At 36.1% G+C, this 246,701-nt stretch overlaps 23 protein-coding genes and 1 long non-coding RNA gene across 31 annotated transcripts; 12 read left to right on the forward strand and 12 right to left on the reverse strand.

The window, feature by feature from the left end:
- Nucleotides 1–18,133: 18,133 nt before the first annotated feature.
- FeCH (ferrochelatase, mitochondrial) lies at nucleotides 18,134–19,755 on the forward strand. The gene is made up of 6 exons (XM_088047438.1): nucleotides 18,134–18,280; nucleotides 18,325–18,499; nucleotides 18,543–18,764; nucleotides 18,810–18,911; nucleotides 18,959–19,124; nucleotides 19,171–19,755. The coding sequence occupies exons 1-6, from the start codon at nucleotides 18,250–18,252 to the stop codon at nucleotides 19,639–19,641; spliced, it is 1,167 nt and encodes a 388-aa protein (XP_087903564.1). The 5' UTR covers nucleotides 18,134–18,249; the 3' UTR covers nucleotides 19,642–19,755.
- Nucleotides 19,756–20,477: 722 nt separating this feature from the next.
- Nucleotides 20,478–30,143, forward strand: Invadolysin (leishmanolysin-like peptidase, invadolysin). 2 transcript variants are annotated; one of them, XM_088047199.1, is made up of 13 exons: nucleotides 20,478–20,697; nucleotides 26,348–26,445; nucleotides 26,543–26,573; nucleotides 27,220–27,302; nucleotides 27,800–28,093; nucleotides 28,146–28,349; nucleotides 28,396–28,621; nucleotides 28,669–28,856; nucleotides 28,913–29,045; nucleotides 29,089–29,248; nucleotides 29,309–29,475; nucleotides 29,527–29,646; nucleotides 29,697–30,143. In XM_088047199.1, the coding sequence occupies exons 1-13, from the start codon at nucleotides 20,572–20,574 to the stop codon at nucleotides 29,862–29,864; spliced, it is 1,998 nt and encodes a 665-aa protein (XP_087903325.1). In that variant the 5' UTR covers nucleotides 20,478–20,571; the 3' UTR covers nucleotides 29,865–30,143. The 2 variants fall into 2 exon arrangements, with proteins under 2 accessions (XP_087903325.1, XP_087903326.1); XM_088047200.1 differs by lacking the exon at nucleotides 20,478–20,697 and adding an exon at nucleotides 25,805–25,903.
- A 1,377-nt stretch (nucleotides 30,144–31,520) lies between these two features.
- On the reverse strand, nucleotides 31,521–45,242 carry LOC148167148 (ras-specific guanine nucleotide-releasing factor 1-like). 3 transcript variants are annotated; one of them, XM_088047198.1, is made up of 22 exons: nucleotides 45,164–45,242; nucleotides 44,468–44,646; nucleotides 43,185–43,316; nucleotides 38,245–38,351; nucleotides 36,858–37,005; nucleotides 35,512–36,189; nucleotides 35,330–35,455; nucleotides 35,046–35,272; nucleotides 34,898–34,998; nucleotides 34,723–34,856; nucleotides 34,385–34,652; nucleotides 33,848–34,180; nucleotides 33,606–33,800; nucleotides 33,318–33,560; nucleotides 33,175–33,269; nucleotides 32,993–33,129; nucleotides 32,744–32,944; nucleotides 32,495–32,699; nucleotides 32,352–32,449; nucleotides 32,020–32,302; nucleotides 31,778–31,975; nucleotides 31,521–31,727 (listed from the first exon to the last, which is right to left on the reverse strand). In XM_088047198.1, exons 2-22 carry the CDS (start codon nucleotides 44,624–44,626, stop codon nucleotides 31,521–31,523), a joined length of 4,275 nt encoding a protein of 1,424 aa, XP_087903324.1. In that variant the 5' UTR covers nucleotides 44,627–44,646; nucleotides 45,164–45,242. The 3 variants fall into 3 exon arrangements, with proteins under 3 accessions (XP_087903324.1, XP_087903323.1, XP_087903322.1); XM_088047197.1 differs by having other exon boundaries at nucleotides 33,175–33,272; XM_088047196.1 differs by having other exon boundaries at nucleotides 33,175–33,560; nucleotides 34,723–34,850.
- A 1,040-nt stretch (nucleotides 45,243–46,282) lies between these two features.
- Nucleotides 46,283–46,811, reverse strand: LOC148167149 (uncharacterized). The gene is made up of 3 exons (XM_088046889.1): nucleotides 46,726–46,811; nucleotides 46,427–46,672; nucleotides 46,283–46,382 (listed from the first exon to the last, which is right to left on the reverse strand). Exons 1-3 carry the CDS (start codon nucleotides 46,809–46,811, stop codon nucleotides 46,283–46,285), a joined length of 432 nt encoding a protein of 143 aa, XP_087903015.1.
- Nucleotides 46,812–48,364: 1,553 nt separating this feature from the next.
- On the forward strand, nucleotides 48,365–49,305 carry LOC148167150 (NEDD8-conjugating enzyme UBE2F-like). Its single transcript, XM_088047661.1, has 3 exons — nucleotides 48,365–48,780; nucleotides 48,831–48,992; nucleotides 49,039–49,305. The coding sequence occupies exons 1-3, from the start codon at nucleotides 48,523–48,525 to the stop codon at nucleotides 49,153–49,155; spliced, it is 537 nt and encodes a 178-aa protein (XP_087903787.1). The 5' UTR covers nucleotides 48,365–48,522; the 3' UTR covers nucleotides 49,156–49,305.
- Nucleotides 49,306–49,328: 23 nt separating this feature from the next.
- On the reverse strand, nucleotides 49,329–53,342 carry rb (adaptor related protein complex 3 subunit ruby). Its single transcript, XM_088047660.1, has 12 exons — nucleotides 53,085–53,342; nucleotides 52,965–53,040; nucleotides 52,749–52,919; nucleotides 52,543–52,703; nucleotides 51,685–52,493; nucleotides 51,181–51,401; nucleotides 50,883–51,129; nucleotides 50,678–50,838; nucleotides 50,474–50,631; nucleotides 50,009–50,426; nucleotides 49,620–49,963; nucleotides 49,329–49,572 (listed from the first exon to the last, which is right to left on the reverse strand). The coding sequence occupies exons 1-12, from the start codon at nucleotides 53,204–53,206 to the stop codon at nucleotides 49,431–49,433; spliced, it is 3,030 nt and encodes a 1,009-aa protein (XP_087903786.1). The 5' UTR covers nucleotides 53,207–53,342; the 3' UTR covers nucleotides 49,329–49,430.
- Nucleotides 53,343–54,458: 1,116 nt separating this feature from the next.
- Nucleotides 54,459–57,374, forward strand: tos (Exonuclease tos). The gene is made up of 5 exons (XM_088048067.1): nucleotides 54,459–54,829; nucleotides 54,880–55,261; nucleotides 55,472–55,687; nucleotides 55,737–56,018; nucleotides 56,440–57,374. Exons 1-5 carry the CDS (start codon nucleotides 54,669–54,671, stop codon nucleotides 57,247–57,249), a joined length of 1,851 nt encoding a protein of 616 aa, XP_087904193.1. The 5' UTR covers nucleotides 54,459–54,668; the 3' UTR covers nucleotides 57,250–57,374.
- Nucleotides 57,375–57,586: 212 nt separating this feature from the next.
- On the forward strand, nucleotides 57,587–58,139 carry LOC148167153 (uncharacterized). The gene is made up of 2 exons (XM_088046890.1): nucleotides 57,587–58,076; nucleotides 58,116–58,139. Exons 1-2 carry the CDS (start codon nucleotides 57,681–57,683, stop codon nucleotides 58,137–58,139), a joined length of 420 nt encoding a protein of 139 aa, XP_087903016.1. The 5' UTR covers nucleotides 57,587–57,680.
- A 5,532-nt stretch (nucleotides 58,140–63,671) lies between these two features.
- Nucleotides 63,672–67,208, reverse strand: LOC148167154 (uncharacterized). Its single transcript, XM_088047782.1, has 3 exons — nucleotides 67,048–67,208; nucleotides 65,765–66,157; nucleotides 63,672–65,711 (listed from the first exon to the last, which is right to left on the reverse strand). Exons 2-3 carry the CDS (start codon nucleotides 66,151–66,153, stop codon nucleotides 63,875–63,877), a joined length of 2,226 nt encoding a protein of 741 aa, XP_087903908.1. The 5' UTR covers nucleotides 66,154–66,157; nucleotides 67,048–67,208; the 3' UTR covers nucleotides 63,672–63,874.
- A 2,584-nt stretch (nucleotides 67,209–69,792) lies between these two features.
- Nucleotides 69,793–121,873, reverse strand: LOC148167155 (uncharacterized). The gene is made up of 3 exons (XM_088048164.1): nucleotides 121,309–121,873; nucleotides 90,718–90,833; nucleotides 69,793–71,526 (listed from the first exon to the last, which is right to left on the reverse strand). Exon 3 carries the CDS (start codon nucleotides 71,497–71,499, stop codon nucleotides 69,793–69,795), a length of 1,707 nt encoding a protein of 568 aa, XP_087904290.1. The 5' UTR covers nucleotides 71,500–71,526; nucleotides 90,718–90,833; nucleotides 121,309–121,873.
- A 4,633-nt stretch (nucleotides 121,874–126,506) lies between these two features.
- On the reverse strand, nucleotides 126,507–130,868 carry LOC148167156 (fibroblast growth factor receptor homolog 1-like). Its single transcript, XM_088046891.1, has 14 exons — nucleotides 130,802–130,868; nucleotides 130,714–130,756; nucleotides 130,308–130,675; nucleotides 130,065–130,255; nucleotides 129,583–129,718; nucleotides 129,102–129,533; nucleotides 128,860–129,050; nucleotides 128,358–128,493; nucleotides 128,188–128,308; nucleotides 128,017–128,137; nucleotides 127,743–127,974; nucleotides 127,388–127,692; nucleotides 127,104–127,341; nucleotides 126,507–127,050 (listed from the first exon to the last, which is right to left on the reverse strand). The coding sequence occupies exons 1-14, from the start codon at nucleotides 130,866–130,868 to the stop codon at nucleotides 126,719–126,721; spliced, it is 2,913 nt and encodes a 970-aa protein (XP_087903017.1). The 3' UTR covers nucleotides 126,507–126,718.
- LOC148167157 (uncharacterized) lies at nucleotides 130,766–137,323 on the reverse strand. Its single transcript, XR_015770848.1, has 3 exons — nucleotides 137,317–137,323; nucleotides 137,070–137,261; nucleotides 130,766–130,890 (listed from the first exon to the last, which is right to left on the reverse strand). It is a non-coding gene; the product is annotated as an uncharacterized LOC148167157 (long non-coding RNA).
- A 2,611-nt stretch (nucleotides 137,324–139,934) lies between these two features.
- On the reverse strand, nucleotides 139,935–144,591 carry Synj (synaptojanin). Its single transcript, XM_088048163.1, has 14 exons — nucleotides 144,325–144,591; nucleotides 144,051–144,277; nucleotides 143,865–143,998; nucleotides 143,652–143,816; nucleotides 143,461–143,605; nucleotides 143,071–143,411; nucleotides 142,938–143,019; nucleotides 142,737–142,889; nucleotides 142,529–142,685; nucleotides 141,858–142,483; nucleotides 141,672–141,809; nucleotides 141,076–141,621; nucleotides 140,896–141,025; nucleotides 139,935–140,847 (listed from the first exon to the last, which is right to left on the reverse strand). Exons 1-14 carry the CDS (start codon nucleotides 144,449–144,451, stop codon nucleotides 140,504–140,506), a joined length of 3,315 nt encoding a protein of 1,104 aa, XP_087904289.1. The 5' UTR covers nucleotides 144,452–144,591; the 3' UTR covers nucleotides 139,935–140,503.
- Nucleotides 144,592–146,788: 2,197 nt separating this feature from the next.
- Nucleotides 146,789–149,203, forward strand: Klp64D (kinesin-like protein 64D). The gene is made up of 6 exons (XM_088048125.1): nucleotides 146,789–147,090; nucleotides 147,140–147,670; nucleotides 147,718–147,915; nucleotides 148,083–148,366; nucleotides 148,417–148,834; nucleotides 148,882–149,203. Exons 1-6 carry the CDS (start codon nucleotides 146,881–146,883, stop codon nucleotides 149,110–149,112), a joined length of 1,872 nt encoding a protein of 623 aa, XP_087904251.1. The 5' UTR covers nucleotides 146,789–146,880; the 3' UTR covers nucleotides 149,113–149,203.
- A 55-nt stretch (nucleotides 149,204–149,258) lies between these two features.
- On the forward strand, nucleotides 149,259–152,293 carry Atg4b (Autophagy-related 4b). Its single transcript, XM_088048130.1, has 8 exons — nucleotides 149,259–149,611; nucleotides 150,476–150,612; nucleotides 150,800–150,992; nucleotides 151,039–151,243; nucleotides 151,289–151,365; nucleotides 151,415–151,618; nucleotides 151,664–151,860; nucleotides 151,909–152,293. The coding sequence occupies exons 1-8, from the start codon at nucleotides 149,449–149,451 to the stop codon at nucleotides 152,092–152,094; spliced, it is 1,362 nt and encodes a 453-aa protein (XP_087904256.1). The 5' UTR covers nucleotides 149,259–149,448; the 3' UTR covers nucleotides 152,095–152,293.
- A 602-nt stretch (nucleotides 152,294–152,895) lies between these two features.
- Nucleotides 152,896–154,597, forward strand: Dbct (Dihydrolipoamide branched chain transacylase E2). The gene is made up of 6 exons (XM_088047350.1): nucleotides 152,896–153,044; nucleotides 153,100–153,528; nucleotides 153,579–153,752; nucleotides 153,798–154,193; nucleotides 154,246–154,317; nucleotides 154,361–154,597. Exons 1-6 carry the CDS (start codon nucleotides 152,988–152,990, stop codon nucleotides 154,526–154,528), a joined length of 1,296 nt encoding a protein of 431 aa, XP_087903476.1. The 5' UTR covers nucleotides 152,896–152,987; the 3' UTR covers nucleotides 154,529–154,597.
- Nucleotides 154,598–154,901: 304 nt separating this feature from the next.
- On the reverse strand, nucleotides 154,902–156,344 carry LOC148167162 (uncharacterized). Of its 2 annotated transcripts, none has more exons than XM_088048151.1 (3): nucleotides 156,182–156,344; nucleotides 155,553–156,038; nucleotides 154,902–155,499 (listed from the first exon to the last, which is right to left on the reverse strand). In XM_088048151.1, exons 2-3 carry the CDS (start codon nucleotides 156,025–156,027, stop codon nucleotides 155,393–155,395), a joined length of 582 nt encoding a protein of 193 aa, XP_087904277.1. In that variant the 5' UTR covers nucleotides 156,028–156,038; nucleotides 156,182–156,344; the 3' UTR covers nucleotides 154,902–155,392. The 2 variants fall into 2 exon arrangements, with proteins under 2 accessions (XP_087904277.1, XP_087904276.1); XM_088048150.1 differs by having other exon boundaries at nucleotides 156,100–156,344.
- Nucleotides 156,345–156,433: 89 nt separating this feature from the next.
- On the forward strand, nucleotides 156,434–156,810 carry Polr3K (RNA polymerase III subunit K). Its single transcript, XM_088048152.1, has 2 exons — nucleotides 156,434–156,577; nucleotides 156,625–156,810. The coding sequence occupies exons 1-2, from the start codon at nucleotides 156,434–156,436 to the stop codon at nucleotides 156,808–156,810; spliced, it is 330 nt and encodes a 109-aa protein (XP_087904278.1).
- A 9-nt stretch (nucleotides 156,811–156,819) lies between these two features.
- Nucleotides 156,820–157,518, forward strand: Tcs1 (Threonyl-carbamoyl synthesis 1). Its single transcript, XM_088048148.1, has one exon. The coding sequence runs from the start codon at nucleotides 156,820–156,822 to the stop codon at nucleotides 157,516–157,518; it is 699 nt and encodes a 232-aa protein (XP_087904274.1).
- Nucleotides 157,511–160,048, forward strand: Plekhm1 (Pleckstrin homology and RUN domain containing M1). Its single transcript, XM_088048146.1, has 7 exons — nucleotides 157,511–157,831; nucleotides 157,881–158,720; nucleotides 158,767–158,933; nucleotides 158,978–159,146; nucleotides 159,438–159,620; nucleotides 159,669–159,839; nucleotides 159,891–160,048. The coding sequence occupies exons 1-7, from the start codon at nucleotides 157,511–157,513 to the stop codon at nucleotides 160,008–160,010; spliced, it is 1,971 nt and encodes a 656-aa protein (XP_087904272.1). The 3' UTR covers nucleotides 160,011–160,048.
- A 217-nt stretch (nucleotides 160,049–160,265) lies between these two features.
- On the reverse strand, nucleotides 160,266–171,053 carry LOC148167166 (uncharacterized). The gene is made up of 10 exons (XM_088048145.1): nucleotides 170,804–171,053; nucleotides 169,352–169,416; nucleotides 167,365–167,576; nucleotides 167,152–167,314; nucleotides 165,013–165,233; nucleotides 162,451–163,682; nucleotides 161,450–161,665; nucleotides 160,801–161,257; nucleotides 160,556–160,756; nucleotides 160,266–160,504 (listed from the first exon to the last, which is right to left on the reverse strand). The coding sequence occupies exons 2-10, from the start codon at nucleotides 169,386–169,388 to the stop codon at nucleotides 160,304–160,306; spliced, it is 2,940 nt and encodes a 979-aa protein (XP_087904271.1). The 5' UTR covers nucleotides 169,389–169,416; nucleotides 170,804–171,053; the 3' UTR covers nucleotides 160,266–160,303.
- Nucleotides 171,054–171,338: 285 nt separating this feature from the next.
- Nucleotides 171,339–172,294, reverse strand: LOC148167167 (ER membrane protein complex subunit 3-like). Its single transcript, XM_088048147.1, has 4 exons — nucleotides 172,137–172,294; nucleotides 171,842–172,092; nucleotides 171,632–171,793; nucleotides 171,339–171,585 (listed from the first exon to the last, which is right to left on the reverse strand). Exons 1-4 carry the CDS (start codon nucleotides 172,286–172,288, stop codon nucleotides 171,422–171,424), a joined length of 729 nt encoding a protein of 242 aa, XP_087904273.1. The 5' UTR covers nucleotides 172,289–172,294; the 3' UTR covers nucleotides 171,339–171,421.
- Nucleotides 172,295–190,470: 18,176 nt separating this feature from the next.
- Nucleotides 190,471–238,706, forward strand: grh (grainy head). 4 transcript variants are annotated; one of them, XM_088047583.1, is made up of 14 exons: nucleotides 190,471–190,974; nucleotides 192,270–193,048; nucleotides 227,587–227,883; nucleotides 231,152–231,446; nucleotides 232,282–232,962; nucleotides 233,386–233,573; nucleotides 233,868–234,030; nucleotides 236,001–236,112; nucleotides 236,821–236,915; nucleotides 236,965–237,120; nucleotides 237,173–237,352; nucleotides 237,402–237,779; nucleotides 238,078–238,142; nucleotides 238,364–238,706. In XM_088047583.1, the coding sequence occupies exons 2-14, from the start codon at nucleotides 192,399–192,401 to the stop codon at nucleotides 238,488–238,490; spliced, it is 3,387 nt and encodes a 1,128-aa protein (XP_087903709.1). In that variant the 5' UTR covers nucleotides 190,471–190,974; nucleotides 192,270–192,398; the 3' UTR covers nucleotides 238,491–238,706. The 4 variants fall into 4 exon arrangements, with proteins under 4 accessions (XP_087903709.1, XP_087903710.1, XP_087903712.1 ...); XM_088047584.1 differs by having other exon boundaries at nucleotides 233,401–233,573; XM_088047586.1 differs by lacking the exon at nucleotides 227,587–227,883.
- A 762-nt stretch (nucleotides 238,707–239,468) lies between these two features.
- On the reverse strand, nucleotides 239,469–240,676 carry LOC148167169 (uncharacterized). The gene is made up of 4 exons (XM_088047592.1): nucleotides 240,437–240,676; nucleotides 240,075–240,385; nucleotides 239,905–240,022; nucleotides 239,469–239,787 (listed from the first exon to the last, which is right to left on the reverse strand). The coding sequence occupies exons 1-4, from the start codon at nucleotides 240,464–240,466 to the stop codon at nucleotides 239,539–239,541; spliced, it is 708 nt and encodes a 235-aa protein (XP_087903718.1). The 5' UTR covers nucleotides 240,467–240,676; the 3' UTR covers nucleotides 239,469–239,538.
- Nucleotides 240,677–246,701: the final 6,025 nt, after the last annotated feature.

A 246,701-nucleotide genomic window follows, 5' to 3' on the forward strand; every position in this document is an offset into this window, starting at 1 on the left:
ATTTCCAAAGCACTAATTTAAATAACCCGCACTCAGCACTAACACATTCGACACTTTTTAAGACATTTTCTAACACTGCATAAACGCACTTTCCTTCTGGTCGATTTTCTTCATCTCCCTCGAAGTCCACAGTTGCCATCTGTTTCGAAGATACGGACAAACTGCCGCAACAAAACAAATTTGTTATATGGTAAAATTTTGAATGAAAATGATCTACCTTTTAAATCCCGACCCTCCGCTGTAACATCACGAGATAGAAACCATTTTCTACCTGAAAAAATTAATTAGCGACTCCACAATAGACTTTTTCTCAGCAGTACTTACTTGGTCAAGTATTTTATATTTGTAAACTTACCTATTTAAGACTTACCAATTTGTTCTTCCATTCAAATTCATTATTTTCCACAGATTCACTAAACACAGAGTGCGCAAGCGAAACCGATTTTCGAATATTTCGAAATGCGCAGAAAAAAATCTCAAACCTTTTTGATGATGTTCTTCATATCCTTAGAAGTCCAGCGTTGCCATCTTTTTCGAAGATACGAACAAACTGCAATAAGGAAAACCCAAATTAGTATATGTCAACATTCAAAACGAAGATTACTTACCCTTTAAATCCCGGCCCTTCGCTGTATCGTCATGGAACAGGAACCATTTCCAAACAGACACTCACAAACAAACTATTCACAACTTTGAATTATTTACGACTGTATTAATTATTATTTGCAAATCACTTTGAAATTACTTTGTAGAAAACTTAAAAAAACTGCCCGCACTAAAAGATACACAAAACTTTCCGAAACTTTTCGTTTTTAAAAACACCCCACGAACGCGAGTTATGAAGAGTATTCTGAAAAGAAAAAAATACCAGTTTTCTTGTTGTCGTCTCCAGCATATCCACGAATTTTTAATTCTCAAAGGAACTGTTGAAAGCCCACAGAAAAGCTATGTTGGATGAAACATTTCTGTTCAAATTTCTTTACTTTTTGAGTTGAACATCGTGAAGAAGCTGAAGAGATTTCCAATCTTCTGTTGGATGCTATCCGTAGAGATAAATTCTTAGGCAACCAACAATCCATTTTGCGCCAAACTAGAATCAAACTTTGCTTCTGGTCGATTTTCTTCATCTCCCTCGAAGTCCACAGTTGCCATCTGCCAATTTGTTATATGGTAAAATTCAAAATGAGGATGATCTACCTTTTAAATTCCGACCCTCCGCTGTAACATCATGAGACAGAAACCATCTCCTACCAGAAAAAAATAATTAGCGACTCCACTATACACTTTTTCTCAGCAGTACTTACTTAGTCAAGTATTTTTCTTTTTGAAAACTTACCTATTTGAGACTTACCAATTTGTTCTTCCATTAAAATTCATTATTTTCCACAAATTCACTAAACACAGAGTGCGCAAGCGAAACCGACTTTGAGAATATTTCGAAATGCACAGAAAAAAATCTCAAACCTTTCTGATGATGTTCTTCATTTCCTTAGAGGTCCAGCGTTGCCATCTTTTTCCAAGATACGAACAAACTGCAATAAGAAAAACCCAAATTAGTAAATGTCAACATTCAAAACGAAGATTACCTACCCTTTAAATCCCGGCCCTTCGCTGTATCGTGATGGAACAGGAACCATTTCCAAACAGATACTCACAAACAAACCACTCACAACTTTGAATTATTTACGACTGTATTAATTATTATTTGCAAATCACTTTGAAATTACTTTGTAGAAAACTTAAAAAAACTGCCCGCACTAAAAGATACACAAAACTTTCCGAAACTTTTCGTTTTTAAAAACACCCCACGAACGCGAGTTATGAAGAGTATTCTGAAAAGAAAAAATTACCAGTTTTCTTCTTGTCGTATCCAGCATATCCACGAATTTTTAATTCTCAGAGGAACTGTTGAAAGCCGACAGAAAAGCTAAGTTGGATGAAACATTTCTGATCAAATTTCTTCACTTTTTGAGTTGAACATCGTGAAGAAGCTGAAGAGATTTCGAATCTTCTGTTGGATGCTATCCGTAGAGATAAATTCTTAGGAAACCAACAATCCATTTTGCGCCAAACTAGAATCAAACTTTGCTTCTGGTCGATTTTCTTCATTTCCCTCGAAGTCCAAAGTTGCCATCTTTCCGACCCTCCGCTGTAACGTCACAAGACACAAACCATCTCCTACTAGAAAAAAAATAATTAGGGTCTCCACAATACACTTTTTCTCAGCAGTACTTACTTGGTCAAGTATTTTATATTTGTAAACTTACCTATTTAAGACTTACCAATTTGTTCTTCCATTCAAATTCATTATTTTCCATAGATTCACTAAACACAGAGTGCGCAAGCGAAACCGATTTTCGAATATTTCGAAATGCGCAGAAAAAAATCTCAAACCTTTTTGATGATATTCTTCATATCCTTAGAAGTCCAGCGTTGCCATCTTTTTCAAAGATACGAACAAACTGCAATAAGGAAAGCCCAAATTAGTAAAAGTCAACATTCAAAACGAAGATTACCTACCCTTTAAATCCCGGCCCATCGCTGTATCGTCATGGAACAGGAACCATTTCCAAAGAGGCACTCACAAACAAATCACTTACAACTTTGAATTATTTACGACTGTATTAATTATTATTTGTAAAGCACTTTTAAATTACTGTGTAGAAAACTTAAAAAAACTGCCCGCACTAAAAGACACATAAAACTTTCCGAAACTTTTCGTTTTTAAAAACACCCCACGAACGCGAGTTATGAAGAGTATTCTGAAAAGAAAAAATTACCAGTTTTCTTCTTGTCGTCTCCAGCGTATCCATGAATTCTTGATTCTCAGACGAACTGCTGAAAGCCGACAGAAAAGCTAAGTTGGATGAATCATTTCCGATCGAATTTCTTCACTTTTCGAGTTGAACATTATGAAGAAGCTGAAGAGATTTTCAATCTTCTTTGGGTTGGTGTGCGTGGCGATACCATCTGATGCAACCAACAATACACCGCCGCACTGGAATCAGACTAACTTAGAATGATGGAAAACTGTATAAGTTAAGTTACTTACCCATCGACAATATTCTCATGAAATGTACTTCAGGATTCAACTCCAAGTGTGCACAAAACTTTGATTTAACGACACCAGTTATTATTTTTACCACAAGCACAGATTTCCACCACACTAATTTAAAAAACCCGCACTTAGCACTTACAAATTTGACCTTTTTTGACAGATTTTCGAGCACTGCACCAACACTATGCTTCTGGTCGATTTTCTTCATTTCCCTCAAAGTCCACCGTTGCCATCTTTTTCGTAGATACGAAGAAACTACAATAAGGAAAAATCAAATTATTAAATGGCAAAATTTAAAACGAGAATAACTTACCCTGTAAATCCCAGAAAACACATTACACGCGCCAACGGTTTCACTATTCAAACGAAGCAGACACCAAACTTATTTCTTGGAGAAACCGTTGAAAGTTGATAGGCTTCGCTTTTAAAGTTGAACATCATAAAGAATGCCGAAGATATTTCCAAATTTTCCATTAATGTCCGGGATGTACATTCTTCAGGCAACCAACATTGCATGTTAGCGGGTTGAAATCAGAATAAATTAAAATGATTGAAAAACTGCAAAAACTAAACTACTTAACCCATCTTGGATTCCGCACCCTCCGCAACATGGTCATGGTAAGTAATCCAGGATTCAACTCCAAGGGTACACAAACACCAACACAAAACTTTGATTTAACGGCACAAATCATTATTTTTACCACAAGCGCAGATTTCCACCGCACTAATTTAAATAACCCGCACTCAGCACTAACACATTCGACACTTTTTAAAACATTTTCTAGCACTGCATAAACGCACTTTGCTTCTGGTCGATTTTCTTCATCTCCCTCGAAGTCCACAGTTGCCATCTGCCAATTTGTTATGTGGTAAAATTCAGAATGAGGATGATCTACCTTTTAAATCCCGACCCTCCGCTGTAACATCATGAGACAGAAACCATCTCCTACCAGAAAAAATTAATTAGCGACTCCACAATACACTTTTTCTCAGCAGTACTTACTTGGTCAAGTATTTTATATTTGTAAACTTACCTATTTAAGACTTACCAATTTGTTCTTCCATTCAAATTCAATATATTCCACAGATTCACTAAACACAGAGTGCGCAAGCGAAACCGATTTTCGAATATTTCGAAATGCGCAGAAAAAAATCTCAAACCTTTTTGATAATGTTCTTCATATCCTTAGAAGTCCAGCGTTGCCATCTTTTTCGAAGATACGAACAAACTGCAATAAGGAAAACCCAAATTAGTATATGTCAACATTCAAAACGAAGATTACTTACCCTTTAAATCCCGGCCCTTCGCTGTATCGTCATGGAACAGGAACCATTTCCAAACAGACACTCACAAACAAACCACTCACAACTTTGAATTATTTACGACTGCATTAATTATTATTTGTAAATCACTTTGAAATTACTTTGTAGAAAACTTAAAAAAACTACCCGCACTAAAAGATACATACAACTTTCCGAAACGTTTTTAAAAACACCCCACGAACGCGAGTTATGAAGAGTATTCTGAAAAGAAAAAATTACCAGTTTTCTTGTTGTCGTCTCCAGCATATCCACGAATTTTTGATTCTCATAGGAAGTGTTGAAAGCCGACAGAAAAGCTAAGTTTCATGGAACATTTCTGATCAAATTTCTTCACTTTTTGAGTTGAACATCGTGAAGAAGCTGAAGAGATTTTCAATCGTCTGTTGGATGCTATCCGTAGAGATAAATTCTTAGGCAACCAACAATCCATTTTGCGCCAAACTAGAATCAAACTTTGCTTCTGGTCGATTTTCTTCATTTCCCTCGAAGTCCAAAGTTGCCATCTTTCCGACCCTCCGCTGTAACGTCACAAGACACAAACCATCTCCTACTAGAAAAAAATAATTAGGGTCTCCACAATACACTTTTTCTCAGCAGTACTTACTTGGTCAAGTATTTTATATTTGTAAACTTACCTATTTAAGACTTACCAATTTGTTCTTCCATTCAAATTCATTATTTTCCACAGATTCACTAAACACAGTGCGCAAGCGAAACCGATTTTCGAATATTTCGAAATGCGCAGAAAAAAATCTCAAACCTTTTTGATGATATTCTTCATATCCTTAGAAGTCCAGCGTTGTCATCTTTTTCAAAGATACGAACAAACTGCAATAAGGAAAGCTCAAATTAGTAAAAGTCAACATTCAAAACGAAAATTACTTACCCTTTAAATCCCGGCCCTTCGCTGTATCGTCATGGAACAGAAACCATTTCCAAACAGACACTCACAAACAAACCACTCACAACTTTGAATTATTTACGACTGTATTAATTATTATTTGCAAATCACTTTGAAATTACTGTGTAGAAAACTTAAAAAAATTCTGAAAAGAAAAAATTACCAGTTTTCTTCTTGTCGTCTCCAGCGTATCCATGAATTCTTGATTCTCAGACGAACTGCTGAAAGCCGACAGAAAAGCTAAGTTGGATGAATCATTTCTGATCGAATTTCTTCACTTTTCGAGTTGAACATTATGAAGAAGCTGAAGAGATTATCAATCTTCTTTGGGTTGGTGTGCGTGGCGATACCATCTGATGCAACCAACAATACACCGCCGCACTGGAATCAGACTAACTTAGAATGATGGAAAACTGTATAAGTTAAGTTACTTACCCATCGACAATATTCTCATGGAATGTACTTCAGGATTCAACTCCAAGTGTGCACAAAACTTTGATTTAACGACACTAGTTATTATTTTTACCACAAGCACAGATTTCCACCACACTAATTTAAAAAAACCCGCACTTAGCACTTACACATTTGACCTTTTTTGACAGATTTTCGAGCACTGCACCAACACTATGCTTCTGGTGGATTTTTTTTATCTCAATGCACTGCACAAACACACTTTGCATCTGGTCGATTTGCTTCATTTCCCTCGAAGTCCACCGTTGCCATCTTTTTTGTAGATACGAAGAAACTACAATAAGGAAAAATCAAATTATTAAATGGCAAAATTTAAAACGAGAATAACTTACCCTGTAAATCCCAGAAAACACATTACAAGCGCCAACGGTTTCACTTTTCAAACGAAGCAGACACCAAACTTATTTCTTGGAGAAACCGTTGAAAGTTGATAGGCTTCGCTTTTAGAGTTGAACATCATAAAGAATGCAGAAGATATTTCCAAATTTTCTATTAATGTCCGGGATGTACATTCTTCAGGCAACCAACATTGCATGTTAGCGGGTTGAAATCAGAATAAATTAAAATGATTTAAAAACTGCAAAGATAAAACTACTTAACCCATCTTGGATTCCGCACCCTCCGCAACATGGTCATGGTAAGTAATCCAGGATTCAACTCCAAGGGTACACAAACACCAACACAAAACTTTGATTTAACGGCACAAATAATTATTTTTACCACAAGCACAGATTTCCACCGCACTAATTTAAATAACCCGCACTCAGCACTAACACATTCGACACTTTTTAAAACATTTTCTAGCACTGCATAAACGCACTTTGCTTCTGGTCGATTTTCTTCATCTCCCTCGAAGTCCACAGTTGCCATCTGCCAATTTGTTATATGGTAAAATTCAGAATGAGGATGATCTACCTTTTAAATCCCGACCCTTTGCTGTAACATCATGAGACAGAAACCATCTCCTACCAGAAAAAATTAATTAGCGACTCCACAATACACTTTTTCTCAGCAGTACTTACTTGGTCAAGTATTTTATATTTGTAAACTTACCTATTTAAGACTTACCAATTTGTTCTTCCATTCAAATTCGTTATTTTCCACAGATTCACTAAACACAGAGTGCGCAAGCGAAACCGATTTTCGAATATTTCGAAATGCGCAGAAAAAAATCTCAAACCTTTTTGATGATGTTCTTCATATCCTTAGAAGTCCAGCGTTGTCATCTTTTTCGAAGATACGAACAAACTGCAATAAGGAAATCCCAAATTAGTATATGTCAACATTCAAAACGAAGATTACTTACCCTTCAAATCCCGGCCCTTCGCTGTATCGTCATGGAACAGGAACCATTTCCAAACAGACACTCACAAACAAACCACTCACAACTTTGAATTATTTACGACTGTATTAATTATTATTTGCAAATCACTTTGAAATTACTTTGTAAAAAACTTAAAAAAAACTGCCCGCACTAAAAGATACACAAAACTTTCCGAAACTTTTCGTTTTTAAAAACACCCCACGAACGCGAGTTATGAAGAGTATTCTGAAAAGAAAAAATTACCAGTTTTCTTGTTGTCGTCTCCAGCATATCCACGAATTTTTAATTCTCAAAGGAACTGTTGAAAGCCCACAGAAAAGCTATGTTGGATGAAACATTTCTGATCAAATTTCTTCACTTTTTGAGTTGAACATCGTGAAGAAGCTGAAGAGATTTCCAATCGTCTGTTGGATGCTATCCGTAGAGATAAATTCTTAGGCAACCAACAATCCATTTTGCGCCAAACTAGAATCAAACTTTGCTTCTGGTCGATTTTCTTCATCTCCCTCGAAGTCCACAGTTGCCATCTGCCAATTTGTTATATGGTAAAATTCAAAATGAGGATGATCTACCTTTTAAATTCCGACCCTCCGCTGTATCATGAGACAGAAACCATCTCCTACCAGAAAAAAATAATTAGCGACTCCACTATACACTTTTTCTCAGCAGTACTTACTTAGTCAAGTATTTTTCTTTTTGAAAACTTACCTATTTAAGACTTACCAATTTGTTCTTCCATTCAAATTAATTATTTTCCACAGATTCACTAAACACAGAGTGCGCAAGCGAAACCGATTTTCGAATATTTCGAAATGCGCAGAAAAAAATCTCAAACCTTTTTGATGATGTTCTTCATATCCTTAGAAGTCCAGCGTTGCCATCTTTTTCGAAGATACGAACAAACTGCAATAAAGAAAACCCAAATTAGTAAATGTCAACATTCAAAACAAAGATTACTTACCGTTTAAATCCCGGCCCTTCGCTGTATCGTCATGGAACAGGAACCATTTCCAAACAGATACTCACAAACAAACCACTCACAACTTTGAATTATTTACGACTGTATTAATTATTATTTGCAAATCACTTTGAAATTACTTTGTAGAAAACTTAAAAAAACTGCCCGCACTAAAAGATACACAAAACTTTCCGAAACTTTTCGTTTTTAAAAACACCCCACGAACGCGAGTTATGAAGAGTATTCTGAAAAGAAAAAATTACCAGTTTTCTTCTTGTCGTCTCCAGCATATCCACGAATTTTTAATTCTCAGAGGAACTGTTGAAAGCCGACAGAAAAGCTAAGTTGGATGAAACATTTCTGATCAAATTTCTTCACTTTTTGAGTTGAACATCGTGAAGAAGCTGAAGAGATTTCGAATCTTCTGTTGGATGCTATCCGTAGAGATAAATTCTTAGGAAACCAACAATCCATTTTGCGCCAAACTAGAATCAAACTTTGCTTCTGGTCGATTTTCTTCATTTCCCTCGAAGTCCAAAGTTGCCATCTTTCCGACCCTCCGCTGTAACGTCACAAGACACAAACCATCTCCTACTAGAAAACAATAATTAGGGTCTCCACAATACACTTTTTCTCAGCAGTACTTACTTGGTCAAGTATTTTATATTTGTAAACTTACCTATTTAAGACTTACCAATTTGTTCTTCCATTCAAATTCATTATTTTCCATAGATTCACTAAACACAGAGTGCGCAAGCGAAACCGATTTTCGAATATTTCGAAATGCGCAGAAAAAAATCTCAAACCTTTTTGATGATATTCTTCATATCCTTAGAAGTCCAGCGTTGCCATCTTTTTCAAAGATACGAACAAACTGCAATAAGGAAAGCCCAAATTAGTAAAAGTCAACATTCAAAACGAAGATTACCTACCCTTTAAATCCCGGCCCATCGCTGTATCGTCATGGAACAGGAACCATTTCCAAAGAGGCACTCACAAACAAATCACTCACAACTTTGAATTATTTACGACTGTATTAATTATTATTTGTAAAGCACTTTTAAATTACTGTGTAGAAAACTTAAAAAAACTGCCCGCACTAAAAGACACATAAAACTTTCCGAAACTTTTCGTTTTTAAAAACACCCCACGAACGCGAGTTATGAAGAGTATTCTGAAAAGAAAAAATTACCAGTTTTCTTCTTGTCGTCTCCAGCGTATCCATGAATTCTTGATTCTCAGACGAACTGCTGAAAGCCGACAGAAAAGCTAAGTTGGATGAATCATTTCCGATCGAATTTCTTCACTTTTCGAGTTGAACATTATGAAGAAGCTGAAGAGATTTTCAATCTTCTTTGGGTTGGTGTGCGTGGCGATACCATCTGATGCAACCAACAATACACCGCCGCACTGGAATCAGACTAACTTAGAATGATGGAAAACTGTATAAGTTAAGTTACTTACCCATCGACAATATTCTCATGGAATGTACTTCAGGATTCAACTCCAAGTGTGCACAAAACTTTGATTTAACGACACCAGTTATTATTTTTACCACAAGCACAGATTTCCACCACACTAATTTAAAAAACCCGCACTTAGCACTTACAAATTTGACCTTTTTTGACAGATTTTCGAGCACTGCACCAACACTATGCTTCTGGTCGATTTTCTTCATTTCCCTCGAAGTCCACCGTTGCCATCTTTTTCGTAGATACGAAGAAACTACAATAAGGAAAAATCAAATTATTAAATGGCAAAATTTAAAACGAGAATAACTTACCCTGTAAATCCCAGAAAACACATTACACGCGCCAACGGTTTCACTATTCAAACGAAGCAGACACCAAACTTATTTCTTGGAGAAACCGTTGAAAGTTGATAGGCTTCGCTTTTAAAGTTGAACATCATAAAGAATGCCGAAGATATTTCCAAATTTTCCATTAATGTCCGGGATGTACATTCTTCAGGCAACCAACATTGCATGTTAGCGGGTTGAAATCAGAATAAATTAAAATGATTGAAAAACTGCAAAAATAAAACTACTTAACCCATCTTGGATTCCGCACCCTCCGCAACATGGTCATGGTAAGTAATCCAGGATTCAACTCCAAGGGTACACAAACACCAACACAAAACTTTGATTTAACGGCACAAATCATTATTTTTACCACAAGCGCAGATTTCCACCGCACTAATTTAAATAACCCGCACTCAGCACTAACACATTCGACACTTTTTAAAACGTTTTCTAGCACTGCATAAACGCACCTTGCTTCTGGTCGATTTTCTTCATCTCCCTCGAAGTCCACAGTTGCCATCTGCCAATTTGTTATGTGGTAAAATTCAGAATGAGGATGATCTACCTTTTAAATCCCGACCCTCCGCTGTAACATCATGAGACAGAAACCATCTCCTACCAGAAAAAATTAATTAGCGACTCCACAATACACTTTTTCTCAGCAGTACTTACTTGGTCAAGTATTTTATATTTGTAAACTTACCTATTTAAGACTTACCAATTTGTTCTTCCATTCAAATTCAATATATTCCACAGATTCACTAAACACAGAGTGCGCAAGCGAAACCGATTTTCGAATATTTGGAAATGCGCAGAAAAAAATCTCAAACCTTTTTGATAATGTTCTTCATATCCTTAGAAGTCCAGCGTTGCCATCTTTTTCGAAGATACGAACAAACTGCAATAAGGAAAACCCAAATTAGTAAAAGTCAACATTCAAAACGAAGATTACTTACCCTTTAAATCCCGGCCCTTCGCTGTATCGTCATGGAACAGGAACCATTTCCAAACAGACACTCACAAACAAACCACTCACAACTTTGAATTATTTACGACTGCATTAATTATTATTTGTAAATCACTTTGAAATTACTTTGTAGAAAACTTAAAAAAACTACCCGCACTAAAAGATACATACAACTTTCCGAAACGTTTTTAAAAACACCCCACGAACGCGAGTTATGAAGAGTATTCTGAAAAGAAAAAATTACCAGTTTTCTTGTTGTCGTCTCCAGCATATCCACGAATTTTTGATTCTCATAGGAACTGTTGAAAGCCGACAGAAAAGCTAAGTTTCATGGAACATTTCTGATCAAATTTCTTCACTTTTTGAGTTGAACATCGTGAAGAAGCTGAAGAGATTTCCAATCGTCTGTTGGATGCTATCCGTAGAGATAAATTCTTAGGCAACCAACAATCCATTTTGCGCCAAACTAGAATCAAACTTTGCTTCTGGTCGATTTTCTTCATTTCCCTCGAAGTCCAAAGTTGCCATCTTTCCGACCCTCCGCTGTAACGTCACAAGACACAAACCATCTCCTACTAGAAAAAAATAATTAGGGTCTCCACAATACACTTTTTCTCAGCAGTACTTACTTGGTCAAGTATTTTATATTTGTAAACTTACCTATTTAAGACTTACCAATTTGTTCTTCCATTCAAATTCATTATTTTCCACAGATTCACTAAACACAGTGCGCAAGCGAAACCGATTTTCGAATATTTCGAAATGCGCAGAAAAAAATCTCAAACTTTTTTGATGATATTCTTCATATCCTTAGAAGTCCAGCGTTGCCATCTTTTTCAAAGATACGAACAAACTGCAATAAGGAAAGCTCAAATTAGTAAAAGTCAACATTCAAAACGAAAATTACTTACCCTTTAAATCCCGGCCCTTCGCTGTATCGTCATGGAACAGAAACCATTTCCAAACAGACACTCACAAACAAACCACTCACAACTTTGAATTATTTACGACTGTATTAATTATTATTTGCAAATCACTTTGAAATTACTGTGTAGAAAACTTAAAAAAATTCTGAAAAGAAAAAATTACCAGTTTTCTTCTTGTCGTCTCCAGCGTATCCATGAATTCTTGATTCTCAGACGAACTGCTGAAAGCCGACAGAAAAGCTAAGTTGGATGAATCATTTCTGATCGAATTTCTTCACTTTTCGAGTTGAACATTATGAAGAAGCTGAAGAGATTTTCAATCTTCTTTGGGTTGGTGTGCGTGGCGATACCATCTGATGCAACCAACAATACACCGCCGCACTGGAATCAGACTAACTTAGAATGATGGAAAACTGTATAAGTTAAGTTACTTACCCATCGACAATATTCTCATGGAATGTACTTCAGGATTCAACTCCAAGTGTGCACAAAACTTTGATTTAACGACACTAGTTATTATTTTTACCACAAGCACAGATTTCCACCACACTAATTTAAAAAAACCCGCACTTAGCACTTACACATTTGACCTTTTTTGACAGATTTTCGAGCACTGCACCAACACTATGCTTCTGGTGGATTTTTTTTATCTCAATGGACTGCACAAACACACTTTGCATCTGGTCGATTTTCTTCATTTCCCTCGAAGTCCACCGTTGCCATCTTTTTTGTAGATACGAAGAAACTACAATAAGGAAAAATCAAATTATTAAATGGCAAAATTTAAAACGAGAATAACTTACCCTGTAAATCCCAGAAAACACATTACAAGCGCCAACGGTTTCACTTTTCAAACGAAGCAGACGCCAAACTTATTTCTTGGAGAAACCGTTGAAAGTTGATAGGCTTCGCTTTTAGAGTTGAACATCATAAAGAATGCCGAAGATATTTCCAAATTTTCTATTAATGTCCGGGATGTACATTCTTCAGGCAACCAACATTGCATGTTAGCGGGTTGAAATCAGAATAAATTAAAATGATTTCAAAACTGCAAAGATAAAACTACTTAACCCATCTTGGATTCCGCACCCTCCGCAACATGGTCATGGTAAGTAATCCAGGATTCAACTCCAAGGGTACACAAACACCAACACAAAACTTTGATTTAACGGCACAAATAATTATTTTTACCACAAGCACAGATTTCCACCGCACTAATTTAAATAACCCGCACTCAGCACTAACACATTCGACACTTTTTAAAACATTTTCTAGCACTGCATAAACGCACTTTGCTTCTGGTCGATTTTCTTTATCTCCCTCGAAGTCCACAGTTGCCATCTGCCAATTTGTTATATGGTAAAATTCAGAATGAGGATGATCTACCTTTTAAATCCCGACCCTTTGCTGTAACATCATGAGACAGAAACCATCTCCTACCAGAAAAAATTAATTAGCGACTCCACAATACACTTTTTCTCAGCAGTACTTACTTGGTCAAGTATTTTATATTTGTAAACTTACCTATTTAAGACTTACCAATTTGTTCTTCCATTCAAATTCGTTATTTTCCACAGATTCACTAAACACAGAGTGCGCAAGCGAAACCGATTTTCGAATATTTCGAAATGCGCAGAAAAAAATCTCAAACCTTTTTGATGATGTTCTTCATATCCTTAGAAGTCCAGCGTTGTCATCTTTTTCGAAGATACGAACAAACTGCAATAAGGAAAACCCAAATTAGTATATGTCAACATTCAAAACGAAGATTACTTACCCTTCAAATCCCGGCCCTTCGCTGTATCGTCATGGAACAGGAACCATTTCCAAACAGACACTCACAAACAAACCACTCACAAACAAACCACTCACAACTTTGAATTATTTACGACTGTATTAATTATTATTTGCAAATCACTTTGAAATTACTTTGTAAAAAACTTAAAAAAAACTGCCCGCACTAAAAGATACACAAAACTTTCCGAAACTTTTCGTTTTTAAAAACACCCCACGAACGCGAGTTATGAAGAGAATTCTGAAAAGAAAAAGTTACCAGTTTTCTTGTTGTCGTCTCCAGCATATCCACGAATTTTTAATTCTCAAAGGAACTGTTGAAAGCCCACAGAAAAGCTATGTTGGATGAAACATTTCTGATCAAATTTTTTCACTTTTTGAGTTGAACATCGTGAAGAAGCTGAAGAGATTTCCAATCGTCTGTTGGATGCTATCCGTAGAGATAAATTCTTAGGCAACCAACAATCCATTTTGCGCCAAACTAGAATCAAACTTTGCTTCTGGTCGATTTTCTTCATCTCCCTCGAAGTCCACAGTTGCCATCTGCCAATTTGTTATATGGTAAAATTCAAAATGAGGATGATCCACCTTTTAAATTCCGACCCTCCGCTGTAACATCATGAAACAGAAAACATCTCCTATCAGAAAAAAATAATTAGCGACTCCACTATACACTTTTCCTCAGCAGTACTTACTTGGTCAAGTATTTTATATTTGTAAACTTACCTATTTAAGACTTACCAATTTGTTCTTCCATTCAAATTCATTATTTTCCACAGATTCACTAAACACAGAGTGCGCAAGCGAAACCGATTTTCGAATATTTCGAAATGCGCAGAAAAAAATCTCAAACCTTTGGATGATGTTCTTCATTTCCTTAGAGGTCCAGCGTTGCCATCTTTTTCCAAGATACGAACAAACTGCAATAAGAAAAACCCAAATTAGTAAATGTCAACATTCAAAACGAAGATTACCTACCCTTTAAATCCCGGCCCTTCGCTGTATCGTCATGGAACAGGAACCATTTCCAAACAGATACTCACAAACAAACCACTCACAACTTTGAATTATTTACGACTGTATTAATTATTATTTGCAAATCACTTTGAAATTACTTTGTAGAAAACTTAAAAAAACTGCCCGCACTAAAAGATACACAAAACTTTCCGAAACTTTTCGTTTTTAAAAACACCCCACGAACGCGAGTTATGAAGAGTATTCTGAAAAGAAAAAATTACCAGTTTTCTTGTTGTCGTCTCCAGCATATCCATGAATTTTTGATTCTCAGAGGAACTGTTGAAAGCCGACAGAAAAGCTAAGTTGGATGATACATTTCTGATAGAATTTCTTCACTTTTTGAGTTGAACATTATCAAGAAGATGAAGATATTTTCAATCTTCTTTGGATTGGTGTGCATGGCGATACCATCTTATGCAACCAACAATACACCGCCGCACTGAAATCAGACTAACTTAGAATAATGGGAAAGTGTATAAGTTAAAATGCTTACCATCGGCAATATTCTCATGGAATGTACTTCAGGATTCAACTCCAAGTGTGCACAGAACTTTGATTTAACGGCACTAATCATTATTTTTACACAACCAGCGCAGAGAACTGACACATTCGACACTTTTGGAGACATTTTCGAGCACTCCACAAACACTTTGCGTCTTGTCGGTTTTCTTGATATCCCTCGAAGTCCACTGTTGACATCTTCTTCAAAGGTACAAATCTACTGTAATACAAAAGATATAATTTAATAATTATGAGAAAATTCAGAACCTACCCTTTAAATCCCGACCCTCCGCTCCGTCGTCTTAGGACAGGAACCGAAGGACCATCTCCAAACTTACACTGAGGAACCACTAACAACTTTTAACACACTTGGAGCACACTTTGTAAAATTTAAACAAAACTACCCCCATGAAAGAATGCTTAGAATTTTCCTACAAAGACTTTTCTGGAAGGAAAACTCGTCGTTTTTACTGCTAAAGCTTCAAGTCCCACCTTGAGAGTTTGTTGTTCCCTTCGATGTTTTTTCATCCACATTTTGGAAATCAAAGAAATTTCTGTCCATTTCATTCCTTCAGACAAAACTGCCAACAAGGAAAAGCACAATTAATCCAAGCACGGAAAATTTTGAGACGTTTTTTGGTTAATTTGAAATAATCTAGCTTTGAGCAATTTTCATCGCAAATCGACTTGTCGTCTCGCACCTAGAAACCAGTTTTTTACCTCCAGAATGTCTGGATACGCCGGAAGTGCTCGCTCAATTCGTGGAATCAATCATTGCTTTTAGAGAAATTGTATTAATATTCGGCACAGATCAATTAAATGCGACTTTATTTCGGATGTGGTCGAAAAGGCAAACATGAAGAGACATGCAGAGTTTTTCGTTTTTCCGGGAGCGCGTAGGAAGTAGTAAAACCGGCAATTAGCAACATTTGAATTGAAGAAAAGCGTTTTCTGGGATGAAATTAGCGTTTAAGCAATAAGAAAACGACTCTTACCTTAAAGAAAACCTGTTTTTTCTGAAAGTAGCGTCTCTTTCGAAAAGATCTTTGCAAAATTTTGACTCCTCGGCCTTTGCGGATCGTCAATAAGAGTAAACAGCTTTCTTAATGAATGGCACTGCACAATTTCGTTAATTGTTTAATTAATTGGTAAATCACGACACATCACTACCAGATCACCTTAAAAAATGCTACTTTGGCGCTTAAAAGCGCGTACCTAGTGGAAGGGGTGTCTGGCTCCTGGACCGATCCTATTGGGTAATCATGACGTCAAGTAGCGTCAGGTAGTGAATTAACGCCCTCATAATAATAATATTAATAAGTATGATACTGAATTTTATTTGACAACTGGCGGCAATTATAAAAATCCTTCTACTGAGCCTCAAAGAAGTTAGAAATTATCTGGACATGCTTAAGCAAGCGTTTTCAAAAAATTTCAAGTCAAGGCAACAAGTGAAATATAATACGCGCAAATTACTTTCTGGTTGCCTATACTTGAAGAAAAAAATTGACAATTTATTGGTGAAAATTTAAGTTCATCACAGTTTATTAATACGCTATTTTATTAGAATTTGTAATAATTGTAAATAACGGTACCTTCGTTGGCATAAAATGCAAGTTCTTTTCATTGAAAATGTGTACTATTTGTATTCGTATCTGTTCAATTTATTCGATAGAGACAATAATTAAAAAAACTTTATGATTTCTTTAAGATGACCAAAAATTTCTAAGCAACAAAATTTTAACGAATTACGCTGTAATAAATAAAATAAAGTCTCGAAAATCATAAGGCAGCTACCTTAGGATTTTTGGATTTTTTTCAAATTTGAGTTGACCTTATTCTTATGTAAAAAAGCGCGAGAAAAACGATAGTAAAAATTAGGTTTTTATATCTTTTATAATTTCGGAGATTTCGAATCAAAAAAAATCTTAGGTCGATAGGGCAAGTAGTTTACAAGAGGCGATCAAAAAACAAAAATAACGCAAACACTGATCAATTTAATGCAAATGTTGTTTAGAACTGTAGTTCTCAGGTCGTGACATACTTTTAAAAAATTAATTTTAATTTCGTTTGGGTAGCAAAAATCATAAGATAAAGAAAAATGTTTATTTTATGCTGATTTTGCCTCTCATATGCTGCCTAACTTCAAATAATTTTTTGTTGCAGTCGTTAAATAGTCTTTATTTTTATAGTTATTTTTAAAATGGTGGATGCGCCGGAATAATTGTAAATATTTTTATTTTACTTTATTATTTGAATAATTTAATTATAATTTTGTAATGCAAAACGTTTGTTTAGGTTTATATTTACACAAAATCAACTTTATGAAAACAAATTTTTTTTTATTTTTTTTTGTTACATACTACATATATAGTCATTGTACTTACCTTTTTTAAACTTTTTATCTGCTTATTCAATAAACGCTAATGTTACTTTTTTTTATAATAAAAAAGCAGCATAATTTTTCATTTTTATTTCATACACGGTATGTCAACAAATTTCCATTTAATTTTAACACAAGTATTTGTAAAGGCCTTACATGAAGAAACCAATTTGGTCGACGTTCTTCTAACACACCAAATGAAGTCAATTGAAAGTGTAACGATTCGAACTAATTCATTAGGAGTCCTGTCCAGCTGTCCTGTGGCATAGAGTAAACACATGTGTTTACTTTATGCCTGTGGCTCACAATACCTAAACAAAAAAAAATCTTAAATTGCACAGTGAGGACGAGTCAAAAAAATGCCTGTTTCTTTTATACCTTTAACTATATAGCTATTTTTGTTACGCTACCTCAATGTTACTTATTAAATTTCATTTTATTGTAAATTTTGTACAATTTAATTTTTTTTATCAAAGAAGTAGACAGTAAAAAATTAGTTTTCTATTTACCTGGTAATTAAGTCAAATGTATGTAATGTTTTAATAAAAATTGTAAACAAAAATTATTTTTTATTCAATTTAAAAAGAAACAGTAAAAAAATGTTTTCACTGATTTAGGTCTAAAATATTATGTAAAGCTTGTGAGACATTTTTATAGATGTCACACTTCATGTGGTGGGAGACCGATTACCAAAATTCACTGTACAGTGGGTTATCTATAGTCACATCTAAGGTTCTGAGTCTTGGCGCTAAGTTCACACAAGTTAAATTCCCTAGTGTCAGTCTTTTTCTCATAACCCGTAATTTTCAAAAAATTCGTTGAATCATGCTGTGCTCTCGTCCTCTACCTTTTCGAAGTAAGTCGTTATTTTCTTATCCTTCTCATTTATTTGGTTTATAGGTTTTAACTGTCTCCAAGAAGTTAGGTTATGTTTATCTCGCAACATATCCAACAGCCCCAAAACCGGGGTTGTCCTATTGAACATGGGGGGGCCCCAAAAAATCGAACAAGTTCATGATTATTTACACCAAATAATGACGGATCGTGACATGATTCAACTGCCTTTTGCCCAAGAGTAGGTCAGTTAATTTTAAATTTGGTGTAAAGTCAGTTTTTAGTCATTTGGGTCCTTGGATAGCAAAACGCAGGACCCCAGAAGTACAGAAAAAGTACCAAGACATTGGAGGTGGCTCCCCGATTTTGAAGTGGACAAATAAACAGGGAGAACTGTTGTGTAAAAGATTAGATAAGATTTCTCCTAGTACAGCCCCCCATAAGCATTATGTAGCCTTTAGATATGTGCCGCCTTTTACTAAAGACGCGTTCACAGAGTTGGAAAGGTGAGGGTTGGTTAATAGGGTTTAGAAGTGATTTTTTGTTTTCAGGGATGGAGTGGAGCAAGCTATTATTTTTTCACAGTATCCTCAGTATAGTTGTGCCACAAGTGGGTCAAGTTTTAATGCTATTTATAAACATTTTAAAGACAAGTAGGGGGTTGGTTTTCAAAGGATTGAAATTAAAAACAGATTTGTAGAAACTTCCCTGAAAAACTGAAGCTGAGTGTGATTGATAGGTGGCCAACACATCCATTGTTGGTAAAATGTTTTGCTGATTTAATAAGAAAAGAGTTGTCGAAAATCAACAGTAATAACAGAAGAGATGCTTTGATCTTGTTTTCCGCACATTCCTTACCTTTGAAGGTATAAAATTTCGCTTTTTTTTGTGGTTTGCATTTTTTTTTTTCAGACTGTGAACCGTGGAGACTCTTATCCTAGTGAAGTTGGCGCTACTGTAAACTTAGTTATGCAGGAACTTGACTTTTGCAATCCTTACCAATTAGTCTGGCAATCAAAAGTAGGTCCTTTACCATGGCTGGGACCATTTACCGACGAAGCAATCAAAAACTACGTCAAGTTAGGCAAAAAGACTTTCGTTATTGTTCCCATTGCGTTTGTTAATGAACACATTGAGACTTTACACGAATTGGACATTGAATATTGTAAGGAATTGGCGGAAGAAGTTGGAGTCGAGGAAATTAGAAGAGTGCCAGCGCCTAACGACCATCCTTTGTTCATTGAAGCTATTTCCAGTATTGTACATAATCATTTACAGAACAAAATTGCAGTGGGCAAAAAGTTCTTGAACAGGTGCCCACATTGCGTTAGCGCGAATTGTTATCACAGCAAAAAATGGTATTCCGAAGTTTGTAGAATTTAAAGTTGGTTTGGTTTGGAAAAATTTGGTAAAATGGTAAATGTGAATTGGTGCCTTTTTTATATGATGTGTTTGTTAATAATTGGTTTCAATAAAGTTCATTTGTGTTAATCTAAATCTGGACTTTTTATTTCATGACTTCATTTCTAGTCTTATCACTTATTCGAGCCGCGAAATCTGATTTTTTTATTTCGATCTGAATTCATTTTTACGAATATAAATATGAACGAATTATTAGCCTCTTTGTAGTGCAGTTTTATTTCCATTATAACTATGTTAATAAATATTAAAAACTGTTTTGTGCAATGATAGGAAATAAATATTTATTAAACAGTTTTATATTAGTTATGTTTTGTAAAGAAATATTGCTAACTTCCGTACTTTTTGGAAGCACACAAAAACTAAATCTGGTTGCTCCATTATGGAGATAATCGCCTTTAAACCACTTAATTGCAACTTTTATTGCTCCTAATGACACAATATTAACGCATGGCTCTTATTTGTTCACACACATTGTTTGCATTTTTATTAATAATGAGCGATTTAATTGTCCTGAGGAAAGTCGTGGGTTTTTTTCTAAAGAAAGTTTCACCATCCGACAACAATAGTAACAATTTATATGTATTTAACTTGACAAACATTTTTTGTAATTTCTAAACCATTGTATGTATTTATATTATTTATATTGATCAATGGGAAAAAAGTGCTTGGGAAACTTGAAATTCCCGCTTACTTGTGCCGTTTTTCCTCAAATTTGAAGAAAATCATATTGGCGGTGGTAGATCTACGCATGCGCATAGTAGGAGGTTTATAAACGATATTGCCGCAGCAGCAGTTCGTTGACAGCTTTGGTTTAGTGTAGTAATGTTTGTGTATTGTTTCTAACCTCAAACGCGAATGTTTTATGTGTGTAAATAATAATATTTATAAAAGATGGTGGTTGGTTTTAAATGGAAATACACACCTAGTGTAATTTTTTTAAGTTTTTTATTAACATTCGATGAAATCGGAGTGCTGGGCCATAAAATTTGCAATCATGTGCACCCCAAGTATGATGAGGTTAGTCCAATGTTTTCTATTTTTTTATGCTTGAAAATTATTTTACTACCCTAATTTTAAGTTTTGTGTTTAGTTCAGTTCTGTATTTTATGTCCGGAAATTTTTCCAAACAAATTTTGAATTTGACAGGTGAACACGTGAGCGGTTCCGGGTTTCCCCGGTGATTTTATTTTCGCAAATTCGCACCTCAACGAGCTGAACGAAGATGATAAATTGATTTCAATTTATGAATTCGTTTCTGTGTAATGCAAAAATGTTGATAAAACATTATATAACAACAATATTAATGCAAATTATTCACCAAGTGTAAGCAAAACAAGTTTTCTGTATCATTGGATCAATAGATATTGGCAACAAATATTGTATAACGAATGCTAAATGCTGCTTGGCAACGTGATTCACTTTTTTATGCTTCGCTTTATTAAATTTGAAATTGTAATGGTAAGGTCAGGCGAGGTGAGAGAAATCTCAATAATGCAAAACCGCGACACAATTGTTCCATGGTTATTGTTTTTGCCAAATTGGGGCTAACAAAAGTTAGAATGTCACGTGAATTGGAGTAATTAGTTGAAAAGTTGCGGCAAATTACACCAACACCACAATAATAATATTAGAAAACTGTTCCATCAACATTATTAATATTTGTGTATGTATACTTCTCCCTTTTCAAAAGAACGCCGATTGCCACTTAGTGATCATGGCGGAAATTTAATTCGTACTTACTTACTTCATGGTACGCTAACACCAGGCAGGGGTTATGGTGTAGCGTGCGATAGGTCATAGAAGTCGGTCGTATTTAGTAGTGTTCAATCCAGGGACTTGAAACGCACGACGGCTTATTGATTGGGCACTATTTTCCTAGAAGATAATGCTAATGTACCTCTTCTTATGGAATTAAATAACTTTCAAGAAAACTATGGAGATATCTTGTCTGGCGTGGTTGATCTGTTGAGTTGTTGCCCCCAGAAATGTGTAGGTGATAGGTCACCAGAGAAGACAAGATCAGATTTCATTACCTAGTTTAGCAGTCTGATTTTCTAATTCTTGATAGTAGAAATCAGCGAAAAATGCCGCCAAAAAGTTCCTCCTTAGTTTATCACTTATCAGGAACTCTCTTAGAATAAATCTGAACAGCCTTAAATAAATGATTTATTTCAATGTAGTCCCACCCTGTCTGTATTCAGAGCCTTCGAAGCGACCAATTAACTAGCTCACTTGAACACAAGATTATATCAATTAATGTTTATTGACGCGAATAAAAATAATTTAAAACACTTCCATCTGGTTTTAATTTCATAACTAAATTGTAAAATGAGAGCTATGATTCCAATCGTCAAGCAATGCGTGTTTGTGATTAAAGTCGAGGTTAAAAGATTTCGAAACTTTACCCAATATAATTTCAAAAAGTTTTTAATTACTACACAAACATTGACAGGTTGTCAATATTTTATTTTCGGAATTAAGAAACAAGTTGGCTGGAAACAGGTCAACAATGTTTGTCCGGGAATTTGTACGGTTGGATTTAAAAATTCAAGATTAGATTTCACAAAGCTTAAAAGAGTTTTAAGGACTCTTTCAATTTCAGCAAACCGTAATAATAAATTTAAAGTGTTAAACAGAAGCACACGAAGCAGAATAATTGTAATAGCATATTCGAGCTATAATAATTAGAGTGTAAGGCAGAACTTAAATGAAATTTAGAACGTAAGCATTAAAGTGTAAAATTCTGATCTAGCCAACGCGTAACTCATCTAATCGTGACCAAAACTTCCCAGTTTTTTCACTGAACACGAGATGAAACCTCAAAAATTCGTGAAAGTATGTGATATGAACAAATCAATAAAATTGTTTGAACAGATTTCAGAGTATTGTGAGCAGTGTCATTTTAACTTAAATTCAAGTGAAAGCTATGAGAGTACACATTTGTGATTCGAAACAGTAAGTATTCAAATTCATGAAGTAAACGAATCGTGGTGCAGACAATAGCAATTTGGTGCGTTTACAAACCAAACTTGAATAGAATTAAACTTAAAAAAGAAATTTGATGTTACAAGTTGAAATTCTCTCGGTATTGACAATACATATTTTGCTGAAAACTTCCTAGAATTGCGTAGCGGAAAACATGTTTCCTTCGTAAACAGATAAAAACGATGTTTCAATTGATTACACAAAACATTGATCAAAATAAAGTGAAAAAAATCACAGAAAATCATTCTATGATAACTAAATATTACATATTCAAGATGGACGATATCGCCATTTTGAAGCTTGTGTTTATCGATTCTATCCCCCACATGATTTTCCCAGAAATGCTAACAATGTAGAAATAATAACAATGCATGAAGTAGCTCAAAGATAAATCTTAGCACGAAATTCCTCAAGGTATCATAATATTTTTGTTATTTTTTAGATCAGGTTGTTTTCTCTTCCTCCGCAACATTATGATTCCACATTTTAATTACCTAATTTCACGTGAAAGATATGGAAATTGCGATTTGATTCATTGTTTTTTAGGTTAGCAGAGTATGTGATTAATATTTTCTTCTGCGTTTATTAAAATTAAACCTTAATGAAGCTGAAATTAGATTGATGGTAGTTAATAAAATTCCTAAACGCTAGAAAGAAAATTTTTCTCGGGTGAAAATACTGAATAATGTGATTAGCTCATTTAAGAAATTCATTCTCATGGTCCAAGTTATGATAGACAAAATTAACTTCAGATGAGTTTCTTCCAAACTAAACAAGAAACCAAAACATTTAAACGGAGTCGAATCCAATTTGTCCCCGTTGATAAAAACTTAATCATTTGCCGCCTCCATTTAATCTTATATGACTTCAGATGTTTAATGGAGAGCCAGGATGTCATTTAAATGTCTGCAAATATCTTTAATTGACCACTTCGGTCCGAAAATTAATACAAATTAAATGATGAAAACTGCAGTAATTATGTTATTAATTTCATAACAGCCGAAAAACTCTCGCTTCGCGTATTTTATCTGTGCCAACGAGCGCAAAATGTTATTGGCATCCCTGTCAATAGAAATGATTGAGAAGCCTTAGTTTGAAATTCACGATCGTACAAATAAAATTTTTACAAGATTTCTGAGCGAAGCCGAACATGTTATAATGTATACATTTTGTAAGAGCTAATTAATAACATGTCCATCGTTAAATTGTAGCTATAGTGAAATTATGTAACCTGAAGTAAGCTTGTTATTGTGCTAGAAATCTGCTAATTGCTTATAACCGGTCTAAGACTCTTTGTGTTAAAAATTTGTGTTTTATGTTATGTAACGCACGGGCTTTGCTTCCTTGTCGTTTTGAGAAAGTTATTTGGTGTTTTGGGAACTATAGCATCTGTTTTATCTAGTTTATTCATTGATGTGTGCTAATTGATGAATTATGGAAATGTATTTTAATTCATTATAAACAATGCGATTAATAATCGCTTTATGGCCACTGATTTAGTTGTAATTTTAAATATGAATGAGAAGTAACACCGACCTCGCAATTTATGAAAGTTAATTAACGAATTCCTTGAACATCTTAAATCAATTTTTAGAAAAAAATCGCTAATCTTTAATATTTTGCTCATCTTGGCATTTACAGAATTTTTTGAAATTTTATGACGGAGAAAGCAAACTTTTCCCCAGATGTTAGTATGTATGTAGTTCTGTATTTGTATTGCAAAACAAACACTTTCCCAAATTTTATAATTACAGATGCCAAGTTTTCGCATGAAAAATAATAAATTCCTAAAATCGCCAGTTTTATAGCGTGAAAGCTTGTCAGACGTTTCGGTGGTACATTTTATTTCGTCTTGGTTCATTGCTCTTCCGAACAATATGAACCCTTGACAAATTGCCTTCGTTATTCACCGGTTTCTACACTTTCAGTTTCATAAACAATTAGCCACTCACGCAGAAAACCGACTCGAAGATGGCGCTGTGGCTAGATTTTTACCAGTTTAGCTAGAAACATGAATATATTTCCATTTTAATAATGCGAGGGTTGATTTTTCTGTTTATTTAATCATTGGAAGGGGACGCGCGACTGACCTTGGTTTTAGTAGGCAAGCTGATCCTCCCTTGACGGCGCGGTGTGTCGCACACTACTTTTTCGGCGTCGTTTTAATTGTGTCGAGATTACTGCAGATATGTTAAAGTTCAGGTGGATTATCTTCCTCGTGTATTATTTTGTTGGTTTTGGAATATTCCTCGCTTCCAGAGTTCAAATTTCAAATTTCCTTTAATTACATAATTCCTTAAAACAAACCAGAACATTGAAATTCACGCGTATTAGCGAAACACTGAGAGCTTTCATAATTGTTTTTATTGTAGCCGGAATTACACAAAAGCTCGAGTTCTCATTACAACTTGCGGTCATAGAATATAATCTGAACCGTATTCATGAAATCCGTGATTCTGCATGCATTGTGCGTATGCGATGATACATTTCAGCTGTTGAATTATTGATTACGTGAGTTTACTGAAAATTAATTTTAATTAATCCAATTATTGCTATTTCCGTCACAGACTATTGTTTTTGGATCGTGGATGCATGGACCCGCTGCCACGAGTTTTTGCCACTAGAGAATACTGCGGTTGGGAAACACGGTCCGTTTGTAGAAATAATTTTTTTTTATAAATGCCCGAATAGTTACGTAATTTATGCATGTCACGATGTCACGTGTCGATAGTTTATCACTGGCCAACAAGTAAAACTTTCTTTACACATATTCAAAGTGTGTTAGTGTGGTACTACTTTCAGTGAATACACTGTTTCGCTTTTTTTGGTTATTGATGCAACGTTATTTAGTTATGTAATTTGTAAAATGAGGATGGACCAAGTTTAGAAAACAATTTGATCAATTGGGAGCTGCATGATAACTTCACTTAAATTTAATGAACAACAATCGTTTGTTGCGGTCCCTAAACTAGAACTGTGCCTTCAACTGCGCATCTTTATAATTAACGCGTGTTCGAGTAATCATGTGAAAGACTAATTCAGAAAAATCTTCGGAAGTGAAAGGATCAAGGAAGATCTCGAAGTTTACTATTGTTACTCAGATGTAATTTTGTTGAAGGTCTCCATAAATACATCTATTTAGCTACTTAAAGAAATGTTCGACGCTCGTTGTCCTCTAGCTTGTGTACAGGATAGTGGGACGACTTTTTTCAGGATGGAATTCACGTCATCAGAGAATGTAATTCCAAGTCATATTTATTCATAATCACGGAAGATATTTTTTACCAAAAAAACTGCGTGTTTTTTATCAGGCGGCATGGAATAATTACAGTCTTTGTCAATGGTTTTGCGCCGAAAAACCGCTTCAATCTCGAATTTCCACAAATTGATGAATACAAGCATGCGATTTTACAAAAAACATGACATTCTCATTAGAGTAGTGTGAGAAAACCGCACGGGATGTTCACTAAAACACTTTTTTCCGGACTTTCATTCGCAAATTGTAACAATCGCGAAGAAAGTGAACCGGAGTGAGCAATTACGAATCAATTCAAGCCGGAGGGACAGGAAATTCAACGTTCGTAATTAAAATTGATCGAGTACATATCCCGAACATTTTTAATTCTGGTGATTTTCCTGCGACACGCAATTTTTTTTTCTTCATCGTGCATTTTAATTTCAGGTATCTCACACGCACATTGAACCTGCTCACGTAATGAAGAAAAGGAGTCTAGACCAGCCTTTAAGAATTCTGCTTCATTACGACTGGAGTGTGTACAGGTATGTAATGTAATCATAACCTGTTCTAGACATCTGCATGAAGCCGGCTTTTGTTTTGCTTGGACAGTTTCTTCTGTATTGACCAATTTTTTTTCAGGCTTGATCCTGAGAGATTCGATCTTATCAATGTAAGTTTTTATTTCGTAATTGGAGCTATTGTTGTGTTGGGTAACCTGTAATCTACATTCTTTGAACGAAGTGAATTGCGATTATTTGGAACGAAACGATGGCTAATTGGACTTTGGTCGCTGCATTTTTATCGGGCTGATATCATACCGTTTGTGTTGAGCAATAGAAAAAAATTCGCTCATTCGCATGGAAACTACATTTTAATTTAATTGAAGTTGAGATTCATATTATTTCTACAAAGAGACAGGAATTTTTCAGACTCAATCTTCCACATTCTGAAATCTAGAAATGCTTATTATATTTGGAATTTCTTAAATAGTCATCTATTTAGGAAATTTCAGTTTGGAGCTTTTCTGGAGGAATTTAGCTGAGCGCTTTGCTATTATGTGTATAAAGCGGCGACCAATTTATCGCGAACAGGATGCTATAAAATCAGCGATATTCACTTATGTGATGCAGATGCCAATATTTCTCAAACGTGACTTTCGCTTTTTTTCTGGTTTCACGCTTTACGATCCCTTTTTTCAAATTAAATTTTCACTAAATGTTCAAAGACTCGGAAATCCAATAAGGCGCATCCTGTATTAACATCGTTTCATGTTAAATGAATCACCCATTAATTAAAATCTTGGAATTTTCTTGCAGGAAACAATATTACCTGAAGCTGTTAGTTTCTGGGAGAAGGCATTGTTTGTAAGAAAAGTGGAAAATGTAATACGCTTAACCAGGTAAACGCTTCCTAAAACTGCTAACCGTATGCGCCTGTAGAACTAATTTCTCTTGATAATAATAATCGTAATGAAGTAATTTCTTCCTGAAAAGCGACACTCAAACGCGTTTAGATTTTGGAGATAAAATGCAATTATCAAGCGAATTTCTCTCATTCAAAAGTTCTGCTCGCGCACAAGTGCTTTCCATGGGAATATTCAGGTCTCATCATCACAATTACGTGACGCTATTGCAAACGCTCGCCGAGATAAAGACTAAAACAAAAACAGTAATGAATAGTGAAAATGGGTAACAAACTTCATGTTCGCTTCTCATTATAATTCACGTTAGTTTAGCAAGATAAGCCAAAAGGGCTAATTGAGCGCAAAAAAGTAAAACTGCCTAACAATGTCAAACAAGTCAAAAGTATTGTTTGCACGGCTTATAATACTGACAACTTTGTCAATTTAAAATTGAGGTCATCCTCAATCTAATAAAACCCTCACGAAAATTGTAGAAAATGCAACGACACCCAAGTGTTCGTAAAAAACGGTTTGACTCACTGCATCGACACTTGCAAAGAAAAGACGATGTGTGGAGAAGTGGAGGTTCCGGAGGAGCACTTAGACGTTTGCAGAACTTGTAATGCCACTGGTCAAGATTGCGGTGTGGCTAGAGGATCGACACCGGGAAAAGGAATCGAGGATTTCGATTTTGTCTTCTACGTATCCGCTATGCAGACGGAGCGATGCAACAAGTCATTAACCGTTGCATACGCTGCACATTGCCAGCAAGAAGCCGCGTTAGACAGGTAAGTGTTATTACATGTAATAAAACGGATGAGTCAAGTTTTTTTTATTCAGACCGATTGCGGGGCATGCTAATTTGTGTCCGAACAGCATCAGCACCAAGCGCCAAGAAGTGGAGATTTTGTTGTCTACAGTCAAGCATGAGATTTTGCACGCTTTGGGGTTTTCGGTGAGTTTGTACGCGTTTTATCGCGATTCCAATGGACAGCCGTTAACGGAACGGCGGGTGGATACAGGGAAACCGCCTCTGAATGAAAAGTAAGTTTGGGTATGATAACAGAAGTGGTTTTGATGGTTTTATTAGGCTTCAAACATACCAGTGGAGTGATAGAGTTATTAAAAGTTTCGTGCGCCAAAATTGGTTGGTGAGGTCTGGTGTGATGAAACGAGAAGTGAACATGATCGTGACCAAGAATGTAGTGAGGGAAGTTCGTCGTTATTTCAAGTGCGAAGAGTTGGAAGGGGCAGAATTGGAAGATCAAGGTGAAGAAGGTACTGCCTTGACTCATTGGGAAAAGCGTGTCTTCGAGGTGCTTTATTATCATCAGTTTGAAGCAAAGTAACAATTTTCTTGTAGAATGAAGCAATGACAGGTACACACACCCAAAACCCAATTATTTCCAGGATTACTTTAGCACTCATGGAGGATACTGGATGGTATCTTGCTAATTTCTCCATGGCCGAACCCATGTCTTGGGGTAAGGGGCTTGGCTGCGATTTTGTGATGAAAAGTTGTAAAGAATGGATCACACTAAAAAGTACAAGGTAGTCGTACGTCATGTTACTTTCTGTTTTATATTACCCGTAATTGGTGTCCTCAGGGGAGCGTCGATTCATCCATTCTGCAATAAAGTCAAACGTGATCCTCTTCAAACTGAATGCACGGATGATCGTACATCCGTCGCCCTTTGCAATCTCGTCCTTCATGACACAAAACTTCCAAAACTCTACCAGGTACGTTGAAAAATCTAGCTCAGACAGCTAAATATCTTTCTAGAACTTTGACAGTATCACTTACGTGGAGCCCGGTACTGAGGAATACTACGGGGGTTCGGTAGCCCTTGCAGATTTCTGCCCTTACATTCAAGAATTCACTTGGCGTTCCAAGAACGTTATTGTTCGCGGCTCGCATTGTCAGTACGCGGAAAACAACCCGAGTGAGTTGAATCCTTGCAGGCCTCAGCTTCAAAGATCAAATTTCTACTCTTTTGTTCCAGAGCCTGATAAAAACTTTGCTTTGGAAAAATACGGGGAAAATTCTCGTTGCTTTGAACATACTAATCAAATGTGGGAAGAGCGATCTTGTCGACAAATGAGGCAATGGCAGCATTGGGGTTCTGGTTGCTATGGGTACCGATGCCAGGACGGACGCCTACATATTTTGGTGTGTATTAACGTCAAATATCTCGGATTCAATTATTAGTTTTTTGTCTAGGTGGATAATTATTCCTATGAGTGTTTCCATCCCAACCAACAGATTTCGATAAGAATTATTAGTAACGGGTGGCTCCATAAAGGTGCTATAGTCTGTCCATCGTGTAGGGAAATTTGTGCTGTAAGTACCCAAATTTTTCCGAAACTTTTCAAATAAAACTAAACTTGCAGCAAGAATTTGCGTCCAGAAATGAAAGCTGTAAAGGTAGTGACGAAGCACCACCTGCCACTAAGTATCCAAGAGATGAACTTAAATGTTCCTCCGTTACTTCAAGACTAAATAATTCGTTATTTCTTATTGTATCTTTGTTAGTATGTGCCAGAGGACATCTAGTCTAATCTGTGTTCGTTGGAACAAGATTCTTTCTTATTTTTCTATGTCCAAATTAGGTAAGACATTCCAGAAATATATAAATATGGCTGTGTAACTATTTTTACTTTATAACGATTTTGTTAAGAGTAGTATAAAATTGAGACGGAGGAGATGCGATTAGCACCTCACCCAAAGTTCATTGTATAGTTTTTCTTGTCAACGAGTTTTACTTTAAGTATTATATTTATTTTTAGTCCTAGGTATTTTGTAAGATAATAATACAAATAAAACTGTGTTTTATTTCATTTTTTTTGTTTAAGTTTCGTAATGAAAAAACGGGACAATTCTATGAAAAATTTTATTCATAATAACCTGACAGTACATATTATATGGAACAATGAGATTGTAAAGAAATATATCTATATTTATTTACATCTTAAAGTCATAACATTATAATAAAAACAGTTTAATAGAGAATTTGTCGTTATTAAAACAAGATCTTTCAACAGATTGTTTTTTTAAAATTCTGCGCTTGAATTTGATTCGCGTTCGTGTAAATTTCAGTTTTAAACAGTTAATGATAAAAACTAGAACTTGTGTAAAAAATTACAGTAAGCGTATCTATTCTCTGAATTCCTGTGAAAACATGCGTGAACAACAGTTAAACAATAAGTGCTCAAAGAATAAAGATTGAGATTGTCTGTTTTGAAATGCGTGTGTTACTTGGAAACAAGGATTTAAAATTGTGAGAGTGAAATTGAACGAAACGATATAATTGACTACTGACAATGCAATTGACATAAAATGAGCACTAACACGTGAAATAATCAACTGTACGTTCTACTGACATTAAGCTAAGGTAACTTATGCTGTGTTCTATTGACACAGAAAAAAAAGTCAGTAATCTACTTTAAAGAGGATGGCACATTATTTAATTTTTATTACACTAATTACGTCTATATTTTGGCAAAATGCCACTTAACAACGTGAAAAACGTAGGTATTTATATAACCAGTAGTCGAACAATAATAGAAGACATTTTTAATAACACTATAGTTGCTTGTAATACGTAAATATTTGTAAAATGAGATATGTTATTGAGATATGAATAGTCTGAGGGCATCGTAACAACAAAAAGCCAACAATACTGTACATACTACACGTGGATATAATTTCGCACACTATTATCACATTTGATACTATTGGACAATACAGACACGATCCCAAAAATTGTTTTCTGCATGGAACCATTTTTGAGATTTTGATCGTCTGCTCAACATAAATTTTGGGGAATTCATTGTATGTACTACACTACAACAATCATTTGTTTCCTCATCAGTTGCTTAAAAACGCCTCTTCCCCAGGAAGTTGGAATGTATTAAAATCATGATATGTAGGCCTATAGTATCTATGAAGACACTTGGAGATAATTTGACAGTTTCTTGCGGCTTCCTCTATCTACTCGTTACTGCTAGCAGTCTTAAGTCAAAGTTTAACTTCCTAGGGAAATCTTTGGGTAAAGTACATGATTGTTTTGCAATGCTCAGTTACTTACACAACAGTAACTGACTAATTATAGTATACTTTATTCAAGCGACTATCGATATAAAATAACTTGATGATTGTAGAATCTTAGAGAAAAAATCGATTGTCGTGTCCATAAGATTGCAGATTGTTAAAAGTTAAGATTTTGAGGATAACGATAACTGTCCAAGAGCTGAAGCACTTAGACGAGATGTTCGCGGTTCAATTTCCAAAGACGTGTTATAAAGCTCTTCATCATCCATCAACAATGATGAATCTAAGAGGTAATTAGAAACTTTACGTATCAACTCTATTTTATAAGGGGTTTGCTGAAAGTGACGAATTTCTCGAATTACGTGAGCAATCTGCAAACACATCATTGCATTTCTACTTTTTTAACCACCACTAAACTTACCATTCTCATCTTAGAAAAATTTAAAAGACCATCTTGAGTAAAATTTGGTGTTCCTTCTTCGATAAAAGACAAATCGGTGAGATAAAGCCCTAGATATGGTATACAGGGCGGATCGCACCTATGAAGGGCATCACGTAGCGACCGAAAGCGGCCATCAGAAGACACGATGTTTTGCAACTTTTCAATCGTCTGGCGAGTCTGTAATTATATGTTAGATAAGTCAACACCCTGTAAAAACTCACTGTTTTGGACACTTTATCCCAAGTTTTTTTCAACCGAAAAACCGAGCTATTAGTGAACGCAGAACAGATTTGGAGGACACCGTTGAAGTTGTGAAGACACCTAGAAATGTCAGCTACCGCTGCCCACTTTTCTATAGCCGCTACTCTGGCTGTTAGCGATGGTCGGCGAAGAATTTCAGAAGCTACCAAGCATGAGACGTCGTTGAAACGTTTCGTCATAAGGAGAATATGAGGGGCTCTACTGTTTTTGTCGTTTTTCATCCACGCTTGACCTAGGAATTCCCTACGACATTTCAAAAATTATTTTATGCTGTATTATTTGTTCTACATACTCGCTGGAGATCGAAATGAAGATTTGGTGGTCAATGTACGTCAGTTGCTCTGCTATTTCCAACGCTGACAGAGTTTCGATGCTTTCTTTACTGGGGGTCTAGAAACACGTTTAGTTTTTGAAATGTTTACGATGAGGACTCACCGAGGGTGCCGTGATCAGTTGGAAGATATCAACTTTGGAGCTTTCTGATTCTTCTTTCGTTAACAACCTCAGTAGCTGAGCGGCCGCTTTGTGCTCAGCAGGAAGCAAGTTGGGGCTATAGATAATGTCGTCTAAAAACTCGATTGTCAGGTTTTTTAATCGGAGGTCGCTTTCAAAGTCTTGGGCATGCTTAGAAATCCAATGTCTAGAAAACACCATTTGAACCAACACTATCTAGGTGGTTACTACCTTAAAACGTTGAGCACCCTCATGGTGCAAGCAGTCGAAATGACATTCTCCTTGTATCTGTTCCGTTCCATTGCAAACTCGTCTTGGTCCATCATGCTCCCTCGACCATCACCACCACGAGCACTTGGTGATAGATCTCTAGGATTACTGGAACCAGAAGTTGCAATAGCGAACGCAGCAGCTGCACTAGAGGTGCTACTTCTAAAAAATCTGAAATAGTTTTGCAGACGTTGTTACCACCTGTTTTACCTCCTCTTTGATTGTCGAAATGACGTAATAACAACCCCCGCTTTGCTTGGCTTCTGGGGCGAGTCGTGTTGAAAACTAGACCGAGCAGTGGACGTTACTTCACCTTCTTGCATCGACCGTCTCGACCCGTAGTAGCTCTATGAGTTACTGTTTAGTTAGTTCACAGAAACTCTTTGTTTTACCTGCAAAACAGCACTCGTTGTGGAAGTTGAGATGCTGGCAGACCGTGAAGAACTACACGACGCGCGATGCATCGTGTTGAAGAAAAGTGTCATATCTTCTATTTGACAAGAGTTAGAGTTATTGGGGGAGCATGGAAACTCACCTTCAGCATCTTCAGATACTCCTCGTTCAACTTTCTTTTCTACTGGTTCGTGTTTGATGGAGGGCCTGTGATGCGTTGTTAGAGACGGTTCTTTGGTGGTTTCTTTTTTTGGGGATGGTGGCTTTTTCGGAGAGTGAGGTGAAGTGGTAGCTTCGCCTTCGTTGGTGTCCGATGGCGAAGACCCCACAAGAGTTACCGAGCTGAGGTTGCTTGGAGAACAAGGCGCGCTCAACACTGTTACGTCTAAAATACCATGAATTTATTAATTATTATAAGTGGGAAAGTTACCTGTGAGGGTTTCGCTACTGCTGGAGGCAGCCACTTTGGGTATCGCCAGGTGACAAGTGTCTTCTTGCGGAGTTTCGCTTTGTTCGACTCTGATGGAGATAGATTTCTGGATAGGAGGTGAAACCGAGTCCTTTTGTATCGTTGGACTTTGTTTAATTATCTTTGGATGAGTTTGTTCTTGACTTTCTTCTTCGTCTGAAAGTGGCTATGATATTAAATTGAGGGTGTCTGGAAAATCTTACATTTCTGAAGAGTTGCTTTCCAGTGTCTATGCCCTTGGGAGTCGTAGCTGTGCGATCTGTCTCGTTCGCTCATTTCAGAGCCATAGCCCGAAACAGAACTAGCACCACTGGTTCTACGTGGAGAAAAACTACTACGTCTGCGATCGTCGAATAATTGCAAAGTATTTTCGTCTTTGTTCGAGAAGACTTCAAGAGAAATAACAGAGCCTTGCGGTTCAGGATCACTGCTATAGAACACTTTCTTTAAAGCTTCCAGGACAGTTACGCCGTCGGTAAAAACGCGATATGTAAGGAGGAATGTATTTAAGAAGTCTATGGAGAGGAACCTTAAATCTGAAAAGAACTCTTGTTTTTATCCATCACTTGTCGTGATGAATTGTAATGTACCTTCAATGATTGTGCAGAAAGTTGATCAGGGAATGGGTAATCATGCATTACAAGATAGGAACAAATGATAAAAAAATTCCCAGATTATATGGATTTTATAGTAGTCATTGAACGAATTAAGAACACAAGAAATTTTCCTTTTTCATTTACCAGTTAATCTTTGAAGAAGGCGTTCTGGTGTTGCATATCTTATTTGAGGAACTTTACATGAATTCATCGTTCTACTGAACCGGATATCTGCCTCATCTTTAAATAGTTTTGGATCATTCTTCAACGATTGAGGAAGAGTAATGGAACAGTTATCTGACATCGTCGGTCGTATCATATCGTTAAATTGAACATTATCCAAACATTGGCTGATATCCGAAATCCATGCAGCTTTTTCCTGCATCGTCGAAGCGAGCAGATGCACAGTCACCTAAGAAGTATCATAAAAATAAAAAGTTACAAAAACCATCAAATTCCAAGTTTCTCTATTTATTACAAACCTGTCCTGGTTGTGAACCGCTCTTTAAATCCACGATAATTTTAAAATCTCTATTATGCAAACCGCAACTAGCCGCTGAAGTTTCCGAGATTCCGGAGGATTGACTAGAAACCGAGCAAACTGAGGATTCTGCAACTTAAGAATAATTTTTTTGACATCTGAAGGTTTCGTTCTACCATCATCTTCCGGATTGTCGCTTGGATCTTCGATCAAGAGAGCGTCCGCGAGGGGGATTTTTCCGATGTCTGGAACTAAGTGGAGTTTTCCGCTTGAAGTTCTAAAATTTTGTTAGTATTAACGGAAAAGACACTCAAACGTGTTAACCTTGTGGCAATGATGAGATGATTGGAAAACAAGAAACACTGTCGAAGGCATTCTTTTTCACTTTTGAAGTTCAGTTTACTTCTCGAACTTCTGTGTTTTTCAGTTGGTAGCTGGATTAAGCTTCCCTGTCTCACGAAAACTTGGTTGACGTCAAGGAGGATATCGCAGCCCTCGACAACCATGCGTTCCACGGCTAGGTTTTTTCGTAGGTTTTCCGTCTCCGAAACCTAAAATTGGGTGTTACTGTTGGAAAACTCCAGAAAACTCTGACTGTAGTAAATTACTTCGTCGTGCATTTGTCGTGATAGGTCCTCGAGTTGTTGTCTGGCATTCTGTAGGCTTTTCCTTTCAACGTGGTCATGTGGAGTATGAGCCAACAATTCGTGGAGGGTGATAATGTACCTCGGCACCTAAAATATGAATGCCACGATTGTGTAAAGCTATCCTAATTCCTTAATTAAGTTACCTGATGCATAGGATATGTAAGGAAGGTCTCTAAGGATCTTCCGTGGCACGCAGGTTTACTCTCGAGGCGTTTAAGCAAAGCCGAGAATTGCGGGGACTGTTTACATTCAGTGAGCACTTGAAGAGAGTAATGGTGGTTTCTTACATACTCTTGATAGATACTCAACATCGGAAGCAACATGGAAAAGAGATCTCCTAAAACTAAGGTAGGCCAGCTTTCGAGTCTTGATGTTAACCCTTTGAGAAAAATTTGGTGTAAAAACAGCACCGTTTCGCTGTTCAAAAAGATTGAATTTACATCTTCGTGAGAACACGGTGGTTTCTTCGACGACGCGGCCATCTTAAAAGGTCTCAAAAAACAAGACACCAGAACTTCCATCTGTTCCATGTATTCCTCTTCAGCTTCGACCATCCGAAAGACCAAGCTATTCCTCTTCCTCATACTTTCAGCATGCGGCGATTTTATATACTGTTCCACGATTTGTTTCCACCTTCTGCGACAGAGCCATCCGCGGAAAAAACTTTGAACTTTCTTGATTTTTCGCAACTCTATGGAATCTTGTTCGACGTGAGCAAACGGACCAGAAACAGTCGATGTGGATGTTCCCTGATTCGACGTTAAACTACTTGTCGATTGGTGAGCTGGGACCGGTTTCCATTCTTTTTTCAAAGCAAACAACTACATGGATAAAATAGGATTTATTCAAATATTGTACTTCTCAAAGTACCAAACTTAACAACCTAATATTCGATGGGAGCGCGCTTTTATTTCCCAAATGACTCACTGTACGAGCTGATGTAACGTACAATTTTCCGGAGAATTTCCACGGGAAAAATGCACACAATCGAGAATTTTGATTAAGTCTAAAGCAGCGACAAAGCTGTAAATCCCTCAAGTAGTTCTGTTCACCGACACGAAAATCGAGCGTTAATTATTAACGACGTTCGATCGACTGGAAGCTCGAATTTCAATCTGAGGTGTCTATTCTAGTTTGTTATGCTTCTATTTCAAAATGAAGATTTGCCGCTTGGAGGCACTTTTGCCTAGTCTGACGAGTTGTGCAAACTAGCTAGAATATAATTAAAATTTTCATTTTCTTTGACTTTACTATTAACTTAGCAATATAAGTTGTAGCTTCGTAAATATCACCAACACCAACAAGTCGTGAAGTTATTATTTGTGTTTAGAACAAACCGAACATAAAGTTACAGAGTGATGCTTAAAACTAACGAAGTAAAAAACACCCTGTATTTATGGTTTTACGGCGCTCGTACATTATTTAGCTGTAACTATTTTAAAAGTAATGCCGTCATTTTAAATTTTGTGCAGATATAGCAATATATTACCTCGGCACGGAGCTTTTTTATTTCCGACGCAAGCTCCTCGCACTGCTGTGTATATTGCCATTTCGCTGTCTTTTCAGATTCGACGATTTGCAGTAAGTGAAGATGTTTCTGTTCGAGCTCTTCTTTTTGTAACAACAACTTATTGAAGCTGCAAAAAGAAATTTTGTTGAGACATAGAGTGGTAAGCGTGTCAGGAAATTGTTTTTAAAAAATTTCCACCAAAAGAAAATCCCACTTTAAATTTGTTTAATGTCGTTACCATCAGCGACGCTTGTGGTGAACTTAATTTACCAACTTGGCAAAATGATGAAACAAGGCATAAGATTAGCTCTCGGTTCTTATCGAATCCCGGATATTGTGACCCGGAACGAAATAAAAGAAGTCGGTGATGCATCGCTAAAGTTAAATTTAGTGCAGTCTCAAAGAACAAATCACGTCAATGCGAATGTTATTTGTCGGAAAGTGAACTTATTTCACGTGGTAAAAACAGTCCCCTAATTTTACCAGGATAAAATTTTATTACCCCGGGGAAATGAATGGAAAGCTCAATAAAATGCAAAATGATGCCAATTAATAATCGTTTTGAATTTCAGTCTCAGTTTGGAAATGAAAGGTCATTTCGCCCTGAGTTACTTCCTGCCTTGCGAAATGCACAACAAATAAATTTACAATAAAAATTAAATCCGATTTGGGTCAAGTAGTCCTCCAACCAAAATAAATTTGTTTTATAAATCTCGAGACGTCAGAAACAGGTATCAAAGAATCGGCTTTATCCTGACTCCTTTGAAGATCCACAGCCTAAAATACCCGGAAAACTCAGCACATGCAGGTGATCTTTAAATACCTGTCAGGAACCCAATAAAACTGGTGGAAACTTTAATTCCAGTATCGATCACAAAAACAAATTTATTGAAAACGGCACTTTACAAGTTTTCAACACAGCGTGTTCAACCATTGTACAAAAATCAAATATGTTTGAAACTTTCAGCTGCTCGCAGTTCTGTGAACAGAGCTCATTCAATAATTACAGCAGTGAATGCCGAAAGATACAATACTGGCAAACCATAACAAATGTTTTTCATGAATTGTGACAAAGTTTGGTGAAAAATAAATAACTCTCGATCATACTTGAATCTGAACGGTATTTTGCGACAAGTCTGACTCTGAATTTCCCGCTGCGAAACAATTCTTTTATCACCCTTGTTTCACATGGGATCTAATAAAAGTTGAATGCAAGCAGATCGGTAATAAATTATGAGCTTAGTTAGATTTTACTTTTTAAACACGGTGAAACTACATGTTTTGTAGAGCTTTCTAATTTGAACATGAAGCTTTTTATAATAATTGTATAAAGCTAAAATGAGTTTTATTTATGAGCAAAACTTACCTTGCGTCTCGAATGGCTTCGATCCAGTTTTTACAGTCCATTTCGTTCAAAGCTCTGAGTTCATATTGACGAATATTCTCTCGTCTGTACGATATAGCAAAGCAGTACTGAAACAATTTCAAATTATGACTGTGATTGTCCAAAATTGGTCAAAAGTGACGGCAGGTGATATCGTTGTGAGCGTCCGGTTTCCGGTTGTCTTTCTCAAGTGATTATAGAAGCTTTAGTCTTTTAAGCGTTAGTTGTTGACATGAGTTTTAGTACGTAATTTAATACTTTACATCACCGCGTAAACACTCAGGTTCTCAAGATTTATTTTTAGTGATAATTTAACATCGCCATTTAATACTTCTCGGATTACGTTGATAGTTGATGCATACTTTAATGCGAATCGATAAATATTGATATTAATATCGGGCAGAGTCCGATGAATTCATTTCACGTATTATAATATTTCCCTTCATCAGACTCAATTTTGAATTTTCCGACGCTAATATTTAAATTTCGTCAAACTGAAAAACATGAAATTAACACAAAATACCTTTCTATGTTCGGAAATTTCCCGTAATGTAATTTTTTAAAACCCTTTTAAAATAAACCCTTTTGGGTCCTTTCTTGGGCGGCTGCATTGTGCATGGTAGAGAAAAAGAAAAAGCGAAGGGATAAGAAGAGTAGAATACCAGTACCAGGTTATATTATTTTTAGCTCAGTATCGATCCCACTCAGCATCCGCATCACGGCCATGTAAGCTAAGCTAGGCCGCTGATTACTATTTAATTATGCATGCTATAATAGTTTACTATCAAATAATCAATCGGTAATTACCCATAATTATCGATCGGTGAAAGGTAATAGTTCAAAGTTTTCCTCCAGCGAACACGGTTTATTTGAAAAAAATCTCCAATATTTTCAAGTTTTAGCATCAAAAGCTTGATGTTCAACTCAACACTATTTTTTGTTCGTTTTTAAGCTTTTTACGCGTCGGAGCACAAAATAGTTTTTACAGAGTGAGCTTTTATCATCTGCGGTATTACATGCAAATAATATTCCTCCGCTTATATAACGTTAATAAGCTTTGATCGGAGTTTCCGATCTTTGATCTTCAGTTGCATGAGGAATCAAATGTCATTTCCAAATTGTTGTTTTGCAATTTATTTGACGTTAATTCGCGTTAATTTAACGAAAATGTGTGAGAGCTTTACACTCCACCACAACTGCGGTTTCAAAATTCAACTAATTTGGCAAATTTCAATTAAAATAAGTGTTCAACAATAATTAATTGTTAAACACTTTCTCTTCCGAGCTGCGATTGACACTTCAACACGAAATGTGGCGTTATAGTGGAAAAAGCAAAGAGATTTTCCAATCAGTAGTCCGGAATAATTCGAGTTAAACTACGTAATTTTAGTATAGACATCCACGAATTGGATTTTGGTTGGCGCAACGTGTCATAACCCAGTGACTCGTTAAATAACAATACAGGGTGATTAAAAAACGTATTAAAATTTCAAGGTTTTATTTTATTGCGACTCGGAAACAATTGGGGATATTCTGGACCAAATTAATAGATTAGATTCGTTCCGAATAACACAGCAATTAAATCGATTCAACCTCCCACATACTCCACAATTTGCTAATTATTTTGACAAAACAAGTGATATTGAGACAATAGAATCGTATTTGTATTGTGCACCTTCAGCGATCAGAACTTGTAAATACAGAAAAGCAACGAGCTCTCGCTAATTAGTAGAATAAAATGTTATTTTAAGACAGTTTTAACAACAACAAATTATACATTTAAATTTAAGTGTCCTCTAATACGATCTCTGGTTTATTTATTTATCGACTTCGATATTCAGGATAAGGAGGAAATTCATCAGAGGCTACGATTTCTGCTTTCGGAAACTACTTTAAAGCTCGATATTTTTAAAACGACGTGTTAAACGTCCATGAATCTTTCAGCAGGAATTTCGAAGCGAATTAGGAATTTTTACCAATTTATATTGCAGTAAAAATGTTGCGGCTCAAGACCTAAAAATATAGCTGAAAGTGTTTGTTAGTCTCATTTTTTGTCAGACGTGAAAAGAAATTGATATTTGGAATTTTAATTTCAGTGATTTTATCTTGGAAGATACGCAACGTATCTTTTCCAGGCTCAGACTGAAATAAGCTTTTAATGGCCCGGAAAAAAATATTTCTCGCGGAATATTCTCGACACTGCAATTGAGATGGAATTTATAAAAAATTGAGTTTTGTATTTAATGTAGGTTTTATCGTTTTCAAATTGGAAAACAGACCATTCAAATTGCAGCAGGATAAATTAATTAATAATATTTAATAAACTCACAAAAGCTGCATGTACATAATATTAAATTTAATGAAATTTGCATTCAAAATCTCAACATGGAATGCGTAACATTTGATAAAATTATTCCAGAACACATTTGTGCGTTAGTCATTATTTCATGGCATTTCATGGGCATGATAAAGCACTGTCATTCCTTACTGATGATTTATTTCCGACGAAAAATGGTTGGCGCAGTTTTAATTTCGCTTGAGAAAGTCCAATATCTTAAGTAAAGTAAATCAGCCTGTCAGTATCTGTCAGTTGTTTACCAAACGAAGAATAAAAGAAACCGAAGTCAATTAACACAAGCTTAGTTCTGAAATGTAGCATTTCATTAAACATGCCAGAAAAAATCAATTGTACACAGCTCAACAAAATGTTTTAATAACGTTGAAACGTTTTATTTATTAAAATAAATTTTGGAGTTTTAATTTGATGCGAAGAAGCTGAAAGTGTGCTAAACTTTGAAGGACAATAAGAAAATCGCAATTATTTTCGTGTTATCTTTCTTGCGAAGTAATTGTATAACGATATTTCTTCACCGGCAACAATATCAAATGTTTATAAGAAAGAATTCGTTTAATTAACTCGGTGTGGCTTACCGTGGTACAAAATGTATTTCATTGCATGCATTAACATGAAATTACAGCACTCACACTGTTTCCCATATTTTGTATGCACAATAAAAGAGCCAAACGAGAGAACATCATTTTGTTATAGTTGTCTTTTATCGACTTGTAAGCAGCCAAAAAACAAGTCTTAATCTTTACGTTGACAGAAGAAGGATTTGATACAGCAGCGGAAAAACCAACCCATCACTTCAACAGACTTACCCCAAAAACACGGAAAGAGCATATTACATTTACTCTTGAAGACGTGTCAGCACAAAACTGATGAAAATCAACTTCTTGATCATATCTCCAGTGATTTTCAAAGAAAATTCTGAATTTATTTTTGTGGGGCTTTGCATCCATGTAAATGAAATCATAAAGTTGCGTGTCAATAATTTCTAGCATGGTTAATTAGCATACACTGTAAAATACCCCAGCGTAAAAAGTGAGTAACCTTGAAATGACATTTTTGAATTTGAGAAGCCCAACAGACCTGGAAAAATCAAAAATTCCTTGGAAGTTTCAAAGATTAGTTTTCCTATCAGTAATGACGATATTCGCCTGCATTGTTGAAAATATTTAATGTTTTACTAACCGGATATTTCTTATCAACGCTGAATATTTAATCATGAAGGAGGGGCATGTTACACGTTTTTTGTGGACAACAGTAGTAACAAGGTGTGACCAAAGATTTGTTAGAAAGAAGAACAAAAAAATTAAAATGTCTCATCACGCTTGCTGCTCGAATCAAAGAAGAAACGCGAGACGACTTTCGGATTTTTTTCTCGCGACGCATTGCCTTGTATTTGATGGAAAACCCAAAACGCTAAAACTTCGTCAAAAAAATACAATCATCCTTTGATGATAAAACCGGTCTGAAAATATCGAAGATCAATAATATTATTTTAGGCGGGCGCATCCACCATTTTTAGCCACCGAAAAATTTGCAGGCAGGGATTTCCAAACGCGTGACTTTGAAGTTTATTTACAACATGCATAGGGTTACATTAAATAGTAAAACGATCTAAATATCTGTTTGTGGACAAACTGGGAATTTTAACAGATTTCGTTTGTTTTGAAACTAAACTTTTATTTTCGGTTCTATTTATGTCTCAGAAAAGCAGCAAAATATTTGCAGATCGAGTTTAGTCCAACGTGCATATATTTATTTTCCTACTAATTGGTTGCTGCGTCTTTTTGATGATTTGAAATTAGATCACGGATCCGTGGTGATTATTTTTAGATTCGTATCTACGAACTACCGAAAATATGCTGAATATTTAATAAGAATTGATCTATCGTCAAGGTTGCCGACTCGTTGTCAAATTAGTGTCTGTTTCTTTGCAGATCTAACAAAGACCGTGTCTTGGTTTACCGTCTCATAAACGGAATTTTAATTTGAATTTCAATAACACCAACTTTTAATAAAGTTCAATATCTTAAACTTAATGAAAAGTCCTTTAAATTCTCATATTTCCAAATGAATTTTTCGCGTGCTTTTATTGCGCCTCGACATGTCTTGAATCGAGTGTACAGGCGGCAAACCTTTTCTCACTATGATCAACTTGTATCGACGAATAAAAAGGATCTCAAAGCAATCCGATCAAAATGCAAAAGAGTGCTTTCACAGCTGGGAGTGTAATTATATGGAGTTTCTGAAAGTCCCATTGACTTTCACGACGAAAAAAAAGTTTCCGCGTTAATATTTTATTACCGATAAGTATATTGTGTATCAAAGTTTTCTGCAATTCAGCTCAGATACACTCTAACAATAAAAGCTCCCAGAAATTTCAAAGACGCGAACTTTGACGCACGCTCCTGGGAGAATAAAAGAAGACCTAGATCTAATAATCTGTATTTTTTTCCTCTCTACTCGATACGGTGGCAAAGTGAAAAATGGAAATTAATGATTTGTTGCGTGCCCGAAATTAGTGTCAAGAGAACGGCGGTTATTGATAAAATATTAAAATTTTTCGACTGACCTGTTTTTCGGAGCCATCTTTGCTCTTCGATGCGCTTCCAGTCGTGATGAGACGTTCGCAGTAACATCCTTCCAAAAGCAGAACTCCGCTAGGTCGATGACAATTCTCGGAATCGTAGTAAAACAGGAGATTCTTGGAAAAAAACAATCGTACAAATACTATTTTTCTCCACAAATATCCGGCAAATACGCTCAAGGGCTGGGAACTTTGATGCTGAGACGAAATTTGCCACTAATGTATTGTTAATAAAGGTTTATGGGCTGTCAATCAAGCCCTTTGTCCTAATTATTCGCTCGCTAATTGAAAAGTTAGTTAGAGTATTTACTACATGAATGATGCATCATCGATTCCAGATACTGCAGATGTTTAGGTTTCATTTTCGTTTTTCAAAAATAGAGGGATTAAAATGACCGGCGCATCCACCATTTTTGCCGATGGTAAAATTTCGAGTTATAAAAGTGTGTCAAAGTTTATTCTGACCCAGAAATGTGAAATTAGGAGTATTGACGTGTTTTGACCTTCCACAATTTCATCCTTAATACATTATAAATAGTTTAGATCCCCAGGCAAATAAATAAATTCTGAACGTTTTATTTCAGATTTGTAATTGTTTGGTTTGAAAAATTCAACATTAGTTGAGATGAAAATTTGTTTTAAACGTGGGTTTTATCATGCAGAAAGACTCGTCTCGCAATAGAGCTTATTTATACAATCCTACAAAAGTAATTATCTCCAATAATGAGGTTCCAGCAAAGCCGGTATAAATCGCAGTTTCACTACTTAAGCTGGTTAAATTCATTCGTGTGCTCTGGTTTAAATGGACTTTCTATCATTGTTTCCAGATCTGGTAAAATACGTTTCAAGCAACTCATTGGGGATTATTAACGTTTAAAAGTTTCACAATTTGTTGATACTTTTGTTTAGACGACGAGAAATAATCTAAAGCTGCTGAAACGTACATTTAACTTTTAAAGAATAATCCGTTTCTTTCATGACAGATAAATCCACAGACGACATATTTTTGATTACTGTAGTGTGGTTTAACCCAAATTTTAACAGTACGTAATAAATTGAAGTAGTAGCTAAATTTGTATAATCTATCCGTTAATACCGCTTTTCTAGTAATAATCAATCAATAGTTCAAGGACTAATTAGTTTTGTAGAATAACGTTGACGTGGACGTAAGCAAAATTGGTAGATTATTTACGTTAGATTGGTATCGATGGGAATTTTTTTCTAAAAATGCGTAAAAATGGTCGAGACTCCCAATGACAATTTCTTACCTGGTACAGGACGAACCACCGTAGTTGCCATTTACTGCTGTCTGCTGATCTTTTATGTAAATACCCAGCTTGTGAGTGGTCATAGTGAGCTCTTTCTGATAACATTATCAACTGATTTTCATTCACGCGAATGGTTCTTTGCATCTTCGGACTCAACATCTTTTCAAGATTTTGTACTCCTGTAGAAAAAATACATCCCAAGTTACAAAAGCAGAGGCGATAAAGCCACATTCTTTAGCGGAAAATATCAATTTTCCTAATTATGAACTATGAAAGCTGTATTCACTAAATTAATTATGAAGTTCTCCGACTTTCACCCAAAAAGTTTCAACACAATTAAATTATGATGATTAATAATAGAGTTTTCAAGAGCCATAAACACAAGTCCTTCATTTCGCTAATTCTCCGCAACGCCGAATTTGAAATTCGGCAGTAAAACGGCAATTGAACATATATTTCAAATCGATAAATTAAGTGAAATTGCTGGAAAATTGAGTTATTTTTACGCAAAGCTCGATTAAAAATTCAGTTGAATGTGTTCACCGCTGATCTACATTTAATTGAACAAAAACATTTTTAAGCGGCCAAATTTCGGACTAAATCAACAATCCATGAATGAAAACTTCTTCCAAATTCAAAATAAAGTAGAAATTCAGTATTCGTTTGCGTCATGCTTAAATAATTCAATCTTCTTACATGTTTATGTGACGAAAATTTTCTCTCAAAGATGGGTAACATCAACACGCTACACAGACGAGACTGTGGAAAACTGGACAATTTTCAAGATTCAGTTGGGAAAACAACTTCCTCATTGCGCAAGCGTACTTGTTGCACGTACAACTCATGAAAATAAGATCGATATACTGAGGTCCACCTTAAAACATTCCAAATTACAGCAACAAGTAGTGCAACTATATTTTCCAACAAGCTCTTTGTTCCCCTAAAGCTTGATTCAACTCCGAGCTTGTCTTATAATAAATTGATGAGTTTTAATGGTCAGAAGCCAGAGCTTCCACCATAAACTGCAACTTTTCTCGGAAAATAAAGATATATAGACTGCAGTGAAAGCTAGAAGAAAAACTTTCGCAACTAATGCACCGAAATCATATTGTCGCAAAGCTTTTAGTCTTATCTCTCCAGTCTCCAGCAGGCCGGTCTGAAATCATAGACCGCAGCGTCAGTTTCTATAATGTAATTCCGGCGAAATTGTGTCAAATTCGTTTTAGCGCCCACAAAGAATTTCCTCATTTTTAAAAAAATCGATTTTTACATTTTCCGCTCACTTGCTACTGTAATAAATTATTCATATATTGGATGAATGACTTACCTTCATTAATTAAATTACGGTTTTGTTTGCCTGCGAAGCAGTGTTCGTCAATATTTTTGTTGCCTTTTGTTAACTAGCTGTTAATAATGTATTAAGAAATGTTTTTCGTCTTCTACGAAACCTTTACTCGACCTTCTCCGTATTTATCTTTATTTTCTTAGAAGGCTCAATTGTAGAGGAAATTTAATTTGAGAAATGTTTTCAATTTTCCTTATTCGTCGTTTGAATAAAAAGAGCCCAAATACAACCGTATTTTTGTTCTAAACTTAAATTAATTTGATGAAGGAAAGCGATCCACGCGCGAATCGCTAAGAAAGATCTTTTTTTTCGAGTAAAATTTTAGTATGAATTTTTTAACCTCTGCTTTTCATTTCTTTTTTCTGTCGTACGGAAGAGAGAAGAAAAACCAAATTCTGCATATTTGAACAATATATTAATACCCAAAATACATAGAAAATATGTTGACCCTGGTTATATAAAAAATATCATCATGGAATATAAAATATAATCTCTACGGAAAATATTATAAAATATTTCATGGGCTTATCTGTTTTCACTGGTACTTGTGGTGCCCATTTTTGATCGCATCTCCAATACGATCCTGTTTTGGGCACAAAAACCACGGGAAGCACGGGATCAGAGACTTTCTCGTAAACTCCTGCATGTCGTATTCGTCCTGAATCTTCACCAGTTGGTCCAACATTACCATATAATCCGCAGTGCGATTGTGGACCTCTGCGTAAAAGAACTTTTCGGTATGATATTTTCTCACAGCTGCCACAATGCACATTTGCCTCAGATGCGCGTTGGATTTGCAGATATCGTAGACTTCCTTGTCTTCGACGGCGAAGATGAGCAGTTCTTCAGGAGTCAGCTGACTAAATTCAAAAAAATTAGAAAACATTCTTAAAGTTGTTAGAGGAATGCTTACTGGAGTAATTGAGCAAGACATGCTTTGATTTGGTTGAGCTCGGCGTCGAAGGGGGTGTCGAAGAAACTTGAGATTTGAGAGCCCATTTTCGATGTGTTGTTTCAAACTGATGACGACTGATGAAGTGCGACTTGTTATATAGGCCTGCTTGGTGTACGACGATAAAGAGGCGTTGAATAACTGATTCCTTGTAATCAGCAGGTGGCATACCAAGCTAGTGTGGCCATTTTTCTGCGGAAGATTTATCGGAATATGGAAAAAACAGCAAGAAAAATTTGCGTTTCTAAAAACGTTCGGTCTAGTTTGAGCCACACCCAAAGGACGAAAGATCCATTCTCGAAAAACAACAAGACCTGCAAAGATTCGGAGATTTTAATGACAGTGCAAGATTATCTGCTCTTATCGGTGGGCAAAAAAACGGTAGAAAAAAAACGTTTCTAAAAACTTGTAGTGGCTCATCGGCATAAACATATAATTGTAAAAATAAAACAAAACTGTGGAGATCCAAATAAAAATTGTCGTGCGTGAAAAAAATTACGTTCCTGAAAACATTCGGTCTAGTTTGAGCCACACCCAAAGGATAAAAGTACCATTCTTGAATAAACAAAACGCTCAAGACAAGCAACAATTCGGAGATCTTAATGACAATGTAAAATTACCCGTTTTATGAGCATAGGACCAAGGGAAAATATAATAGGAAAAGATAAATAAAAATAGAATAGAACCCAAATGAAAATACTAAATTATCTTGTATAATCGACGTGTGGAAAAAACAGCAGGAAAAAATCACGTTCCTAAAAACATTCAGCTTAGTTTGGGCCACACCCAAAGGACAAAAGTATTGTCCTGAAATAAACAATAAGATGCTCAGGACATGCAGAAATTCGGAGATTTATGAATGACAAATTATCTGCGAAAAAACGGGGAACAAATGGGCTTTTAAAAATTTGTAGTAGTTTGCCAGCAACGGGAAAATATTATCAGAAAAAATTCTCGGCGTGTGGAAAAAACAGCCAAAAAAAATGTATCTTAATAAATAATTAAAATTAATTTTTGCAAGCAGTATTTTTATACTATACAAAAATTTGGAGACGTTATGTAGTCTACTCAAAAAATTAAAAAAAGAACGAATTTCTGCGCCTGTGGAAAAAACAGCCAAAAAGAAAAATGTATTTTAATAAATAATAAAAGTAATTCAAGAAGAATTTTTACGAGCCGTATTTTTAGATACAAAAATTTGGAGACGTTATGTAGTCTGTTGAAAAAATTAAACAAAGAACGAGTTTCACCTAAGACTCATGTTATCGAAATTGCGATATAAAGCATTGTTTTTCAACACGATTGTTGAATGGGCGAATGAGTCAGTGCTCGAGTTACGAATGTTTGCTTTTTTGTGCTTTTTTAAGTATACAAAACAGTGGACTTTTTGAAAAGGCACTTATCAGCTTACAAAACGTGTTGAAACGCGATTTTTGTTTTGATAAGACTAGATCAACGCAACATAAAACGATAAAATGATTAATACATTTAACTCCACTTTTTATTTTGTTTTACTAGGAACTGGATGAAGACAATTCTGCGTTATCAACTTTTTGAATGGATATAAATGCGCCCTCGAGATAAAATTTTTTGCATATAAATCATCGTATCATTCTTGTCATGTACGTCAAACCATGCAGCCAATCAGAATCAGCACAACAGACATCTACCTAACCTCAAAATCCATATCTCATAAAACTTAAAATATAAACAATGCGATGACTGCTGTTATAATCTAGAAATTAGTGTTGTAGAACGATGATTACCCTCTCCCAACGTCTGAAAAAGCAACAAGATGACCGTTCGTCCACCGTTAATAGAATTTCAATCAGGGATAAATTGTTGATAAAAGAGTCCCAAGAAATGGCTCAGCTATTGCCAAGTAATTGCTCAGTATTTTATGAAAATGAGAATGATCTGAGCAAGTTTATATTAACCGTGGAACCAACAGAAGGGTTTTGGGAAGGTGGAACGTTTAGGTTTGCTATAAATGTCACAGAAGAATATAACATGGTTGTATGTATTTTCTCTAAATGTGTTTTGAGGGATTAATTTTGTGGTTTTAGCCTCCTGTTGTAAAATGCCTTACACGCTTGTGGCACCCAAACATCACAGAAGTAGGAGAAGTTTGTTTATCACTACTTAGACAACACAGTATGGATGGACTTGGATGGTCTCCTATAAGAAGATTAAATGATGTTGTGTGGGGTCTCCACGCGTTATTTACGGTGAGATGGTCAGAATTTCACTTTCCAATCTCATTGTTTCTTTTAGGATCTTCTAAATTTTGACGATCCCTTAAATATAGAAGCCTCAGACATGTATAGGAATTCAAAAGAAGAATTTAGAATGAAAGTCAATGAGTATGTTATGCTCTATGCAAAAGATTAAATTAATGTAGAATTCAATTCGTTTCCAAGCTTTTCCAGTGGTCACTTACTCAATTTATAACAAATACTGTGGAGTTCCAACTCCCTGCAATTATATTTATATAATTAAGTGTACACTTTATACCATTAAAATATATTATTTAGATATTTATTTGAAAGGATAAAAAACAGTGGAATTTGACAACGTATTTAAATACCAGTACGCACTATTTAGTGTACATTATGTTCAAAGTATTTCCATTACACATTACATATAACATTACAAACAAGCAGAGATTATGAGTTCAGGTGGTGCAACAGTTCATTGAGCAGAACAGATCCAAAAACCATGTTTTCGCAGTTCACAGAAACCGTTTGCTTGTTGCCACTCACAGTCACCAGAATCATATTTGAAGATTTCAGAGTTTGACCAGCGAATCTACAAAAAAACTTCAGTTGACGATTCCTGTAATACCGACACCATACCTTAAGGAATCTTCAGGAGCTTCACAGATACCGACATTGCTGCATTCAGTAATTTTCTCGCTAATTCTAGACGCTGTTTTAATACTCCCTACATGTTCATTCATCCCACCCAATTTCGACTGCTTTTCCTGGAAGTTCGTCTTGTCCATTTTCAAAGGACGCAGCAACTCGCCGATGGTCGGTTTGATGCTCACGTTGAAATTTCCTAAGGAGCAAACTATTTCGAAATTTGCGGCCTGAATGGTGTCGTTAAAGTCGATTCCTAAAGTGGCTGGGAGACATCCACTTGGAGACAACTTCGCGATGTTCGCAAAATCGTAGATCGCCATGTCAGGTCCTAGATTCTGCAACCGGAAATTAGCTGATGGTTTTTCGGTTTTTGGACGAACCTTTTTTCCGACTCTAATATCCGTAATGTCTTCATTAGTATGATTGGTGAACATGATATTAATGTTGGCCATAGATGGGGAGAGAATATGAGGAGACCTTGTGAATCTATACGTTGCGGATAGTCCTCTTCCATTAATTTTGCTAAGAAATTCTATCGGCTTCGTGTTGGTGAATACCGGTGGTGTAACTTCAATAGTAGGATTGGCTATGGAGGTACTTGGTGTCAAGAAACCACCAAGAGATGGTGTCATTACAGGGTCTGAACTACCAACGTCGGTTAAATCCAATAGAAGATCATAGTTTGATTTTGGGGGCTCTGGTTTTGGTTGTTTCTGAGGCTTCTTCTCTTTAGGTGGCTCGTCATCTTCGCTCTCTTCACTTGATTCTTCACTAGAACTAGAACTACTGTCGGACTTCCTACAATAAAGTTTAAGACCACCAATTATAATGGAAATTACTCGTACTCGTCACTTGAAGACTCCTCTTCGTACTGACTATCGTCACTTTCTTCACTTGTACTACCGGAGCTACTGGACGAGTCGTCGCTACTTGAACTATTATTACTACTACCCGCTCGGGAACTGCCCGATTCCCATAGAAACATGTCTTTTCCTTTCTTTTCCTGAAACTGAAAGTTAGTACGGTGGCTATAATATGTTACCACAGACCAAGTTTTTGTAGAACTTAGACTCTTCAGCTGTTGCGATCGGTTCCACGTTTCTAACATCACCAGGCGGAGGATGTTCTGGGAATGGAGGTAAAGCCTCATATCCTGATGCCCTCTGTTTGATATAATGCGATAAAGAACCCAGTTGGAGATCCTCATGATCTGAAAAACCACTTAAAGAACAGAAGAAACTCGAAAATAACTACCTTTGAATTGAGATTGCAACAGTGGCGCTGGTTTGCTCGCTAGAAATATCCTTGTCGATTGAGAAGTTATCTTCCCTTCTTGTCGCGGAATAAACTGTTTAAGCAGTCTAGTCTTGTCACGAATGTCGTAGTTTTGATCATACCGAGCTAAATTAAAAATGTATTGACATAAAAGAGAAGTTTGCTCAGGATTTGTTATGTATAGCTTCACAGCGAGGTTCATTACTTGTAGTTTTACAATGTCATGCTGAAAAAAATTGTTAATACTAGGAATTTAATAAGGGGAGTTTCTTGTCACCTCGTCGGGGAATGTTTTGGCAAGCTTCCTCAGGATATCCGGCGTGATATGAGGAACTTTCTGCGAATGTTCGCCGAGTAGCCACAGAATGGCAGCTCGCGCCTGTGCTACAGTTATACTATCCAGAAGTCTAGCCATATGCGTGATTATTTCTTTAGGATCTGCGGCTTGGGTTTGAAGAAGTCGTTTAATAACAACCACACTTTCGGCAACCACGGCTTCTACAAATCAAAGATTGTATTAAATAATTAAAATATACGTACTGTAGCCGGCATTATGTCTTAATTGGAATCCTAACTGCCCAAAGGGACGAAACCACCACAATACTTGATTCTTAAATTTTATTATTCATCTTCAACCCACACTCTTCCTTACAACTAAAACCGATCAATTTTACCGATGCCTGTCATAAATTACAAGATTTACTGTAGTGGTTTGTCCCTTTGTGCAGTTAGAACCCCAATAAAGTCGTAAACACGGTATTTACAGTATATAAAACCTTACCATCTCTGTTGGACAACAACGAAACCAACCCATTGAGGCAAGAATCAGTAACTTCGTTAATAGAACAAGCACATCTTCCAATAGCTTGTATAGTAGCCGCAACGAACTTCTTATCGCTATTAGAAATATACGTTTGTAACTCCCTCAAAATAACCGAGACGTTGGAATCAGTGGTGAGGTTCGTTAAAATCTCCAGTTTTAACAACTTGATGTTGGTAGGATCCGACGTGCGCACGAAGAAGCTCTTAAGATAAGCATCAAACATCCCTTTATTCTGTGCGCTGATTGAAGCAATGGCGTTAAGAACAACACTTTGAACTTCCACGTGCGATCTTAGCAACCGCACCATTGCTTTGGCAGCTAATAAGCTTTCGCTTTTTGGGGCTGCATGGTGGTACAATTGCGCTACTGCCATCACAACGGCGGCATTCCGTGATTGTAATAACGGTCGTGTTGATCGTAATAATAAACGATGATCCGGGTCTAACGTCGGCGGTGGTTTTTCTGACGTATCAGAACCAGAATCGTAGAATGGACGGTCGGAGTCTCCTCCATGTTCGTTTAAATTAGGATCAGAGAATTGCATGCGAGCGTAGCGTGTCAACATGTTGACTATTGTCACTTGGCCCCATTCGTCGACGTCGACGAGTAATGCGCAGAGTTTCCGGTAGACTTGGTGGATAAGGTCCACGCGTTCTGGGCACACCTCGGTGAAGGCCATCACGGCCGAGCCGATCACCAGGACTGTCTTGTCGGCGAGAAGCTTCTGGATTATGGTTACCAGTTCGGATTTTAGTTCGTTGTCCAAACTGAATCACAATTAGTAAGATAAAAAAAAAAATTGGTAGTAAAATTTACCCATATAATTTTGGAATTGCATGTGCAGCAGTCTTTCTCACGTAAGGCGACATGTCAGATGACGCATCCCTAATTGCTAACATCACAATTGGTGAAATCATCTTCACTCTTATACTGGACAACACCCTTAAAGCTCCAGCCCTTATCAACTGATTAGGTTCCTAAAATTTAAACTAAGAATGGTCCTAAATTGTCGTGATCCATACTTTTAAAGCCCTTTGAAAGGTAGAAATGGAAAGTAGTGCCAAATCTTGTTGCTCCTCTGCATATCTTTCTAAGTAAACATAAACTAACTTCTTGACTTCTATGTTTTTTGACACCACATTTTTGACTACAGCAGGAAACAGCATAGATGCATCTCGTCCTTTTGCCACCATCTACAAGTCTAAATGAGTATTTCTAAGCAATTTTTGACCTCTCACCCCAATGATGCGTTTCATTGCCTCCAATTTGAGGCTGTCTTTATTTGAATCAAGCATTTCTTTGAGGTCGTCATGCCTACAATTAAATCAGTATAAAGAACTCAGAATTGGGAGTCTTACTTTTTACTATCTGAGTGGAAGAACCCCCCAGAGGCTGGGTCCACAGCATATTCAGTGTCAAAAGTTGGCCCCCTGTCGTTGGAGTAGGAGCCATTGTTGGAAACATGGGCCGAGGTCAACATTTCCGCTTGTTAAATTTTTTTATTTAAAAATTTCATTAATTAGGTATATGCCAAAGAGTTGACACGTTCATCATCACAAATCGGGCAGTTTTTAGGTTAGAGTTATCAGGTGTACCAACTACAACTTTTCCACAACTTGTGTGAATTTAGCTCTGGCGGCACTTAGCACCCTAAATCCCTACCACCAAGTCCGTTGCACACAGCCGAATATAATATTGTAAAACGCTGTATAGCTAATCGCCTCGTTTACAGAATAAGGAATTTATAACGGTGAAGATAAAAAATTATCCTGGCGTAGCCACCATTTCTCAAAAGTTATAAAATTCTTCTCGAACAAGAGTTTGTTTTTAGATATAATGTTTCAATAGTTGTGGACAAGAATGTTTTTTTATTTTGTGATTTAAAATGAGCTTGTTTATTTCCATTAATATTACCTAATTTAGTTGAGAAGTTTTTAATTATTTTTGAGACTTTTGAGTTTTTAGTTAAATCAAGGTTCAATTGTAAAAAATAATTGAAATAAAATGCGTAAATTTTTTTACAAGTTTTTATTAAATCAGGCAAAATACATTAATACTAAATATAACTCAAAAATAACTAAGTTAATTATTATTTATTGCAAATAAAGTCTGAATGAGTGTGCCGAACATATAGTTAATTACATCAATAAATTTTAACAATTTTTAGTTTTAAATGGTAAACAATTTGAAGAAACTTTGGAATCCAAGAATAATCTGAGAGAACCTCTGTGTCCCAAGAATCATATAGTATGTCCGAAATCTGGACTTTAATAATATTATTTTTTGCATACACTCTATTTATGTGGCGGTGAGTGACTGTCTTCGTGGTGGGGGTAGGTGAGTTTATAGAGCTAGGTTCACACAAGTTCACAAACGTCAAAGAAGAAGTGAAAATTCATAACTTAAAAGTTTCTAAGCGCAAATTTCAACATTTGTGTGGAACTGTAGAAGTCCCATGCTTCGGAAAATTTGTAAGTATTACTAAAAATCGAAGGTCTACTAAATCTAGATCTAGAATCCAAGCATTTGTTTCAAAATTGAATTTCTAACCGATCATGATAAACTTGGAGATGGGGGAATCTAGTTCGAAGTGTAACAATTTTAGCATTCCAAAGAGTCTTTCAATATTCAGTTAATCTAGAAAATTGCTATTTCTGGAATTTACGTTTATCTGTCTGCGCAGACGATTTGAATCATTCCCGCTCATGATTGTGGGGAATTTTTGCGCTGTATGTTGGTTCACTGCGAATTTACCGGCATGAAAGCGCCAAACTCCACATAGTGGGCCATGGTTTTGTGTTTTCTTGTTTGTACATCTTGTGCTTCATATAAATGTTGACAATGAACAAAAAAGTGCTTCAATTGAAGTATGAGAATTGGTAACAACTTCCACATATTTGCAGCCCCGATTTGTAAGCTGGTAGTGAGAAGAATCACACAAAATGGGGATCAACCAACTTCTACCATTTCTGGAGAAAAGCACTCGAAAATGCCACATTTCCGAATTCAAAGGGAAAACAGTAGCAATAGACAGCTACTGTTGGCTTCACAAGGCTGCAAGAGGCTGTGCCGTCCAACTCGAAAAAGGAGAGAAAACCACAACGTAAAATTTTGTTTATTGAGGTTATATTTTGGCTAATTTTTCAATTCCAGATATGTTGATTATTGCATGAAGTACATTCAGTTGCTTCTGGCTTTTCACATTAAGCCCATTATGGTATTTGATGGTCGACATTTACCTGCGAAGGCAAAAACTGAAGAAAAGCGACGAGACGCCAAGAAAACTGCAAGAAAACAAGCAATGGAGCTTCTAAGGCTAGGAAACACAGCTGAAGCTTATAAATATTTTTGTCAATGCGTTGATGTAACCCCAGAAATGGCATCGCAGCTAATCAAAGAATGCCGAAAACTACAGGTTGACTGTATTGTTGCACCTTATGAGGCCGACGCCCAATTGGCGTTTTTCAGCCTTAAAGGTGTGGCCGATCTCATTATTTCGGAAGACTCCGATCTGCTGTTGTTTGGGTGCAAAAAAGTACGTTTTTAAAGTACTACTGTTGTACAAAACGCTAATTCTTATACTTACATAACTTCACTTTAGTTTTTGATTCCATTAATTTAATAGTTTTTTTATATCGCTAAAAACGTTATAACGATTTGATTATGTTAATATTTGAACTAGAATTGAAACATTTTATTCCCTTTTTGTAAGTTTTGTGTTTAATTTGCTTTGTTTTTTTCCTAGGTCTTTTACAAAATGGACTTCACTGGATGCGGGCAACTTGTTGACGCCGAGAAAATAAATTTGTCTATGAAACTGCGACCAGATCAGTTTAATTTTGACAAGTTTCTTGAGATGTGCGTCCTCTCAGGCTGTGATTACTTAGATTCCTTACCGGGAATCGGGTTACGAAAAGCGCTAAGATTCCTATCTTTAACTCTCGAGACTGATCCCCAGATCGTAAGTGAAATAGTAAAACAAAGAGGTTTTATTGTAACCAAAAGTTTAGTATTTAGATAGAATTCCGCGCTACCTCAACATGAAAAACTTGGTTGTGCCACAAGAATACAAGACACAATTTCAAATTGCTCTTGCTACGTTTAAACATCAGATTGTGTTCAACCCATTTGATAAATGCTTGGAACCTCTAAATCCAAATGAAGGCCAAGAACAGTATTGTGTTAACGCAGGAGAAGTTTTTGACGAGAAACTTGGGTATCAGTTGGCTCTGGGAAATTTGAATCCTTTCACCATGGCTGCAATTGACAATTGGCAACCAGAAGAAAGTGTGGTAAGTACCAGTTACTATTTTTATTTCGTTGTACTTCTATCGATAGTTCTAATTTACTGGTATTTTACAGTAGGGTAACTCTGAGATGCGCAGCGAAACCGTTCAAACGCAATGAGTTGTTAGGTGGTATAACAATCGTTTTTTAATTATCGTTGGCTCTTGGTAAAATTTGCGCGAATTTAGGGCAGTTGGGTCAGCTCATCTCACAGTAATTCAGTTACAGTTCTGTTTGCGTCCAATACATGTAGTTTCCCAAGCGTTCTAGCGTCTCTTACCTGTCGCTTATTAACTCTTTAATTTATCTTACTTTTACCTCGCCTGTCCGGTGCGTACTTAGACTACTGTTTTTCCTATTCCCTTTAGAATCTGTGGGCTTGCTTATGTGAATGTGTGCCTCAAGTAAAGTGTTGCGTTTTTCCAGGTCAATGATTTCAGTATTTGGTCGCCCAGATTTATAAAATACCATGGACCCACCACAAAATCTAAACCGACAAGCACAATCAGCAAAGCTACATTTGCGGATCTGGATAAAATATACATGGAACACGATCAACAAATCCTGAAAGAATTACAGTTTTATAAGACGTCAGGGTTAAAGACAGCCGAAACTGATTCTTTGGGTCCACAATCCTCAACCTCATCTCAACAACCTACCACCTCATCATCTCCACAGTCGTCCAGCTCATCTCAGCTATCTACCTTCTCCCCACAACCATCCACCTCATCTGCACGACCCTCTACCTCATCTCCTTTAGATTTGACGACTAAACGGCGCGAAGCAACTGAAGGAAGAATGTCGCCAGTCTTGGGAAGCAACCCATTTATGAAGAATAAACTGAGCAAATTTCCGACCTCCGCACCGGCATCTAGTCAACCAGTAATGAGCCGTTTTTTTCAAACTAAGGAAGCTCCGAAAAGTCCGCAGCCTGGACCGTCCAAACTCGCTGAGGAGTTTAGTGAAAGCTACTTTGACAGTGATGAAGAGCCGCCTAGAGTGGAATGCGAATGCAATCTTGCCGTAGAGGAGGATACCGTATTAGTTTTTGAAAATGCAGATCCTCCATTTTTGCACAGCGTGGAAAATTTGCTCATGACGCATACCGGCGTTAAAAGAAAATATGGAAGTTCTGCAAAGAATAAGCGCAGCAAACCTGAAAAAACTAAGCGCGCAAAAAGTACCAAGGGCCAAATGAACATCCATGATATGATTAAGAATATGAAAAAGGATTAAATTTTCGTATTGTGTTCATTTTCGTTTAAGTTTATATTTCGTTTTCGTTCAAGTTTTAATATAATACGCCAATGTTCCTTATATATATATTTTTGTATGTTTCTAATAAAAGTTCAGCGTTTTAAGTGTTCTTATTTTTTCGAGCGTTATCAACTCTCCTTTCATTAATTAATTAATTATTAAATATTATTAAATATAAATAGTACTGTTACTTTGGCCACGAAAATTTCCACCCCTTATTTACGGCGACCTCGAACTTGCCTTCTTAAGATAACAATGGTATTTGAAAAATTTTACAACATCCGCAATTACTACCTGCGTTTTAGGGTAAGTTGCCGTTTTCTTCAGTTTGTCCCCAAATCTGCTGTAGTGAACACCCCCAAGGTAAGCCAGCATTTCTCTTGTCTTGTTATTAACAAAGTTCAACTTAGATGATTCCAATCCGATGGATTCTTCCGCTGGCATTCTTAATTCTTTCCGTGACCGCCGCAACAAGTCAATTGCCGCCCCCAATAACGGACGTCCAAGAACTCGCAAATCCCCCTAAATGGTCATTTTACGACATTGCAACATTTAGCACCGCGGTGTTAGTTGTAAGCGCCGGCTTTGCTGCCCTTATGTCACTCTTCCTTCCGTTATTTATCTTCAAATTGTGTTATTTCTTCGGGATTTGCCAAGATACTTTGGATATTTTCAACCAGTTTGTCGTTCCAAGAAAAGTGCATAAAAGGTCCGTGGAGTACCTGGAACCCATGATGACCACCCTCGTGAACGCCTATGAGAAATACGCGGATATTGATCTAAAAAAAAAGTCCAAGAAACACAGGGTTTAAAAACTGTAGTGTTTGTACTACAGAGCATCCCAGTGGTCATGGGTATCATCAGACTAAGTTTCCTTGTAGTTAATTTGGTGGTGCAGCTTTGGACTTTACTTAAAAATTTTGTTGGGCTGATCCAGACATGGTATGGCTAAAAATATATTTTGTATAAATAAACAATTTTTTGTGAGATACTAAGCGCTTTATTTGTGAATAAACCTTCATTCGAAGTACGACTTTTTAGTACAATTTTTTGTCCACGCTCGTCTGTCTATATTTAGAACGGACCAACTTCCTAACCAGACAAGGAATATTTGAATTGTTTTATGGTCCGAATGACCTTGTTTTATTACAATGATTTCATCTTTAATGAGCAAAAAAACCTTTATTACCTAATTTTTATGCACTTTTGCTGGCGTTCATTTGAACACCTAATTTTTGTAACGTGTTGGATTTTAAATGCGCGTCAAATGTTTGTTGCCATAACTCAGTGTTTCTTAACCTTTCAAGCCGCACCCCTTTGTACCTGAAAATAGGTCTCCGCACCCCGTTGAAAATTGTGCTTCAATTTCTTAGTTTTGAAAAATACATTTTGTAAAAAAAATTTATTTAGTAAAATTAAAATTTTGATCAAATTCGTAAATCGAAAAAGAAGCTCGAGATCTATCTACTGGTCAAATCTGAGATCGATTGGACAAATTAGGAAAAATGAAAAATAAAAATCAACTTTCCGAGACTTTGATCAGCCATAACTCGGTTATCTGTTGTCGGATCTGAATTTAAATTCCAGATTTGGAATCTGCGGAAAATTCTGCATACACTGATGTATAATAACTCAAGTTTACTCGAAAAAATAAGCGAGATGTCGATATTAGAAATTTGGCATAGTTTTAGTCATGAATTTTTGCGAAAATTTGCAAATTTCGACTTTCGAAAAATCTAAGAACTATTTCTTATATAAAAAATCGCGAGAAAAACGATGCCGCAAACCGCATCTTAATATCTGTGACAGTTTCCGAGATATCGAGCACGAATTATTTGGAACCTTCAAAAATTTGGCCCTCTGGCGACAACCCAAAAATTCAAACGGCCATAACTCAGTTATTTGTTGACGAAAATTGAAAATTCTCATGTTTTTAGATTCAGCGTAAAATTCTGCGTAAAATGAGACCCAAATTTGTTAAGTTTGCTTTATAAATAAACGAGGAATTGGCCAAAACTGTTTTGAAAACATCATTTTAGGGTGATTTTTAATCAATGTTTTCAGAATGAAAACGGACTTTTAATAGCATTGAATTATACATCGGTCGAAAGAGGAGCTCAAAATCTATCTACTGGCCAAATTTGAGATCTATCGGACAAATAGTTTACGGGTTATGGCCAAAAATAAAAAAAAATGAAAAATTTTCATCGTTTGAGTCGTGATTTTTTTTCGCGAAAAATCGACTATTGAATTTTGGGCTTTTAAGCACTTTTTCTAACGTAAAATGAGCCGAGAAAAACGATGGCGCAAACCGCATCTCAATATCTCTAATAGTTTCTGAGATATTTAACTTCAAAAATTGAGAAAAATGAGAAAAAATGAAAATCAACTTTTCAAAACTTTGATCGGCCATAACTCGGTTATCTGTTGTCGGATCTGAATTTAAATTCCAGATTTGGAATCTGCGGAAAATTCTGCATACACTGATGTATAATAACTCAAGTTTACTCGAAAAAATAAGCGAGATGTCGATATTAGAAATTTGGCATAGTTTTAGTCATGAATTTTTGCAAAAATTTGCAAATTTCGACTTTTGAAAAATCTAAGAACTATTTCTTATGTAAAAAATCGCGAGAAAAACGATGGCGTAAACCGCATCTCAATATCTGAAATAGTTTCCGAGATATCGAGCACAAATTGTTTTGAACCTTCAAAAATTTGGCCCTCTGGCGACAACCCAAAAATTCAAACGGCCATAACTCAGTTATTTGTTGACGAAAATTGAAATTTCTCATGTTTTTAGATTCAGCGTAAAATTCTGCGTAAAATGAGACCCAAATTTGTTAAGTTTGCTTTATAAATAAACGAGGAATTGGCCAAAACTGTTTTGAAAACATAATTTTAGGGTGATTTTCAATCAATGTTTTCAGAATGAAAACGGTCTCTTAATAGCATTGAATTATACATCGGTCGAAAGAGGAGCTCAAAATCTATCTACTGGCCAAATTTGAGATCTATAGGACAAATAGTTTACGAGTTATGGCCAAAAATAAAAAAAAATGAAAAATTTTCATCGTTTGAGTCGTAATTTTTTTTCGCGAAAAATCGACTATCGAATTTTGGGCTTTTAAGCACTTTTTCTAACGTAAAATGAGCCGAGAAAAACGATGGCGCAAACCGCACCTCAATATCTCTAATAGTTTCTGAGATATTTAACTTCAAAAATTGAGAAAAATGAGAAAAAATGAAAATCAACTTTTCAAAACTTTGATCGGCCATAACTCGGTTATCTGTTGTCGGATCTGAATTTAAATTCCAGATTTGGAATCTGCGGAAAATTCTGCATACACTGATGTATAATAACTTAAGTTTACTCGAAAAAATAAGCGAGATGTCGATATTAGAAATTTGGCATAGTTTTAGTCATGAATTTTTGCAAAAATTTGCAAATTTCGACTTTTGAAAAATCTAAGAACTATTTCTTATGTAAAAAATCGCGAGAAAAACGATGGCGTAAACCGCATCTCAATATCTGAAATAGTTTCCGAGATATCGAGCACAAATTGTTTTGAACCTTCAAAAATTTGGCCCTCTGGCGACAACCCAAAAATTCAAACGGCCATAACTCAGTTATTTGTTGACGAAAATTGAAAATTCTCATGTTTTTAGATTCAGCGTAAAATTCTGCGTAAAATGAGACCCAAATTTGTTAAGTTTGCTTTATAAATAAACGAGGAATTGGCCAAAACTGTTTTGAAAACATCATTTTAGGGTGATTTTTAATCAATGTTTTCAGAATGAAAACGGACTTTTAATAGCATTGAATTATACATCGGTCGAAAGAGGAGCTCAAAATCTATCTACTGGCCAAATTTGAGATCTATCGGACAAATAGTTTACGGGTTATGGCCAAAAATAAAAAAAAATGAAAAATTTTCATCGTTTGAGTCGTAATTTTTTTTCGCGAAAAATCGACTATCGAATTTTGGGCTTTTAAGCACATTTTCTAACGTAAAATGAGCCGAGAAAAACGATGGCGCAAACCGCATCTCAATATCTCTAATAGTTTCTGAAATATTTAACTTCAAAAATTGAGAAAAATGAGAAAAAATGAAAATCAACTTTTCAAAACTTTGATCGGCCATAACTCGGTTATCTGTTGTCGGATCTGAATTTAAATTCCAGATTTGGAATCTGCGGAAAATTCTGCATACACTGATGTATAATAACTCAAGTTTACTCGAAAAAATAAGCGAGATGTCGATATTAGAAATTTGGCATAGTTTTAGTCATGAATTTTTGCAAAAATTTGCAAATTTCGACTTTTGAAAAATCTAAGAACTATTTCTTATGTAAAAAATCGCGAGAAAAACGATGGCGTAAACCGCATCTCAATATCTGAAATAGTTTCCGAGATATCGAGCACAAATTGTTTTGAACCTTCAAAAATTTGGCCCTCTGGCGACAACCCAAAAATTCAAACGGCCATAACTCAGTTATTTGTTGACGAAAATTGAAAATTCTCATGTTTTTAGATTCAGCGTAAAATTCTGCGTAAAATGAGACCCAAATTTGTTAAGTTTGCTTTATAAATAAACGAGGAATTGGCCAAAACTGTTTTGAAAACATCATTTTAGGGTGATTTTTAATCAATGTTTTCAGAATGAAAACGGACTTTTAATAGCATTGAATTATACATCGGTCGAAAGAGGAGCTCAAAATCTATCTACTGGCCAAATTTGAGATCTATAGGACAAATAGTTTACGAGTTATGGCCAAAAATAAAAAAAAATGAAAAATTTTCATCGTTTGAGTCGTATTTTTTTTTCGCGAAAAATCGACTATCGAATTTTGGGCTTTTAAGCACTTTTTCTAACGTAAAATGAGCCGAGAAAAACGATGGCGCAAACCGCATCTCAATATCTCTAATAGTTTCTGAGATATTTAACTTCAAAAATTGAGAAAAATGAGAAAAAATGAAAATCAACTTTTCAAAACTTTGATCGGCCATAACTCGGTTATCTGTTGTCGGATCTGAATTTAAATTCCAGATTTGGAATCTGCGGAAAATTCTGCATACACTGATGTATAATAACTCAAGTTTACGCTTAAAAATAAGCGTGATATCGATATCAGAAGTTTGGCATAGTTTTAGTCATGAATTTTTGCGAAAATTGCGTTTTGTATGTAGGTGATGTACCATAACCACGGAAACCGTTCATAAACGCAACAACACTCTGGCGAATCTCAGAGTGTTAATCACATCACTTTGACGTCACACGGTCCAACAGACGTCTCACTTTATGAACACACCCCTGTGCTTACCTCACCTTCTGGTTTAAACGTTTAGATAACTTTGAGGTCTAAAATCTGAGCATTGTGAATAAAACTCGTGCATGTATGAATCAATTGGAAAAAGTACAAACAAGTACTTAAAGTCAATGGGCCACAATGAAGTCAACAACTTATAAAACGGCGTAATTGCTTACAATTTCCTTGTTATCTTAACAGTGGATAATTCGAAAATTGTTGCGAGGAGCGACAACAAACGGCGGTTTGTTTCATTATAAAAATAATTAACATGTGGACTGACACTTACATCTACAGAAAAAGGTGCTTAATTTCCTGTCAAGCTGTCTAGTGCCAACCGGCGTCAGTACTCGCGTTCAAGTTTTAAAAAACGCGAAATATAAACTCGAGTTTAGATCTGCTTTTCTGAATATTTTTCCATTTTTACAAAGCAAATGACGAACTCTTGTCTTTGTTGATACGTTCCCTAGCTCCAAGTCCCTGTACTCTAGTGTCGAAGAGGTGGGCCGCTACAAGGGAGCCGTGTTCTAATTAGGACAGACTGAAGGGCCGAACAAGGGCTGTTCACGTCCTACTTGCAATTACAGGAAATGGTGGCAATCCACCCTCATGACAGGGTACGAGGAGGCCGGAGCCGTTCTGGAGTTATTGTCGGTATAGAATAGACTTTGCTCGATTACATATTCCCTTTTGTGAATGAGTTCAATTTAAAAATGGCCACCGGCAAGCTATGTAATTTCTAGGAATAGCGGTCAGGACCAGCCCTTGTTCTAACGCGGCTTTTCCTAAAGGGTGGTTCACGCAGCAATTTACATTACAAATTATCATACGGTTCAGGAAATTTCATTAAATGGGTTCATTAGCAACGAGTTATTGTTCGTTTTTAAATGAGAGTGAGTAATGAACTGAAGTGGCTGAAGATATCAGGGGTGATGAAAATAAATATCTTTCTTGTAACGATCGCTGCATTATATATTTTTTTATATGTTCGTGGAAAATTTTTGACCGATTTATGATTCATTACTCTCTCATAAACGATGTTATGTAGTAATTGCATGTGGGTGTGTGCCGATACGGATGCAAACAACAAATCTAACATAAACTTTTATTAACATTCTCTGTGCTCAAATAACGGCCGCACCTAAATACACAAACGTCAATAGCGCGACAGTCTTAAAAATTGCAATAAGTGACAGCCTCGAGTATTAATTACGTCACTGAACCTTTCACACATTGTATGAGTGAAAAAACCTAATTAAAGAAATACTGTGTTCATAGCTAAGCAGAATACTGTCTAATTGCTTTTTTCGCTGGCAGTTTTCCGCCCCCGTCGTTTTTTCGTCACAATAAACGCAATTCCAACAATAGTCATTAAAGAGATGTAGACAACGGCGGCGTTGATAGCGGCCCCTGCCCAAGTGTTAGGTTCTAATTGTTGGACGTTTGTTCCAACAGCTCTTGCAGATCTGTGGAGGATTGGGAGTTGAGCGCAACCAGACTCTCTTACATATTTGGCCCAGGTGCGATTAGTGGATGTTAATGTTCGTTGGGGTTTGATGAAGGGGCGGCGTCCAGGCACTGTTTTGTTGGTTAAAGCGGGAAGCGGTTGTTTAGTGTCGTAGTTGCACATGAGGAGTTTCTTGCGCTTGGTTTTGCCAACGGTGACGTGTTCGGCACCGATGGTGGAGCCTTCCAGGGTCCCTAAGCTACCTTTTTGTAGATTTGCCCAGTCCCATAATTCTGCGACGGAGCAGTCGCATTTCCAGGGATTTCCCACAAGTTTCAACTTTTCAACGTCTGGGTTTTCGGAGAGATACTTCGGTGCGAATGTCGATAAATTATTATACCTCAAATCGAGGACTTTCAGTTTCGGCAAGAGTTCAAGGAATTGTAAATTATCAGGCGTGGAGAAATGGTTTCCGCTAAGGATCAACGTGGTTATATTTCTTGTCCAGTAGAACGCGCTCGGCGGGAGGAATGTCAAATCACAGTTGCTCAAGTCGAGGCTTTCCAGTCTTGATAATTGTCTTGGGAGGAGAGGTCCTGATTTGGAGACTTGCAGCGGATTTCCGGCTAGGTGAAGTTCTCGCAAGTCTGTGTAGGTTAGGTTGTTGAAGAATAAAGTCGCGTTAATTGGACGTCTAAGTCCGCAGAAGTTTAGTTCTATACTCTCAAGTTTTGTCAAGTTGCCGAAAAGTCCAGCTTCAAGGTTGTTTAAGTCGTTTCCTGAAAGAACCAAACGCTTCATACTGGTCATCTTCGAGAACGACGTCGGTGCTAGATTCGATAAGTTACTGTAACCCATATTCAAGTACTCCAACTTATCTAAGGGCTTTAGTAATTTGACGAAAGCATCGTTTAGCGGGTTGTGCGAAATATCCAGTTCTTGAAGACTTTTGAGGTTGTGGAAAGTGTCAGGAAGGCGAGGCAACCCGCAGTTACTCAAAGAAAGTTTTTCTAAACTTGACAGAGGAGCTAAGGCAACCAGGAGGTCGGATGCAAAAAGCGAGTTTCCTGAAAGGTACAAGCTGCGGATTTTGGTCGCGTTGACGAAAGAGTCTTCCGATAGAGGAAGTGATAAGTTGCAGAACGACAGATCTAAAGAATCTAATTGTTGGAGTTTTCCCAAAGTTTGGGCAACATCAAGGTCTCGCAGCTCATTTCCAGCCAAAATCAACGTTCGTAGATACGTATTATTGCTGAACACAGTCTCTGGAAGGTGCTTGATTCCCGCGTTGCGAAGATCAAGATATTCCAACCGTGGAAGATAATCAAGAACTGATGACCAATCAGTGGTAACGAGCACGTTACCGCTTAGCTCTAAATTTTTTAGATTTTCCAACGAGATGAAGGCGTAATTTGCAATGTAAGTCAAATTGCACTCGTTCATTTTCAATGTTTCCAAACTAGACAAAGGCTCGAATGCTTTATTATCTATCACGCCTAAGGGATTTCCTGATAAGTCGAGCGTACTCAGTGTTGTTAGATTGGCGAAGAAAAGTGGATTTAAATATTTTAGCCCGCAGTTGCTAATATCCAAATAATGCAATGATTTGATGGATAAAAATGGCCCATCGACCGGCTCTAAGGGATTTCCTTGAAGTTCTAAAGTGATAAACCCGGGCGAATCACTGAAAAGAACGCCACTGTGAAGCTTGTTTGGTTAATAAGATTCGTTACTTACTCGAAGCTGTCTGGATTAACTTTCGTTATCATATTCCCGGAGAAATCTGCGTCGATGAGGTAGTTTAGCCCTGCGAAGGATTCTTTCTTCAGCTCGCTCATGCGATTGTCGGCCATTTGCAAGCGCCGCATTTTAATGTCTGCAGGAAACGGACCTACATCTACTATATTATTGTTGTTCATGTCCAACACGTAAACGTTTAAACTTAATTCATCGTAAGGAATTTCCGTCAAGTTACTGTCGGAGCAATCTGTCACCCAATTAATTCGAAAATAATGACAATCACAGTCATCCGGGCACTCCAATTCTGCAAGTTCGCCATTAAAACACAAACTTAGAGTTATGCAAGCGGCCAACGCGGCATGGAATATCACCCAGGAGGATTTCATGGTTCTGTAAAAAAAAAATACCATTAAAATACAATTCTATTAAAGCGAATGATTAGAATCATGACTCAAGATTTTAAACGCATTAATTAAACAATAAACAGGACGAAGCAAGTGTCAAGTGGACAACAAAAATGCATTGTCATTAAATAAAGGCTCAAGCACGTGGTTGGGAAATTTGGCAAACTTCCAAGTAGGATTCGGGTCATTCCAGTTCGTAATAACTTCGAGAAATTGCAGCACTTGAAAAATTATTGGACAAAACGCTTGTTACCACTTTCTATGTGTAATATACACTTTTCAATTAACGGTGAATGTGAGTAATTCTTGGTACCGTCACGGATTGTTTACATTTACGGAATATTTCGAACATAAACGCGTAATAATTCAGTGAAGTCAACATATGTATATCGATTTGGGGCCTGAAACTTTTTTTTATAATCAATATCGGGAAAATTTTACGTTTCATGTTCGGTAATAAAACTAGGATTGGAGTTTAACTTGATCTACCTCGGCATTTTGCCGCTAGCCTCAATCTTGAAAAATCGTTTTCCGTACCCTGAAGAATCGAACAAAGCTGTCGAAACGCATCCACCCGAAATAATCCTTCTTTTGTCGTTAATCCCGCAAACCCGAATGACTACATTTCTTACAATTATTCGCACGGTTGTCGTCCTCAGTTTGGACTTCGGTAATTTGCTGTAGATAAGATAACGAATGAAATGAGGAGCTACCGGATTAAAGTTCGCGCGTTGTGCGTGCGCAAGAGTATTCAAAACCGGCGCATTGTTAAAATAACTCCACGGGGAGAAAACGAGGAAAATATCCTTTAATACCTTCGGTATCCTACCCTTAATGATATTAAAATTCATTTATCTACAAGGAACCAAGACTTACCTTATATTGCACGAATATGCACTTTATCACTCTCACCGAACGCATGTCAACACACTGGAAATGTTAACTGAGCTGAATAATGCAGGAACGTCGATCCATTTTGCAGGAGTGGAAACTTCGACGTTCACGAAGTAACACGAAGTGGTTCAAGCAATCGCATCATTTTATGACAAAGCAAATGAACAAAATTTAATTTACCTTGTTGGAGTTTGTAATTAGATGTTGGGGATATGTACATTGTTGTTAACGCTCATGAGACAAGTTGCGTGGAAGTTTTCAGCGCTTGTTCTGGATTTCTTGGCGCAGGGGTGGAACAGAAGGTTTATTATCCTTTTTTACAAAAATTTATTTTGGGAACTTTCTGTAGTTTTTGTTGTATAAAAATTTGACGCGCAATTATGGAGCAACTGGATTCTGATTCAGACGATGATTTATTGCAGTTTCGGAAAGTTTGTTGGCTTTTTTCTTTTTTACAAACCTTGCTAAAATTCCTGCATTTCCGTCCATGTTAATTCTCAACAATTAAATTATTTTCGTGTATTATAGTAAAAAGAAGTTTACCTTGCTATATCACCTGGTCTCTTCAAAGGTCGTTCACGCGCTAGTGTGAAGTTCTTCCTTCTTTCTGACTAAACGCAATTATGCTCACCTTGTTAGCATTTCTTATTACCATTTTTTACGTCTTGTAACTACCCTACCAATTAAAATTAATTTGAAAACATCTTTTCGTTTGTTTTTAGAGATCCCTCGAGCAATTTCTGCTGCACATTAACCGTAATTAAAAAGTCAATCTACGCGAATTTACGACGGTTTATTGTAAAGTAAATAATTCTTTAAAAATTCAAAACGTTCGTGAATCATGGCGGATGTGAAATAATATCGTGTAATTTGTTTACTTATGGAAGGTCATTCGCATTTAGCAATGACAATAAGAGTTGAGATTCTGGAGGTGGCACAACAATGCTACTTTTTCGTTTTGGTACAAGAACTGATATTTAAATGTGGTTTTGTTCTGTGATGGGCGGAAACAGGAACCGCGGTTAAAGAAGAATAAACACACATCGCATAATACATATGCAAGAGTTCTTTACCATTTTCATCATGTTAAACAAACGTTCGATATAATTTGCATTTACGACGACAAAATTGTAGAAATAATGCGGACAGAATTTCAGATGCCTCTAAGTTTTAATCTAATAATAATTCCCTGAAGCGACGATCAGGGCCTCTCAAACCGCGGGATGACGAAAATCTAGGTGCACTCAAATCGGTCAATGTTCTAAATGTAAGGAAAGTTTAAGAATCTCTGGAGCTCCGTATTTTATTCAAGCATAAATAAAATATTACAGCTATTCAAAGCGGGTAGAACATATCCCTGAGCTTATTTATTATGTAACGGCATTCACACTAAAATAAATATGTTTACGATATTTGCATTGACGTCGGTATTAATAATTATAAAATACTTGTTTATACATGAAACGCGAGATTGGAGTTTACGTAAAATCATGAATTTTCTTGTGTTTTCAAACAACGCAATTTAATAATTTTTTGAGACTAAAACGCTTAATTAACCAGGGAGTTTGCTGGAACTAAATCCTATTGAATATGCATGGACCTCGGATAACATTGTTTTCACCTGCCTAGAAGCGTGACACACATAATTAAATACAGGAATTGATCTGTAGTTTAAGCAGTATTTTAATTTCGTGTGGAAAATGGTGGGGCGATTGGAGAAAGAATAACAAAGAATCGTTTTCGTAATTGTTTATTTTCTTATCATTTAATAAACATTATGTAATGTATGGAGAAGGAAGTAAATAGTCGTAGTCATAATTAAGAACAGGTATCATTAACTGCGAACAAATGTACACATGACAATATTTTGATTTTGTTAAATCTATAGTAAAATATTTTCACTGAGAGTGTAGATTCCTAACTTAAATTGTGTCGGAACAACTATACATGGTCCAGTACTGCGTAATGTTTGACAGCATGAAAGATGAGAAAATGAGTCTTTGGCGAACGAAAAATGCAATGAAGATATTGCAGTCGGTTCGGATATTCTTTATTGCTTTAGTTTGTCACAACTTTACACATTGTTATTTTAAAGCTATTTGACACATTTTGGAGTAGCAAAAACGGACACTTTAAAAACGAATCAGTCTTTTCATCTGTACTGAGTTGAATGGGAACCGAGCCGTGGCAGCCACCCTCACTTTTAGGGGTTTGCAACCTCACCGTCTCGAGCTCTTAGCATATAACGTATGATACACATGTTTTATAAAATATAAATGCATCGGACGCGACGCGCAACGGCGGAAATCGGATTCTAGCTGGACAAACATATAACAATGAATGAGTACAGTCGTGCAATTTAACTCTGCACGCAATAACATAATTATACAAAGGAGACTATTTTCTGAATTCACCTGAAACCGCGAGGGGACTGTGAATTTCACCACAGTACATAAAATAGAATCGCTGTTTTCACGACACAATCGTAAACAAATTTTGGAGAAACTAGATTGTTCCATCGCGCCCTTTCCTTGCATCTCACTCGTACTTAAAGACATAGTCACCCTTGCTTTGCTTGTTGGTTACGAGTTAATTTGCACTATTTTCTAAAGGGCCTAAAAGCTTTGTCCAGCGAGCATCGCGTCTCGTTCGTGTGCGTCGGCCGACTTCTATACCCGAATTTGTAGGAAGAACCTTGCGGATCCGCACAAACAGATCACAATACAGTTACACGTAGACGATATGAGGCCTCGTCTTGTTGTTTAAATCTAAATGTTCGTAAATGTTCATGGTGCCGCCACAGTTCGTGCTGTAGGGGTCCCATGAGGGCAACGTGCGGTAATCATGGTGTATAAGAGGTGGCGCTATCATGCACTTGTCTGTCCTTACGTTGTCGAAAGGCTCACTTCTTCCATTCGAACAACTTCCGCTGTTTCGACACCTGCTCTCAACAGAAAGTTCTTTCTCTTTAGCACGAGCCCTCTTTATCGGGCCCCAATATAGCAAACCGCCAATGATAACGACGATAAATAAGGCCGTTAACGTCGCTGAAACTGCTGCTATCCAACTGACGGAACAGTCCACTTGAGATTCAGTGGCGTCGGCTAGTAAAGTATCGGTTAAACCTTCTGGACCGGCACATCTTATATCGTCAAGGTCCACGACCAAATCATTCGAAAGAATGTCTTCTTCAGAGGTGCCATTGGTTAGATCTGTCAAACGTTTCAGTTTTTGTTCTTGGATTAGGTGCCAGAGCCAAGACAGTGAACAGTTACATTCCAAAGGGTTACCGGCTAATTTTAAAACACGTAACTGGTCTAAGGGAAAGTGGCTAACTTCTATATTTGTTAATCTGTTGTTGCGTACGGAAAGGTACACCACGCGAGGATTGCCATGGAACAATCTTGTTGGTAGTCTGTCTACTGCTATATTATCGTCTAACCACACCCTCTCTAGGTTTATATTGTCGACGAAAGCTCTGGTGTCTATCCTTTGTAGGAGTTCCTGACGATCTAACCTAAGGAAACGCAAGTGAAAGAGTCCTTTGAAAGCTACTGGCGGAACGGCACTAATAAAGTTGCCGCTCAGTTTTAACTTGGTTACATTTGACAATTTCGTCAGAGATGGCGTTGGAATGACTGTTAAATTATTATCACTCAGATCTAGGTGATCTAAAGCTAGCAGTCCCGAAAGTGCTGCTTGGTGTATATCGTCAATGACATTCTTATCTAGAAGAAGTGTTCTGAGTTCCGGTAGTGCCGGCATTTGGCCTTCCTCCACGGCCTTGACTAAATTATTTGACAACGACAAAAAGCGTAAATTTGTGGTATCAACTAACGCTGCAGTTGGTATTTCTAAAAACAAATTATGATCCAAAATCAACTCTTGTAAATGCTTCGCCGATTTGAACAACCCCTCTTCCAAATAAACCAACCGGTTTTCCGACAACATTAACACTTGCAATGAATGCAACTCGCGAAAAGTCTCAGACGTGAGTTCCTCCAACCAGTTCCTACTCAAATCCAACGTGGTCACTGCTCTTAATCCTTTAAACGAATCCTTCGAGATCTTCTGAATTTCATTCTGGCTAAGATTAAGGTGCTTGAGGTTATGCTGTAACTCAAAGTTGGAAGATCCAAGAGTTTTGATTTTATTCGAGGAGAGATCCAGTGTTATAAGATTCGTGTAGAGAGAGAAACTAAATCGAACTTGTGTGATTTTATTGTTGGAAAGATCGATGTGGCGAACTTCAGGGTTGAGCTGGATGGGTACAACTTCAAGAGCTGCGGAGCCGCAAGAAGCGCTGAGAGTCTCGTCGTTGCAGCTGCAACGAGGCGGACAGAGGGCTCCGTCGCTGGCAGATCCGATCGTCGCCAGCACCAACATGGTTGGTAGCGTCTGCCACCACATGGGCCGGGTCTTTTCACCCCCCATGCCAAGCTCGGCGCACCGTCATGGGATCTGCAACAAAAAATGGGATTACAGAACAATGTTGATTTCAAGGTGGTCGTTTCCCATCGAAGGATACAGTGGTTAGTTTGTTGAAGAAAGTAAAGTAACAAGAATATAACGCTGGCGGTTCTATTAGATTGGGCGTCTCCGAGAAAGATTTCAAATTATGTTCTCAATGGATTCAATTACGTCCACTCCACTCTCATTCTCTTTTAGTTTGTTGTTTAGTTTTCGTAATATCCACATTGCATGGCACTTACGTGGAAAGAGGCGAAATCGATTAGGTCGGTGAAGTTAAGTGTGCATTAAGTGCGGATATCCTCTATGGTGGATGTGCAAATCCGGCAAAAAGTAGCGTCCCAAGAATGCGAATAAATAGCGACGATAAGGACAGAAAGGGTGCGTGCAATTAATCGCCGCCGCGACTAATCCCAGATAACGACGGGTAATGAATAGACAGAACAGATACCAACTTGGGGAAGAAAACTATCGGTTTTGGAATTGAAGCGGAGGCCATGTCCCAGAATTAACAGCGTTTTTTCTTTCTGATAACAATTATCCGGATTTATGGTGCACATCCTTCAAATGGAATTAACGCGAGCTCCGCTATAAAACAACGATTTGTCTGGAGCTTTAAAGGCTTGCCGGCCTTCCGACTTAGCAGTTTCAGGACTGGCATGGCATCCATCAGCCGCTGAAGCAGCGATACTTTCATCCGAAAAGACAACCCACCACAGAATTACGCACCCAATTACAGATACCCATGCTGGGATTAACAATGTCTTAACATTGTCTACAACAAAAAATCAAACATTTCTTCTTCCAGACCAACGAAGTAAAGATTAATAAAGACGTTCACTATGTTGAACTTACGCAAACGTGAACAACTTCAATATGCTTGATTCTTCTTGAGGTCGTTCTGCGATCAATAAGACGGTTACATCACTTTTCATTTTCGCAATTACTATAAAAATTACTGTTTGTGTACCACAAATCTTTATCTGTGGATTTCAGAACTGGTTAATTTTTCCATGAAATTGTTGATAAAAAACCCCCGTTACTCAACTTTATCAACTTTATCAACTTTATTTTTGTATTTACTTTGGCTCTCTGTCTATATTTCGTAAGTTGACATTCCCTGAAAAACAACATCAGAAATTCCCTGAAACGTGAAATTTAAAACAAGTGAAATCCGCGTTTGAGATTTCCGATTTTTTGCGTTTAAGCGACCTAGAAATTAGGCGAGATATCGCGTTCTGACGGTGAAGAATGCGACCTTATCTCTTTTTTGCATGTCTCGATTCAACTTCCGAAACTATGCAGTAAGATCATTATAAGAATAACAAAAAGTACATATTCATGTTGTAATTTATTTAACATCCTGTTCCGTAACTCCTTCGCGATTTCCCGCAAAATTTCCACTTGGAAAATCTATTACCTCATTAACGCGAAAGAGGATTTACGGGCAAAAATTAACGATAATACTAGGCGAAAAGTGTAGGTTAAATTTCATCGAAAACACGTTTTAATACGTTTCATGATATAATGAAATATTTCCAATGAAACATTTAAATGGGATAATCCTGTTTTTGCAACCTACATAACTAGCCCTTGGCCCTCTGTGATAATTAAATCGATATCAAACGCGAGCCTTCGTATTTATTATTGAGGATCTCTTAAAAATTCAGACCTGTTGCCCTTAAAGCACATTTATTTTTTAAGGTGATGAGATTGGAAACATCAGAAAACATTTTGTCGTTGTTTATTTAGGAAGTCTGACAGAAATGTTACAATTATATGGATTTAAATAAAACACTCAATCTTCTTATGTCTTAAAAATCATTAAAATTAGAGAAAATTAAATTATACCGGCTCATTTATTAAAGCATAACTAAATTAAAACTGTTTTTGACGGTTCGGAGCTACCCTTTTTCCACAGGACTCGCCAAACCGAATTTTTCATTCCCGGTTTCCTTCGGAGGTTGCGATTATATTTTAATTAAAACCAAAACGTGGATCTACCATGACTAAATTTTCATAATTAAAGAATTAGTCTCTAGCAAACGGAGATTATTGTGATGGAAATAAATTGTTTTGTCCGGTTACTGCAGCAGAATTTCATATTCATTCCATATATTGTATTTACATAGTGTTTAAATAACATTCTTCGTCTCTCTTTTGGCGCATCCACCATTTTTGTTGTCACACAATAATTGTTTTAATTTGTAGCGTTTAAATCGCTTATTTTGAGCTTCATGCGTGGTTGAAAATGAAATCAGCGATAATGAGTTTAAATATGATTATTTCGTGTTGACGTGATAAATTTTGTGTGAGTTTTAGTGTGTGAGTTTGTAATTTGCAATAGTACATTATAGAGAGCTGGGATAATGCGTGGAGTTTTCTTTGGTGAGAAAAATGGCGAGTTCGTAGACAGAAAACGTGATGACCCAGCTGTAACGAATAGCTCTCTAGTGGCTAATGTTGCCTACGATCAAAAACTCGTCCCAAGCTCAATTTTCTCGTCACTTTCAAACAACTTTCTTTCAATCTCCAACTCTGAAAAGATTCTGTGTGCCCCTCGACGATTTTAACATAAGGTATTCGATATTTCATATATTCCATATTGGCCGTGTATTTACAATACGTTTCCAATAGTGGTGGTTAATAAAGACGCACTTGAGCGCGTAACGAGGGTGTATCGGTTGTTGAATTGTTTGACAAAAGGGGAAAATAAAAACGACGTGGGACTACTATTAATGGACACTTGTAGGCACTCATCCATTGTTTAAGTCTTGAAAACAAAGCCCCAAAGAATTGTATTTTATTAGTGCGGAAAAACAAAGGAGTTCTCCCTAACAGTGGACGTAGGAGATTTTACTCTAACAGTGGAAGTGTAGTGAGACTGTAATTAATCAAGACAGACTGTTGTTGTGTTTATGGAAATGGTTTTTAATAAGAAGCGATTTATTATGAAATCAGGGGGCGTAGAACAGTTCTTGAATCGTACATCAATCCGTTTTATGTGGCTAATGATAGATAGTAGAAGGGAAAATAAATTGGAAAAGAATATATAAGAAAACCGAAATGAAAAATCGTAAGGATTTTTCGTCGGTCTGGAGTAGAATCATAACTCATATTTTCGGCGAGTGCTAGTTTATCTGGGCGAGATGAAGCTTGACGAATGGATGAAGGAGATGAACGCGATGAACCCGCTCGATTAAGCCATATATTTTACTTACACGGGAAACTTGAAATCGACGTTCCGATCTCATGAAATGTTTATACGCCATTATATTTCTCGACTCGGTTCTGCTGATCGGTAGCAAACATCATTATGACTACTTGTAGGTTATTACGTGACAATTCAGGAAACTGACGGGTAAGATGAATGGCGCCACTTCTTCATACAAAAGTCATCAGTGCAGACTTTTCGTAGGAGCGACGTTTTTCTTCCGCCTATGTTCAACCCGAGTCAAGTGGAAGTAATTTCCTGAAATTGCTATATTACAGTTTGAGTCACTTATTTTAATTGGTGTCTTAAATCCGGCCCGAAACGCAGTTCCACGTCCTCAACGGCGCGACGCCCAGATCCCAGCTGCCTAGTCTGATGATAATCAATTTCTTCGTCCGCTAGATGCGCCGCCATCAAATCCTTATCAAGTATGCAGTATCTCCTGGTTTTTGTACAGTCATTTGTCTTAATTCCCGTGACCGGAACGGATAAGGGCGGGGAGGACATTACGCGTATCCTGGCAACGGCATCAGAACGAGCGTCGACGTTGATGACATGCACTAACCAGACTTGTTGTTTCAGCTGATGACACCCCTTAAAAATTTTCAAAGTCCTTTTGACCACTATCAACCTCAACTCACGTGCGCTCTAACATCATTATACCCCCCTTCCCTATTTTTTCATCTTCCATTGGGAAAACTTTATGATCATAAATAACTTAATGCTTTGCCGACATTACAATATTGTCTCTGAATGCAATTAGCAGTTATCGGAAAAGTCTGGGACATTTATTATTTTTAGCATGACCTAAAGTCGGCGCATCCACCAAATTCTCCCGCTCTTAAAAACTCGTACAAGTCGAAATCTTAGGATTAGTATAAATTTGCATACGGCAACGTAAAGGCCGCATTATTTATCAATAGAAGCAGTTTACCGGTGGTTTGTTTAAGGCGATTAATGCAGAATAAAAAACAAGAGTGAGGTGAACCGTTCAGCCCAAGGCTGAACCTAACGACAGGCGCTTTAAGGAAGCCATTTGGTGGGAGATTTTCAGATTTTCAGCATTTCGTCTGGCACCTTATCTCTTTTCTCGTTCATGAAAGAGTCGCCACTTAGGGTGCAGAATTGCTTTAGACGCAATTTACTATTATCCTGCGACCAATGCAATGGCCGGCGCCCCTAAGCACTCTCCATTCGCCGCCTTCAACCCCTAACCCGGTCACGTACCCTTAATTTGCCTGACTCGATTACTTTGTAAGCAGAGCTACTTTGCAATTGCGTAAGTTTTAATTTGTCGGTTTGGAGTCCATAAATACGCTGTACTGATCGACCGCTCCCAACTTTACGCTTACTCCAACTCAAATTCGATTATTCCCCCGACATTAACATTAAAAACGCACAAACAACGCAAAATAACGACAACCAAACTTATTAAAAGCACTCATTATTTATAAGTGCAATTCAAACAATCCATTTCAATCAGCTGCAACACCATTGCCTTTTATGTCATTATTTCAATTATGCTGAGTGCATAATTTAATTACTTTTAAAAGTTTACAAAATTATTAAACGGGATTCGTGAATACTCGGCCACAATTGCGATTTTTTAATTAATTAAGTATAAACAAACCCCAAGTGAGGTCGAATATCCGAGCCTACAAAATTTGCAGATTACACGTGCGTCGAAACATCTAAGTAAATGGAATATAATTGGATGACTCAAGGGCTTCTTCGCACATCCCTGAACTAACATAAAAAAGTGAAAGGGCCCGAGGGACAAGCAACTATCCAAAAATGGGTGAGGCTGCACAACTTTCGTTCCCTTAACTCACACTTTATACGTGATCATTTTTCTTCAGATAGTCTTAAATATTGTTTAGTTCGCGATAAAGACAATAACTACTACGACAAAAAAATATGTAAATAAATAACTAAGCGACTCTCTAGGGGCTGGCAAACCTGCACACACGACTTGTATATTGGGCTGCCTATACTCGCGCATGAGCAACGAATAAGCAATTCGTTTCAACATTTTTTGTATTTTTTTACTGATGGAACTCAATTAAGGTGCTACAAATATTTGGACAAAAAGAAAGTTGACGAAGAATGTTTTTTATTTCTTTTTAAGATGTTTTTGTTTGAAGAACGTGTATAATTATAGCTTTTATTCGTTTTTTTCTCAAAAATCCAAAGTTTAAAGGAATGATTCTGTTACGTAAAAATAAAAAAAATACAGTTTATAATCATAAGTTTTGACCGGGAAGAAACGGCTTTCTATTTTTATTCTAAAGAATTCTGCCTCAGGTCCGCGTGGAATTATTACCAGATTAACCACACTTTCAGCCACAAATCATGACGGACACTAAACTATCCATTTATCGTGAATTAATTTGACTATATTTAATACATATTTTGACAGTAACTGTCAAACCCTTGGGAGTGATTTATGAAAATCTAGTTCAAAGCTGTCAGTTTAAGTTCAGGGATATTTACACTCGACAATCTTTCCGATTCTCCTTTTCCTCCTCATTTTATGTGACTCTTATCGATCCACTTTAAGAACAATTCTATTCGAAATAAAAATAAAAGTATGTGATGAGGCAATTTTAAGAAGTCACAAAGGACGTGAATTTGTTAAATTAATAAAATATTTAAGAGCTTTCCTGAATTAAACGCTTACTTACAAAAAACAAATTACTTGTAGTTCCTTGTTCAGACAGTATTATTCTACGAAATTGCGCAAATGCGCTGTAGTAGAATTACGTTATTAAATGACGTCTGGTTCAGGAGTCTTGTCTTGTACGTGCATATTTAACAATACACAGGAAAACAATGACTCTAATTGAAGCTTTATGCAGCAGCGGAAGCATATTTGCAGATTAACCTCATTCTTATATCTGCGGCACGTGCATAAACCAGAGCCACAATAATTTAGTTTAGACCTCTCTATTTTGAGCTGTTGACCACTTTTTCAGTCCCCTGTATATTTAACGTAATTTCTAAGTCGTAACATTTTGTCAGAGCTGATTCACTTTGTCGTCGTGTATTTATCGTGTAAATGGATCGGTGAAGCAAATTTGGCGAGCCGGGTGACATCCTGCTTCTGAAACTAATTGAAATGGTTCCTTTGGAGGCGTCGACCATGCATATGACACTAGAGCTTCGCAGGTCGGCAACAGCAAACAGTAATGTCGGTTGCAGTGAATTTGCGGGTCACGTTCCCTCCGTAACGGCGGTAACCCCTGCGGCTTACTCTCAATTACGGACATATCAAGTTCTTCAGTCCCGCGTGAGCCGTGACTCCTTTTATCCCAGAGTCAATCAGAGGCGCCAGGACATGGTAGACGGCGGTTACATGAGAATTAACAGCTAGTTATCTGTCTTATGAAATGACCTTTTGCCAAAAAAAATTAAAACGGCAGACTCGAGCTACGCGCGGAAATTTTCCTCTTAATTTGTAATAAGTTTCCATGGTGGCTGCGTTCCCTGCTTAAAATTTGTGTACACTAAAACCGTATGAGTAAAGTAGTGGCTTTCAGAACTGTTAACTGAAGGAAAACAAGATTTTGCTCAGGCTTAGCAGAAATAATTGTTTGGTAAACTTTGCGGGATATTTTAAGCAAAAAAGTGTGGTTTAGAGCATGATTATTCTAAAGATGTTGCAAATTTGATTTGGGTTTTAAACTTCCGAATAAAAATAGTGCAATAAAATTGACAAAAACTCGACAATTTAAACACCAGTGTTTGTTATTTTCGCTCGTAAATTCCAACCAACGGCAACGCTCTTATCTTGCCATTTTTTGTGCGCCACTTTTTGCCCGCACTGATTCATCGTTATTCCGCAATCAAGTGCGTGCGCCTTGTTGTAATTTTAATTATCTTTTTTTTTCTGTAGTTGTGTGTTTATTTTCGTATTTCTGATGAGAGCATTGTTTTGCAGTGTGGTGGAGTTTTCGACACGTGCCGATGGTTTTTTGGGCAGCTCATCGCCAAAGGTAGGAAACTGGGTTTTTATTGGTGACGGTTTTTGCGGTAATTTCCGAAGTTGTGGGGAAAATTTGTCGCAAAATCAGATTAGTGGATTAGTTTCCTCCACACTTTGTCAAGCCAGAACGCACTTTTCATTTAGCACGTCTCGTCTATTCGGTCTGAATCACTTGTACCCATTGTCATTTTCCGCATCTCCTTATTGTTTATGGAATTTAGTATTCAGCTCCTGCTGCCATTGGTCACGTGACACTCGTCGCCATGATACGTTCCCCCATTCTTTGTTTCAGTACAATTTCTCGCTTCTTCAGCGATTCGGCGATAACCCTGACGACCTTCACATTTCAAATATCCGATCTATTGTAACGACGGAGATATATAGCACTTGGGATAAATTGATTTTTGCACCTCCTTTACGAGAATTACCGGCTTTATGTTTATAATAAAAATTTATCGTCTCTTATCAAAGGCAACAAATTTAAAGCTAGAACGAATGCTTTTATAGAGGGGTTGCAATTAAAAGCGAACAAAGTATTGACAGAGCATGTCAAATAATTTCGCGCGGTTGCTACAGAGGGTGAACTATGATGACAGATATCTGCCAAGAGAGATTTAGTTAGATTGCGTATACATCTCGTTTTCATCTTTCAGACGGAGATAGTTTACCCTTATGGATGCGAAGAGATTTCTCTGGAAATTTATGAAATAAGAGTTTGAGGTGTAGATTACTTTTTATTGTCACCGAAGGAAATTTATATGCATGCGGGATCCATCAAAAATTCCATATAGCTCGTGTTTTTATTATTTTTGTTACAATGCATTTAGCAATTACCAGGTCCCATGGGGGCCGGGCCCACCAACTTCCTATATCTATTTATGTATTTCTATTTTGCAAATTGGGTTGCCATAAAACGAAAGCGTTTGTGAATTTTTTAAATTGAACCTTAGCCTCTACATTGATTTTTAGCGGCGTAAAACGTCAACGCGTAAAATATGTAGATGAAACGTTCGTTTTATCGGTCTTTGCTTACAAATATGTACTTGTAAATTCAGAGCTTTCCGACTTCGGTTTGATATTTATTATACATTTAGTTTGGGAAATTAAAACAGTGGTCATCATAACATCCTCGTGAAATTTCATGTCTAGGCGCAAAAATCCATTTCAATTATCCCGGATATTTTTGCTTTCAATAACCCTCAGGTGAATTGCGAATCTAAACAGAACTCAAAAATCCATCCAATTAGTTTAAATATCTCCGCTTCTTTATTGTTTATAGTAAACAAAGGGCTTTTTTGTTCGCCTTTATCCAAGAATCATTCTTATTTTTGCGGAGGATTTTATTTGGAAATTTTATTAGGTTTCAGATCCCCTTGTTTGAGGGAAACTAAAAAGTAGCTAAAAGCTCTAGTTTTGAATTACCCGTATAATATTGTGCGATCTGATCCTTTGTGGTTTAGGACGAAGTTTCCTATATCATTTCCACAGATGCGCTTTTTATCGCAATTTGAATAAACCGAACCGATATAAATATGCACGGCTTTAAAAGCTCTATTGAAGCAGATTCGATTAAGAGGAGAAAAAGTGCACCCGGAGGGAAACCGATTCACATAATCTCAAAAAAATTAATTATACGTCATTTGTCATGCGGTATTTTTATAAAATATTTTTATTTTCACCGAAACGAAATAAACCAGCGCGGAGGGGAAAAAAGTTTCGGAAGACAACAAAAAATTAGTGGACTATAATCGTAAACATAAACACATGTTTACGAACGTTTTTCTATGTTTGTTCATTGTTCTCACCCTCTTCGGCGTTTACTGTGATGCACTTAACACTGAACACGTGTCGTATTAAAATTTTACATGGTAGCCATGTCAGAGTGGAGTAATTGTTTTTTTTTTTTTGTATAATTACGTAATTTGGATGGTCAAGTTTGTTTGGGGTTGTGGGTTATGAGTATGAGCATGTCAAACGATGCTTTGGCGGGGTGTAATTTGAAACTGGAATGATTAGGGAAAGTGCAAGCAAGGGTGAACTTTGGAAATAAGAAATGGGGGAAGACGTTCCAAATTGTCGTCGGGATGAAGGATGTCGTTAGCCAGGACTGGTTCGAGCGAGTGTGAATGCGAGAGCCCTCCGCTAGATTTTCGATAGAGATGGAGATGATTAATTGTGGAAATGAAAACATCGCCTCGTGGTAGGGAGCCGGCTTGAAAGCGCTTCATTATGCCAGCGCAGTCATTTAGATTTATAAGTCTATTCTCCAGATCGCAATTTTCACAGTTAGTGTTGTTGACGCTTCACCGCGGACTTCGCGACACGATTTCTGCTGCTGTGATATGGATGAAGCGTACCAAAGGATTACTCCACTTGCGCCCCATCTATCATCTTGTCGTAGCGACAACACCGTCACAATGCACCACTAGCACGTTAATACCGCCCAAAAAACAACACTTTTTACTAATAAAACACTCAAGCTCTCAACAACATTTATTCAACAGCCGCGGGTCTCATTTTAGACGCGATATTCAACATCGTTTCTCGAGTTCACTAAAGAAAACAATTTGTCTAGTAACAAGGGCAAAGCCACGTTTTCCTGGTGCATGTAGGTTGGTTCTAAATGCTAACAAGCCTCGTGTGACTACTTCGCGTTCTATAAATATAAAACGCGATTAATTAACTTGGGAATTCGTGAATTTTTAAAATAACACTTCTGGTGAAGAATGTTAAAGCAAATCGATTAAACGCCTAATAGACTCCGTGTTCAGCAACGAAGCCGAGATAGAGCTGTATATTTTTCATGATGTATAGCAGCGGTGTATACTACCGCAACACGAAAGATTCCAGAAAGTATATCACGTGTTTTTATTTATAGCACTCAATTAGCTACCACTGAAACAAACAACGCTATATCTTGATAAATAATTTACCTGAAGATTGCAATTAATAACCTACCAAACTCAACAACTCTAGTCTCACCCTGTATATAAAAATAAAATATTTCGCTTTATGTTAAGTCATGTGGACGCCCTGCTACGCCGCTGACGTTGATAAATTACATCAAAATTTAGAGTTTATGTATTTTGCTCTAAATATTGCTGCCAAGAATCGACGTTTTATTAATGATCGCAAATACCACAATCGCGACATTACTTATAATTGATGTTTTTTAACAGCAAAACACAAGTTAAGATTTGCTACCGACATGATGTGTCAGGGTTTAGCTGACAGTCACATATATTTTATTGATTCATTGTTTAATGGCGCCACAGATATACGCGATACTCTAAATACATAGCGAAATGCCAAAATATTAAATTTACTATCAGGACAGTAAACGTTATGGGGATTTTAATGTTGCTTAAATTTATGTCCTTTGGGCGTACGTACGAAGAGTGAATAAAATCTACTGAAAATAGCACCAAACAACAAAAATGCAGTCGCGGCGCACCCACCATTTTTGACTGGTACTATAAAAAACATCATGTCATGTATTTTTCAGAAACTTTAAATTTTATTGCTTAGTGTGGTTGCTAGTAATTTTATTTTTCACTTTTTTATGACTATTTTATATGAGGTTGCTGGAAATTCTACCACATATGTGTAAAACCTTGAGTGCATAGTTTCAGAGATGATTTGAATCAACTTTTTTTCTATGTGAAACGAATGGCTAGTTTAATCTTGTTCGTTTTAATCGGTTGATTTATGTGGCTAGAACAAGCTACATTTTATTGTCTAGCATGGTTTAGATTAAAAGCGAATGATAAGAGTGTGTGCCAAATTTCGTAAACATGCCATAAAACGAAATGTAGTTGTAGTGGACGGAATGTCTTATTTTAGATGCTCATCTAAATTGTAAAGAAGTCATTGTGTAACAATAGCGTTCGTAGAAATTCCACGAGTTTTGACCTAAAACTTCGATGTGTAGCAACTCAAAAAATATAAATTTATTTTGTTAACATTTCCATGTGAATTCGACGTTGGTGAATAAAAGCAAGAATTCCACAGAGCGATGTAATAAAACAGGGAATATTTTTTAAAGAAATATTTCCATTTCGATTGATCGAAAGTTTTGCATAATATAACTAGAGAGAAAACAAAAAAAGGAAAAAACGAGAATGTCGAGAGGGGCGGAAAATGATATTTAGCTCGAAGGAAGGCTGATGTTGTATTAACATAATTTATTTTGAACTATTCGGATTGTTAAAGCGGAGGAAATTCATGCAAACAGTGTTTGATTGACTGACTTTTAAGGACACTTTTTTAGTTGTGATATTTACAATTTTTGACAAGTTTCCGTACATTAAAGAAAATTAATGATGTTCCAATGTATGCTATAAACTTTCAACACATCTATTAATCATCAAACGAGCCATCGAGTAAAACACTTTTCAATGCGCTGTGTAACGCTCGGACTTTTTTATCAAACTTATCAGAAAAGTCTTTATGATTAATCCGTCCATTTAAAACATGCATTTGGCATTTACTTAACTTTTTGATTTATACAATGGATGTGATAATCAAGCAAAACTCATAACCCGTTCATCTATCATTATTCAACAAATACAAAAAAATGACATTGCTTTGAGCAAACAAATTCCGTGTTTGATGGAGATTTCGCCGTTAAACATCGCATAGGCAATTAAACGGTTGTTCACAAAATAAAAGGAATTTATTTTCATTGTCTTCGCTAATAGCCTGTTATAACTCAATGTACCACTATTTACCGCACTTTTCTTATCTCAGAGACACGACTATAATTTTCCAAAAAAGACTTGTTAAACTTCCTCCCATTGAATGTAAACAAAAAATTTTAATCAAACTTTGACCAAAACTTTTCAAGTCTCTCTTCAAGGTCTGGAATTTGCTTATGTATTGTCTGGGGAACCTGACTGTGACACCAATGATATTCTAATATTGAATGGAATCCATTCAACATAAAATGTGACCTCGATTCTCCAACGACTTAGTAAATTAATTTTCCAAGAGATGTTTTCATATTTGCCTGCGGAGACACAATTTTTGTCTTATGAATTTGAAATGTCTAATTTCTGTTTATTATCCTTTTCGTCCTTTGTCTTCAAGAGTATGAACTGAAACTCCCAAATGCGAGTATTCAACGTACTTTAATTACTACAGTTAGTTAGCTGTACATATACACATATATTATTAATTGTATTATAGCATAAAACAAAAACCAAATTTGCAGCGCTTCCACTTGTGCTGTTAATAATCCTGCATTATTAATTCCTATTTTTAACTACATGGGAAAAAAATTAAAAAAAGCATGAAAAACTTCGTTTGCCACTTTGATGTGCGTTAAAACTTTCTATATTAATTTTTTACCATACTTCTGGTGACCCAAACTCCCTATTAAAAGCACACATTTTAAAACATGAGCGTGTGAAGTCTTTTTATGTTTATATTTTGCAGTTTTAATGTAACATAATAAAAATTTTAAACACTTTGTGAAATAAATTGGCTTTTTCAAAGTCTAATAAAAATATCAAATTTAATAATGTAGCTTTCAACATTTCGCTTTAATTGTTTATATAAAACAATCCTGTGTTTTACAATGGCACATCCACCGTTTTTGACGATGGTTCTAAAATTATTTTATATCAGCGTGATATTTCATTATATTTTTAATGGGTTTTAAATATAAACAATAAAACATAAAATAGTTTTCTATTTTATTGGAATATTTCATAGACAAATTGAACTAGGGCAAAGCTTTTTTATTTTACTGATAGAAAATTCATTTTAAATCGCCTGGTAACTTGCCAAATACATAAAATGGTTTTTGCTGTAGGTTTATTGTGCAGAAGCTTCTTTATGTTTTGTAATTGAGGGTAATGAAATGACAAATGAAATCTATACATTTTTTTTCTATACGTTGCACATTAAAACTGGGACATTGTAGTCCCTAGCTGGACAAAAATTTTTAAATCAAGCAATGTTATATTTGCTTTTTAGCACTCGTATGAAGAAAACAAAGCGTTGTGCACAATTTAGCTATTTATTTATATTTTTCCAAAGATAACGATACATCACATTGATAGCAATAACTGGAAACATTATCTAGTCATAAATGCAGATATTACTATTTTAAAGTGAATTATATCTTTTGGAAATAGCTAAGAACTCTGATTTAGTTACAGAATTACTAAAAATAAAATAAGTGACATACAGTGTGCCGCACTCAAGACAGATAGCAGCTCATATTTTCGTCAATTTTCGGAGATGAATTTTTAAATTTAACACACTTATCAAACTTTTGAGGCGAATCTGTTGTGTCACTTGCAACATTGTAAATTATAACGAACATCGTACAGCGATTTTTTTAACAGGGCAATAAATTCAGTAAGAAAAGTTGCTGAGAATCAAATTTTTAGATTTTTATACCAAATTTCAAGTTAACATTTTTCAACATTCGACCAGCAATTTGATTTTTATTCTTTATATTTTTGTTGTTGGTCATTTTTTCATTATTTTGATGCGACTAAATTTATTTTGATAATTCACGTTAATTTTCATTGAAAATTTTGAAAAAATCCAAGAATTGACAATTGACAATATTCATTTTAATTGGAACGCACTGTATATGATTGTATATGGTTCAGATTCTTTAATAAATCAGAACTAATTTCAGACCGATATAATTTAAAACAAATTTTAAAACTCTATTTAAAGTCAATGTTTATTTTAAATTTAGAAAGGAAATTTCAGAAAGCAATATCATTATTTTCTAAATGATATTCCTAGAAAAAGGGGGCTTCCTGGCAAGTATATACCCCCAGTTGAAGAATCAATATCACTAATTTGCAACATTCAAAACAATTTGAAGATTTTAGAACAATAAACATTCCTCAGAAAAAATTGATTTTTGATTTTCGTTCAGCAAGATTTGCGGTTGGGACCACTGTGCATTGGTAATTTAGTAAGTGTAAATTCTAAGACAAATTTGCGCTTAGACCCCAACGTTACCAGGTTAAATTGACGTATGGCTGGTTATTGGATATGCAACTTATTAAGAAGCTATTTAGGCTAAATAGTGGATATGCTTGAAGGCAGCACCTATCCACGGTAATATTAATATCGAGGCGCAACTAATTGATGTTCAAAGTTGGCGTGATCTGTATTCGAAACGAACAGGGGTCAGCGGAGACGATGAGCGATGCGCCACCAGGGAAACGACAGTCTGATCCTGAGTAATACAATTATGAGGAATGAGACAAAGACCGTCACCGATCGCCTACGGAATTACAGGAATGGTGTAATTGAGGTTTGCCGGTTGCACGACTCGCCTTTCCCGCTTTATAATTAATGAGCAAAACGGTGCGTGAGAGCTTGCACTCTCGCTAGGTGTCTTACAAAGGATGGATGTACAAAATCACGAAAAATTATTTGATTAAATTGATGAAAACTAGACCGACTTTGTCCCCCATAATTGTGGTAAACTTTATCTACACATAAAACCTAAGTAAACATCCTATAAATTTACAACTGTTGTCTTAGCTAAACCGCGTTCTCCGTCTATAACCACCACTATACATGCGTAAGACCCTCGCAACCCGAAAACGACGTCGTGCATCATTGCGGCACTGAAACGAAGCCAACTAAACAAACTAGGCACAAACCGGCATAAATATCAGACCCTGGGACTGCTCTAAATGCAGGCTTCATCTTCTATTTTTGGAGGGCGCGCCCACCTTAAAATTCTAAACTAATTTTGGAAATATACGAATATCCCACTTGCTGAGCCAAAATTCTAATAAAAGTCGTAGAAATTCTTTGTTTTTTATATAAGGTGACAAATTTACTTTCGTTATTTTATATTGCAAAATTGGTGGAGGCGCCGGTTTCTCTCTATGATTTCTTTTATTCTCAATGGTATCGAAGCATAGATAAATTAACACGAATTAACTAGTTTTGTACTTTTCTCAAAACGACTAAAATGGACATAATTCGTTATAGCTCTGAACACCCCAAATATTAGTCTTTTCAAACTGTAACTAATTTTATGAAAAATTCAGAACAACTTCGTCAAGAACCAAACTTACAAATTAAATAGACTTTAATTGGCGGATATTCACCGACTCTATACTTTCAGGGTAGAAATCTTTGCACGCTCCTTCGATTTTAAAGCACGAAATTCTAAAATCTAAATGAGAATATTTTATGTTATACATTTTTAAACAAGTTTATTGTGTCTTATTTCAAACTATCATACAAATATTACTACAAATTTCAGTTTATTTTAATTTTGAAGACGTAAAGCTATTTTTATGCAGCTTAAGTTTTGATAAGTGACACTAAAATTGTGTTGATATTGCAGAAGCTTTAAAATTTAAAGTTTTGTGATTGTCGTGATATTTTTACTTGGTTAAAAGTCGACTTGTGTCTATCGCACCGACTGTGTTATTTATTTAATTTTCTGTTAATAATTGAATGCTTGTATAAAAAATGTTTAAAAATTAAACCTGTGCAAGACGGTTGCGCTCCAGTGAACCTTCAGTTTATTGACTGAAATAAATAATAGTCTTGGTCGTATAAAATATTCCAAGCAAATTTGTTGTGTTGAAAATTTTAGTGGTTTATCGAGTCCGGACCTGGATAGGTACGCAAGGTCGGAACTTGATACGTGAAACGGAAGGAGGCCGCTTGGGATCTCGATAGGCGCCTCCACAACTCGTTCAAAAGGGATTACAAATAGGAATATCGAAGGTTTGATCTCAAAGTAAAATCTTTCATAACGTGCCGACGTGGATTGTGATTTTTTTACGTTTGTAGCATTTTCTTTAATAGTTTTATTAGCTTGCAATAATCGAACTTCAATAAAACGTGAAAAATAAAAGTCTTCCTTCCACTCGCTGAACGATATCTAAAATTGTTCAAAAATTCGACTAAGGGTAATTAATTTTCCCTTTGTGAAGTTTCAACCATTACGGCCTCCATTTATAAATCTAATTAGCAGTTTTAGTCAATTTTCCGTTACAGTGATTGTTTTTCCCTTGCGCAAGCTGCCTTGGCCTGTTATGCAGCGTTACATCAAAACGTCGATAACTCACTTCCAGCTGAAAAATCAGTTTTTATTTTATCATCAGCTAGAAAGAACATTGTTACTTTCTAGACACACCTCTTTTAAAACATCAACGCGAGAATATAACAAGCGTTTTAAATCAAAACAAAAACATGTCTGACGTTTTGACTAAAGCCAGATGTTACATTACTAAGACAATTTTGACGAGGCATATATTCGTGTTTCAACCATGTCCATCAGTCTGTCATGAGTTACAAACAGAATTGTCTTCAATCTGTCGGGAGTTTTTCACAGTGGAGACTAACGAAATCGTATTTTTTCAGTGAAACAACTGAAATTGTTACAACGAAACTATCAGAAAAGTAGCGACATAAAACAAAAAAAGTTATTTCTTTTATTTTGTTTTTAGAGTTAGTAGGTTGTGTTATCGTCAGGTAGCTGCAAATATTTCGATTGGCTCGTGGTAACTGACGTCAAAGTGCATAATACTCATCATCATAATACCTAACATTGTGCGCTAATAGATTATTATCTAATTATTCATGAAAGGTATTGTGTTCTCGCACAGTTGTCGGTTCTGTTGCTCTCCACACTATTGTAATTTGGTATTTATTAACAGTGGAATTATCACATTTTTGCTTTTAAGGGGCTGTTTAATTGATAGTGGACAATGGGGCGAGTGAATTTTTTCCACCTCGGTGGAGCTTAAATTTTGCACGTTGAACATTAACCAAAACTGTGTCCAGCTCAATCGACTCATCGATTATCTTGATTGACCTGTGAATGCGAAATTGAATGGATGATCCCTAGTTCTTCGTGTAAAATATTGACAAATTCAGCGGGTCAGTTTTTTGAGTGCGTTATCGCGAATTTCGATGTTGCTGATTAGGAGTGATTTATTATGATTGGAGCGAGTGTGAAGCCGAAGGGCAGCCGTTGGAAAAAGTCAGTATCGGGAGCGTTATCGCTGCAGCATAAAGTTACCAAGAGAACGAAGATTGATTGATTTAAGGAGTGTTTTACAGATGGTTTTAGACGACGGAAACGGGCACTGAAAATTTTAAATAAAGTTGCGATTTAACTGTTGTCTGTTTAATTCATAGCTTTTGACTTTACGATCTGTATCCGCAGGGATTTCCGATTGACCGAACATATGATGCCGTGGAAATCAAGCTGCGCGAATCCAAATCGAATATCATAATAGCGAATATCCCTACCGTCTGATCCGATTCGGTGATAAAAATATAGTTGTTGCAGCGCAGCTACGCTTTCCTACTATGTGTCCTCTCGAGCGGACGTCATCCGTAAAGGAAAACTGCCGGATTTCGGCCATGCATGTGAATCGTGCCCGCTGACTTGTAAAATGCAATTTATAAAACGGCATTTATAATAGCCCATTTTGCATACTTGTCCAACCCACCCTCCCCTCACCCCTTGCGCATTCACAGAATTACACGCATCGCTCCGAGACACCCCTGTCAGATTCCGACATAATATACAATCATAATGACACCAACGCTGCTGGCCTTGCCTGTTGATGACTAACGAAATTACGAACCCGCGGAATTTCAACGCGCTTCTTTACATCCCGGCGACGACAACCACGCATTTACTGTCGTACGAAATTTTTTTCACTTTTACGGAAACCGTTTCAACCACAATATTCTGATTATTGCAAATGTACATTCCAACAGGTTGAAAACCACCTCTGAATGTGACAAACGTTTTCTGAACTTTGTTCGAACATTTTAATATTTTTTATTGACAGTGCCAGTACAGAACTATATGACTATGTGTTTAAAATGAAATATAAAGGATCTCAAACGCGCTGGAAAATCGCGGAAGCGCCGGTTTTTTACTATCTCATAGGGTTTGCGGCAAATCTCCACTAAAAGTTGAAATTAAATTGTGTCGATTCTATTTGTTACAAAACTCAAAAATGATACGCAAAAAGCTAGATTTTAAATTTTAATGAATTTCAGCTTCATGCATATTTTTTATTTATTTTTTAAATTGAATTGACTCAGCTAAATGACAACCACCGAAGTAAAATGAGTTGTTTTGTCCGATCATAAAAGCTTTGTTCACTCATTTTTTGCCAGGTCATCTAGTTCGATGCAACTATGTTTAGATACGACGTAAAATAAATTGCTAAAAATGGTGGATGCGCCAGGCTAATTACGACAAAATTTGAGACAATATTTGAACCATGTATTGATTTGGGGTGATTTTTAAATTATGGAAAATTGTCACGTCCTCTTTCAAATTGCCAGTAGTTTAATAGATATCTCGGATATTTTATACATTAAAGTTTTGTAGTGGCTGTTGTAAGTACTTGCGCTAATTTCTAGAAAATAGTTGTTAGTTGTTTGTGGCGCAAGACTGTTGACTGTTGTTTAAAACTAAGCGGGTAATATGAAAACTTTTTCTCCACTTGGTTTTAATTAATTACAAAAGTTGGAGACGTGGTGTTATTTTTACAACAGATTTGTTGGAATTGTTAGAATCTATTATACGGATATAAAAATATAGTAGTTTGAGGTTGAATATTCTCCAGTAGGGGAGTTATTAGGACTTTTACGATTATAGTTATTACTGATAGACCCTTTCGGTATTGTGTTTTGAATAGGTAAACCTGGTAAGCTATGACAGTTGGTAATAAAAGTACACGTTAAGAACCGCTAGCGACGGAATTATTCAAGTCTTCTGAAAGCACAGATTTGTACTCGAGCTTGTTACGGGTACGATTTCATGTATAATTAGGTAAACTGTGAATAAAGCAAACAAGAATTTGCGATCTTTTGATGTGAAGCAGCGACTTTGTTGTTAAATTTGACAGAAATGCTGACTAACCGTCAGCCAGTGGCGAGTTTAAATAGTTTCGTGTTTGCTAAGTAGGTACGATTTATGTGGAAGTGAATTTAAATTTGGGCTTACCTTTTCTATTTGTTCATCTGATTGTGAAACGATGTTATAGGCAATCCACTTATCTTTGAAGCATATATGAATGTAGGTGAAGCGGCGTTTCAGCTAGAATCTTTGTTTCTGTTCACCTGAAACAAGAGAGATATTTGTGATAAGTTCTTCGAGCTTCCGTGGTTAGAAAATGTTTTATATTTCTGCATGAAAAGGAGGTGAAACCTAAATGATAACAACATAACTTAATAACAGACCGTTCGATGAGTTTAGGCAACGTTAATAAGTTTACAGAGCGCCATTAAACTTGTAAATGAAGCTCCATTGGGATTCTGGGATAGTTACCGACAACACAATCATACGGGTAACGCGATTTTCGGATTACTCATTCAGTTCGAGTTGCATTCTATTACGTGTAGTTTCAATGTCTAAAGGCAGGTGCACATGAAAAATGCTCTCTGACTTGCCGTTGTCAATGCAATCATCTCACTACGAGCTCGTAATTTAGCGTGACCCTAACCATAAACACAAACGATCTCTCTTTATATTTTTTACAGTTTATTTTCACCCTAGCGTCATTTTTATGTTTTATGTACACGCACGACGTGTCCATATTTCTAACGTTATGGAGTGGGACTTAACACATAACGAAAATATGGATGCAACGCCGCACACCACTGACACCTCCCCCACTTTTAAAAAAACAAACACATCCTTTATTTATATTCCTAATGCTGAGACGCAACCCCGGCTTTATCCTCGCATTCAATACAAAATTCTTAAAAGGGATGTGAAAATAATATTTATCGAATTTCCGCAGTACTGCGGCGCCAAATACACAATCTACGACATCTCTCTGATCCTTAGACTGTCTAGACCTCTTCCCCAACCAATCGCAAAAAGCACACTTCCTCCCAAAAATTTCACAAAATAATCGCCTAAACTCCAACATTTTTTTTCAATCCAAGGAAGCGAAACGAATAATGACTTGCACTTTGCGGAACCAAGGGCAAAACGAGATTTCTTGAGCTTGAGGGATAACTTGCTTCAAATATAAGTATCAATTTCAATTTATCTTGATTTTTACCACGCTGAAACTACATATTGAACGAAATAGAAAAGAAAATATATTCGAAGATATTGTTTTATTTTGTGTTATGTCTACAATCATTTTTATTAATATAACGATTTGATCCTCATTTCTTGACAAGCTGTAATCACACTAAGCTCATGAGCTTTCACGCTGTTGCGTTTGTAATCGATCTGTTGGGTGCGGTGGTCAATGCTAACGGCAGGTCATTATTTTTTTGAGTCAATTCTATCCACATTCAGTTTTGTCCATCATCGTTTTAATCTGAAATAATTTTTCAGAGCAATTTACTTGGAGAAGATTAAACGTGGTAGATGCGAGAGATAATTACACTTTTAAATTTGAAAGATGACAATTTAATTGTTCGGTATTAATAGATCCAAGTGTTTTTCTTCCTTTCAAAATAAATAGACTATTGGTGAACTCAGATTTACATTTTAGAATTAATTTACGAATAAAACGGACCGAACAAAATAAACAGAAAAGTGTACAACTGAACAAATTTCACAGCAAATTCCATGCAGATTAAGACAAATATTGGCTCAATCAATAACTTCGAATTTGGAGTTTTGCAAACAATAATTTTTAAGTTTCCTAATTGATGACGGGTTATTTGAGCGTGGAATTTGCGTAAATTGTTCAATTCTTTTTGTAAAGTTGCAATAATTCAACGGCACAAAATTGCACGGGGCTTTTGTTAGGTTAACCATTCTCGTTTTATTGGAAATTCAATGTTGAATCGAGTTTTATTCCCCACCAACATTTTCCATAACACTTTTACTGAAAAGGCGCGGGTTTTGTCACCGGAACACGTTCGCTTGAAACAGCAGCGGTGAATGATCAACACAATTGTTCGCACAAATTGGAAATTATAAGCTTTTCGAAATTGTTCCCCACGTATGAAATGCCCTATATTTCTTAATTAACTGAGTTCAATTCTTTTCATTCCATTGCCCACAACGTTAAAAAAATTAATAGGATGTTTGAAACAAACATTTTCCACCAAAAGCCAGCCCCACTAAATTCAAAATTACCCAACAATTGTCGCGTCGCGATTTCAATTATTTATATTAATTATTTAATTATAACGATAAATTAAATCGTAAACCCCTACACTGAAAGTATTAATATTTGATGAAGTAATGTTAACACGTTGTGGCTTGTCAAATAAAATAAGCTTACAATTCACTGTTTTGACGTTAATTTCGTCCCTGAATAAAACTAACAGTAAATCACGAGTGAAACGTAAAATTCACAAAAAATATTCTCGGAAAGTTGCGTCCTTTTAAATGTGGGGTGAGCTTTTCTTGAGTTATGACCAGCTTATAAATATCTATTAAAACTTTCTGCAACTTGCTTTGAAACTGGAAAATTAAGAAAAATATTTTAGACCCCGGTCAACGATCAATTCCCAAATAGTTTATCTATAATAGTGAAATTCTTGGAGAATTCGGAACTGATGCGTTCATGCATGATGCAATAAAACCCTGTTCAAACCCTCAGTCAATTATATTTTTTATGGTTTAATAAATGGCGCTAACAAGACGACTTATTGTTCAATACTTAATTATAGTTCTTTGTTGAAATCGCCGCTCCACTATTAGGAAAGCCATTATTAAAAATTGATTTTTACCTTTTTAACTAATTAATAACGTTTTCAAAGCGTTGTGAACGTTCAATTGGGATTATTAAAATTAATACCTGTGTATTTCTGCTGTCAAAAATTTCAAATAGGGTGGAATTGGACGGTTCACTGAACGTTTTGTAGTCTCAACTGCGATGGGGACAATAAAAACAAAGTCAATAAACTTCGGATTTATAAATTGCTAAAATAACATGAAGGAAATTTCCTAGTTTGGAAATTCGAATTAAATCGAATTTGGTAAATAAAAAATTACTTCTATTTTTAGCACTTGCTGTGTTGTCTGTATTTTTACACTCAATTCAATTAAAAATGCGACTCTATTTAAGAACCTTTCGTTGTTTATGTAGAGTAATAGACTGTAAAAACTGGATTATCCGAGGTAAAAAACTTGTGTTTATTTTAATTTTTTATAATGAAAATGTCATTACCGTGCATTCTCTTAGCGCGTTTTTAATTAGAAATATGAGCGTCAAGTGGTTAATAAAAGGGACATATAATGAGGTATGTGGACCTTTTAATTTAGATTTATATGCAGAGTTACGAAACATCAATTTTGAGCTCGTCTCTATTTCATTATTCACTATGTGCAATTTTTTTTTGAGTAATACTGATCGCCAATAATCGGATTGGATCAACGCAAACCCGTATCTATCAAGAGAAAAAACTGCTGACGTTAGGACCATCTGTGAACTTCAGATTGTGGTTTTTACTTCAACACTGGGAGAATTAATATTGGAGCTAATGCATCAAACAGCATTAAATTAATGTTTGCACTATCGTTAGCGAAATCATTTATAACTGTTCCAATGGGAAGAATGGGGCTCATTATTGATGTTTGAGGAACACCTGTTTTTTGGAGTGATATAATCGCTTACTCATAACACGTTGAAACAATGAAATGGAAATCAGAACAGAGTTAATATTGATTTAGGGTAGTCGGTTATGTACATAAAAATTTTGTTATAAAAATAGGGTATAACGTCTGTTTCGAAATTGGATTGATGGGTAGCAAGGAATGTAAACCCTTTCCAAATGAAATTATGTTTGGGTCTGTGTATCTGCAGTATATAAACGGAACGAACGTAATATATTACTGGTGAAAAGTTAAATTTGGCGAGGGCCTTAATAGGTTCCAGGTAATTGGAATTAGTCCAGTTGATGTCCGCACAACAAGGGTCCTCGCGATAAGCTTCCAGTTAAAACTGGGCAAAGATCTAAGAAATTGGAATTCGTTTTTGTTGCTGTTGCGGTTTTTAGCTTCTTGTGCTGCATAGTTGCGGGTGCGATTCTCAACATTAAATGTGACATATGCTCCTGCATCGATCCATCATGGCCGGGCTGTAGGACGCAACTATAAATTCCTGGGGAATGACAAACGAGCGAACGGTTGACGAGTGACACGTATAGGGAGCAGGCGGTAGCTAACGTACTTGGTTAAACGCGGTGCAGCTGTACAAACATCTCTAATTAGAGGCGGGCCAAGTCCCTCGGCAAACCACCACGTCAAATTCGCGAAACAACTGTCACCCAAGAAATAATACAGCATCCGTATAGAATGCGATCTCGACGGCGCCCAAGAACCTACATCAACCAAATAGACGCATAATTTATTTGCATCCTTCGTCAGGATTTTATTTTGATCAAAAGTATGTTGTCGGGTCACACCACACAAAATTTTTTGGCCTTTGACTACAAAATAAATTTAACTCTCGGGTTTCAACAATCTCATGAATTGTAAAAGAGAATTTTTCATTCTCTGTTTTTAAATTAAACTGTTTGAGTTTTTGGTTTTCTATGGTAAATGGCCACTTCAATTCTTTGTTACAGTAACGAGCAAAGTTTGCCGTGCTTAATATATTTTCAGTAAGTCTTTTTAGATACTTTGGAAAAAGCAATGTTAGATGTATTTCAAAGGCAAAAGAAGCTTATAGAATTTTATAGAAGTTATTGTCCCATTGTCTCTAGCTTTTCTTCGCCTTTATTTTCTATATCAACAGAATACTAACTAAAAAGTATTTACTTCAAACGATGTTTGTTCCTGCAACAACACTATCAAAGAAAAATATTTTTAGTCAAAATTTCTACGTGCGATACAGTTGCAGAACCTCTGTTTTGGAACGATTTTGTTTCTGTCACCGGTGCTCGATTTTAGCATTTATTTGGCAATATCATGGCGAATTTTAATTGGGTTTAATCGAAATAGTTCGCAACATAAGCCTCTGTTGATCGTTGAAAGCCTATATATCCATGGAATTTGACCGTGCTTGAAACACAAATACGCAATAAAGGGCCCTCTGATTGAAACATGTAATAAAAACACGGGATTTTCAAGTCTTTTTAACTAATTTCCATTTCGTCACTCCCACTTTTAGTAGTCTGACCATGACAAGGGTCAACGGTGAAACCACACGCGCAAACTTTCCACGATTTTAAGAATTTCAACAATGTTACAGAGTTGCAATTTTTCGTTACGCTGCCAATTGTATGAATAAATTCAAATCTTGGGGCAGATGGTTTAAGGAGGCTCATGCAGCATTTTGATTTGATGCAAGAAAGGGGATCTTGAGTGAGGATAGTAAAATCTATCATGATATGGAAATAAGAATTCGGGAGTTTGATAGCCTCGAAAGAAGCGGTCGATAAGCGACGCTGGTACACTACGTCGTCCTTTTTGCTATTCAAAAGTGACCGGTTCGACTTGTCAAGCTGACGGCAACGTGGTCCTTAGAATGGCTAGGATTCATGTCCTGGCACGACGGTAATTCACAAAGCGATGCCGAACCGTTAAATCGGAGCCTTTCTACCCAACCGCAGCCGTCATAATTCATTTCTTGAAATTGTAAAGAAATCAAAACACTTCAAGATGTGAAATATTGAGGCAAGGCAAGGATTATTTTTCGGACATCCGCTGGATTTTATCTCTACTTTAACTTTTGTAAATTAACAAGTTTAGTGCTACTAAATTTACCCCTGCAGTCATCCAAACCTGAATAAACTAACGGATTCATAGACTCCACTCAATTCCAAGAACAAAGCCTCTGGAAGCCAGTTAACCTTCCGAATTTTTGTCAACAATTTTGTTTTAATACTTAATCATTCTTTATTTTTGTGTTTCTAAACAGTGTTTATTGAAGTGATTAAGTAATTACACGAAGCTTGGATCGCTTGTCAAAAATTTTGAGGTAGTTAATCTCACCAAACTTTTTCTGTTCTCTGTAGTTTCATGTTTATTTTATGTTACTTTCTGCTTGGAAAAACATTTTCAAGTCATTAAATATGTAAACGTACACTTTATACAAACTACTCTTTGTCGGAAGCTCCATGTGAGCAAATTGAATTAATTCCGCATTTATTAAAATTAAAAGTTTCATGGTCTCTTTAAAGAGTCATCATTTTAGAATTAGGTTTGATATTGCAGCAAAGTTTGAGTTGAATCAATCAGTAAAGAACAATCAAAGGGGACAAAGTTTAAAACTTTATCATTAAAACAATCCCACTTCTCGGTTCTGTTTTTTTTACGTTATTGGAAGCTTTTTACTGGCAGTCTCAAACAAGTTCTGACCATTTCGACAATTCCTCCGTGGCTACTTACAGCAGTCAATAGTAGTGGGGTCGGCAAATTTCTACTTTAATAACTAAACTCCTGAGAGAAGGATCGATTATGAACGTAATAATAAAAAATAATTAAGTGTAAACTTTTGTTGCGTGGTGCTTAAATAGGGTGTCCGGAGTTTCGTGTTGCCTGCACAGTATTGAACGCTCTATAATTACGCATGCGGCAACGAATTAATATTTTAAAACATTATTATATTAAAATTTTTATGTAAATATTAATTACAATCGCGGTGCAACTTTCCTATTTACATATATACAAACTCGTATAACCCTTGATTAAACAATAAATTTTTACTCGCCACACAATATCATTTAGTACTCCAAAATAAAACAAAATTAAACCACTTTAACTTCTTTCACAGTGGACGGGTTTTTACGACTTTCTCTGAATTGAACAATTGGATATTTTTTCAGGATCATTAAAATTTGCGGCTTGGTTCTTCTCGCAATAAATACTAAATACAAAACAGGGATTAGAGACTTTTGCGCGTTCAATATAATTGCTGCAATATATTGTAGTGATTAAAAGAGGTATCGGAATATTGAACACCCAGTGGGTTTTTACTAATCAAGCGATAAAAAAGCTCTAAATTCCAGTTTGGGTTTAGCATACACTTCATATCCTGTTTGGTATCTGTTGGCGAATTGATAGGCAAACTTGTTACGTCAGTCATTATGTTTAAACCACAATTATTAATTACATCCAGGTACATTAACAGTAATTGTTGCGTAAAATTCAATTATTGGCTAATAAAATTCAGCCAAAATCAATCATTTTGTACCAAATTAATGTTCGGTTTTGTACTATTACCCTCACACGTTGGCCTTAAGGAATTTCGCCTTAATTGTCGTTAAACTTTCGAGGCTTTTTCTTAATTAAGTAAAAAGTAAATAACCTCGAGCCCTTTAAGTAAAATACAAGAAAGAAAAAAAATTGTTTATTGCCGCTTGTTCTCTCTTCAAGGATAAAACTCATTTAAAAAAGTAATTAATGAGTTTCTGCAAATATTTTCGCCGCTATGTGCTATTAAAGTACGCTCTTGATGTTCATGTTCTTTTGAAAATGTGAATTTAACTCGTGATTTTATTCTCTTTTATATGTATTTTGGATGTAAATAAATAAAACGTGACAGTTACAGACAATTTTGAATAGGAATTAATTTTTCCAGGAATAAACGAACTCGAATTCAAAAAAGGCTTCATTGTTTTTGTTTCTGATATGCGAATAATCCTTTTGTTGAAACAAGTGGTTTTCCGAGTTCATAGTAAAATTCTCTTCAACTTTAATTCAATAAAATCCGTTGAAAGAGTACACGGAGAATGTAAAAGCAAGGAAATGTATCAAACATGGAGAGCAATAAATATTCTCTGAAATTATTGGTTCTATTTTGTATCTCCCCCAATCTCGGTGTTGACGATAAAGGGCCATAGACGTTATTTATTTTTAAAAATATCGCTGAGAAAATTTTACAAATTTCATGGAAAATTTCATGATTAAACGTTGAGGCATCCGAATGTGTTTATCGTTCGCGAAGAAAAGATGTGGCATTTTTGCAACTACAACAGAAAAATTAGGGTCCTTGATTTATTATTTAAATTTTATCTTTATCTCCTGAAAAGACATTTCAATTTTCTTTTTTACCGCTTCACTCAACTTTCATAAAGCTTTAAAGTGATATACGACGCGTTTATGTTTATGCTTGTGTTTAAAATTTTGGCTGCAGACCTTTCTCAGATAATTGCAAAAATATAATTACATTGTTCCACAGCCGACGGGTTGTTTAGACGTTAGATAGCGACCCTAATCAAGTTCCAGCTTAGGGAAAATAAATTATTATAACTGTCTACTTTCCCAAAATAATTTTCATTTTTCAATTAAATCCGCTTTGATTGAGCATGAAGGTGTGGGCGATTGATTTTTCACGTTGCTGGATTTGGCGTTAATTTTATAGGGCAAGTAGTGCACTAGATTGGAATTAATTACTCATTAGTAGATTGATTAAATCGATCCACAGGTAATTAATATTGGATGTTAATGCTTTAGAGCGGTAATTATACGGATATATTTTATCATACGTTCTGCACTGAGCTTACTTAAATAAACACTGACGTCTTTTTTGACGTCGCTTTGACCGTCGCGTTTTATAATCTGGTCGCCAGTTAACAATAAATTCTGCTTGGTTTCCATTAACTGTACATGCGCCCAATATGAATTTGAAATGGTGCCAAATACTTTATGTCAAATTTATTTTCTTGTTTTGGAATGAATTCTACTGTTGAAATTTTCATTTTTGGGCAGACTTCGCCAAGACCAACTAATATTCAATGGACTCTTGGAAAATAACTTGCAGATCGAGCAAATTTGTCCTCATTTTTCTTTAACCAGAAATGAACAATTTTTATGGGGTTGTCAATGTATAAAACAGTTTTAAAACAAACTGAAACTGCACAAATAAATATTTTGTTATAATTTATTGACTTTTATTTTCAATTATTCAATTTGTAAAATTGTAAAATTGAAAACGTATATTTTGTGTAATGAAAGCTTATTCGTTTCGACTGTTCGTAAAAATATAATTTGTCGCTAGTAAATATCTACAACTATGTTGTGGATCGTCTGTTTAATTACCTAATAAGAAAATAATCATTGGATTAAAATATAAATAAGTTGTGAGAAGTTGTTAAGGAAAACAGTAAAAACACTGAAAATAACATGCTCTGTCTGTCTTTCACATCACAGTAAACAGTTTTAAAATAAACTGAATGCCTGCGTTTAAATGCAATTGTATTTTTATTATAAATGTTTTTTGATCAATAGATAAATAATTTAAAAAAGGAATTATATTTGCATTTACTAAATAAACAAAATTGTTTGATACAGTGCGTTTGTAATAGTTTAATAGTTCAGATTTTCATGTTAAGGGATTTTGCATATCCCGGATTCAAGAATTTTTTTTTTTTGAAAAACAATGTAAATCTATTTCGGTTAATACACTCATTTTACGTACGTTAACCGAATTAGAATTTTCTGTTCCGGAATTTTGAATGTTTTATTTCTTCGAAACTACGACAGATAGAAAGATGCGGTCTTCGCTATCGTTTTTCTCGCGCTTTTGTTGCTGGTGTTGAGCGATGGAAAAAATTAAATTTTTCATTTTTTCAAGTCTCAAATTTATCCTAACAAAAGTTAACATGGTGTAGAAAGTTCAATATAGGAATCTGAATTTTTTGAGAATAAAATTTGGAAGTGCAATTAGTAATTACCATCGAGTCGTCTAAGTAATCGCGCTTCATTGTCTGAAATCTGGAAATCCGAAGCTGAAATTGTATTTAAATTACGATACAAGAAAGATTAATAATTAGCGACATTCTGGAATGGAACGGTAAGAAGATGACTCCAATTTGCACTGATTAATTAATATTTCTATGAAGAAAGCCACAGTCTTCCAGTGAAATTTATAATCAGAAATTTCATCACAAGAAGTATACAATACTTAAAAGTTATTTGAAGTTGTAATAAACCCATTTGGAAGAAGATGAGTTAAAGTTTGTAGTTACTTTTCCCATAAATCATTATTAAAAATATTAGAAGTTGTGTCGGGGGTGTGCGAGATTTGCATATTCGATAGTGGAAATTTGTAATAAACTATTTTCCCGGCTGTAGGATTCCCTTCGGGTTTGGGTAAAAATCGCATCGAGATTTACGAATTCTTGGACGAGGCAATTAAGTGGTCGATAGTGGTCGGTGATAAATAGCAGTGATTTAATAAGGTCGATTTCGTTCGTCACTGCAGTGAATAACAAGTGCATGCATGGCAACATCCCTCTTGGGGGCTGTGGTGGCATTGCGTGATCCAGAGCGAGTTCCACTTCCAGCGTGATATCTGAAACCTGGATATCCGTGCTCCGTGTTGCGGTCGCGCCACAGTGTTTGCCTGTGTTTATTGCAGCTTTATTCGCATTTCGGCTTGTCCGAACGTTCATTCAACGAAGGATAAAGGTATCATCCCTATCGGACGAAATTGGTGAATAGGGCTTTTAACTTTCCAAAACACTTCGTTTCTTCCATAATAAAATCGATTGGAGATATGCAATTTATTGTAAGCGAGATATAAACACAAACCTTTGAAAGGATCCCATTTAAATTTTAGATTAAGTTTTTTAGTCACCACGTCTCACAATAGACTATTTTCTAAACGTTTCCCTAATACATCATCCGTGGATTAAACTCCCCTCACACTTTTAATTTTATAACACAATTAAGTGCTTCGGAACGTTTCTTGCAGAAACTCGCCGGTCTTTGAAATAAAACTTTTTGATGAAATTGTTTTCAACAAATGTGTGATACTTAGTGGTTATTTCCGCTTGAACAACGATGCTCTTTTTAAAAAATACTTTTCCCTCCAAATTGGTTAATTTCCGTTGCGGACAACTCAGGCTATCATCCATTGTTAGGGGAAGTTTCACTCAGTTGGAGAATTTAGACGTTGCAGGGGTAAAATAATGAAATTCGTGTGTGCCACGAATTGTTATAAATGCTCTCAGACTGTTAAAAAACTACAGAGGCCTTCGTGATAATTGGGAATTGGATCCGCTACACACGATTTCACCGAATGTTCTTTGCCTATTTACTAACATCAATCGATACTATTATTCAACAACAAAGTAAACATTGCGTTTTACCAAACTATGCTTTTAAATTAAATTCGCTTGCACCGATTACACAATTTCCTCGCTGCCGATACCACCAACGTTACTTTAAATAGCCATCCAGAATCATTCAGCAAACTAACAAAACCCCAACACATGAAACTCGCAAACATCACGAAATCAACATTTTCAGGCACAAATTACCACCGATTAATTTACACATCGTTTTCCTACAAAAACAATATTAAAAAATAACGAAAATCATTATAATAAACCATTTAAATTCATTTTGTGTTCCTTTTGTTGAAAGCTTGTTATAAAGCGTATAAAAACAAATCTTTCGCACTCTCGCCCACGTAGCGCGAAATCAGCTTACGTAGCCAGTATAGAAAGAACCTCTAAATTTATGTAAGATTATCTAAAAATTGCAACTTTGTAGATTTTAGACATTTTATTAAACGTCGCCAAATGCAACATTTTGAGTTTGTTACTTTTGAAATAACTCGCTAGTGACTCTGATTTCAACTACCTAGCTGATGCGGATACGGTGAATGAAAAAAAAAACTGAAAACCACTTGAGCACGGAAGTTGCGAATAACAGAGAATCTCAGCTATGCACGTCTACAGTAAGGGCAGTGTCACGTTCAAAGACATAAAAACGTTCTTACATTCGTGACAGCAAGTTTTTGTGGATTTTAACACTGAATTTATTGGGTTCTATTTAATATTCATCCTGGCGTAACAATAACTGTGCTTAAAATCTTGACACGCCCAGCCAACAACTTCTTCAGCTCTGTAATCTTTATTAATCCTAGCGGAAATGAATCAAAGCTTTATCAAAAATAAATACACTCAGCCACGATTTGACGAGCACGAAAGCGTTTTCAAAAGTAATTAAAATCCAGCTTGATTTTTTAGTCCGTGCATTTTTGACGGTGGTAATTAGTGGTCCGTTGATTAAATTCTAGGTTATTTTTCTTGGTCGCTATTTTGTTGACACATCGATTTTCCGTCAAAATCAGCGTTGCAGATGTTCATGATAATTACTCGAAAATAAGTTAAAAAAAAGTGCCGGCAAAATAAACAATTTAATTAAAACGTCAGGTGTCAGTTAGCGTCACGCAAATTACTAACCTCTCACTTTCGTTAAACTGAAAATATCTCTAAAAATTGAAGTTTAGTTTGCTACGACAATCCGTGATTCAACGTTCGGAAATGCTTACAAAACTGTTCCGTTTTCAAGAAATTTAAAGTACCTTTACAAATCTTTCAATCAATCACAGCAGCTATCGCCCTCGGTAGACGAAATAAACAAAATCCTGAAGAATGATGTTTCCTTGCTCACATAAAACATCTAATAAACGCCAGGTTTTGTCAGTGAAGTTAACGCCATCAGATTATTTAATCTAAGTTTGTCGCCAAAGCCGGCTAAGTAATAATATTCTCAAATATTCCTAAGCACAGAGTAAACGACGCCATACAATCTTGCGATAACCGTTTTTGATATCTTACGTTATAACAACGCGTCGGGGTAGTCCTGTGTATACGAAAATGACACAACGATAACGAGAAAACATTCTCAGAATATCCTCACAAAACAGGAGAGTTACCGGATACCTGCTCCCCTAAATCACACTTAAATTATAGAAAAATCTACGAATTCACATAATCGCAATCAAACGGTCAAATAAGTGCGATTGTCGATTGCCAATCGCCGATCTATTTCGCCGGCTGTCACATAGATAAGTCAGGATTACTTTCCCAAGGATCAAACCTAAATTAGCAAAAGCGAACGAAAAACTTTCCAAAGAGATAAAAAATAAATGGGACAACGCATAAAACACGCAACTTAGATTTATTATAATTACTACTCAGAGACATTGTTATAGATTTTCAAACAGTGCGGTTAATATTACAAAAATATTTTAGAGCCACTCTCAAATTAATTGCAAAAAGCTGCAATTTCACAAAGTGCTTTATAATATTTTCACGGCAATTTTTCATTTAAAGCTAGTTAAATATTCAATCACTGGTCTACATTTTCTATGTCATTAACGGCATTTCCACATTTCCATAGTTTTTTGTTATCAATCATTAAAAAAGTTCTGTTAAAACGTTTATAACGATGTAGCAATTTATTGAACGATTGTGAGTCAGTCCCAGATTGATTTTCGCTTTTTGCTTTATTTATATAAAATGAAAATTTTTATTCTAGAGCAATTTTAACGCTGCTTTTACAATTTAACAGTACAGAAAACAGAGTTGTTAATCAAATCTATGCTTTTTTACAAAGCGAGCTGGAAAAACGGTTTGTTACTTTGCCAATAAAACAGCGCATCCACCATTTATTACTTACATTTTTATTATGGATTTCCCTTTACCTTAAATATAATTAGGTCTATTAGGATCAGTTGATCAAACACGACGTCATTACTTTCTAAGTCGATTTTCGTTTGGAGATATAAATGTTTGAAGGATCATTTTGAGGAGCTTTCAGCGGTTTTCGTTTATTCTTGAACGGCATTATAATTTCAACGTTTTCCGTTCGAACTTAGAAAACGATCAATTAATAAGTTAATAATGTTTTCAGTAATATAAGTAGGGCGTAATTAATGTAATAAAGCAATACCTTTGTTTGATTTCCTCTGAGTTTCCGATTCAAAGCCTGCAGAGCTTTGAATGTTGCACAGGTTTTGTGAAACGTGAAGATTTTCCTTGCATTAGACCGAATTGTAGTGTTTATGTATTTTTAGCCTGGTCAGCGATTTGTTCAATAGGTATTTACTTCCCGTTCTATTGTTTAAAGTATTTATCATTTCATAAGTAAACAGGGAATTGATCGAGAAATTAATCCGTCCTCATGTAAAATTTATCAATTGTAAGCATGGTTGGTATTGATTGGGAAACTAGCATGCATATTGATGTGTCAAGAAATTTGGAGCAGACAGACTAAAAATTTAATTCGCGTGAACGGCGCCGCGGAGGTTTTTAGGACGTCACTGGCGATGTTAAAAAAGTGTTACAAATGCTCGGAACAATATATGGAAACATTTCCGTCGGGTTCCTTCAACGGCCCGTCATTTCAAATCATGGTATTTTCATTTCTTATATAACTTCACGTCAGAGAACATTTCCACTTTTCCTTTATGCAACTATCACACCATGTCTGCGAATGAGGGGAAAATCCCAGTTTTCACCGCTGTTGCGACGCATGTTTCATGGTCAAAACATTAATTTTCGCAGCTGTTTACCCAATCATTGCATTTTTAAGCAGCGCCCAATTGGGAATTGAGGCGGCAGGTGAACTTGTTACCCCCACTAATATGAAATAATTCGCGGTTTTGTGTGTTTAAATTGTTTTATGTGAGTGAAATGGGCTATAAAATGGCTGCTTTTCCCTCCATCGATTTCCTCAATGGTGAAATTATATGATAAATCTAAGTGAAAAATATTTTCAATGATTCATTTACTCAAATGGACTAGTCGTGTTTCTCAGATTTATTATTTTGATAGATGGCTGTCAAACGTCGTAAGAATTGAAGTACAACGTACTGCATTCACTGCGTTAATTGTTTTGAGAATCTGAATAGAACAAGTCATAATGCGGTTAGCAGATACTCCGACCTTTGCTCGTTTTTCAAAAATCAGCTTGATTCAATTAGGTCATTGTAGCAGTCCGCTTTATACTGAAAACTGGGAATTTATACGCCTCTGACAATGCTTTTCTGAACGTAATGGTAAATTCAGTATTGTGGCCAAGGGGTGGTTCCGGATCCGTCTACCGTATGCTCCGAAAACCAAACATGATTTAGTCCGAACGGGAAACCATATTTTATTGTATTTAATAATAGAACAACTTTCCAAGTATTAAAACTTCTATCGATTATATCGGAGGTTTCCGCCGTGATTGAATTTTTTTGCTCACTTATAATAAAATTTCACACCGCGTGTGTGGCTACAAACTTATTAAGCAGAAGTGAGAAAATTACAGCTTTCAAACTTGCCTTTTAAGCACTTTTCTTATAAGAAGTCAACTTTTCGTTCCGGACAGTTGAATCTCACGATCCGTTATCGTACGCCTACGTAACCCACTGAATTCTCCTCTTTAAAGTAGTTCAAAAGAATATAATCGATTGTTCCCGAATTATTCGACGGCTTCTCTAAAACCGCCATCAATTTTGTAGAACCCGTTATTGTGAGATCCTTCACACGTGCTTCACTATACCTAATTAAAATTGAAATTACACGCAATTGTGGCATTATGCGCTTCTAAATGTCATCAGATGTAACAAATTTATTCATATATTGGTTGCAGCTAACGATCGCGGGAGAGATTTCGAATTTCGATGCCAATTTAAACTCGTTTGTTTACAATAATCTTTATGAATTGTGGTTTTTGAATTTTCAAATTTATGACATTTTCAATTTATTATTATTTTTATTGTTACAGTGTTATAAACATTTCACACAAACATTTTTGTTGAGTAGATGTAATTAAAGAATAGAATTGTAGATGTAATTAAGAATAGACGTAGATGTAATTAAAGTTTGGCACCCAAAACCCTAAACACTCTGTACATTTACCCGCAGGATTATTATAATATGCAAAATCCGTAAATAAAATAAGTTAACATTCCCGGAAGCTTTTAACGAACGGAAAATACAAGCACGATTTCGATCGATAGTCACTTGATTAATTATAGGAGATAAATGAGTCTAAACATTTTTAATTTTTAGACCATTACAGCACCGAGGGTGTAAAGCAGGGAAAAATATTGCGATTCCGGAAAACGCAAACGCCAGACTAGTTTTTTAGCAACGTATATTATATAATCCGGGGAAAATGCAATTTGGAAATTTGTGTTTTTTTGGAAAGCGTGTCCTAGATAAAAATCCATTATTCGTTGATCAATCACTTTTTGTCAGATATACATTTTGCATATAATCCAATCACGGGCGCTAGGTTTCTAGTTAATTTTTGAGCTATCAGGATAATGAAAAGAGCCTGAATCTGAATTTATAAACTGGGCGCGGCTGCAGCAGTATCGGTGTTGACTGGCTTTGTGAATAGTTTATCAAAAGAAGAAGACTTCTTGTCAAAAGACCGTCGAGAGTGTGTCGAATTCTCGGAATTTCAAACTAATACTCTAAAGCTAGTTCTCAGTTAGTTATTACAGACGCATTTTCAGTGTAGTATAGTTTATAACTATTAATGACATCAATTCATAAAGCAGTATTGGTAATTCCTGAATTGGTTGGTAGAACAAGTTATTTGTTATTGGAAGGGTTCGGTATTTTAGCACTAATTTAAGTTTGTGGATACACCGACAGATTTGGCGCATTACTTATAATTAACAGTAGAGCTTTTACCGATAAATCAGATTGTTCATCAGTTTTTGTTGATCCTGTTTTTTAACCCGTAAACGAGCGGCTGTATTTTTGGATTAATAGTCGTTTGCATTGCATTACTTGCGCTTAAAATCTAAAACCTGTAAATTTAGGAGTCTAGTCAAGGCACTTCATGGCTTGAGTAAACAGAACGGAAATAGTGTTGAAAGTCTATGACAAGTTTCGCAATAAAATGAATAAAAGGGAGTTCAATTCCATTTCAACGTTTTATTTAATGTTCTGAAAGTGAACATAAACAGTTGGATAAATCAAAGTTTCACTATCGCTATCACTTTTGATTTTCAACTTGAGTTTTCGATCCATTTGAGTCGGAAATGCTGGCGAATGTGTTCCGGACTCTGACATTTTACCCGCGATTGTTTACGTGTGTCAGTTATGAATGTTTGCTCTCTTTACATGAATACTGACGTTCCGGGAGCTGTACATCTTTAATTACATTGATTTTAACTCAAGTCCTTAAAAACGAATTATTCAACGTTTTAGCTGATGCAAGTGCACTAATAATCATTTGAATAATGATCTAAATGCTACTGCATAATATTTAATAGAGTGCTTTTCACCATCGCTACTTGCAAACCACGTTCGTTCTCGTTTCACGCCATCAGAAAGCCGGTTTATGAATTTCTAGTTAATGGATGAAATTATGTTAATACACTCCATTCAAAATTTTATTTCTCGCCGCGTTTATTCTTGTCAAAATAAATAAATAAAAACTCGCGCATTAAAATTATACTACTTACGCCATGTTCTGGAGCCAATGCTAATTTAACGTTGCAGATTTTTGTAGAATATTCTGCATTTATTCGTGTGTACATATGGGAATATCGAGACGGAGGGTCGAGATTGCGGATGCTTGCACAAAATGAGTTTTGGCCGGTTGTGATGGTTTTATTTCGTATGTAACATAGCGATTTCGAGCGTTTGGTCCGATCGTAATTGTAAGTCAAAACAAGTGTTATTTTCCGTGGAAATGTTTGGCCTAGCGGAACTCCTTTGCTGTCTCTATCTCGTTTGAAACATATTGCGGCCGGGTAGTTTTATTTAACCGCTTCGCTTTATTGCCTAATCTCAGCGACGTGACGCCTCATTGAACACTAGTACACCCCAAACGTTTAAAAGAAAATAACAATTCCGATTGATTTCGTCAAATTCCCGATAGGACTAATCCCGGACGAAAATTAAACGGGTCGGGTTGCAGAAATGAAATTGATTGAGACTGGCGGATTGCTGGCCTGGTAGTCAAACACTAAACGGATGCACTATTCATGTATGTAACGAATCCACTCCAGGGAGATTTCCACGGATGTATTTCTATCGCTTACACTTCAGCCACTCCTCGCATTGAAATCAAATGTCAACTTTGAATCTCATCGGCGGCATCCACCGGAATCGACATCATAAGGTAAAAGCCGTACATCTCCACCCTCAGCGGCTGCTTTCTCAAATATCCACTTCACATAATAATTCCATTATTTTTAAACTACCCTCGACTGTACCGTTCGCATGCATAACGACTTTGCCATTTTCCGCAATCATTATGACGAACAATACACCAAGCCAAGCACTATAACTAGATTCAAAACACCAAACAAAATTGACAGCTTGCAAAATAGCTGGATGCGCCGGAATACGCATTTCCAAACAAATTTAACGGAAAACATGACCCTGCTATGTCACATAACTTTATCTATTTTGCGTCGCGACGTCCGTTTAGTATTAAAACCATATCTCGCACTTGCACGAATACACACTGCACAAAATATGACGCTGCGAATTCAAATTCGTGATTACATTTTTCCATAATACAATATGGAAATCGGGTGCGCCGAGACACCATAAACTAAATTTCAAACTAATCACAAAAATGTAACTAAACCCGACTTCGATAGTGATTAAATGATTGGAAATATTTGAAAATATTACGACCCTGCCATTTCATCTAACTTTACCTATTTTCTGTGTCGGCGTCTATTTGTATTCCGACGCACAGCGAACTCGGCACGACGGTCAAAGAAGTCGGAGCGTGGTTTCTGGTATGAGACCAATATCTCACACTTGGACGAATTCACTCACACAAAAAATACGATCTGTACGAGGATAAATTTGTAAGATACTTGGGATAAATTTGAATTTTTATTTAAAGTAGAAAAATTCACTAGGGACCAGCTTCTGAAGTCAATGTATAAAATAAGAAGTTGACGAGGTATATAGACAAAATGGTCAAACGAGAATCTCGCAATTCTCTCCGAGCCACTTAATCGCTGTTAAAATTGTATTCAGGACAACTAATCGTGTGTTTCGAAATTTCTAGCCTCGGAATTCATTTCGAGAAACTTTTCCCGATAAATCGTGTTGCGTTGTGGTATTGTAAGAGACAATACGAGCATTTCGAAACACCGGCTGAGAAACATTACTCTAGATTATTCGCACTAAGTGATTTGTTGTATTGAGGAACACACATCATCAATAGTACAAGAGGAAGTGACAAGTACGGCTACAAGCCATTTGTAATCAAAAGAGGGAACAGCTCTACTCTTGTTGCAAGGATCTGCATAACTCACGATCCATTTATCTTCGACTATCTAAAATTACTCTGATTAACAGCGCGATTGTCTTCAGTTTTCAATACCAAAAGCTTTAATCTTGATGGATTACGCAAAAAGAAATTCTTTGAAATAGATCTAGGCGTAGAGTAAAATGGTGGATGCGCCGGAATGGAACGAGAGTTAAATGTAAATTTGATACGTTTGATGCGGAGCAGCGGATGATCTGTTAAAAAGTGCATTAATTCCGACAATGACCAATAAAAAGGGTCGGAGATCACTTTTAGAAATCAGCGATTGTTGGCGAAGCGCAGGACAGGTTGTTTCACTTTCCACGGCTCGAAATTCCGGCCCCAGATTGCGAACGCTGTTGGCAAAAGTTTCGGCGTGTATTTGGTGAACCGAGAATTATTTCTAAATTGAATCTCTCTGTGCGGTTCTCGTATCAAGCTAATTCAATATCGTCGAATATTTATTAGTTAATTCCGGTCCGGTTATTTTTCATCAACTTTGAAACGGCGTCACCGAGCGTGTAACGTGTGCACTTCTGTTGCACGGGAAACGGAACGCGAGCCATCGGCTCGCTAGATATATCCTGGCTCTTTTTGCTAGACAAATTGCAGTTCTGTTTAACAGCAACGGAAAATAGAAAAATTATAAACGCTACATGAAAATATACAAAATTGGCGAATGCGCCTGGTGGGTTTGAAAGCAACCATGTGAATTTAATAATTTTGTCAAAATTATGAGTAGTGAAGCGAAGTGGCGTTGTGTGTTGATCAGATAAGGGCCGTCACGGGACGTCAAGTAACCTTCGTCTATCTAAGGTTAACAAGAGGAAATCTCCGAAATGTATGCAAATGACGCACGCCACTTAGTCGAGCGCTTCATGTTAATTTGTTGGTGTTATTACTGGATAAGATTGCTTAAACATGCTATTTGATAGTCCCCTTTAGGAAAACATCAGATAAGAGTCGTTCAATTCAACAGTAGCAGCGACGCCCCCCGCCTGCGTCTCGACGCTATCGCTCGAAAAACTCTAAATGAAATAGGTTGATGCAATGAGAAGTTCTGCATTCAGCTGATAAGGTCGTTCCTATATAAAAACGCAGCAGATTCATGATTTAGACGTGTTCAACACTGATTTCTGATCTGGCGATGACGAAAACATCTCATAAAGCCCTACGGGTTCGCCACGGCTATGTAATGAGCTGTCGCGCTACGAGCGACGAGGGCGTTGTTTTAAATCATTCCTTCATTTCAATTACCATTAATTCGTAATTTAAATTTACACGGAACTAGATTTCAACGAGAATGCAGTTACAACAAAAGACGATTTCCCAATTCCATCTCAAAAACCGGAATACCCACCGTTGGGACGATAAACAAACGAACAATTGCAAATCGTTTCACCTAAACATCACAAACTGTACAGATGACTGTTTGCCAACAAACAGTTTGAGCTTAACCAAAGCTGAATGTCGCATGAAAACAAAACAAGACTTTCATCAACAAAATGACTTCTCGTTAGTCCTATATTTGTAACACTTATTCATTATGAATCTTTTAAATTGTCATCTTCCAATAAATTGTCGCGGTATGCCAGAAAAGAAACGAGGCCGCTGTTAATTATTCCCTTTTGTTGACACAACCTAAAAGTAGAATCTTTCGTGAACGAATATTAAAATGTCGTGTTTGAAAGCAATCGATACAGTCCAAAATTGAAGACATCCCTGTGAGACCAGGTGTGTTAATTAATTTAAAAGAGCACGAAAACTAATTTATCAAGGTGCAGACGGAACTTAATTTACTGCAAAAAAGAACAATGATGGATTAAAGGTAAAATTCGTTGCACCTACGTGTGATAAAATCGCTCAGTTTAAAACTACACGTAGACACTTTCAATTTAATTGTAATACCAAAACAAGAATGTTCTGGTCTTCAATCACGCCAAAACTTCCATTTAATTATTAAAAATAGTTAATTAAATCCCGTCTTACTAATCTGATATAATAACTAATATCAATTAAAAACCAACCCTCCCCTCATTTATTCCAACACTTGCTTTCACCTTCTCTTTATAGCACCGGTGGCCGCCAGGTGGAGCCCCAATAACTCTGGCACTATATTGTTGCGACAGTTCAATTAACAAAAACGGGCGCGTTTTTTGCACGCTTCAAATTTTCCTTATCGTTCCGTTTTTGGAGGGATAAAAACTGCCGGCAATTTTCATAATTTACAACACTCCGACCATCCAGCAAGAATTGTACATTTTGATAGTCAGACAGTCTAAAATTAAGACACAATAGGGGTAGGATGAAAGATGGCGGGAAATCACATTTTCGTTCCCGAGAGTTATGCAAAATCCGTCTGAAACTTTTATGTATACATCTGCGGCAAAACTGGAGTCCTAATTGGAATAAAAACCACACCGAATTTCCTTGTACGCTTATTGACTTTCTGCCTAACTCATCACTGGAAATGTGTCAACTGAAAACAAAAAATTTGCGCGTCAGATACTGGTAAATTATTAAAAATTAGGCACCAGACAGCGGGAAATCACGCTGGATAATTTACTTTATATTAAGGACAATATATAGTCACCACACGGGCTGCTTTTTATGGAAAATGCAAACCACGTCTAGCGAAATAGTCCGCAGTAACTTTTAAGTCAACATTGTGTAATTACAACGACAAACATATGAGTAAATCCCATTTCAGAGTTCCCGAACTAGACGGATTATGTATGAGGTATAATATGTTTTACGTGAAAACGTAAAAATTCAAACTAGATGTGTATAAAAAGTAACTAAAAAAAACTAGCTTTTAAAATCCAAGCTTTATTGTACTGACAGTCTCGTACCGTGACGATCAACAAAATACAATAGAAATAGTTATCAACTGAAAATATAACTCTAAAGTGTTTTTAATTTAATTACTTTTACGTTCTAGACCAGTTTGGTACTTTAGAACGAGCTCCTCAATTTATTCTCCATAATGATTGGAGTTTGGATCAGTTTGCTCATCGTTGTCTCTCCGTAAAGTTTACACGCTCTCCACTAACATTAAATGTCCGTCAGTCCATCCAAGAGCAATCGTACAAAATCTCGATTTAATTCCGCTGTTTCAATAACGTTTCAGTATTTACGAGCCAAACAGAAACCGCCAGTATTTGTTTTGTCAGACTGTCACGTTGAGATTACGTACTTATTTGGTTCAACTCGCATTTTAAACTCCCAGTCCTAAATAATCAGACGTCGTTGTAAAAGGTTTACTTTGTCGCTCTTATCGTTTTTTTAAACCAAATGAAGTGAGCCTTACCATTTGTAATTATCGCGGTAAACCTCCATACACTTTCCGGGAACTGGAAAAGTTGCTACAAAGTGGTGGCAACCAAGAGAAAGTTTCTAAACTATACACTCATATTGTATTCGAATTTAAGTGGCCTCAAGAGCTCTGTTATAAGTTTTTCGCAGTTTTTGATGCATAAATAAGCGCCAGTGGCCTTAGGAAAGTTATACGTAAGGCCATACGTATTATTTTTTAATCATTGGTAAAACAAAGTTTGCCTCTAGGCGACGGGGAAAACTCAAATCACGCAGCTTCAACGAATCACATTCATCTGTAAGCAGTTCAGGGAGTTTTATTTTCTATTTTGAATATTATACTCGTAAAAACGACAACGTTTTAATATTGTACATCATATTTCTGGAATATTAATAAATTGGTGTGCAGTTTTATCTGCGGTTGCAATGTGAACACTTGATTAAATGACAGCAGCGAATGAATAAAATAATCCGCTCTATTCGCAATCAAATGTAGGCACCGATAACTTGGATGCAGACAATTGTGATCAAAAGAAACCTCCCTTGGAACATTAACCTTCTTATTTCAGTCTTTTATTATTTTTGCGAAAATCCTAAGATTAAGTATTTATGGAAATAAGTAGCCGACGTCGCTCCCTTCACGACAGTGCACCCCAGTTAATAATCTCCCCTTTAATTTTTTAATTGTAAAGTGCACGTTGAATTAGCCATTAATTTTCTCCGAATTTGACAAATGTAGCTTCAGAAAATCCATCCGTTGTTGTCGTTGAAAGTGTGCCAAAAGAAACTCCTCGTTGTTGAAAAACTGATGCGTCGTAGACACTTTTGTTTTTCGGAACTAGAGAAATTCCAGACCCGAAATAGATTGATTTTTCGGGTCATGTGCTTGCAGCCCCCAAACCATCACTCTAGTAATCTTGCCCAACAAATTGATAAGCGATGAGGGTTGCGGTGTATGAAATCTGCCGTATTTATAATGCCACCATAAATTAAAACTCGTGTAAATATAAAAACCGTGATATATGTTGGTCGTTTTGCAAACCGAAACGCATAAATTATTTTGATTATGGTCCTGTGTTATTGTGAGCACGAGCCGCCTCTGTATTTGATACGAAAAGATGTTAAAAGTAGATGTAATGAGTGTATGGTGTGTCGTGTTAAATAATTTATTACCTACGCCTTGACATTTTGTACCTTCATTTAAACGCGAAGCACAGTGGCAGACTGCGATGATTTATCAACTGGGCGGTGAACCGCCCTCTTAAGTCTGGCTAGTTGTCATTCGATTATCATTTTTGGGGAGGTAATGACAGTACCCGTTGCAAAACGGGGGTGGTTGTGATTATATTTGCGAGAGTTGGCACTTGTTGTGTATCTGATGCTCCTTTATTGGCTCCGGAAGACTCTCAAAACGCCATCAAGCGGCGCTGCGTATAGAATCTGTCCATAATTAGAAAAAACGACAGCTGTTGCGGCATAAACGCAATTTATCTTTCAACCAGCAAATAATTACAAACACATATAGCTCAGGGGTTAATTACTAAATGAACGCAGTTGTTGGGGTGGGGCACTTACAAGGAAAACCAAAAACTTGCAAACAAACATAAAAGAGCATTTTTAAATTCAACAAGCTTCACAGAGAAGTGCACTTATTTGTAAAATCCCACATGTCGCCTAATTACTAGTCAATGTTTGTTCCTAATTACCGTGTTTCCGATTTTTCCATTCCCATATTAATTGGATGCCGGCGTTTAAACGATGTTATCTTTAATAGCATCGCTGCTTTATTAGGAATAAGTCATGTTGAATCTGAAATCGGTTGAAGCGCCCCCTGAGACCCAAAATAAACCGAGGCCGGTATATTTGAGCTTCGGAACAATTGACGAAGATAACGAGAAAATCTACGCTTGGAAGGGGACAGATGAGCGTCTCGCGGAAATATGAATCTTGCGTCGAACACAAAGTCAGATGGTAGAAAATCACGAACTCGACTCAAGGAAATACCGAACGATAAATACAACTCCCTAGAAAATCTCCCGGACTTTGCTCCGCATAAACGTTTTGTTTTCATAACAAAAGACCGATTCGGATGAAGCTTGTAATATGGAAGTAATAAATATAGAAAGCCGGATTTTAACAAATAGCGAGACTGTTTGAATGATCTTTTAGAAGTGGTAAAAGAAGGGTAAATTAGCAAAAAGTCTAATTTGAACAGCTGGTTAACGACTGTGTTACTGCCATTTTTCCCAGAGGTGTGTATATCATTGCAGAAATTCAATATGCATGGTTCGATGTATTGATCGTTTTAAGTATTTTCCCGATCACAAATAAATTATTGTTCTGATTAATTTGATCCCATGTACCAATTAATTAATCAGTTAATTAGAGGGATTTAAAACATACACAATCAACGTAATTTTAATTGGAATTTAAATATTTATATACTAATTTCCCTAAATATTCACAACCACTGAACACACTGATATCTGGAAAATATTGTCTGTTGCAAGATTTTTCCTTCTTTCTTTACTCAACATGTAATCGAATTTATGTAATTTGTTTTTTTATACGCCGGAGGTCCGGACCCGGATTTGATTTTGCGTTCGTTTTTCGAAACTTAAAACTACAATTGTAAAGTACTACCTCGATTATCCCAGCTTCTTGGGACCGGAATCTGCACGGATAATGGAATTGTTAAAAAAAACGTTCAAGGCAAGAGGTCTATCTAAAAACTTAAATCAAGTTTGTAAAAATCTAAACAACAATTCTAAGTATTGAAAGAAATGTAAATAATCATTTCTATCAGACATGTTACATAAAACTAATTATTTTGTACTAAAAAAACCTTGTTTCTTTTTTTTTGTCTCTAAATTTTCTCTTGTTTTTTCAGTGTTCTTACATACTCGTGACTGCAAAATAATTTATTTCAAGCATTTTTGTTAGTCAAACAGCACCATTCATTGAATGTAAACATTTTGATTCAAAATTTTGTTTTTTCTCTCTGCACTGAGTCCTCCTGTAACGCACGGTTAATCGAGCGAACGCCGTTGCACGAATAATCCGCAGCACGTATAATCGAAGTTCTACTGTACTTTCTCTGTTGTGTCTGTTCTGTTTGACCTCTTTAGAAACTAAAGTTTCATGTATAAAATATTTTGAAATGTTTCCTACAAACTTCAGTTGAGTGGTCAAAGAGACAGCATATATTATGAATATATTATATGTTATTTAAATTCGTAATAATCGCCTTGAAGTGATTAAAAGGGCCAATGAAATCTCGGTGTCGCTGGCAAGGGGTTTTATCAGCGTATTAGTCGTACACGCTAACAATATTTACCAGGTAATTCCGAGAACGAGTGAAATTGTTTCATTTTAATGCCACGATTTCTGTTGACTTTGATGAATTACTATTCAGTCCGCTCCGCCCCTTTCCACACGCAACAATTTCAATTGTAATAAAATCTCTTTTACTGCGGTATTACACAAACAAATTAAAAGATATCTTCAAGTATTATATAAGCGTTCTGGCATTTATCTTTACAAACGCCACATATCTCTGTTTTTTTCTAAAGGCAATCACGCAAATACAGCTTCTGTAAATACTCCTTACGAACGTTATTTGTCTTACCTGGATCACAATGCGCAAGGCTTCCATTTATTTACAAATTACCTGCCTCCAAGTTTAACGTATCTGTTGACTCGCATCTCGCAGAAATGAATCTTGATTTAATAAACCCCATTCTACTATTCCAACAAATGATTCAATCCCTCGGGCGGATCCATAAATTATTACTACCGACCAAAATACGTCAAACATGTAGACCCAATTAGGATTTCTCACCAGTTTTATTCTTCATTTGTTTACTTGCCCTGTGCAATCAGGAGCACAATTTGCCACCCGCTCGCTAATTTCATGCTTCATTGCATATATACCTCCAAAACAATTATCCTCCACAGAACTATGGTCAAAACTTGAAAATTTTCGCTGACGCATTATCCAAACTTGTCGCCAAAGGGAATTCCGCCTACTTTCGCACTTAATTTATTTTCTGTCTAATTAAAATTTAATGTCAGCCTCAGCTGTCGGTCAGCCATTCTCGTTGTTCAGAGATTATTGTTTTATGTACCGAAATGTGAAATGTGGCGTAGACAGAGTTGTCTCATTCGCTCGGCGCATCCACCAATTTGTGACGCCGTTGTTCTCGCTGTCAAACGCTGAGATTGGCTTTTTTTAATTTAATGTTGGAATTGTTGGTGCTTACAACTTATGAAATGCGTGAGAATAAACAAAATCGTTTTTGCGTGCCTCGTTCCATGCAAAATTCATTTTCATATGAGCCTCGCTTCGTTCGCGACGTTTAATTGACAACGTCTGTGTTAGACAACGGGAATATTAATGAAGAGTTTGTGTACTAAGTTTCCACCAAATAGAATGAGTTTGTGATTTTGCTAAGATTCGTTCCAAATCGATAGAATGCGTTAGGGAATCGTTGAAATATTAGCCAAGGGCTATTATCATATGACATATAACAAGAATCCCCTTTTAAAAGCTGGGGTGGCGAGGTATGAACATTTCTGCAAAAGGGAATGGTTACGGGCGATTAGCTGCATCGGTTCCATAATTATTAAACAATTTGACGATAACACCGGGGGCATTTTGTATACGCTTTGGACATTCCTTGCGCATCCCGTTCAGCTAATTGTTCCATCTTGCATCTCATATTCGCATAACGAACTAATTAACTCTGGCGGTTAATCGGTATCGAGATACTTTAATTACAAGGAACAGGCGCGCTCTATCAACAGCTGCAACGAGATGTCGCGATAGCAACGCATTTTTAACCTTATGATAAGACAGAAATAAGGATAGTCTTACCCTGCAGTTAGAACTATCCTTACTACTTCGACTTAAGGGATGATAGGAATTTCATTTTAAACATAATTGAATCAGCTCCTTAGTCAGGATAATGTGTTTAAAGCTAAGAATTGATAGCATACAAGTTAGATTCTTTGGAAAAAAATTGATTAATCTTATCCCCGTTACGAAATACAATTTTATATTGATTTTAATCGAGTTTGGTTTCGACACATTAATTGTCCACTTCAATCACGATTCGTAAATTTTAAACAATACTGCCGCAAACTGATTTTGTTGTGTTTTTTTTTAAACTTTTATAAAATAATTGCGGTGGTTTACAATTTTTTTTCCAAAAGATTTTTTTTGTTTTGCAAAATTGGTGGATGCGCCAAGACAATAATAAATTGTCGGAACCAAGTTGGTTAAACTTACTTCTGATTGTTACCAAACATAATGTTAAATTATATTGATTTTAATTGAGTTTGGTTTGGACACATTAATTGGCCACTTCAGTCACGCTAAAGCTGTAAATTTTAAATTACGCTGCTTCAAACCGCTTTTGTTGTAGTGTTTAAAAACGTGCCAAAAGCCACAAAGACCGTTTGATGTAATTAGAACATGACTACAAACAGTTTTTTGGCTTTTGGCATTGTAATCTTCTTATTATCGTTGCATTATATTGTGTCATGGTTGCTCAGTGATAACCATAAAATGAGTAAGCAGAACTTTGGTAAGATAATTGAAGTTCTTCGACTTTGTTTTTGAGTAGATCCATTAAAATGGCCGCATTGTTATTGTACAGTGCATCAGCCGGAAATGTGGGCTCGTCGGCGTCTATAGTTAATGAGTGGCGTCGGATGCGTAAGAATAAAGACTTGCGGTTGCGAATAGGGTCCCGCGGGGTTTCTGGATGGGTTGGTGGTGTTTTTGCTGTCGGCTCATTTATCGAATTAAAGAGGCGCCGCCAGTGTCCAAATGGGGGAAACGTCGTGGGGGATTAAATGAGCCGAAGCCCAACACCGGCCACCTGCGACCACAGTGGTTTTATAGCCTCACGCGCACTGCACCTGATGACTCGAACATGAAGGTAGACAACTCGTCCACTTCCAGATGACTTTGGAAGTCGGCGCCTGCGTGCGCCGTCATTCATATTGACATCCTCAGAGAATTGCGGTGAAGAGTAACGAAACACTTTCAGAAGTGGTTGAGTTAATCAATTTGTAAAGCGCATCTCCGACACTAGCAGGACATAGGATAACCACTCGCACGTGTGCATTCATTAGAGTTTCGATATTACACCAACTCCCAAGATCGCTGAATAGTTCCAAGTAATTAAAACACTTTAATTGTCCCACCGACGTCTTGGATAAATAGTTCGCGTTCTTCTCTTGTCTTCTTTAATTAAACGTCAAAATAGGAGCATTTTCTATCAAAAAATCAAGAATTTTAATCTCATCTCCATAATACTCTTGAAACCTAAAAAAAATTTTATTCGTTCCTTTTTGATTTGGGGTTTTAGTTGATGCACGGCCAACTGCGATAATTTCGTGCATGATCAAAAAATAGCAGTTTGTGGTGGATCAAAAATAGTTTTTATGGTGCTACACTATAAAGTTTGCGTTCGTAACCGTAAAATTTTAACAACTGAATGAAGTAGACGTTTTCTCAAGATTTTCCTTCCTCAGAATTGGTGAAGTTTCCCCACATTGGTTGGTAAATTTAACAAGTGAACATAGGAATATCTCTTTGCTATCATAAAGAAAAATTTGCTGCGGCAGTTCATCTCCATTACACATTCCCTAAGAGTGTAGAAACGGTGTTGCATGTCAACAGCACACCCTTTCATCACGTTATTATAAATTCTATCAAAGGCAATTGGGATTAAAGTAAGAAGCCTTGATAGAGCAAACAGGAAACACAGCTTCAAAAGATTTTTTAATGCTTCTATGACTATGCTAGTGGTGATAATACCTTCGCGCTTCTTTGAGTTACACACCTTTAAACGCTGAAATTTTAATATAATGAATGTTCACCGAATAAAAACACGCCATAACTTAACTCAAACCGACAATTTTCATTTAAATGAAGGCGTACTGCATGACCATATTTTAATAACATAAATCTTTAATTTAACCATATGCGTCTTCGTAGTCTCATCATATTTTTGACTATTATTAATTCCCAAGCAATCGATATGGAAGCGAGCTGCGTTACGTTCCTCATTACAATTCATGTAAGAATTATATGGAAATCATGCTATTGTTCGGTATCACTTTCAATGTCGTCATACGCATAATGCTAACGTCATGATTAATTCCAAACTTCATTCAAAATTCCGGCAAAAATATCCAAGCCATGAAACGCTCAAACCGATTTACAAATGTCAGAATCAGGTAATTTTTGTGAAACGGAGCGTTCAACGAAACGTACGATTTCATCGAATAATTTTGTCGATTCGTACGGTTCTTTGTCTTGACAGAGAAACACGTACGGCATTGAGCGGTCACCGGACGGCGTCTTAGACACAATTGATTTTTTAAATAGCCTGCACCTTTACAAAAAGAGGTAGAAAACGAACGGTGTCATTTTTATAAATTATCCGTGAACCACCGGCGATTTCCTTCACTTTCCTAAATTTTCTCTCTGAAATTATCAGACGGACGTTTCTTATTCTGTACAGCTTGCGTTATGTGAAAGTTTTCACAACTGATTTTTAACAAGTCCTGTAAGATATTTAGATGTGTTATGCATTATTTATAAGCGAAATAAACACGGAAAGGAGCAAATTGGCTTATAATATATTACTACATGAATGAAGTTGGAAAAGTCCTGTTCGTTATTTTTTAAACTGGACAAATCGTTTTGTAAAGAAACACGTTACAAATTAATTACAATGTTGTACACTCATGAATTAAATTGTTCTGTAATGACAGTAAATTAAAACAGGTGTCCACAGATTTAAAATGGTGGTTTTGAAAATTAATTGTTGGTTAATTGGAGTGGAACTGGACCGTTTCCCATTAATTTACAGTAGTTTTTTTTGTTTCAGCTGATGGTATGGAAGGTGCCCTCGCCCTTGCAACGGTGAGTAGAAAGAAATCACTTAATGTCACAATTGCATGAGTGAGTGTGTAATTTTGGAAGTAGGGGAATTGTAATATTCGCGTCGTAATCTGTGGCGTTGAAAAGTTCTTTTAAAGTGAATTGATCTCGCATGGACGGCAATAAAGTCTGTCAATATTCAGTGGACTAGTGGCAATTGCTACAGCTTCGGTCGTAGAAGCGTCAGTGCTATGTGCTCCGACGCGATAAAGTAATATTAATGAGTTTACCCCCTCGCGGTGCTATCTGACATTCGGCAGAGCGAGATTTCTAACGATACGATTTCGTACATCTGGTGTTCGCATTAAAAAAAGGGTTAATCAAGAACGGAATGAAATTTGCGATATTTCGTTTAGAGTTTAATATTCGATTACCTATAAAAGTTCCGATGCGGATTAGGTGTAAATACGGCGGAAAATGGTTCGGGTGGTCCTCTTGTTTTAATCAAGTGCAATCCTCGCAGCAATCTGCTCAATTACTGTTTTAACCCCCATGGGAGCAGCTGAGTTAGTCGCTAAAACCATCAGCTTGCCCTTATTTTTCTAAAAACAACTCGATACTCGTAGACTCCTGTTCTCTTTTCTTTTACAGCACATGTTGGACGACACAAAGAGATATTTGTACGTTAAAAAGGATGGAACACGATTGTATCAAAACACTCCCTTCACAAAAAACTCTTTAAAATGTTAAAGCATCGTCGACGCGCTGTAGTGTGAAGGAAGTGCACGTTTCAATTTGAATGATTAATATATCGTCATGTGTCTTTCCGAGTTTTTCCCCGTCGCGTCGAGCTTAAAGGTCATTTGCTCCCGATTGTGTATCAAAACGTCAAGATTTGTAACTTTGTGACAGATGTGTCGCCGTTGCGTATTTTTAGCGCGACACAATACATTTGTAAACACGAAACATCAACATGCACAAGTCGCGGAAGGCCTTCGGCACCACCGGCACTCTTCAACCGCAGCGGTGCCAACGGCTCTTCTTGCGGCTTACGAACACCGGCACTTACCAACGACGTTGGTGCACAGCGAAGATGTCACGACGTATTCTGTAGTACGGACTCTTTTCTGGGCCACGCGGTGTCAGTGACTGCTGTAAGCTCCTCGGGTGCTGAGCGTTTGGGCGACCCTCGGCGTCGGCGGCGATCGGCGCTCTTCGCCGTCCCGCGCACTGCTCCAGCGTCGCCCGGCGCCTATTTGTGTTCCTTAAAAAAGGCGACAATCTCATGTACGTCTCGTTAAGGACTCATTAACCTGTAGTGGCCTTCCACGGCCTTCAACATTCGCGACGCGACACGCGCGAACATACATATCACCGAAACTTTTTCACCAGTTTGCGATCCAAACGCGCGACTTAGTTCGTCCGAAGGCGCAGCGCGGTCGGACTGCGATGCCCAAATCGAAAAACTCTTGAAGCGATCTCGAAAATATAATTTATTTATAATGAGGGCGATTTTGCTTAAGTTTCTGATATCGCTCCCCGCGCACGCAACCCCCGGACTGTTTGGTACCCTCATATCACTGCTTATTCTTTTACTTATAAGATTTCCTTCGATAATTTCCTGGAATTGTTGAAAATAAAAGAATTTTATTTATGTTGGGCGTGGTAATAGCCATTAAATTTATGAGGGCTATAAGTTTCCGTGTACTTTATCTTATGTTTTATGGGGTTGTTGTATGTTGCATAAAATCAGTAAGTCGTTAAAGGCGGTGCTATGAGGGCACTAATTAGACCGGACGAGGGAATCTGGTGAACGACGACACGCCCGTTGCAGATTCCACGAACCTACATGTGTATTTGTATGTAGAGACCTTCATTGGGTATGCTTAACAAGAACCTCCATCATTATATTAGATAAACGGTTGAGGTCCTGGCGCGACTAAGCGCTGGCCATACGTGGTTTTCGTCTAATTTCGCTTTTCTGGTCAGGTATTTGCCGGATCTTGCGGGCCACTGCACTTGATAAACACCAAGGAAGAGAAGAAGTGCATGCACTTGTTTGCATGTTAAACGGTGCTGGAGGCGTCGAGCACGTACGCCACTGTAGTCGTGAATATTATTCAAATTTTTTTACGCCACATAATCGTCCGCGGGCGATTTCATACCAAATTTACGTATTATTAAAATTGTTTTCACACCCGTGAGGGTGAAAATTATATTTAAAATAATCAAGTCGAAGGTATAGTTTTACTAAATAAACAAACCGTGATAAAAAACAGATTTTTTGTCAGTTTCTAGAGCTTTGTCAACTGAGCGTATGCAAAATTTTCAAAATTTTATCTTTAAAATTAAAGACGATTTTGGGGGTGGACACAAGTGTTGCCGGACCCTGTATATTAACTTTTCCATTTTCAGTGTTCAGTGAGTTTTCAGATATTTTCGGAGTTGAAAGCAGAAAGTTCCATTGATTTAGACAGACTCTAACGTGATTAGTGAATTGTTAATAAAAGTTAGCGAATATCGAATATTAATTAATAAATTTCGTAAATGTATGCGTCTCCCGAGATTTACAATTCGCTAATTCGCATTTCTATTAGTTTTGTATGTAAATGTAGACGGCGAGTTTCTTGATTTTGGGGTACAATTTACGTAGCTTGAATTAACAATCGGGGTGCTAATGAAAATTACTGCGCATTGAGGATGAACTTTATCCAGTGAATACCAACTTTCAAAAAAGCAATATTCTATCCCATTTAACCTTTTACTCTTATTTAGCGCTGGACGATCGTTGCACTTTCCGGCTCTTAGGGTAATTAAGACCTAAAAAACCTTCGGAAGCAATCCATCCACTTGAAAGAACAACAAGCGAAATTTATTGCGTAACACGAGTCAAAATGTACGCAAAAATAACTGTAAAAATCCAAACACTGCCCGCGGTTATCAAGAAAAAATCGTCACGTGTCGGCCGGAAATAAAACAATATTAGTCTTTCAGGTGACTCGTGAATATTTTTCCATTCCTCTTTGATAAAATGTTTGCTTCGTTTCACGCCAGCCTGTAATTTCTCACGTATATCGTTTGCTCCGAAGACAAGGGCGATACTATGGCTAAATATATGAGATACACGTACACAATCCTCCATGAATTATGGGTTTATAAAATTTAACACTTAATAATGCATTCAGCTTTCAGCAGAAACGAAAACGGTCTTACTGGTGTAGCTCGGTAGCAACGACGAATACTACTCTGAGCAAACGTCGGTTTTTTAATTTTGAGTGTCGCTAAAAATGTTTTATTTCACGGGTATCAATTTTCTTTCGGTTCTTTAAATCCATCTGGGTTGAGAGGGTTGTCAAAATTCTAACGCTAAAAGTGTAAGAGTAATAGATAAAGAAGAGCATACGAAGATGGAGAGATAAGACCGGACGTTACAGACGTGCCTTGCATTGATATTTTGTTAGTAAGCATCTCCGTCACGAGGAGAAATTAAACTGAAGAAACTATAGGTAACAATTTCCCCTTTTGGAAGTTGCAATCAATACAAAAAACCTAAAATAACTGACCTTATTAACGTCTAATTGAGACTGAGCACAACCCCGTTTCATTTTTAGCAGAATTGAGAAAATTGGATGTATCAAATTATATACGAATTTGTTTTCATAAAATCCAAAATTTAATTATAAACTTAAATTCTTAATCGTAGTAAGATACTGTAGAATGTTTGATTTGATTAAATTCATTAACATAAAATTTGTTTCAAGACTCTTTGCTAAAATTATATCAACTGGAATTCTGAAAAACATGAAAAAAGCTTCATAAAATTCCTTTTAAACGAATGAAGAATTCGCATTGCAACATTGTGGTTTTTCGGTATTCAGAGTATCGAAAATCTGGCTAACGATATTTTCCCCATAAAGTGCTGCAAGCAGTACTAAAACAAAAATTTTATTTGGTGCGAATCAGGCACGCCTCGATGTCGTAAACTGACGACAGGTTTTCCCGAGGAAAAGAAAATTATCGAATGACGAAATAAAGTCGTAATTACATGATCAAGCTGCTTCATTTCACCATTGGAAGACATTTCAGACATACGCAAGACACGTCTGGTTTTACTACGTGACATTTCCACACGTCTCGTGTTCACTGAAAAAAGAGCAGTTTCCTGAGCAGTAGCCTGGTTCTTTTATCGATATTGGGAATATCTGGAATAAATAACAATTTGTTGGTAGAACTTTTCGTAAATATAAAATTTTGTGTAGCTGGGTATAATTTCGTTCTCGGTGGACTCATTAATCAACGATCAAGGTGCAGGTTTTTAATTAAAGACTGGAAAAAATGTTTGATTTGGAAGAGAAGGCGAGTTCGCTTCTTCTTAATTATATATTTGGACGTGACGTTTTCGGTATATTGGGATACGCGGAGTATCAATGCGAGGGGAGAACAACCGAATTTGTTCGTTGATTAGCAGAATGAAAACTCTCCAACTTTAAATGGAAGCATCTTCAAATTGCTCAAACTGTTACTTTTAGCGAGCTTTGAGTTATTGTTTTACAACCTTGGATGCAAATTGCTAAATGCGAGCTCCAATTTATAATCGTAAAGCAGAGCGCATATTTCTGCCTCCTGAATCTAAAGTAGTTTTACGATACGACTGTCAACAATTCAACAAAGTATGCAAAACCTACTCATAACTCTTTTTTCGTTCCTTCCCATTTTGACACGTATTTTTCAAATATCTGATATATGCTAAACCGGATGGAATTCAGAATATGTAAAGAACTCACTTCTCTTGGAACTCATCTCAATGCGGAATTATTTTAATTAAAATTTTAAGATCGCAATTACAATGTTGATTGCACAACTCTAAAAACTATCAAAATGCTATAATTACGAAAATGCTTCTCCAACCGCAATCCACTTTATGTCTAAGCTATAATTTTCAGTGATGAATAGCGCCAAGTGAGCTAAATACACCATATCTTTACGCCAATTTTTTACACTAGAATAAATTGAAATTTTATTACAACGCCCGGTTGCCATAAATTTGATTTTTATTATTTCGTTTCGGATAAATATTAATCTCCCTATTACTTTGTTTCAACAAACCAAACATTTAATTCTCTTACACCTTTCTCCGTTGACAAATTGCTGCAATTTACGGTAATTAATTTACCAATTCGTAGCAATTATTGGTTGGAATTTCGCTCTAATTAAGGTTCCTTGATGACATTTACTCGAAAGGAAGGTATCCCAACTGATATATTTCTGCAACATTCATCGCCCTATTTAAACCCAACTTAAACAATCACCCCCATTTTAACCGAGCCGTTTTATTTTTAATCATCACAATACGTTCCGCTTATTTCCCTTGCCAATTATTTAATTATGAGTAAACAACTACGTTTAAAAAATAGGACCACCTCCAAATTACTTCTTTAATAATGTTCTCATATGCAACCATAAATACAGATTAGGTTTTTACATTTCTAAAAACATAGGCGTCGAGTCGATCTGGGCCGAATGAAAAATTGCTTTCACATTAGTTCCACTTCGTCAAACGGAAAGTCGGTTATAGACATTGCTCTACTTTTTTTATGAAAGATATCGATCAATTGAAATGAAAGACCAAACGTGAGTTATAAAAATTATATTATTACATAAATTTACAGTCTTAATCATAAAGTAACCACTTAAACTAAATTGCATTTGTATTTCTTTGGTGGCACTATAATACGAGTTCAAGTTAAAACGTTGAGATACATCTTAACTTCTGTTATTAGTTTGAATTGCAACATATGAAATAGCACGAGTTAATGGGACAAGTTCAATTTTCTGAGTCTGTAATCACGAAAGCTGCACATTGTTGGCACACTGACTAGTTAGATTAGCAAAAGGGAAATCTTCTTCGTCGCCACTAGACTCTTGACTTGATGGAGGAGTATCAAGCTGTGGAAGACCCAAATCTAAGTATTCTTCGTTTGCCGTGATTGTGAGAATCCTATCTAGATCTTCAACAACTTGCGTAAACACTGGGCGTTCGTTTGGTTGGTAACTCCAACACTCTCGCATAAGGAGATAAATTTCAAGGGAACAACATGGAGGTTTTTCCATGCGGTGACCATTTCTAAGAAGTTGGAAAAGTTTTTCCACGCTTGGAACTGAAGGATATGGAGTTCCTACAGAAAAAACATTATCAGATTATCTTGGAACAGTTGTAAAAGATACGTACCACCAAGAGTCATGATCTCCCATAAGAGGACACCATAAGACCAAACGTCTGATTGCGTGGTGTACACCCGATGGAACAACGCTTCTGGTGCCATCCATTTTACCGGAAGTCGACCATCTGTCGTTTTTCTGTAGTAGTCATTACAGTGGATATCTCGAGCAAGACCGAAATCGGCGATTTTTAGAATGTAGTCATCGCTGACTAGCACGTTCCGGGCAGCAAGATCTCGATGAATGCACTACAAGTCATGGATATAATTACAGTTAGCTAAGTTACCAACTCACTCTTCGAGAGGCCAGATATTCCATTCCTCTTGCAACTTGATAAGCAAAGGAAACCAAGTCTTTCTGTGTCAAAGTTTTTCTTTCTTTTTCCACAATTCCAATCGCTGGTTCGTAACCAGATGACGGTCTATGTTGTCTTAAGAAGTCTCTTAAATTACCATGGGGCGCAAACTCGACCACCACGTACAATGGACCTCCTTGGGTGCAACAGCCCAGCAAATTAATTATATTGATGTGTTTTCCAATCATTTTCATCATCTCCATTTCTGAGACCAAGTCCATCATTTCGTTGTCGGTATGACCCTCTGTGGAAAAATGTAGAGTAAAGATTGAAGAATTTGGGGCGGTTGCCAACCTTTCAACATTTTTACAGCGACCACGGTGGTTATTCCAGGTTTCAGAAGATTCGTAGCTTCAGCTTTAACCACTTTTCCGAAAGCTCCTTCGCCTAAACTTTTTCCAAGAGAAAGGAGTGACCGTTGAATTTCCCAATCGGAATCCATGGGTAGTTCATATTCGGAAATGAGCCCGGAGTCGGAATTGTTGTTTTGAGTTTTTTGTTTCTCGATTTTCACCACGGGCATTAACTGCGTCATGGATTAATATAAAAGAGTTCGTATTGTACTCACCAAGGGTTCAGAGACGTCTTCTGTGGTATTTTGGATTTTTTCAATTATAACTTTTTTGGTCCACTGGGTTACCACTGCGGCTCGTACTGTTTCCAAAGCCAAAAGTTTCTTTTGTTTTTCGCTGGAATTATAAAGGGTTAAAAAGGACACGGAGGAGTTTGAAGTCCTTACATTTTGAGTTTTTTGAAGAAAACTACTAATATTGAACAGACTAAGATGAGTATTATGATTATTGCCCCAGCTGCATATGTGATGACATTCTTCGAGTTGAGTTTGGGCTCCACTTCTAGACCTAGGAGTCGGAGTTTAAAGGAAAAAAATGGAAACTTTGGAGTACTCACTGTCTACAACTTTTAAATAGCCTCTGGAGACTGTTTGCCCCAGGCTGTTGGCAGCAACGCAAGCATACCATCCTTCGTGCTCATGAGTGACGTTTTGTATTTCAAGAACCTCAGGATTGTGGGAATCCCCACTTTTCTAGTGAGGGAAAGTATGAGAATAAATCGTAGAAAAAGATTTTAGGTGCAGGAAGATTGAAATAAATGTTAAAAGCATGCAAGAAAGTGAAATGATAAACCATAGTACCTGCACCGCCACCGCGCTATCATTCGCGTATTCCCTTGTCCATGTAATGAAAGGGTTTAGATCAGTGAGGAAAGAACATGTAAGATTTACACTTGAGCCCACAGCCACGGTGCTATTTTCTAATGGATGTGTACAAACAGGCTTGTTGTGATAACGCTCTAGAATAGAAAGTTGAAACATAAAAATGCGGAAAGCAAGGACCAGAAATTGCACATTTCCATCACCACCCTTTACCCTTCACCTTATTTTTAATAATACCTGCACAATTGAGCCATTGGTATAAGTAAAATTTTCGTTAACGTCAGAGACGTTAACTAATCGAATCCACTGAAGATAAGGTTCAAGGTCGGCAATCATTTGAGGACATTCAAATGTCGCCGAGGTATTAACCAAAACAGTAAGGTTTTGAGGGTAGCCATCTTTAATATACGGTTTTGATGGGAAGCGCTCTATTTAAACCAACATCACTCAAAATCCGCAACACCGAAAAATAGACTTACCAATGACCTCCACTGAGTATGTAAAATTGATACAACCAAGTTCGTTGCACACTACACAAGTATAATTCCCAGTATCGTCCGTCACTAAGTCTTCCAAAGTCATACCCCAATGCTGGAACCGAATTTCACCCAACTGCCGCTTTGGAGGTCGCTCGTTCTTGTACCATGTTATATTGGGAGTTGGAAACCCACCAGCCTTGCATTTTAAATTCACCATGTTACCAGCAGGTTTCACCTCCATGCGAGTCATTTTCTTAGGATTGACGAAGTAAGGAGCGTGCTTCTTTTCAGTATCGCGCTTGTTTCGGACGTTCGGTACAATTTCATTAAAAAGGCCTTGGAGTTGCCTCGAATTTTCCGACGCATCAACTTCTGAAGAAAGATTAAGTTTGGTAAAATTCTTCGAGTTAAGTTTGGGCTCCACTTCCAGACCTAGGAGTCGGAGTTTAAAAAAAACAAACGGAAACGTTGGAGTACTCACTGTCTACAACTTTTAAATAGCCTCTAGAGATAGTTTGTCCCAAAGTGTTGGCAGCAATGCAAGCGTACCATCCTTCGTGCTCATGAGTGACGTTTTGTATTTCAAGAACCTCAGGATTGAGGGAATCCGTACTCTTCTAGTATGAAAAAATCGTAGAAAAAAATTTAGATGCGGGAAGATTTACATAAATGATAAAAGCATGCAAGAAAGAGAAATGATAGTACCTGCACCACCACCGCGCCATCATTCGCATATTCCCTTTTCCAAATAATGAAAGAGCTTAGATCAGAGAGGAAAGAACATGTTAGATTTACACTTGAGCCCACAGCCACGGTGCTATTTTCTAATGGATGTGTACAAACAGGCTTGCTGTGATAACGCTCTAGAATAGAAAGTTGAAACATAAAAATACAGAAAGCAAAGACCAGAAATTGCACGTTTCCATCACCACCCTTTACCCTTCACCTTATTTTTAATAATACCTGCACAATTGAGCCACTGGTGTAAATAAAATTTTCGTTAACATCAGAAAGGTTAACTAATCGAATCCACTGAAGATAAGGTTCAAGGTCGGCAATCATTTGAGGACATTCAAATGTTGCCGAGGTATTAACCAAAACAGTAAGGTTTTGAGGGTAGCCATCTTTAATATAAGGTTTTGATGGGAAGCGCTCTGTTTAAATCAACATCACTTCAAAGTCCGCGACACCAAAAAATAGACTTACCAATCACATTTACTAAGAATGTAAAATTGATACAACCACGTTCGTTGCAGACTACGCAAGTGTAATTCCCACGATCTTGAGGCACCAAGTCTTCCAAAGTCATCCTCCAGCGGTGGTACCGAATTTCGCCCGAGTCTCTTTCTGGCTGTTTGTTGTCCTTGTACCATGTTATGTTGGGAGTTGGATAACCACCAGCATTGCATTTCAAGACGACCATATTACCAACGGGTTTCAACAATATTCGAGACATTCGCCTAATGTTAGTGAAATATGGAGCCGTTTTTTCACTACCATAGCTCGTGGATGGGATTATTAATTGTCCTTCAGCCTCTATAATACAAAGGAAATATAATTTAGAATATTTGATGCTGAGCTCCAGAATTACACCAAGTGGTTTGATTTCAACTTATTTCTAAATTGGTTCAGCTGGTGTAAATCTGTCCCCCACTCTAGAGTAATAAAAATGTACGATGGACAATTTATAACATACTTACGGATATTTAAAAAAAGAGTCGTTGCCCAGGTTGCCAAAACAACAAAAACCCATATCCTCGGTACCATGGCGTCGTTCAGAATGAAATCTCTGAAAGCAAAGTTCTTTGAATAGCAACAGTATTTATGGAAGATGGGACTTGAAACGAAAAGTCCTTTTCATGTTCAGCTTGAGCTCAATAAATTTCTATTACCACCGTTAAGTTTTCACTAAATAGGTTTATGAAAAAAGAACCAAAAATACCACCATTCTGCAATCCAGATGGTTAAATTTAACCGTACATCGTTGCCAAAATTTTTCATGTCAAATGTGAATGAAGCAAATTTGTCTTTTAATGCAACCCAGGCCTTCTTTCTTTTCGTGTTTGCATCTGTGTAAATATCTTCGGACAAACAGATTCTCGGCAAAAGTCTGCAAGAGCGCAGGTAGTATCGTTGGGGGGCTAGGAATGGTTATTGGTGACTAAAAACAGGCACACGTGTTTACCACATGTGCAGAACAGTAGACGGAACGGGCCAGCAACGTATTTCCGTTACAAAGTCTACTTCTTCACCACAGGTTTAATATTCAACATTTTAATATTTACGTTATCCTGATTTGATCGGATTTGTGGGGATTTATTAATGTGATTATTGCTTCAAAGTCAGTTCTTGACCCAACATCAAAGAGCAAACTCCACAGTAACCCCACGAGTCGAATTAGTTTAGATACAGCTCGAATATATTACATATGAGTGTCTTTGTTGTCAGTTATTTCTTAAATTATTCAATCTAATCTAAAAAGGGACAATCGGAATTGCGACACGTATACGACGAAGGTCGCAACAAATAATAAAAGGAGACATTGTTACTGAATTTTAAAAGAGGTGGATTTAATTACTGAAATGACCCACATACATGGATGAAACTCGGGTTCTACACTCAAAGGATTCTTTGTGTTGCTCGAAAATCAAGAAAACCAACATCGACATGAACTTACACAAATCGTGTCTGAATAACGCGCTCAAATATCGCTCAAAACTGCAACGAGGAAGGGTTTTACGCTAATTGAAGTTGATTTTATGTTTTCTGTACGTCAAACATGAAAGATATCTAAAAACTTTCTTAATACCCACGTCAAACTTTTGACAATGTTTCACTGCATTTTTTATTGAAAAGTTCCTCATCTTCAGATCTAAATATACGATTTTCCCTCTAACTAAACAAGATCCTGTTTGCACAACCTGTTTTAATCCTGATCTGGAAAGCTCAGATATTATTACGCTTTAGCACAATTGCTACTTTTCGAACTACAAAAACTTCGCTCAATGAGAAATGAAGAAATCGACTAATCTCCAGTTGCGGTAATCTTTAAAATTTTTGAACAAATTTCAGTTTTATTTTTGATACGTTGTATATTTATTTGATCTGCATTTATTATTTCTTAGTCTTTTGCGGAACTTGCGCCCAAAACATCCGTTATAATTATTTCGAAGTCTGACAGGATTATTATATAAACTTTACTCGCTCAACAAATTGTAGAAACCCCAATGAATGAAATATAGGAAAATTGAACATTATTTTGAAATATGTATCGGCCTTCATTTTCTATAGAAATATAAATAGAACTGTTACGTATTTTCCACGAGAAACTTTCTGTAAAAAATTGAAATATTTAATTCATATTTTTCTCTTTGTGTTACTTGATAGTTGAAAGAATTTCATCTTTGAGAACATTTGAATTCGAGCAAAGAGTCTCGTTCTTCATTATAAGTAAGAATATTTGCTTTTGTAATGAACAGTCTGTGAAAAGCAGATTTTTGATGTCGTGTGGTGAAAAATTGCCGGCAACTTTTGATCGTAACTGTAAATATATTAAGTTCAGATGAATTACAGGATATCCGTGTCTAATTTGATTCTATTTTAGTGCGCTTGCAATGATTTCTGGTAACTTTCAACCTTGGAAATCAATCATAAACCAGCTGTCAAATAATTCATATAAAACTGACTATGAACCGTCGAAGTTTCCGTACCTGAAGTCGAGTTTTATGGTTTGTGAGATGTGGTGTCGCGTCTTTTCATTATCACGTAAAATATGAAAAGTTTCCACAATTTTAGCTTGGCCCATCGCCAAGGGACTTCTTTAAATGTGTACTATACATTTGTCAGAATAAATCATTATTGGAGCGTGGAATGTTAATAATTAGGGTATTGTTAAGTTGGTAATAATTCATGATGGTAAAAAATCTCCGTCCTCGAGCAGATGGCCCTTTATCATCACAGCTAAGACGCGTTCCTGTGCGGGCCTAGTCGTAAATTAATAGAGTCCCTTAATGTATGAGATTTTATCTCGCTCCTGTAGAAAGCTGAGACACGGGCCCTACACGAGTCTATTTATTCTCGTCTTCCTACCATGCAATGTCATCCCATTTAATAAATCCCACGCGATTCTTATTCAACTTACCCACGACATGGACCACACTGAATATTCCAATAAAATACACAGTTTGCCAGACACCCAATCTTCCTGTTTCACCTTTTCTGCAGAGGTGTTTTTCGATTCGTAAACCAATTCGGAACTGTGATAACAATCGGATTATTGCTACGAACAATGTTATTGTGCTGTATTTGGCCATCTGACGTCTGTCTACACCTTATTTTTACAATATTATACAGTCAGGGGCGACTCAGAATCAAGGGAAGGTGCAGTTCAACGCTTCTCCTATACACGACCGTCATAACGCTATTTATAGATAAAAATCCATAAAACTTTTAATACCATTTTCTTAACGCGGACTGCTATTTTTGAAATTTGTCTTACTTCAGCGAATTATTATTTCCAACGCATAAAATACCGAGAAACACCTGGATAATATAACACAATCACCGACAGATGGATGAGAATACAAATCGATGTAGCCTTCGTTTTAAAACACGAAGAAATTTTAACCAAGATATCAAATTTTAGGGACTCTTTTGTTGTTGGGACAACCGCCCACATGGAAAATTTACCCAACCATAAAAATATCCATTGATCTGGCGTAAAATATTGCCATAACGCTTCTCTAAAATGAGCTCAAGATTCGACCAAAATAGCATGCGACATAGATTTGTTTAAAATTGAAAGTTTCGTTATGAATTTTTTTTTATTACGTTCATTTGTTGCAGAGGGGGTCAAGTGCAGAACACGACTAGGGGTGAGTACTTGATTTTTTCAAATTCTCACTAAAACGTTACGTATTCGCGTGTTTTTATGAATACGAAAAACATCCGTTTCTTTTTGACGAAATGAGCAAAACCGTTCATTTTTTCAACCTTGACTCTTCGATACACAATTCGATATTTATTTTAAAAAGGGAATATTTTTCGCGGCCTGTTTACTGTTAATTACAAAGAGCACCTGGACTGTTGAAATCGTCTCGTGAGTAGAAACTTGATTTTAAATTTATCTGAAAATTGAATCTTGCGTGGGAACTAATGATTTGATAATAATCAAAAAGAAGAGCCGGGAATCTAAAATTGTACTTTTATGTTACTTAGACATGCATGTCGTCACTAATTAAGTCTTCTCGGTTACCTAGTGGTCCTATTTATTAAATTGGTCAGCGCGTATATCGGAAGAATTTTATAAACCCCCTGTGCCTTTATCATTGTATTGACACTGCTATATCGACTAACGAAGCAAAACTCGTAAAGTTCGAATCTTATTATTACTTGTTCTCGTCATTCTTTCGCGAAGTTTTTCCACTTTCAGCGGTTATCTGCAACAAATCCGAAATATTACGATTGGCGTCGCGTCACGAGAAATTGAAGACGAGAGAGACCGTAGAAAATCCCTGTTTAGCTGTAAATCCTGAAGGGTCACCTTTTCTGTATTTAAAATTTATGGGATAATTAGATACGACTCTCGTGTTATATATTGTACATCTGATATTTCTGTTGATTTTGTCTACAGCGATATTTATCATCCGTCACAAGTTCTTACGTTCTAAACAGCCAGTTTGTATCAAATTTCAACACTTTTTGTTTCCCGGTTTTATGTAGTAAATAATGGGTTGTAAATTGAAAGCGGCGTTATTTTATTACTCCGATCTCACTTTTGATACAAACGAAAACTAATGGTTCGAACATTCAAAAAAGTCGTGTTTGAGAGTTAAGGAAACTATAAATTGGGATGTTCTATATCAAACGGTGAGTTATTAATTACACGAAAAAACTTCGAACCTCTCCAAAGCTTCCGGCTGTGTCAAAAATAACCGCGAGTCAATCACCTAAATCTGAAATTTCAAAATTGTCACGTGGAGGATTAGTAATTACAAAAACTAGTTCGGTCTAAATTAAGGATATCTAACAATATTTACCTTCAAAGAATTAAAGGATGTTTAACGCTACTTTCAACGTCTCTGTATATTTGCGTTGGCTATTACATTCCACTTTTAGCCGTGGAAAAACTCATCCAAGGAGATATTAATTGAATATTTATCCCAACACTACTGCCAAGTGCGTTTTTATCGACACGCTGAGGGAAAGTCAGCAAAGAGCTATTCCTGGCTGAAATCCACTAATTTTAACTAATCATTTTGGAATTTCTACTCAAGAGTTATCATAGTTACGTCAAACTACATTTTGAACTTGTTACGAGTTTGGCGCTCCGTTCGCAGTTTTAGTCAAATTATAGCAAACGTCAAAATATTTACCTTTTGACCACAGTTTGGCAACGAACTCCGCAACACAAAGCCGGAAGTTTTCTTCCTTATTGCCATCGAGTTTTGCAAAAACGTGCCGTTTTCATTCAAAACACATTCTTGTGACCATAGTCATTGCAAACAACATTCTTCATGATAAGGCGCAAATGTTACTAATGTTACAATTACTCAAGAGACGGATGATCAGTTTCTTTTGCTTTCTAGAGTTATGACCACTATAATATTTACTAGAGACTAGAGGGGACTAAAAATAATCCTTTTTAAGAAAGAGTTATATTTCTTGGGTATTTTTAAAACTCACCGTTCAGTTTTAATTTTTCCAGCTTATTTTCGAACTGATTTGTATTTACTGCCTGCTTTTAGTATATTTTAAGATTTACAGTCTTACGCACTTTAAAGGGTTTTTACTGACTTTTAATAGTTAGGTACTTTCAAGTCCACATAACAATCTCATTGTATTGAATTTTGTAATTAGGACCCTAGGAATGTCCCCCAAAAGGAGTTTTTTTTTCCTATCATTAATGTTTATCAATTCCCTTTAGCACTCAACTGGTTGTTGCACAATTCCAAATGCTTAGTGCATGTCTTAGAATAAGTAAAATAATTCCCACGTGACAGCAATAAAGTATTCAAAGTTGTGTCAACGGCGTAAACGGTTGTCGGTCTTCAACCTGGCCCAAACACGCTGGTTAGAAGCACCGGATATAATTTAACAGGCAATTCAAACCTTAACTTATTAAGATGCAGTACGCCATATCTCGCATCGTTCCTATTTAGTATTCTATTAGTATACAGTGTGTACCTTGCGAATGATTATGACGAGAACAATAGCCTTAAAGAAAAATCGTCCATTAACATTCCCGTTTGGTACTTCCACCATGTTGCCGGGACTACACAAGCAATTTTGATCCACCTGGATCTATTCCGTGTATCTATGAAAAGCGAGCGAAGCGAGATGTAGACTGTAGAGAAATGTTTATTTGTGCAAGTGCACAAGTGGTTTGTTATTTCCTTGTTAGTTTGTAGTTTTTTGAATTTGAAATGTGTTTGGTGTGGTTGAAAGAGAGGGATGAAAAATAATTATGATAAGAGTAAATTGTGTACACAAGTGGTTGGTATCAGTTTAAGAGTACAATGAATCATTCACATGGTAGAATTTTGAATAAATTACGCTACTGTAGTTTTTACTTAGTATTGACCACACGAGTACCATTTGAAACCACAATAACAATTATGCAATGGTACGATAATGCACGGAAGAGCATTTAAGTCTCATCAAGTGGTTGAAAGTGAGTACTTGTTGCCCATATGTTAAAAGAGAGATAATTAAAGTCGCTTCTGTTGGTAAAGTGCAGAATCCCAAAATACCCAAATGAAACAAAACAGACAATTCGCAGCGTATCTCGTACCCAATCTATGATCAATTATCAGTAATGGATCTTAATTAAAGCAAGTAAGCACAAACATTCCACTCACCCATCAGAATCGTCGCAAATTATTCGTATTTAGCCCAAGACTGCACAAAATCACTTCTATTTCAGTCCCAGTTCGCACTCCACACTCCGCTCGCTTATTTAAAGCTTACCGAACTTAATTCCTTCGAAGGAGCGCATTTTCAAAACATGCGGGTTTATGAATGGATAAAGAATGGTCCTATAGTTGACACGCGCGGACAATAGGCTACGATTTACTGTAACTTGGGTGTCGCACTGAAGATCACTGCGGCGTAGACGTCTGACGTGGGCGAGATGCGACTTCTGTTCTGTTCTGTTCTTAACTTACAAGTCTATTTCTATATACCACTACTGTATAGCACGATCGTGCGTATAAACAAACCATGGCTCCCCTCAGCTCTCTTTGCGGACGCGAAAACGACGCGGGATACAATTGCAAGCGACGCCGAATCACTCAAACTAACTTATACTTGATAATTGTTTATCCGACTTCTAACTTCATAACCAAGACATTTGTCTCTCTTGAAAACGTCACTTCCCAAAACTATTAACATTTAACTTACACCGAATTTGGAAATATATTGCCAACTATTAAACCAACGCAACGGATCTTAAAACAATTACTGACAGATTTTTTATTGTTTTTCGCTACTTTTCAATCATAAAAACTTTATAAACAAAGTGCAGGTTTGCTCCTTCAGTATTAAGTAGTTTTAGCTCTCAAAAAAAGCATTCTTTTTTGTATTATTTTTTACCAAACTGGTTCCAGTTTTTTGACACCTTGATTTTAAAGAGTTTTTGGCGGGTGCATTTATGGTCAACACGGCAATTTCTGCTTAAAGACTTAAATAATCGTTACTCATCGATATTTTTAAACCGGTCACCCAACTTTTTATTTTTTTAAAGAAGCTCGACTATAAAAGCGACAATATTTTCGAAATTTCGAATCTGATATCCGTGTAGCGTTAACAAGTGTTTACTTATACAAATTGCTATAAATTGTTCAATAATCGCCCAATTAGCACTTCACATTGTAAACTATTTTTAAACATTTATTCTCGTTCGGTTGTGAGGAGAGCGATTAGCGCTAATTAAAAGCATCAACCGATTTGTAGTACGAACTTTAATATTTCAACACTTTTCAGAAAAATTCCAACGATGCCACAGACTCCACACCAAAACAAACGTAATAAAATTATCTCGTTTGTTCGGGTGTGACATTATGAAGAAAATTTCTAAAGAAATAAAATTTTTCAAGAAACCAATTAGCAATGTGGTTCTAAAAATACGATTGGAAAATTCACTAAATCATAGCGCGGTGGTATTGAAGGTAACTTGAGGTTTATAGACAGTAGCAGCAGATGGTTTTCTAAACAAATCGTTAAAAAGGTTTATTTTTCCATCTTTTGTTGTGTGATTTAATTTCTGGTGAAGTGTATTCCGTTTTGTTAAATTGGTAACACCTACAGTAATCCTGGGCAAAAGTTCGACCACGCAGAGCGATTTCACTAAGTAAAACCTCCTTCGCAACTTGTCTGTTTTTACATTTTTCGTGGCCTCTTTACATTGTTAATTCAAATTAATACTCATAACGAGAATTGGCAAACTTCATCCAATCATTGGTTGAGTCAGTTTCTATCGTTACGTGTTACGATAACAGAAAAACGTAACGACCCATAAATAAAGTGTATATCCGATATTTCGAGTAAAAATAATTTGGCACCGGTAGCGTTTAATAGAAATAATTCGTGGAAAGCGTGCAGCGTTAATTCTGCCCCGGAAAATTCAAACCTCGAATATAGCCGGATGTATACAATTATCCAACGATTTATTTTTCTGAGTGCAAATTGATACGTGAGCGCCAGTAAAGAAATTGATTATTCATACAGTTAAAACTATAAATCTATACCCAGAAAGTATAAGCAAGAAACAATGATGATCAGGCGTGCGGGCGATTAAAAAACGCCATAAAAACGCGACAAAGGATATTTTTAAATAAAATTTAACGATCTCTTGGAGACAGGTAAAAAAGGTAAGAGAAATCCGAAAATAACACAAACCGGAAACGGGAAACACCGCACACGCCTTTCATATCTCAGTGCTATATGTATGTTCCACGATGTCACAGTATACGATGTTTCTAATACAAGCACAGGTGCATCCCGTGTTTTAAAGACTGCCGCCGGAATTGCTTTCAACGAAGACTTTGGCTTCATTCTTAATTAACTTTAGATAAAAATGGAAACACTGCGACCCCTAAAAAAACACCTTTTTTCGTATATTTGGAAGAGAAACTTCACAGTCACGAGAAATTTTGTAATTTGGAATCTGGAATTTGTAAATTTGAATCGAACGTGACTCACAAGTCGCAAACGGAATGTGAATTGCATCTATGCCCTTGGCTTAAGTATCTGTCAGTAAAATTATGTAAGAAGACTGACAATGAGACGTGTAATTCCATAATGAAAATAAAGAAGCTTTCGACCTTCAAGATAATCTACAGTGCGCGTCAAAGTTATTGCCTTTAATTTCGACGGGTGCTGAACAGTCTGATCATTTTGTTTTTTGATTGTATAATAATAAATCCAGACCTTAGAACAAACAGAAAAAGTTTTCGCGGTTTGGCGAAATTGCTATCTGCCTTCAATGTGCGCTTTACTTCTATAAACAAAAGTTTTGCTTTTGCGAGATACTCTAAGAAATCACACGATGATAAGGCCATCAGGGATTTGGGCGGTACGGAACAAAATGGAAGCGAACATCGCGGCGCGATAAGAAAATACAGCAGCAAAATCTGTTTGGTTTTAAGAAAATTTGTGAACCAGGTGGCGTGGGTTCATATTGTCGTAGTGAACAATTAACACATTGTTAATTAGACTTTGTTTATAATTATTGATGTAATGAAAATGGTTTTGTATACAAATGATATTGAGTTTGCCGCTACTCTCAAATTTCCTGGGATTCAGCAATCGGAAGGTTATGAAATAAAAGACGCATTTTGATAATGAATTTAATGCGAAGAAAGTAACCACTACTAAATATATAAATAACGTTTGTAGCAACACTTTACAGCAAATTTCTCTAAATATCAACATGTTGTACAATATAATAAAGAAATTTAGACATATGACGCTTAAAAAGCACCTCTTTTTGTTTCTATAATACATCTAAATAAGTATAAAACAAAGCAAAATTTTCCGTTATATTCTCAACACGCAAATAAATCAGTCAAAACACAAAGCACTAGAAAACTCGCAATGAACTACTCCGCGTGCTCCATGTGTTTTGCCTATCAACAATAAAAGAATAAATAATATTGGAATGTTCCCTAACAGTCATTTCATAGAAAATAGGAACTAAAGTAAACTTTACAAATCCGATTTGAATAGACAAGTATCAATACTAATACACCTAATAACAGCCAAGCTACAGTCACAGTCTAGGGCAAGAAGAAGTAACGAAACACATCAAAAAAAATCCACCTAAGAACAAAGAAAACAGACTTTAGTTGACTCAGCTGATCGCAGGGGCGATCCGCGGTCTAAATGCGTTTTTGACTAGGAAATTATTGCCGAGGGCGGGCCGGAAGAGGAGGTGGCGGTGCCGATCGGGCAGGTACCGGAGGCGGTTCTCGTTGCGGAGTTGGCGGTAACGGGTCCGGTCGTGGTGGTGGAGGTGGCGGACCTTGAGGCTCCGGAGCACTGACTATATCATCATTTATTTCTTCGTAGATACCCGTATCTTCTGGGGGAAGTTCCGGAGGCGGCATAGTGGGAGGAGCAGATGACGGTGGGATACTGATTATACCTGCACGAGGGGGAGCTCTTCGAGGGGTGGCTGGAGATTTGACAGATGGAGGCGGCGGACGACTCGGCGGAGCGGCACGTTTCACTTCCGGGATGCCCAAACCTAAGGTAAGAAAATTAATAACGGAAAGTGTAGTGTGTACAAACTCACAATTATATTCGGTTTGCGTGGGAGATATGTACAATGGGACCGTGTTGCTTGAACACAGTCCCACTTCCTCCTTCGCCTGCTCGACCCAGTTGGGCGTTTTCAACGATAAAGTCAAGTTATACTCGTCGATCTAAAACATGGGCGTTATTTTCATATTAAAATTGTTTCTAAGTTTCATACTCGTCCTTGCGTTTTGTTCATAATCTTGAGCACTGATTGCCCATCTCTAAATGTCACCCACATGGTATCCCCAATAAAACGAACCAAGATTGCCTCCCCAAATTGAGCAAAATCCTCCAACAAAGTCGCAACAACTTGATCATCGAAAATGTCGTCAGAGTTAGATCCCCCATCGTAATGTATGATGATAGTACCATCAGGAGGTCCCATATCTGCTATAACTTCATAAAACATATTTTGCCGTTTGGTTTCATCGATTTTTCGGGCAGTAATATCAATCATTGCAATCACTGGTCTATGATCGCTTTGTTTCAATTCACATCGGCCATAATAAACGAGTTTTCCAGGGTTGCAGGATTCATCTTGATTAGTTATAGAAAATGATTGTTTCCTCCTTTTCCAGAGGACTCTGTCGGTCCATGCTGGAGCTCGACACTTTTCGCTGGTGTCGTAATCATCGCTGAATAAATCGTATTTGTAGGTCGGTGGAAATGTTATTTGACCTTCAGTGAAGTCTTTAAAGACGTTTCCTTCTTGTTGTTGTTTCTAAAAATGAACAGTTCAAAGATTGTTGGATTGAGTGGGTAATAAAGTACCAAAAGCTGATCACTTTCCAGAATCCTTTCAAAGTCATTGATTTTGATTAGTTCTTTGAGTTCGTCCTTATCCATGTCCACTCTGTAGTTAAAATCTCCGCACCAGAACAAATACTCGTGGGAGTTGAGTGAGCGACTCTATAAAAAGTTACACTGATTGTCTATTGCCGAGTACCATTAACTTACCATAGGAAACGTGATTTTTCTCGTGATTTCGTTGTAATCGGCGTTTCTTTCATTCACCTGGTTTTGTCCGGCAGCAAAGTGGGCACAAACAAAACACAACGACGTCGCATGAAACACCATTCTGATGGCAGCCGCGCCTTTATTCCCTGTATGTCCTCCAAGGCCTGTTTTGACTGAATCAACAGCAACATCTCGGATGTAAGGCACATGTTCTGGCCTCACAAACAAATACAAGCAAACTCCAACCAGTTGTTGGTACGTGACCAAGACGTAAGGTCTATCACGCGATAGTACTTTCTGCAATTCCGTGGCCCACGACTTCGCATTTTCGCTGCTGGTGTTGACAATATTCGCCGCATTCAAATCGACGATTTCTTCAAAACCAACAGCGTAAATGTCCACCGGGATTGATTTGTGCTCATCTGTGAACCCTGTATCGACAAGAGCGCCGGGATTTTTGACGTGTGGGTCCAATAACCAGTCAGATAGTTTGATATCTTTGAACACGACACTGCGGAAGTGTTTACCACCATTGACATTGTAAGTACCCACGGCTATGCGGATGGGCAGAGGTTGGGTGTATTCAGTATAGCGCTTGCACATCTCCCGTAAAACATGTGGGGGTGCTAAATCAAATCATAAGATTGGACGGAATGAGTCAAGGGACTTACCATGGAGGGTGTTGTAAGGGAGGAGAGTTCTTGCACGATCTGCTAACTCCGTAGATAATGTAGAACCAACGAGTAAAATATCGATTGCTTCTTGTTTGGAGTTATCAAGAAGGTTGTTTTGGATCGTTCGAGCCGCTGAACGAGCGCCATCCATTAACTGTGTATAAAAAATCGGGTAATTTCCCGTGGTGGCGGGTGAATACGTTACCTTTGATCCTCCTTGAATGGCTCCCGTTCCGGCGTAGATTTTACTGATTTCGTTCCCATTATTGACCCACATTTGTTTGAACACCTCCTCAAACCTCGACACGGTTTGTTTTTTATCCACCAATTGCATAGCTTGTAACTGTCTCGCTAAAATCTACGAAACCAATTAAAAAAACACACAAAACAAAACACTCATCGTTACTTCTAATCCAAAAAACGTTTGTACACAGTTAGTCCTATCTAGGCAGTCTAAACAATTTGTTCTTAGTGTGCCTGTTTGTAAGCTACAAATTAATCATCTAAACAAACAATTGACATGTTAGTACGAGTTGTACCTATAGATGCTACTCGAGTTCGCGTGGTAATAAGCGAACTCTTGTAGTTGTTGATCGACTTTGGTTTTGAGTTTATGAAGGTTTGCTTGATTCCCACCACGACATTCTTGGTGGTAATCAAAAACAACATGAGGGACATCCATATGTACGGACTCTTTGTGGTGTTTTTGGAATTCCTGACTAAGGGTTGCTTCCCCTTCTTTGCTTCCGATCAGACTCGTTCCTAGAAGGTTCACGATGACTTGGCGACCATATCGATCTTTTATGGTCTTCATGTGACGATCGAAAGCGGCTCTTGAGGCCTCGTAACCTCGGGATATGCGTACTTTGTGTGAACCCACCTAAGAATATTATTGTGAGATTGAAAGAGTTTTAATTTTGGTAATTTACTTGGACTCCTGGTTGCTCCCAGAATAGAGGGACAGAACCTCTAGTTTGTAAGTAAGAGGAGATTTCATTATCTAAGTAAATAACTTGTTCAGTCTCTACAAAGTTCGCGACGTGTCCTTCGTCATTACTGCCTCTCACATTGAACCTAAAAAACTGGTGATAACTATTGAAAAACTAGTTTCAATGAAGACCTGGTGCCTGCTCTCTCGCAACTTAGTCTGGAAATAACCGCAGCAAGGGCTTTCCTGCTTCCTACATAGACAGTTCTGATTTCAACTGAGCCACACATTGCTCTTACTAGCCATGAATTGCAATCTACCCCAAAACGAACTAGATGGACATGTAACATCCGGTTCCTGAAAGTTTTAGTTAGAACTAAACTAACTGTGGGGGTAAAGTGGTACCAGAAAAATCTGTGGTCTGTTGTGTTTGTTTTCTGTCGCCTTTGTGCACACAGTGTTAAATCTAATTGATTTCCATTAGGTGGTCCTGAGTACCATGAAAAATAAAAAGTTCCTGAATTTAGTAACTTTCTCACCTAAAAAACAGTTATTATAAGCTTGGCGAGAGTGTCTAAAGTACATTCTTACTTCAGCTATTCTATCTTCATTTTGCTGATAATGCAAAGGTACAAATTGAGTTTGTGTTACCCTAAATATCTCCGAATCCCCAATTTTCCCTATAGAAAAGCACCCTGTTATCATAACAAGATACAGAACTGTAGAGTCCCCTGCATAAAGATGTAGCACCCCCAAACACCCATAAGCATCTAATATTTTTGTGTATTCTTTCTTAACAACTTCTGTTTCAGGTGTGGCTAAAATTCAGCAATGAATAAGTGAAGAACGTAAGCTACAAACTTACAAAGGACCGCCACTGCCTGTGACTCAAATAGAAGAGTCTCATCTTTGCCTCTGCGTTGTAAAAGCACACTGTGGGGGTTCGGCGGTTTTGACTTCTCAAGAACAGAGAAGCTCTTGTACATCGCCATGGTATTTGATTATTCGAGCATTTTGGTTGATTCACTGACAGAACTACAGCTGATCTGTTGTTATTGGAGCACGTACACCCCCCTTTCGGCCCCTTTCCAAAATCAATTCACGGTGCGTCGCCGTAGAAACTAAAGGACGGAGCAAGTGTTACCAATCAAGAAATGAAAGTCACTAGAATTCTTTGACGCCCACGTTGGATGATCGGACTCTGAACTACAGCGCTATCTTCACGGCATTGTGAACTTTGAAACTTGAATTTATTTTATTAAGGATTGTACATTTTTTTTATTTAAATAAATTATAGTTTCTTTTGGGTTTTGCCTTCAAAAAAAATGTTTGGTCTCCATTATTTCACCCAAAATCGATATATTCAAGTTTTTTTTACTTGTGCTCGAAAAGTATCAGGAGCACATGAAATACACGAGATGGGTCTTCATTTCTCAAGAAATTTTAAAAATCAAATTTTTTTCCTAAATAAAGTAAATTTAGATCTCCTCGCGCCTCATGCACTCCTAATACTTATTCAGAAGTAACAGGAGCACATGAAGTTAAAGAGGTCTTTATTCACTAAAAATCTCGAAAATCAAAAAATTATTGCATTTTCACCTCCTTTATTTCATGCGCTCCTAATACTTTTCGAGAAGTAACAGGAGCACATGAAATTAAAGAGGTCTTTTTACTCGAAAAATTTCAAAAATGGAAAAATGAGTAAATTTTTACCTCCTTTATTTCATGCGCTCCTAATACTTTTCGAGAAGTAACAGGAGCACATGAAATTAAAGAGGTCTTTATTCTCGAAAAATTTCAAAAATCGAAAAGTTAATGAATTTTCACCTCCTTTATTTCATGCGCTCCTAATACTTTTCGAGAAATAACAGGAGCACATGAAATTAAAGAGATCTTTATTCTCGAAAAATTTCAAAAATCGAAAAATTAATGAATTTTCACCTCCTTTATTTCATGCGCTCCTAATACTTTTCGAGAAGTAACAGGAGCACATGAAATTAAAGAGGTCTTTATTCTCAAAAAATTTCAAAAATCGAAAAATTAATGAATTTTCACCTCCTTTATTTCATGCGCTCCTAATACTTTTCGAGAAGTAACAGGAGCACATGAAATTAAAGAGGTCTTTATTCTCGAAAAATTTCAAAAATCGAAAAATTAATGAATTTTCACCTCCTTTATTTCATGCGCTCCTAATACTTTTCGAGAAGTAACAGGAGCACATGAAATTAAAGAGGTCTTTATTCTCAAAAAATTTCAAAAATCGAAAAATTAATGAATTTTCACCTCCTTTATTTCATGCGCTCCTAATACTTTTCGAGAAGTAACAGGAGCACATGAAATTAAAGAGGTCTTTATTCTCAAAAAATTTCAAAAATCGAAAAATTAATGAATTTTCACCTCCTTTATTTCATGCGCTCCTAATACTTTTCGAGAAGTAACAGGAGCACATGAAATTAAAGAGGTCTTTATTCTCAAAAAATTTCAAAAATCGAAAAATTAATGAATTTTCACCTCCTTTATTTCATGCGCTCCTAATACTTTTCGAGAAGTAACAGGAGCACATGAAATTAAAGAGGTCTTTTTACTCGAAAAATTTCAAAAATCGAAAAATGAGTGAATTTTTACCTCCTTTATTTGATGTGCTCCTAATACTTTTGGAAAAGTAACAGGAGCACTTGAAATACAAGGAGGTCTTTAGTTCTCAAAAATTTTTAAAATTCGAGTTTTTCCCAAATTTACATTAAATCTCCTTGTATGTCATGTTCTCCTAAAACCTATTGAGTATCAAAAAGACTTAAATTCGTCCAAAAAAATATTTTAAAAGATTGAGAAAATTCGGATGCAGATTCCTTTTTAAAACATCGGAAGAATGTAGATCAAAAAGGTGTAATAAATAAGAATATGCGTTTATTAAAATCAAAAATTTAATATAATAAAGACTGGTGTTCTTGTATACAGCGACTGCCGGCTGGAACCTGAAACAAAAACAAATATTTATTGATTGAATTACGAAATGAAAATTTCATCTGTAGACAGCTAGTCATAATATTCCTCAATAAAATTGACCTCTAGAATCACTGGCTAACGTCTCTTCAATTGCAATTATTATCAATTGAACAAATACTGTTAATATATAGATATATATATATAGAAATATATTTAGCCCAAATCGTCTTGTTCTCCAAATATTTCTACAATTACTACAACAAATTCTAATAGCTAAATATTCAACAAATGTACCGCAACCATGAATCCTAAAATGTATATTTGGTTGCCTATATATGACTTTAGGGATTATTTATTTGTCACTAGTGCCTAATATCTGTCAGTGTGACAGCTGTCAAGCCAAGAAACATCAAGGCCCTAACCTAATTTAAATTTATTGATTAATTAAGTGTCTTTCCTATTCTACACACACAAAATGGAAAACTCAAAGTCAGATGTGCAAACAGAATCCGAAAATGTTCGTGTATTTGTGAGAGTGCGTCCGTTAACGAAGAAAGAAGAGTCTGAAGGCCACCAGAACATCCTTCTAGTTGACCCAAAAGAGAATTTAATTGCTTTGAATAGGGATGGAGCCAACCCAAAGCCTTTCAAGTTTGACCAAGTCTTTCCTGAAGACTCCACACAGGTTTTTATTAGCTGTTAGTACAGGAAAAAGAGTACATTTTAATTTATAGGTGACACTGTATAGAGTCATTGCTGTTCCAATAGTGGAGAAAGCGCTTCAAGGTTACAATGGCACGATTTTTGCATATGGGCAAACAGGGACTGGGAAGACATACACTATGGTTGGAAATTCAAACTCAAAACCTGAGCTAAAAGGGATCATTCCAAACACATTCTCACATATTTTTAGTCAAATATCTAGAGCCAGTGGAGAAAAATCGTTTGTAGTCACCGTCACGTATTTGGAAATTTACAATGAAGAAGTCAGAGACTTATTATCTTCAGATCCTAACAAAAAACTAGCAATTCGTGAACGACAAGATGTTGGGGTCTATGTTAAAGATTTGTCAGGTTTCACAGTCGACTCTATAGAGTCAATCACAGAGTTATTACACAGAGGCAATAAAAACCGAGTCACTAGATCCACTTTAATGAACGACGTCAGCTCTAGATCTCACGCAATATTCACAATAACTATAGAATCTAGAAATAGAATCAACAACAAAACCACTGTTGGAAAACTTAATTTGGTTGACTTAGCTGTAAGTTCAGTTTGTTTGTTTTTTACGTGAAACTGACAAGTTTGTAGGGCTCGGAACGCGCCAGCAGGACACAAGCCACTGGAGAAAGATTGCGAGAAGCAAGCAACATCAACTTGTCACTTTCTGTGTTGGGAAATGTTATTTCTGCTTTAGTTGATGGCAAAAGTAGTCATATTCCTTACAGGAACTCAAAACTGACGCGCTTATTGCAAGACTCTCTTGGGGGAAACTCCAAGACCGCCATGGTAATTAACTATCAATTAGCTGTAACGCACAGGAGGTAATGTTTCTAACTGCACCAGGATTTCACCCTAACTATCATGTAACGTCAACTGTAACCAATATTTAACAATAATTGCTTTAACTGTCACTTTTTTCCGGGTTTGTTAACTATTCATAACTATAACTACAGATTGCAATGGTGAGCTGCGCCGACATTGATTACGAAGAAAGCATGTGCACTCTAAGATACGCAGCAAGAGTGAAGCACATCCAAAACCACGCGCGAATCAACGTAGAACATCGCGGTCTTATCGAGGGCTTCGAACACGAAATCGCAGAACTACAAGAAAAAATCCAGCTACTGTCAATGCAAGAACAGCAACAACCCATTATTAAGAAAAAGAAGGAACGACCTCTTTCCCAAGCGAAAGTCGAAGAGATCCGTAAATGCGAAGAAGAATTGGAGAAAACTGAGTACGTTTCCTTGTCCGTATTTAACATTTCCAACGAAATTTTTGTTTTAGGAAGGAAAAGGGCGAGTTGATGCAGAAGATTTCAATGATCCAGAAGAAGATTTTGGTGGGTGGAGAAAATCTCTTTGAGAAGGCTCAACATCAGGCGTTTTTACTAGAATCCTCGGGTGTGGAAATCGAAAACTTGGATAAGAACCACCAACAGCTTGAAGAAACGTTGAATAAAAAAGGACAAGAACGGATTGATGTCGAGGAGAAATACTCAAGTTTACAGGAAGAAGATGCAGGCGTTACGAAGAAAATCAAAAAAGTGCAATCATACCTTAATGAAGTGAAAGAAGAATACGCGGATAAAGAACACGAGTATCAGAGGGAAATGGAAGCGTTGCTGGACAACAATCGGTTGCTGGTCAGAGAAACACAACTTGCCTGTTTGATGATTGATAGTTACATCCCGAAGGAATATTTAGTAAGATTCTTTTTAGTGTGTTCTTGTAGTAATTATGATTGTTTTAGAAAAAAATTGATTCGAATTTGATCTGGAACTCGGAGACTCAAGAATACCAAATGCGAGGAGTTGCGTACACTGGAAATAACATGAGGAAACGACAGTCGGCACATTCTGATTTTTTCACGCCTATTCGCTTTGATATGAAAGGAGTTTATCATAAATATCCCGAGAAAAAGCGCGAAAGGAAAATTATGTATGAAAAGCGCTCATATTCCGCAGTTCCTAAAGCGCGCTAGTTCTACATTATTCTAGTCGATTTTACATTGTGATTTTACCACAAAGCTTGATGTATATGTTTATTAATTTAATTTATTGTATTTATAAGTACTTAATAAAGCACTAGCAAGATTTAAATTCCCCGCGTTTACTTGACAGCTGACACAAGAAAATTAGGTTAACATGTTGGGGGCGTTTCATTCATCTTTTGTTGATTATGTCTACAGTGTAGTGTGCTCTGAGAAAGAAGCAAAACCAAACAACAATGTGAATTATTAAAAAGTCACATTTATCTAGTTAATACAGATAATGACAAAATATTGATCGGTATCAAGATATTGATTCGTATCAGTACAATGAACACACAGGTGGTGTCAAGAGAACCATCAGTTTTTCTACCAAAACTTGGCTTTCCTTCAAACTCTTCAGATCAGCGGTTACAAGATGAGGGCAATAACACCGATGTTGAAGGGAAAGTTAAGAATAGACTACTCTCCATGTGGAATAACGTGAAATATGGTGAGGATACTCTTAACCTTAAATTTTTTTAGTCACAATTCAGCGAATTTCTAATTCTATTGTCCCAAGAAACCGCAGAAAGGAAAAAGACCTTTGCGAGAACTGTTCCGTGAACGAGTTTTTAGATGACAGTAGTTTTTAGAGATGACAAACAAAATCAGAGGTGCCCACACAAGAAACTTGCCAAAAAATATTTGATAATGACTAATTTTACACAAATATCCTATTATAAATATTCACGTTTTAACCTCAATTTCTGACACATGCCACAAGAATGTCAAGTAAAAAAAATCAAGCGCACCAGTGGCGTACCAAAAATTCAAAATTTCGCCAGGAAAAGTTGCGTAAGTAGCAGGCCAGTGATTTTCTATCGTCTTTTTTTATGAAGTTTTTGTCATTAATTGGCCATAAATCATTCAGCATTGTTTCCAAGGTACACACAATTAGTAATGTTTAATTTAATCCAACTTTATCGGTTTTTAGTGTTTGTAACCTTGTGAACCTTATTTATGTACGTGATAATTCATTGTACAAACAAAACGAAGTAAAAAATTCAATAAAACTGACGTCATTTTTTGTCAAATTGTTATAAACACGTTAGAACAACATATTTTTTAGCGAAGGCAGAGTTTTATTTTTCGCGAATTCGTCAACAATCACGAAAATATGTTTTGCGAAAAAAAAACAATAAAAAGCTTGAGATTAACTGGGCCACTGCGACTAGTGGATATTATAAAACAATCACAATTAGTAGTTAAATTTAGTAAATATTGTACAACACACCGGTATATAAAAATTAAAATTACGAAACTTTTTTAACGACTTTAAAGTTCTAAGTACACTAACGCAGTAATTTCGCTACAGGAATGAAACTGAGGACGAATTTCTCCAAAGAATCTCCAGTATGGCTTCTAGGTAGATGTTACAGAAGGATAGAAAGTCCTTCTTCTGATAGTACTGAGTTAGGAACAGATGTTGCGGCCTTCCAAAGTCAAAGCGAGGTAATTCAACTTTCAACAATCGTCAGGAAATGTCGCAAAATATCAAAATTTCAACACGGAGGATATGGGTATTAACCTGCGACTTGTAAACAACGGAGATATTAGATTATCTCCCAAATTGAGCAATTACGGATTAACTCTGATGAAACTATTTGTCTCGCCTCGTTGTAAAAGACCCGTTTTTCAGATCGCCTGTATCGACGATGAAGGTTTTGAAGGTTTCAAAAAGGACTTCATTAGCCGATTATGGCTTACATATCGCCGTGAATTTCCCATTTTGAACGGTTCGAATTACAGCAGCGATTGTGGTTGGGGCTGCATGTTACGTAGTGGTCAAATGTTGATAGCGCAAGCTTTAGTGTGTCACATATTAGGCCGAGGTAAACACACAAACAGAAAAAGAAAAGTTAAACGGTACCTTTGTAGATTGGAGATGGCAATATGACCAACAACCCAAAACAAGAGAAAGCCTTGTAGAATCGGTGAATCACCGAAAAATAATAAAATGGTTTGGGGATAAACCGTCGCGGAATAGCCCGTTTTCTATTCATACCTTAGTTACATTAGGAGAGGCTTCTGGGAAAAAAGCGGGGGATTGGTATGGACCCGGCTTTGTGGCACATCTGTTCAGGTATTTTTCCAGTCATTAATTACCGTTTTTCTAATTTTTTTCTAGACAAGCGTTTAAGCGCGCTTCTGAGGATAACTACGAATTTGATTATCTCACAGTGTGTGTCGCCCAGGACTGTGCAGGTAACTCGTACTTTCTTCGACAAAACAAGATTAATATTGTACCTTTCAGTATACATTAGAGACGTTCTAGAAGAGTGTACTGATAGAAATGGAAAGTGGAAGTCGTTAATTTTGTTAATACCAGTTAGATTAGGAGCGGAAAAGTTCAACTCGATTTATGCCCCTTGTCTCACAACGTTATTTAGCTTGAAACAGTGTATAGGTATAATAGGGGGGCGCCCGAAACATTCATTGTACTTCGTTGGTTACCAAGGTTTGCATCAATCTAAATTGTTTCAACTCTAATTTAATGTTGCAGATGATAAACTTATACATCTCGATCCTCATTATTGTCAGGAAGTCGTAGATGTATGGGCTGAAGATTTTCCTTTAGGAAGCTTCCATTGTAGATCTCCACGAAAAATACATTTAAGCAAAATGGATCCTTCCTGTTGTATCGGATTCTACTGTGCTACCAAAGAAGACTTTTTAAATTTAATCGAGATAGTTCAACCAGTAAGACAATTAGCAATGGAATTTCCCCACACTAATATCTTATTTAAGGTGGTAGTTCCCCCCGGACGCTCTGACACTCCAGGGAGCGAATATCCAATGTTCATTTTCTGTGATGGTTACAGTCGGGATGCCCAGTTATCACCCAAAAGAATGCCACCATCAGAGTTGGAATACTCCTTGGATAGCAACAACGATGGCGATGACATGGGAACTGAAGCTTTTGAAATCATTTAAAGATCTTTTTTGTTAATTATCTTCAACTGACTGATTGTTACAAAAGATGAGTATTTTACCACAACTGTTGAACTTGGAGAACTTCTATCTGTAGGCGAAGCCATCAACAATCTATGACTCTTTATTTTTTGTATATAACTTTTTATGTTTATTTATTTAACTTATTTTTGTAATACTTAAACTAAACGTGTTAAGTGAATTAAAATGTTGTTTCGTTTTTCACGTCCCCAGTTTGGTGATTTTTATTAAATAATACAACGCAGTAAAACGACAAAAAACTCATATCGCGGCTTTTGCTCCTTAAAATCAAACCTTTATCATATCTCATTGACGTATAGTTTATCCGGTGAGAGATTGGGATATTTCGACAGTTGACATATAGGTTGGTAGCAAATTATGCTACAAAATACACTAAAAACACTAAATTCCTACGCGAAATGGGTTGACAGGGTTGTCAGTAACTGGGGTTATTTTGTTATTTTAAATTTCGCGCGTTTGGTACACTTTTTATCGCGTAGATTTAGTGACTTTTCTGTCATTCAATCTCTCACCGTACAAACTATACCTACATTTAAAAAATTGAAACTCTGGATGATAAAACATATTTTTCCACCGTGTTCAAATATTGATTTTTTCTCAAAACGAATAGTTCGATTTTAAAAAGAATTGGTGACGTCACGGCGTTGCCGTGGTTACTTACATAAACAACCAGACCCTTCGGTAGTTTTTGGAAAAATTACCCCCAGCGCGGTAAATTCAAAAATTGTTTGTCAAATATCATTGATAAAAGACGACAGTATTTAAATGACTGGACATTCCATTACCCAACCGATTACCTTCAAAGATAAGAGTTCGTAAGCATATTTCAGTTGAGATTCATAACAATTGCCAGCATGTTATCAAGTGATATTTTTCATTTTGTAAAATGTTTCGCTGGTCCGAAAAAAATCGTAAGTAGTTTTTTAATAAAACTAAGGTTGTTGTCTTCAATGACTGGCATTTTAGAATGATTTTAAATACATTTACACATGTGCCGCTCGCGCCGCTCAAGTTTCTTTCAAATTATCTGACATTGGTGAAGGGATAAGAGAAGTTACAGTGAAGGAATGGTTTGTAAAAGTTGGTGACAAAGTCTCCCAATTCGATGAAATTTGCGAAGTGCAAAGTGATAAAGCGTCGGTTACCATAACGAGTAGATATGACGGAATTATTAAGAAATTACATCACAAAATTGATGATATTGCTCTGGTTGGAAAGCCTCTGGTGGACATCGAAACGGACAGTGTAGAAACTGAAGAACCCGTCAAGATTGAAAAAACTGAAGAAAAAAAAGTGCCGCTGAAGACAGAAATTCCGCCAGAAACCGTGGACGACCGACCAAAATCGGACGTAATATGTATCCCGTCGGTTAGAAGACTTGCAAAAGAATACAAAGTAGGTACGTCTTTTAAAATTTTTCACCTTGATAAACCTGAATTTTGCAGATTGATTTGACGAAGGTTAAACCAACTGGAAAAGACGGTCGGATTCTTAAAGAAGATGTCTTAAGGTACCTTCAGATGAAAAACGAACAACCACAAGTGGATCTCACTCATGACAAAACCGAACAAATTAAAGGCTTCCAAAAGGCCATGGTCAAGACTATGACTGCTTCTTTGGTAAGAATTCCATCGCGTGTACAAAAATCTAACTACTTCTTGTAGAGAATCCCTCATTTCAACTACGGTGACGAAATAGAAGTATCAAATTTATCAAAACTCAGGAACACGTTGAGAACCATATCAAAATTCCATGAAACCAAAATCTCTTTCATGCCCTTTTTGATCAAAGCCGCTTCGAACGCCTTACAGCGCTTCCCTGTGTTAAACTCTACAGTCGACGAAAACTGTGAGAATTTGACTTACAGAACGTCGCACAATATTGGCGTCGCGATGGACACTAACGCCGGACTAGCTGTCCCTGTCATAAAAAACGTACAAAACCTAAGTATTCTAGAAATCCACGACGAACTCAGCCGATTAATCAAATCCGGTCGCAACGGATCATTTTCAACTCAGGATCTCTCAGATGGAACATTCACAATCTCAAATATCGGTGCTGTAAGTCTAAGACACCCTCACAAAACACGTGTTTTTTTCTGTTTATTTTCAGATCGGTGGGACGTACATGAAACCCGTTATTTTACAGCCACAAGTCGCGATAATTGCGTTCGGGGCATCAAAGGTATATTTCCCAAAAAAGTACAATTTTGTGATTGTTTTTTTAGGCACTGCCCCGATTCGATGAGAGTAATAATATCGTCCCTGTCGAAATTATGAACGTAAGTGCTGCAGCTGACCACAGAATAGTTGATGGGGCCACGATGGCGCGATTTATTCAAAGTATGAAGAAGCAAATACAAGATCCCTACTTATTGTTCCTAAATTTATCGTAAAACAATACTGTTGTTGATTGTTTAAACGGGTTATTTGTGACTTTGTTATCATTAAATTTGTTTAATTTGGTTTATCTTTCATTGGCGTAACGTGACCTCGGGGTTTAAGATAAGGGCTGTGATGCAGTGACGCAAGATTTATTAGAGGGACAAAAAAGTTGATAGCGCTGTGGTGATTTTTGTGGCGTAAATGAAATTGGACTCACGTTTAGTGGATGGCATGGAAGACTTCAAGTTACGTAGTCCGGTTGACGGGAAATCTGCAAAGAAATAATTTTTCAATTAGCATATTGGTCATTGATTCGTCTAATCTTACATTAAAAAAATCTGAAAAGCCTTCAAGCGATTTTAGGGCCTTCAATAAAACATGAGATGGACGTTTTGGTTTATTGCTTCTTTTTACACATTTTAATACAGGAGCAGACTTATTTTACAAGATTTTCTAACGAATATTACATCATCAAAACAATACAAAGAGGCATTGTTAATCACAGAACTATCTTCGTTTTTCAACATATAAATGCAAATCACACTAGTTATATAAATAGCACTTTTTCTCTATACATTCAACACTTATCATGCACGGTAAATCTTTAAGCGGATTTTAGTTTGGAAAACTAATCTAATTCTAACATTCAAGTACGTTTTAAGTATGTGATGTTCAGAATGCTCCAAGGAATGTAAAGTTAATGGCCAATTAATTTATTATAATTACACTAAAGCACATTGAGCACGATTATATAAATATATTAAAAAGAACCAATTTTCCTTTTAGTAATAAAATTGCAATATAAAAATAATTTAAAGTAGCCACAGAAAAAACGCCACATCGTGCTCATTTTCTGGCCATCATTTGACACTCATTTATTTGGTTTTTGGCAGCACTTGGTCTTCTATGAATGACTTCAACTGAGCATAGGCATGCTCTAGATTGTCGTTAATTACAATGAAATCAAAATTGTCTTCAGTACCTACAATAAACTCATTATAATTTCAATCTAATTGATTGTAAAAAACTGTTTACCATATTCAAGTTCTTCAGTTGCAATTTTCAATCTAGTGTTCAAACTATCCTCTGACTCTGTTTTTCGAGCTGTTAGTCTGTTCTTCAACTCATCAACAGATGGTGGTTTTATGAAGACATAGACGGGTTTTAAGTCTGTTTCTTTGACTTGTTTTACTCCTTGGACGTCAATATCCAGAACACAGATTTTTCCTTGTTTTTTTACAGCTTCAACTGCAGCTTTACTAGTTCCATACATGTTACCACAAAAAATAGCATTCTCAATGAATTTCCCTTCTTCTACTCCTTTTTTCATTTCATCACAATTCGTGAAATGGTAGTGCTGCCCGTTTACCTCCCCAGGCCGTGGAGTTCTAGTTGTATGACTGATACTAAACCCAAACTTATCAGGAAAATCTGCCATCATTTTCTTTACAAGAGTACTTTTCCCAGACCCTGAAGGACCACAAAGGACCAAAGTACATGAATTAGCCATCACGGCCAAACCTGCAATTACCTCGTCAGTACAACGCTCAAACTCTTAGACCTGTCTCAAAAAATCACCAACCTCTCCTAATGAAGAAAATGATGAATAATAAATAATACTAAAGAGAAAAATTAATGAAATAAGTAATAACAAAGTAGTCAACCTGTAAACACGTGCAGAGGCAAAAAACACCCTCAGGCGTGGAGACTATTCGTGGTAGAGCACAATTAATTTGATTTAAATTTTGAGGTTAAGTGGTGGTTTCGCTGGATCACGCCAGACGTCACTTCTGATTACAGATTCCTGTAATCTTCCCTTGCGTTTGACAGATGTTTGACAGTGACAGCTGTCAACCTGTCAACGTTTTTTTGATGTCAACGTGATTACATTTTATGAAATCGCTTAAATTGGGACCATGAACGTCCCTTTATGTCCATTCTGCGGAAATTTATTGTTTGTCCAGGAAACTCTCGGTACGAACGCCTTCACTTGCAGAACTTGCCCCATATCATTTCCCATTCGGCGTAAAATTTCCCGTCGCAGTTACTACCAAGTCAAGGTAAGTGTTGAATCAACAAAGCACTTTTAGTTTATCTTAACTTTTAGAGCGTTGATGATGTCCTGGGGGGTGAAGACGCATGGAAGCATTGTGACGTGACAGCAGAAACGTGCCCTGAATGTAGATATCCGCGAGCATATTTCCTTCAAGTTCAAACAAGATCAGCTGATGAGCCTATGACAAATTTCTACCGTTGTTGTAACCCCGAATGTGCACACAACTGGCGTGAATAAACAGCACAAATGCGTTTTTTGACGCCACTCAAAAAACTGTTTGAGAATCAAGTTTCTATGGCATTACACGTCCCTATTAAGGATCACGGGGCGGAAAATTTAGCTGTAGAACTACTGAAGAGTGGCGGAGTGATCGCGGTGCCTACAGACACAGTTTACGGTCTCGCGTGTGACGCAACGAACCTAACCTCAATCAATCGTCTCTACGCTATCAAGTGCAGAAACGAAGAAAAACCAGTCGCGATCTGTCTTTGTAAAGTCAGTGAAGTGACGACGTGGGCGAAAGTTGAACATTTACCGAAAGGTTTGCTTGAGGCGCTTTTACCAGGACCTGTTACCTTAGTCCTGAATTGCGCAAATAAACTTGATAAGTCGCTTAGTTTCCACGGAAAAGTCGGGATTAGAATCCCTGACTACCACTTTATCAGGGCTCTAGCTGGGGGGTTAAAACGCCCTTTGGCTCTGACAAGCGCTAACGTTAGCAACGAGCCCAGTTCTTTGACCGTCGGCGAATTCAAAGCCTTGTGGGGCAAACTGGGGGCGGTTTTTGATGGTGGTAACTTGGGGGATGATGATTTAAAGAGACGTGCTTCCACCGTTGTTGACTTGTCAGAATTTGGAATTTTTACTATAATAAGACAAGGCGTTGCCGCATCAAGGACAATAGAAGTTCTACATAAATTTGGTTTAATTAATAAACATGAATAAGTTGTTTAAAAGTGTTCAGTCTTCAACTTCTAATAAAGACAGTTTAATTAAAAAATCGATAACTACGCAGTTATCGAATAGTGTTAAGGCTATACAGTACTGTGGGATTGAAGAGAATGAGCTCAACAAGGCGGAGGATGTTAACGAGGCTTCTAATACTTTATGCATGATAATTGAGGCGATTTTCCTCCATGGGTTGAAGGACTCGTTGAGCAGAAGATTCAAGAGAGCGATTGCAGACGTTGACGAGAGACCAGAACCCAGTTTTTGGTCTCCTCTTCTTGTCATATCGCATCGACAAATCATTGATCAGGTAGCTCATCTCAACGACGCTTTTCTTCATTTTAATAATAATTTTCCAGATTCTGCACCTCTCTCAAATCACAACAGAAGTAGGTCAATGCCGCGCCTGGATCCGTTTGGCCCTCAATGATTGTCTCCTGTCATCTTATCTAATGACAATGCGTCGCGATCCTGGTGCCCTCAAGTCCTTCTACCGTCCAACAGCTTACGTCAGAGACAGCGATCTCGTAGAAGTAGCCCAAAGACTTATCGAAGGCGTCGAAGCCTTCAAATCCTTCACTCTTCCTTGCAACTCCAGCCTTTTAAATACCTGGCAATTACCTAGTCTTTACCTCGCCGGTATTTGGGCTCCAACTCTCAAAACCTGTCCAGTCGCCCCTTGTGATGATGTCGCTCAAATGGTTGACGAACTTAAAGTTCCAGAAAGTAACTCGGAAACGTGTTCGCTAAGTTCAGCAATGTCAATAACTTCCCAAAATTCCGGACTTCGTCAGATGGTTGCTTTGAACGAAGATGAAGCTTTGAAGATCATTTTAGCCAAACACAAAGATGTTAAAGTGGAGCCGGTGGAAAAAACCGCGGAGTTGAAATCTCCAGATGAAAGCGAAGAGAACAACGATTCTGAGAACGTCAACTACAACTTAGGAAACTCCTTGAATAGACGAACGGGGTGGTCGTTTGATGAGAGTCAAGTTGAAGAAGGCGCGACGTGTACGGAGGAGATGACACCACCCAAAAAACCTCCAGAGCCGAAATCCATGGAGGGTAGTTTTAACGCTTTGATTGAAAGTTACAATATGTTAAGTGGGAGTTATATTAAAACTCCGGATCTAAGGGAAGTTTGGCAGAAGTTTGAGGACCAAAGTATCGCAGAGTCAGACTCTCCTAACAATAACAATGTAATAATTTATCACGCACATTATTTTTTCTAGTTGTTATTTTCAGTTGGGACGCTCTAATTCATACAGTGAGAACATTGACGTTGTTCTGACAAAAACCACAACTTCGTTGGCGACACAAATTGGTAAAATTTGTAAGGAGCAAGGGTTGGATCACCAAAATTATGAATGCGCAGGGTGTAAACATCCCTTGGGTGTAACAGTGAAGCCAAGGTACCCTTCATCACTGTTTTACTTCGATTAACACAGTTTTGTAGAGTTTGTGCTTTCACTGGGGAATATTTCTGTGACTCTTGTATGAGCGAAGACGAGATTCATATTCCGGCCCGGATTATCCACAATTGGGATTTTAAGTTATATCCGGTGTCTCAAAAAGCCTTCAATTATATCAATGAGGTGAAAGATCACCCCACCATTGATTTCAAAGTTAGTTTACTTTATATTAGCGTAATAAAAAGATAATTGCGAACTTACCATTTCATGAAGCCGTTTTTACTAACTACATCACAGAACTTTGAACAAATATTTGATGCACTTTCGCGGAAACTTAATATTTATATACTCCGATAACGACAGTCTCGTGACAATGCAGTAAAGCGACTAACAATGTTTAGGTAACAAATTGGGTTTGACGAACAAAAAACGGTTTTTTGTTGGAGCAATTATCTTATCAAGTTTTTGTTTCGGAATTGAAACAAATCCAATTCTCGTTTTCAGGTATTGAATCCTTTTATTTATGGCGTCGTTGAAGAAATGGCGCAGCTTCAAATCCTCCGAAACCAACTAAACTTCCTACGAGCTTATTTATACACGTGCCGAGAACCGATAATTGAACAATTACAGAAACAAATGTGGCCCCGTGAATACATGTATGAACACGTGCATCAGTATTCAATTTCGGTACTTTCCCTCATGGCATTGAATTTTTTTAAACGATTTCTTTCGTAGGATTTGTCTGAAATTTCCACAGGGTCTTTGGCGCAGCATTTGCAGTCGGTGGTTACGTTCGGCAAAGAACACGTCGTCGGATGTTGGCTGTGTAGTCAAAAAGGTTTTGTTTGCGAAGTTTGCGACAAACCTAAGGCGCTTTTTCCATTCGATGTCGAACATATTTATCGCGTAAGTTGTTTATTTTTTTATTGTTTTTTTTTGTTTACGTTTTTTTTTCAGTGTGATGTTTGCAACGCGGTGTATCATAAAGGATGCCTTAATTCATCAAAACCGTGTCCAAAGTGTAAAAGGAGAAAGGAGAGGGAAGATTTACCTCTTCTTGGTGCTACAGTTGAATGAGTTGTGAATTGTTTTTAAATACACGTAATTTTGCATCAGTTTTTTTTTTCTGTAGTGAAAGTACCTTTAATCGGAAGTGAGTCTATTAATTACAAATATACAAATATAAAAATTAAATAAAAAAGACAAACAATTAGCCAACAATGGAATGTAATTTGAATTAGTGATCAGATAATTTGGTCCCTACAAAACTACAAACGGTTACTTTCATCTACTCTATAACACGTTAAAATGACATAAAACTAAATATGACACACTGTTAACATTATACTATTAAAACATTTAACAAGTAACTACTTAAGATTAGTAGTTTTAGTATCAGTTAAGGCACGATGACTGCTTCGTAGAGGCAAGGGCGAAGATGGGGTTTTTGGGCTCGCGGGTTTTGATTTTTTTCTCCCAAATCCTTGAATATTCCTCTGATGAGCATAAAGTAATACTCCGATATGTCTATGACCCGCTTCCATTGCGATCTTAAGCGCGGTACTTCCATCCTTAAAAAAAAACGATGATATTTTCACCAACTTCCAACATTTGACTCTTACCACATCGGTAATACTGGAGTCACAGTCCGGTTGACTCAAGAAGTGTTTAACAATTTCGAAATGACCGTGTTCGGCAGCACACATCAAAGCGGTGCTACCATCTTCGTCTTGGATGTTAATATCAGCACCTGCTTCTAGTAACATTTTCACCATGTCTAGTCTACCATGGCTCACAGCCAACATAAGAGCAGTCTGACCATGCTGTAATATTAAAATAATAAAAGCAAATAACTATGGAAGTTTACCTGTTTCGCTCGGATATTAACATCAGCTAATTGGAAGAGCCTTCGTACAACATTGGCGTGTGTTTGGGACCTGACTTCTGCCAAAGATACCAACATGACACTTGTATAGCCAGCCTTATTCGGTTTATTAATATCACAAACTTTTGAATCGAGGAGGATGGAAACGACGTCAAAGTTACCGTGAGATACAGCGTAATGCATTGCCGTATTGCCGCTTTCATCGGTCATATTGACTACGTATTGCAGGAGAACTGAAGACACCTCTTCAAAAGCATCTAAATAATCTTCAACGTCTAACGGATTAGCTGTGAAAAGACTCGAAATTTTAAACCATTCTTGTTGGACTATATTAACTGCATTGTGATTCTTCTGGTTTTTGTTTTGGTTTGTTTGGCTTTTATGGAGGGAGTCGTTAAGTACTTTCATCGCACCTTGCATTTCTTTACTTGGCACAGCTCTGAAACAAAAACAAAAGGGTTTATTTCGCAGTCTTCATTTGTGCGGCTTTGCCCTTGACCAGTCTTATGTAAGCGTTGCTAATAAAATGGAAATATCCGATCGTTAACATCGGCAGACAATTAAGTTGTTAGTCTCTGGTACTTTGAACACAATTAATGAGGCACCAAAACGAAATTTCGCCTTCACTTACTTTTTCCTGTGTACTTGAGCTGCCGAGGGGTTGAAAAGGGCTGTTTCCGGCAATGGCAGTGTAGTTTCTTGCACTTGGACTTTCGTAGGAGGACTATTATTAACCCCATTTTGAGCAGTGTTAACTTCAGGGAACTTGAAGTTCTGTTTGACCTTATCTAGCGGACTCGGCAGTTCTTTTGTTGGTGATTTCGGTGATAAATCAAGCCCAGACAACCTGAACCAGAAAAAATAAAAAAATTACATAATATATTATTTTACCTCGTCAAAAGTATATGTTGATGCATGTAAGAGCAATGGGCATTTTGATTACACTCTTTTGAACTTAACATCCGGTTGCAAACAAAATCAAAGCATATTATTTAAGCGGGTGAAACGTTTTGTTTTGGTTGTATTATCGATAGTAATAGGGGTTGAAAGCGCAGGCGCTGAGTCATTAATTGATTGGAACACAACTGCCCTTCTGGCACAGATTTCAAGGACGAAAAGTTTTCGCATTAAACTTAACGAGCAATTTAGTAAGAAAAAGGCAAGGCAGAGTGGGAAATTGTGGCTGCGACAGACTCAATGAGAGTAATAATAACCGCGAGAGAAACCACAGTTTGGACTGGAAAACTCATTTCGCAATTATGCAAAGCAAATGGTTTTACTGGGACTAAACTCCCTTAGCTAATTCCAGTTTAAACGACAAAAAGGTTATTATGCCAATTACTTTTTAAGAAGTGGTTTGTTTACCCCAAAACTTTTTTAGATTTAAGAGCGCTCATTTAAACGTTCCGGCTAAATTTATGTGAACGCGAGCGTATATTTAGAAATATCATCAATTTTTCTTTTATCTTCGTGTACAAAAATAAATCAAGACCTGAAACTCAACACCAAAGAATTGGAGACAGTGGGTGTGTCAAAAGCTCGTTAAAGCCAGGCATTAAGTAATTAGCCGCTGGTGTCTTCTTAAATCAATCGAATTTTTTCTACTCATAACTATTTTTTGAATCTACCTACCCCAGAGTTGAAGAAACCGGCGATTTTTCCGTCGGCGAAGAGTATATTTTCGTATAAGTATCCTGTCGTCTGAACTTTCTATTTTCTACAGGTGTTGTAGGTATTTGCGGCCTCGGAATCTTGGAAGGTGCAGGACTTCCATCTTTCTTCGCAATTTCCTCTTTTTCTCGATTTGTACACTTCACACAAACGTTCTTTTCGGTATCCAAAGTATTGCAACCAGCGTTGGTGGTCTCAGGTTTACGTTCTTTGGCCTCGCAGGCGACATGCCTGCTGATGGAATTAATCAGATCTTTGGTATCGGTATCTTTCGAAACGGAGTTGTTCTCGTATTGTGTATTTTTATTTATTGATTTCGTTTCGCATTGACATCCTTTGGAGGCTGTTTTATTCTCACTCTGGCACGCCTTGCTGACGCCATTTGGCTCATATTGCGATGCTTTTGTTACACCGTTCATTGGTTCGTACTGACAGGCAACAGTCCGATTTCTTGAAGTGAAGTTCAGTCGATCGTCTCCTAAATTGAACGATTTGCTTCTGGGACCCATGAGGGACGCCAAAGACACGGGACTTAGGTGGGCATCTTCGCTGCTGTCACCTCCTACACCTATACTACACTTAAAAACATTGCATTTCTCACAAATAACATCACTGATGGTGTCATCCGACGTGCCTACATTGTAAACTTCCACATTTTTTTGAACACTGAAGTCTTTGCACTTGGGGAAAGCCGCCACACTTGCGTGAGCGAAATACTTTTTATTTTCAGTCGTCTGCGTTGAAGTCTCCAATTTTGGAACAGCAGGTTTTGCGACAGTTTGACTAGCAATCCCTCGGGATTCTTTACCGGGAGTCTGGGTCGATCTAGAGACATTCTTCTGACTGTTGGCCAAATTTTGGCTATTCATAAATTTAATTTTCTCGTTGAACCATTTATCTACTGGTGCGTCTTCGAAAGTCGTTGTTGATACAGTCTTCGTGTTCGGATTTTGATGACCTACTCCAACATTCCTTGTTAAGACACCACAATTAACACCGAAATCTTTCCGTGGTGGCGGCGGAGGCGGCTCTTTTTTACCATCCAATTTATCGATGTTTGTAAAAGATTGAGATTTCATGCGGTTATTGGGAAAAATTCTAATATAATTAGCGTTGATATTATTCTGCGTTTCTTCAGTTTTCAGTTGGAGGAGGAGTCGCCGGTTTTCTTCTTTCAGCGACACGAGTTGATCCTACGGAAAAACACGTTTCTCAATTAAAACTTTACTTTTGACCGGTTTTTCTTCAACGTGTGTAATAGCAACTAATTATTTTACTAGAAAGTTTTTTGATTGCCAAATAATTGAATGAACATGAAGGAGCACGTCGATTGTCGTGCAAACTCTTTGTTCTTTTACAAAAAAAAAAAACACCAATCAATATAGTGTGACTCACTACGTGTCAAATGAACTGAAACTTGCTTTGCATGTTTGCTATTTCTCAGAATGGGATTTCAGTACAATTACACAGATCGATTGAAATTAACTTGAGCAGTTGTGAAATTATTGTGATTCGTAGATTGATAAGAATCTGACTGGAAGTTGGACGAATTCTTTAAAATTGAAATTTTGCTGCCCGGGCGAAATTTGGCGCGAAACTAAAATCTTAAAATTAATTATTCGTCCAACCAATTTGTATTGACCCAATACTATAACCTTGCTAATTGAGAAAATTGAAAAGAGCGGAAGGTTAATCGCTGCGACGCAATTAATATGAAAATAGCTTTCTGGAAGTTCATAAAAACGTTTAAGTTTTTCATCAATGAAACTACCGATTTGTCCACCCCTGAACCCGGAAAATCATTTTCTGATTGCTTCACGAACAGGTTCGTTGACATCGCCTATTCTATATTTACTTGAATATGCAATCAATAAGGAAAATTCACAGAACATTAATTTTCGAACATTTTAATTGATAGTGCTCAAAATATGAAATCAAGGTAAAAACTGTGGGTAAGTGATAAGCGCGTTTACGAAATAAATAAATAAATAAGTAAATAAATAAATATGAAATAAGTACTGTTAACTTACTCAGCCGCCGGTGCAGCGGTCACACTTATATTGACGTGTGTCGTTTAGGTTTGCTTGAAACAATGGAAATGTCAGAAAATCAGTCACGACAAAACAAAGGCAATTTCCGACTAAAAGCTTCACCGATAGAGAACCCTAAAAACCGACTCAATATCCTTGCAATATTAAACACCTGACCACGTGTTCGGGAGTTCAGGTTTAGAAAACAAACTTTCTTGAACATCGTAAAAATACGAAAAAATCAATAAAATGTGTTTTAAAATGTTAATTAAGTTCTACGCACTATGATCAATAAAGGCGCAACTTGTTGGCAAAATAACTTGAATGATAGCCGTTATCAATCGATTATATGCGAAGTAGGTGCCTCAAATGGAATGGAAGTACCGTTTGAAAGGAAACCGTGTGAAAAACTATCTTTCATCTCAGTTTAGCGCACTTAATTCAGCGGAAACAGGAAGCGCTCTATTGATTACACTTGGCAAAATGTACGTACCTTCAGTTGCGGTATGAGTTTAACTTGATCTTCGAGATTCCTTGTCCTTTCTAAGCTGATTGCCATTTGTTCTCTGATGCTTTGTAGTGCTAAAGGGCTCAATCCGCATGACTCTATACTGACCGTGTCGAAGTCGCGGTTCGCTGTTTCAGGTAACACCGTCATACTGGAGCCAGACGTCGAAGACATCGATGAGTTCGATGGAACTCTTTTGATGGTCTCTGGACATAACAAAGTTCGGTCAAAACATCGCACCCATATACAATAAAAGTTTTCTGATAACTTTGGATCAATGTAAATGACTTTATCTATATAAATAATTAGCGTACGAATCGCGACGTAACAACACATCAACACTGAAACACAAATACGGTACAAGTCCACCCGTTCCATGTCACTCATTACGAGCTTCCTATATCACTTTATTTTCAAATACTCGGTGTATTGTTTCGTACATTGTATATCTACAAAATAAAACTATTTAACTCAGACAGGAAAGTTGTAAAGTTAGCCAGGTATAACCAACGCGCGGCTGCGCACAATCCGAAGAATTATCTCGCGAAGAATCAAAAGTGGAAGGGCCGTTGCGGCTTTCTTTTGTTACGTCGAATTATCATTAATATCTGCATTACCATAACTGTATCCACACAGTTACGCAAAAACGATGAAACAATGAGCCTCCAGCTCGTGCGAACCAAGTTTCCCGCGTTATCACCGACACACTTCAGTTCAAAAATACGCGCTTCAGTACACACTGTCAATATTTACAATCGACAAACAAAATCTCAATGTCACAGCCCAAGAAAACCTCATAAAGGTTGCAATCAATTGACATTCTAAATAGTTAATAACCAATTTTCTTGACTTACTCAATATTTTATCACATTTTTTCTCATTAGCACTGCTTGTGTCAACGCTTTTTAAGGACATGTCTTTATAATTGAAATTAACGCTCTTACTGTACTTAGCAATTATGAAATGCATTGTATATCCGATTTATCATACGAGAAGGAGGGGCAGGAATGGAAACCTTTTTGTATTCACGATTATTGGCAATGTGGAAAGTTATCACGTTATCAGATAATCGAGGAAGATACCGGAACAAAAAATTATATCGACATCATATCTAGTTTTCTTAGAATTACTCTCTCGATAACTAGATTTCGTTTGATCAGACCATTTTTTGAAAACAATGATCACAATGAAGCCACTGACGACACCTGTAAAATCATTGTAAATTTAATTGAAGTTCGTTGACTTCAATATTTTGATCAATAAATTCACAAACATTAATTTCAGTCACTATGATCAATAATAATAACACAAGTCATCAGTAGTAACGAACAAAAATTTTTCAAGGCCCGGACAAAAAAATTGCAAACCTTTATAAAGACATTCCTATGAATGGGCTTTCATTAAATTCAAGTAATCAACGATATGGACAGGAAACAAGAATAAAAAATTACAATAAAACTCCTCCACCCTCAACCCGGAAAACAATTTTCGGGTTGATTCACGCAGTTCGATGACACCACATTAATTTATTAGAAAATCGATCAATGAAAATCACAATGCTAATTCTGGTTTTGAGTAGTGGGCAATAAATATTTTTTCGAGGCCATTCAACACATAATTTAGTTGTTTTATTAAATAATTACAACTGTGTCGTTAATAAAAACACGATTTCAAAAGATTTAAATAAACCTAGAGAAGTAAACACTTTAAACGTGACAATTCAAAGAGTGAGTTTTCTGAAAAACCAACATTTTCGAATCAGCTATAAAAATATGGTGCGTTTGTAACCTTGTGTTGGTATTGTGGCGTGGGCTGTAAATATTCGCTTTCATCATATTTTTCTAAATGTCGTAAGTTAATCAATTACAAAACACCGAATGTAAAAAAATCGTGTAAACACTAATTTCGGGTCCTGTAATTTTGTGAAAATTTACAAGCAAATATTTATTCACCGGTATTTAATTAATCGTTGAATCACTGAATTTTTTCCGATCATTAATTTGTTCAAAACAGAATGACGCATTGCTTTTAACTCCATTTATCGGTAATTGAAATGATTACAATGAGCATTAATAACAAAATCCAAGGTTTCTTTTTCCGCACTTAATCCTAGAGATCACTAACCTGAAACCGCTGTGACATCTGGTAAATTATTGGATAATTTGTTTTTAGATCGTTGCAAAGTCCTTTCAAAATCAGAGATTGCATCGTCCAAAGCATCCTGGCTTACGGGAAATCGTGTGTTCGTCGTCTGACTTATTTTCGGAGCTTCCTGTTCTTGAATGGGCTAAAAAATGAAACTTCGTTTCCTCTACGTGAGAAAATTACCAACAATACCTTGTAACTTTGCTCTAAAGTGGCTATAACTGGGGGTGTAATTCCCAATAAAACCTCCATGGATTGTCGCTGTCGACGTCGATCTTTACGTCGTTTGATCGATCCTGTTCTGTCAGCTTCTTGACTGACAGATTCACAGTATCGAACGAAGTCAAGATCGATATGGTACCCATATGGGCAACAAGAACAAGTACTGCCATCCCAAATGTACCCTGCAACAACATAACCACATTTAATTAGCTTGTCAGACTTCAAAGATACAAAAATATAAGTCTTCCAAGCAATTAATTCTAATATAGCCTCAAATTACACACTTCTGTGGCTTCTATATTTACGCACAAGTGAAAAACCCTTTGATACCAACGCCTTCATCAATCAGGGAAAGTGAAGTCATTTAAACTCCTACTCTAAATTTAAATTTCATCATTTACCGGTAAATTTAAGAAGTAAATTACTCCAACAACGCCTTGAAACCGACTCCCAAAAACTAACATTTAGAACACGACGCCTTGTTAATTGCTCCCACGATTTTAATTGCGAAATTATCGACAGATGTTATGATTTCCCTTGATAGTTTACACATCGAAATTTTATTAGAAAATAAAATCTCAGTAATATACCAATCATTGCCCAATAAATAAGATTTATTAACCCATCAAGCTTTACAATTGTTTTATTTATTCGCAATTAAAACATAATCATGAGCAGATGTGTAATTGGAAAAAAATGATATACGTTAAATATTTATTGTGTCGGCATCTGGTAATGCGTTCCCACGGTTGCCACAGACGTCACCAAATGTATCTGTCTCGTACAAAATTACATCTGGATGACACAGGTGGAGAAAAGCTCATGAACTCAATTGTATTAAATTTACAGTGTTTGACTTTTCCATTATCTCTACGCTTATAGTTTAGTGCTAATTAACATGTCGAGATTCCACTATATAGCTTAAGTAGTTTGTACGAGTTTCACGTTTACATAACTCAACGAAATGATTCACTTTGTATTCATTTTTTCAATTAAGTTGAGTAAAGACGCAAAAAACTGAATTAGAAGGCGCCGCCAGTCCTATCCAGGTCAAAGCGATTTTCAATCTGTCAATCTACCGAGATGGACTAATAAAACTCTGGAACGTTTAAGTGGATTTTAAAATCTAAAACTCCATCCATTTTGATGGCACCCGTCTGACTTACAAAATGCAAAAAAAATTCATTGTTGTGGAAAAACGATATCAGAGAGCACCCTAATAAATTTTTATTAAAGCACGTGCTATTTACTCATACACGCAGAAGCCAGAATTATCTGATAACGATAAGTTGATAAGACGATAAGACTGAGCGCTGGTAATACTATCAAATAGTTTGAAATGAAAAATATTTGTAAGCAGCTTGCACTGAAAATAGCTGCGTTTTTTCGAATAAAATCGCAGCTGTTCGATGAATTGAGCGATTAATTTTATTTAGAGAAAGTTCTTGTTTCAAATTTGGAGACGTCTGGACTTATGCCTCTTTTTCTTGTCTCCAGAAAAATGATTGATTAGTTTACCGCCTGTCATTCTTTGAGTAATGCAACAAAAATAAAAGTAAAAGTGGAAAGAAAATCCCGTAGTAAAATTAGCCAAGTCAGTGAACTTGAATTCGGAAAGTGATACCAGATTTGGTAAGTGGGCGTTTCTAGAATGATTTTCAAAAGATGTGGCTTTGTAGCCACTCACCCAACCTCATCTCAGTTATTTATACGTGCGACGAATTATTCATTGTAAAGTTATAAATAAACACGAGAAATAAATGAGGACGTTTCTGAACAAACGATTAGAAAGCAATCTCCACACCTGCGTGCATTTTATCCAAATATTGACGACATAGAAGGGGTTAAAAATTACAGCGTGGTCGATAAATTAGATTTATGTTTTAATCATTCGAGAAAGTTGTTCTCTACCTCTAATTTCTAGAAATTTTCACTAGGGCTAAAATTAGACACTCACCATTGTCGTTGGTTCTTAGACTTTGTGAGTACGACATTCTCAGCTATCTTCCAGAATTTGCGGCACTGAAACAAAATTAGATAACTTATCAAAAAAATCAATATCATTGTACGAGTTTCATATGATATTGATAACGTTCGAATTAAAACAGTTTTATTCTCACTCAAGTCATTTACCTAGGCTATTTTTACTTAATGAATGAAGCTATTTAAAATCACATTTTTAATGTTTATTTTCTAGTAGTATAATTAAACTGAAAGGTTGGACACTTTGCTTTTTATTTCCATTTTGGTCTGCACTGGCAAAAGGTCGTTGCTAAAAACTACACACTACTTCTGAAGAAACACGCTAGATAAACATGAAACCATTTAAATTCTGAATTAATCAGTGAGCACTATTGTTGCACGTGTGCAGAATATCTAAATGCTTTGGGTGGTTTTCACTTTGAATATCTATTGTAATCATTAGAGACGTAGCTGAATTCATTGTCTGTTTATTTGTTAGGAAATTGCCTTCTTGCAACATCTGGAGTGCGGTAGCCTAAGAAAAACTGATTAGAGATATTAATGGATTGGGAAGTTTGTACAAGACTCAAATGACACTAACATTAAACATACTTAAATATAGAGCGTTTATGACGATGGAAAATATGCTTCAAAGACAGCCTACGTGTAAAAGTGGCTCCCATAGGTCATCGGGCCCACCACACGAATGTTTTGGATAAACAAAACAGTCCTACGCAGAAGGAAAAATTTGGTACCGTTTTTTCTTCGGGGTTAGTAGAAGAGAATTTATTAGGTAATTAAAGGTGTGACGTAAAACCAACACATAGTACCTTATCAATGTTTATATACTACCAACTGACCCATATTATGTTAGTCATGTTCGTTATTAAATAATTGCCACTTCACGGCATGATAAGTAACTTCCAGAAATATTTTTGTTCAAGTGAACGATGCAAGTGCAGCCGTTGGCGCCAATTTTCCCTCGCCTCCCCTACCTGAGAGGTCAAGTTACGCCACTTACACCTTTTTAACTACCATTCTTAGAAATGCTGGAATTTTTAAAATTTTTGTGGAGAGGAATTATTTTTGTCAGGCAAATTTGCCGTGAGTTTATGACTATAATTGTCGTTATTTGCATAAGTTTACAATAATTCAATATTTGTTGTGTTCCTTTCGGTATTCAACAGGTGAGGCCTCTTGTGAAAATAGCCCTGACTTATAACAATATGTGTTTAAACAAATACCGCTTCTAGCAACAATAACGCAAAAGTTATAAACTTAAATTCTCAACGATTATCATCGCTAAAAATAGCGTTTTGAAAACAGGTATTCATTTAATAAATTATTCAAATACTAACAAAACAACACGCAATTGAAATTTCGAACATTAGCCCTTTGAAATTAACAGATGTGCATAAATATCCAAGGAAATCAACAAAACGCCTACCAAATTCCAAAGAAGTGAACTTTTCAAAAACAACACAAAAAAGCCGCTAATTAAAGTCCAATTGGACAGGATCAACTTTCACTTTTGAAAAATTATCAACGCCATTGTGTTTCCCGACACTTTTAATTTATGAAATTCACAAAATCACATGGCTCATTTGTTTAAATGAGAGTTATGTCAAGTGACACCACGATACTTCTACTCGGAACGAGAACTTTACAGTGACCAACGGATTCTGGTATGAGATCGTCAAAGTACGCATGCGTCCAGCATCTTGCAACAGGTGATTTTTATCTTGGATTTATTTGAATTTCTAGCAACCAAAACAAGGCAAAATAAACAAATAAACTTGGAAGTAGAATAATATTGGCATCGGAGTAGGTTATTTTAAGCAATGAGCACACACACTTAATAGCTACATTTAAATATTTATTAATAAATCTAATACTTCAAATTTGATGTTTCAGTGTCAAGTGTTTTTTTATCAAAAGTACAAAATTGTGAAAATAAAATTTTTTAACTATTTGTACGAAGTTATAAAAAACAACCGCGCATCTGTATTGGTAGCGCCATCTTACATGCACGCTCTAAGGTGGCTAGATCCCTGTATATGTGTCGCTAATTTTGTTTTTTGGCGCGGTTTAGAGTACTTTCAATTCCCTCCAAAACCCAGCGATGTTCAACAATTTCCAGCGCCTCCCATTCTGCCTTCAATTGTGCTTTAATGTCGTTGGGGACCGCTCCCGACATCTGTTCCTCCATTTGCTTATTCTGGTCAGCAGCTACAAGCAATTATAGACTCCAAATTTGGAAATTTCGAATCATTACCGTTGTTTTCTCCCAAGACTAAAGTATATAAACTTCTCAACCCGAAGACGTTCAAAAAATACCAAGAAGCTGAGGAAACCCATGATGCATCCAAATGAACCAACTCTATACCTCTTTGTAACATTGGTTTGAATCTTAAAGTAAGAGGAAAAGGCACTTTGGCTGAAATTTAAAGTGATTGGTAGCTACACCCAATAAGACTACAATTACTTGTAATAAATCCAGAGAACATCCAGTTGATCCAACCGCCGATCACAATCATTGGGAGGACATTAGTCAAGTTGCCTTTTAACATATCCGTCATTAAAGAAGGGTCCATCATGTTTTGCGTCGAAACTGGTCGGCGCCGCGTCAAGTACCCTCCATCTTCCCGATTAAAAGCTTGTTTCCGCATCAAAAATGCCGCTTTCGGTATATATTTGGCATTTTCGCGCAAAATTCGCGCCCTTATTATCATTTGACTAAAACACCACTTTTTACGCTTGATCCACGAATAACCACGTACCTCTCTTGTACTGCATTTCGGTCTTGTTTCTTTTGTCCTGTTATCAGAAGAGAAATATAGTGACGTAAAATTCCTACAAAAAATGTTATCACAGCAATGGGCAAAAATACCCAGCTCCGAATTTGAGGATCAACAATCAAGTCGGCGGACATGGTCTAAGTAACCACAATCAATATTTCAAGGATAAAAAATGAATAAAATCGATTCGATTTCATAGTCGTTTAAAGGGATCTCTAGAAATTGTTAATAATTTATTGGAATTTAGCGGTGGCAATGGTAGAATACGGGGCGCCATCTTGTGGTGGAGCTAGAGCGTGTAGTGGTGGTTGTCTATAGGAGCAAGTTAGGATTACTTCTTTTAAAAACAATAATGAAGATACTAACCACGTGTAAATTTATGATGCTGGTTTTCATATGACAATATATTATGTTCTGTTAAAAAATCTCAGTAAGTTTATATGGCTGTCATTAATTATAAAACAAGGTTTATGATGGGCCAAATGAAGGTTAATCAATTTTCGGAAGAAGTTACAACACTGGCATAATTATGGGAACAGATTTAACGTATAAATATTTATAAAAGAAGCGCTCAAGGCTTTATCTTCTTTTCGGTATTTTTGAGTAGTGTCATTCACTATGATCTTCAGTTCTCCAGTTATTTTATGTCTCCTGGTGCGTCGGTTAATTAATCTGACATTTAAAAATCCGTCTTTCTGTGTAAAAAGCTTAAGGCCTTCGAGGCTTTTTTATTTTTGTAATATTAGGTACTTCGGTTAATGTAAGGATAATCGTATATTGTGGAATTTATGGATATGATAGGATTTAAATCTGGTCTGGATGATGAAAAAAATCTACTATAAAATGAAAAGACGTCAGATCTGCATCCATCAGGTGTTATATTTTTTTAGTTTTTAATCTTTACGACTCAATTATTTTTCGAACTAAAATTTACATAGAATCATGTCGATTCTGTGTATTAGCATCTATAATAAAGCAGTAAATTTGCGCTATAAAATAAGAGAAACGTCGTTACATATTAAAGCCAGGTTTAAACATATTTTTACGAGTTAGTTACTTTGTGGGTTTACGATTTTATGATGACGTCTGAGCGTAATTGATGAGGCGTCAGAAAAAGTCAATAGAACGTACCTGGCTCCAAAATGCATTTTTTGCGTAAACTAATAATTTATGCAGAAATATCTGTAGGATTACGTAAGCTAATTAGGAATGAAGAAAATCTTCTAAGCGCGCCATATAATCATAAATAATTTTGAAGGTCAAGGATTCAGTCCCCAATTTCACTTTTCGGCGAAAAGCGCGTGGTGACTGACTGTGTTAGAGCTATTACCAGACTAAATTCATTCATAGTAAGTGATACAATTTGAACCTGATGAACTGGTTGGGGCATCTTAACCGGTAAATCGCTAAATATTTACTCACTCAATAAAATCACTAGTTTTTCCGGTTGTTAAATGACTTGTTGCACTTGACAGATGTCTAGTTTAGGGTCATATCTCCCTCTGTGAAACACAGGTGTTGATACATTTTACAAATACGAAACGTCGCCTCCGATACTAAATTGTTTATGTATCTGCAATAAATTATAGCAAGTCGTTCTTGGAATTGTTTATACCTAAAACGTTCGAGTCGTAATTAATTAATTTTTTTTTAATAATCAATGGGTGCTGTGTGAACTCGACCAAGATTCTTGAAAAAGAAATTCGAGTAATTGGCGTTCGTAATTACATTAAAAGAATCCACAATTGCAATAAGAAAGAATGGTTGCAAAAAGCACGCAAGATATATCCATTTTTGTTCAGTATGTACGCAATAAAATTTCATGATGGAATTCTTTGTAGTTATCCATCCAACTAAGTATAGCTGTTACAGTTGAGAGCCAACTATATGTTGTAAGAATGTGTATATAGAGGACTAGATCAAGTGGTGATAAGTCGGGTCAGGAAGGGGTCACTTCGACACTTCTAGATCATAATCTGTCGAATTTCACTGCACTAATTTACAGCGTGATTCTGGTGACCTCAGCCAAAAACTTCTTGTCACACTAACGGGGTTAATTGCCATAATGGCAACATGTTCGTGTTGGTAAAAATGCTTCCAATACGCATATGATGTGTGGTAATTATTCACTTTCTAGTTGTAGCAAGGATAGCTTATTTATGGAGTGTCTTTGCGCATTTTATGCACGTTTTTGATTACCTAAATGGCATTAATATTCACTGCAATGGCAAGATATGTGGAAACATTATTTCTATCACTCCTACATTCCGAATAACAGTAATTGATGTCGTTGCAGCAGGACAAATATTTCTACCTCTTAAATTAATTTCGTCCTTCCTTGTAGAAATGTGATGATTATTCACTACTGCAAATTGGAGGAAACTGATATTGGTCGAAAATACCTCCACCAAGACTGCTCGTGTCGCGACTAAAAATAAGTGAAAATGACAGAGATGGGCGGACTGTAAGCAAACAGTCATACCCACATGTTTATCAACTGTAGCTTCAACCAATCGTTATAGTGGTTTTATAATAATTGTGACTTCTCAAAAACTGATTTGTCTAGCGGCTGCATCAACGAATTAATTTATTCTTAAGACATTTTCTCTTTTTATAGGTGTCTCTGTCAAGCTTTAATAAATGTACTTGTTAGATATTTGTTTTATTGTAGGCTCTCTATGATTCATTGGACAGATTTCCTTTAATTAATTTCAATTTTTTCTTTACTAAAAATTATGAGCACTTATTTGATATGCGCATTATAATTAACAAATGTAACGTTCTTGTTAACATTACTTACGCCACTAATTACTTAATTTCAATGATTTACTGACTAGTTCTGGATACAAATTGCTCGATTTACCAAATCTGAATTCTAGGATGAATCTCTAATTATGTTTATTTAGGTTTCCTATAGGATTCAATTCTAATCAAAAACATTTCTGAATGACTGAATATGCATAGAGAAAGTGAACGGGAGCATAGGACCTCTATAATGCCCTTATAAAAAAGCATCAACCACCATTTGTTGAATCAACAAGGGTTGCGTCTTCCAGGGAGGTCGATTATCATCACACCTTTTGATACTGTTATTTTTTACTACAATTGATTTATAGAGATACCGCCGGATTTTCTAGAGGGTGAATATTAACTCTTTACCTCCTTGGATTTCAAGCCACATTTTTCTTTACGGGTGCTCTCTCCCTCAATAAATAAAACAACTTATTTCAACATAAAACAATTCAAACTTGATAAATTCTATGTCTACTTAAACTATAAAATGCGCAAATAGTCTTTTTAGAAAGTTGAAAGTTAAAATACTAACGTATTCTCATTTCCTGGTGACATTTCTGAAACAAAATTATTTAAACTTTGAACACAAAAATTATGTAAATCAATTGCATATATTTATTTATAGATATTGCATGCAATCAGTTTTATTAATCACAGAAAAATCTATTCCTGCATTTGTTGGGTGGAACACAATGCCCGTTACACCAGGAGCTTGAGAGACCAGTTCTGAGTAAAAAATGCGAGTCCGTTTGATTGGCAATCAGGGTGTTTCTCACCCTTTTTCCTTCATTGTTTCTTGGGCTAAAATCGTTAAATTTGGTCTTTCCGCAGGTAGTGTCTATCCCTTGTGATTGTTTCTTTTCTTGTAATTCGAAAAAGGTAGGATAAACGTGTCACCATGCACGGTAAAAATCCTGAAAACGTGTCGGTAAGAAGCGCCCTTATGCAAATAAGGGTCGCGAAACCGGTCAGTGCATAAAAAGCGAGCGCATCTTCAATACCCTTTAAAAATTCACTTGACCATTGCTTAACTCTTTCTACGGAACGAAACTACCCCATTTATCAGTGCTGGACAAAGGACACTCGTGGGAACCCCTTAAAGTGACCCGAAGTTGACCCATGAACCTGGATTGTCTACCCTTAACGGACTGACCAAAACTGGACATACGAGTTTTACTAGTGACACATGTTGCACAGTTTCGTGAGAACTGCGGATGTCCGGTGAAGAATCCAAAACCCGTTGGACTCTATGATGACCATCAAATTTTTCTACCCCGTTCGAGAATTTAGCCGTTTTCTCTTCGTGGGACCTCCAACGGTTGTCAAAACGAACTGGTTTTCCACAAGTGCATGACACGTGGAAGTATTTCGGATTTTGACAGGTATCAGAGTTTTATTGTCCATTAATTTAAGTCGCGGAAATAAAACTTGACACTACTTGCGACATGGTTTTGTGAAATTCTCATGTTGCTAAATTATTGCGGTTGTAGAAAAATTAATGTTTAACAACAACACGACATTTTTATATAGGCTATCTACAAAGTCATTTTTTACAGTTGCTGTAACTGCTATTGTTGTTGTTTTTTTGTTAGTAATTAGCAGTTTGAGCACGCGACCTTTGTTACTATACTCAAAGTGCAAACAGAATTTTGTCTCTTCAAAAAAGACATGGCTGAAATTACTGCCAAAATTCTCAGACAGGAGTCGGTAAAAACTTTGCCAATTATTTACCGGCTTCCAATGGAATAAATGTGCGAAATCAGTTCGGGAATTTCTTTAATTTATATGCTTCCATCGCAATTTCCACAAGCAACCTTGCCACCTTAAATTTACATTATCATCATTGGCCATGACCTTTACTTAATATTCTCTTATCTCTGCATCTGGAAAACTTACAAACGTTAATGTTAGTAATTAATTAACACTAACGACGACTTTATTTTCTTTATCTTCATGAAGAATAATCAGCGCTCAATTTTTTAATGACGCGCTTTAGCATAAATTCAAACTTAAGAAAACTGAATCCAGAATTAACGTCAGCGTAAATTTACTCTCACTGCAAGTTATAATATTAATAAATACCATTCGTTTGATACCTCAATTCAACTTTTAATGAATCTGAATTTAAATTTTTATTTATAGTTCCTAGAACCGTTTCTACGTCATTTCTACCATCATATATCATTGATTGTAATTTTTTTTACAATAATTTGTTAAAATAAGCCATAAATTTTAAAACAATTGGAAGATATGAGGGGGCACTATCTTTCCATCTAACTACTATTTAATTAGCATAATCTCTAGTATTTTCACGCATCACCGCTTAATTAAAATGAACAAACCAAAAGGGATTCTGGTAGTGGTGACGTCATATAATAGCATACGTGGGTGTCTCACCTTTAATAAATCCCAAGTGTGAATAAAATTTAATTATCCATATACCATGTATGTACTTAAATATCTATAATTATAATTAAATATCAACGATGGCGCAGGTACATAAATTTTACACATACCGTACTTTAGACATATTTACAAAACCAAAATGCCACTCCTGAAAAGGAGTATTTTCAACAATATCTCCAGAATTTCCGGCCGTTCTATTGGACGAGCTTTCAGTTATTGAAGGTCTAAATCTTAATTTTTAATTAGCTCTTAATTATAATTGAATAACACAATAACTTAGTTTCCTGCTGTTTTTAAACAAAGTCTAATTTTTATGGAAACTAGTGACCTCAATGCAGAACCAATAGTAATCCGAGAATGGATTGTAAATGTCAACACCTTCTAAGAATCCAAGACGTTAGATCATTGAAACAAAATACTTTTTTTTTCAGATGTTCAAGTGGGATGACTTTATGATATGATTCGGATGATTTTATTGAACACGATTTATGGTGTTCATAGATTATATGCAACCCACTAGAGAAATTTAAATATCGCAGGTGCATTTGGGGTTTAAAAACCAGATTTTGGGTCACAGGTTTTAGGCACGGGGATTTTCCGGAAACCGGAAATGTTTTCGTAATGCATAAGTGTGCATACCTAAGTAACCGTTTCGTCAAAGTATAATTTCTTATTTAAAAAAAATGGAATAGTGTCAATTGCAAGTTAGGGGAAAGTTTGCCAAAAACAACATTTTTCTTGGGTTTGTTCGATATTTTTTTTTGTTACCCATTATTTATAACGTAGATAAAAATTAATAATTATAGCCTGTAAAATAATAATTTTATATACATCTAAGATTATATTAAAGCTGTTGCAATCTTGGTATCAAAAAAGTGCATTTGACATTTTTGTGTTTTTAGAAGGTAGATAAAGCTGGATATTAAAGATTTACGATGAATTGACGAGTCCAAAGAATGATCGTTAAGATCTGGCTATCGCTCTTTTATATATCGAAAGAATAATTCCAACGAATACATTTTAATCACACATACACATTACTTACAATCAGTCATAAAACAATAAATCGTATTGTCAGCCGAAGCGTATCCATTTGAAATATCTTTAGCGGAAATAGACCATGGTAAAAAAGACAGTGGACATACGATGGCTGCTTCTATCCATATAAGCACCCAACGATACCGGCATACAAATGGGCCGTAATGAGCTCAGATATAAGTAAAAAGTAGGCGGGAACATGCCTGAACTCTGCAACAGTCACTTTGGCAACGTCGCTACTTTTCGGCATTCCATTTTGCAATTTGATCGAATTCAGATTCTTATCGAAATATTTTTTATCGTCCCTTCTGGGTAATTATCTGATTATGAATACGGACCAGTTAAGTATCAATAAAGCTCCAGCTGAAAACAAATATTTGATATTTCATGTGGATTTTTATACTTTTGATAACTGGATACCCAGCGGCGTTTATATTTTATACGATCAATTTTATTTAAATTAGTCAGTGTCAGTGTATCTGATCGCGAAGAAGCAGCCGTTCAAAGGAGAAACTGAAACTCCTAAATTTAGTAGTTTTACAGGATAAAGGACGGACAGAAGCTAGCAAGTTATAAAACTTGAATTAATTTTCCCAACAATATCAAATTATCGCCACAGCCACATAACAGGTATAACTATAAATAATAATTTTAATACGATACTGCTATTTTGTGAAACGTGTAATCTATTAACAACCAAGAAAATTTAATAGTACTTTAAAAAAAAAGGATTAATAAGCATCCCATGTATGGGCACATACAACCGGATTGTTTGTACCATTTCATGGATCTACCACCTTCATTGCATACATATGGTTGATAATGACCTGTAACCAATCATTAAATTAAGCATATATTCAAAATTGTGCTTAATTTATTTGCAAAAACTGCATAATCGACTTGTTAATCTTTATTGACTGCTTTAATTTGATCAAGATAATCCGTACTTACTTGTTGGCTAATTTGATAATATGATAATGATGGTTGCAAAATTTTGAGTATCTAAGCAAATATAGTTTATAAATATATGTACTCAAATTTTATTGTACATACTTAGCTCTACACTAACGACTATAAAAAAACGGAAATCTGCAATATAAACACAACTGCAATATCCGAGGTACTTTTGATGGCCAAGTAAAGTTACATTATTCCTGCTTAAATCGTAAATTAAATTGTAAATTGGTAAATAAATCATAAATAAGCGAAATATTAACCGAGTCTGAATTAGAGACTGAAAGGCAGTTAACTTCTAAATTAAAAAAATGAAAATTTTGAATTCGAACTGTCTAAGATCGATTTGTAAAGTAAAAAATTGCGAGAAAATCGATACCGAAAAGGGTTTCTTTATATTTGCCATAATTCCGGAGATATCGGGGAAAATCGTTTTCGAACCTCTAAAATGTTGGTCCTTTGGCGACAACCCAAAATTGCAAACACCTCTAACCCAGTTATTTGTTGGCGTACAAGAAAAACAAGGGTGGTTTTGGATTCAGCGCAAAATTCTGAACCCATATAGCTCACATTTCATTAACAAATAACCGAGATATCGACCGAATTAGATTTTCAGAGGGTGATTTTAGAGTCATTTTCAAGACGCTACTTCGGGGCGAAAACTTTGTTTAGTATTGTTGATTTGTCGATCGAAAGAGGAGCTCGAGATCTATCGACTGGCCAAATCTTAGATCGATCGGGCCAGTAGTTTACGAGAGGCAATCGAAAAACGAAAAATTGAAAATTTTTCATCGATTCAGTCGCAAATTTTTTTGACCAAAAAATTGACCATCGAATTTTTGACTTTTGGTGGCTTACTCTAAAGTAGAATGAGCCGAGAAAAACAATGGCGCAAACCGTTTTTCAAAATTTTTTTTTAGTTTCGGAAATATCGAACTTTGAACTTTGATCGTTCATAACTCGGTTATTTCTAGACCGATCTTAACAAATCTTGCCTTTTCGGATTCTAAATACTTAAAGATTGCTTCATAAATAAGCGAGATATTAACCGAGTCTGAATTAGAGACTGAGAAGCAGCTAACTTTTACATTGAAAAAATTAAAATTTGGATTTCGATTTCTAAGCTAAAAATCGCGAGAAAAACGATTTTAAAAGGGGGTTTTAAAAAAATCAAAGTACCAATTTCTATGCTCTACTCAAAAAAGCAGTTTTTATTTTTTTAGGTATTTTCACAGCTTTAGTATTTTCACTTTTGACAGATTTGAGTGAGTTTCATGACATGTTAAAACTGTTCGTTTTTCAAATTTTTTTAGTTTTATTGAAATATCTTGGCAAAAACGGACTCTCCTCCCGACTTTTATAGTTCGTTAGAAAGCTTATTTAATTACCTTCAACGGTGTATTATAAAGTTTCAGGATTTTGCGAACTGTTAAGCGAACCTGAAAAAATGAAAAGTGGACTCGGTGAACTAAAAAAAACTTTTTCTACAAATAGAAAAGACTTTTCACTGATCCAATACAAATTTCGTGCAAAATTTGTTGACTAGTCAGATTAAAGATTTTGTGTAAAGGAATTACTAGGAACTTCTTCAAATTACCCGAATTTTATGCTTCGATTCTTCTATTCTTTTGGGAAGGTTTACGACACCCCTAAGGTAAAAAGTGCGTTTGTATACCTGCTCAGATTGAGGATCAGAAGGAAAGCGGCCACCTCCACTATATATCTAATTTTGTTACAGTAGAAAATAAAAAGTAGATTAATGTGATAAAGAAAATTCCGAGCGACATTAATTTGTTTTTGGTAGAATTAGTTTTAAAAATGTGTCTAGAAAAGATTATAGTAGGTCGTAATAACAGTAAAGTAGAAACGTTATGTATATTTATGTGCTAAAAACAAATTTATTAGGTACAATATTTTAAGTAAGTGACATGTGGTGTAAAAATTAATATATAATTTAAGAGTCGCTTAGAGCAATGGTCAATTGAATATCCGGAACAGAGGCCTTTGTGTACTATATATAAATTACATGATGTATGTGATTAACGCAACCAAGTAAGGAACGAGTCTAAATGATAGTTTTAATAGTGTAGATAACTTTTATACAGGGCTATCACTAAATCAATGATTGTAAAAATGATTAATTTATATTCTAGTAGCATGAGATATTAATGAATAGTCGTGAGAAATATAGATATACACGCACGCACGCATCCCTCATAAATCCAAACCGTGGGCGGGTAGAATCAGAGGGTAACTATTTTGGCCATGGTAAGCAAAAAATCCACTTATTTTTCCAATCAACCCGATAAATAATTATTTTAATGATGCGTTCATGTTACAAGAGTGTAAATAACGATGTATAGTTAGCACTATGTAACATATACATCCGGCCATAAAGTAATAACCAATCAAAATCAGTATGAGGCAACTTCTGTACGTTCGTTATTAATTACACTGAATTATTATAAGTAGCTCAGCTCCATTGAAACATTAAGACTTGCAATGGAAAATAACAAGCTTTGTTTCATACGCCAATATATTCGTATTGCCATTATATCCACTTGATATCTGTGTAATTTAAATTTATGATCGTATTTGCATTAAATTATTCAGGAGCGGCTTCTCCACAAAGAACGCTGCCGAAACTGAGTAAGTGCAAATCTCACGTCCGAAACGTATACGTGCGGGGAGGTCACCGGAAAATCCATAAACCAAATAATATATTTATTTATGGAAAAAACGCGTCCATATTAATCAGGGAAAATACAAAGATTGACGAAATGGGAAAATATGTATCTCTGCAGCTTGTAAATAAAGAAAAGTAGAATAATTGCAACAAGTTTGTATAATTTTTACAATAGATCAAGTCCACACCTTTAATTTATATTTGTTTTTATTTGTAATACGAAACCTGTGTGCAAAAAGCATAATTTTCAAAATTACCATACACCTGTTGTATTGCGTGTGCGATTAGTTTATTGTCGATACAATTCGTTATAGTTATTGCTGTAGTTCTGTGAAGAAAAGTTGGGACGACAAATGTCGATCGTTAAACTTTAAAAATATGTTATTCGAGATTATTTATAGCGGCTGTCGAGGAAAATTCCGTAACACAACACAGGTACGTATGCGTATAGTAAATTGTCATTGGATCCAACCACCTAGCCTAAATCTTGATAATCTCGACATTGTTATAAAGAGAGGAAAATATTAATCTTTGTCTGCTGTCAAAATGAAACTACTAATCATGTCAGTTTTAATGATCAAAAACAAAATGATTTGCAAGTGCACGAATTCCTATTGGTCATAATTTTTAATTCAATTAGCAAGCAACACATTACTCTTGTAATCAGTACATTTACAATCGATTTTAAATAACTTGGGACATAAAATAAGGCAGTCGGAACTGAGTGGATATTAGGTTGGTCTCGCAGTAATATCTATATCATATTTATTGCATCTGAAAGCGGTGTATATCATTGCCAATATTGATGTATGTATCGAAAGATAGAGGAATGTGCAATAGTTTAATCACGACGCGACCATAATTAAATGATCTCGTAAGATTTAAATTTAAATTCATCGCCTTCATATTTCGTTGAAATTTACGACGTCGTGTACAAGTTATTGTTTTTTCAACTCATCCATCTAAGATTTTTCAATGCGGGCCTCTAATCTCTCTAATAGCTTCGTTAGCATGACTTTACCGTGTAGGTATAACTCCAAATTTATACCAAGACAATAGCAAGAAATTATGAAGCGAAGCAATATAAAACAAACTTTCATGTTATAGTTTCTAATACTATAAAATATATTACAATGAACATATGGTAAACAAGACCGATTTACATTCATGCGTTGCGTGTTTAAACTGCATGATATTTTCTTGCAACTCTTCTATTTATTTCGTTTCAGTTCACTTTTCATGCTTATCTGGTTACGTCTTTTCATAAATCAATCAGAAACAACTCCCTAGAAAAAAATTTTAGTTTTATATAAAACAATGTTGGTCCTTAATCAGATCTCTGTGGTGCCCAACGGGTCAAAATAATTTCGAAGAATTTGGTCGGTAGCGATGTAGTGTCATTTCCATGGGCATAAAGGCAAAGCTGTCGTCGAAATAATCTCATAAATAATGGTATAATTACAGCAGTTTGCTTTATTTTCTCAGCATGAACTCAAAGTGGAACTTGTTACACAAGGGTCATGAGTGCCTATTTTAAAACATTTACACATTTCATGTAATTTGTGTTAGAGACATAAAGTTGATAAGATCTGTTTCAGTTACACGTCAGTTTGAGGTCAACATAATATTCATAAATATCAACACTCTTCTTTGGACAATAAACGCGAGCATTAAAACAATAATCTTTATATCACCGTGATATAAAAACAGGAAGATAATCGATTTTAAACTAATGACAGAGGCCCATTAAATCTTTTTTATTCTGGTTTTATTGACGAAAAAAGTTGTTATACATCACTGGCCATTATTGACTGTAATGAGAAAATGATGAAATCGTTTATTACTTTTGCATGTAAATTACTTTATCGTCAGCATTTTTCAGATACTCTAACGTACAATTATTGAGCTTCTATTTACAAATTCAGCAGACGAAAAATTATAGCTCCGGGACAAATTTTAATTGAATTGTAAAAGGAATACAAGGAATTATTCGCAACATGCACTTTCATAGCCTCGTATGCCAAATTTCCACTTCTTACACTCACTAACAGTTAATTAAAAAGAACAAACAGCGATACATTTTCTTCAGATCGCTTTTTTCGTTAAAAAACGCTTAAATTTCAATAAATTATTTTTTCAGTGGTAGTAATAAATTCTGTCTGGCTCATTACAAGAAAGTATATATTATTCTGAAGACATACTCTTGTATAAATTACATCCATGGTACTTAAAAAATAATAAAGCCTCATGGTCTCCAAGAAGAAACTAGATGCCCATCAGCATATCAAGTTTACATTAATAAGTTTCCGCTGATTTTTTTGACTTCGTCCTTGCTTCTTGCATGATAATGAAATTAAGTTAGTTGGAAGACGATTATCACTTATTACCTTTATACTGCTTTTTAGTAAATAATACTTATCTTTATTTTCAGAAAAATTCAAGATAAAATGTGCACCTGCTTGAGCGATACTGTTGCCTTTTTGTTTCGTTTCTTGGAGGTGGTTAAGCCAACACTTATCAGTAAAATCTGTCCCAGGTCTGCCAATTATTTTTTCCACAACGACGGGGTCGAACAAAGCTTAGAACCCTTCTTCGAAGCCACCATACGAAAACATGCAAAAAGTCCATTGTCTATGACCCTTGACCTCAACTCATAGCCGGACATCTGCTGCCCTCCATACCACTATCTTCATACAACAGTTTTACTATTAAAAAAATCCTTAGAATTTATTTGCAAACAGATTTTTACCTTGTTCAAGAGTTGAGTCCGATAAGGGAAAATCACATTTTATTTCCGTTAAGTATCATCGTTCCCGTTATTTCGTACGTACTCCATGACTCGTCTATTTTTCAGTCTCATTTACGCTTAACTTATTGGCAGGATATGTTATACCAGATATAAATGCTATTGATGGAGAGAAAACTAGCATAATTCATAAATCCTTGACCTTAACGATCGTAATTTCTATGTGAATGTGATGTGGCCCACCCTGTATATTCGTGTAATTTTTGTTATTCAAATTGCGACAATTTATTATAAGTTATTATGTAGATACATGAGTCATGCTGAAATTTTTCTATTTTATTGTATGCATATTTTATTGCACAATAACCGTGACATTTATTATGCAATGAAAATTTCAGATCGTCCTCGTTTTATTTTGTTTATTTCTTCATTTTCATGGAGAAAAATATAGAATTGTGTATTGTATACTTGACCATGACTTTCAACTCACATACCATTGTTTATCTCTTTGACAGTTCGATTCTTTATCTCAGAACTTGCTGAGTGGTTTGATCCTTGAAGAATTGCTCTAATTTTTTTGGTTGAGCACCGCCTTTTTGTAATACAAGGAAATATTTTTAAAAGTCGTAGTCAGTTTTTTTAAGCTGGAGACAGTTTAGGGGCCTTCGGAATCCGGAGAACATTTAATTAGAATATTTTACAGTTTATAACCTCCGACATAAAAGCATTTAATGAAGAAACAAATTAAAACATAATTCGAGAAAAAAACTAAGAAAACCACAAGTTTTTAATATGTATTAAATAAAAAGGTACATTTTAAAGCGACTGTTGATGATAATGGGTATACATTAATAGCATGAATTGTTTTATGTTTTGTTCAAGGAGAGAAGACAAAAAAGCTTCAAAGCATGAAATTCTTTTCCTCTGGAGATTTTTATAATGACAGCTCGTACAGACGGAAGAGTCTGAAAACGCCTTTGATAATCTTCAACCACCATATGGTGGCTTATAAGGAATGCTAAAGCTAATTAAAACAAATAAATAAAGATTTAATCATCTTTCATGCTTTAAATACTAGAAAAAGATCCACCAAAAGCGAAGATCAAAGCTTCGCGATCAGAATAACAACGTTTTAGATTATCCTCACAAAAGTGGAATAAAGAGAATGAACTCTTAAATTCTTCATTTTAAAAGTAACCGCATTCGAATCGGACAATGCGAGTTGTCAGAACGCACATTATGTAAACAGTACCATCGTACATGTATAGAATACAATTTCACGTGGCATTATAAGAAATTGGCAATTCAATTGATCCTTTGCCGAAGCCCGAATCACACACAGTGGCGGCGGCGCCCCTCCCCCACCGCACACGTGAAGCCGACGCGACTAAACACTGAAAAACGAAAGCAAATAATATCAAGCGTGAAATTTTAAGCAAGCGTGAAAATAACTAATGATACGCTTTAGTGTTCCATGCCAACTAGATCTTTTCTGTATGTACTTATTAACTAGATTTGCTCGCATTCAACTATTGAAGAAAAACATACTTCTTCTTTCGAAGATTTAAGTGTAATTGATGATGAATTCACGCCAACAATCTTAAATTGCCGGTAATCAGTACCGGCTTCTGGGTGTAATTACTTTGGTGGAGAGCGCAGATTTAACTATTGTCGAATTTTTAGCTAGCTGTATTAATAGATTTGCGCAAAATTGAGACGGTTTCCACGCCTTATTATAATTGCTACTGCTTCGGATTTGTCGCTTGAATAACCCAATAATTGCTCAGTGTTTTTTTGGAATAAAAACGAAAGAGGAAGGGAGTCAACGAATCATAGAAAATTGTTTTTGTTCGTTTTAATCACCGGACAAATTTTTATGCTTAATAAATCTTTATTATGGTACATTCTAATTTACACCCATTATTCACTTGGATGCAATTATTGGTTTTTGACGTATGGGGCCGCAAATTATACTGTTGAAATTGGGGCTCAGCGTTAGAGGAGGGTTAGGAAGTTACAGTAAAACTTCGAAGTGTTGAATTTTGATATAGTTTGTTGGAAATCAAGAATGTGTCTGGTCAAGATGGATGTAAATAGCAAATGGCCGCTGGCAACAAAGGCATTGTTTTTTCGCGGAATTTTCTGCGTTGTTTCGTATAAACAATGTCTGCCTAAGCATATAAAAATGGCGGTCGTTTACCCGCTATCAGCAGTTAATATCGTATTGGATATGTCGTTATTGATATTCTGCGATCGTCGAAACGTCAGTGGATGTCATTATAGCCACGCATTGCAGTGTTTTGCGAAGCTGGATCGCCGTTGCAACATAGCTGCACATTTTTACTTGGACATACAATTATCCGTCTACATACGTGGTGCGTGAAGCGATTTTCTTAAACACGAATTCAAAATGGCGGACAAATGTTAACTACTTTCTTACGTTTGTTTTGTAGTAGTTTTTATAGCATCCCTAGAGTAACATAGACCAGCATTACACGCTTTTATCTTTCTAATTGATGGAAAACTTTTAATTATAAAACAATCAGATATGTCCGACAGGTCGTTAAACGAAAATGTAATCGTTCGCTGAAAGAGAAGCAAAAAACACATAGGCCGCGATGAAATATTTTGGAAATGACCGAAGAATGATTCGCAACTTTCGAAACGTTTTTGTCTAATAAGTCATGTTAAATTATTCACAGCACGAGTGGAGGCACCTGTCAAAAACTGTAACATTTAATTATTATATAAATATTTATCTGCTTAAATTATCTCGGTTTTTGGGTAGCAACCGGTCCAACAGTCACTAGAAATATTGACATTTGCAATGACAATGGATGTACACTAGTGTTCAATTATACCCACATCGTGGAGAAGTTTTTATTGAAAGTAAAAATAAGCAAGTACCCCAAACAGAATGTGTGGCAACATACCTAACATACCAACGAATTCACATTTGCTTTCGGCTCAAAAACCACAAAGATGCTTAAAAGAGATAGTATGGACGTATAAGGTGTATACAGCAACGCAGACAAATATTAAAGTGTCCACTTTATCTAATCGACGATCGTGCCAAGAGGAAAGGTTGCTGCTTATACCCTAAAAATATTTTATAAATCATATATTCATAACCTTAAACACACTAATTTCATGCATGATAATATCTAGACGGAGTCTGCTTGGAAATGTGAAGGCCACTGAAGGACATGTTTACTTAACCACGCCACTAAACTGTATTTTCTACAAAAATAACACCATTTCAGATATCAAATTCATTAGTCCGATCTTAACTACACTGCTACCTATAAATTTGATTTGATCATAGATTACACTAATGTCGAAATAAATCTATCAAACCTAACATTTTCATGGCTTTCTAAATCTTTATCCGACATACAACATTTCGAAATCTACAAAAAAGACACATACGCAACTTTTTTTTTACTTTTAATCCACATATCGTGGATATTGTATTACAGATGTACTTGACCTTTTCCCAAACGATCATTTTACCAGCGACGAGAAAAAGGCGCAATTAACCCCACCCATTTCTTTATCGAGAGGAAAATCACATGCACATTTTATTGTTATGGGGTGACAGGCAAAACTACTTCATTTTAAAAATATTACTTTATTTATTATTTCCCTTTTATCCAATTATTCAAAATTATCACCAATTTTTATCAAACAGGAACGCAGTTTTTGAAATCTGATCTCTCGTCTAACATTTCTGTTGTGCGACTAATTAAGAAACTTGTTAATTAAATAATTAAAAGTTTTACAAGTCGGAACTGTGCACATCGTAACTATAATGACTGAAATTTTGCAAATTGAAGCTGTAATTTCATTTTTTATGAGATTTCAACACAAATCAACGTGAAATAGATATCATTTTACATCTGTCGACATAGAAGATATTAATTAATTTGTTTATTATACTACTTTTTATAGAACCAACTGTTAATTAATCATAAATATTGTCAGCCTTATTTTAATTTCATCACTAGTGAAGTTGGGTCACTGAATATAATTTTTTTTATAATTATTGACAATAACTGTCAATATAATTATAGTATGTGAATATACTTCCTTATCTATAACAACTTTTTATTGTATTTTCTCAGTGTTTGAGACCAAAGTCCTTGTTATTAATCTATATATCAAAATTTATTCGAATTTCTTGAAACTGTACGCCTACCTTTCACTTTTTATGGTAAATATTAAGCGTATTGTCTTTTCGAACTAATAAACATATTTGTTTGGTTCTTTCTGAATAACAATCAGTTGCTGGTTTCGATCTTTGTAGTCCACATGGTATACAGAAAAAATAAAAATCAAATAGTCAAGAGAGTGACTAATGAGTGTTTACCGTAATGGTGACGGAAGAAAAGTCATTGTAAAGGTGGCTCAAGTAGTGGTCATTGTTGGTCGACTGTTATAAAAAAAGAGGTAATTTGCGTGTTAAAATCCATAGTCAAATTCAATTCTTTTATGTGTTTTATATGCAGGAGTAATGTATTTTTGAAACAGTGCCTTAAGTATGATGGCTCTCATTAAATATCGGACGAATATAACCTATCTACCTGTTTATTTTTTGTTAGTGTTTTTATCTCTGTCGTGTTCCTTCTTGGTCCAGGACGATCTCTCTTTGCTCCATCAGAGCTTCGTGGTAAACAACCGAGATCTCACTAAAGTTACGGACGGCCATTAGTTGAGATTTTTTATGGTTATTTTCTTAACCCTTTCGTTTTAGGATGGTACAGTCTGATGAAAGTTTTTGTTTGTATAGGTCAATCGCAGGTGTTTAAAATGCGACGCGTTAATTACAAAAACACGAAAAACGAACAAAGACTGAAAATAAAAACGTACAATTAATCTTGGCGAAATTTTATTCAAATCTCCTGCCGCAAAGAAAAAAAAAACCTGATTTATAACGTACGTCTTTAATCAATTTCTGGTAATTTTATCGTTATTGAAGGCGGCACGTCGCCTATAAATGTGGCGAAATTTATAAGTGTACGAGAGGTAATTAACTTGTGCAAGGTCACTTTTTGCTTGGAGTGTCTCGATGGTGTCGGTTTTGGTCGTTGTTGAATTGGAAGAGTGACAAAAACTAAACACGAATTTGCGGTTTGTAGAAACGATATTTAATAGAAAAGAAGAATTTGGACGATATTAAAAAGGTTCGGAGATATGAATGCTAAGGTGAGAGAAGTAAATCGATGACGGCGAGCGGGGTTCGTCTTCTGACGCATCGTTGAAATTACCGAGCCGTGAGCGGTTTTATGTAGTTTGGGCGTACATTTGGGGAGTTATCGGATAATGTATGATTAAGTAGAGGTTCGGGGGTGGTGTGTGATGGCAGTAGTGTTGAAACGTCAAAATCAACAGTACTTTTAACACGCACCACACCGCACAATAAGCGCGCGCAGTATTTGAGAATGTTGGAATAGCTCGAGGCATGTCTGGGATTATACTTTTACTTCTTATTGTTCCTATTTTACGTCATTCTTTTTTCGATCGTTTTATTTCCCTCCTCTGTGTTGTTCTCTGTTGTTGCCATAGGATATCTGAGTCTGTTTGATCGTCGAGTCATGCAGGTGAAACTGTTGGTGTCTTTTTCGTTCGTAGATGAAAGAGATGATGCTGTCTTTGTTGGTCGTCGAGATTCCTGCGATATACCTGGACAGCGGCCATGATTCCACGAGTGTTCGATGCTGCCCTCGCACTCAGCTGAGTGGAATCAGCGGCGCCCAATCGGACTCCCACGTGTGAGTTAAGTTCACTTTTCTTAAGTGCGTGTGAGTAAGACAAGACGAGTTGTCGGGTGCTGTCGCTGCGGGGGCCCAGAGGCGACTCGGCTACGAGCACAGCGAGCGGCCTTCGAACTAAGCAAAGACTCACGTGGTGTTGGTAGTACCGAGTTTCTCTGAGTTCGAGGAAGACAGAAAGTGGAGTGCGCGCCTGAGATGGTCTTTACCTTCGATTGGCTTTGAGCTGCCGCAACTAACAGTCAGTAGAGTATTAGTTCGAAACACCTGTAGACGCTAGCATGTGATTGAATGTAGAATCCCGACTGATAGAGGAAAAAGCATGTTGTCACAACGTGGTGGATCTGGACACGAACCTGTAGGGCAGTGTGTCGTGTAGTGAATTTTGTGCTCGTCGTAACAAAGGAACTTCATTCCCCACGCGAGGTAATTCGCTTTAGCTAAAACAATCACGAATATTCAGGCGAGCTCGATGCGGCTTCCACAACACAACCAACGACCACGTTGTCGTCCCGACACGAAACCACCAAAACTAGTTTGTATTATGATTCCGCACGCTTAATTGGCCAGGTTGTGGTGCTAGTCGTAAGCGTGCTCACTTGCACCTAGTTGTTTTCAATATTGAACGATTACAATAGTACCTGTTATCCAGAAGCCGGCAGACCTGTTCATCAACTATTGCTCACACTTGATCTTGAATGGCGACTCGGTCTCGGTACGCCCCTACTAGTTTACCTGGTCTGCCCTTGCACTCCGCTGTCATCTTTTGGCGCCGCTTGTCTAGCATCAAACTCGCCGGAATTATCCCAATTCAACCGCCACCAATCAATCGACGCACTTGCTTCGATAAGCGCTGATAGTTGAACGCTATTGGTTCTGATCCAACATGAATTTTAAATTAGGAGACGTGTACGCGCATACTAAACATCCGACTATTATTCTACCCATTAACTGAGATAAGACTAAACCGAAAATGAATTCAATTCACCACCCATGCAGCCCTGTCAACTGCACACGTGCCCCATTAGTTTATAACCTCAAAATTTTAATTGCAAATTCGCCGCTTGACTATCTTAGTTGGTACTCTGACTATAAATCAAGGTGGGCTTTGCAGCAATGCAGAAATACTTGAAGGTGTAATGTGTAAACCGCGATACTTTGCCATTAGCGTGTTGGTACCCCCCGTGAGTCGTGAGTAAAAACCGATTGCAGTTGTGCATATACAGTTATTCGTCCAAGTGAGGAACTGAGGAACCGGTTGTAGCCACCCCCTCGGCCAAGTTGCGGTGAAACGGTGCTAAAATGACGGTAGACGACTTCTCTTCTTGGGCCGGCGGCAGCAGGCCAGGGAGATCGCTGGGCTTGTGGAGTGTGGAGCGGCTGTGGCTCCCATTCCCATATGGCCGTCAAACCAGCTCTGGCACGTGGAGGTTCCGGTTTGCTACCGTCTACCTCTACTGTTTACTGCCAAGCCACCTCCTCCGGCTCCGGCGGACGCCTTCCCGCCTCTAGCCGGGTTTCCTCATCTTCAACGACCTGACTTTTTTGGATCTTCCAAAATAATAGACTTGATCTAAACCGGTACTTGTAGTAAACATGAATCGGTTGTAGTACGACCAGAACGTCTTCACTCTTTACAGCATGCCGCGTCGAAGACCTGATCAATATAAATATTTTCTTGAAATTCAAAAGCAATTCTTTGACTATGTTTTCCTTTCTAGATCCGCCAGTCGGGAGTGCATGTCGCTCGGGGTTTGTCAAAAATTCAGCCATACAAGTGCCATATTGACGAACAATACGTAAAAAAGTGCAATCGCGTTAAGTGACTGTGATAAAAACTCGATGCCATAATGACTCGCCGTAATATGGAAGACATGCCTCTGAATTCTTCTCCTTCTCTCGAAGCCGACGGCAGTATGATGTCTCCTCCTCCACCTCAAGCTTCTCCAGCTGACCGCTCGCCGAACCAAGAGGCTCCAGAATCTCCGGCGATGCTCGCCACAATGACTCCGGTCAACGTGATCGAGCTAAAGAAAGAAATGGAGGAAGAAAGTGCCATGGGGAGGGCCCCCTTATATGCTCAAGTTAAAACCGAAGTCATTTCGTACGACAAAGACGAACTTTACGCCCAAAGCATCCCGGACAAACACGACACTCCCATAGATTTAATATACGAAGATGGTAATAAAACCGTCATTTATACCACGGCGTTCGATCAAAAAAGTCTCGAGATCTACTCAGCCGATAATGGTGGCGAGATCACCATTAACAATTTGAGTGCCCATCAAATACACGGGGGGCAAATCGCGGACGGTTTAATCGACGGAAACTCGAGCACGATAACGGGGGGCGAATCGAGCGGGAGCCCCCCCGGGACAGTGTCAGTGGTTCTCCAAGGAAATCCAGGACTTTTACAATATCCCGCTCAAGCTCAAGTGCCCACAGTTCTGGTACTCTCAGAGATGACCGAGGACGAAGGGGTGCCAGTTATTGGACTCAGGTTAGTTTCCCAACCCTTAAATTTAATGACACCTGAACACCGCAAAATGAATCGTTCGCTCGTTTGGCCCCCCGGGGGTTGGGCACAGGTAAAACCGAACAAGCCATAAACTGTCTTTAAATAACAATTTCAAGCCAGTTTTAAAAGATTAATTTACGGAAAAACATAAATTAGCCGACAACTTCTCTCCGGCAGTTTCTCTCGATAACATATGGTTCTCCAAAATGGCCGACAACCGACCTTTATCTGCAGATCTCACAAATGATCAACTCAACTATCTTCATTTTCGCATCATTGTTAAATGATTGTCAAATTTAAGCAAAGGTGAGTGTCAAGGTCGCCTGAGGTCACTCGTTAAATTTATGAAAGAGGGCTGGAAACTGAACACGCTGTCTGTATATCTTCTCCCTAAATCTCACGTCAGATGAATTTGATCGCAGAAAGCGATTTCACAGTCGTCCACCAAAGCACTGCTAAAGCCAACGAAGCAACACCGTACTTTGGCTGGGCCTTACAAATATTTCAAGGTTAAATATTATAGTCTAATAACTGAGTCTGTTGCTGCGACTACAACTAATTGTTAGTTGGTTTCTGTATTATACCGCAGCACCGCCGACGTCTGTAAAAATCAATTCAATTGACTTGACTTTTGTTGGCTTTTATTAAAAAATATCACGCTTTTTCAAATGTCTCGTGGTATCGCATTGCTTTGTGACAGACCATATTTTAAATAGTTGCGACATCACTTATAGGTTCAAGAATTTGGACATCACTTATAGGTTCAAGAATTTGAACGTTTAATATTACTTTCATATTCAAATGTGTGCTTTTCTGTTGCATTTATTTGGATTCCAGCCACGAGATGTGATTTTTTTTTCTTTACGCTGGATATATTTTAACATGGACCAGCGACTATTTATAACAAAACCTACAGAAATTCTTACTTGTATCTTAATTACTTAAAGTAAAAGTTTGGACGCCATTAAATACGGTATTTGAGCAATTTTGCCATGAGGGTTTACAATTTTCCGTAGATTATGTTGTAATAGCTATTTTCTGATATTCATTATACATTTAGCCACAATTTAGTCCCAACACCAAAAGATACCTTTTGATAGAAGGGTCGTAATTTCGCGCTAAAGGAGGTTAACTTTCATCGATTTAAGGTTTTTCCAAGCATTAAAGTTACTTAATCAATATTTTACTGTTTGAAATGACGTCTCTTTCTAATCCGCTGTGCTGACAACTTTGAATTTATGGTGACTTTTACCAGGAAAGTTGCGAGTTTCTTTGTGCCCGGAAAACTGAACCTAGTTTCCGTTTGTGTAATACAAGAAAACATAGGTCTTAATGTAGCTCCCTGCGGTACTCACATCCTTTTTTAAAGAAATTGCATAATAATTATGTAGAACGCAATTTAGTGATGAGATGGTCTGGTATAACGGTACCATAATGCTCAGGGCACCGTCAAAAAAAAATCCACCATCAAGAAAAAATATTACAAAGGTGTCGTTTTTTCAATTTTCTAGGGTGAATGGACCTTAATCCACACCTACGAAATTAGGTTAATACAATGCGAATTCTAACAATTGTACTTAATACCCTTTCGTTGAATTGAAGTCAAGCTTGGATTAAGTTAGAAACAGGTTTGCCACACAATTATAATTGTTCATTGATATTTTTTGTGATTTGAATAAAGTAGGGATAATTCTGAATGAACAATTTATAAATAAATAAATGTTTAAATGAAAGAAGCTTAGTAAGAACGAACCGCGCAGAGTATTCTGCGGTTACTACACATTATGAAAACATTGAAACGCCTTCAGTCACGAACTTCGAAAAATAGCCATTCCATTTTTGGTACGTCTGCCCTTGAGCAATCATGAAGAATCTATAATATGCGGCTGTAAATTGTTAATATCCAGGCGATATCTAAACCACACTCACTGAATTTTTCAATGTGTCTATACAACACATCTTGTCACTAAAATACTTAAGTAAACAAGTCAAGGTTCGGGCTATCAACATTATTTCTCAATAGCTTTATTGCAATTAACCACTCATTATACACCATTAACCTAATCTTGAGGAAATTGTCAACGAAACGGGGGTATCTCCTTAGTAAAGGAAAATGAAACGTCTTAAAAAGTCGATAATTAACATTTCCTTTGTTCACCGTTATTTGGCATTAAGCAAATATTTGACATTTGAATAAGTGGTATTTGCGGTTGCAACTGTTCAAAATTATCACAACTATGTATAATACATGGAACAGAGTTTTTGATTAATTCTTATACGCAGTACGCATTATTCTACGTGGTTTCCAGCTTGCATCTATGCAACTCGAGGTTATAAATTTTACTTTCATTGCGATACACACTTTCTTATGCATCTTCTGCAATAAATACCAATCAAAATTAAATATCCACCAACAAAAACACATTCACTCAATAGCAAACCTGTACAATTCCACAATAATCGTAACCCAAAGGATACGTCTGAAGCTAATACAAAACCAAATAAAGCAACAACTCCAACCATTGGCAGTCATAAATAAAGTGTTATTATGTAGAGCAATATTATTGCTCAATAAATCAGCAATTCCAACGAATGCAATTCTGCATATGAATACAGTGTAAAAGGTGATTTAATTGCCAATTAGACTGCCTTTTTGTTTCTCCTAAACACATTTTTAGAAAAAAATTAACAACTGGGAAGATTTTAATAGCACTCATGCCGGCACTCAGTTTCTTACAAATTATTTATAACGATTAGCATAAACACCAATTAGCTTAATGTGCCATTAAATATTATTAAAATATCAAGAACGGTATGCCATTATTATTGTTATTAATTTCACCTTTTAAAATTTTCAACATTCTGATTCCACGGGCTTTACGTGTCAGACTGGCCCTCAACAAGAAAATTTCCATGTCGTGAAAGCCAATAATTTCTTTTCTTCATTTCCTATAATATCATAAATCAAACATATTTATCGATGGCATTTAATTTAAGAAATACCATGTATCCATGCTGCGACGACTAAAATTCATTTAAACTGTTCGTGACTGTTGATTTCGCTTCTTAGAAACGTGATAGATAAGTCTAATTATCACATAATCTTCAATCAGTCGAAAGAATACTTTTCGGTGGTGATAAAGAGAGATTTATTACACCTTTTAACTAAAAGCGAACGCATCGTGTGGGTTTGAGACACGCTCGAGTTCTAGAATCTCAAAATGTGAAGACAAAGAGGAGCTTCTGAATGGTCCGGAAATTGAAAATTTTGCCTCGCGAGCTGGAGCTAAAAATAATCGAGATGTGGGTACAGAGAGCTCCAACGTTTGACCATGAACTTAACGTTCGTCGTATCTTCAAGAACACCCTTTCTACCTAATACTCAGATCTGACAGAAACTAATTTGATAGTATTTCTCGTGGAAACGAGCTCCACATATTTTCCTTATCGCGTTTAAGGGAATGAAAAATGTGGATTGCTTGGAATCGGTGGAGCTTGTCCTATTTGAGTGAAATTTCCCCAATACTGTAAACAACGATTAATAATTATATGAAACAGCTATTGCAATATGGGTGAATGTAACAGTTAACTAAAAATCCACAAGGACTTTCTATTACGGCAATAGCTATTAGTGAAAAAGTCCCAACCCAAGAATTATAAATTATTGTCATAGAGAATTTTATCCTTTATAAAAGTCCCTCTCGGTCATAAGAGCCAGGTTCAAGGTAAAGTAGGTAAAATAATAATGAACGACGCTTCGCGCGCTGTTGTGAACACCTGAATAAATCCACGCTTGCGCCATGAAGACTTCTTAATTGTGTGGGTTGCTGCTGATATCCGGGTCTCAACATCTTCACTTTTCTCAATGATTTTCCATCAATTTTTTCATTTGAAAAATTGCTACGTTCCCACACTATACATATTCTAACAACCGGATATTAAAAGATGATTGTAATTTTCACCGGTTATTAATTAAAAATAAATTACAACTTGATAGAAGCTGCATCGACCAACGGTCGATAATTCGGGATTTAACCAACACTATACTTGTTATGTCTAACTCTGAACATTCCATAAGCACGGTCGAAAGCTTCGAATCATTCATTTGTGCATTAGCATTACCATAATAATTGCTCGGGGCGATGTATGTTTAGACTGGTCGATACGTTTTTACACAACAAATAATTTAATGGCAATGGTTATAAAAAATTACAGACATCATATTATTTGCTGCGTACGCGGTGGTTTTCCAGTATTAATAGAAGGTGAACATTGAACCTCCTTCAACTTCTCATTAAATCATTTCAGAGCTTTTCAAATCCTCACAGAAAAAAAATACCTTCAAGTAGGTTAAGGAAATCTAACGAACGTAGGTCGTAGGTTTCAAGGGCGCGTCGTTCCGTACGAACAAAAGACACCGGCTAAAACTATTAAACGTGTCGTTAATTGACGATATCTGTGTAAATATTAGCAGATGCATTTTCTATTTGTGGCAGCGTATTATGTCAGCGGCGGTTTATTATTACGTGAGATGTGCCACTTTCTTCACAGACAAAAGTTTGAAAGTAATTATTTCATTAGATTCATCAAGCTCAGACATGACTTTCCGTTTCCGAATCTGAATAAAATAAAAATGTGTATAGCCTAAGGTCTCGTCAGTTAGACATGAACTGAGGTAAAAATTTTACTGTAACTGAACATTAACATGACAAGCAATTAGCTCAGACATAAGTTTATTTTTCTGAAATCGACTGCAAGTACAAATTATTCTCTTCATCAAGATTAGGAACAGTAGTGTGCGTTTAGCCTAAGGTCTGTTCATAATGGTCAGATTTAATCATAATCAGCGAAGTAAAACCTTGATGAAACATTCGTGCTGTTCGAAATGAAAATAGTTTGTATCGAAACCAAAATTTCTATTTATACCTAATGATGATGATCATTTCCAGCAGTTGTTGAACACAACACCTTTCAAGGATATAAGCGATGTAGTTTTATCTACAGACGAAAAGTTAATTATTTTTGAATTATTATGTATTATGTAATTACATAATTAGAGACTTATCGCTGTAATCTCATTTTTACATTATAAGAATTTCTATAGAAGCGTATTAGATTTAGTATTAATAACACTAATAATAAGTGATTTATTTCATGTTCTATATTTTAGCAATAGATAAGACTGCTTATAACTTTCCTACGTCATATGTTTTTGTTTATTTATTTGTTGTTTTGTTTATATTCTTTGACATAAAACCTTGTAAACAGTTAGTCTAATTGCTAGGTAGCGAACTCTCGCGGTTTAATTAGAATAGAATGCAATAGAAGCGGCAAATGCGGCAAACGTGCGGAATCGGAGTTTTCGGTAGTTAATGTTGTATTTTAGTTTGGTTATTTGCATCGTTAGCGTCCATTAAAAACAAATCTAGATGTTGAAAGGAAAGTGTTTTGACGAGTCATGAGTAATCCAATTTTTTTTCTCTTTTTTTTCCTTAGTCTAGCACATCTTGTCGGTTGATGTTTAGAAAGAATGTACCTGACATGTTTTTCCTTTTAATAGATGTTGAGCAATAATATTGACGGAAGGAGACTAATAAATTAAATCCGGAAACGTTCTTATCATCAATGATTGCAGAATCGTGTTTTCTGAAATAAAGTGCCAGAATAACGTCATTATTATTCAGATTTCAGCACAATGACAGTGTACTGAATTCTCACGGTCTCTGATCATTGATTGTACATGTCATCGTGTTATAGTTCCCAATCTGTAGGACGAATTTGATTAATTGACTATGGTAAATAGAAGTTAGTCGCCAGATTAAGATAGCGGATGTATCATTTAATATCCGTGAGGTAGAAAATTTTTAATTGATCGTCTCGAACCGCCATCTTGGATCGCTTTTGACATTTGCGGTTTGGTGGAATTGATTAATGGTAATTTGAGTAAAAATTTGTTTGAATGAGTGTGTCACCGATCTTATGCCGTAACCGAAGATCGAATGCTTTTTTTGGATTCAGAACACTTTCGAATTCTTCACGGACATTGACTTATGTAAGAGCTCTTGGTCAACATTTTTGTAGTCTTAGCATTTGATGCCGCGATCATTCCGAGGGTGTGTAGGTAATTTTTGACAGAAACCAGGAATCGCGTAGGATAAATTTGATCTATGCCGGCTTTCATTGCCAATAACAATAAATCTCACATTTGTGAGAGTGTCTTAATTATAGTAAAACGCTACGAAGAACTTGAGTAGATGCAACGTCATTGTATAAATCAATCCATGTATGATTAGTTGTTTGCCATAAATAAAACCGTCTCGAAACGGTAACGGATAGTGTTAGTCCGGTAGCTACATGACTTAACCTTGTCAAAGGTCAAAGTGTTACTTTACCGTAAGTATCTTAGGTAAAAATCCATTATTACGATACGTGCAATTGTCTACCAAATTTATTCCCAGATCTTATCGACCTTTCAACAGCTTGATTGCGCCAGAAAATTTCTCTCTGACAAACGCACTTTTATCAGTTTTAATTAAACCCACTCTTTATAGATTTCATCACAAATTGTTAAATTGCTGTACACTGATTATAGGTTCGATCGATCGAATTTTGATCAGTATATTTAGAGACTTTACAAATTGTTTCTACGAACTTTATATAATCAGAATCAAAATCACAGGTTTGCAGCACTTCCTTCTGCCACCTTAACAAGCTGTAGTTTCCACAGTTTTCCTAATAATAGCTGGTGGTTTTTGTGACCAAGGTCTGTTATCTGATTCACTCTCTAATTTAAATTCAAACAATCGACATGTCTGACATTTTGAAACTACTTGCTCCAAAATAATAAATGACAGGCTTTTCTTATCTCTTGATTATACAGGGTGTTTTTGAAAAGCCGCAGAATCTACAATTTGTCTGCTTTGTGGTTGAAATCACTTCATACTTGTATCTTACATACTCGATCTAATTTGATGTTTTTAATTGTAGGTTTTCCTACAGCCGATCCAATTATGATCACTCTGTCGATAAGAGTGATGTATACCATGTGTGTTATACTCGTTTAAAGATTTGAAGAAAATAATAGCCTACCTGAAGAAACAAATGGACGTATTTTTAATTAATGAAGTGCTTAATTTAAGTCTTTGGTGCATCGTTCTAATTTAAAAAAAAGTGAAATTGGCTATGTTGTCAGTTGATGTAACATTTTGTTAAATTTCCGTATGTAATTCGATGTATTTAGGTTAACTAAAATGAGTCTTAATGTTAATTAAGATAATATTTCGATGAAGTATTTATGATCGAATTACATGTTTTTACGATCAAATTATTTTCGATGTGGATGCGGTGTTCCTACTACACTTTCGAATAAAATTAATTAATAATTTTACAGTTGGATTTTATAGGTAATTATTGAGATGTGAAACAGTGAATCCGAGACGAATCGTATCAATCAATCAAAGTTTTGGTATGGGAGAGGAAGTCAAATTGTGCGCGCTCGATTTTGAAATCGCCCTTCACCTTTTTTAGAATATTCCTCGGTAACTGGTATCATTAATTGGTTTCACTCTTGTTTATTTAGTGGGCTGTTGAATATATGAATACATTGGGTGTGGTAACTGTATCAGTACAAAACAATTAAGAATGTTTCCCGTCGACCAATGAGAAGTACCTTACGCGATACAAAGTGTCACACAATCCGAATTATATGACATGGCAATAAAGCGCTTAATTGAAAACTAGATAAAATAATGACAGTCCTCGGACTCATCTAACAACTTATCTTAGGGACTATTTATTTCGTAATAAGAATTTATTTGCATATAAATGGACATATTCTGATTACGCAATTTTTTTTCGATTGAGATGTAAGTTACTTTGACGGTAATCTGTTAACTGACACTTAGATCGGAGAATAACAAATAAATTTACTTCTTTACAGCCTCATTTATTGCCAACGTCCTTTTCAACTCAAAAGTCTTAATTTTAATTTACTATAATGACGCAAGATCATCGGACCACATTTATATGTATCGATAAGCGGAATTAACACATGCATTTTACTCCCATTATTATCCAACTCACAGCAACCCATTAACTTATTCATTTATTCAAATGCGAAAGGCAAAACAAAACGATTAAAACCCAAAACATTCCATCCAATTTGATTGTTTTACTTTATTATTTGCTACATTTTTTAATCGAGATCTTAATCATGGCTTGATCAGAATTATCAACGCCTCACTGCACCAACTTATCCGTTTTACGCTTTTCATTCCATGGAAACACCTCCTCTGCCAAACCCAACAAAAAATCAAATTACAGACACATAAACGGTAAAATCCTTTTTGTAGTTTAGTTAGTTTTATCCTACCTTCCCCTAAGTGATCCTTACCGCACGTATTCCATCACAATTCTCGTTTTGTTCTTTTTTGACATGTTAATTTGAGTCCTGTCACTTTATAATGTCGAAACCAGCATGATATTTAAAATTTCCAAATGTCAAAGGAGTTTAATAAAGAAATCCAAATTTAAATATAATTTACATAATATCAGAAGCAAAGTACTGATAAAACTGTATCAAAATCAAAAGAAAAAAACCCGGAAATGCTTTACAACATTTCTAGGAATTTTTCCAAGACATTTGTCGTTATTGTTTTTGTCTCTAAATCTTGAGATCCTTATGTAATGATGTTAATAGTGACCTGGGGCATGGTTTGATTATTGAATTAGTGGTCTTATTAAATAAACAGTTAATGATGACAAATATACTGTTCTACAAAAGCTCGGGGAGCTTTCTCAACTGTGTGGGCTAAATTCGCTAAATTTTGGCCAATTTGATGGGTGTCGTCAAGTGGAACAGAGTAGCAGCCTACATAAAACGCAAATTGTTGTGCCCCATGCATGGGTGGATAGCAAATGTATGATTTTAGGTCAATTAAGGAAATACTATAACGCAATATAAGTTTGACGTCAACGATGGTGACGTCAATCGCGATTTAACTTTGTGTCGAAATGAAAAGTAGATGAGTGGAAGTTGTCATAACCATAAAAAAGTTGCGAAGAACGGCATTCTGTGGAGCAGGATTATAATAATAAATAACAGGTACGAAACCTGATTTAAGTATTGAATGATCCGTACCTAGCTCCAAAACTAGCTAAGAAACCAGTTATAATAGAGTAAACCTCTACAAAAAGTATGTTGAGGTAGGTTTTCAATAATGCAACTGGTTAAAGAGCAACTGTCGGGGTGTCCCAAACTGGAATATCAAGTAAAGACACGCTCTCACCCACACCAAGTCAACCTGATCTTCCTCTTTACATTTCCATTGCGGCATTCCACTACGAGTTTAACGATTACAACAGTGTTCAACTATTATTATGATTATTCTGTTGTCCTTCCTAGTAACCTTGTCTGTCGTGGTCGACGTCTTCTTAACACGCTTCACGTTCCTCCACTGGTGAATGCGCAATTGCGCGCCAAAATTTTTGCAATTAACACTCTCATTAGGACGTTTAGTTTAGCTTGCTTCCGCGCGTGGATTGCATAAAGTTGTTATTTCAAAATTTTTTGATTTATATTCGGATAATGACAGAGATAAAATGTCAATAGTAACACAATTATTTTTAACGTGTAAATTATAGTGTTCACACACATTAACATTTCTGGCAGCAACAGTAATACCTTAATTTCAATATGTCATTGAAATTCATTATAAAATACGGCTTTTATTCTAAGGTTGTATAAATTATTCTCTTGACGGAGAATAATTACAACGGCAGAAACTTTTTTATTATCTACGTCATTTGTATTTACCACATATTTGCGACTGCAAATGCTCATCCCACACAGCTATAACAACAACGTTATCGAAGTTTTATGGTCACCATCACACTCCCATATAAAATGGACCATGAAAGCCGTTCTATGCCACAGAATGCATTTTTATAGAATTTCATTAGTGTCATAGGTCAATGCCTGAATATTTGTAAATAATCAAAGAAATTTACCAAATCTATTAGACTCTCCTAGCTAAACAAATTAGACGAAGACTGTTAATTTCCAACGCAAATACGGCAGTAATTTTAGAATTCAGATGGAGCCCGGAGCCCAGGTACTTCTTTCCAACCCTTCACCCTTTCACAACCATTGTCCCTTTTTAATAAATGATTTATATGCATAGAGATGTACGTTTCATGTTTATTTAGTCCTGTCGACAGTCGCTCTGACAAATTGTAACTGCAATTTTTTTTCAACCCAACTTGGAATAAATGTCACGTTGTCGAAGAAGTTCACATAATGATGAGATAAATTAGTTTTGATACATTCAAACGACGTACTTAAAATGTATTTTGTAACAAAGATTATTCCTCAAGGCCTCCAAATTTCAAATTCAAATTTATTTACACAATTAAAACAATGGGAATTACGCCAAATTTATATCGTGGAGATTCATAAAAATTTATCATTGACAGACCACTTAAGTTAAACAGATCCAGAGAGACATAATCGATCTTCGTAAAATTTTAGGAGTGGGGATAATGTACCGTCTTCATTTGTTTATAAGACTAATAGCTCGTTTTATAAGAGAAACTTTTGTATGAAGGTTGCGCAACTTGATGTGGTAAAGTAGTCCCGCCTTTATCGACTAAGCCATTTTTAATGTCTTAATATAAGTAGCTTAACATATTTCATTCATTTACAAATTTCAAAATCAATAAAATATATATTTAATTAACACACTAAAATAATCGACAACTGAATTTTGTGAAAGTTAATACACTTGGACCACTTATTGATAAATAGCTCCCATTTAAACGACACACACACACAGCTACACACGTAATGAATATTATTACATCAAAAAATAAAAGGCCAACGGTCACATTTTCGAAATACGCGGTGTAGGATGTAATATGAATGTAATTTGAATAACGGAAGCTGAAATAGATTGCGAAAGGAAAAATCGTCATTGTCTAGAAATTGTCAAAGATTTCGTTATAATATTTTTTTTTGTTGCAGGTATGTACCGAGTGAAATGGTCCTTTTTGAAAAATCGTAAGTATATGAATTGACGCCGCGTGAATTTTTCCTTGATCGGCGCTTAACATAAATTATATCTACAATCAGATTATTGCGCAAATTGCTGGTACTATGCGTGTGTGAGCGAGACTTTGGCATTTTGTTCACAAAGGTAGAATATCTCATGGGTCTCTTGTCATTAATTCTAGATGACAGGCATAATATCAATCCATCGATCTAATTTTTATGCACTCCACTTCACTCCTTGACGGCTTAATCCATCTTGACGTTTGTCTAGAAACGCTGAAAATTAAAATAATCCTCTTTCTGAACATATGGTCTGAAAAGCTCTTTTCATTTTCAAAACCACTTAACCGACTTTAGTACTGGTCACGATCATTTTAGAACAAAGGATTACTTTCAGATATATGTCCTTGCTTGACGTGAAATTTTTCGGGGCCCAATAATGAATTTTCCTAGAAATCACAGTAATTAGCTTTTTAATGAACCATCAATGCCGATTTTAATGTTATTATGACTGGCAGGTTTGTTGGAAGTAATGGAAAAGAAATCGTGCTTTTCTCCCTAGCCGTGTGCTCGCAGCTTTAGCGTAGCTAAAACAAATAGCTCAAAGCTAAAAACTGACAGCTTACACGGCACCAAAAACACACAAATTATCATGTTTGTCACAGATAGAGAGATAGATCCGACTGAATTAAATTGTCATTGACAGAGCTGGTTTACTTTTGTCAGAATTGGACGCATCGCGTAAAGTTCTTAATTAAGGTTCCGTAAATTTTCGTGTGCGATATTTTTTGTCGAAATGGCCTGAAATTTGCATGCGTATCGATTTCGCAAATTGCTTTTGCCACATTGTGCTACATTTTGTGATGTTAACGAAACAAGTCTGTCGAATTTAAAAAGCCATTCTCTTTGCACGATATTTAGGGCAATGAAAAGGTAAATTTCCGGCAATGAGAAAAATAAAACATCGTCTGAGTAAAGTGCGACCTTTAAGGCAACCTTATTTGGGACACACTTTAATGTTCGCGTATGAGTTTAATTTATCTTTTTTCATTGCATATTCCGACATTTCTCATACAGCTCATTAAATCGCATGCTTTCTGCATTTCTTACAGGAACATTTAAATAAGTTATTACGTCTCAGGACGATCTTTAGTTAATCTCACATATAAATACTTAAAATTGTAACAACATTTTTCCTGCAAACCACATCTGTTTACTCGTCCATTTTTCACCGAACTCCTCTAACCGCTTAATTAAAAACGAGATCTGAGAATTCATCAAATTTAATTCTGTCTATCCGTACGATTAAACACACTCTTTTTATTTTTCCGGGTTTTCTTAATTCAATTGACAGCCAATAATGTCAGATCTGTGATTTAAAAGATATTTACATATAATTACGCTTTGTGTGTCTGCTTTTTCATTTATCATTTATAAAAGGTTTTTTTATTCAATTCGCGGTCGAAAAGTGTAAGAGCAAAAACTTGTTTTCGGCTGTTCAGGTATAGGTCATTCCACTCTTTTATGCACCACGCATGCACCATGGAAGCTGCATTCTCTCACCGTCCGTCCAACTTTTGGGTTCTGACCAATTGGGTTCTCATTAGAATTTTTGTCCAAAGACCACGACATTTTTATGCTAGATTATTATATAACATTTTTCTACGTCCAAACGCTTGGAAATTAAAATTAGTTTTACGTCAATGCTGGTGATATCATAGCATTAAGGTGAGATTTTTATGAGGCGGCGCGGTTCAAATAAACCCAAGTCTAATATCATTCCAAAAATCGGATATTCTGACTGTCTGGACACCAAAATTTTTGCTTTGTGGCGCCGCCTTTTATTCCTAATTATCATATCATTGTGTAAAAACTCGAGCTCGTGCCAATTTTCCAATCTTGCAAGAGCTGACAGAATGTCGAGCTTTACTTTTTTATAAATAAAGCTGACGTCCCGGTTGATTTGCTATTAAATTTTTATCAACGAGCTTATATAAACGCGAAGTGAATGGAATAGTCTTTTTAACAATTTAAGGTTGGTATTACACTGGCGTAATGTACATTCTTTCCTGGTAAATAAATCGTAATTAGATAATATAATCGTTATAATAACTATAACAATAATAACAGTCGTTCAACAATACGCCCAAGTTATTTACAGTCTTTCATAATTATTTCAAAGTAATTATTCGATATGTTGTTGCTGTGTTATTAATTTTGAACGTAATCATGATTTCGATCAAATGTATTTGTTCGACATTTTCTCACCAATTAAATTTAATCATAGTTCTGGTGACGGATAAAGAGGCTTCATTGAAGAACCATTTGCTGCACTTAGACTTTAACAGCGATCAATAAATGTCAGATTTACAGTTACAATCAAGTGCTAAAAATGCAAAACTGCCATATTTTTGAAACCTTTATTGTAGTAATTCTGTGTTTTTGGTAATAAACCTGTGCAATCGCATAAATTAACCTTATATCTCACCACTGCCTGACGTTCACGGCTAGCGTATATACAGTTCACTTCCAACGTTCACGTGGAGGAGACCAACTCACTTGTGGCAATTTATCTTGCCTGAAGAAGCTTACTGTTGATCAGGTGGGCTTCACTTTGGACAAATTCGCAGGTTCGAGTTGGGCTTCTCCCTTTTTGTTGAAATCCAAATTTTTTAATTAAATTAACCAAGAATATACAGAAGAGGTGCTGTCAGTCTACTTTTCTTTGCAAATTTTCGTAAATCCGCTAGTGTAAATCAAGCTTTTAATTCTTTAAGGAGAAAAATGGAAAATTGAATGTAGCGATTTTTGAGATTTTACACATTTTCAAAGTTGGGTTGTGTATCAACATCTCAAAATAATTAATAATTAATTAAAGATTTGTTATAATATTGCAATAAGGATTTGGAAAACGATTAGCTTCTATGCATTCCACTTACGTCGAGGTCAAACGTTTTTTCTGCCAACTGTTACCGATAAAAAAATTCTTCAGTTTTCTATGCTTGATTTATGTATTTTTACTATTATTAATATTTCCAAATTAGTTTAAAATTGGTGTTTGTTTAATTAATTGACTTTCAAAATGCGTTAATGCGACTAATTTAGAACAGGAAACAAGTAAACAAAATCAAATTTGACTAAGAAAAACAAAAAATCCTACCTTTTTCGTGTTGATGAAACTTTACCAGTCCATAGTAAAGAAGGTGTTCAAAGTGACCACTATTATTTTCACAACAACACTGTGCACGTTTCAAAAATCTTTCCATGTAAAGTCTTTGAGACCGACTAGCATTTTGGCTAGCCTCCCCGTAAATCAACACCATGTCGGTTAACTCGACGTTTGAAAAATTAACCATTTTTTGAGATTCAAACACTTTCCGTAAAACAATGATCTGTTCCCGAAACCGGCAAAATTAAAACTAAAATAATTCAGGAAATCAAGTTTAAATCGACAAAAAAGTTATCAGTTTTCTTTTTTATGTGGCTGCGGCTTCCCGACTAGCTGGCAATGTTTACATTTTTTGTGCAATATACGAGGGATAGTCTCATCAGTTTCCAAAATTATTAATATCTCGAAACTGTGCTCGAATTTTGGAAAACCGAAAATGAAAAAGTTGTTTGTTTTATCGAGGTCTACCACTAGTTTAATTTAATGTACTTATTTCTGTTACACCTTGTATCTCACCATCACTAAACGCTATTTATTTTGAACGTGAGGTCCAAAGTCCAACATGTGTTCAAATTTTGGGACTGTACACAAAATTGTGTATTGGGTTGTACCTCCTAGTGATATTTTTTGGTTTATTAGGTCGCATGCATTGTCTTGTTGACAGTTGACAATTAACCGAAATGACAGAAACAATAGCAATGTTGAAAAATTATTTGATTTTCTTAAAATTTAGAGAAAAATCGTCAATGTTTTTGTTCGTTATGATGGATTTCAAAAACTCACAATGAGAATAAAAAATAAGAGTTGTAATTGAACATAACCTACCGTGCTAGTTTTTAACTGTAATTAACAAGAGAGGGTGCAGTGGGTGCAAGTAATGTTTAGTTCATGGCTCAATATGTTCAGTTCGTCAAATTAAAACCCTCAGTTTGAGACCGTCATTAAAGTTATTCGATTGTTCTACAAAAAAAAAAGAAAAATATAACCTTTGAGAATCGAAACGTTGATAACTTCGTCGTTTCTTGCTCATTGCACCTCAATAGTTTCACTTGCTTTGAGTCTAAACCCAGATTTGATGAAAAGAATGCAAAATGTTCGCCCAAAAGTTCAATTCGAAAAAATAGGCAATTTGTTTACAAACATGTTTAGTAGTCAAAAAAACATCCACATCACGAAGTAGAAATCTTTTATTATCCACTTTTATTTTTAATAAATTCCTGATTCAACCAAAAGTGTCAATCAAAATGTAAACAAACTTATTTTGACACCCCCCACCCTAAATTAGTTCTGTTATAAATTAATGGCCATGAAGGGATGAGATGTTTTAATTTAAAAAATGTTATTGACCAGACTCTTATTACTGTAGTAATTCCAATGGTAACAAGATTTACTACAGTACCAACTTTGGAGAAAACCCCTCCTCACTTGCTAGATATACTCGGCTCCCATATACACCTTCCGCCACTAAAATTAGGACCTTTTATAGGTAATAAATGAAGTTTAGAGTTAACTCAGATCTTCAAGCGGGGAGTAATCCTAATTATTTATTTTTCTTGAATTTTATAAAATTCGTTCGCTACCAAATTCTAAAAATGCAATATTTTTCACATAAAATTAATCAAAAATAGTAGTTTTGTGCTTTTATTTAACTTCGCCTGTGGTAAACTTATGGAACGAAAGATTGCTGCCACGCCACTGCACAGGTGGACCTTGAAATTGGGCTTATATCTCACTACCACTCGATCTATGCCTTTAGAACAAATACGGTTGACTCGGATATTTATGCAGGGAAGACCAAAATCAGTGGTGGCAATTCTCTGGTCTGTTGCAGCTCAAATCTGTGAGCGCTTCAGTTCGTAGAAATCCACTAATGATATTTGCGCCTTCTCAGATTTTGTTTAAAATTGCATTCTTTGGGAATGCATTGTTTAATTTATTCCTCAATTATTTATGAATCCTGAATTTTATTGCAGTGGTTTGCAAATACAGCTTGTTTCAGATACAATGTTGTAAAATTACCAATATAACTACGTGTGTATACACCCACGTGCAAGATTCACATCAGTTGTTAATTTTATACATTTTGATTATCGAATGATGATATTGGTGGTTTTTTGATAAGCGCCTGTTTTTGTCATGTGAAAATATCCCAGGTTTAAATTAGAAAAAATAGTTTTTAGTAAACGCTTAGATTGTATTATGTAAATGACTATTGGTCATTGACCAAAGTGATCAGTGAGCAAGATAATAATAGAAATGATAGTTACAATAACAATAAAAACGGAGAACAATAAGATACGAAGCAATGATAATAATTTCGTAAAAAGTCGATGTAATACATTATCTGTCAGGTTTCCTACTCCTGAAGATGTAGATAATTACAGATAGATATAGCCGTCAATAAAAATCAGTGCAGCTCCTGAAAAAGCGAGCGTTGCACTGTGACATTTAAATTAGAACCCGTTATTTATATTTTTGTGAAACTGTCTCACTTTCTCAGATAAAAAAGTTGGTTTTATTTTGTAAATTAGCGATACCGTACTTGGCAAAATGTAACAACCTTCACATTTTCACCACAGCCTTTAAAAAAGCGACTGTGACCATTAAAGTGGACGAAAACAAGTGCCCAATTACCTCCTCGTTTGTTATCTAAGGATTGATTTTAAGAGTATTGTTATGTAAATCTCTGTATATATTTATGTGGGTAATTAGAAAAATATTCCAAGCCATTTACTCCATTGCACATAGAGATAAAATTCAAATTTATGTAGATGTCTTTTACGTGTGTGCACACTTTTATTATCACAATTAATAATTCGTTAGCGACAGAATCAAACTTTTATTGCCATCTTTCGGCTAGATTTAGAGCGTAGTACTTATAGAACACACCTGTCCAAAAATCGCAAATGACGATCGACCTTATCTCTAACTGAGAATTATTTTCAATTAAATTTGCATAAAGTAATTATTCGGGTGTGTTTCATATTTATTGCTAGCCTAAAAATGATAGCTAGTTATCAATTATAACGAACACATAAATCGATCAGTTCAGCTACAGGCAATTATCACCAGCAGAATTGATGTCTATATGGCTTTGCGTAACAGGAAATAAACCGTTTTACTTGAGAAAAAACGCAAATGAATGCTTGCAAGACTCAAGTTATCGAATTCTTTCTTCGGAAGCGGAAAGCGCGCGTTTATGGACCATTACTCAATTTCTAACAAAATTTTGAATTGTGCCTTTGGGCGCCATTTTGATTGGGACGTTTATGAAAATACACTAGAATTCTAATTTACATAATTTGCAAATAAATATTGTTAATAGGAAAGACCATTTATTAATATGATAATATTCAATTAAATTTCGCGTTTTTTATTGCGCGATAAGAATGGCGCAGACTTTCCGTTATTTAATCAGAACTTGAAAAAGTGCACATTCTGCTCCCACTGAAATTAATAACAAATTATTTTTGTCTGGATTTTCTGAATTCTTCATTGATTTCTTTCATCTTTTACGCTCTGATAACATCGTCCGTCTTGAAATTATGCAGGAATTCTCAATAATTTCGTCGAGTGTGCGTAAAAAATTGGATTTTTGTTAACAACGTTGTTTAGTCGACGTTTTTGAGAATTATTTATTAGATAGAAGAATTTCAAATTATACGATTGTAGTCGTTACTGGCAGACTCTTTAAAGAAGTGAAAATGATTTAAACAAACTCTTCGTGTTCTTTGTTGTTATTTGACTTTCGTGGTTAATATGTTTCTAAGTTTTCGTGACTCATTTGTGGTTAAAATTACTGTTGTAGAAATATTTACAGAGTAAATCAACATGAGTACGGAGCAACAAATTGGAAAGAAAATGATCACTTTACAAAAATGATATAATAATTATTATTGCCATGACATTTTTGTATAATTGGGCAGGTTATTAAAACATTTACTTGATTATCTTAAAATCTTTTTGGTTTATTATTGTCAACCACGCGTTTACATTAAACCACGATAATTAGATCCGAGTTCTGATAATGTAAATCAGTGTCTAGGACGGGACGAATAATTCTCGCTCCTGAAATGAGTGTTTTTGTGAAATTTATGTGCATTCATTAAAATGCTCTGGCTCGTTGTATATAATCTAATTTCGATAAACCCGACGATCGCGCCTTATTTAATTAACCAAAACCGTTTCGTAATAAATCGAAAAAGTTCACTTTTCTTCGTATGCAATTAAGAAATTTTTGATACAATCTCGGTTGGTTCGAAATGAAAGCGCTTTTGTTCACGTGATTTGTGCATGTGTTCGACCATTTGACCTTTCCATTTGGAGATTGTCAAACCATACATTAAAGTCCGAAAAAACGGGTAAAAAATTCGACTCCTCCCCCGAAATAAATCAGCAATTATTTTGCGTGTTGTGAATTACTTTGTTATCTTGCCTGTGATCTCCCATTAAATTAATCAATTGATGGGGAAAGTCCAATTTTTTTATTTAAATTATTTAAATTATGAGTTTAATGAAATGTGAAATTGTCACTTTTGGGATGATGCAATATTTTGCTGTATGTTGGCAAAAGCGCACATATTTAAAATGGATGTAGGTTGATTTAGCGAATTTTGTTACATTTCCATAATTTCATAATATACATCTGTTCGGGCAATTCTAATTAAATGCAAAGAGTCATAAATTTCAATTTAATTAGTTTGTGGTTTTTACGGACACCCACCGAATGGAGTGAATTTTTCTATGCCTGTTTTATGACCGCAAATTGTTTTCCCGGTATTCAAAACTCATTTACTACTGACCATTTTTACGTTACTATAGACAAAAATATTTGTTCCGATATGATAAGAATGTGCTTGTTTTGTTGTACACATTGTACAGAGAATAATCAATTATTGTATTAATAATTGCATTTACAGTCTAGGTGTGGCGTTCCAGTACTGTCGCTGAATACCTAAAAAATCGTGATAAATTACATATTTTAAAACCAACGCTATGTGCTAGATCTATCTGCATCTTAATAACTCAGATTGAGAAAAAACAGTTGCATTGTAATCGCCTTACTTCCTGTATGCAATTGAGTTTACAACAATAACACAAGTTAACCTTTGAAGGCCATTCATTGTAAGTGAAGTTGAACTCCCACCATCAACCAATCACCCACTACTTGTCTAGGATTCGCAATGTTAAATACAAGAGAAGCTACATTTTACCTCACTCTTAATGAGGCTGGAAAAGCGAACCGACCTATGACACGTGTTCGACCGGTCGACAGCGTGTGAACATCGCGTGCAATTTTTTACATATTTTTAAATCAATTCATATTTTTTATGTAGATTCATCAATCAAGACAAAAGTCAAACAGATTTTCATTCATGCCATGTACCACGTTCCTGTCATAAATTTGTTTGTCGTAGCCGTCTCAGGCCGTAAATTTATTCTATGACATGGTAATAAACGTACAGGTATTATGTCTATCAAAGGCTATTTCTGCAGTTTTATATCCAGTGTAAATTCAATAATACTGAAATTCAATCCCCGGTAAAAGCTGGAAAATCCCAACTTTTATACATTTCTAAGTAATTAACACGGCTCTTTTTTTGTTGGCATTATTTTCAAAATTGCGTAGTGTCAAAAATTTTAATATTCTCAAAATCACCAAAATAATTTACAAAACTGAAAATTAATTTTGGCGTGAGTAAAAGTAGCATTACTTCACTGGATTTTTCAGTTTCCATCATAAATTCGTTTGTCATAGTCCACTACGGCTACGACCTCACATTTATTAATTCCATTTGACAGTCAATAAATAACAAATTGTTTGTTGCGGTTATTGTATAAAGTCCAAAAGAGCTAAAGTGTCCCAAGGAAACTTTCCGTGGGTAAGAAATATTACCAATCGAAATAGTTAAAATAACTAATGAGACTTTTTAAGGTCCCATAAATTTTGAAACCTAGATCGAGAACCAGATCTTTCACAGCGAACTTATTAGTTTTTATATTCGTGACTTGACTATTTAATGTCGTTAAAACGTGACAAAAGTACCTGATCATTATATAAAAATTTAAAATATTGATAGAAAGGCAATGGTCACTTGACATTAAGATGTAAATGTCAAAGTTATGGCATTCGTTGAAATTTATTATTTTTAGTAGCAAACAGACTGTCTAACAAAAATAAGTGACAATAAAAATGAGTCACGTCTTTTCTTACTGTTACACGAAAGCATATTAATTATGTTTTATTAGATCAATATATCTTCGTGACTTGTCAACAGGAAGTGGATAAATAAAGCTGATCAATCAATCAGTTATATATCCATATTCTTAATTAAATTGACAGGTTTGCTTGAAAAATCACGGGTGAAATTTTTAAGTTCGTCCATGCGATCAAAATCGTCATTTCCAGAATCTGAATCTGGCATCTGTAAATTACAATTTATCGGCAATAACACTGAAATTTGTGTCTTTAATTAATTTCATTCTTGAATTAATTTGATCACCCTGAAGGTCGAGAAGCTGATATTAAAACTACAAAAATACTGGTGGCCATAAAATAATTGTAGAAACCTGTATGGTATAAATGATGAATAACTAACTCGGATGAGTGAACACTGTAAAAAGTGTTTATAATAGGAGTGCTTTAAACGTTTGCTTTTTGTGTTTTATGCTCGAGCGAACTAGAGTACGTTTCAACTGTGATTTAGTAATGTTTGTGGGTGTTTTTATTAACAAAACCTTGCAAGATGCATTTCCGAAAATCGGTAATGACTGCATTTGCCTTGACTTTAAAACAAACATGTTGATTTTAGTAAATAACCTCTAAAATAAAAAGTACCAACCACCTTTTCCTGATTAAAATCCGATCAGATTTTTAAAACGATAATTTATTACGTTCAAGTTGCAAAATTACAGTGCACACAGCTCAGATCACCCTTTGATCTTTAAGAGGACAACATTCGAATTCACTGTCGATTTTTATTTTGTTTTTCGTCTGGTTCATTTGTACCTTTCTAAAGATGACCCATATTTTAAATGCTCCATAAAAATAATTTCACCAATGTTTCAAGTTTTTTTTCCTTTCCATGCACAAAAGATACAATTATAAATGAATTTAAGAAAGTGTTGTGAATGTACGAAACCCTTCGACAGAAAAAAACGAAAAAAGCGTGTCCGATTCAAAATGTCGGTACTTTCGCATTGTTATTAACCTGACTGTGCGATGCTGGCCCATCATGAATTGTATCGTTTATTTTTATTTCGTTGCAGGGAAACAAAAGTCGACTGGAAATCGGTTTTTTCCATAATTGACGTTTAAAGGTTTTAATTATTATATTTACATGGGTATAATAACCGTTCAGTGGTACAGTAGAACCTCAAGGGATCGATTTCTACTCAAAGTCGTGCTTATGTAAAACTCCTCAGATTCGTTTCTTTTTAAACTTGTTTAATGACAATATCTCAATTATTTCACGAATTTCGCAAATGTGTTTGTCCCGTAAAATTGTGACGTAAAAGATAAGTATGTCTTGTAAAATTTTTGTTTCAAGTACCATTAAGCAACTGTAAAATTTTGGACAACTAATAAAAGATAATATAATTATTTCTGTGGTGTTACCTCAACAAGTTGAAGTGGCAGAGTTGACAGAGTGAAGTGGTTCCGGTTTAATACGATCTGAAGCTCGAACTAGCGGAAACCGAGGATAATGACAGTCTTATTCTGAAATGTCAATTAGCTTTTGTTGTTCTTTTATGGTGTAGAAAAAATAATGACGGATATTATCGTTGGTCAAAATTCGTGAATATTAACGGTGGCTTAAAGAGGTTTCCTTCGTCGTCCATTAAGACGATAACCGCGACGGGTCTCGATAATCATTTGAAATATGGCGTGAAATCTCAAAAGATTAAAACAAAAACCTGAATTATCGGGGAATAAAAATGAGACAGTCACGAATTTTGAAGTGGTAATAATGAGGTTTCCGACAATTGCCAGGAAGGAATAAGAAGTGACGAGCGCAAGGTTAGTTCTTGTGCAAGAGGACTTTCTCCGGTGCCGATTAAATTTGGGATATGTGCTTTTACGACAGCCGCTTAAAAAGTTTATGATGAGGAGGTTCGATTCATTTTAATATCTTTGATTTATGTATATACGCCCAGTTTTAAAGTTCAACTTGTTTTTAAATTTTAAGTAAGCTTATATAATGTTTGCTCTCGTTATTCCTTTGTGTCACTTTTGCTCCAGTAGCTCTTTTACTTTCCGCCTATCATAAACAATGGCGAAACACTGGGGATTTAGTAAGTACTTTTTAAAAGGTTAATTACACATTTTAGCCAAATTACCGTCATTTATTCGTGATATATTTTATTGACCATGTACCTACGACAATTACCTCGTACGCCCATTCAAACATTCCACACCCATCTCGTTCATGACATTGCTTTTACCACCTTTTGGGAAATCCACCACCACAACGGCCTTGACAAACACCCCTTAAATAGAGCATGAACACGGAAATGTCACAGCCACAGTTCCGTAACACCCGAAAATGTCAAAGCAATTACCAATTAAAAGATTTTCGAGTCCTGTCCATTTCCATAATTACTCCTCTGTTGTCGAAATATTTAGATCACTTACCACACCATTTAGTAAGAATTATATAATTACATGTTGATCCCGGAAACCGTGGAATATTTAAGAACTAGTTGCCAGAATTATCGTTGCATGTTGCATGGCAAGGAAATGTCAAATTGTTTTCAGCTCCAGGGTTACACGAGAGGCTCGGAAGCTCCAAATGCGAAGAAACGAGTTGATAAATCTGACAGGTGCTTAAGACATTTTTGTAAAATTTACTACTCGCCATTCGCATTCAAAAATCTTAATTATTCAATTCCTACGCACGTTATTTTAAAGCAGACACCCCGTAGGTATTTACACTAGAGATTACTCAATGCAATGACAATAGGAAATGTGACAGTGCTCTTAACCAGCCACATTCTAATAACAAAAATAAATTATTACACCTATTAAAATCATTGCAACTTCAAATTTACATAACGAAATTGTCAAGTGGTGAAAAAGTCTCGATTTGAATTATAGATAACTTTCTTTAGTTACTAATTCAGCGTTATTTTTACAGATTCTGCATATTGGTCTCGATGCAGACTTTTACGTTGGTTTAAAGTGCATTAGTCATCATTAATTATCACCTCGCAATAACTGAGCAAACGTCGGCAAAGTTGTTTGTTCAACCAATTTTGCTCTAAGCGAGTGTTTCTATGATCTTTTCCTCGTAAAGTCTTTGTTTATTTACTTGGCGAATCCGTGGATGCTGAATTTTGCAAATTTCGTCTCATTTTGATCTTGAAAATATTTCCTTTATGTTAGTTTTAAAATATTGTTCTTAATTTTGGGTTTTAAGTAGTTTTAAACTGCATTAGTCGTCATTAATTATCACTTCGCAATAACTGAGCAAGTTATTTGTCCAATCAATTTCGATACCGAAATGTTCACAATAATCGTTTTCATATCGTTGTTTTCCTAAATCTCGAAACTATAAACCCATTAGGTGACTGATAAAAGGTCCTAACCGTGGGACAGGAATTTTATTTACACCATTATATATTGCCTTGGTATGTTAGATGTACCAGCACTATCAAAACAGTGGACCAAACATGTGGTCACTTTCCGTCGATTGTATTTGAAGATAAGTTTACAAAAAATTTGTTTTTTTGGGACGCTATCTTTATGGGTGTAGTTAATTAAATAGTGAAGGTTTTTCTAGGTCGCGCCACCCTGTATAAGTTGGCATTCACTGCGGTATTTGACACCTGTGGAACGGTAATTTGACACGAGAGTCACTCGAAACGTCCCCTGTATTCTGTATTGTTTGATAACTTAAAAGTCTTCACTTGACGATATTTTCCATTTGGTGAACAACTGAAAATTGATCACGTTTTCAAGGATGAGAGTAAGCAGTAATGGTCAAACGATACTGGGTCTTTTCACGAGATGGGAAATGCCATCAGATTTTGCATTAACGTTGTTTTCTTATTCGAAGTACATCTCCCTGTAAGCAAAAAAGGTCAAAAATTTATTTTCCAATTACTGAGACATTGATGTGATTGCGCTAGAAAGCGATATCTACAATCTTCACGCATTGCCGATAAAACAAACATCTAATGTTTAATAAAAATACCTAGTATATGATAATTGTTTATAGATTGTGAAAATAAATTATTTGACGTTTCTTAATAAGCACCTTATTTTATGACATTAAAATTATTGTAACATTAATTAAAACAGTTAATTTTTATTCGCATTCTGCTGCATCTTTTAATGTCTATATAAATAAGACCAGAACGTCTTTAAATTTTTCATGGAAGAAAGCTCTAATTACCCCATTAAACATTTGATATTCTACATATGAAAATTAATTAGCATTTTTTACTCTTGTACCTATTAACAGCTCAATTTTAAAACAAGTGCGCAGCCTGTTTTCATTTTTACGAATACTAAACTGTCTTAATTAAGAGACCGACAAATAGCTAAATTCTCGAAATCGGTGTGAATTAGGCTTAGTTTTCCTGTTGTTATTTTGACGAATCCAGAGAAAATCAAAGGCAGTTAAAGATCAAACTTCTTGGAATTGTGGAATTGCACACACACTTTTATTGCTTGTTAGTTTGGTAAACTTCGCACTTTATAGAATTTATTGTATCGCTCTGAACATAAACAAGTCACTTAAGATGGTCTGTTTTTCTCTTGTTCAGTGAGGTTTTTAGGTTAATAATTATAACACTTAACAGTTGACAGGTGCCCTTGTTTGAAGATTTTTTCATTTTAATCGTTTTTCAGTTTGCCAGGTAAATGATAGCTATATCGTGGCAAGTAAAAATGTTTTGACGTCGGTATAGTTGACTGATAGGTTGTAATTGATTAGTGTATTTGTCATGAAAGACAATTAAAACAGTCCATTAAGCTTTGAAAGAACAGTTACATGATTTGTTTTATTTAATGCCGCCCTAGCGCAATTACACAGTGTTTCAGCTAGCAATATACATGCCTGCAATAATATGTAATGTGACAAAGTGAATGGTAACTAATTATCCATTTGTTGTTAGTGTTAGGGCTTAGTCAATATATTGTTCTGGCACAATTAGTATTCGTTACAGATTTGCGGAGTTGATTTTATATGTAATATTTCTTCCGTACGGTTTTCTAAGCTTTAGGCAAACGGTTTTTTAAAGAGTACCGACACAAATAGGATTACTGATATTTAAGGGGAAAAATATACAGTTACGTGCAATATTAATGTCCCATTTAATCTCCCAGACGGGTGCGTTAGCTAATAAACATCGTCGGGAATTTTATTTTACTGTGTTGATAAGGCAACTAGCAGCGAATAAAAAACGGCATTAATGTTCCCCGTGCACTATACAGTTAACAATTTACGTAGCGTATAACGTCTTTGCATATCGATACACAGCATGATCCTGTATTACCAAGTGCGGTACCAGTTTCATATTTTATTTCATTATGGCACTGTCATCACCAATAAATATCAACTCGCGTTACACATACGATTATTTATCCACAAGTGAAAAATGATGCAATCAACACACTCTTTAGATGAGACAAAACTACGCTTTTTTTTTCATTAGAAAGTTACACGCGCCACAATTTCTAAAATATTGACTTATTTATTACTCCTGAAATCATATTAACACTTTCGATTATTCGAGACAATCATTACTAATTAATTCTAAAAAAAATATGGGCGTAATCCAGTTATGCTAGCCTTGCCAACGAAGCCACAAAAGAGTTTAAGAAATCGACAATAAAATACAATACGCCCTCTCGTAAAAGCCTCCACGAATTTTATTATTTCAGGGGAGGGTGGGCCGACACTTGTTCGTACAAAAGCTCATAGGCGCAGCGCACTCAAGGACCAGCTCAAAAGTAAAAAAACGAAGCGTGTCCGCAGCTTTTGTCGCAGAGTTTAGCGTGATGTACAGGGTGGTAAAACAAAGTAAAAAGTTTCTTAATGAAATGTCGCGATTTAAATTTCGCCAGTGTCCAGGGGGCAGCGCATGCGTCCAAGAAATCGACCACTAAAATAACAGCGGCGGCTACTTGTTGAGCCGTCCGGCAGCCGGCAAGGTAACTCAAACTAACCTGGCCAGTTTATTCAATGTTCAGTGTGATTCTAGACCTCGTGCGTAATACAACGCATGGAGGTCACTCTTTGGACGAGTAGTGCCATGTGCTGAAAGATACAAATATAGTGCGAACAAGAAGTGAAGTGACACAGTGTCTTGTGATTTTTGTGATACTTTTTTGGGATAACCCTGCCGTACCCAACATAGGTACGCAAAGTCAAAGAATTTCAAGAAAGAGCACAAATTACCAAAAGTGAATACAACCTGATCGTGCGGTGTCAATATTTTGATTTTGGGTTTAATGGAATCGGAGCGATCGCTGGGATCTAGCGCTTAATTTAGTCGGGTGTTATTAAGCTTTATCCTTTTTTTCTGAGAAATGATCGGTGATTACAGCAGATTACAAAAATCGTCTAACAAGCGCCAAGAAAATGTGCCACAATATGCATATAAATAGTGCTATTCTGTATGTAAATGGCTCTATTATAAAAATTGCCATTCGAGAAAATCGCCGGTAGTCAATCCGCGGCATCCCAAAAAAAGTCTCTCAATATTTGGGCAATGAGTTCCAAGCAAACATCGATGGTAGTTAAAACCGTGAGTGTCGCATTCGTAGGCTTTGACGGCTTTTTAAAAAGGGTAGACCTAAACCAGCCGATGACCTGCGGCCGTAAAGGCCCGAAAAAATAAACAGGGGTGAACAAACTCGTTATGTCAACGATAATTCGATTTATGGTCGAAAAACGTGATTCCTAACCGCATTCGTGCCGCATAAAATTTCGATGCAATTTCGGGAGCTAATTAGTGCGAACGTTCCAACAGATTTTTCGGGAAACAAGACCATGTTTTGGTCACAAGTGGGTCTATGGACAACCCTGCCGGATTATTTAGATTCAGAATTTAGGGGACAGCGCGTTCCCGCGTCCATATACTGCCCAGTTTACCTGCTTCTGTCTCATGCAGTTCTCAAGAATAGACCAACCCTTGCGATTCTAATTACGCTCCGTCATTAGCAAGCTTTCTGTTGGTAATACCACTTTCAGGGGTATCATGCGGCGTTTTGTTATTATTCCCTGATTCGGCTACTGTACATTATTTTAGCATTGCACAGTAAAGTGGTGGGACCAACCGTTACGAAACCGAAAAAGTCATAAAATTTCGGCTAAAAATAGAAACCATACAATCGCCTAAAATCCGTGGAAAGATAGACATCGACAAGTGTAGAAATTTCGGGCCGATAATAGTCACTAATAAACAGTTGGGTGTAATTTTGATTAAACTGTGGCTATACTTTAAATACTAAAATAACGTATGGGTAGGTTGTAATTAACTGGAAACTACTTAACCAGTTAATTGACTCTATATATCAAATGCTAAGCTATTATTTTCAACCGGATGGTCTAATAGTTTAATCTTTAATCATAAGACTTTTATAATAGTCTCAAAACCATTTTTGAATTGTGAAATGGTCTAACACTTTAATTAGAAAATAAAACCACACTACGGTGATATGGTGCCGTTTTAAAGGGAAATTTAGAGATAAAACTACGTTTATAGGGATAAAATACGGTTTCTTTATGCCCATTAGTTGACTCCAACACGCTTAATTAGAGAAGTTAGCGTCACATAACTACTATGGGCCCGTTGACCCCAGAAAACCATTTTACCATTATTTACGCACTTGAAAAAATCAAAACCAATGTTATTACAACAATTTAATTGATCAGTATCAAAATTTCTTGCTTTGTGATTGAAGAAATCCAAAGCCAAACAATAATGATACTTGTTAGAGCCAATTAAATTAATAACTATAAATTAAACGTTACTTTCATTTTCTTATTTGAGTGTCAAGTTTTTGCGTTTACGCGCAATTATAAAAGCACTTGAACTATTTTTACGTAACATCGATGATGAAAATCCCAAAATGCGAACATACAAAGTCAATAAAAACGTTTTACGATAGTCGGACTGAATTTCCACGTATAACGCCAGTAGACTTTCAAGAAACGTTTAATTGACGCCAGGAATTATGTATTACTAATTATTTTTATTGCTCCGCTCATAAATGAAAAAAATACCGGAAAAATACAATTTTATTCCGACTGGTAATTATTTTAAAAAATGTTGCATAAATTTGTGAGGTATTTGCATCAAAATTTTCGTTACTAACTGAGACGTGCATCTGGGATACGAATTTACATGCGGTGTAATTTTTCTATGTAAATGCGTCGATAAATAATGTCGTACAATGTTTCCCTCACGCCTCGATTTGCATCTAAAAACGCATTATGTGCGATGGAGAACTGATCTAAGCCCATTTCACACCGATTGATTTATTGGGGCACCCTCAGAATTTCACGCGGTCTAAACCAGACTGAAATATTATTTATTTTATTCATGAACTTCAATCAAAGGTTTGAGAAAGTACTTATTGTTTGAGCAGTTATATTCGTTATTTTAGCAAATCTCGTAACGGAAACAAATAAATCTAAAGCGTAAAGAAGGTGCTTGGTTTTTTACTTATGGAACTACCTGTATGTTAAGTACATATTCCATTGTGTTATTTGACAGGGTCTCTATCTTCTGCTACTGAATAAATTTAGGGTTGGAGGCAGAGTGCGAAAGCAGCAGCGCGAAGCTTTTTCTTTCTTCTTCATAAATGATATTAGAAGTCGACAGTTAAACGCTTTTGTTTTTTGTTTTGTATTGTAACCTTGATCGCTATTTATTGATTAATCAACAGATTTGCCCAGCCCTAATGACGTTATGGGAGGCCCGTTTGAATATAAAATGAAGAAGTTAACAATTTCACGTAAATATCGCGATAGCCGTAATCGCTGCTTTTCTAAACAAAAACCATTGATGAATTTTATGTTGAATGACGGTGTAATAACATTTGCTTAACAATAAAGTTGAATGAATGGAACAACTTTTACGCACTTTCCCACATATTTATTTACACAGTCTGTTGAACAAAACATGACCACCAGAAGCGCGATTATTATGTAAAGTTATTACTATTAATTATTGATTTGTTTTTTTTTAACCACAACGACTGACAATCACAGTAATTATGATAAAACTGGTTGGAAGCGATAAGTTTCTTGGCGACACGTATAAATAATCGATTAGAAAAAATTTTAGTCACAGAACGTAAAGTACCGGTTTCTTTTCTCTCGGGAGTCTTTTAGGGGTGCTTTTTGGTTATTATCTTGTCTTTAAGGACTCGTAAAACCGGTCGGTTTTAACTTGCGTGTGGTATTTAAAAATCGAGCTACAGTTAACATCTTTATAATGAATTCGTTCTACAACAGAAATTCGGTTCTGGAAGCTGCGAAAGTCTGGAAACTTTTCCACTGCCGTCATGTCGATAATCGGGATCGTTTTAATTGCGGTGTTAAAGATCTAGGGGTAAAGTTACCGAGTTACATGGTCGGATGGTTTTTTTTAAGTGTTCAACAAGATGAGATGTTGAGCACAAAAGACATGATGAGTATTGTGAGTAACAAAGGGTTGTTTTTTGAGATATGTTAGTATATGTGTCTGTGTGTATATAAAGGTGTGCACGCATGAAACTATTGTATTTGTGCAGAGCAGGTAAGACGCAATGCTGCGTTGTTCTGTACCTAGCGAACCCCAATATATCAATCACATTATACACGCATATCGATATCACTTTATAGCTTTCTTGATGGCTTAATGACAGCCAGGTAGTGAACACTGACTGACATAACTTTATTATGCCATGTGTGTGCCGCTTAAGAATTTGGAAAATTCTGCTCAGGTCTAGGCAATTTGTGTTTTATATTAACGTATGGGTTATTTAAAGGCAGTTAAACGAAACGTAAAGTCTGTGACCAAAATATTCCCATTTATCAAACGATATTATTAAAGTCCTGTTCGTGTACAATTTAAAAGCACTATCTCCTACGCTTTAGTGCGTTGCATAACAATAAGTTATCTACCTGGGACTGTAGAAAATGCAAGAGTGTGGAAGCGTTTTGGTATTTTTTACCATCTTTTCTAGACCATTAGGACCTGTCAACTTGCCGTATTTATTGTCCGAAGCTTTAAACATGCAAATTTCGGACCAACTAATGCGATACGCTTTCGAGATATAAAACACATTTCTGAATCAATTTGAATTTTAATTTTGCAATTATTTTACGCGTTTCCAATGGGACAAACAGATCAGAGATAGTCAACGAAAACTGTAAAGTTGTAATAAATAATATTGCTGGAACTAATGTTAATAAATAATTTTTTGTGAATTATTCGCTTGTCGCGGTCAAATGTCAGTGACTTGAGCTTAAGGTCGTGTCTTCGATCATACGCTAGGTATTGTTTAATAATTAAGAAAAATGTTGATTTGTGACTTTAACACTTCCTCGTCGGTTTAATTACTATCTTGAGCGCGTATTTTATTTATGACATTGTTTCATCCACTTTCTAATCGTTTAAGTTAATGGAATAATCCAGGTTTTAATCTATATAAAAATTGGTTTTATGGAATTGTTTAAGTTTCCTAGACTTTCTCTATGTTAAAAATCTTATGTGAGCCGCATACGTACGACTCGCTTAATCAATTTTCTTCATAAATCACCGGATTGTAACAAATCATGCTTATTGTGGCTCTGGTAGCAAAAATTACCATGCCAGATATGGCCATTAATTTGTATTCGAATAATTAGCGTGATAAATAGTTTTCTGTACAGTTTAACTCATATAACATTAAAATATTTTAATTTATTCCTATGAGTTCTACATAAATTCCTACATATGTAATTAACTGTAATAGATCGGTTTCCTCAAAAAATTCGATTACTAGAATTAACTATTTTTAACCATTGCATATACGGTTTTATTTTAATTAAGACAGATTTCGACTCGATTTCAAGTAGCTAAACAATAATAATCTTGCGTGTCTTCCCTGTGGAGAAGCGCTGGTTGTATAAACTTATGAATTATTGATGCCATGTTAACAATATTTCACATTGTGATAAACGCATCACATGTTTATGGCTTTGTCGATAATTAATTTTATTAAAATACGCTACGAATATTTTTTTTCAATTTTACAACCTCTCATACTTTGACAAGAATTATTACATTGCGATGTACGGGGTGGTCGTTTATTAACCTACGCAAATAAAAAACCTACTTAACATTTCGGCAGCACTATTGATTATTCAAATGATCGCGAAAAAAACTATATTGCATAATTATGTAGATACCAGTTCTACGGTTTTTTCTTAATTATCGGTAATGATTCACTGAATTTATTCAAATCGATTTAGATTAAATTAATCAAGGAATTGGTATTTTTCTGATTCGGAAACCAACATACGATCAGTAAACAGACCTATAATTAACAGTAATTGAATTTTGGATATGTTTCTACGTGACGACGTAAATCAATCATGTAAATTCACTTATCAGAATTTTATGATGGTTGTTTGTTTAACCGAATGACTGGTGGAAAATACTATTGCCTCCGGTAAAAAAAAATTGAAAAGATGACTTAAGCTCTAAATGGTAAATTAAGCACGTCAAGCACATTTCCGCTATCCTTCGAGGTTGTGGAAACAAAAACAGTTCCATTTACTCCGATTTTCCTTTCTAAAGAGATTTCCATTAAGTATCGGTGGTTATATCCTGGTACTGTAATACTTGAGACATTTAATTAATTAACACATTACTAAGAATAAGAATTCTTGAAATGTGTGATAATGATGACAGGTCGTGATTAATAGCATTTGCAAATTTCTAGTAAAATTTCGTTGTCGTAAAAATGTACCTACGTAGAGAACGTGGTGGAAGCTAAGCCAAAAAAAGAATTGCAGTGATTTATGAGTTTAGTGGGCGTAAGTTACAGTTTTTATCGGTATCAAGTCAAGTGGAAAGTATGTAACAAACACATAAATAAATCGATTTGAAAGTGATCCAAGAAAAGCCAGAGAAAATACTACAATTTCACAAAATCATTATTTACAACTGGAGTTCGATATTCTTTCCTTGTTTTATCCATAGATACGACACTATGACAACCATTGAAATCTTTGACATTAATTAAAAGGGTGTGGTCGAATTTTTTCTTAGTGGAACTTAGATGGCTATTCGTCATTTTAAAACAACTTTCGCGAATATATCAACACTGTCTATACAGAATCTAGTTATCTATATAATCGTTTTAAATGTCAACCGAAGCGATTTTAATCAGTGCCCAAATTAATATTCTTATAACCACACTCAATTTGAATATAATTTAGGCGTTGCCGTTATAATACGCGTAACCACAAATTATCTGGTTACGTGCATCCGCCCCAACCTCTAACCCGGACCACAAAATCCCAACACCAACCCAAAAATTTTAATTACCTTAATTAGAGCGCGACCATAACTCGATACGAATTTAAATGCTAAACGGATTATAAATATCACGACTGAATTTTTCCGTTAATGAATTTTAATTTTAAGTTGGGCCGCTTTTCTAATCCAATCAGCCTATATCCTCAATTAAAAAACTCGATCTATATCTGCTCGAATTTATGATCTTATAGAGAAAAGTGGGTTATCACCAGAAAAACTTTATTTAAAATTCATTAGATAAAGATTCTGTTATATAATAATTTTGGGAATTTCAGTTCGGAGGGTTGAAGATTTAAAAATAATTGCCTCATTAAGTTTGGCGTAAAGGTCGTGAGTACCTGTGAGCACAAAAATCGCATTTAAAAAATAATATATCGCCTGTGATCAGTTACGTCGTTGAAAATGCGATGTGAAATGTTTTAATGAATTGTGTACTTAATATTATGTGTAACTAAAAGGACGACATTGATAGATTGAAGATAATTAATTTCCCAGGTCCTTACCCTTTTTTTTGCCTCCACCATTACGGTTATTGTGGAATATGCTAACCGAGTTCCTGCATACTGATTTCGTCTCAGAATGTTTACTGAGCAACGAGACCGTAAAAATATCACAATTTAACATCTAATTATATTTTACACAATATAATTATATGACTATCATAAGTACACAGTGTGAATGAAACGTAAACGAGTTTAACTGCTTCTAAGTCGTATAATAGCTTGTTTTACACTCGTTTTTTTGACATGTTAACACGCGCGAAACCTCCCTGAAATTACAGCATCCACAGGAAATCTAACATGATATCACAATTAAACCAAATTTGTCTAAAACTTTCGCAACGTCAATACCATTTCAGGCAGTAACTTTTTCTTGTAATCTGCATTATTTCTATTCGTATGGATGCCATTAGAATTCAAATGACCAAGATTTGTGAGAAAAAATGTAAAAAGCACACCAGTGGGTTGCTCGTAATCAAATGTCAAAGTAGTAATGGAAAGCTCGATACAAATCTACATTGTTTTTGGATTTTTGATAAATTATGTGATGACATAACATCGTGTTTTTGGAAATTTGATTAACAGTTTGTGAAATAGGTGAATTTCGCATTGTGATTAAATGTTGGTTTCGGAAGAATGTAGAGTGGGCGCGAAGCAGATTTTGCTGTAATATGATCTCACATATCAAAAACCGCCGATGAAAGGTTACAATACGTATAATTTGTCACCAAAACTGAACGCGCAATTTGAAATTTCATTGTTTCCCCGAAATTTGAAGGCGTTTTACTACCAGCATTAGTGGCAATTAGAACAAATTTGCGTGCAGATTTATGTATTCGTAATTACACGATCAGGTAGTTATCGACACTAAACATCGTTATAAATGTTGTAATCGCCAATAATTCAACACGATCCTTTAAACGCGCATTGTGTTCACTTCCTTGTAAACAAAAGACATTAAAGTTAATAATGGTGTATCTAGAATGTTTGGCAATTTTGTGATTAAATCGTTAAATTAATGGTTGTGACTCTCTGCAACTTTGCAATACAGCGTGTCCCACCGAGCGAAGCAATTTAGAATTTGAGGAAAAAATTCCACCTTTGCAGAATGTGATTTGTTTTGCAGAGGTGTGGTATAGTCACAATATTGTATCCGCTCGGTGTGAGCGTAAAAGTGGGTTGCACGCGGCTCGATGCGGCGAGCTCGCGGTCACGTGACCCATTGCTCGCCACGTTGCGCTGCGCGAGCAGATTTTGGCAGTGGCTTTTGTTGCAGGAAACGGAGAGATAATTTAGACTCTGAAGGCAATACGCTTCATCAATCTAACAGTGGCGGAGACATACCGATAGTTGTTCAACGGGGTATGGCAGAGATGCCCGAGGGGGCGGCGCCTCCTGAGGATCAGCACCCTTGGCGTACATACGAGCACCCCTTGACAGCCGCCACGACAGCTATGTTGAACATCAGCGGGGGTGCAGAAGACCAGTCCACAGCTATGGGTTTAATATACGAATATTACAAATTTCAACCGATTTCCGGAGATTCCAAAGACAAACTGGCAGATATTTGGCCGTAAGTTGATTTATGGCTACTATCATTAACGATTTAATGCCAGGGAAATTGTCGATTTGGCCCTTCAGCGAGGCATGCTCGCGCCCTAACTTTTAGACTTTTAGAAGATCCATGTGAAAGCACACCACGAAAGGGAACAAAAAGTGGCCCATATTTGGGGGTTGGTAGCAAATGGGGCTTGAAAATCGGAAGGCAAGCAGGGCGTGATGCGTGATGCCTGATGGGTTAATGACTCGGATGCCGCCACGACTGTACTTATACTTATCTCGATAAATTACAGTCTTACCTCAGGCAATCCAATGTCTAACACTTGAAAATCACGCAAACACTTTTCAATCACAGTATTTACTTATTTAAATCAAACAACCTCCGACTTACTAACGAAATCGAAACGGCAACCAACAAATAAATCTGCACAAATTATGCAAACCGTCTGGGATAGCAAACAGGCGCTATTCAGGACATTTTTTACTTTAATCCTATTGTGTCGTGTAATATATAGTGCAATAATGCAGACTACTGCTATAAATTTCGACCGAGACGTTTTTAATTCGAGACCATTTTTATTTCGACTCTTCTGGAATGCTTTCATCTCGAGCCGTACCTAAAACTTTTTCCTCTATTAAATAATTCAACGCGTGTGGGTGGCGAATTTCGCCCTTTTCTCACCGACCTTTACCTACTACACCAAATTATCAAAACACAAATGACAAATGCCATTTGTCTCGCTTTCACAAAAAAAATCTTCTTTGTTACTAGGACCTTCAGTTACAAATCGATTTTGATTACTACCACTTATGACACATTTTACTACAACTGTTTTAGTATAATTAGCAACTTTTATAATTAGCATTATATCGCTTTAGCAGCTAATTAACATTCTATTTTTTATATAATTAAACGTGTGAAATATGAATAAATAAATTTGAACATTTAAATTTTGCCAAGACCATGAAATAACTCATTTTTTTTACATTGTTTTCAAAACTCGTGTTTATAATCCTGGATACGCCAACGTGGTTATGGTAGATCATAAATAAGGCAAGATGGCGGCGATTAAATTGCATAGGAATCTGAGGTGACAACTACTTATAGAAAAAGCTTATTTTGTTATTTAATAACATCAAAACAACGACTTTAAGCCTCACACCTACATGAATGTTCCATAAATAAATGTCAAATACCAGAATAAAATTATAGTTTCCACTAATAACAAAATTTACTTGGGCCTCTGTGGTACAATAATTGATTTTTGAAAATATTCCAATTATGAGAAAAATAAGAAATTGTGGAATTCGGGCAAGCGAGCTAGACAGGCATAATATGACAAACAACATAACCTAGAAGGAGTCACGTGTCCGCGCATTCGGCGATCGGCGTGTGGACGCGGCATTGTGAAGGTGACCGGGTGCAGGTCGTGCCGATCACGATTACCTCGGAACCAGTCTTCGGCTAGATTCTAGATTCTAACGCCAGATAATTGCAATAACTCGACCAAATAGTTCCTACCGGTTAACACTTAACGAGATCCGCGAAAGATGTGTCGAAATTGTAAAAATCAGAGTTATCTACAGGTGGTCCGAAATGGTTGCCATGGGATCTAAACAATTGAAACGCGCTCAAGGCGAGAGCGATGTCATCACTCATCCGCCGTCATTGTGCCACCGAACCCTTACGTGCGATTTCTTATACAAATTTAGCGGCATTGTGTTAGGGACTATTCTTATTCATATGGCGAACATCCTTAGGATAATATAGTGTTCTGAAGGGGTACTAGATGAAATGCGATGCCGAAGAAATTTTATATCGACGTTTTATTACTGTTGCGTTCGAATAAAACACGCTTTTAGTTTTTTATTTCGTTGGTTGCACTGTACAGAACCGTTGTTTTCGTTTTACGACTTGCGCACCTATACAAAAACCATTCATGGATCTCCTTCAATAAATATACGTCGGGATATTACATAAATAAAGACATAACCCTTAATGATATTAACAATAAATGCTTATTTACGATGGTAAACGGGATTTTTATTGCACCAAGCTCGTGTTCATAAATTTGCAACTTATATTTTTATCGTTGCTCCAAATTCGTTAACAATAAACGTTATTTCTACCACCACAACGTACATTCAGATCTACCTAACCTAACCTTTCAGATAATTTGTTAATGCCGAGGGTTTCAACCTGATACTATCAGTATCACGTTACAATGCAGATCAAAGATAAGCATTTTAATGAGCTGGGATTATAAATACATGGGTATGTACGATATTGTACTCTTAAGCCGAGGAAGCTGCCTCCGGAAATAAACACCCCTTTGGGAAATTCGCATTTGGAACGTCATCACACTAGTTTGAATTATTTTGATCTGATAGATAAAAAAACGTTATTTTCATTCTTTTCTTGGATCAAGGAAAATTTTTAGCGGTCATGGGGTGAGCATGAATGGCACCACAAACAAGTCCTGCAGGCTTACTACGTTACGCTCTAAATTGTAGGTCACACCGAAGGTATAATACAACCATGATTAGCCTAACGTAACTGACTTTTGTACTGCACCTTGCAGTTTGATTACATTATGAAAAGATACAACATAAACTTGGAAAATAAGCTATAAATGAGTCATTATTTATTAGAACACGTGGAGTTATATACATAATAATTATAATTATTATGAAAACAACACATTTAATTTTTTTTTTTTTTTGAAATTGATACAAAGTACGCGGAGACGTCACTAGTGGTGCGGGTAAATTTTCGAAAAATAAATGACTGATTCTTTATCAAATTTAATCGTAGTTTTTTTTTATTATTGTTACTTATCTGTTATTTAAGAGTGAAACTACGCAACCATCAATTAATTCAATGGTCATTTTATGCTTGACGTGGTAATGTAAACTTTTATTCTCAATGACTAATCAAATATCATGCTTAAATCAAATGTAGGAAACATGAATGTAGTAAATCAGCGAACGTTATTTCTTGCGTAATTTTCCATAATGAATACAAATATTTAACAATAGTGTTTTTGACGTAAAGGTATCGGTAGTACAATAGTGGCATTATGCATTTCCCTGCAGCTTGTAATTGATTTGTAATATGCGATTGAATGAACGAAATGAATGGGTTCATGCGTTAGCGCGTTGTATCGCTCGTAATTAGTCGCCCATCGGCGTTACGTTACGTTACGCATATATTGCGTCTACGCACCGCTTGACCGAACGCATGCCCCACCAATGTATCTACATGACATAATTTGTTGCAGGGCAAGTTCCCAGGCCGGGGGCATCCTAACGTCCCAACTGAAAGCGACCAATGGACTTGTGAGTGGGGCGGGGCTAGAGTTGCCGACCCCTCCCCAACTGAGTTCGCAAGACTTGCAAGGTTTATTTATTAACCAACACGTCGGGTACACGCCAGCCGCCGCCTCTGCCCAGAATTTCCAGCTGGTGAAACGCGAACCGGAGGACCTCAGCCACCACCGGAAGTTGGAGTGCTCTTCGCCGAGTTCTGTCAGTTTGGACGGTTCCATCATCAACAGCAAACAAGGCAGACACAAGGTGACTAGTGTATTATAGGTGTTCTCATTCGTAGTGCTGTGTAGCGCTGCGTTGACGGGTCTGTCTTTCGCTCGCCTGTTGTTATCAAAGTGACACGTGAGGGTGTGACGGTCCAGCTCCTGAATGATAACAATTAAGGGACATTCTGGAGCAGCACGTAGGCCAGTAGTGATGCATGACGTAGTTGGTTTTAAACAGTGACAAAATGACACTTCTTCTCAAACCTTCAAAGATTTTGTGATGTGACACCGACAGAAATGGATTAAGGGAATTTCACGAAACGTTACAGTTCAAAGATATAAGAGGTATTTCTATTTATAACTAAATTAAGGGCCTAGAATATTGCAAAAAGGACTTTTTTTTTTCAACTGGAAGACATTTGAAAATTCTGCCGTTTCGCAACTAAACTATCCAATTATTTTAAATTATAGTTAAGTGTGACGGAAAAATCCAATTAGTCGCCGCGTGTTAGTTGTGATACAAAAGTATAGGCTACAGGCTCTAAAGTAGTAAAATATGTAAATAAGGACATCATTGAGTACAACCACTCAGCTTCTTCAAAATATCTTCGGCACTAATTATTGAATCTCCTTGAGGATGTTAATTTAGCTGTGAATAAAATTTTGATGATGCGTATGTATTGATCATGGATGGGGAGGTTTTAAGAAGAAGAAGAAGAAGAAGAAGAAATGTGGAGCGACAGGTGGATTTTTGAGGTGTATTGATAAATTGAGGGTTTGAGCGATTGTGTCTAGTGTCACAGTGTCGGAGTATCTAGTTTCGGTGTAGAGAGCCGGAGGGCGGCAGTAACACAGTGTTGTTGGTTATATTATAGGTCGTGCTGGTGTCCTCTGCAGGAGGTCAGCACGGTGACTTGGTGGTGGATGTGAATTCCGTGAAGGACGAAAGTCACCGGGGCCTGAATTCGCCCCAGCACGGTTCCCGTAGCGTAAACGCAACTCCAACATCGACCCACAGTCACAGCAGCCTGTTGGCCGACGGCTCCAACACGGGACCAATTGAGTTCATCTCTTCGGATGGCATCAAGCCGGCCATGTACGCCACACAAATATTCGCCGCCATGACCAACAACGGCCACGGTGGCAGCGGTACCCCATCGCCGATTCCCTACAGTGATCATGTGACGCAGTACACTCAGAGTGGCGGCGGTGCCGGAACTGCCACCTATGCTACTTCAGGCAGGACGACCACGTCGGCGGCGTTCGCCGTTTCTGATCCGTACTATCGCGAGTACTTCACGACGGTCACTTCCGGTGGTACAACCCCGGAGCCGGTTTACTCCGGACAATTGCGTCAGACCCAGGTATATAGTGAGGAGGTCGGGGGTGGCGCGACTACCGCCAATTTCGTCGAGCGCTATGTGCGCCAACCGTACCACAGCAAGAGCGTCATCGCCGCCGCCACGGCCGCCGGCCTCACTGTCGACCTCCCAAGTCCCGACAGTGGCATTGGGGCCGATGCCATCACACCCCGCGACCAGAACACCTTGCAACAGGTGAGCCAAGACAGACCCAAGCTTCCGTGGACCACTCTTCACTATTTCTCTAACTTTACGGTTCAAAACCATTACTGCACTATACGTATAGTCGAATTATACCTATACAACTCGGCATAGAGTCATCGTAGATTTTTTGTGAAATTTCTTATCAGCTAACTGTTTTCTCAAAATTTAATGTCCCCGTAGATCAAGTTTCCTAGTGACGACTGAGCCACGACTAACAACTATCAAATTTATGCCATCTGTACAAGCACCTGAATGCGTAGTAAATTTTTACTGGGTAGAAGCAAAAGATGTCAGATTTGATGCTTGTACATATACAGCGGTTATTACCCTTCTATTCCGCCAGTAACATTTATTACGTCATATCTTTTGCCTTATTTGTCAAATTAGCTCGAACAAAGCGCGTAATCGTAAAAGGTCGATTCGTTTCAGAATTACGACTATCCAGAAATCTGCCCTAACCCGAACATTTTGGACCCGTTAGCAATTCCACAACGAAACAACTCAAGTTCTCAATCTCCTGGATCTCAAACAACGAGTAGAAGTCGACCTTGGCACGATTTCGGCCGCCAAAATGACGCGGATAAAATTCAAATTCCAAAAATGTAAGTATACAGGAAGAGGAAAAATAAAGTGTGAATTACTCGAAATGACCTCGCAATATACTCCAGAGCCGTGAACTGGATAAACTCGATTCGACCGGTGTCATTTGATACAAGTGCCTTATGTCATGCGGCACAACAGTTGTAATACTATCAAAGAGCCTGTTCGACAACTCATGCACAGAATTTACACTTTTTATCGCTCCACTTCTCATAAAGACGCACTAATTTTAAATTTTCACACAGTTGGCTAGAGTCATCGACTTGACCTGAAGGATAAAAATGTTTTCCTTGCAGTTTTTCGCCCGTTGGCTTCAAGTATCAGCTAGAAACGCCTATTTCGACGTCGCAAAGGCGCGAAGACGACCGAATCACCTACATCAACAAAGGCCAATTTTATGGAATAACTTTAGACTATATCCCAGACCCTGACAAGCAGCTCAAATCACAGACAGTAAAGGTAAGATACAATGTCTTGATTGTTGAATATAATATCTGGAACAGGGGCGAACGCTCACTGGACATGTACACCAATTAGAGAATCTTTTTATTCGTCGGAATGCAACGGTTAGCGCGTTATTTATCACTAGAATATATAATTGTTAATTGATATTGATGAGCGTTTCTTCCCTTTAATCAGCTGCAAAAATCGGTGATATTTTTATTTGTAATGAGACTGGCTTGATATGGGATGTTTCCTTAAGTTAATTATAGAATTATGAAAGAATTAACAGCCAATTACCGGGAGGGAATCTGGCCGAAAAACAAGTCCCGTGACATCTCTACCACTTATGGTCATGCCATAACGATGTATCTTTACATCAAACGCATGACGAATATGATTCTAATAAAAACATTTTCATTACCAATAATATCATACGCATGGTGCCTGACAACGGAATTATTAATAATTATACTAATTAACACTGTTATTAATCATCAGAAGCAATTAAAAATAATAACGCTATACTTATCGATTACATTGTAACTACCATTAATGAAGGAATTCTAAACTATCAACCCTCTTTAAGGTCGCAAATTAATTAAATTACATAAAAACTTTGATCGGTTACACGCGCAAGTCCAATTGTTACAAAGTTGATGTAAAAAAGTATTTTCCAAAGCTCAAGTCATTTTTATTTCAACCGAATGACGCGATCAAATTTCGGAATAAAATTCGCATTAAAATTGTTAGCGTTGTCATTTTACTAGTCAGCTTCATTTTTAGGATTGTCGATTTTCGCTTCTCGCAATTTTTGGGAGAGCTGAATGGCAAAAACGTGTTTGAAAGGAAGAATTATTTTCATTTTAATTACGCGAAACGTCAAGGCAAATGTTAAGTTGGTAATTATTTCATAATACTAACCCCTGCAATGAAATTGTCAAGAGTAAATAACAGGGTATGTCTTTCTATTGGGCGTTTTTACGGCACAAGTATGTAGAAAGTCAAACGCAAAATGCATGTGTAATTTCTGCATAGTGATGCAGTGAAATCTGTCTAAATATCTTATTTTCTCTTTTATTTTCATCAACAATACTTTTAATGTTGGTTGTAATGAGATGTATCAGGTAAAGTCACGGGTTTGCTGGGGAACATGTGTTTGATGGTTTTACAGTGAAAGAAACCTATTGACCACTGCAAATGTTATGAGAAATATTAATATCATGCGACGGTACATAAATAAGTTATGAGTTTAAATGACAATAATTTATTAGAGCAGTTGATAAAAATGACTTTCGTTTTATTTCTGTCAAATAATTAAATGACGCGCCTTTTGCCTTAAAAGGACTGGTTTATCTGAAGTCGATTAAAACTTAAACGGTCGTTGACTTGCTGCTCAATGACACTATTCTCAACCGAGGGCTGACAATAAATGACAAGAGTCGCAGGACTTGAAATCGTTTCATATTAAAACTGAAAATATTGTGGCTTAATGTGTTTACAGAGTTTAGTGGTTTTTTGTGATATTTGTATTCAATTTGCATATAAATGAGTCGATACAAAGTGCATAGCCTTGTATAAAGCTAGACCGTTTATAGAGTAAAATTGATAAGCATCGACGTAGGAAAAAACTAATAATTAGAATAAGTCTGTTATAACTTATAAAGCTTCTGATATCTCAGGAATAATTCATTGTGTGTAAAATCCAATTAAGCCTTCCCTTATTAGAGCGCATCCTTACAAAAACCAGACTCAAAATAAATAAACGAAAAACTTTTTACCTCCACATAATTAAAATCAATCAGTGTAATTGTTTTATTATGATTGCATCGTACATAATGATTTCTTTGCGTAAACGATATAATTTAGTAACTTAATTGGGATCAACCTTGGAATTAAATGACCCTTATCACTTTACCTCGACATTCATTCCTAGTACCTAATTAAATTTAAGTTGTCATGATCGATATGTTTTTTTCGTTTTTTAGAGCATTGTCATGCTGATGTTCCGGGAAGAAAAAAGCCCCGAGGACGAAATCAAAGCATGGCAGTTCTGGCACGGCAGGCAGCATTCCGTTAAACAACGAATTTTAGATGCAGGTCAGTATCAGTTAATTACAACGGAATTTTCGTTAATTACTCGATAAACCCTACCAAGCCGATGTATTTTAGCCTAAATTTTTCATTCGGTGATGTTAATTAATCACGTCTAATGATTCGCGTCGACGCTCGAAAACGACCACAAAAGACGAGACGAGTATTTTTAGTTATTTTATTTCATGAAAGTTATTTTATAGCCGAATAAATAGTAGCTTCATTTAAATATAAATTGCTAATGTGATGCTCTGTAAAGGTCAAACGTCCACCTGCAGACAAGTAAATATGTCTGCATGTAACTGAGGAATATTCGCATTTATCTGCACAATATTTTTATTTTGTCGTACTCACTTATAGAAAATTATTTATTGCAAATGACTGCATGTAAATTAATGCTTCCTGTTGTTGCGGTTTTACACCCTCCAAATTCATTCTGTGTCAATAAAGATAAAACGAAAAATACCAAACCGATATCTTTTTGACCTGTTCGAATTAGTTATTACGAAGTGTAGGCTGTGTGTGGGTAGTATCGATACTATATTGTTCTTCAACATGTGTGCTGTGTGGGGTACAAATGTGTGTATACGTTACCCACATAATGACACTTATTCATACAAATACTTTGATTTTTTCCCACTTTCATGCTTTCATGTCTGGGGTAAGTTCGGTGATTCCACTTTTATCTCTATTAACGCTCCGTTTTTTATGCAGATACGAAAAATAGCGTGGGTTTAGTGGGCTGCATAGAAGAGGTAGCACACAACGCTATTGCGATCTATTGGAATCCATTAGAGAGCCCCGCAAAGGTACGAATACCGACTAAATTCCCGGAAAATCTACAATTACTTCTTACAGATTAACATAGCAGTGCAATGTTTGAGTACAGACTTTAGTAGCCAAAAGGGTGTGAAGGGTTTGCCTTTACACTTACAAATCGACACATATGAGGATCCGCGTGATACTGCCGTCTACCACCGTGGTTATTGTCAAATTAAAGTGTTTTGTGATAAGGTAAGTTTTTTAACAACCGGTTAACATTCATTACAAAAGGGTGTAATAACAGGGTGCGGAACGCAAGACTCGCGACGAAGAGCGAAGAGCAGCCAAGAGAAAAATGACAGCGACCGGTAGGAAAAAACTCGACGAATTGTACCACCCCATGTGCGAGCGCTCCGAGTTTTACTCAATGAGCGACTTGACGAAGCCGCCGGTTTTGTTTTCACCCGCCGAAGACATAGACAAAGTAAGTGTCTTTTTGCGTTGTTTATTCGTTGCTGATCGAGTCTTTCCAGCTGACATCGATGGAGCTGCAAGGTTTTTATCCTCATGATACTGACAGTTCGTTGACGGGTCCCGTTGACCATGTTAAGTCTGGTTCGCCTTTTCTCCTTCACGCCGCCGCCAAACCACCCACAACCCCTACACTAAAGTTCCACAATCATTTCCCTCCCGACGCTGATAAAAAAGACAATATTCTCGATAATAGTATGACAACGGACGGAAACGTGTTTTCGCCTCCTTTAAAAAGGACCAAAATGTTGTCAGGGCCGGGAAGCGCAGGGCCTCCGCCTTTGCACGAAAGGGTGATGTTGTATGTGCGTCAAGAAGTGGATGATGTGTATACTCCTCTGCACGTGGTGCCACCGACCACGGCTGGTTTGCTGAATGCGGTGAGTTGTGATAAGCCCAACCATAACGCTTAGCTTGTTGCTTAATGTGCATGGACCTGGACGTACTGGGCTTTTACACATCATCGTTTTTTATTGTTTTTTTATATTTTGAATAACAAACTAAACTTGGCATGTTGGGATAATAACATCATCACAAACGTGGGATCAGTTCACTTTTGCTAACTCCACGTGTAGACATCCAAAAGCTCAGTACTTCTTCTAAATCTATGCTAAAATGAAGAAAGACAGAAGTGCGTGTTGCAAGTCGAAAATTAATTCTGTTTTCCTTATTTTGCAGATTGAGAATAAGTACAAAATAAGCGCTTCGAGCATAAATAACTTGTATCGCAAAAACAAAAAGGGGTAAGTTAGATTTTATTTTGTTGGAGTACTTGTGAAGAGTGAACTCGATACTATATAACAGTCCGCCTGTACTAAACTTCCATACAGCTTCCGCCGCTTAATACTCGCTTCTAATACTTTTTTTCAATCATGTTCTAATTATTGCCGCTTTTCACTCCCTTTTCTTTCGACCCGAAATTCGCGCTGTGACATAGAGAGTAAAAATTCGCGTTTCTTTGCAGCATTACGGCCAAGATTGATGATGACATGGTGGCGTACTACTGTAACGAAGACCTATTTCTGTTGGAGCTTAAGATTGTGGAAGAAGACCTATTTGATATTACTTTTGTAGAACTCTCTGACCATTGAAAAATTGCCATAATATAATAACGTACTTTTCATTTTATATCATTATTTTTTTGTGATTGTTTTTATACAATGTAATATTACTTATAGATTTTATTGTAGAATTTTATAATTTGTTCATAGCATTTAGACTTAAACTTTTTTATCAGTTTTGTTAGCGTGTTGTTTTTATTTTTCTTATGATCTTTTATTTATAAAATATTAAAACGATCAATAACATCCAATGTTCTTTTTTTATTTATGAAATGATATAAACAAAAGCTCGATGTAATGTTGGAATTTAGTTACATGGATCAATGTTTATTAATTGTTTTTTCATTTTTAGATGTTTTTTATTACGCTAAGTTTTAATTTGTTTTCATCGTAATTTGGTCGCGTGACCAATGATCTCAAAATTGAATCATGTAAATGATCTGAGGGTTGGGATAAGGAAATTACTCATTGTATATAGATTTAGAACCTTATGACATGTACATAGATCAAGCCATGACCTAGCTTAGGTATACATTCCTTGTTGTGATAAGACGAACATTGTAGCCCAGACATTCATTATATTGCGAGTATGAACATTTCGCAAAATTATAAGTACCTGACTTATGCTTTATCAGTAATATAATCTTTTCGAAAATCTTTACAAAAATCAAAGTTATTTTGGGTACGACTAATTAACTGACTCTTCCATAAATTTAGAAGGGACTTCTTAATCCCAACATTCCGCATGGTACTGATGACTAAACATAGTCGTGTATATTTCAAGTAATTTATTGTTCGTGTACAACAATTGTAGTCTGTTGTACACGTGTTATTTTGATATTAGACTAGTTTAGAATAAGTAAGATAGCTCTCTGCATGTAGTCTTACCTAATGTAGGAGTATATAACTATCATAATTAAATGATAAGTTAATGAACAATGTTATCATTTGCAATATTATATAAGATTTTTTTAAAATATGTATTTCATTATATGATTAAAATATTCTATATTAAAAAACTTTTTTCAATTATACTTTTTACTTCATAAAATGTATAAAAACGAGGTAAAAATCAACGTCACTTCTTCTCATCACTTCCACTTTGTTCACCCTCTTCACCACCAACTTTATTCTTTGGAGGACTAGTCAAAATCTTATCAATTATTCCAAAAGTTTGAGCTTCCACTGGATTCATAAAGAAATCACGTTCCATACTACGCTCGACTTTATCTAAAAGTTGGCCTGTGTGCTTCACGTATAAGTTATTAATCTGACTTTTTAGTTTGAGGATTTCTTCAGCTTGGATTTTAATATCTGTAGCTTGGCCCTGCAACAAAAAGATAATTAAACAATTTGGACCATTCAGCACTGTTTTGAGCTTGTTCTGTTGAATAATTCTAGACTTGAAACAGTTTAAATATTTCAACGCGTTTCTTTTCTATACCTGTGCCCCTCCTGAGGGCTGGTGTATCATAATTCTAGCATGTGGCAGCGAATGTCTCATTCCAGGGCTGCCAGCAGCCAAAAGTAAAGATGCCATGCTAGCAGCTTGTCCTACACACCTGAAACTGAAAAATTAGACAAACTGTTTCCTCAACTGTCTGTTTACTGTACCAAGTGGCAATTGGCGGCAAAATATATTGCATTGTGTCATAAATTCCTAATCCAGCAGTGACACTACCCCCAGGTGAATTAATATACATATGTATAGGCTTATTTGTTGATTCTGACTGGAGAAACAGTAACTGCGCTACTATAAGTGAACTCATGGGATCATTAATGGGCCCCATTAAACAAATAATGCGTTCTTTCAATAAACGTGAGTATATATCATAAGAACGCTCTCCACGACCTGTTTGTTCTATCACAATGGGGACGAGACCGAAATTCCGAACTGGAGAGACAGTTTTTATGTTCAAAAAAACCTAAAATTAAAAATAAACAATATAACTGAATAAAAAACCACAGCTACTTACTTTGGCACAATTTCCAACTCTTCCAAACATTTTTATTTTTGATCTAACCTCAAAAGTTGTTTCTGAACGATTTTGATGTTGGGTAACAGCTGAACGCAAGTTAAAAAAATAAGGGTTATGTTCTTTGTGCAAATTCGAAAACGATCATTCTTTATTGCTAAATAAAGTTTTGAAATTTTGGAAACGACAACTTGTCAGGCGAGAAGGCAACCAACTGTGCGGATCACAGTCTGTCATTGTACCGCCCTCTATGATTTCCTTCTACAACTACGGAACAAAATTTTTACAGATGACTGTAGTACTTAGTGACTTCAACTTAACCCGCTAAACTTAAATTTAAATTTGAGTATTTATTATGGGGTATATATAAAAGCACGACAAATATAAAGATTTTCCCGATAGAAAAACCACGACTGAATAGTTGTTAATCAACGACAAATTTAAATAACTGAATGACAGAATATAAACGATGAAAAGAGGTGAATGTCAGACATTCAATAATTTTAGCGACAAAAAACTATGTGATCAACAATTATTGTTTTCAACGAATGTTTAATGTTTTCTTTGACAGAATGGCTAAAATCGGCAACGAACAAACTTCACCTATTAAAAACGGCAAACTAATGTTTTCCAACTGTCGTGCAGTCGTCATTTATTATATTGTATGTACATAAAAAAGTATTTTAACGCACAAAAGTCCATTCATCGTACAATTCAATACATGCACCATAAATTCTCTTAAACTAAAGTTTATATTCGGCCTAAAAGCGAACGTTATTTTTTAACATTCATTTTTGAAAATTTCGCATGAGTATGCCACCCATTGGTGATTAAAATATGATTGATAGGTGTTAAAACTGGCTTCCTGTATTATATTTTAAATTCAAATATAGCGCGGCGCTCCAGACCACTTAGTCATCCGCTCGGGTTCCAGAAGACGCAAAAATTCAAACATAGCCCTCTTAGTCCGCTGACGAACAATTGCGAACAATTTTTTGCCCAATCAGGCAAGTTTGGAAATGGGTTTTTCTCTTTCTTCAGTTCAGTTCCGCGACTCGACGAAGGTGGATGTGTTTGTGCGTGTGAAGTGTGATAATTACGCCGTTTTGGATTTAAAGGTAGGTGCAAGAGAAGTTTATTTGCATGCACTTCGTTTCTGAGTTTTAAAATTTCACTGTCGTTTAAAGTAAGACGTGTTTAAGTGTAATTCACAACTTAGTTCATTCTTGAAAAAATAGTATACGTGACATGAAGCTTATTTCCCTTTAATTTTCGGAGCTTTGAGACTCTCAATTTTAATAAAATGCAGCGTCTTTTCGTAGGCGAACTATTTTTGGCTCAATTAAGAAAAACAGTTTTTCAAAAGTATTTAATTAGCGGGTCGGAGTGCCAGTCAGATCGCAGCCTTTGTCGAAGACGTGTGTAATTTTTTGCTCAATTAATGCAAGTTCGGTAATGACTTTTATTCTTAATTTCAATCAGTTTAGTTCCGCAAGTCGATGACAACGGATGTGTTTGTGCGTGTGAAGTGTAATTGTGCCGTCTTGGCTTTAGATTAAAATGTAGGTTTGTTTTACCTGATATTTCGCAAAACATTTTGTTTCTGAGTTGGTACTGTTTATTTAAAGACGTTTCGGTTTAGACACATTTCTCCTTTAGTTTCTCGAGACTTTTCGGATATTTTAAAAAATAATTTTCCTTTTGTATAAATTTTTTAAGCGTGATTCCATGATTAGCCTACCTGGTTGATTGTGATTCATGTTTTGAGAACTCAAGTTGATAAAAGAATCATATCAAGAATGAGTATGAAATTTTTTATTCATGTTTCACATTATTACAGACTGCGAAGTAGATGACCATTCAACCTTCTTCGGAGTGCTAGCAATCAACGGCCACAACAAGTTTTCATTTTCATTTAACTAATTTCTTTCCTTTTCAGGACTTGTTCGAACGTTGTAATTTCTTTTATGTTTTAGATCATTGCAGACTTCAAAGTGGATGACCATTCAACTTTCTTCAGGGTGCTAGCACTCAACTGTTCAACAAATTTTCATTTTCATTTAACTAATTTCTTTCTTTTTCAGGACTTGTTCGAACGTTTTAATTTTTTTCTTGATTTAGTCTACAACAAACTTCGTAGTACAACTTCTAGCAACGATTTCCAGGAAGCTAACTAACATGGGAAGCTTCGGAATGACAACAGTTAACTTTTCGGGATAATGGTGATGAAATAAATAATAATAATTCTTTTCAGAAGTCTGTTGTAATTAGACAATAAGTTAGCAAGTAAGTTAGCACCTAAGTTTAGCAATTAAGTTAAATGAATAGTTAGCAGTTAAGACAATTAGAAAATTACTAAATTTTTTCTCACATCGACATGGACATGTGAGAAAAAATTTAGTAATTGAACCTGCTCTATTAAATACAATAAATAATTATAGAATGGACATTCTTAACCATTTATAATTATTTGTTATATTTAATAGAAGTTATTAATGGGACTAACACTTGGAACTTTTTGGGTTTGACGACTAACAATACTGTGCAAAATGAATGTTTCAGAATTCTGCAGGGATCCCGTGGTCACTTGTGGGCGTTCGCGCTCACAACATCACACCCCCAAGCCGGGTCGTCCACGCAGTAGAAGATCCAAAATAAAGAAGACTTTAATTTTGATTTTTGTTTTAGGCCTGATTGAAAATAGAACAGTAACCCTTTTTGATTTTGCTCTGTATTTGTGTTGTGTTGTATGTTTTAGATACCTAGAGCTCCCGTGGTCACTTGTAGCGTGCGCGCTCGCAACACCACCCCATCCCCCGGCTTGGGGGGCTCTCAATAACCCCCACAGAAGATGTTCCAGAGGGTAAATTAAATTTTAAAGTTTGTTTTAGGTTCAGAAGAGATGGTAATTGGAACACTTGTATTCGTAATGGTAACGTGTTAGCACCCAATTGTATTCTTTTTTATTTTTGTCATTTTTTGCTAATTTGTTTGTCTTTTCTAAAATGTTTCAGATAACAGAGTTCTAGAGGGATCCCGTGGTCACTTGTGGACGTTCGGAGTCACAACTTCACACCTACAGGCCGGGTCGTCCACCCAGAAGAGCACTCAATGGAGAAGAACAACTACAGCAGTACCACGCCGAGAGAACTTCATTCAACGAAAACGACATTTTATCTCTCGTTTCTGTAATTGTTTAATTTAGGTCAAAAAATATTGTAAACATTAAGATGAAAAGATAGGTGGTTTTTGTAGCTGAAATACACAACACCTTAGTCTGTGTATTTTAGCTTTTCCATCTCAATAAAAGCAAATTTTTTTAACATAATCGTTTCATTTTTTAAGGGGGAGGCAAATGTGGTAAATCTCGTCATAGCAATAAGAATCTTGTCAATAATTTATAACAAAACATCTCATCCCCTTCATGGTCCTTTTAATTTATAATATAAAATTCACAACGAAAATGTTCCAGAGGGAAAACAAAATTTTAATGTTTGATTAAGATTCGGAAGTGATGAGAAATGGAAAATTATTAGGATTCGCAATGAAACCGTGTTGGCATTACAATTATAATATAAGCAATATAATAAAAATTCAGAAAAAAACAAGAATTGCGTCAAATAAATCAAATGTTTGGAGACGACATTCAATAAAATTGCCAATGTCCGTTCCTTTGTAGTTGTTGTAAATTACAACAGAAAGATTAACACACCTTTTTACTTTCACTGAAATCTAAAAAACATCCTGATTGAAAATAAAACTTCTTCAAACTAGAGTTTCCGGTGACAGCCGTCTCTTTCCACTGCTTCAGTTTAGTTGGGACCAATTCTTACTGCTATTTTGCGTTTGTGCAATTACATACTATTTAAAAAAAATGAGAACTTAAACTTGTGTTTTTACATCTCTAAAACCTTCTCTAAAAGTTAAGCTATGTTAAACAAAATTATCTTATATTCTTCTAAAGAGTTGGTTGTTAGCTTAGGTGATTAGAGTAGGGGATGCAACCTCAAAATAAACAGTCTGACTGACTACTATATTATAAAGTTACTTAAATGAACAAGTTAAAAGTACCAATGTGTTTAACTATAAAACACCACATCTTCAAACGATAAAAACATTGGTCGGTCTCTTAAAGTCTTAGATAAGTGGAACAAACGCAGCCTCAATAAATTGCAACTCCTAAAAAAAGTACTTCAGTCTATTTTCTAAATCAGTTAAAAGTTTGTTGAAACCCATTTTAATCACACGGCATGTTATTAAACCTGTTAAAGCCATGTAAGTTCATTTTTATAAAGGACAAAGACACATTGTCCAATACTCGCTACACCAAGTAAAGAGGGCTGTCTTCACTGTCCCTTTCAGTATTGAACCCTAAAAAAATTGATGTTATAAGTTAGTTCATCACATTCTACATTTACCTATCTCCATTATTGTTTCATAAACACAATGTATATAAATTCACTCTAAATAATAAAATTGCAACAACAATAAACGCACTTTTCAAAATTCAAATAAACGAAATTTGACAGCTGACTTTTTGTTGATTTGACAGACATCAAGCGTCGAATTACCCGTGACCGGTTTTACACTGCTGCATTGTGAGTTGTCTACCATTTTAAAAACGCGTGGTAATTTTTTTATCTTATTGTTATTACACGTATCTTATTACCAGATAATATTAATTGCATTATCTGTGTTTTAAATTAATTATATGAACCGAGCCTGGTAGTAATGATTAATGCTTTGTGTGTTGTAATCCCGTTATCTATATTCACGTTAGTCTAGTTTTATCAAGACTTCCCCACCTGTCCCCTCCAAACAAGTTTAAATCGTTTAAATCGTTTAAATAACCACTGTCATGCAGGAGCTTTTTAAAAATCTGATTTTACCAACAAATAAACTACAAAAGTCCCTAAAAAGCCTACTTAAAAATAGATATGATTGCAATAAATAATCTTTTTATATATTCTCCAATACCGTGCGCTAATTGAATAAAAATACATCAGTACTAGCAACTATTACCCATCTTATTCCGCTGATGACTACTCACTGACTCACTATGTTTAATGAAGCTATTTTCAAATATGCAAAAGTGGCTATTTTTCCAAAACCGTCTTGTCAGCTATTTCCAGTAAACTCGACGCTAAAATATGACGGTTTTACACATGTCTTGTCCAAATAGAATTTTATTATCCTTGCCTAATTTTAGTACAGATGTGTACAACATTAACAGAGGCGGCACAAAAATACGAGAAAATTATTGATTTAGCACAAGTGAAAATAGGCTGCAGGTCAGTGGCGTAACGCCATCGAAATTTGCGAAATGAAGCGTCGAAATAGTCAGTGTGGGTTAATATCTTTTTTTTGTATGTATTGTTGAACTTGCATGACTTTTTCATTTTACGGTATTTCTTAATCATGCTCTTGGAAAGTGACAACATCGCTTATAAAAACAACTCATTTGTTTATGAAAGTTTAGCAGTTAGTTGAATATTAGCGTTCTTTTTTTAATTGTTGCTATGATAGATCAAAGATAACTGAATAGAGTATTTTATTACAATTCTGTTTCCTTATCCTTATCAGTAAGCGCTTTTTGAAATAATCAAATTATGGAGTACATATAAATTTGGTTACATTTCAATGGAAATATCTGGAATTTTATTTAATTTAAAAAATTCTGTTGTATTACGTTTTGTATAATTGCAGTACATATTTGTAGAATACGCTGTTTGCCTTTTAATTAGTAACTGCTATGACAAGGTGTTTTTTCATAATATTGACCTGCGTAAAGTGCAATTAATAATTACTATAAACAGCAGCGCAACTTTTTAATTTGTCTACGTATCGTAATTACAGATGTGTAGTTTTTACTTAAAACGTATAAATAGTCTTAGTCACTTTCTTCACCGAAAGGTCATGTGGCACATAAATTCTTCGCTTGTTACGCCACTGAGTTCGTTTATTTTTTTACCGTTAAACACTTTGGCTTTGTTGAATTTCGCGTCGATAAAACGAATAGATTTGTCTCTTATTTTCGTAAGAAAAACAAAGCAAATCGCTGTGATAAAAAATAATAAGGGATAATTATGTTTACACGACTGTAATCATTATTATATAATGGTTGTAAAAATAAATTATGAATGGAGTAGCGGTTGAGTTAAAGAATGCTTTAATTGGAATTGAAATGATTCACACTACCAGCGTTGGAAAGTAGAAAATGTACGATCTCGTAGGTGATAAGATAATTTTATTTAAATAAATGGTT

Source organism: Gnatocerus cornutus, chromosome 10 (genome assembly GCF_029298725.1).
Source record: "Gnatocerus cornutus isolate USDA-ARS CGAHR chromosome 10, icGnaCorn1.1, whole genome shotgun sequence".
Taxonomy (NCBI): domain Eukaryota; kingdom Metazoa; phylum Arthropoda; class Insecta; order Coleoptera; family Tenebrionidae; genus Gnatocerus; species Gnatocerus cornutus.

Bases quoted from the DNA above. Each gene is read 5' to 3' on its own strand.
- Plekhm1 (XM_088048146.1), top strand. From the start codon at position 157,511: ATGAATAAGTTGTTTAAAAGTGTTCAGTCTTCAACTTCTAATAAAGAC. The intron at 158,721-158,766 runs GTAATAATTTAT...TGTTATTTTCAG, and splicing joins ACTCTCCTAACAATAACAAT to TTGGGACGCTCTAATTCATA. The intron at 159,621-159,668 runs GTACTTTCCCTC...TTTCTTTCGTAG, and splicing joins TGCATCAGTATTCAATTTCG to GATTTGTCTGAAATTTCCAC.
- Invadolysin (XM_088047199.1), top strand. From the start codon at position 20,572: ATGGTGGTTGGTTTTAAATGGAAATACACACCTAGTGTAATTTTTTTA. The intron at 26,446-26,542 runs GTATGTAATGTA...ATTTTTTTTCAG, and splicing joins TACGACTGGAGTGTGTACAG to GCTTGATCCTGAGAGATTCG. The intron at 29,647-29,696 runs GTAAGTACCCAA...CTAAACTTGCAG, and splicing joins CGTGTAGGGAAATTTGTGCT to CAAGAATTTGCGTCCAGAAA.
- grh (XM_088047583.1), top strand. From the start codon at position 192,399: ATGACTCGCCGTAATATGGAAGACATGCCTCTGAATTCTTCTCCTTCT. The intron at 232,963-233,385 runs GTGAGCCAAGAC...TAATCGTAAAAG, and splicing joins ACCAGAACACCTTGCAACAG to GTCGATTCGTTTCAGAATTA. The intron at 236,916-236,964 runs GTACGAATACCG...TACTTCTTACAG, and splicing joins CATTAGAGAGCCCCGCAAAG to ATTAACATAGCAGTGCAATG.
- tos (XM_088048067.1), top strand. From the start codon at position 54,669: ATGGGGATCAACCAACTTCTACCATTTCTGGAGAAAAGCACTCGAAAA. The intron at 54,830-54,879 runs GTAAAATTTTGT...TTTCAATTCCAG, and splicing joins AAAGGAGAGAAAACCACAAC to ATATGTTGATTATTGCATGA. The intron at 55,262-55,471 runs GTACGTTTTTAA...TTTTTTTCCTAG, and splicing joins TGTTGTTTGGGTGCAAAAAA to GTCTTTTACAAAATGGACTT.
- FeCH (XM_088047438.1), top strand. From the start codon at position 18,250: ATGCTGTGCTCTCGTCCTCTACCTTTTCGAA. The intron at 18,281-18,324 runs GTAAGTCGTTAT...TTTGGTTTATAG, and splicing joins TCGTCCTCTACCTTTTCGAA to GTTTTAACTGTCTCCAAGAA. The intron at 18,765-18,809 runs GTGAGGGTTGGT...TTTTGTTTTCAG, and splicing joins GCGTTCACAGAGTTGGAAAG to GGATGGAGTGGAGCAAGCTA.
- LOC148167156 (XM_088046891.1), bottom strand. From the start codon at position 130,868: ATGGTACCGAGGATATGGGTTTTTGTTGTTTTGGCAACCTGGGCAACG. The intron at 128,138-128,187 runs GTAAGGACTTCA...TTATAATTCCAG, and splicing joins TTCTTCAAAAAACTCAAAAT to CGAAAAACAAAAGAAACTTT. The intron at 127,975-128,016 runs GTGAGTACAATA...TCCATGACGCAG, and splicing joins AAGACGTCTCTGAACCCTTG to TTAATGCCCGTGGTGAAAAT.
- Dbct (XM_088047350.1), top strand. From the start codon at position 152,988: ATGTTATCAAGTGATATTTTTCATTTTGTAAAATGTTTCGCTGGTCCG. The intron at 153,529-153,578 runs GTAGGTACGTCT...TGAATTTTGCAG, and splicing joins GACTTGCAAAAGAATACAAA to ATTGATTTGACGAAGGTTAA. The intron at 153,753-153,797 runs GTAAGAATTCCA...TACTTCTTGTAG, and splicing joins AGACTATGACTGCTTCTTTG to AGAATCCCTCATTTCAACTA.
- Atg4b (XM_088048130.1), top strand. From the start codon at position 149,449: ATGAACACACAGGTGGTGTCAAGAGAACCATCAGTTTTTCTACCAAAA. The intron at 149,612-150,475 runs GTGAGGATACTC...ATTTCGCTACAG, and splicing joins GTGGAATAACGTGAAATATG to GAATGAAACTGAGGACGAAT. The intron at 151,619-151,663 runs GTTTGCATCAAT...TTAATGTTGCAG, and splicing joins GTACTTCGTTGGTTACCAAG to ATGATAAACTTATACATCTC.
- Klp64D (XM_088048125.1), top strand. From the start codon at position 146,881: ATGGAAAACTCAAAGTCAGATGTGCAAACAGAATCCGAAAATGTTCGT. The intron at 147,091-147,139 runs GTTTTTATTAGC...TTTAATTTATAG, and splicing joins TTCCTGAAGACTCCACACAG to GTGACACTGTATAGAGTCAT. The intron at 147,671-147,717 runs GTAAGTTCAGTT...ACAAGTTTGTAG, and splicing joins TTAATTTGGTTGACTTAGCT to GGCTCGGAACGCGCCAGCAG.
- LOC148167166 (XM_088048145.1), bottom strand. From the start codon at position 169,388: ATGTCGTACTCACAAAGTCTAAGAACCAACGACAATG. The intron at 167,577-169,351 runs GTGAGTGTCTAA...ATGTTGTTGCAG, and splicing joins TCTAAGAACCAACGACAATG to GGTACATTTGGGATGGCAGT. The intron at 161,666-162,450 runs GTAGGTAGATTC...TTTCTGGTTCAG, and splicing joins CCGGTTTCTTCAACTCTGGG to GTTGTCTGGGCTTGATTTAT.
- LOC148167162 (XM_088048151.1), bottom strand. From the start codon at position 156,027: ATGGCTAATTCATGTACTTTGGTCCTTTGTGGTCCTTCAGGGTCTGGG. The intron at 155,500-155,552 runs GTAAACAGTTTT...AGTTTATTGTAG, and splicing joins AACTGAAGAACTTGAATATG to GTACTGAAGACAATTTTGAT.
- LOC148167169 (XM_088047592.1), bottom strand. From the start codon at position 240,466: ATGTTTGGAAGAGTTGGAAATTGTGCCAAA. The intron at 240,386-240,436 runs GTAAGTAGCTGT...TTTTAATTTTAG, and splicing joins GAGTTGGAAATTGTGCCAAA to GTTTTTTTGAACATAAAAAC. The intron at 239,788-239,904 runs GTATAGAAAAGA...TTTTTGTTGCAG, and splicing joins AGCCCTCAGGAGGGGCACAG to GGCCAAGCTACAGATATTAA.
- rb (XM_088047660.1), bottom strand. From the start codon at position 53,206: ATGTTGACCTCGGCCCATGTTTCCAACAATGGCTCCTACTCCAACGAC. The intron at 51,402-51,684 runs GTAAGGTTTTAT...TTTGATTTGTAG, and splicing joins GTTGTTGTCCAACAGAGATG to AAGCCGTGGTTGCCGAAAGT. The intron at 49,964-50,008 runs GTTCGTCCAAAA...TTCCGGTTGCAG, and splicing joins ATATTAGAGTCGGAAAAAAG to AATCTAGGACCTGACATGGC.
- Synj (XM_088048163.1), bottom strand. From the start codon at position 144,451: ATGGCGATGTACAAGAGCTTCTCTGTTCTTGAGAAGTCAAAACCGCCG. The intron at 142,686-142,736 runs GTAACGTATTCA...TTTTATACACAG, and splicing joins CCATTCAAGGAGGATCAAAG to TTAATGGATGGCGCTCGTTC. The intron at 141,810-141,857 runs GTAAGTTAATGG...AACTTTTTATAG, and splicing joins GAAAAATCACGTTTCCTATG to AGTCGCTCACTCAACTCCCA.
- LOC148167155 (XM_088048164.1), bottom strand. From the start codon at position 71,499: ATGGGGGGTGAAAAGACCCGGCCCATGTGGTGGCAGACGCTACCAACC.
- Tcs1 (XM_088048148.1), top strand. From the start codon at position 156,820: ATGCGTTTTTTGACGCCACTCAAAAAACTGTTTGAGAATCAAGTTTCT.
- LOC148167153 (XM_088046890.1), top strand. From the start codon at position 57,681: ATGATTCCAATCCGATGGATTCTTCCGCTGGCATTCTTAATTCTTTCC. The intron at 58,077-58,115 runs GTTTAAAAACTG...AGAGCATCCCAG, and splicing joins AAAAGTCCAAGAAACACAGG to TGGTCATGGGTATCATCAGA.
- LOC148167148 (XM_088047196.1), bottom strand. From the start codon at position 44,626: ATGTTGAGTCCGAAGATGCAAAGAACCATTCGCGTGAATGAAAATCAG. The intron at 35,456-35,511 runs GTAACTTAATTA...TTCATATTTTAG, and splicing joins TTACATATCCTATGCATCAG to GTGCCGAGGTACATTATCAC. The intron at 32,700-32,743 runs GTAGTAACCACC...GGTGTTTTCTAG, and splicing joins AGGGTGCTCAACGTTTTAAG to ACATTGGATTTCTAAGCATG.
- Polr3K (XM_088048152.1), top strand. From the start codon at position 156,434: ATGAACGTCCCTTTATGTCCATTCTGCGGAAATTTATTGTTTGTCCAG. The intron at 156,578-156,624 runs GTAAGTGTTGAA...CTTAACTTTTAG, and splicing joins GCAGTTACTACCAAGTCAAG to AGCGTTGATGATGTCCTGGG.
- LOC148167154 (XM_088047782.1), bottom strand. From the start codon at position 66,153: ATGAAATCCTCCTGGGTGATATTCCATGCCGCGTTGGCCGCTTGCATA. The intron at 65,712-65,764 runs GTAAGTAACGAA...CGTTCTTTTCAG, and splicing joins GTTAATCCAGACAGCTTCGA to TGATTCGCCCGGGTTTATCA.
- LOC148167150 (XM_088047661.1), top strand. From the start codon at position 48,523: ATGATTACCCTCTCCCAACGTCTGAAAAAGCAACAAGATGACCGTTCG. The intron at 48,781-48,830 runs GTATGTATTTTC...TTGTGGTTTTAG, and splicing joins CAGAAGAATATAACATGGTT to CCTCCTGTTGTAAAATGCCT. The intron at 48,993-49,038 runs GTGAGATGGTCA...TGTTTCTTTTAG, and splicing joins GTCTCCACGCGTTATTTACG to GATCTTCTAAATTTTGACGA.
- LOC148167149 (XM_088046889.1), bottom strand. From the start codon at position 46,811: ATGGGCTCTCAAATCTCAAGTTTCTTCGACACCCCCTTCGACGCCGAG. The intron at 46,673-46,725 runs GTAAGCATTCCT...TTTTGAATTTAG, and splicing joins TGTCTTGCTCAATTACTCCA to TCAGCTGACTCCTGAAGAAC. The intron at 46,383-46,426 runs GTGCTTCCCGTG...ATCGTATTGGAG, and splicing joins ACGAGAAAGTCTCTGATCCC to ATGCGATCAAAAATGGGCAC.
- LOC148167167 (XM_088048147.1), bottom strand. From the start codon at position 172,288: ATGTCCGCCGACTTGATTGTTGATCCTCAAATTCGGAGCTGGGTATTT. The intron at 172,093-172,136 runs GTACGTGGTTAT...GTGGTGTTTTAG, and splicing joins CGAAATGCAGTACAAGAGAG to TCAAATGATAATAAGGGCGC. The intron at 171,586-171,631 runs GTAATGATTCGA...AATTGCTTGTAG, and splicing joins AGTCTTGGGAGAAAACAACG to CTGCTGACCAGAATAAGCAA.